General features: G+C 47.7%; 74 protein-coding genes across 74 annotated transcripts; 40 read left to right on the top strand and 34 right to left on the bottom strand.

Moving 5' to 3' along the window:
* Nucleotides 1-2074: 2074 nt before the first annotated feature.
* Nucleotides 2075-2488, bottom strand: FOBCDRAFT_321343 (uncharacterized protein; the record flags this gene model as incomplete). The annotated part of the gene is made up of 1 exon (XM_031195026.2): nt 2075-2488. One exon carries the CDS (start codon nt 2486-2488, stop codon nt 2075-2077), a length of 414 nt encoding a protein of 137 aa, XP_031029764.1.
* Nucleotides 2489-4505: 2017 nt separating this feature from the next.
* FOBCDRAFT_186301 (uncharacterized protein) lies at nt 4506-5245 on the top strand. Its single transcript, XM_031195025.3, has 3 exons — nt 4506-4873; nt 4934-5010; nt 5075-5245. Exons 1-3 carry the CDS (start codon nt 4548-4550, stop codon nt 5092-5094), a joined length of 423 nt encoding a protein of 140 aa, XP_031029763.2. The 5' UTR covers nt 4506-4547; the 3' UTR covers nt 5095-5245.
* A 1235-nt stretch (nt 5246-6480) lies between these two features.
* Nucleotides 6481-7557, top strand: FOBCDRAFT_321341 (uncharacterized protein). Its single transcript, XM_054705572.2, has one exon. The coding sequence runs from the start codon at nt 6517-6519 to the stop codon at nt 7432-7434; it is 918 nt and encodes a 305-aa protein (XP_054561547.1). The 5' UTR covers nt 6481-6516; the 3' UTR covers nt 7435-7557.
* A 3620-nt stretch (nt 7558-11177) lies between these two features.
* On the top strand, nt 11178-12287 carry FOBCDRAFT_321340 (uncharacterized protein; the record flags this gene model as incomplete). Its single annotated transcript, XM_054705570.2, has 1 exon — nt 11178-12287. The coding sequence occupies one exon, from the start codon at nt 11178-11180 to the stop codon at nt 12207-12209; it is 1032 nt and encodes a 343-aa protein (XP_054561545.1). The 3' UTR covers nt 12210-12287.
* Nucleotides 12288-14439: 2152 nt separating this feature from the next.
* On the bottom strand, nt 14440-15919 carry FOBCDRAFT_164718 (uncharacterized protein). Its single transcript, XM_054705569.2, has 2 exons — nt 14947-15919; nt 14440-14881 (listed from the first exon to the last, which is right to left on the bottom strand). Exons 1-2 carry the CDS (start codon nt 15490-15492, stop codon nt 14705-14707), a joined length of 723 nt encoding a protein of 240 aa, XP_054561544.1. The 5' UTR covers nt 15493-15919; the 3' UTR covers nt 14440-14704.
* Nucleotides 15920-21374: 5455 nt separating this feature from the next.
* FOBCDRAFT_241698 (uncharacterized protein) lies at nt 21375-22070 on the top strand (the record flags this gene model as incomplete). Its single annotated transcript, XM_054705567.2, has 2 exons — nt 21375-21904; nt 21965-22070. The coding sequence occupies 2 exons, from the start codon at nt 21375-21377 to the stop codon at nt 22068-22070; spliced, it is 636 nt and encodes a 211-aa protein (XP_054561542.2).
* A 3220-nt stretch (nt 22071-25290) lies between these two features.
* Nucleotides 25291-26770, top strand: FOBCDRAFT_164715 (uncharacterized protein). Its single transcript, XM_054705566.2, has 2 exons — nt 25291-26263; nt 26329-26770. The coding sequence occupies exons 1-2, from the start codon at nt 25718-25720 to the stop codon at nt 26503-26505; spliced, it is 723 nt and encodes a 240-aa protein (XP_054561541.1). The 5' UTR covers nt 25291-25717; the 3' UTR covers nt 26506-26770.
* Nucleotides 26771-29000: 2230 nt separating this feature from the next.
* Nucleotides 29001-30101, bottom strand: FOBCDRAFT_186289 (uncharacterized protein; the record flags this gene model as incomplete). The annotated part of the gene is made up of 2 exons (XM_059608621.1): nt 29850-30101; nt 29001-29828 (listed from the first exon to the last, which is right to left on the bottom strand). Exons 1-2 carry the CDS (start codon nt 30030-30032, stop codon nt 29001-29003), a joined length of 1011 nt encoding a protein of 336 aa, XP_059467504.1. The 5' UTR covers nt 30033-30101.
* Nucleotides 30102-33610: 3509 nt separating this feature from the next.
* FOBCDRAFT_321336 (uncharacterized protein) lies at nt 33611-34472 on the top strand (the record flags this gene model as incomplete). Its single annotated transcript, XM_054705564.2, has 1 exon — nt 33611-34472. One exon carries the CDS (start codon nt 33611-33613, stop codon nt 34427-34429), a length of 819 nt encoding a protein of 272 aa, XP_054561539.1. The 3' UTR covers nt 34430-34472.
* Nucleotides 34473-39460: 4988 nt separating this feature from the next.
* FOBCDRAFT_204055 (uncharacterized protein) lies at nt 39461-42091 on the top strand (the record flags this gene model as incomplete). The annotated part of the gene is made up of 6 exons (XM_059609101.1): nt 39461-39487; nt 39556-40062; nt 40116-40301; nt 40517-40627; nt 40775-41267; nt 41322-42091. The coding sequence occupies 6 exons, from the start codon at nt 39461-39463 to the stop codon at nt 42089-42091; spliced, it is 2094 nt and encodes a 697-aa protein (XP_059465339.1).
* Nucleotides 42092-44186: 2095 nt separating this feature from the next.
* On the bottom strand, nt 44187-44707 carry FOBCDRAFT_227565 (uncharacterized protein). The gene is made up of 2 exons (XM_054705561.2): nt 44554-44707; nt 44187-44502 (listed from the first exon to the last, which is right to left on the bottom strand). The coding sequence occupies exons 1-2, from the start codon at nt 44589-44591 to the stop codon at nt 44322-44324; spliced, it is 219 nt and encodes a 72-aa protein (XP_054561536.1). The 5' UTR covers nt 44592-44707; the 3' UTR covers nt 44187-44321.
* Nucleotides 44708-46159: 1452 nt separating this feature from the next.
* Nucleotides 46160-47370, bottom strand: FOBCDRAFT_139249 (uncharacterized protein; the record flags this gene model as incomplete). The annotated part of the gene is made up of 3 exons (XM_054705560.2): nt 46160-46291; nt 46335-47182; nt 47328-47370. The coding sequence occupies 3 exons, from the start codon at nt 47368-47370 to the stop codon at nt 46160-46162; spliced, it is 1023 nt and encodes a 340-aa protein (XP_054561535.2).
* An 8877-nt stretch (nt 47371-56247) lies between these two features.
* Nucleotides 56248-57683, top strand: FOBCDRAFT_262621 (phosphatidylserine decarboxylase-domain-containing protein). The gene is made up of 5 exons (XM_054705557.2): nt 56248-56334; nt 56396-56431; nt 56484-56619; nt 56670-57228; nt 57284-57683. Exons 1-5 carry the CDS (start codon nt 56272-56274, stop codon nt 57546-57548), a joined length of 1059 nt encoding a protein of 352 aa, XP_054561532.2. The 5' UTR covers nt 56248-56271; the 3' UTR covers nt 57549-57683.
* A 3734-nt stretch (nt 57684-61417) lies between these two features.
* FOBCDRAFT_251762 (MTH1187/YkoF-like protein) lies at nt 61418-62221 on the bottom strand (the record flags this gene model as incomplete). The annotated part of the gene is made up of 3 exons (XM_054705556.2): nt 61418-61711; nt 61782-61884; nt 61972-62221. 3 exons carry the CDS (start codon nt 62219-62221, stop codon nt 61654-61656), a joined length of 411 nt encoding a protein of 136 aa, XP_054561531.1. The 3' UTR covers nt 61418-61653.
* Nucleotides 62222-64366: 2145 nt separating this feature from the next.
* FOBCDRAFT_276626 (uncharacterized protein) lies at nt 64367-65260 on the bottom strand (the record flags this gene model as incomplete). Its single annotated transcript, XM_054705554.1, has 1 exon — nt 64367-65260. The coding sequence occupies one exon, from the start codon at nt 65258-65260 to the stop codon at nt 64367-64369; it is 894 nt and encodes a 297-aa protein (XP_054561529.1).
* A 3095-nt stretch (nt 65261-68355) lies between these two features.
* On the bottom strand, nt 68356-71553 carry FOBCDRAFT_251761 (uncharacterized protein; the record flags this gene model as incomplete). Its single annotated transcript, XM_054705553.2, has 6 exons — nt 68356-69955; nt 70320-70476; nt 70530-70838; nt 70935-70994; nt 71045-71324; nt 71375-71553. 6 exons carry the CDS (start codon nt 71551-71553, stop codon nt 68454-68456), a joined length of 2487 nt encoding a protein of 828 aa, XP_054561528.1. The 3' UTR covers nt 68356-68453.
* Nucleotides 71554-75030: 3477 nt separating this feature from the next.
* FOBCDRAFT_251760 (P-loop containing nucleoside triphosphate hydrolase protein) lies at nt 75031-76048 on the top strand (the record flags this gene model as incomplete). Its single annotated transcript, XM_059610965.1, has 5 exons — nt 75031-75056; nt 75170-75248; nt 75355-75546; nt 75661-75814; nt 76023-76048. 5 exons carry the CDS (start codon nt 75031-75033, stop codon nt 76046-76048), a joined length of 477 nt encoding a protein of 158 aa, XP_059467503.1.
* Nucleotides 76049-77001: 953 nt separating this feature from the next.
* Nucleotides 77002-77799, top strand: FOBCDRAFT_241686 (ferritin-like superfamily; the record flags this gene model as incomplete). The annotated part of the gene is made up of 3 exons (XM_059610385.1): nt 77002-77109; nt 77164-77267; nt 77325-77799. 3 exons carry the CDS (start codon nt 77002-77004, stop codon nt 77797-77799), a joined length of 687 nt encoding a protein of 228 aa, XP_059465338.1.
* Nucleotides 77727-80196, bottom strand: FOBCDRAFT_227550 (uncharacterized protein). The gene has a single exon (XM_054705549.2). It carries the CDS (start codon nt 80142-80144, stop codon nt 78168-78170), a length of 1977 nt encoding a protein of 658 aa, XP_054561524.1. The 5' UTR covers nt 80145-80196; the 3' UTR covers nt 77727-78167.
* A 1540-nt stretch (nt 80197-81736) lies between these two features.
* FOBCDRAFT_241684 (uncharacterized protein) lies at nt 81737-82096 on the bottom strand (the record flags this gene model as incomplete). Its single annotated transcript, XM_059610384.1, has 1 exon — nt 81737-82096. The coding sequence occupies one exon, from the start codon at nt 82094-82096 to the stop codon at nt 81737-81739; it is 360 nt and encodes a 119-aa protein (XP_059467502.1).
* A 236-nt stretch (nt 82097-82332) lies between these two features.
* On the bottom strand, nt 82333-84039 carry FOBCDRAFT_227547 (uncharacterized protein; the record flags this gene model as incomplete). The annotated part of the gene is made up of 1 exon (XM_054705548.2): nt 82333-84039. The coding sequence occupies one exon, from the start codon at nt 84037-84039 to the stop codon at nt 82333-82335; it is 1707 nt and encodes a 568-aa protein (XP_054561523.2).
* A 980-nt stretch (nt 84040-85019) lies between these two features.
* On the bottom strand, nt 85020-86638 carry FOBCDRAFT_251756 (uncharacterized protein; the record flags this gene model as incomplete). Its single annotated transcript, XM_059610964.1, has 2 exons — nt 85020-86441; nt 86624-86638. 2 exons carry the CDS (start codon nt 86636-86638, stop codon nt 85317-85319), a joined length of 1140 nt encoding a protein of 379 aa, XP_059465337.1. The 3' UTR covers nt 85020-85316.
* Nucleotides 86639-86742: 104 nt separating this feature from the next.
* On the top strand, nt 86743-88414 carry FOBCDRAFT_186263 (Bromodomain-containing protein). Its single transcript, XM_059608620.1, has 2 exons — nt 86743-87019; nt 87077-88414. Exons 1-2 carry the CDS (start codon nt 86933-86935, stop codon nt 88118-88120), a joined length of 1131 nt encoding a protein of 376 aa, XP_059467501.1. The 5' UTR covers nt 86743-86932; the 3' UTR covers nt 88121-88414.
* Nucleotides 88415-90511: 2097 nt separating this feature from the next.
* Nucleotides 90512-95465, top strand: FOBCDRAFT_251754 (uncharacterized protein; the record flags this gene model as incomplete). Its single annotated transcript, XM_059610963.1, has 7 exons — nt 90512-90656; nt 90691-91642; nt 91692-91803; nt 92267-94239; nt 94272-94591; nt 94624-95112; nt 95169-95465. Exons 1-7 carry the CDS (start codon nt 90630-90632, stop codon nt 95463-95465), a joined length of 4170 nt encoding a protein of 1389 aa, XP_059467500.1. The 5' UTR covers nt 90512-90629.
* Nucleotides 95466-97955: 2490 nt separating this feature from the next.
* FOBCDRAFT_107438 (uncharacterized protein) lies at nt 97956-98147 on the bottom strand (the record flags this gene model as incomplete). Its single annotated transcript, XM_054705545.2, has 1 exon — nt 97956-98147. A coding segment is annotated over one exon (192 nt), but the record flags the coding sequence as incomplete, so codon positions are not given.
* A 1261-nt stretch (nt 98148-99408) lies between these two features.
* On the bottom strand, nt 99409-99804 carry FOBCDRAFT_138768 (uncharacterized protein; the record flags this gene model as incomplete). The annotated part of the gene is made up of 1 exon (XM_059608009.1): nt 99409-99804. The coding sequence occupies one exon, from the start codon at nt 99802-99804 to the stop codon at nt 99409-99411; it is 396 nt and encodes a 131-aa protein (XP_059467499.1).
* Nucleotides 99805-100445: 641 nt separating this feature from the next.
* On the bottom strand, nt 100446-101790 carry FOBCDRAFT_44881 (uncharacterized protein). Its single transcript, XM_054705544.2, has one exon. The coding sequence runs from the start codon at nt 101646-101648 to the stop codon at nt 100608-100610; it is 1041 nt and encodes a 346-aa protein (XP_054561519.1). The 5' UTR covers nt 101649-101790; the 3' UTR covers nt 100446-100607.
* An 836-nt stretch (nt 101791-102626) lies between these two features.
* On the top strand, nt 102627-103029 carry FOBCDRAFT_138702 (uncharacterized protein; the record flags this gene model as incomplete). Its single annotated transcript, XM_054705543.2, has 2 exons — nt 102627-102711; nt 102764-103029. Coding segments are annotated over 2 exons (351 nt in total), but the record flags the coding sequence as incomplete, so codon positions are not given.
* Nucleotides 103030-105869: 2840 nt separating this feature from the next.
* FOBCDRAFT_262611 (uncharacterized protein) lies at nt 105870-107167 on the top strand (the record flags this gene model as incomplete). Its single annotated transcript, XM_059611305.1, has 3 exons — nt 105870-106430; nt 106500-106883; nt 107055-107167. Exons 1-3 carry the CDS (start codon nt 106049-106051, stop codon nt 107165-107167), a joined length of 879 nt encoding a protein of 292 aa, XP_059467498.1. The 5' UTR covers nt 105870-106048.
* A 57-nt stretch (nt 107168-107224) lies between these two features.
* On the top strand, nt 107225-108471 carry FOBCDRAFT_321322 (uncharacterized protein). The gene is made up of 2 exons (XM_054705542.2): nt 107225-107480; nt 107533-108471. The coding sequence occupies exon 2, from the start codon at nt 107605-107607 to the stop codon at nt 108460-108462; it is 858 nt and encodes a 285-aa protein (XP_054561517.1). The 5' UTR covers nt 107225-107480; nt 107533-107604; the 3' UTR covers nt 108463-108471.
* Nucleotides 108472-108833: 362 nt separating this feature from the next.
* FOBCDRAFT_139243 (kinase-like domain-containing protein) lies at nt 108834-109506 on the bottom strand (the record flags this gene model as incomplete). Its single annotated transcript, XM_031195249.3, has 2 exons — nt 108834-108985; nt 109035-109506. 2 exons carry the CDS (start codon nt 109504-109506, stop codon nt 108834-108836), a joined length of 624 nt encoding a protein of 207 aa, XP_031028828.3.
* Nucleotides 109507-109573: 67 nt separating this feature from the next.
* FOBCDRAFT_295773 (uncharacterized protein) lies at nt 109574-110645 on the bottom strand (the record flags this gene model as incomplete). The annotated part of the gene is made up of 1 exon (XM_059611869.1): nt 109574-110645. A coding segment is annotated over one exon (1072 nt), but the record flags the coding sequence as incomplete, so codon positions are not given.
* Nucleotides 110646-110901: 256 nt separating this feature from the next.
* Nucleotides 110902-111892, top strand: FOBCDRAFT_44870 (uncharacterized protein). The gene is made up of 2 exons (XM_031195250.3): nt 110902-110988; nt 111044-111892. The coding sequence occupies exons 1-2, from the start codon at nt 110920-110922 to the stop codon at nt 111818-111820; spliced, it is 846 nt and encodes a 281-aa protein (XP_031028829.2). The 5' UTR covers nt 110902-110919; the 3' UTR covers nt 111821-111892.
* Nucleotides 111893-113361: 1469 nt separating this feature from the next.
* FOBCDRAFT_262607 (heterokaryon incompatibility protein-domain-containing protein) lies at nt 113362-115559 on the top strand (the record flags this gene model as incomplete). Its single annotated transcript, XM_059611304.1, has 3 exons — nt 113362-113911; nt 113976-115008; nt 115088-115559. The coding sequence occupies exons 1-3, from the start codon at nt 113536-113538 to the stop codon at nt 115557-115559; spliced, it is 1881 nt and encodes a 626-aa protein (XP_059465336.1). The 5' UTR covers nt 113362-113535.
* Nucleotides 115560-116945: 1386 nt separating this feature from the next.
* FOBCDRAFT_139514 (uncharacterized protein) lies at nt 116946-117917 on the bottom strand (the record flags this gene model as incomplete). The annotated part of the gene is made up of 2 exons (XM_059608048.1): nt 116946-117274; nt 117317-117917. 2 exons carry the CDS (start codon nt 117915-117917, stop codon nt 116946-116948), a joined length of 930 nt encoding a protein of 309 aa, XP_059465335.1.
* Nucleotides 117918-120508: 2591 nt separating this feature from the next.
* On the top strand, nt 120509-121308 carry FOBCDRAFT_204035 (uncharacterized protein; the record flags this gene model as incomplete). The annotated part of the gene is made up of 2 exons (XM_059609100.1): nt 120509-120866; nt 120986-121308. The coding sequence occupies 2 exons, from the start codon at nt 120509-120511 to the stop codon at nt 121306-121308; spliced, it is 681 nt and encodes a 226-aa protein (XP_059467496.1).
* A 746-nt stretch (nt 121309-122054) lies between these two features.
* Nucleotides 122055-122483, top strand: FOBCDRAFT_139402 (uncharacterized protein; the record flags this gene model as incomplete). Its single annotated transcript, XM_059608043.1, has 1 exon — nt 122055-122483. A coding segment is annotated over one exon (429 nt), but the record flags the coding sequence as incomplete, so codon positions are not given.
* Nucleotides 122484-122981: 498 nt separating this feature from the next.
* Nucleotides 122982-124159, top strand: FOBCDRAFT_241675 (alpha/beta hydrolase fold-3 domain-containing protein; the record flags this gene model as incomplete). The annotated part of the gene is made up of 2 exons (XM_054705538.2): nt 122982-123002; nt 123164-124159. The coding sequence occupies 2 exons, from the start codon at nt 122982-122984 to the stop codon at nt 124157-124159; spliced, it is 1017 nt and encodes a 338-aa protein (XP_054561513.2).
* A 5858-nt stretch (nt 124160-130017) lies between these two features.
* Nucleotides 130018-131990, top strand: FOBCDRAFT_139435 (cyclohexanone 1,2-monooxygenase; the record flags this gene model as incomplete). Its single annotated transcript, XM_054705537.1, has 2 exons — nt 130018-130346; nt 130394-131990. 2 exons carry the CDS (start codon nt 130018-130020, stop codon nt 131988-131990), a joined length of 1926 nt encoding a protein of 641 aa, XP_054561512.1.
* Nucleotides 131991-135546: 3556 nt separating this feature from the next.
* Nucleotides 135547-136426, top strand: FOBCDRAFT_227521 (uncharacterized protein). Its single transcript, XM_059609753.1, has one exon. It carries the CDS (start codon nt 135773-135775, stop codon nt 136247-136249), a length of 477 nt encoding a protein of 158 aa, XP_059465334.1. The 5' UTR covers nt 135547-135772; the 3' UTR covers nt 136250-136426.
* Nucleotides 136427-138187: 1761 nt separating this feature from the next.
* FOBCDRAFT_204030 (3-oxoacyl-reductase) lies at nt 138188-139011 on the bottom strand (the record flags this gene model as incomplete). The annotated part of the gene is made up of 2 exons (XM_054705535.1): nt 138188-138392; nt 138446-139011. 2 exons carry the CDS (start codon nt 139009-139011, stop codon nt 138188-138190), a joined length of 771 nt encoding a protein of 256 aa, XP_054561510.1.
* A 647-nt stretch (nt 139012-139658) lies between these two features.
* On the top strand, nt 139659-140042 carry FOBCDRAFT_204029 (uncharacterized protein; the record flags this gene model as incomplete). Its single annotated transcript, XM_054705534.1, has 2 exons — nt 139659-139676; nt 139725-140042. The coding sequence occupies 2 exons, from the start codon at nt 139659-139661 to the stop codon at nt 140040-140042; spliced, it is 336 nt and encodes a 111-aa protein (XP_054561509.1).
* An 854-nt stretch (nt 140043-140896) lies between these two features.
* Nucleotides 140897-142672, top strand: FOBCDRAFT_241671 (FAD binding domain-containing protein; the record flags this gene model as incomplete). The annotated part of the gene is made up of 2 exons (XM_059610383.1): nt 140897-140923; nt 140975-142672. The coding sequence occupies 2 exons, from the start codon at nt 140897-140899 to the stop codon at nt 142670-142672; spliced, it is 1725 nt and encodes a 574-aa protein (XP_059465333.1).
* A 9338-nt stretch (nt 142673-152010) lies between these two features.
* FOBCDRAFT_241670 (3-octaprenyl-4-hydroxybenzoate carboxy-lyase-domain-containing protein) lies at nt 152011-154221 on the bottom strand (the record flags this gene model as incomplete). The annotated part of the gene is made up of 3 exons (XM_054705531.2): nt 152011-152559; nt 152612-153570; nt 154125-154221. 3 exons carry the CDS (start codon nt 154219-154221, stop codon nt 152011-152013), a joined length of 1605 nt encoding a protein of 534 aa, XP_054561506.2.
* Nucleotides 154132-154869, top strand: FOBCDRAFT_227517 (putative phenylacrylic acid decarboxylase). Its single transcript, XM_054705530.2, has one exon. It carries the CDS (start codon nt 154382-154384, stop codon nt 154817-154819), a length of 438 nt encoding a protein of 145 aa, XP_054561505.1. The 5' UTR covers nt 154132-154381; the 3' UTR covers nt 154820-154869.
* Nucleotides 154870-154919: 50 nt separating this feature from the next.
* FOBCDRAFT_186237 (uncharacterized protein) lies at nt 154920-157457 on the bottom strand (the record flags this gene model as incomplete). Its single annotated transcript, XM_059608619.1, has 3 exons — nt 156255-157457; nt 155946-156198; nt 154920-155858 (listed from the first exon to the last, which is right to left on the bottom strand). Exons 1-3 carry the CDS (start codon nt 157382-157384, stop codon nt 154920-154922), a joined length of 2322 nt encoding a protein of 773 aa, XP_059465332.1. The 5' UTR covers nt 157385-157457.
* Nucleotides 157458-157682: 225 nt separating this feature from the next.
* On the top strand, nt 157683-159706 carry FOBCDRAFT_227513 (Alpha/Beta hydrolase protein). The gene is made up of 3 exons (XM_054705528.2): nt 157683-158031; nt 158088-159352; nt 159428-159706. Exons 1-3 carry the CDS (start codon nt 157781-157783, stop codon nt 159595-159597), a joined length of 1686 nt encoding a protein of 561 aa, XP_054561503.2. The 5' UTR covers nt 157683-157780; the 3' UTR covers nt 159598-159706.
* Nucleotides 159707-161650: 1944 nt separating this feature from the next.
* Nucleotides 161651-162116, top strand: FOBCDRAFT_164653 (Mss4-like protein; the record flags this gene model as incomplete). The annotated part of the gene is made up of 2 exons (XM_054705527.1): nt 161651-161716; nt 161772-162116. The coding sequence occupies 2 exons, from the start codon at nt 161651-161653 to the stop codon at nt 162114-162116; spliced, it is 411 nt and encodes a 136-aa protein (XP_054561502.1).
* A 533-nt stretch (nt 162117-162649) lies between these two features.
* On the top strand, nt 162650-164204 carry FOBCDRAFT_140000 (uncharacterized protein; the record flags this gene model as incomplete). Its single annotated transcript, XM_059608072.1, has 5 exons — nt 162650-162709; nt 162765-162795; nt 162931-163292; nt 163498-163507; nt 163609-164204. 5 exons carry the CDS (start codon nt 162650-162652, stop codon nt 164202-164204), a joined length of 1059 nt encoding a protein of 352 aa, XP_059465331.1.
* Nucleotides 164205-165185: 981 nt separating this feature from the next.
* On the top strand, nt 165186-167087 carry FOBCDRAFT_186231 (uncharacterized protein; the record flags this gene model as incomplete). The annotated part of the gene is made up of 5 exons (XM_059608618.1): nt 165186-165264; nt 165400-165727; nt 165782-165805; nt 165857-166037; nt 166089-167087. 5 exons carry the CDS (start codon nt 165186-165188, stop codon nt 167085-167087), a joined length of 1611 nt encoding a protein of 536 aa, XP_059467494.1.
* A 20-nt stretch (nt 167088-167107) lies between these two features.
* FOBCDRAFT_140141 (uncharacterized protein) lies at nt 167108-167293 on the top strand (the record flags this gene model as incomplete). The annotated part of the gene is made up of 1 exon (XM_059608077.1): nt 167108-167293. A coding segment is annotated over one exon (186 nt), but the record flags the coding sequence as incomplete, so codon positions are not given.
* A 2781-nt stretch (nt 167294-170074) lies between these two features.
* FOBCDRAFT_139468 (heterokaryon incompatibility protein-domain-containing protein) lies at nt 170075-171556 on the bottom strand (the record flags this gene model as incomplete). Its single annotated transcript, XM_059608046.1, has 3 exons — nt 170075-171269; nt 171314-171332; nt 171373-171556. 3 exons carry the CDS (start codon nt 171554-171556, stop codon nt 170075-170077), a joined length of 1398 nt encoding a protein of 465 aa, XP_059465330.1.
* A 535-nt stretch (nt 171557-172091) lies between these two features.
* FOBCDRAFT_295764 (kinase-like domain-containing protein) lies at nt 172092-173074 on the top strand (the record flags this gene model as incomplete). The annotated part of the gene is made up of 2 exons (XM_059611868.1): nt 172092-172605; nt 172639-173074. The coding sequence occupies 2 exons, from the start codon at nt 172092-172094 to the stop codon at nt 172971-172973; spliced, it is 849 nt and encodes a 282-aa protein (XP_059465329.1). The 3' UTR covers nt 172974-173074.
* Nucleotides 173075-173206: 132 nt separating this feature from the next.
* FOBCDRAFT_140264 (uncharacterized protein) lies at nt 173207-174304 on the bottom strand (the record flags this gene model as incomplete). Its single annotated transcript, XM_059608082.1, has 3 exons — nt 173207-173525; nt 173577-173647; nt 174287-174304. Coding segments are annotated over 3 exons (408 nt in total), but the record flags the coding sequence as incomplete, so codon positions are not given.
* A 2789-nt stretch (nt 174305-177093) lies between these two features.
* On the top strand, nt 177094-178210 carry FOBCDRAFT_140158 (uncharacterized protein; the record flags this gene model as incomplete). The annotated part of the gene is made up of 4 exons (XM_059608078.1): nt 177094-177619; nt 177660-177767; nt 177803-178128; nt 178160-178210. 4 exons carry the CDS (start codon nt 177094-177096, stop codon nt 178208-178210), a joined length of 1011 nt encoding a protein of 336 aa, XP_059467492.1.
* An 8-nt stretch (nt 178211-178218) lies between these two features.
* On the top strand, nt 178219-178572 carry FOBCDRAFT_92461 (uncharacterized protein; the record flags this gene model as incomplete). Its single annotated transcript, XM_059612264.1, has 1 exon — nt 178219-178572. A coding segment is annotated over one exon (354 nt), but the record flags the coding sequence as incomplete, so codon positions are not given.
* A 2334-nt stretch (nt 178573-180906) lies between these two features.
* FOBCDRAFT_241659 (beta-lactamase/transpeptidase-like protein) lies at nt 180907-182642 on the bottom strand (the record flags this gene model as incomplete). Its single annotated transcript, XM_031195385.2, has 3 exons — nt 180907-181336; nt 181386-182374; nt 182451-182642. The coding sequence occupies 3 exons, from the start codon at nt 182640-182642 to the stop codon at nt 180907-180909; spliced, it is 1611 nt and encodes a 536-aa protein (XP_031028731.2).
* Nucleotides 182643-183767: 1125 nt separating this feature from the next.
* Nucleotides 183768-185727, bottom strand: FOBCDRAFT_204015 (uncharacterized protein; the record flags this gene model as incomplete). Its single annotated transcript, XM_059609099.1, has 6 exons — nt 183768-183846; nt 183931-183976; nt 184606-185029; nt 185107-185306; nt 185361-185496; nt 185554-185727. 6 exons carry the CDS (start codon nt 185725-185727, stop codon nt 183768-183770), a joined length of 1059 nt encoding a protein of 352 aa, XP_059465327.1.
* A 1818-nt stretch (nt 185728-187545) lies between these two features.
* FOBCDRAFT_276590 (uncharacterized protein) lies at nt 187546-187875 on the top strand (the record flags this gene model as incomplete). The annotated part of the gene is made up of 2 exons (XM_031195383.2): nt 187546-187747; nt 187808-187875. The coding sequence occupies 2 exons, from the start codon at nt 187546-187548 to the stop codon at nt 187873-187875; spliced, it is 270 nt and encodes an 89-aa protein (XP_031028729.1).
* Nucleotides 187857-189378, bottom strand: FOBCDRAFT_251740 (uncharacterized protein). Its single transcript, XM_059610962.1, has 3 exons — nt 188936-189378; nt 188196-188901; nt 187857-188165 (listed from the first exon to the last, which is right to left on the bottom strand). Exons 1-3 carry the CDS (start codon nt 189313-189315, stop codon nt 187908-187910), a joined length of 1344 nt encoding a protein of 447 aa, XP_059465326.1. The 5' UTR covers nt 189316-189378; the 3' UTR covers nt 187857-187907.
* Nucleotides 189379-190142: 764 nt separating this feature from the next.
* On the bottom strand, nt 190143-190505 carry FOBCDRAFT_139425 (uncharacterized protein; the record flags this gene model as incomplete). Its single annotated transcript, XM_031195380.3, has 1 exon — nt 190143-190505. A coding segment is annotated over one exon (363 nt), but the record flags the coding sequence as incomplete, so codon positions are not given.
* Nucleotides 190506-190708: 203 nt separating this feature from the next.
* On the bottom strand, nt 190709-191668 carry FOBCDRAFT_262597 (glycosyl hydrolase family 76-domain-containing protein; the record flags this gene model as incomplete). Its single annotated transcript, XM_059611303.1, has 4 exons — nt 190709-190730; nt 190830-190856; nt 190962-191200; nt 191309-191668. The coding sequence occupies 4 exons, from the start codon at nt 191666-191668 to the stop codon at nt 190709-190711; spliced, it is 648 nt and encodes a 215-aa protein (XP_059465325.1).
* A 518-nt stretch (nt 191669-192186) lies between these two features.
* FOBCDRAFT_262596 (beta-lactamase/transpeptidase-like protein) lies at nt 192187-193904 on the top strand (the record flags this gene model as incomplete). The annotated part of the gene is made up of 3 exons (XM_059611302.1): nt 192187-192423; nt 192475-193454; nt 193514-193904. 3 exons carry the CDS (start codon nt 192187-192189, stop codon nt 193878-193880), a joined length of 1584 nt encoding a protein of 527 aa, XP_059465324.1. The 3' UTR covers nt 193881-193904.
* A 4781-nt stretch (nt 193905-198685) lies between these two features.
* Nucleotides 198686-201288, bottom strand: FOBCDRAFT_241653 (uncharacterized protein; the record flags this gene model as incomplete). Its single annotated transcript, XM_059610382.1, has 5 exons — nt 198686-198712; nt 198843-199825; nt 199872-201037; nt 201099-201174; nt 201231-201288. 5 exons carry the CDS (start codon nt 201286-201288, stop codon nt 198686-198688), a joined length of 2310 nt encoding a protein of 769 aa, XP_059465323.1.
* A 436-nt stretch (nt 201289-201724) lies between these two features.
* Nucleotides 201725-202345, top strand: FOBCDRAFT_204009 (uncharacterized protein; the record flags this gene model as incomplete). The annotated part of the gene is made up of 2 exons (XM_054705514.1): nt 201725-201912; nt 201964-202345. 2 exons carry the CDS (start codon nt 201725-201727, stop codon nt 202343-202345), a joined length of 570 nt encoding a protein of 189 aa, XP_054561489.1.
* Nucleotides 202346-202998: 653 nt separating this feature from the next.
* FOBCDRAFT_241651 (uncharacterized protein) lies at nt 202999-204352 on the bottom strand (the record flags this gene model as incomplete). Its single annotated transcript, XM_059610381.1, has 3 exons — nt 202999-203061; nt 203201-204190; nt 204248-204352. 3 exons carry the CDS (start codon nt 204350-204352, stop codon nt 202999-203001), a joined length of 1158 nt encoding a protein of 385 aa, XP_059465322.1.
* Nucleotides 204353-209150: 4798 nt separating this feature from the next.
* Nucleotides 209151-209846, top strand: FOBCDRAFT_241646 (uncharacterized protein; the record flags this gene model as incomplete). Its single annotated transcript, XM_054705510.2, has 2 exons — nt 209151-209680; nt 209741-209846. 2 exons carry the CDS (start codon nt 209151-209153, stop codon nt 209844-209846), a joined length of 636 nt encoding a protein of 211 aa, XP_054561485.2.
* Nucleotides 209847-220842: 10996 nt separating this feature from the next.
* On the top strand, nt 220843-221187 carry FOBCDRAFT_140612 (MCM2/3/5 family-domain-containing protein; the record flags this gene model as incomplete). Its single annotated transcript, XM_054705508.2, has 1 exon — nt 220843-221187. A coding segment is annotated over one exon (345 nt), but the record flags the coding sequence as incomplete, so codon positions are not given.
* Nucleotides 221188-222198: 1011 nt separating this feature from the next.
* On the bottom strand, nt 222199-223945 carry FOBCDRAFT_321306 (beta-tubulin; the record flags this gene model as incomplete). The annotated part of the gene is made up of 7 exons (XM_059612065.1): nt 222199-222783; nt 222863-223161; nt 223221-223533; nt 223594-223648; nt 223706-223773; nt 223844-223867; nt 223934-223945. The coding sequence occupies 7 exons, from the start codon at nt 223943-223945 to the stop codon at nt 222199-222201; spliced, it is 1356 nt and encodes a 451-aa protein (XP_059467490.1).
* Nucleotides 223946-225192: 1247 nt separating this feature from the next.
* FOBCDRAFT_276577 (Sodium/calcium exchanger protein-domain-containing protein) lies at nt 225193-227036 on the top strand (the record flags this gene model as incomplete). The annotated part of the gene is made up of 5 exons (XM_059611520.1): nt 225193-225199; nt 225651-226096; nt 226177-226555; nt 226818-226903; nt 226959-227036. 5 exons carry the CDS (start codon nt 225193-225195, stop codon nt 227034-227036), a joined length of 996 nt encoding a protein of 331 aa, XP_059465321.1.
* A 184-nt stretch (nt 227037-227220) lies between these two features.
* On the bottom strand, nt 227221-228966 carry FOBCDRAFT_164640 (uncharacterized protein; the record flags this gene model as incomplete). Its single annotated transcript, XM_059608421.1, has 4 exons — nt 227221-227664; nt 227723-227846; nt 227907-228337; nt 228418-228966. 4 exons carry the CDS (start codon nt 228964-228966, stop codon nt 227290-227292), a joined length of 1479 nt encoding a protein of 492 aa, XP_059465320.1. The 3' UTR covers nt 227221-227289.
* Nucleotides 228967-231782: 2816 nt separating this feature from the next.
* Nucleotides 231783-232753, bottom strand: FOBCDRAFT_241648 (uncharacterized protein; the record flags this gene model as incomplete). Its single annotated transcript, XM_059610380.1, has 4 exons — nt 231783-231827; nt 231869-231900; nt 232209-232362; nt 232415-232753. The coding sequence occupies 4 exons, from the start codon at nt 232751-232753 to the stop codon at nt 231783-231785; spliced, it is 570 nt and encodes a 189-aa protein (XP_059465319.1).
* An 8622-nt stretch (nt 232754-241375) lies between these two features.
* On the bottom strand, nt 241376-243796 carry FOBCDRAFT_186214 (uncharacterized protein; the record flags this gene model as incomplete). Its single annotated transcript, XM_059608617.1, has 4 exons — nt 241376-242851; nt 242912-242946; nt 243009-243577; nt 243657-243796. The coding sequence occupies 4 exons, from the start codon at nt 243794-243796 to the stop codon at nt 241517-241519; spliced, it is 2079 nt and encodes a 692-aa protein (XP_059465318.1). The 3' UTR covers nt 241376-241516.
* A 382-nt stretch (nt 243797-244178) lies between these two features.
* FOBCDRAFT_140210 (major facilitator superfamily domain-containing protein) lies at nt 244179-245883 on the top strand (the record flags this gene model as incomplete). Its single annotated transcript, XM_054705503.1, has 5 exons — nt 244179-244384; nt 244451-244829; nt 244887-244964; nt 245021-245581; nt 245644-245883. The coding sequence occupies 5 exons, from the start codon at nt 244179-244181 to the stop codon at nt 245881-245883; spliced, it is 1464 nt and encodes a 487-aa protein (XP_054561478.1).
* Between the last annotated feature and the right edge of the window lie 4695 nt (nt 245884-250578).

The following is a 250578-nucleotide window of genomic DNA, read 5'->3' as shown; positions in this document are numbered from 1 at the left end:
CTTTACCTGAATACGCCTAACGTGGTTGATAAGCATGCCGACCGGACAAGTATGCCGACCAAAAATCCCTCATCCTACATCATTTCCATCTGATCAGATACTTCTCAACCACCCATTATATCACAACCTTCAAATGAAGCTAGAATTCTTCTTGCCCTTCAGGCCCTTCAAAATAACCCAAAATTACGTCTCCGACGCGCTGCTACTATATATAAGGTTGGATATAGTACCCTCCGTGACCGAAGGAATGGCATTCAATCGCGAAGCGATTGGGTCCCAAAGTCACGGAAACTATCTGATCTAGAAGAACAGATAATAGTTCAATTCCTCCTTGACCTAGATTCCCGAGGATTTCCTGCGCGACTGCGTTTCGTGGAAGAAATAGCCAATTCTCTGCTCGCTGACCGCGATGCATTACCTGTTGGCAAGCGCTGGCTGGGCTCATAACTTCGTCAAGCGGCAACCAGAGCTAAAGACGCGTTTATTTCGGAGATATGACTACCAGAGAGCCAAATGCGAAGATCCGACTATTATTCGTGGCTGGTTTAGGCTTGTACAGAATACAATTGCAAAGTATGGTAATTGATCAGATGATATCTGGAACTTTGATGAGACTGGCTTTGTGATGGGTCTTATAATGGCCGGAATGGCAGTTACAGGCTCGGAAAGGCAAGGAAGACCAAAATCAGTGCAGCCTGGAAATCGTGAATGGATTACAGTAATCCAGGCGATTAATGCAGAAGGTCAATCGATCGCGCCATTCATCATTGGTGCGGGCCAATATCACCTTGCCAACTGGTACCGAGAAAGCAACCTCCCGGCCGACTGGGTTATCGCAACGAGCCAAAATGGATTGACAAATAATGAGCTGGGTCTTGAGTGGCTAAAGCACTTTGATCGATCTACAACTAAACGATCAAATGCTCGGTATCGTCTTCTGATCCTTGATGGTCACGAAAGCCACCACTCTGCTGACTTTGAGAGATACTGCCAGGATAATAAGATTATCACGCTCTGTATGCCAGCTCATGCATCCCATCTACTTCAGCCTCTCGATGTTGGGTGCTTTGCAGTGCTGAAAAAGGCTTATGGTCGAGAAATAGAGCATCTAATCAGATGCTCTATAACCCATATTTCCAAGACCGAGTTCTTCCCGGCCTTTCATGCCGCCTTTAAAGCTACTTTTACTGAAAGTAATATCCGGGGGGGTTTTAGAGGAGCTGGACTTGCTCCTCTTGACCCAGAAACCGTGATCTCAAAGCTTGATGTGCAGCTACGAACCCCAACGCCTCCCGGAGAGGTCAGCCAACCATCAACCCCATGGGTTTCAAAGACTCCTAAGACAGCAACAGAGGCTCAATCTCAGTCTGAATACCTAGAAAGACGAATCAGAAGACATAAAGGCAGCTCCCCAGAGTCAATTATAGAGGCTTTAAAGTCAAATACTAAAGCAACAAGGGCAATTATGCATGAGGTTGTTATATTGAGGAATGAGGTGCGAAATCTTCGAGATGCAAATGAGATACTAAGCCGGCGCCGGAGGGCAAAAAGAACTAGACTACAGAAAGGAGGGGCAATGACTATACAGGAAGCATCACAAGTAATTGATCAGATGGATGTTAATACGCAGGTAGTGAGGGAATTATCGAGAAGTGGTGGTCGAGGAAGGTCGGTCAGACCGGGCAATCGGCGACGTGGTGTATGCGGCAAGGGCGGGCATAATGCAAGGACCTGTCAGGTAATAATTGAGATCTCTGGGGAAGAGTATAGTGAGTAGTTTTAATTAATTAGATGGTTTGTAGTGTTTTTAAATGGATTTGAAGTTTAAAGGTAGAGAAAAGTGTCCCACTTCCTTGTCTGTCCCACTTGCTTATCAACAACGTTACTTTTTTATAAAAAAGAAAAAGCCTTTTTAACTAAGTTATTCTTAATTGTAACAGTTTTCATCTGACTTTATTCCTTGAGGCTCTCTTAGTTTCCTCTCTTTTATATAAAAGCTTCCTATATTATATACATAACCCGCAGGGAAGCAGCTAATCACAAAAGCAGTAACCGCCCAGTTTCCCACAGCCTATTATTTACAGCTGGCGATATCCAAGTTGCCTCCCGTGACAGGAATATCCTTGCAACCCTGAATCCTGAAACTCTTCATTTTCTTCGCTTCTTTGCTGGTATTCTTCGACCACTTTGTGGGCCATAAGTCGCCTTTGTCAGCGGCCGTCGCGGACCCAAGCTTCTTGCCCCGACAGCCAATGTCGCTATGGATTGAGACGGAGCAACGGGTCCAAATGAAGCTGCAGAACTCGAAAGAACCAACGCCCTTCGAAGTGATGGCCTTGTCGAAATTGTAGCAGTCGTTATCTCCGACACTGCTGTGGTAGTGGCGTTTCTTTCCGTGCTGGTCTTTTCCGGTCCAGACTGTAAAGCTCCATGCGTCTGTGCCGGCGATGGCAATTGTGGTGAAAGTAAGGAGGGAAGAGAGCTTCATATTGGATTGATTGTCTGATTGTGATTTGAAATGATTGGATGTGTTTGTGAAAGACTGTGTTGTATTGCAAATATTGCCAAGCGTAACGCAGCTATTATATACTTAGCAGTGCTCTAAGATCGACGAAGATGTACAGTCATTATTGGATGGATTTCTCAGCTCAGTCGTATCAAGGAATTTTTCATGTGCCCGCTCGATGGTGATCTTGTACACTCGAGAAGTCCTTTTGTCGCGCAGAGCCCCGGAGGAGGAATTACGGCCCCTTGCACTTTACCATGCAGTGGGGCATTGAAATGGGGCGATGTCGATCTCCTTCATTGCTGAACATAAGGCGCATAATGTTCGATGGAGCTAAGCATAGGCTTGAAGCCAGAACTCGATGACTGTTCCCATCGAAAAAGGCACGATAGTAATAGTTTCCCCCCCTAACTCCTCCTGCACACTCCTCAGGTCCCTCCGTACCTCCTCCACTCTTAAGTTCTTATTTTGGACGCAAGTATTCAGAGCACTCTTTGCCCGTTTTCGTCTCAGCTGTTAGCATGTGACTCCACAAGGGGTTTGGACAATTACATCCACGTTGAAATGTCACAAGCTCCTACTGACCGGGAGAACTTTGTGCCCGGCTGACGGCGCAACGGAGTTTAAGTGGACCAATGTCAACCAACAGCGCTCAAGCACTGGGGTGAAGTAAGACGACAGTCCAGTAGTCACGGATCTTCACAAGTCTCACTCTCCGTTTCGGACATTCTGACTGGTGCATATGTACTGGTGAATGCAAGATCATTTGGCGGGGAGCTCCTTGGGCAGCTCCGCCATAAAATTGTGATCAGCGGTGATTTAGTCAAAGAAATTGCATCCACAAAGTGAACCAGCGAGATTTGGAAGCCATTCTCCGTACCTTGGTTTCATCCAGCCTATCCAGTAGGGAAGGGCTATTCAGACAGCCTAACCTGATGTGTATATGAGTATGCATAGCTAGGCTCTGCATGTCTGCCCGATTCAGTGCGTCGATCCCGCCCCCTCACTCACTTGGCTGCGCCCCGCTGTTGCTCCTTCCTTTAGTTGGCTTGCAATGCGATTTCTACCGTCGTTGTTTTTACCTTTCCAAGCCACTCATGCCCCTGTAACCCCAACCTTTGGCTGAACTTCCATCTAATAATAAACCTAGTTATGACACCATGGTGTTTCACTATTATAAAGTAAAGCCTATTAATATTAAACATGAGCTCTTTTTGCTTTGTTTTCCTGAATATCTTTCCTGTTTCAGCCATTAGTTTAATTCCCTTTCCTTTTCTCGATACAAGAATAATAGGTGATAAACCAAAGTGGGGCCCATTTCTAGCCGCCAATCTAAGAACTCTTTGCCCCGCTCATGGGTCAGTCTAAGCAGGGTCGATTATGCTTATCAGGTTCCGATTCCCCGTTGTCGTTGTTACCAACGCGACAGCCTGGTAAGGCTGCAGCAAACAAGATGAGAAGGAGTCCATTGCAGTTCGTGAAGCTTGACTGGAGCGGGACTGTCTAATACAGAGTACCAACACTCATATTATCCGCTATTCCCAGGCATCATCTGTTGCGACCAATATAAGCCCTAGGGCCGTTACCTCGCAATGGGGGCCCTCGTTTTTGGGGGTTATTTGGTCTCGCGGTCTAAGCGACATCATCTCGCCCTGCGCCGCGGCTGAACGTGGGACTCCACAATATGGGTTTCAGGGGTTAAACTATCTTCCCCCATACAAGCCGCTAACGTGGATGATGATCAATGGAATTGCTCCAAACCTGGGCTTGAGTTGCAAACCCTGGCAGCAATATGTTTGTTGGTTACCTTATTTGCGCGGCTGAATTATTTCAGTTGCTGCACCCACGGGGCAATAATGGTTCCGAGCTTACATTGGAGTATTTGTAAAAAATCTCACCTGGAAGGACCGAAGAAGCTGGCGAAGTCAGGAAGAAAAAGGAGAGCAATGCCCCAGAAAACCTCCATCTCCATCACTGCTGATACACCATCCTCGCTTAAGCACCATCCCAAGCTACACTCTGCTTCTTCACACTTTTCAAAATGAAGTTCTCTGCCGTTACTGCCTTGCTCCTTCCCCTCTCCGGCGTCCTCGCTTCGCCTGTCGCAGACTCTGGCCCTGTTGGCATCGTAAGAGACGAACATGCCACAGGAACTGAGCTCTTGAGCGTCGATCAGAGCGTAGCTGATTTGGGGGGTCGTGACCTCTTTGCACGCTCCACTAGGAAGTGCAAGATCGTCAACGTCTCGAACCGCGCCTTCTGCCGCAGTGGACCTGGCACCAACTATCCGATCAAGTACTCGGTGTACAAGGGCCAGGAGTACAAGTTTGGTTGCTACAAGAAGGGAACTTGTCATGAAGGCAACTGGTGAGTTACTATTAACCTGTCGACAACGGCATGACGTATCTGATGGTCGTGGTCTTGTAGCACTTGGGACCGCCTCCCGCATGCTGAAGGGTATTGCTACGTGTCTGGCGCCTACACCGATAGCCGATGCACTAAAGGTTCGTATATTCTTTTACACGCTGCTGGTAACGTGTGTTCATTGCTGATCTTCTACGATGATAGCCGCTCTCGGAAAGTGTTAGGTTGTTACTCCACTTAACCATTTGCTGCATTAAAAGCACATCGTAGGCTACTTCGTCTGAGGGAGCGCCTACAATTCCAACATATTTGTTTCGACTAGCGTTGAAAGCATCCACCAGTGGCAGCCATTAGACAACAAACTTGCTTGAATAGGGGATTTTTGCTCCGTCATCGCCTACTACACTTTTACACACACCCGAAGTACACGGGGTCTATTTGCATAGCTGTCCAAATACGGTTGCTTGTAATAATTCTTTAGCCTCAATCCATTTAAATCTCGCTCTATCTTCTCGAGACTAGGCTTTATCTGTGCGACAATGCCACAATGATGATATCTAAAACAAATTCCACTAGACCAATTAGGTGTCTGGAAGTCATTCGCCATGTCTTCGACAATCTTCACACCATGACCAGCAACTGGTTTACTAGCCCGTGGATTCACAATCCTATGTCCCTGAGTTTCTTTGTCCATGAATCAAGATGCTGGAGCACCCGTAGAATCCAAATGAGTTGACTACGTCCTTGGTAGGTACCTCTCACGAATTCAGAACCCGTCAGTATCAAGTTTCAATACATTCGCCTTTGTTATCTCATGCAAATATTTCCAACAACAATGTTAGCCTAGCCACTTTGGACGAGTGTGGGAGTTGTGAGGAGCTCTGTTTGATGCCCTGTCGATGGCTCACGCCTTCCTGTCTTGTGATATGTGTGCGCACCGTCCTGGCTTTCTTGCAGTCCAGACACGAGGTCAGCAACTTCCAAGACGAATATACCAACAACAAGCTAGAAGGTCTTATAAAAATATAAATAAGCGAATTTAAAGGTTATGGTATATGTATTTATATAATGGTAATTAGTTTTATACTACATTTAGTGTCCAGTCTGAGTGGGTAAAAAATCGATGTTTTATGTGGGGTAAAACTGTAGGACTAGTTAGGCTTAGTCGACCGTGAATTTAAGCTTACCTGCCGTTTGGGTGTGGATGCTGATTAATCGAACCTCCTCCACTTCCGGGGCTTGATTTCTAAGCCTCAACATCCTCCGAACGACCTCAAATTCACCCGAGCTTAGTCGAAATATTTTGAATTTTTGCTCCGTCATGCCTACTACACTTTTACCTACAACATCCTCCGCGTGACTCATAAATTCTAAGAAGTCGAGAGGAGACCTTAAGAAAATGCCATTCGCGGATGAATGACAGTCCGACTTAAGGTGTAATCGAAGCAGCTAGGGGCTGTAAGATTCAAGGTCCGTAGCAGTCGCATAGCTCAAACAGGGATGAGGCCGTAATGCGAAGGCAGCTATCGCCTGGGCTGTAGTATAAAGAGATGGCAAGGTTCCGTAGCAGTCATGAAACAACAAACATCTAGAATACCAACAAACACACTCAGCACTCATTGCTTACCACACTTGCAACGCTCAAAATGACCAGTTCTCAATCTCTCACATTTCTCGGTCTCGGTAACATGGGTTCCGCCCTGGTACAAGCTCTTCTGATGGCTTCTCACAAAGTGACGATCTGGAACCGCACGACAGCCCGACCTCAGGTCAGAGTCGCCGTTGAGGCGGGAGCTATCCTCGAAGCGGATGTCCAGAATGCTATCTCCAGGAACAACATCATTGTCATCTGTCTCCTCGACTACTCCAGCATCAAAAATGTATTAGCTGACATTCCGACCTCTGCCTTCGAGGGAAAGACCATTGTCAACCTGACCAACGGTACCCCGAAACAAGCACGGGAGATGGCAAACTGGGCCGCCTCCCACTCTACTAAACAATACTTCGACGGAGCGGTCATGGTAACGCCTCAAATGATTGGAGGGCCCCAGTCATTCTTTGTCGTCAGTGGAGAAACACCCGAAGCATTCAAGCCCATCGCCTCATTCCTTGAACCCCTCGGAAGGCCGGAGTATCTCGGCACAGCCATAGATGCTGCTGCTCGATACGACCTTGCTGCTCTATCGTCCATGTATGGCATGTTTAGCGGAATGTTCGTCGCTATGGCACTTCTCAAAAAGGGACATGCGATAGTCGACGAGAAGCTTGAACCTGTTGTGTCAGGCAGCCTGAACCCGTTCCTAGGCACATTGATATCGTATAATGGACTTATTGCTCGGTCCTGGGATGACAAGGCGTGGGATGATAACCTGGGGAATCCAATTGGAATGCAAGCACAGGCTTTAAGGAATATTCTGGAAGCTTGTCGTGATGATGGGATGGATGATGGGTTTCTGAAGAACTTGACGACGGCGATGGAGGGAGTGGTGAAGGACAGAGGAGAGAATGGCGGGATTGCCGTAATTGGAGAGTATCTCTTGAACGGACGGTTAATAAATGAGTAATGGCTGGTTACTGAGAGCATGTTAACCCTAACAATAAATCCACGATAACCTGCGACAGAGTTCATAGAAAACACCATACAGATAAAATATGGGTCGTTGCAGGTAGGGGGCAGAGTTTATTAAAACAAGAGGGGTTAGAATTCAAAGAGTTTTTTAAGCCCAAATCCAGCCAAACTGGGTTCAATTTATAGCTCTAATAGAAATTTATAAATGAATTTGTAGTAGAGTCCATTTGAAATCGCATAAAAATTGAAAACGCGCTAACATACATTATAAGCCTGGGTCTTATAAAAGTATGTGTCATACTGGAAAATTTCTTTAAGCTTACACCAGACTGAAAATAATTTTATAAAAATTCAAACTGAGACTGAAGGAGCTTAAACTTGAAAATTAGGTTAAAGAAACAGGATTATATATAATACAGTCTTTAACATGCATGATAAGCGAGTGGTATAGATAAGCGACTGCCACAAAAATCCTTCATCCTATATCATCACCATCTAATCAGCTAATTCTTAACCACTCAATATGTCACAACCTAATAATGAGGCTACGATGCCTCTTGCTCCTTAGGGTTAGGATAGGATTAGTATTAACTATCTAAGCTATTTTTGCCCTGGTGTTTTCCTTTAACTAAGATATAGCTATAAAGAAGATATAAAGATATAAGGAAATAAGAGTAGAAGGAGATAAAAAGGGATATAAAAGGGATAGAGATAAGGAAAGAAAAAGGCAGATATAAGAGATATAGCTAGAGAAAGGTAAAAGAGAGGGATATGGTTAAAAAGCTAGGAAAAGAGATATAGCTAGGAAGCTAAAAGAGAGATATAGCTAAGAAGCTAGGGTTAGGGTTAGGATAGGGTTAGTATTAACTATCTAAGCTATTTTTGCCCTGGGGCTAGCCTAGGCTCAATCTTGTAGTGTTGGAGACCGTGCGAGAGTTTTTGGAACCGTCCACTGGGCAGCGGAGGTTGAGGCATGTCTACGACCTCCACCTGTGGGATTGAAAGGGTGTACTGTCTTTAGTGTAGGGTGATTTAAGTTAGCTTGGCATAATCCATAGGGCTCAATCATGCAAGCACCTCTAAGATAAGACGGCGAGACCGGACGAGAGGAACCCATGAAGATGATCAAAGCGAAGAATCGTATTCGATGTTGTTCTGGGATAGACTACTGTACTAAGGCATGTCTCAGCCTTTCACCGAGTTGGTCACATTTTTGCCGTAATTATTGGTTCCGCCACTTTAAAATGCACTTTCAGGAGCACGGGCATAGACTCGCTCTGCATACCCATGCGCGGGGTTTGCCTCCCTGAAAATCTCACCAGGCGACTTATCCGATGGGGTAGCGCCAACCTGAACAATTAGTATTGAGTTACTTATCAGAACGTTCTTTCCCTGTACAGAGGGCATGAGCCTAGTCGGGCCGCCAAGAATGATCGCTCATACACGATATCCGGGCCAGCGGAAAATCCCCGCGTACATAGATTTGGCCCCTAAGTTGCATGGGGTAGGTTCCACTTTCTTTCAACTGGGTCTGTGCTCTTACCAGGAACCTGTCATGTGAGTAATCTGATTGGTTGTCGCTGAGTATGCCGAGATTGCAAGAGCTGACTTCCATCTGTCTGATTCTTATACACAGCTATGGCGGCTTGCCGGTGTGCATTCTTGGTTCTCGAAGGATGTCAATAGGAGGGTTAAAAAAGCAGCACCCAGCGATGCTCTATGCCAGCCGACGGCTGCCGGAAAAAGCATTCAGGAAATGACAAATTTTCTAACGCAAATCCCACCCCCCAAAGTGTACAACTGCGATATTCACATTCCCACAGATAATTAGATGGCATAATGATCCCCCTGATCAATACGAATCGAACAACCCTCAGGGATCGACCGATTTTCGATCGATCGGGGGTCCGAACGAGCCACACCAGCCACGCGGCCCGCCCCAAACATATCGAAGATCACTCATAGCGCGGTTTTATTGACGCATTTAGCCCCTCACGCCATTTTACACAACGTTAAAAATTCAATCAGGCTGCCTGGGGCACGCCCACAACGGAGCAGGTATCTTAAAATCACAGCCAGCATACCAGTAATAACTCACATTTAGCTGGAAATTTAATGGCCATCTTCTTTGTGGCCTTTAGATGAAACATCTTGCACGTTTCCTTGCGGATGATATGATACGTGGGAGAAGTCCTAATACAAGTCATCCTGGCTGGAAATGTCAGACATTACGTATATTCCGCCCATCGATGCATATGAAATTCTGCGCCTTGAAGGTTTTACCATTTCGTGCGTAATCTTATTGAAGTATCCCAGCTTGCCATCCCTGCTTGCAGCACGTGACACCCCAGCACCTGTTTTGCAGGAAATGCCAAATGCCGGGTGGAATTCTTTTTTTGGTTTTTGTTCATCTGGTCGGCTTCATGATGCCAAGCTCTCTATTGAGATAAAATATGTTCTCAGATTAACATAGGTACTGACAGATCGTTTTGCGCATCAACGCCATGACGCGTAATTGCAATGCCGCCAGAAACATTCCTGCACGACATGCCATTAAATATTATCCAAATTGGCTGAACTTTTGATTATGAAGCCTTAAAAAGTTTATTGAAAGAGATTCCTCACTGAAAAACTTGCGCTCGCTGAGTGATGTCGATGCTCAACGGGTAGCAGCATAATGGTTGGAATTACATGAAAATTGACAAGCCATATGTACACAGCCGTGAAGGAGAGGGTCGGATGACTCCAGGGAGCCTAGAACTTTATGTAAGTTAATCGTAAACCGTTGTCTTACAACAACGGCTAGGCAAATGTCGATATGAGGCAAGAGAGAAAAAGCGAGAAATCTAGCGGAGAGCTGATAAGCGTTAGTGAAGTGGAACATCGCGGGTCAATACTAATCCGGGAGGGCTTTGGCTGTTCGCCGGGCCCCACTATCCGGAGTCCGCATCGTCGTTTGGACATCTACAACCGTGTAGGATAAAATCACTCAAATCAATCTACCCGCTCCCCTGGGAATTCCACAATGACGCTTCTCCCTCGTTAGAGACCAAAAGCCGCTATCGAAAGGGTAACCCGGGTTCCCGTGGTTGCAGATAACATACAAGACAATGCAGCGGTTGGAAGAACGCCTAAACGACTCTCAAGATCCAAGACGCTGCATTCTCCCATTCCCCGACCCTACTATGGCAGGGGAGCAAAGTGGGGACCAGTCAATTTATGACTTACTCGTGGAAGATCCAGAGGTATGCAAGTTGGCCGTGAAGCTCTCTTCTTCTGTCTTTGCGCGAAGTGGTTTCATATAAGAGGTTGTGTTTGACAAAGCGGGCGCTAGAACGTTCAAGATATTCCTGTCAATGCTTCAGGTTTCCTTGACCGGCAGCTAAGACATGATGACGCAGAACAGTAGGCCAGTGGCGGGACCTGGAGTATATCCCTGTCTTGTCTTCCCATGATATCTACTCGTGCTCCAGTTTGCAGAAATCTCTTTATAGAACCTGTGACAAGGACAGTCACGAAAAGACTAGCCAGACAACGGAAGAATGGAAGGCAAGAGGGAAGACACCAGAATTCGAGACCAGCGACTATAAATGAAAATGAAAAAAGTCTAACGTGTATCAGCTTCCGTTGGGACAGACGATAGTGCTGTCACCACTAGGTCATTCTCAACATCAGCAGCCCTTTTCATCGCCGAATCGAACCAGCCGCGATACGCCGCAGCCGCCAGACCTGACCGAGATGGAGACCCACCAGCAGCCGCATCACCCTGTCCCGGCAGACCCAATGCCGATAGCTTGGGGTTTATCCGGCGTTGATGATCAAAATCCCCAGCTACATCCGACGCTTTTCAATTTTATAGTCCCAGGGACTATGATCCCTGCCCCTGACAACACAAGCAGACATCACAGCCATCTCCCGCAGGCGCCGATAGACGCCGATTTCGCGTACAGCAGCGAGTTCGTCACACTGTCCAGTATACAATCTTGTGGCCACTATGATAGTGGCTTTCCCGGCCACTGGGATGGTACTTTGAATCACGGAACTAGCACTCCAAGAGTAGCGATACCCATTGGGCAGGCCACGAATAATCCTAGGGCTGAGCTAGACGTGGCGCCCCAAGATAACAGCCCAACACCTGCTTCGCAACCAAAAAGAACTCCTCGAACGCGAAGAAAAAAGAAAGAGGCTCACAACACATCTGAGGCTTCTCAAGGTGGTAATAGTAGCGCTGATGCCGGTGCTCCTTCGCTATCTGACGTAGCTAGCCCCAGTCCTGCTTCACACAACAGCCACACAAGTATTAGTTCAAAGCCTACATCCATGGAACCCACGACTTCGATAATATCGAATTGTCGGAGACAACTTCGCATTGCCTCTCGAATATCCAAAAATACCCGTAATCAACTTAATGGTGCTCCAGAAGAGCGCCGGGCTCGAGCATCCCATAACCGCGTCGAGAAGCATTACCGCAACCGCCTCAATGCTCAATTCGAATCCCTTCTTAATGCTTTGCCGGCGAAAGCCCGGCAAGGTGACAACAGTAATGGAGACGATAACGAATGGGATGGCACAAGCGATCTGGACCGCCGAGTGAGCAAGGGCGAGGTTCTTGAAATGGCTCGCAAGCGTATACAAGGGCTGGAACGAGAGAGCAATGAGCTCCAGCGCGAGAACTTCGAGCTTAAAGGCAGCCTTCAACGACTTAAAGGATCTGCCTCCGATGGCACCGTATCCTCGTCTGAACCGGAAGCACCATTCAATTTCAATTAATGTGTCCAATACACAAGGTTTTTGACTTGACTATCGCGGTTGCTTGATTATGTAACGATCAACCACAAGTAAGGACTTCCGATTAACCACAAGCAAGCCTTTTATTTCTTTTTGGCTTACTCGAGTTAATTTGAAGTTTCTCGGCTAAATTAACGTATTGGGCAAGTTGCCAAGAATGAAGAACCTCAGGAGAGCAAGCTGCGATAATATCACCTCCAATACTGCCAGCCCCATAAGCGCGCTATTAAATCCAGGTCTCAGCCTTTAGCAACCCACAGGCACGGCGCGCAACTTAAAACGGTTGGAGACAATAAGTATTCGCTCTGCAGGCATCGCCCATGGTAGGGAATCTATCTACATCTATCTACCAACGTCTCGAGTAGATAGATGTAGATGCCCTGTCATGGATTGCAAGATAGATAGATAGATGTCGGCTACATGTAGATTTAGATAGATGCCATCTATCTACCAAAACACCACCACCAATAAACCATTGTTGCTGCCATGTTGTCGGCCATCTCCTTCAACAATCCGTCGTAGCCTTCCAACAGCCCCGCTTTCAGCCAGGACCTGACTGTCTGAGCAACAGAAATAGTACTTGCATTTGGGAGATAACGTGTTACCTGCGGCGGAAAAAGTTCGCTCACATTCTGCAGCCATCGGCGGGATTGATAAGACGTCAATCACCATCCTAGCTACGCGTGGGTAGTCAAACCGCTTAGCAGAACAGTAACGAAGTGGGTTACCGTGCTTCGTATAAATGTCTTGCTTTGTGCTTAACCGCCTCTTGAACTCATCTGAAATCGGTTCTTTCTCGGAGGTCGAATACGACATCACCTTGTCTTGAAACGAATCGAAGGGATTAGACTCTCGCGCTCTCATGGCCACAGGAAGATTACTATCAGCAAGTTGCCACTGGATTGGAAGGTCACGATACTCCTTTTCATATAGGATTTGGGTGAGTTGGCCTTGTCAACCCAGCCCTCCCTTCCGCCATAAGCTTTTGTCAAGAAAAAGTCAACTGTATTTCAGTGTGAAAAACCATGGCCGCGTAATATACTGGCGTCTTATCAAGCTTCGTATAGTACTTGTTTAGCTTGGCCCTGGTAGAATTGATGCAGGATGAATAATATCTGGGCTCGGGTCGATCTTTCACCTCGAGTTTCCCCTTCCCTAGCTTGGCAAGAAAGTCATAGGCAATGGCGACTTGCCAGACAATACCATATTGCGCCTCAACTCCCCCTTTACCAAGTCTGACCTGGCTGTCACTTTTGAGTAGTAAGATACAGGAATCAAACATCGCAAGGATATCCTTAAGCCAACTGAGGGCATCCCAGTCCGTGTCGGTTAAGAGGTTTTCTTCCTCCTGGCATGGCGGAAGCGAGCTTCATAGTTACTCGTTTTTGGCATGCTGAAGTCTACGCCCAGGCACGCTTGCACAGATTTGTGGTCACGCACATGAAAGAAACCTTAAAGTTCGGTGATGATCTCACTTTGGACTAATAGCATCTTCTTAGTACCGCCATCAGGAAGGCGGTTGGTAGTCGCCGTGCCAGTTTGCGATAATCTCCTTGGTCGGGAGAAAAAGAGAATTGCTGAAGATGGCAACCAAGACAGTAAACGAGACAATATTAAACAAGGCCGTCGGTCGCGGTTATTAGTGAAGACCCAGGAAAACCCCACAGCTCGCCCTACCCCATCGGTACCACCAAGTCATCGGTCTTCTGGTGCCGCTGATGTGGATAGTGCATCGTGGACGCGGTGCGTCGCTCGCTAGTCGGTGGGTACGCTACAGCTCACTCTACCAAGCCTGCAAGGATATTATATTGGGCCTGGTATAATCCAAGAGGCAGGATGGACAGTTGTATGAAAAGTCGCAGTAGATTTCCCTCGGCTATTGGTTGACACTTATTAGTTCAGCACCAATATTGATCCATAGATGGCATAATACAGCTAGAATATCATATGGAGGATAAGTTATGCTTATGTCTGTCTAACTTATAACCTTCAAATACGTTCTAAACAAAAATATAGCATAGACTCCATCCGCGCACTTTGCAAGTTTACAAAGAGGGCAAAGTGATATGGGAATTTATTCTGGAACGTTTCTAATGGGGAGCTATCACAGCAAGGAAAAAGGATGACTGCATGAAAACGCCAGAAGCTCAGGGGTGTGTATAGGAGGCAACTAGATAACTGTGCTGCTAATTTCTCATGGCATATATTGGCATAATTCGCAAAAGCTCCTCATCGGGGTGATTGGATATAGGGTTTAGATAGAAACCCTTTGGCACAGGTAAACCAAGGGGTAAAGCTCAAGTTATGGAGATCGTTAACTGCTATCTAACAGGGCATAGTCTCTTCTCAGAGGTGGCCATGTCAAAATATCGACGCGAATTCTAACGCGAAAGCCTCTCACACTGCAGTCTGTATACCCTACAAGTTCCTCTACTCACGGCACCAAGTCCAACTCAACAGCATAATTTCGTCCTTAATTACTCAGCGGCAGGATAATACACCGGACAGGTGAAGTCCACCGATGTAGTTGTGGTAGAAGTAATCGTGGACGTGGGCGAGCCAGGGTTCGGGTCGTCGCATCCGGTAATTGTAGACGTAGGCGGGGGAGTGACGATAGATGTGATGATGTTTGTGATCGTAGTGAGGCAGGTGGTCTATTAAGTTCGGTCAGTTAGGCTGCCCTTTTATGCGGACATTAAGCCTAAAGCTTATCACGTACCGTAGAGGTGATGGGTTCGTAGTTGATGACCACTGGGCACTGGCACTTGGTGTTAAAAGTCCAATACTTTGCACAGTTGCCGGTTGATTTGCCATAGCAGGAGCCTGCTCCCCAGCCTGTCCCTGCGGTGAGAGAGGCATGTGTAGCGATGTAGAGCTTCAGATCACACGCACGCCAAGAGTCTTGGATGGGGATGCTGCAAGTAGCGGAAGTTTTGTCTGTGGAGAGTGAGCAGGCTTTATTGCCGAGAGTGTATGGGAGCTGGCCAGGGGAAGTTTCGGTGGGCATGGTTGTGCCGATGTAGACATGGATGTCGGAGTATGTGCCACTTGTCAAGGTCGGGTAGGTCACGGTCACCATGCCGTCAGATATGCCGACACAGACCTGGCCGTAAAGCTTCAAGTCATTTCCTACAACAAAATCTTTGCATGTTGTCGAAGGAACAAAGACGTCTCGGGGGCTGAGTCCGCCCAAGGACGGAAAGGCTTGAACGGGAGTGGTAGTGGCCAAGATGGCTCCAGCGAGGAGATGAAAGAGTTTCTGCATTGTAGTTGTTGAACTAGGTTGCGTTTCAAATAGTTGTGGAAATGTCTGTTAAGAGTCGACTTCGCTGGTCCAAAGAGAGCTTCTTTATCACTTTTTATACCGTTTTACTGCTTTTAACTTGATTCGAGATTTCCCTTCTCAGTGTCATGCGATTGGTGAGCGGAAATGTGCTTCTGTTCGCCACGCAGTCCATAGTTCGGTCACAAAGGGAATAGTTCAACCACAGCCTCAGCGTCCTAATGTAGTGCGAACTACCGAGTAAAATATCGTACACATATATTGGATTATCACCAACGTTCGTAGCCATCTTTCTAAAGAGGAAAACAAGGCCCGTATATCTATCGAACGCAAAACTGAACAGAAAGTTGAAACTAAAGTCCAGAGCTATGAGGCTGGCGATACACTACGGGCATGCACCTTAACAACGTTTTGTCTCATGGAATAGTAATCGCACTCGTGTCCCAATAAAAGAGAAACAGAATCAGCCGATTTTCGGCCATGGCTGTCCCGCCGAGCTGAAAATTAGTATGCCTCCATCCACGTGTCTCTAAAATCGTCGGTGGGTAACGCCACACCTGTGGATTGTTTGGCTGAGGATCTACGTTTCGCCCAATAGCTCGTTCCAGGCCGTCGGAGCGGCCAATCGCCGGGGTTTCCGGCTCGCCTTGGGGACCCTGACATCCGGTGGGGCGCTATCGGCTGACACTTGACCCACTCAGCTATTGAACCCACGACCCTATTAATGGCTGGGAGTGACGTGCGACATACAGGCCCAGACCAAACGAGTAGGGTCCAGATTTCCCCGTTTGTGGATGAGCGTTGTTCACATTAACGTGTTCTTTTGCCTGTTAACTCGCTGAATTATGTAATGTCATGCCATGACAGCTGAGCGCGGTGACTCCAGCTGGTCCAGCCCGTCCGTTCTCGATAAGCAGAACTTATCGTGGGGTCGTTTTGCGGAGTAATTTCGGGAAATCGTATGTGATTACACAACTACCATCTGATAAGTGCCCGGCGCCGCGCACGCGAATATCTCGACGGTTAGGAGCCAAATCAATGCAATTCCGGGGCTGGAGGACTGCTACGCTCTGGCGGTCCGTTTGGTTCAAGAGCGACGCTGTATAGACGAGCGGGCGCTGAGATATTTGCGTGTGCAGCGGCTGGGGGGCCAGGCTTCGCTGCAAGGACTACGACATAGCAATGCGCTGATCCTGCTGCTCCTTAATATTTAAAAAAAAAGAAGAAAAAAAAAGAAAAAAAAGAATTAATAAAAAAATACGCCATCTAGATAGATAGATAGATACGGACTAGTTACCGCTATAAATATATAAAGATCCTACCTGACGGCCAGCTTACCGTCGACGAGGGGCGGTCCGCCTCCTCCCTAGCCGAGCCCAGCGCCCCCGATGGCCCTGGCCCCGAGTCGGCCTTGGTCCCGGGCCTGTGTCATCGGGCACGGGGGTCCCTACCTGTACCCGTATCCTGCCCTGGCCCTGGCCCCGCCGGCGGCGCTGTTTGAGCTCGTCGACGAGCCGGTTCAAGCTCCGGCCAGCGCGTAAGAGCTCTAGCTCTGCAACTGCCTCCTCCTCGCTCTTGCCGGGCGCCGTGCGGGCCAAGAGCTCGTCCCAGATCACCTTCCGGCGACAGAACTGCACCCTGATCCCGTTCCCCGGGCGCCAGCGGCTTCCCCACGTCTCTTCTAGCACCCGTACGGCCGGCTGACCTGCAATCCCTTCCTCCCACTCCTTCCAGACATCCCGCACTGTAAAGACCTTGGCCAGGGCTGCAACGACAGGCATACCTGGTACTGGAGGCTCTGGAGCCGGAGCCGGAGCCGCATTGAAGTTCAAGGTAGGGGCTGCCGACGGCGCCGGCTCCAAAGTGGCCGGTAAAGGTGATTGGGACCTTGCCCTGGAGCAGGGAATCGAGACCGCCCTGGATTCCCTCTCGCTCTCGTCCCTGCAGGTGATCCTGACGCGGTGGGGATTCTTTGGGTCCTTAGTCACCGCTCGGCATCGCCACGTGGGATTATCCAGGTCGGAGCAAACTTTGCTCTCCACTGTCGCTCGGATCGTCCCAACTGAGAGCCTAGCCTCATCTTCTCCTAGTCTTAAACGTCAATCGTGCAGTAAAGCACGTCTGTGGGGTTCGGAGGAGCGGCTAAGGTCCTCGAATCGTTGTGGGGTAAGAACGGTGTCAGTCGTGTGACGTCAGCATATGATCGTTGAGGCCCGTCCATTGCGTTCGTAACGATAGTTTCGAGCTGCTCGCGGACGCGCTGCAGCTCCTCGGTCATCTGATCCTTGATCTCTACCATCTGCTTGCCCATCTCGCGTACTGTTTCTTCCTGCTTTGCAACAGCTTCCTTGAGTTCCTTGGTCATCTCCATCTGTTCCCTCAGCGCTTCCTGCAGCCTCTTGGTCTCCCTGCGCGACTCTGCCAGGAGATCCATCGCTGCTGCTGCCGCTGCCGCTACTCTTTCGGGTTTCGGTCGATCGGTCGATCTGTTCTTCGGCCGGTACGTTTCGCGTCGTCTGTCGGGTGTTTCGTCGCGTTTCTATGGCAGTATCTTCCAATTGTCGCGCCGTGTCTCGGACCTTGCTCGTAGGCTTCACCACCCGACTCGGGCGTTTTGGCGTCGAAAAAGGGGCGTCCTGCTCCACCACGATCTCGGCTCCCATTGGGTCCGCCATGACGGTAGGCTAACCAACCTCCACACACACTTCTTTGGTCAGGATACCCACGATAACCTGCTTATACTTGATGCGTTTCTCAAACAATCGAGCCTCTTCCTTTTTTGTCTCTCGTAAATAAAACTATAACTATGTTATGTGAAATAACTAATATAGATGACCTAGCAACGTGCACGGGCCAGTTGCGTTGTATCCTGTCATATTATAGGGATAAGAGTGTGTGCACGGACAGGACTGTTATTGTGCACGGGCCAGTTTTGTTATCCTGTCACGTCACCGCCACGACTGCGTACAGTAGTAGTAGTAGTAAGCGGACGCAGCCAAAGCCAACACAGACCTGCATCATATAAATGCAACGATGTTTTATCATATCTATGTAGCTTATCATTTACCAAGGCTGGCTCTAGTCCCGATCCACAGTCGTCTCACAAAACTTGCTCTCGACTTCCACAGCCAGCAGCAGCCAACCGTTGGTTCTGCAAACACGAGCGTCGTGCAATAAAGTGGACGTCTTTCAGCTTGTAATTAAAAATAAGGAGAACAGCTATTAGAGAAGTACCAGAGGTCCAGAACAAGTCCAGATGCCACCAACATGAAAGGACGCCACATGAGAATCTCCGAGATTCAACAGTGGGCTGTATCGTGGCATACTCTGCTCCGGGAATGGGGTGGCCCAGGATGACCGTGCAAACGCACGGTTATTGCCAGAAGCGCTCAACCCGACTTCAAAAGCTTATTTCCTTTATTGTATGCATGAAATCATAATAATATTCACTCGCGTAAAACTCTTCGATACTTGAAAGTCGTAATCTGGACGAGGGCTCTGTGGAAAATAGCTGCTGCAGATCTTCAGGCAAATAACATTTCCAACAATTGCTGAACGATCTCGTTTTGCACCTACCGACTTGGCATCTCTTGGTACATTCGACTCTACAGCGTCTGAATTTGCGAGATTGGCTTCAAGACTATGAATGGGTCGGGATCTGTTCCTCCGCAAGAGCAATCGATTTCTGCCCGACTACGGAAGGTAACATCCGCCATTGTCCCCCACAAATTCATTAGCTTCCGGGGAAGAGACTGAAAGATGGTGGGTGCAGTTTCGGGAAGGGCAACACTACGCGAAGCTGCTGAAGGTCGCGCCCTCCAAGAACAGCGTAAAGAAAGCAACGCAGACGGAAAAAGCCGAGGAGCGTGCGAGTGGTGCTAGCTGAAGGCGGCCATAACTCTTGAGCTCAGCTGAGGTTGCACGTCACTCCCCTTGCTCCTATTGGAGGAAGTTTCAGGACTACCGTTGAAGTGCTAGATATTGTGTTTATTTCGACAGGGCTACAGCTGATACCGAATTATCCCCCGCATCTACCTTTGCCGCCTTGAAAGTTCAGCCCCATCTGGACGCTAAATAACCTTATGTCATATTGAGTCATCAGCAAGTGATTGTCTTTGGTGGTTTAATATCCAATCGTGTACGAGAAGCGATGCTTTCAGATGTGGTCTAATGTCAATTGCAATTTCTTCTTGGATACACTACTCGTAATGCTAAAGCCAAAGGATTGCTCTTGAAGATCCTTTCGCATAACAGTTGTCGTATACAAGAGCCACATAGTGTGATCAAACGATGCTAATGCTAGCATCCAGCCGGCTGGTAAGTAGCCTATAGCCTAAACCCGTTAAAATAAGCTAGAAATATACAATACTCTCTTGTATCTAGGACTTACTTCAGTGTGCGGCGGTGCTTTTGATAATCAATGGTTAGAGACTTAACTCACGAGTCTCAGAAGGCAGGCTCTCGAATGAGAGTTCAAACAGTCCGAACACGTAGAGATACACTTTCCACTTTTACTTCAGGGTGTTTCGCAAAAGCATGCTTAAGTAGATAGCTTAGCGACTTACAATAGGAACGTGTATATGGCTTTCTCTTCAACGTCACGCTTACCATTCTATATAACTGCATTGGGGAAGTTCTTTACGTGGCAGGTAGTATGAATCACTGAGCTGTCATCTGGCTTTAAGGGTGGTGGTATCCTACTGTAACTGGGCCACAGCATTGCAAAAGTCTGATATCCGGACATAATCGTAACCCTTAAGGGGATATACCCATGATGAAGCGCTTTGCACTTATTACAGCAACGATTATACCTATGCTGGTCATCGTCGACGCCTAGTGCGGCCTGTGGGGCGCACATCACTAGCAAAGCACTCTAGAGTGTCATTGAAATCCTGATTGCAGCGTCACCTGTGGTAAGCTTACGATCTGTGGCGGCGGCAAAACCAGTGCACAGCTGGTTTTGGATGCTACCTGGACTGCCACCGTGCGGTGCACCAGCTACGGTGGCTGGCTTGTCGAGGTTACAATGGTGTGAGGGCAAAAGTATGTTAGCTCGCCCCACACGGAACCAGGGATCAGAGGGGTCACTTTCCCGGCTCCTGATTTATCGTCTTCAAAATTAGCTATGGTCATCTAGAATCGAGTATGTATTCCATTAGCTTCAATAGCAGTTTGGCAACGATCCTTTAGCGACTCTAATACCTGTAATAAGAAGCTATCATCAATTCATTCTCAAGCTTCCTTAACTGCGGCTCGTAATTAGTCATACGATTGATCTTCTGGGAAGTGTCTCAATATACTCCTTCATCTCATTCCATACAGTCTCAATTGGGTCTAAATCTGGTGAAAAAGGTGGCCAGGCGATTATCTTAATCCCTCGAGCTTTAAGCTCAGCGATCGTCTCTGTTGCAGTATGGGCAGCGGCATTATCTTGCATAAAGATATGCCTATGATCCGGATGAAGCTGGTGCTAACTATATATAATAGGGACAATATGCTCAATATAGCTTGAAGCCCGGATTAAGTCGAGGTACTACTCGCAGGCGATTTGACTCAAATCGGTCACCAAAATGGGGTTGCGGGGTCAACAGATTTCCCTCTTACAGCTTTCCCTACTCTTCTATGCTTAATTGTCGTGTACCCCAAATTGTCGCCTACTCCCTGTTCATTCTCACGTATGCGTCTATCTCCGCCCTATTTCCATCCATCGATTTCCAAAGCGACTACAATTTGAAATACTGCATATCGGATGGTTTAAGGTTAGCTGGATCCCAAAATTCGGGCTTCGAGGGGCTGCCTGATCGAAGAATTTGCCAAAAAATCATTGCCGACCATTCATCCGGGTCCAGCCCGTCAACACAGCGATGCCGGCTCCTCAATGTGGCCTGCCTCCTCTGGAGACCATGACCCTTCCTCCCCAGCGGCCTGCAACCGCCATTCCTCCTTCGCCTACGTGTCGTACGCCTCTTCCATGTCTACTGCCGCCTTTGTTAACCCGGAGTCATCAGCGGAGAGATTCCTGGCCCCAGCTCCCCGACCCGCCCCAGCGATGGCGAGGAGCTGAGGAATCCATGAGGGATTGGCTGCAAGCCAGTGTCGAGGAGGACAAGAGAAGACAGGCAGAGGAGAGGACGAGGCAGGAGAGTCTACGCCTTGAGCAGAGAAAGGTCGAGATGGACATGCTGTGCACATCTCTGCAAGGCGGTGTCCCGCCCGCCATGATTCCTCTTATCTTCGTCCGCATAGGTAGCGGAGGCACGCGTCCACAGATGACTGGAGAGCAGCAGTTCACGTCTATCTCGCAGGCTTATCATTTCCAACTTCTATCTCCCCAACATGCTCATTCGAAATACCAAAGGGATATACCACAGCCCACCCAAGCAGCAGCCCCGGCGTTGGCATCACATCCACAAATAGAGCATCTCCAATCGTCCCAACATGAGTCTTAACCAAGTTCCTCGATAACCTTTTATAACTGGCAACCGCCAATATTGCAAGCCCGCAGCAACTCGAATCGACCTAGAGCGCTTTCCGCTTCGACCAAGACCAAGAGACAGTGAGACTGTCATACTACAATGGGGTGATTTTGCAACGATGGTGTCGTTGCCCGGACAGAGCAACGATTCTGGACCAATGAGACCAGGCCCTGACAGATTCCCCGTACCACTCGAGACGCCTCAACGACAGACGTCTATAAAGAGATTACGTCTGTTAATAAGATTGTCTTAACGATACTAGGGAGAAAGTTGCTTGTCGAGAAAGGAGGAACCGGAACAGCAATAGGAGTACGTGATTCGTACGGAGTCACCGCTCTCAGTTGATATCACAGGGTCCAGCCAGCGAACAGGCAAAAGACAAGAGTGTTGATATTCGCATGAACAGATTATATGCCTAAATCAGACCGGCGCAAGCCCCAATACAGGGGTCTTAACTAACACTTTCCTTAGTTACTAAAATAATTATACTATCTCCTAAGAGCTCTCAAGACTACAAGCTGGTCAAGATGAGGGGGTCGTAGCCAGTCAAAATGCATAGAACATGAGGTACTTGTGTTGCCACCTAACCTAAGCGGTGATAAAAGTGCCAAAAGGTCTTGTTGCTACAAATCGCTACATCGCAAATCTTGCACCCATATCTAGTCTGCCGACCGTGATGACCTCCTCTTGTGTTGCCGCTGATTTCAGCGAAAGCACGCCTTTCTGAGCTTTTTGACCTTATCTGCCTTTGTCGGAAGCCCTGAAAAGCTAGGCACGCTGAACAGGGGCCACGATAGACATGGTTGATGTTCCTATCTATGCGTTTTTGCCGTGTTTCTTGATTATCGATGTCTCCTCGGCCCCTGACCGGTATCTCTTCCTTGCTTGACTTTCGCTATGATATGTGTTGAATAGGGCGTTTGAAATGCACTTCCGCTAATCCTCCTGTGACATATATCTTTCCCAATTTAGCTGAGATCTATGTAGTTGAAGCATATAGCTATTAGTTAGTGCAACATCAAGAAGGAAGGTCAAAGTTAGAGCCTGCCAAGCCCCCCAGCGAAGGGGGTGATCATAGCTTGTGTATGACCTCAATTGGTCACCTCGGTCAACGTGGTCGATTTCATCGTTATAAGCAGCAGCAACTGTTGGGATTGGAATGACTTTAGTGTTCTCTTCACCAAATTCTGGCTGTGTTGGCTGGGTTCGTAGGTGGTCTGCAGACGGCTTCTTCCTCTTCTTATTGGTAAGCTCATCGCCTCGGAAGACGGTTGTGATGAAGAGCACAAGGCTGTTATCCTTCCAAGCTATTTGATTGACCTAGGAAGGAGAGGAAAGAATAAGTTAGTAAGGGAAATATATAGAAAAGTGTCACAGCTTCTCACCTTATTATCCCTTGTCGGGATAGCCCTGACTTCATTGAAGGCATAGTCACAATGCCCTGATTTATCGAGGTTCTTATCCCTCTTTAGGTCCTTGTGTATGACACAGTTAGGGCAAGCTATGCCGGTGGCCCCGTATCCGTGATCACGAAGCTTGCGGAAAAGGGGTGGTGTTGAGAAGAGGTTATCCACAAAGACGTGATATGTCGCTTTTGGCAGTGTGCTTGCTAAGGCAACAACGTCGCCTTGGGTCGAGTTTAAGGTGATAGGCTTGCATTCTTCTTTGGGTTCCTTCTTTAGTGCTTATGATGCCCTCTTACCGCGACCTCGTGAGAATGACTTCGGCTTTGGAAGCTCAACACCGACGGCACCCTATTTTGCGCCTTTGACGTGCCACAGCCAGTGAATATAGAAGCCCTGCTGTGCGATGACTCAGATTTTGAACCCTAGGGGGATAGGCATGCCCTTGACGACTGTTGTCTTCTTAAATCTGTCCGTATAGCTGATCATACACTCATCCACAGCCAGATGAGAGCCCGGGAAGAAGATCTCCGCAGACGCAGCCTGTATATGATCAGACCACTCATCACAAGCTTGGAATACCTTCGGAAGAGGCCCGGTCTTATCGATCTTGGTGTGGTCAAGGGTGCGAAGGTAGCGATGAAGGATTTGAAACTTCCAATATGGCATGAACTTGATGATTGAGTGTTCAGGGCGTTGCTGCCCCGGCTTCTGGGTACTCCAGTGGCTTTAATCGCTCTTTCCTTATGTATACCCATATAATTTACCATTCCAAGCCAGACATATACTTCTGCAACAGAGGTTCCTTGCCAAGCTCGCAGCCTTGTATTCTTCGTCATCGGGTGCTTCCAGCTATCAACAACGTCATCTTCCTTAAACTACGCGACCCAGCTTTTGGTATATTGGAACCGTTTTTCAACGAAGGAAATAGGAAGGAAAAGCTGGAACTGCTGCAGAGGTGTTGGCGGCAGTGTGATGATGCGAAAGTTGCGTATTTCTACGTACAAAGGCTCGAAGTTGGTGCCGCGGTCAGTTTCGGCAGGGAAAACAGCTATCCGGGTAGGGTCATTTGAGTGCAGCTGATGACTGTGATCCTCTTTAATAAAGCTCTTGTCTTCATAGGTATTAAGTGCCTGACTCTCTTCTAGAATTGATTGGGAATTCATTATTGGCTTCAAAATGATTTGTATGGTGTTTTGGCAGAAATTGCTTTATTGAACTGTACCCCGCTCATGCCTTTGTGATGTCAGGGGTGGCGTGGGGCGAGGTACGTGGTGCAGGTTTGAGGGCACTCATAAGATACAGTATGCTCCGTTGGTTTGTCATAATCGGTCCACAGTGGCCATATGCTTCACTAGCAGGGTTAATTGTCTGTAAGAAATTACAAAGAAAGCAGCTTATCGAGAACGGACGGGCTGGACCAGCTGGAGTCACCGCGCTCAGCTGTCATGGCATGACATTACATAATTCAGCGAGTTAACAGGCAAAAGAACACGTTAATGTGAACAACGCTCATCCACAAACGGGGAAATCTGGACCCTACTCGTTTGGTCTGGGCCTGTATGTCGCACGTCACTCCCAGCCATTAATAGGGTCGTGGGTTCAATAGCTGAGTGGGTCAAGTGTCAGCCGATAGCGCCCCACCGGATGTCAGGGTCCCCAAGGCGAGCCGGAAACCCCGGCGATTGGCCGCTCCGACGGCCTGGAACGAGCTATTGGGCGAAACGTAGATCCTCAGCCAAACAATCCACAGGTGTGGCGTTACCCACCGACGATTTTAGAGACACGTGGATGGAGGCATACTAATTTTCAGCTCGGCGGGACAGCCATGGCCGAAAATCGGCTGATTCTGTTTCTCTTTTATTGGGACACGAGTGCGATTACTATTCCATGAGACAAAACGTTGTTAAGGTGCATGCCCGTAGTGTATCGCCAGCCTCATAGCTCTGGACTTTAGTTTCAACTTTCTGTTCAGTTTTGCGTTCGATAGATATACGGGCCTTGTTTTCCTCTTTAGAAAGATGGCTACGAACGTTGGTGATAATCCAATATATGTGTACGATATTTTACTCGGTAGTTCGCACTACATTAGGACGCTGAGGCTGTGGTTGAACTATTCCCTTTGTGACCGAACTATGGACTGCGTGGCGAACAGAAGCACATTTCCGCTCACCAATCGCATGACACTGAGAAGGGAAATCTCGAATCAAGTTAAAAGCAGTAAAACGGTATAAAAAGTGATAAAGAAGCTCTCTTTGGACCAGCGAAGTCGACTCTTAACAGACATTTCCACAACTATTTGAAACGCAACCTAGTTCAACAACTACAATGCAGAAACTCTTTCATCTCCTCGCTGGAGCCATCTTGGCCACTACCACTCCCGTTCAAGCCTTTCCGTCCTTGGGCGGACTCAGCCCCCGAGACGTCTTTGTTCCTTCGACAACATGCAAAGATTTTGTTGTAGGAAATGACTTGAAGCTTTACGGCCAGGTCTGTGTCGGCATATCTGACGGCATGGTGACCGTGACCTACCCGACCTTGACAAGTGGCACATACTCCGACATCCATGTCTACATCGGCACAACCATGCCCACCGAAACTTCCCCTGGCCAGCTCCCATACACTCTCGGCAATAAAGCCTGCTCACTCTCCACAGACAAAACTTCCGCTACTTGCAGCATCCCCATCCAAGACTCTTGGCGTGCGTGTGATCTGAAGCTCTACATCGCTACACATGCCTCTCTCACCGCAGGGACAGGCTGGGGAGCAGGCTCCTGCTATGGCAAATCAACCGGCAACTGTGCAAAGTATTGGACTTTTAACACCAAGTGCCAGTGCCCAGTGGTCATCAACTACGAACCCATCACCTCTACGGTACGTGATAAGCTTTAGGCTTAATGTCCGCATAAAAGGGCAGCCTAACTGACCGAACTTAATAGACCACCTGCCTCACTACGATCACAAACATCATCACATCTATCGTCACTCCCCCGCCTACGTCTACAATTACCGGATGCGACGACCCGAACCCTGGCTCGCCCACGTCCACGATTACTTCTACCACAACTACATCGGTGGACTTCACCTGTCCGGTGTATTATCCTGCCGCTGAGTAATTAAGGACGAAATTATGCTGTTGAGTTGGACTTGGTGCCGTGAGTAGAGGAACTTGTAGGGTATACAGACTGCAGTGTGAGAGGCTTTCGCGTTAGAATTCGCGTCGATATTTTGACATGGCCACCTCTGAGAAGAGACTATGCCCTGTTAGATAGCAGTTAACGATCTCCATAACTTGAGCTTTACCCCTTGGTTTACCTGTGCCAAAGGGTTTCTATCTAAACCCTATATCCAATCACCCCGATGAGGAGCTTTTGCGAATTATGCCAATATATGCCATGAGAAATTAGCAGCACAGTTATCTAGTTGCCTCCTATACACACCCCTGAGCTTCTGGCGTTTTCATGCAGTCATCCTTTTTCCTTGCTGTGATAGCTCCCCATTAGAAACGTTCCAGAATAAATTCCCATATCACTTTGCCCTCTTTGTAAACTTGCAAAGTGCGCGGATGGAGTCTATGCTATATTTTTGTTTAGAACGTATTTGAAGGTTATAAGTTAGACAGACATAAGCATAACTTATCCTCCATATGATATTCTAGCTGTATTATGCCATCTATGGATCAATATTGGTGCTGAACTAATAAGTGTCAACCAATAGCCGAGGGAAATCTACTGCGACTTTTCATACAACTGTCCATCCTGCCTCTTGGATTATACCAGGCCCAATATAATATCCTTGCAGGCTTGGTAGAGTGAGCTGTAGCGTACCCACCGACTAGCGAGCGACGCACCGCGTCCACGATGCACTATCCACATCAGCGGCACCAGAAGACCGATGACTTGGTGGTACCGATGGGGTAGGGCGAGCTGTGGGGTTTTCCTGGGTCTTCACTAATAACCGCGACCGACGGCCTTGTTTAATATTGTCTCGTTTACTGTCTTGGTTGCCATCTTCAGCAATTCTCTTTTTCTCCCGACCAAGGAGATTATCGCAAACTGGCACGGCGACTACCAACCGCCTTCCTGATGGCGGTACTAAGAAGATGCTATTAGTCCAAAGTGAGATCATCACCGAACTTTAAGGTTTCTTTCATGTGCGTGACCACAAATCTGTGCAAGCGTGCCTGGGCGTAGACTTCAGCATGCCAAAAACGAGTAACTATGAAGCTCGCTTCCGCCATGCCAGGAGGAAGAAAACCTCTTAACCGACACGGACTGGGATGCCCTCAGTTGGCTTAAGGATATCCTTGCGATGTTTGATTCCTGTATCTTACTACTCAAAAGTGACAGCCAGGTCAGACTTGGTAAAGGGGGAGTTGAGGCGCAATATGGTATTGTCTGGCAAGTCGCCATTGCCTATGACTTTCTTGCCAAGCTAGGGAAGGGGAAACTCGAGGTGAAAGATCGACCCGAGCCCAGATATTATTCATCCTGCATCAATTCTACCAGGGCCAAGCTAAACAAGTACTATACGAAGCTTGATAAGACGCCAGTATATTACGCGGCCATGGTTTTTCACACTGAAATACAGTTGACTTTTTCTTGACAAAAGCTTATGGCGGAAGGGAGGGCTGGGTTGACAAGGCCAACTCACCCAAATCCTATATGAAAAGGAGTATCGTGACCTTCCAATCCAGTGGCAACTTGCTGATAGTAATCTTCCTGTGGCCATGAGAGCGCGAGAGTCTAATCCCTTCGATTCGTTTCAAGACAAGGTGATGTCGTATTCGACCTCCGAGAAAGAACCGATTTCAGATGAGTTCAAGAGGCGGTTAAGCACAAAGCAAGACATTTATACGAAGCACGGTAACCCACTTCGTTACTGTTCTGCTAAGCGGTTTGACTACCCACGCGTAGCTAGGATGGTGATTGACGTCTTATCAATCCCGCCGATGGCTGCAGAATGTGAGCGAACTTTTTCCGCCGCAGGTAACACGTTATCTCCCAAATGCAAGTACTATTTCTGTTGCTCAGACAGTCAGGTCCTGGCTGAAAGCGGGGCTGTTGGAAGGCTACGACGGATTGTTGAAGGAGATGGCCGACAACATGGCAGCAACAATGGTTTATTGGTGGTGGTGTTTTGGTAGATAGATGGCATCTATCTAAATCTACATGTAGCCGACATCTATCTATCTATCTTGCAATCCATGACAGGGCATCTACATCTATCTACTCGAGACGTTGGTAGATAGATGTAGATAGATTCCCTACCATGGGCGATGCCTGCAGAGCGAATACTTATTGTCTCCAACCGTTTTAAGTTGCGCGCCGTGCCTGTGGGTTGCTAAAGGCTGAGACCTGGATTTAATAGCGCGCTTATGGGGCTGGCAGTATTGGAGGTGATATTATCGCAGCTTGCTCTCCTGAGGTTCTTCATTCTTGGCAACTTGCCCAATACGTTAATTTAGCCGAGAAACTTCAAATTAACTCGAGTAAGCCAAAAAGAAATAAAAGGCTTGCTTGTGGTTAATCGGAAGTCCTTACTTGTGGTTGATCGTTACATAATCAAGCAACCGCGATAGTCAAGTCAAAAACCTTGTGTATTGGACACATTAATTGAAATTGAATGGTGCTTCCGGTTCAGACGAGGATACGGTGCCATCGGAGGCAGATCCTTTAAGTCGTTGAAGGCTGCCTTTAAGCTCGAAGTTCTCGCGCTGGAGCTCATTGCTCTCTCGTTCCAGCCCTTGTATACGCTTGCGAGCCATTTCAAGAACCTCGCCCTTGCTCACTCGGCGGTCCAGATCGCTTGTGCCATCCCATTCGTTATCGTCTCCATTACTGTTGTCACCTTGCCGGGCTTTCGCCGGCAAAGCATTAAGAAGGGATTCGAATTGAGCATTGAGGCGGTTGCGGTAATGCTTCTCGACGCGGTTATGGGATGCTCGAGCCCGGCGCTCTTCTGGAGCACCATTAAGTTGATTACGGGTATTTTTGGATATTCGAGAGGCAATGCGAAGTTGTCTCCGACAATTCGATATTATCGAAGTCGTGGGTTCCATGGATGTAGGCTTTGAACTAATACTTGTGTGGCTGTTGTGTGAAGCAGGACTGGGGCTAGCTACGTCAGATAGCGAAGGAGCACCGGCATCAGCGCTACTATTACCACCTTGAGAAGCCTCAGATGTGTTGTGAGCCTCTTTCTTTTTTCTTCGCGTTCGAGGAGTTCTTTTTGGTTGCGAAGCAGGTGTTGGGCTGTTATCTTGGGGCGCCACGTCTAGCTCAGCCCTAGGATTATTCGTGGCCTGCCCAATGGGTATCGCTACTCTTGGAGTGCTAGTTCCGTGATTCAAAGTACCATCCCAGTGGCCGGGAAAGCCACTATCATAGTGGCCACAAGATTGTATACTGGACAGTGTGACGAACTCGCTGCTGTACGCGAAATCGGCGTCTATCGGCGCCTGCGGGAGATGGCTGTGATGTCTGCTTGTGTTGTCAGGGGCAGGGATCATAGTCCCTGGGACTATAAAATTGAAAAGCGTCGGATGTAGCTGGGGATTTTGATCATCAACGCCGGATAAACCCCAAGCTATCGGCATTGGGTCTGCCGGGACAGGGTGATGCGGCTGCTGGTGGGTCTCCATCTCGGTCAGGTCTGGCGGCTGCGGCGTATCGCGGCTGGTTCGATTCGGCGATGAAAAGGGCTGCTGATGTTGAGAATGACCTAGTGGTGACAGCACTATCGTCTGTCCCAACGGAAGCTGATACACGTTAGACTTTTTTCATTTTCATTTATAGTCGCTGGTCTCGAATTCTGGTGTCTTCCCTCTTGCCTTCCATTCTTCCGTTGTCTGGCTAGTCTTTTCGTGACTGTCCTTGTCACAGGTTCTATAAAGAGATTTCTGCAAACTGGAGCACGAGTAGATATCATGGGAAGACAAGACAGGGATATACTCCAGGTCCCGCCACTGGCCTACTGTTCTGCGTCATCATGTCTTAGCTGCCGGTCAAGGAAACCTGAAGCATTGACAGGAATATCTTGAACGTTCTAGCGCCCGCTTTGTCAAACACAACCTCTTATATGAAACCACTTCGCGCAAAGACAGAAGAAGAGAGCTTCACGGCCAACTTGCATACCTCTGGATCTTCCACGAGTAAGTCATAAATTGACTGGTCCCCACTTTGCTCCCCTGCCATAGTAGGGTCGGGGAATGGGAGAATGCAGCGTCTTGGATCTTGAGAGTCGTTTAGGCGTTCTTCCAACCGCTGCATTGTCTTGTATGTTATCTGCAACCACGGGAACCCGGGTTACCCTTTCGATAGCGGCTTTTGGTCTCTAACGAGGGAGAAGCGTCATTGTGGAATTCCCAGGGGAGCGGGTAGATTGATTTGAGTGATTTTATCCTACACGGTTGTAGATGTCCAAACGACGATGCGGACTCCGGATAGTGGGGCCCGGCGAACAGCCAAAGCCCTCCCGGATTAGTATTGACCCGCGATGTTCCACTTCACTAACGCTTATCAGCTCTCCGCTAGATTTCTCGCTTTTTCTCTCTTGCCTCATATCGACATTTGCCTAGCCGTTGTTGTAAGACAACGGTTTACGATTAACTTACATAAAGTTCTAGGCTCCCTGGAGTCATCCGACCCTCTCCTTCACGGCTGTGTACATATGGCTTGTCAATTTTCATGTAATTCCAACCATTATGCTGCTACCCGTTGAGCATCGACATCACTCAGCGAGCGCAAGTTTTTCAGTGAGGAATCTCTTTCAATAAACTTTTTAAGGCTTCATAATCAAAAGTTCAGCCAATTTGGATAATATTTAATGGCATGTCGTGCAGGAATGTTTCTGGCGGCATTGCAATTACGCGTCATGGCGTTGATGCGCAAAACGATCTGTCAGTACCTATGTTAATCTGAGAACATATTTTATCTCAATAGAGAGCTTGGCATCATGAAGCCGACCAGATGAACAAAAACCAAAAAAAGAATTCCACCCGGCATTTGGCATTTCCTGCAAAACAGGTGCTGGGGTGTCACGTGCTGCAAGCAGGGATGGCAAGCTGGGATACTTCAATAAGATTACGCACGAAATGGTAAAACCTTCAAGGCGCAGAATTTCATATGCATCGATGGGCGGAATATACGTAATGTCTGACATTTCCAGCCAGGATGACTTGTATTAGGACTTCTCCCACGTATCATATCATCCGCAAGGAAACGTGCAAGATGTTTCATCTAAAGGCCACAAAGAAGATGGCCATTAAATTTCCAGCTAAATGTGAGTTATTACTGGTATGCTGGCTGTGATTTTAAGATACCTGCTCCGTTGTGGGCGTGCCCCAGGCAGCCTGATTGAATTTTTAACGTTGTGTAAAATGGCGTGAGGGGCTAAATGCGTCAATAAAACCGCGCTATGAGTGATCTTCGATATGTTTGGGGCGGGCCGCGTGGCTGGTGTGGCTCGTTCGGACCCCCGATCGATCGAAAATCGGTCGATCCCTGAGGGTTGTTCGATTCGTATTGATCAGGGGGATCATTATGCCATCTAATTATCTGTGGGAATGTGAATATCGCAGTTGTACACTTTGGGGGGTGGGATTTGCGTTAGAAAATTTGTCATTTCCTGAATGCTTTTTCCGGCAGCCGTCGGCTGGCATAGAGCATCGCTGGGTGCTGCTTTTTTAACCCTCCTATTGACATCCTTCGAGAACCAAGAATGCACACCGGCAAGCCGCCATAGCTGTGTATAAGAATCAGACAGATGGAAGTCAGCTCTTGCAATCTCGGCATACTCAGCGACAACCAATCAGATTACTCACATGACAGGTTCCTGGTAAGAGCACAGACCCAGTTGAAAGAAAGTGGAACCTACCCCATGCAACTTAGGGGCCAAATCTATGTACGCGGGGATTTTCCGCTGGCCCGGATATCGTGTATGAGCGATCATTCTTGGCGGCCCGACTAGGCTCATGCCCTCTGTACAGGGAAAGAACGTTCTGATAAGTAACTCAATACTAATTGTTCAGGTTGGCGCTACCCCATCGGATAAGTCGCCTGGTGAGATTTTCAGGGAGGCAAACCCCGCGCATGGGTATGCAGAGCGAGTCTATGCCCGTGCTCCTGAAAGTGCATTTTAAAGTGGCGGAACCAATAATTACGGCAAAAATGTGACCAACTCGGTGAAAGGCTGAGACATGCCTTAGTACAGTAGTCTATCCCAGAACAACATCGAATACGATTCTTCGCTTTGATCATCTTCATGGGTTCCTCTCGTCCGGTCTCGCCGTCTTATCTTAGAGGTGCTTGCATGATTGAGCCCTATGGATTATGCCAAGCTAACTTAAATCACCCTACACTAAAGACAGTACACCCTTTCAATCCCACAGGTGGAGGTCGTAGACATGCCTCAACCTCCGCTGCCCAGTGGACGGTTCCAAAAACTCTCGCACGGTCTCCAACACTACAAGATTGAGCCTAGGCTAGCCCCACTGATTTCAATCATCTCATTTAACTATCCCCTTTATGAACTGGTGAGGATGGAATGCAGGCCGTTCCAGCCCATCAGAGTGAGCGCACAGATAGCCTGTTAGGTTCTTACACGTTTCAGTGATCCAGTTACCTTACTAGCGCCCTCATCCCTCTCACGCTATCCCTCCCGGCCAATGGCGAGTCAGGTTGTTTGGCCTCTAAATCGGATGGCGAGATCGAGGATCTTAGCTGTGAGGATCAGGCACTTTTTCAGGACCATTTCCCCCGTACCTATCCGTTCTAATGGTATGGAGCACTGAGATATGAGCTGTTATCTATGTGGTTTCACAAGCTAAGATTCGCCCTTTCCCTTCCTGCCACTCGTTGAGACGCGATCGGGCTAGGTCAATTGAAAGACCTCGCCTTATTCGATTTCCATTAATATATTGCAGGTCGCTTCGTTCCCCGCGACCTATGAGCATCAGCACAGTAGCGTCTTTATCCCCTGTCATTCCGAGTTTCCAGTGTACAGTTCTTCGCCTACTCAGAATCACCATCAGCAGCACAAAACGATAGCCCGAAGGGTATCAAGGCGCTTCTAGATGTTTAGAGCTCCCTTCGGCTCTTCTCCTGCTACTTTGGCCATCTGATAAACTTCTCGTACAGAGATATACCCTACGAACCTTTTTTTTTTTTTTTTTTTTTTTTTTGCCTCTCGGACGATAGAGCTCTCGGTGAGCCGAGTGACATGGGAGACGACTTAACCTTCGAGACATCCTACACTCCCGAATCACTTCTGTGGAAGCAATGGTGGCCATCAATCCAGCCAGCCCCGTTTGGCTCATCAGAAAACAAGAGAAGCACGGCAAACAGCATTTATACACAGACTGGTCCTGTGGTCGATAGCTCACTACATGGCTACAACACTTATTTGACAGACCATTGGTATTATATCGGCGATGAGATGAATCACATGAACCCGGGGAACGGTCTTAATCCTGTCGTAGAGGATATACCCCTATTTCCAGTTCCTGAACATGAAATTTCTAAGGAATCACCTGGCCAGGGGTATTGGCACTCACCCTCGACACAAAAGACACCAAATCGAACGACAAATTGCTACTCTGGCGATCTGAAGTCTCGCAAACCCACTAGACAAGCTCCACTGGGTGATCGAGATATCAATCCACAGGCAACGAAGAAGGGAAAATATTCACCTGTTCGCCGCACGAGCCATACCAGCAGCAACGGCACTCATCCAGATCAACAGGGCAACGATCGCATGAAAAGAATTCGGGAACGAAACAGAATTGCTGCCAATAAGTTCCGTTTCAACCAGAGGGAAGAACAGCAGGGACTTGAGTCTAGCAAGCAGGACCTAGAGCGTATCAACAGTGATCTTTCTACCTGCCTAGCCGATCTGACATTCGAGGTGTATGAGCTTAAGATGCAACTTCTACAACAGTCGGGATGTAACTGCACCCTCATGCAGAACTACCTCATTCATGAGTCCGGTCGATACATACAAGCATTAGAAGAGAAATCACGGCGAGAGGCCTCACATTGACGGCTGTAGGATCGAATGCGGCTCGAGCAAGGATGACAATGGGAGTAAGATGATGTAAGAATTGAGAAGATAATGAACCGAAGGGCGAAATCAAATCACAGCCTAAAAGTTTCGTTTAAAGTAGAGGGAAGATATATCTAGACTCAAGTCTCGCACGCAAGAACTAGAGCGTGTCCACCACGAGCTTTTCACTTGCGTAACCGATCTATCGCTCCAGGTATATGAGCTCAAAATACAGATTCAACAGCACACAGGATGCAACTGCGCTCTAATGCGGAACTACCTCGCTCATGAGCCCCAGCGATACGTGCAAGCGTTGGTAGAGTAGCCGCAGTCAGCGGTTTTGTTCTTGCAGGTAGGGGCCCTCATACAATAAGAGTAAAAGTAATGCAGGATTACCACGGGGCTACAGAAGATGCCGCAGAGATACCCCAGTCGTAGAGAGACGAGGGATGTCAAAGCAATGTCGAACCAACAAGTGGCGGCGGGCTAGGGAGCTACAAAAAGCTGGTTTCTTTTTCCTTCCCCAATTACATGCCGCTAGGGCTGTGACTCGGGGTAAAAATGCATAGCCTTGTGGGTGGTTAAGTTTCCGGAGGCGGCTGACTGAACTAAAGGCTCTAGCGAATAGCCTGTATTATGTATCGACATGTGGTAGTTGCCGGATACAGGCCATGCAGAAATGCCTCAGATCACCCTCCGCCTCCCTGTGGTGTCATCAGAGAGACTTTCATAGTACAGGCAAGAGACAGCGGTGAGGAAGTTGTTGATATGTATGTGAATTGAGAGAGCAGCAGCGTCTGACAAAAGGATAAACATAATAGGATGAACTCTATGATAGGGTGGCTTCTCTGCCTATATCTTCCTCACTTTCGAAATAAGAGTCCCCATGAGAACCAAGCCATGATATTAGGTGGAGGAGGCCATGCATGCAAGTTTGATCACCACGTTCGCATATGACATGTCGCTTTTGGCAGAGCCACAGAGCTTGCTTTTGCCCGTTGATCCTTGGTTTCGCTAACTGACGAAGGGATAGGGGAAGATGCATGCTGCACTCGCCCTTTGCAGCGACCTTGTTGCTCCCATCTCTCAGTGTTTCAATGTTGATTTTGAACTTCTAAAGGGCGGGCGTGTGTCATAACTGGTCATTTCAAAACCCCGCAAGGCCTTGCCGTTCACTCTCTATGCATCATCCCATCTCTCATGGATAATAAAACGAACCCGCAACATTGCCGGGCCGGTCGCCATCCACAGCCACATGTCGGGAAGTGAGGGTGACCCTTAGTTAGAACGAGGCTACAGAACTCTGCGGATCTTTTCCCCACCAAGATATGTAGCCACGACGACAAGGTGGAGCTATTAAAACCCGTCCCGGCCAACGTTGCTCAAAGTGGCGGAACGTATCATTATGTTGGGCCGGTGCCGGGGCCGGGCTTGGTGGTGAAGATGTGATGGGTCCGTGCCCGAAGCCCCAACTGAAAAACTGAACCCCTTTCTTCTGGGCTAGAATGAGGCTCGATTTTAGCTACATTCATCATCAACCTAGATATCCTGCCGTGGACCAAGTAATTATCCCACTCTGCGTGATATTTGGAGAATAACGGCTAATTTCTTTTCTTTTTCTTTACCTTTAAACGTGTTTTTAGTTCTAAGTCTGTTTTATATCATCTGATAAAGGCTGTTTATCATTGTCTTATCAACTAAAATTGTACCTTTGAGCAATCCGTATGCGCTATAGCCCCTTATGTCGTGCCACCAAACGACATGAGTAGACTCAACGCAGGGATCAAGAAAGAATGGCAGCCCTCGATAGCATCCTTGAGTTTGTCAGCAAGATGCTGGGCCGCTCGGCCTAGGTTGTCTCAAAGCGTCGCTGAAGAGCGAGGACCAGACATCGACCTGTCATTTTATCACTTAATTCCCAACTTTAATTAATTAGAAGACCTGGCGTAATTACCAGTCACGCGAAGGACTAATTCCTCCATGCTGTTGGTCTGGGCGGCAACTTGGAAAACCCATCTGTACTTAACAATGGTCCAAGCGCAAAGGTGGTGACGAGCGCCATACCCTCCATAGCTTGAACACTGAACTACGGTAGAGCTAAGCCAGCGCAACACGCAAGGACTGCTTTCAGGGGTTTCTTAAGTCTGATTTGTTTCCGCTAAACGTCAGATAACGCGCATGATAAGCGAACGTTGCGCCGAGCCGCACCCTCACGGCTCCCTACCCTGCAGAATCAACCATAGCACCATCAATCGGCTTAAATCAACTATGGCATTGTTCTTAAGATGCTGCTACTTCTATTTGGCAACTTCGTGCATTATTTCCTGTCCTACCACAGACGCCATATAGTCGTTGTTTTGTCTCTGCCTTCCATTTGCGATGCCCATTTCCGCGATTTTCTTCTTGTAGCTGCACGTCGCATCGTTTTGGCCTTGTGTATCTTGCCCATGACTTAGAATCGAGACTATTCCTTGCCCCAGACGTTTCTTTTTGACAGGTCGACGTCAACCTAGTGTCTCATTCTCCTTACGAAGGATATGCACCTCTGACTTCAGTAGAGCGATCTGATGCATGGTTCCCCGCGTTCCTTTAGCAAGGTGATCTACACCACCCAAAATTGATGTTGGTGAACTTCCCTGGTGTCTGTATATTCGACTTTTGATGAAGTCCGATTGTGAAATCACCTCAATCAGATTGTTTGGCCTTTTGGATGCCCAAGGTACCGGCAACTTGCCAATCCCTGGGACTGGTGTCGGCGTCCTTAGCTTTACGCCAAGCTTGGAAATCACACCTTCGGAGCTCAGAAGCGCAAGACCTGCGCCTAAAAAACCTCTCCGAACGTTCTTCCCCGTCACAGAGTCTCGGAATGCTGCGTAAAACGCGGGAAAGAAGTCCTCCTTGCTGACGGGACATGTACCCGTCCTTATTCTCTTCTCGATTTGTTGATCATACGCCTGCTTGAACGGGACGAAACACTCAACATTAGAGGCTGAAGTATTTGAGATGAATGAGCCGGCATAAAAAGTGTAACGATCTTATTCTCCTTGCAGTAGTTAAGACTCAAAGCCCGCAGAGTGGTGACGTTCGTGACCATCTAGGATCAGGAGGCGGTAATTACTCATACTTCGCGACTTGGTATGCTTGTTGGAATATTTTTACAACTTCTAGGCCTATTTCGTTCGCCTTTCAGCCGTTATCGGCAGTGGCGATAACCCAGTCTTGCGACAGAGGGCTATCTTGTTACTACGTCGAGGGTGATTCTTACCCGCCCCAGCGATGAACGGCGACAGCCACCAACCCTCTGAACACACGCGTTGTACCACCGTAACCCATTCACGGTTTCCACGTTCAGCAGTTTTCGTGCCTGAACACCTTTCTGCATTTGTAATAACCTGTTGACATAACACTCATCATGAAGCCAGTCTCGTCAAAGTTTGTAAGTATTCGATACTATGATGGCACATTTGGTAATTGTGTTCTCAACGAGCATGAGCCAAGCCCGAATGACCTCCTGATCTTTGCTTTTGGCTCTTCTATAGTATTATCTACGAAATGATGCGACTTTAGCTCTGGTTGTCGCTTGATGATGTTAGAGGCTCAGTGCCTGCCGAAAGGCGACGCGTCGCGGTCGGCGAGCAATTTATTAGCCATATCCTCTATATCACGAAGGCGGAGAGGAGATGATCGCGAGTCCAAGTCCAGAATGTATTTCCTGAAATTTTCGCAGCCACATCCCTGCGAGGCACACCAGCTGACTCCTCATAGGACGTCTTCCTCGAGTGCCAAGCCCTGGCAGCATCACACGGGACTAAACAAGTGCGCTGGGTACCAGGACACACCAACATTCCAGGCAACGAGTAAGCCAATAAACTAGCAAAAGCAGCATCATCGCTGCCCGAACCCGAAAAGGCTCAGCCAACGCTGGCTTACCTGCGAAGGATCGCAAGGCAGAAGCGGAAAGAAGCATTCGAGACGTGGTGGTCCACCTCTGCTCCTGAGCTGTATAAGATACTCAATCTCAAGGCGACCACAGGTTGGCCGCCGGGTCATCGGATGAGGATGCCCCCCTCATCGAATGCAGCAATCAACCTGGCAATAGGGAGAGACTTCAACAAGTTCGCCAAACTGACCAAAGCGAGTTCTTTCTTTGGAAAGATTGTCCTCGCTACTAGACGATACCGGGGCAGGACGCGCTTGCGCCTCCTCCTCCTCCTCCTCTCATTTCACTTTCTTTCTTTCTCCTTTGCTACCTCATACCATTACCTGAGTCACAGTCCGATGGAGGGCGTTGCTGCGATTTCTATCGATCGGGGCCACCCGAAGGCAGCCTCGAGCTGCTAGACTTATAAGCTAACTACCGCATTCCTGAAGATCAGACTTGATGAACGGCTGCTATTTGGAAGGGACGCCTCGTTCTCCTGCTGACGGGTAACAGGCTCGATACGATGCGTCTTTTGTGCCGATGACATGCTGGATAAGGTTGTCTGTTGTCGCGTGTGCAGAAATTGCTTTCTAACAGGAATCTTAATTTCGAGTCGCGATGCATTAGTTCTCTAACAGCTAATAGCATTTCGTAATAAATAGACTTCATTAGCTCAGTACGTTCGGTTACCCAGAAGGAGACTTTTCGGGGCCGAAGGCCCGCCGGATGAAAATATACATACATACATACATAGCTATAATAGCCTCGCTAGAGTTATGAACTGGTTTGTTGGTTACTTTCCTTTTCCTTTCCTCTATCCACGGTGGAGCATGCAAGCCTAAGCCCTTTTTCTTTTTTTTTTTTTGGGATCCCAAGCCACTTCTCTTGCCATCAAGACATCGACAGGGTTACTCAACAGAACCACAACAATCCCAACCTCTACTGAGAGCATTATTACGTCTATTGGGACAACCGCAACTCTTAGTAAGCGTTTTAGTGAGACTGAAACCACGTCAGCGGCTCTGACAGAGACTGAAACCACCTCTTCTGCTGCGTTTTCGACTATTACAACCACCAGCTTGTTACTCGTGAGCTCGGCCGTCGCCATGGGCGGAGTAGCCATCTGGTGTATGGTGAGTAACGATAATATCCATCTGGATCACGTAGCCCTTGAATGCTCAAGATCTGGTCTATAAACTAGCATTTCACAGGAAATAGAACTGTCCATCTTGCCAACGGAGAACTCGAGATGCAAGTAGCCTATTCGAAGGGCTTCGCAGCTCTATCCTTCTTCATTCCCATCTTCTTCTTGCTGTCTGCATTTCTAGCAATCGGCACTAATAATGCTATTTCCTGGTGGAGAGCCATCGCTGGCGGCGTTCTCTGCGGCGTTTCTATCTGCGGTATGCACTATCTCGGGAACACATCTATTAAGAACTACACCAGTGTATATCAGCCAGCTTACGTCGTGGGATCCGCCATCATCGCCGTCGTTGCCAGTAACGTTACCCTCTTTATGTTATTTGACTTTAAGGCTACGTGGACAAATTCGTGGCGGAGGCGAGCTATCTCGGCTGCGGTCCTTGCAAGTGCTGTATCAGGGATGCACTGGTGTGCCGCTGCTGGAACTCGTTATCGTTTCAGAGATGCCGAGTTAGAGGGCAACGAGCTACCTAAAGCTGCAACTGTTATTGTGGCTATCTGTTTGGTCAGTAAGCATATTCGGTTGACAATATGAAGGGTATGGCTGATCCAGAATAGTCTCTCGGTGCCTGTTTTGTCATTGCCATATCAACCATTATTCGCATAAGGAACTTGAGAAAGTCCGCCTTTCGGGCGCAGCAAGTCACATTGGGAACAACTGTCTTTGACAAAGGCGGAAGGATTCTCGTCGACCCCGACGGTTTAATTCCCAGTACTGTTATCACTGATTCCTTTTGCGAAAGGGTAGATATATATATTCTGACACATCCTGGATGGCCCTCGGCACACTTTGCCAACATACCAAAGACGCCTTTAGTATCAGACACCTAATCTTCCCTTGGATGTTCTTGGCATCAAGAAACTGGAGTAGTATCTCGGGCCTTGTTGGCGGTATGAAGCAGCACGTGTTACAGTTGCCTCATTCCAGCACTCATAAAGACTGACTATGTGGCATTCAGCTCGGTAACGAGTATGGAGAGATGATTGAGCGTTACGACATCATTTTTAGGGAACTTTTCTGTCTTGCCGCAGCCGAGCTTGCAGACCGGTTCCATGAAGATTTGACCTCAGTAGGTGTCTTGTAGGGTGATATTCTCCTTACGGGCCCAGATGGCCAGTGGCCACGACCCCAATCTCGCATGAGCTCTCATCTAAGTCTCTCTTGGTGAATGGGAGACGGTTACGATGACAACCAAAGCGGCCCTGAAATAAAGAAGGGGCGCAACGCCCGGCAGCAGATCTTTGGAGGGGGCTTATTGATGCTGTTGGCTCGCCATTTTGAGTCGGATCAGGACGCTGAGTGGTTAATGTCAGCTGGTTATCGTTTCGCCGAGCTTCATCAGGTCAGCAATATCATCAGGCCGGGCATGCAGATTCAGAGTACCGAGTTTGAGACGAAACTCCGATCCACGTCCGCATACGCAAACAAGCATAACGAGGCACCTCCAGGTGTTCATATAGGCTTCTTCGCCATCCGAGCCTCCGTTAGATCCGGATTCGATGTTCTGGTACAGAAAGACGCCCGAAATGTTCTCCCATCCATGGCTCTTCCACTTAAGACACTCGATGACTGGCACTTACAGCTCCTCAAGCGGTTTGAAAACATGCCAGTTTCCAAAAGACTTCAAAGTCTGAACGAGACGTCGGTGCGACAAAGCGATCAGGAGAGCGAGTTTGCGGCTCAACTATCAGAGACAATCAAAACGCTATGTGAATGGACTCAAGAGCCCCTCTTTTAAGACGCAGCCCTCACGTCTACGATAGTCCGTGTACCCTGTCGAGACAACGAAGAATGGGTGCAATCGACCATGATTGTGATGCGGCTGATGATTCCCATCCACTCGGTGCTGTCAAGTCCCAACTGTGCATTTGTACCTCTCAGCTTCTTCAAGATGCGCCAGGCGCCAGCACAATTCCAGCATGAGTTTATGCAAGGGGTGCACCAAGGGTTTGAGCACATTGTCAAGTTGGCGGATAGTGGTGAAGGATCCCAAAGCAGCGGATCCGGCTTCTCATTCAAGTTCTGGCTGTTTAGACGGCCTAACTATTCATCAGCCAAAATAATGAACGGCAATATTATAGCAATGGTGAGTAAACGACGACCCTTGTTCCCTAATTCTGCGAAGTCCAATTCGACCACCAGTCTTAACCCCTCTGGCCACATCAACCGAATCCGACCAATATCTTTAACTGAGGATTTGGGAACGTACCAGGCTCATAAAGATTCACGACTGGCCCGGCTGTCGTATGGAGGTGTCACGAGCTTTCAGGAAACCACGGTCAACGTTGAAGAAGGAAAGCAGAGATCGGAGCAATGCGCCGGATCCAAAAGCTCAGGCAGGCTCACGATCGCAGCGACTAACCCAAAGACGTCACCGGCAATAGACATTGAGCTCCAGGCGATGGGTCACAGTAAAATCAACGAGCAGTCGGGTCTACAGATCTCTAACAAAGTCAGGACTTGCAAGGGCCCAGTGAGCTATACGTCGTCGTTTGTGGATACTCTGTTGGTCGAAACTATTGAGCATCACTAGAAAGGGGGGGTAGGAGAGGCAAGCGGTTAATTACGCAGGCACAAGACCAGTAAACTTCACCTAGGCAGAGAAATAAGAACAATCAAGGAGTGCCTGATTATTTTATATCCATAGGTATTGAAGAGTTAGTCTTACATAGTTAAGAGACATATCCTAATATTGAAATTAACAATCATTATTAACTTTTACTTAGCAATACCTAATACGAAAATATATTTATATAGTAGTATTACAGCTAATGTATATGGCAAGCGAGCGTCACAGACAAGTGAGCGTCGCACTTTCCTCACCTGTATCTGACTTTTCATTTAACCAATTGATTCTCAACCATAAACTATACCGCAGTCTGATATTGATGGAAATACTCTTCTTGCCATTTAAGCCCTTCAAAATAATCCGAAACTAAGTACCCGACAAGCTGCAAATTACCTATCTGGTTAATGAGCATAGGCTACATCGCCGCCAGCCAGGGATTTAATTTCGACGCGATACCATGCCCAACTCGAGGAAGCTATCGAACCTAGAAGAAGATACTCTTCTTGAATTCATTGTCGACCTAGATTCACGAGGATATCCCCTGCGATTGAGCGGTGTTGAACAAATGGGCAATCGACTGCTTGATGCCCGAGACGCGCCACGCTCCGGCACGCGCTGGGCTATAATCTTCAAGCGACAACCATTGCTCAACATGCGTTCTCAGTGGTGATATGGCTACCAGGGGGCCAGATGTGAGGATCTGACTGTTATTTGCGACTGGTTGAGGCTTGTACAGAATACAGTTGCAAAGTACGGCATCTGATCAGATAATATCTGGAACTTGGATGAGACTGGCTTTAAGATGGGCGTGATCTCAAGCGGTATAGTTATTACTGACGCGGTGAGGCGTAGAATATCAAAATCAGCGCAGCCTGGAAATCGGGAATGGGTAACAGTCATCCAAGCGATCAATGCTGAAGGCTGGGCGGGTCTAGCCATTTATCATGGTTGTAAGCTAATATTCCTTTTGCAACTGGTACTCAGAAATCAACCGCCTGGGCGACTGGGGCTATCGCTACGACCTAAAATGGCTGTATAGATAATAAGACAGGTCTCGAGCGGCTAACGCACTTTGACTAACGCATAATAACCCGATTAACTGGTCTCTATTGTCTTCTGGTCCTCAGTGGGCACGAAAATCCCAACTCGGCCGACTTTGAGATATATTGTGAGGAGAATAATATTATAACGCTCTTTGTGCCGCCTCATTCTTCCTACCTGCTTAAGTCTCTTAATTTCGGATACTTCAGCTTCTAAAAAAGGTATATGGTCGAGAAATAGAGCCTCTGATCAGTGGCCTGTAACCCATATTTCCAAGACCGAGTTCTTTCCGGCCTTTCACGCTGCTTTTCAAGCTGCTATGACAGAAGAAAACATCAGGTCTGCCTTTAGAGGGGCTGGACAGGTTCCTCTTGACCCGGAAAACGTGCTCTCTAAGCTTGATGTGCAGTTACGGACTCCAACGCCGGCTGGGAGGAGGCCAGCCCTACCCTTAAGGTTTCAAAGTCCCCAAAGACGTCCCTTGGGGCCCAATTTCAGTCTGAATACCTTGAAAGGCAAATCGGTAGGCCACCAAAGTAATTCTCCGGATTCGATTCTTGGAGCGTTCAAGTCTCTAAGGGAATAAAGGCAGTTATGCATGATATGCCATTAATTAGGGCTGAGATATAAGACCTTTGATAAGCGAATGAGATATTAACTCGGCGAATGAACCCACTTATAAAATAGAGGAAAGATAAGTATAGAAGAAGATAGGGAACTAATTGATGGGGTGGATATTAATATGCAGGTAGTGGCCGAATTATCGAGAAGTGGTGGCTAAGGAAGTTTGACGTGACCGAGGGCAAGTCACTATGGAATATGCGGCAGGAGTGGACATAATATAAGGACCTATCAGGAAGGTATCGAGGCCACTGGAGGAGAATGTAGCAATCAAATTTAATTAATCAGACACCGGTAGTTTATGATATTTTCATTGCGATTTAGAATTTATAGGTGAAAACTTTTGGCTCACCTGCTTCTGGAGTATGATATATGGGTTATCATAGGAGTTACAAAATTGCATGAGAAATTGTGGTTTCGAGTTAAATTGAGTTTGTTATGTCGATGACAATGGACTGCACAGTTGTGGGGCGGGGGATTGTTGCATCCCCAGCCGCATAGAGCGCCATGGCCTTCTGCAATTTATATCTGTCTAATTATTCGGCACTATTCCTTCCATTAGGTTCTTAGTATTCGCATTTGTTGATAGTTCGCGGCGCCTCCATTCAACCAAACTCGCTTCCACAGCTATTTGCTGATGCTTGACGGTGTTGCGCAGACCGCGGTCCATGTCACGCAGTTCCTGAATGATAAGCTGGATATGACTCTCTGCACTACTTGCATTCTTAGCTTAGCACTGCTGGTAGAGGCTAGGTGACACGCACACATGTTTGGGCTTGAGGGTATAGCCCATAGCCGCCATGTTACCTGTTTTTGCAAGGGCTTTTATCGCCCTCTTACAGGGCTGAGGAACTAATTGCTCAGGAAAAGTAGGATATGAAATCCATAGGACCTAGCCGGTAGAAGAGGGGATTTACAAATTGACACTAGGTGAAATTATATTCTACTATGAAGGCAGTCTTTTATATACAAAACTGGCCTGTTTGGCTCTTGGTATGCTGGGGAGGTTCTAGACCGCGGTCTTCTCGCCAAAGTGCCAGAAGTCTAGGCCATTATGAATGCATCATGTAGTACTAAGGTCACACCATTGTGTACCTCGGAGCAATTGCACCGGTAACGGGGGGGTATCAGATCACAATTGACCAATAAAAATGGATCATTCCTCTGACACTCAAAGCCACGCAGTCCATCCTTCTCCAGTAATCTAACTAGTCCTGGCCCACATTTAAGTCCATTTCTTCGCCAAGAATCATGGCTGGAAGACTAGAACAACCATCATCAAGGAAAAAACATGATACATCACAACAGGTGGTTCGACAACAAGAATTAGCGGGACTGAGGGCTAAAACTGGACCCACTAACAAACGTTTCCCTTGATGGTAAGTGACCCGTTCCCCACCCAGAGCAACGAACCAATAGGCACGCGTTGCTTATTCTCTAACATTCACTACGGATACAGTACTGTTGCGTAAAAACCCAGCTGTACGGTTCTTGGGAACATAATCCACAATTATCCTGAATTTAAAGCTTGGAAAATACGCAACAAAACAGAGGATTATGTAACATCCCTAGCCGCAGCAAATCACCAACTTCATCCAGGCCGCTCACGACATCTCATTTTGGAATCCATACCCCCCTGCTTTGGACTAAAAACGCTTGGTATCGGATATAGGGAATAGCTGTGCATCAAAAGCAAAACTGCCCAGAATCAGACAGGCTTTCAAAACATAGACGTGGACACAGACGCGCAGCGCAGCCATGCTTTCTTCTCTAGGGCTTTTATCTAATCTTGGACGAAAGGAATTAAGTTCTCCCTAGAAAGATGAAGTTAGCGCCTTAAAAGCTCCCCTGGATCTTGGGTTGCATTTCCGACGAGAATGAATTATAGCATCAATCATGATGAGTTAGCTCCATGCCATTCATTTCCTTCACACCGAAAATTGGCTCGTCAACATGATCATACACATTCTGTAACCGAAATCTTCAAACAGGAATAACGTCCGCAGCCATTGTCCACATCAAATGGATAGTGCTCTGTCACATGTCAACAAAAGCAGTGGCTGCCTTCGCCTCCGGCCGATTCCGACCCTCCAACAGCGTCCACCATAAACAGCGCTAAGTAGCCCCTCAATACCAAGACACGGTTAATAGCAACATGTTATCTTCCAGACTATCCCTGCGCAATTGCATCTGCAGCATGCGTGTTAATATCCCAATCCAGAATAGCTTGCTCCCGCCGTCTCGGGAGGTCAAAGTTCGGCCATTTTATCACAGCTAGCCGGGAGTTTCTTGCTGATGCAACTTTGAGCTTAAAAGTAGTTCGGAGTAACACACTTCGTGGCTTGCAGTGGGTCACCTGCAGGCACAGAATTAGAATATAGGGAGTGGAGTTATGCGTGTCCCAGAGTCTGGCAGATCGCCTTGGCCGGGCCTGCTGGCAACAGTTCTGGGCGAAACCCATAAGAAGATAATTGAGGCGGCACCGCCAATGGCATGGTCAGCCTGGGTATGTGCCAGTTTCAACCGCTGGGATAACTTAACGAACCGATGAATGTGGCGAGGGGTAGTGTATGGGATACATGTTCCAGGGGGACTGCTGCTGCTGCTGGTGCGGCATGTAGGAATGAGAATAGGCTGTGGTGGGGCGTAGCGAAAGATTACCGAGGCAGAACCCGGCGTTTAGATATTGAGTGTGAGTAATCTCCTCGCCATGCCTCATATCGGGCAGACGAAGCTCTTGGGGTATTGTAGCATGATGGCCCACGTCGTCATACTCCATCTTAACAACGTTCTTGTCACACGCCGCGCCGAGGCTTGAGGAGCTGGTGTTATTGGAGGGTAGGACCGAGGTGGGCACGCTGATTGGGATATAACCAACGCTATAGCCGGCTGATGATGATGGCGTCGAGACGTTGGAGTGGATATTGCAGGAGACAGTGCTCGCCAAGAATTCGCAGTCGTTGCGTAAGGGGACGTATTGTTGGCTGTAGTCAAGGAGGGAATTGTAGTCGCCTGGGAATGGTGATCCGTGAGAGCTAGGAATGGCATCATTACCAATACTGAGGTTGCCATTATAGACTGTTGACGGGAAGATCTTATCAGGCAATGAGAGCTGTCGTGGAGTTAGACCTAGTGCAGTGTAAGTTGACGAAGTCATTGGCACCTTCATGATTTCCTTGAGACGAATTAGCTCTTTCTCGATTGCCTTGTTACGACGCAATAATTCTTGGACGGTTTGGTCATGGCCTTGTTTGCTCCTGAGCTCAGCCAACTCGCGCTCTAACCGCTCGATGCGCTCTTTGGTGCGGGCGCGGATCGCCCTCTGGGCCTCTCGATCGTTGGCCCTCTTGCGGGCGAGTCGTGCGGGAGTAAGGGTAGAAACCCTTCTGGTGCCTGAATAATGTTGTGTTAGTATGGTAGGGGTATGCTGTCCTGCTTTGCTTTGCTTTGTTCCTGTTTACTACAATACGCCGGAGATCCATGGCATGAGAATAATAAAACTAGACTAACAAATAAATAAATGGAAAAGGAAGCATACCCTTTCGCTTGGGCTTGGCAGGCTCTGCTGATGATCTGATCATGTTAATTATGAATGATGAGGCGATAGGTCGACTAAAGGTTGGCGGCAGACTGGACCAACGGTGTTAAATATACCTTCTTTTTTGGTCTGTTTTCTGTGTCTGTGCGTACGCCTCTCTTTTCTCCCCAACTCGTGAAGTTACCTGCCGCGGATGGTAGACTAGTAGTAGACGCCACATCTCATGTCCGAGAGGTGTGCAAGGGAGAGTGTTTGAATTCGATGTACCTCGCCAACATTTCTTTCAACGCTTAGGGAGACCTTCAAAGCCTCTACTTCTCCCTATGCCTACGCCACGTATTATAAAGAATGAGACGGGATGGAAGTCAGCTCTTGCAATCTCCGCCTACTCAGCGATAACCAATCAGATTATTCTCATGACAGGCTCCCAATAAGAGGCACAGACCTATTAAAAATAAGACAGTATTCCACGCAACTTAAGGGCCAAATCCTGGTACGTCGGGATTTTCAGCTGGCCCGCATTGGATATTGTGGATGAGCGATTGTTCTTGGTGGCGCGCTTAGACCCATGCCCTCTGTACACGGTTAACGAAGGTCCTAACAAAGCAATTCAATTCTATTTATTTCCCTCAGGAGACGAATTGATGCTGCTCAATTGGCAAGCATCCATCTCCAGGCCGAATCCTAAGCCATCTCCTAGGCCCTTCACTTTTTGTTAGATTGGCGGCTGGGATTGTTGATACGCGAGTAGGGTTGATGTCCAATTAAAATGAGGTTAATTTTCACACTTGGGGATCAATCTAGTCCCAGGAGCTCGTCCTTTTTCTGTCTCTGTTCTGTCCTTTCAGGTGTTTTCCCCGCCACCCGGTATTGATATGTCCGTGTTAGATACGCACGAATACGATGGGGTGAGTGTATCCAAGTGTGGACCAGAATGTTCTGATGTTATTGATCGTCGACTTGATTCTTTTGATCAGTCTGTCAAAGAGGGGTTTCACCCCTCTTTTGGATACAAGAATAATATTGCAATAAGGGAAGTGGAGCCCATTCCTGTTGGATTAGTGATAGCGCCTCGATAAAAGAAACTTGTATTTTGTGGGTCCCCAGATATATCAATACCGGGTAGCGGGGAAAACACCAAAAAAGAACAGAGAAGAAGAACAGAGACAGAAGCTCCTGGGGACTAGATTGATCCTCAAGTGTGAAAATTAACCCTATTTTAATTGGATATTAACCCTACACGCGTATCTAACAATTCCCAGCCGCCAATCTAACATTTGCAAGCCCCACCAAAAATGCATATTGCCAAAACACCAAGCAACCATCACGACTATTCGGTATTTTCTTCATCCTTTGGGACAATGAACTCGCCCTAACTGACTTCAATAGTATCCCCAATGACTATTTCTTCATTGTCATCGTCATATTCATCATCTTCATCCATTTCCCCATCATCTTCAACGATTTCCAGGCCGTCAGCTTCCAACGACATCTTCTTCCGATTGGAGCGGCGTTTTTCCTCGTCACTGATAATAAATTCCAACGCCTCCTTCACGATATTGAAGTCATAGTCAAATGGAAGAAGTAATTGGGGATTCCAGTGAAAGATAAATACTCTAGGGGCTTCCCGACTTTCTGATTCCTTTGCATTAGTCGCTTTCACCTTGGAATCTTTACTTTTAGCCAGAAGCTCGCGGTGAAGCCGGTATCTTGACCCTATCACCGCCGTCGACCGTATACAATCTTGGTGTTGTTTTTTTATATAAAATTCGGCCGCTGTGAATAGCTTCCTTTTCTGAGAATAAGTCGGCTGGCTGCTGTATAGATCAGCAATCCGTAGATCCTTTAAAGAAGCCCTGAGCATCTTCCTGACCGCTGCAATCCATCGTCGTAAATACCCGACTTCAACCCTAACTTCTTTAGTGTGCACACGAGCTTCCTCGGCCGCCTGACCCGCCAGCCGGTTGTGCTGATCCTTTGCGACGCGAAGTCTGGCATCGTATATAGTAATTGGCCCGTAATCTGCCAGTATGGTGGTCCCCTGATCCCGGGCAGACCTTCTAAGGTTCTTCTCCTTGAGACGGCGCATTTCCTGAGTCGCAGTAATCCCATTGACTGCAAGAGTTGTACGTGCCCTCCGCAGCTTTTCATTGACATGCGACACCGAGGGAGTCAGAGGCGTGCCCGAGGTTATTGAGCATTCGATCCTGAGGGCCACATATTCCTCGTACTGACGGATCTGTCGCAACTTGAGCTCCGGCGTGTTCATTTCGATCCAGTTGACACGCGGAGGTGGCGTTGACATCAATCGAATCTCCTGGTCGTGACGATTCGAATGGTGTACCTCATGAGGCGGCGGAACGCCGTCTTCCTCACTCATTTCGGAGTTGCTATCGCTGCTGTGGGTGGAAGAGGACCCTCGTGAGATATAGCCAGGTAACGACTCTTCAGCTACCTCCAAAGATAGTGATGATAAGGGATTTATCATACGGGCTAGTACAACCTCAGGATCGAAGGGATAGATGCCGGTCTTTTGCCAAGATGAGATGATAGTGCTTCTCTTAGTAGTACGGGCGCGTACCTCCTGTAAATGGAACAAAAAGTCAGCTTTATTGAAGTCTGTAGCGCCATCTGCAATCTCACGAAGAAGGATTTCCTGATGCCAATGCTTGTATACACAGAATAGCCCCACATCTAGCGGTTGAAGGATATGTGTCAAGTGAGGCGGGAAAGGGAACAACACCACGCCTGCATCTTGGGCTTTTTGGAAAAGCTCTTTGGTAAAATGATTCTCACAACCGTCTAGTAATAGTGTTCTTTTTCCCGGAATTCTTTGAGTCCGGGAAAGCCGTTCAAAGTGGTCGAAGAATTCTAACGCGGAGATATCATCGATATAGCCGTTTGGTGTTGTAACGATCGTTGTGCCCGGTTCAAGGCGATTGTCAACCCACCGAGACGGCAGCTGTACGCCCGGCATGATGATAAACGCTGGAATAACCCGTCCTTTTGCTGATATCGACTCAATAATCGTGACGCTTATTGTCTCGTGTGCATCAGTCAAGATAGGCTTGTCGATTTCCCCAAAAGTCCACAGGAACATCCCATTTTTAAGATAATCGATCTGGAAGCCTGTCTCATCGATGTTCCACACATCCTCATAATCTATGCCTTTTTCCGCGTAATCATGCCACTTGCGAAACCACTCTTCGACGTTGGCTCGGTCTGCCATCGCCTTTCTTTACACTGCGATGGTTGAGCTCTTCTTTCTATGAAGAATAGAGGAATATCTTCTGAGAAAACGTCTTGCCCAGTATCTGGAAGCCGTTGGAAGTCGGTTAGTTGCTTTTAGAATGCAATTAGCATACTGTCGAAGAGTACGCATCTGTATATGATGTCCCTGAGTGACGCGGCGCCATCACCAAGCGAGGATCGCCTTCTCTTCTTCCGGCGAGAAAAGTGTGAAGTTGCCGCCATTTTGAGAGACAGGATGTTTTCCTTTTTGTCGAGAAAGCAGCCTTTTATATGGTACCCTCCATGCCTTGGCAGCTTTAACGGCTGAGGAGTAATATCCTTCCCTTAGAAGCTCGACAGCCGCGACAGTACGCATCTCAAGGTTATAAGCTGTATATCACAAGACATTAGGGTTTCCGGTGTCAGAATTGATATATTTTTGCACTGCAGTAAGAGCCAGTTTAGGGCTTTTGATTGATGTATCCATCGTCTCAATTGAATAGAAATTGCAATTATCATGACTGAATAAAGTAATTACCTTGTTGGTATTGAGGATATTGAGTGGTGATTTCGTTGTGATGTTTGTGAGGGGTAATGACATATCGTGGGCATCATCAGTGCAGCAAAGAGGGACAATTCAACTAAAGGAGTGACTTATTTTTTTGGTGGGGCTACATACAAAAATGAGGTATCTAATTTATTCCCCAGTCACCCGCCCCTTTGCCTTGTCACCTTACCCCCCGTGCTTGACGCACGGGCACCTACGGTGGAAAGGAAAGCACGGGGGGTCGGTCTCTAGACCCTACCCGAGTACGGCATAGGCCAGGAAAATATGGTAAGGGAATGGGGCTGGTTATTTCAGTGACTGAAATATAAAACTCCCAAAGCTCGCTGCCGCCTCCGCCATGAGAGACCCCGCTCTAGTCGGATCTGCAATCTGTCATCATTCTGACGCATGTTGTCTTTTGCTCTCTTCGCTTATTCGGATGGAGAACAGCGCTCTTCCTGGAATGCCTAGTTAGCACCTCCATTTATAAAACCGAGCCATTGTCAGGTACTCAATTACAAGCTTAGAAGCTGCGGCCACCTTCGACTCGCAAAATGCGGGGCATTTCCGTACTTCAAGACCTGTATTTCTCGCTGGTGTTGGCGTTTCGAGCTGGAAACAAAAAGACACGAAGTGCTGTGAGTTACAAATCTACCATTACACCTCACAGCGTCCTTGCTGACCAACGAAGAATCATACTTATGTGTGCGTTGACTGCTACGACAACTTGCTATTGTCTGATTCTGTAGGTCTCCGTTGTTCCCGAATGCGTCTATAAGTCGAGAGCCGGTAACCAGAGATTTAGGAATCCGTCTCCTCGTTCGAGCGGCCAGCCAGCGACAAGTAACGCAAATTTGAGCCCTCTGCTCATGAGAGGGTGAATCCCAGTCCCTAAAGGAATGTTTTTTTTTTTTTTTTTTTTTTTTTTTAAAAAAAAAAAGGAAGAAGAAAAAGAGAAAGAAAGAGAAGAAAAGAATGGAGGAAGGAAGACAAAAAGAAAAATAGTCGAACATGTGCAGAAGCATCAACCCTCAATGGTTAAGCCATGATTCTCAATGGCCTCACGTTGAAGGGCACTTATGAAGACCATTCAGGAGCGTGACTGCTGGACAAGCGAATACGACATGGGAAGGTAGAGTACGTTGTAGAATGGAAGGGCCAGCCGGAGATGAAGAAGTCGTGGGAGAACGAAAGCACGATAAGCCGTGTACGAATCAGTGAGTCAGCCCGCTGGGCTGAAGACTTTCTCCAGTGGTAACTATTCATTAGTAGCTGTCCCTTATGCACTGTGTGCTGGCTTAATTGCCTCCAAGCGGTCTGTCAATGACTGGATTGTAGGCTCCGACGTTTCGAGCTGAACGTTAACGACAAGTTTGCCCTCAAGCCTTGCAATGTGGCATACTCAGAAGAAAATATACCTGCTCGCAACCATCGAGAATTAAAGAGTGGAGCAGTTGAACTAAATCAAAGTCAATGCGATTTTCCTCGCAGATTGTTTTAGTTCAATACAGGAATGCTTTTATGATGTCTTGACGGATGAGAATGTGAAGCGAGAGTTGTTGGGAGATGCCGATATTTTTTTCCCCATATGGGAGAGTGTATACATCTCTATCACTTCTCCCACTTTTGCTGAAAGTGGTTTGTACGCATAATCATTGGCTCACAATCGCTGTGGTTCCCCACAATCCACTTTCACCTGAAACAGGCCTCTCAATATGACACCTTGATTAAATTTAACGCGTCAAAATGGGATTCTGGCTTCCCAGTTGGCTGGCTTCCTTGTTATCTCATTTTCTATACGCGAATTCGTTTGAGTTTAAGTGGTTCTAACGAAGCTAACGCGTCCCCTGTATGGATTGACTGCAATCCGTATGGACTTTAGTGACTTTGGAAATCATATCATCGTCATGCATCTTCAGTCACTTACGAATATTCAGTCTCAAAGATAACGATCAGTATTATTATAAAAACGCTGTTTGAAAACACTCAGACTGGCCCCATGAGGCCGCCGAACGGAGCAAGACAACTCTGTCTCTAACATGATAGTAACATCCTCGCCGGCCCGAGCTGCGCGGTTGCTCACTTTGCAATTTATCTTTCTGCTGCTAGCCTAATCGTGACATTATCGACACTAGACACTACAGGCGATAGGTACTACGGAGTATTTAAGCGTGCCTATTTCATGTCAGACTTGGTGGCCCAGGACAGCCACATGTAACTTGGACCCTTTTGATAACACCTTCGATACCCTCAGTATTACTTTATCACAGATATTTCATATTGTATGTATATTCCGGGATTTGACCTTTTGTTTGATTTGAAGCGAGTTATTAGAACATTTGTTTTGATTTGTTTGATACTTTGTTTGGTTGGATTGGATTTATGAGCAGTACTGCATAAGTGGGGAATCGGTTGGTCACAATAAGCCACTCACGTAGGCGTTAAAGAAGCGCGAGCCCCTCGATGATATCTTGAAACGTGGCGTAATCATTAGTGCTGACGATATCTATTTTCTGACGTCAGTGAGCGTGCATCATACTGTTACATTGTCACGAGCAACTATTGTTTAACAGCTTACGATGTAAATAGCGTACTACCTAGTGAGGAAATCGAGATTATCCTTGAGCTACTCACATATCAAATTACGCATCACTTATAACGGCCTCTAGTCCTGGCAGTTCCTGCCCGAGAAGCGCCTTTATTTCGAGAACTTCCATCATGGCTTTATCAGAGTCTAGAAAGAGCTGTGCGATGTCGTGGGCGTGACGTTTGCGACTAACTCGAACTCTTTAAAAATGTAACTCCGAGGCCCCTTAGCCGCATCCCTAATGGCGCTTGGGGCTTTCCTACCGATAAAGGTTATTCACCTGCGGGAAGGTTATTTTGCGGCATGACCGTCGCGGTCCGTGCTTCATTTTATATGCACGCACCATGGTTATTTCAGCGTGAACACACAGACATAGTAGAATAAAGCCCAGACTCTCAGATTATTCCTCTAAGGATTATAGATATGCCTCCATAAATCCGGGAGCAACCGAATCGCGACGTTATAGACCTAGACGATGGCATTGGGGCTTGCATGATAGGCGTTAAACCGCGTCGGCTGCGCAGTTTACATAGATTTAGCATGTAACCATCTCAAGCCTCCTACCTGTTGCTAACCAAACATGAGCCAGGACGCAGGGAGCTCTCCACATGCACGATTTAGTCAACAAGGTGTCACGCATATGGCTTTGCAACGACATGACATGGCAATGGCGAACTTTCTGAAACCAGCGCCTACCACAGCAAATAGCTGGACGGTTGAGATTGGTTCAGCATCTTGGCTTGGTTCATCAGAACAAGCTTCCTACCACCGTGTAGACACAATATTACAGTGCAGCCGGCTCCATAAGGCAAAATCATTTGTCCACGTTTAGCGTAAATGGCCACCCGCTAATTGAACGCAAGAATTACCGAACTGATACAGCCAAACCAATCGCACCCACAACGGCACGAGCTGGCGGATTTTGCCATCAGAATGATATCCACTACAGCTGTTGGGTCGTTGATTAATTTATAGATAGTATTTTAACCCTTCCGGCTGTGCTGCGTTGAAGACTTTACTAGGAAGATTCCATACCCTGGCCCTGCGGATCCTTGATCTCATTCCTTTTGATCCATTTTGCACCTTTCTTCTTCGTTCCGTTAGAGAATCAACATACAACTAAGCTATCTTTGATAGATGGTATTTCCCTAAGATGACCAGCCCCTGTGCGAGTTACTATGTAAGCTTCCATTCCTGGCTCAAAGTCTAGAGTATTGACCACGAACAGGGCTCTGCCAAGTGCCGCAATAGTGTCCTGATATTTGGTGCCCGGTGCGATTTCTGTTTGGTGCAGTCTTCCTAGACGTAATTGTGCCGTTCCCACGCTAACCCCAAATATGACACTAGACCGCAGGTGCTGGGATGCCTATGAACAATTTGCTCCCTCACCCCTCGACTCCATCCAGCGAATATGTAGACCCGATGAATGAGAATGTACGGAAGAATAATGCAGCGGCTAGTAAGGAAGGTGTGACATGCTGGAAGAGATCCTATGCCGCTCCTTGGTCCGTTCAGAAACTTGTATATCCGGATGAATTGGGGATTCTGAGACAACAATGATTGCATGTTCTTTCTTTCTGATATTTAGTACTAGCAACAACCACTACCATCGCACTTCCAACAATGGGTCCCGAGCAATCCCATCCGCTTAAAGCCCTCAAAGTGTCATCTTGCTAGGTAGCCTCGATCAACGTCTAATGAGGGGAAATATTAGAATTGGCTGGGCAGAGGCCATTGAATCAGGCGGCATGGCGGCCGTTTGACATGGTCCTAAATCTGTTAAACATGTCTTCACTAATCTTCGACACCTTAGGTCTTTACTGAAAAGGGTTCGTCTCTAATTGTGGAAAGTTATCTGTTTTCAGACGCTGTATAATCAACGAATGGGCGGTGCTGGTAGCACTTGAGGTCCCATAATCCACCCTCGGCGAACTGTCGTGGGTAAAATAGGCTGAAGAACAAGCAAGCAGCCTATGCACAGATTTATTTGCCTAATTGATGATGAAATTTTGGATGAGAACATAATTGCAGTTTATAATGCGGCTGTGACGGGTCCTCAGGCAGTAAACGGTGCCAGCCCACAAGTCGAAACAGGAGGAGAGATGACCACCCTCAACTGGCGTTGCTCTTGTACCTCAAAGTAGCGAGACTGGCTTACAAGGCGAATAACCGTATGCTGATAGTATTCTCCAAGATACCTTTTTTGTTTTTCTTTCCTTTTTACCTGCTGCAACTAATAACGTGGTTTTCTATTACCTTCTTGCTTGTGATGTGATAATACCATTAACAGGACATAGCAAGGCGATGCTACGTCATACATTTCCTTAACTCAAGTAAATTAAGTTATTATCCACTAAAAAGGTTTCGTTAATGACGTCAAGCTAGAGCTTTACACACGTATTAATTATTCATAGTTTTGATAAACGCAACGGTTAACTTACCAGTAGCGTATTTATGACGTCACTAGTGCGCCATGAGAAATCACAAGATTCATTCATAAATGTAGCATGACGCCCTGTTATGACCAGGCCCATGCATCTTAATAATTTTCTTAACAAATCTTAGATAATTCTGCTACAATGTTCAGTGTTTCGGCTTTCTTCCATAACGTCCTCAACTATTTGCTTTCATGGGTACATCCAGTATGATAATCTCATTGAATAGAATAAGATCATTATAGTTAGCGTGCTAATCCCGGAATAGAACGCCCACTGGGGATGGCTGTCTTGCAATCGCAAAGTGAGTTGTCCGTGATCTCCTATCTCGCACACTTTCTTACATACTGTCGCAGACTGGGCAACTCGAGCGGGAGATAATCCCGCTCGGCAAAAAGCTCAAGCTCCTCTTCCTGTTCAACCATATTACTGAATGGATTGATACGACACACGCCATGCGACTTTATATACACAATAAGTCCCTAGAAAAGGGTATGTCTTGGGCTCAGGGCTGCGGGTGGAAGGTATTAACATGCGAATAGGTAAGAAAGAGGCATCTCCAGCATCCAAGGAGCAAATTAGCAAATTCGTTGATTATTATAGTATCAACATGGATGACTTTGACCCTTCGGATATTAATGAGTATAAAACATTCGAAGATTTCTTCGCCCGAGCGCACAAAGCCGGCTCAAGGCCGATCCACCGGGCTGATGATGCATTAACCGCGGTCGTTGTGGCCGATTCAAGAGTTGTCACGTACGAATCAGTTGCAGAAACAAAGAAGATTTGGATTAAAGGCCATGATTTTAGCATTACCAACCTCGTCATGGATACACAAGTCGGTTCAAAGTACGAAAACGCAGCCGTTGCCAGCTTTCGTCTATCGCCACAAGACTATCATCGATACCACTCACCTGTGACCGGCAAAATCAAATTATTTCGGAGTATTCCCGGCGACTATTATCAAGTCGATCCTGTTGCTTTACAGAGTCAAGTAGATATCTTAACGAGAAATAGAAGGGCGTATGCCATCATCGAGACGGCTGAATTTGGCGATGTCTTGTTTGTCGCCATCGGAGCAACGAATGTGGGATCTGTCGTGTAAGTACAATTGTGCTCCATAGGCATGTATAGTTCGCGTTCTGACTATATGCAGCATACACGAGCAATTTCAGAAAGGTGGCGTACAGGTCAAGAAGGGTGATGAGCTGGGACATTTTCAGTTTGGCGGCTCTTCCATTATTGTCGCATTCCAAGAGGAGAGGATTAAATTTGACAACGATCTGTTGCAGTTAAGCAAGCAGCGTATTCAAGTCTCAGTCGAGGTTGGTATGAGCTTGGGTCGTGCAACCCGTTCAACCCGGCGAGGCGATATGTCTCCCGAACCTACGTATGCTGAAGTTGCAGATCCAAATGCTTAAATCAATCTTATCTTCAGGATGTCCACCAATTGATATAAGTTGCATGCATGGGATTGAGGGGCCGATCGGAGCGAACAAATAGTATATTAAGGAGAAAAGAAATTTATTCAGGGTAAACCCATTCAGTTACTCAACAACCACAATGCCAATACCACCTGAGGACATCGATCCGAGTCCACTATCGTCCCGCAAGTAAACGCCTAGCCAGGTCCCTCATCCGGCAAAGCTACCGTGCGTTGGGACGCGACAAACGGCGTCTCCTTCGACACGAAGAAGACCAATGTCATGCACTTCTCTCGCAGTAAACTGAGGACCACCCCGCCGGTATGTCACAGTGACGTCGAGAAACATCCCGAGTCGGCTCTGCGCTGGCTTGATAGTAGGCTATCGTTCCGAATCCATGTAGAGAAGTGGGCGGCGAAAGCGAAGGCAGTGGCCTACCACCTGCGAGTACTAAGCGATACGAAACACGGTCCGCTGCCGGGTGCTGTCCGAAACGCCGTCAGGGGTGTCAGTCGAGCCAGTCCTGCTCTACGGTTCCGAAGCGTGGTACCAGGGCATGACAAGGCCACGATGAAGCCAGCCTATCAGAAACCCGCCATCGAGCAACCAGCATCTCATACAGAGAATGAACAAGGCCTTGAACCAGTCCATGAGAGCTATACTGCCCCTCTGGAAGGCGACATCCACCGCCCCCCTCCACCGGGAAAGTGGGATACTGCCAGTTACCCAGGTCCTCGAAGCGCGGCGACTCAGGTTTCCCGCAGGACTCAAGTCGCTTGACGAGAGCCATCCTGTTGCGAGTCGAACGCTACCACCCAGTCAGTCCACTTACCACGATCTCATCAAACGAAGATACCAAATACAGAAAGAAAGCAGCTTCAGAACACGTCTTCGACGGATCAGGTCGCCTCGGACCAACTGAGGTCTTCGATGTCAAAGCTAGAGGAGCATTAGAAGGCCTAAAGGCCGCCCTAAACCTACAAGAATCGGTATCGTGAAACATCATAAACTGCCTAGACAACCTCGCGGTCGCTACATGCCTGCGAAGTACACCGTCTGACTCGTCTCAAGACGTCTTTCTTGAGTTTCAGGCTTTAACAGCATCGCATGGAGCCACACAGGTACGCTGGGTGCTAGGACACACCGACATCCCAGGCAACGAACAGGCCGATAAACTGGCCAAAGCAGCGTCATCAGCCCCCGGGCTAGAGGGGACTCAGCCAACACTAACATACTTGCGAAGGATCGCAAGACGGAAACCGAAAGAAGCATTCGTGACGTGGTGGTCCACCTCTGCCCCTGAGCAGTACAAGAGACTCAATCTCAAGGCGACCACAGGCTGCCCGCCGGAATGAGAGATTTGGCGAACAGCCATGCATCAACTTCTTGCAGCGAGACCCCTCCACGGTTATTTCGCCGCATATCACGAGAGATTCGACCATGGCGATGCACGCCTGGTCTGTTCATGCAACCGACGCAAAGCACCGGATCATATCTTCTATTGCCTAAAGGTGCCGCCGCGTCATCGGATTCGGCTCGCCCCTCACTGAATGCAGCCGTCAACCTAGCAATAGGAAAATACTTCGACAGGTTCGTCGAGCTGTCCAAGATAAGCGCCTTCTTCGACAAGATCTCCCCCGCCACTAGACGAGATCAGCTCAGGACGCACTCGCACCTCTCCTCCTCTCCTCCTTTCCTTCCCCTCCATACTGTTTTCTTTTGTCTGATCTTACTATTTCAAGGCTCAGCTAGATGAGGGGCGCTGACACACCCTTTATATTGCCGTAACCACTCGAGGGCAGTCCCGAGCTGCCGCGCCCACAGGCCCATCACAGCCTCTCTGACAACAGGCTTGCCTTGCAGCTGCTGCTCCCAGCCGCGCCTGGTCCTCCCGCTGACGGGCAACAGGCTCGATACGATGTGCCGTTTGTACCAATGATATGCTGGATAGTGTGATCTGTTGACGCTTTTGCAGAAACTGCATTTCGATGGGGAAGTCTAATTTCGCGTCGCGAATGACTAATCCTGCCAAAGTCAATAGCATTTTGTAATTAGTGCGTAGATAGACTGCCTTAGCTCAGCACGTTCTTTGCCAGGTTGGGCTCCCACCAGGATCGCCTTTGTCACCGTTGCTGTTCCTGTTCTTTAATGCAGATCTCGTTCAGCATAAAACCGCCTTAAAAAGTGGGTCAATCGTGTTCATCGACGATTACTCGGCCTGGGTGACGGCCCCGACAGCAGAAGCAAACCGAGCAGGCATTCAGGCCGTCATCGATAGAACACTGGAGTGGGAGAGACGAAGCGGGGCGACGTTTGAGGAGGATAAGACGGTCATCATCCACTTCACGCGCCGTGCTGAACGCCCGTATACGACCAAGGCCAAACAATCATTCCGAAGAAAAGTGGCAAGATCCAGAGACTGGTGATGGATTCGGAGTTGCAGTATGAGGAACACATGAAGGAAGCAGCTACACGGGGCCTCTGAGCGGCCATGTGCCTACGAAGGCTGAATATGTTGACGCCCCGGACGGCGAGACAGTTGTTTTTAGCAACGGTGGCCCGCTCTGATTCTCTGATGCGTCTCATTGGATGTGTGTATGTTCTTGGTTTGAGTTGCTTCCCCGCTCTAAGTCCCATATGCCGGTACATCTTTATACTGGGGTCTGACTGGAGTATCAGTGCTATAACGATCGCACGTCCCATTATGTAAAATACACAATGTGACAACATCACCACATTCTGGTCCACACTTTGATACACCCACCCCATCGTATTTGTGCGTATCTAACAGGTTCTTACCCTACCTTTCCCTGTCATCTTACTTTCTTGGCAAGCAGATGTTAAGAAAGCGGGAGGCTTAGCATAGTCGAGGGGATGCTCTTGTTCCACTCATGTTCTCGTTGGGGCAGAGACCAAGATTTAGAGAGTAAAAGTAATGAAGAGAAACTCACCAAGATAGCCATAATGGCTGCCTCCCCATATTTATCGCCGCCGGAACCCAAGTTCTCAAAATAGAGAATAATCGACCAGTAGCCGATACTTTGTATGTCCCTAATTTTAAGTTTTAGGGCTCAAACCTCCCCCATCCACTTGTTCATTGCCCATCCCGGCCCCGCGCAATAAAACTCCTCGTGGCGACCCCAAACACATCTTCGTCATCGTGGAATTATAAGCAACGTCCCTGTGTTGCGTTGCACACAGACGCTTTTCCAACTGAATTTGACCTTATAAAGCTTCGGTCGTGAATGGGGCACTAGCATGTGCTTCATCAACCTGGACACGATCATCTGTCAGGTATGCGGGCAGCGCGTAGGCGAACAGCCCGTGGGGATGGTACCCTGCGCTACCATATGTGGCAAGTTCGTGACGAAGGTGACGAACGAGGTGGTTTCGGGCGAGTGCGGTGTTTGTCGCGACGCAAGGGACAAGAGCACTGATCTGGCGCGGAAAGTGACCCAGGCGTCCAAGAAATAATAGAGAGGAAGGCGCGGCGGCGGTGTTTGTGACGCTGATGATGAGGGTCATACGGCAGCTTGGGTTCAATTCAGAGGAGTAAAGAAGACAGCAGACATGAAAAATGACAATAATGACGAGTCGGTTAGTTTATTGGGTCTCGAAGTTGGTCATTGCTGACTTCTCGCGACGTTTAGATTTTTATCTATCATGGCTTGAGAAAGGGCCCTACACCTCTCGAAGCATGGTACTTCGTTTATGGACTTGGTCCAAAAGATCCATTTATCTCTTTAGGTGGCACAAAACTGCAGCAGGTCACTCGCCCCGGCAAGTCATATACGTGTTGAGACGGTACGACGAAGATGGTCCGATCTGCTGGTGGCTAGGATGTGGATACTATGTAAGGAGCTGTGCTCCTCTCGGACATATATAACTTAGAAGAACAACACAGTCAACCCATTTTTGTTTTATCAGTCGCCAAGGCCGCCTCCAACTACTTTCTGTGTGCAGCCCACTCGGCAACTTTCATCCTCGCTTTCAAGGAAAATGGAAACGACATAAGCCGTACGATTAAGCTGACCATCAGCATCTAATTCGAGGTCGCCACCCTTTCCTTATGATTCCTTCCTAAGTTCAAAACTGTCCGTTCTCAGGCTGCACTCTCGACCGGGTCTACCTTGCCCTCCGCCGTCTCCCTCTTATCAGTCCTGTCCATGTGTTGTGAGCCTCTTTTCCATTTCAAGGTGTAGTCCACAGATGGTGGACGGGCAAGCTCACCTGGTGCTGACAGTCACCGTCGACTGAACCCTTGCCACGTTACGCTGATGAACCACGGCATGTGCTTTACCGATCACCGTCATGACTTCGTCCCAGCTACCTTCTAGACATGCAAGTGGACAGTACGCCCTTTTGTCAGCCTCGTAAAATTTGGTTTCCATCCCCAGAGCACGCAATCAGCAAGGCTCACCGAGCATGGTGCCAGTGGAGTACATTGTGTGCTTTAGCCCACTAGACTTGAGATATCGCTGCACCTCTGCGAGCTCGGCGGCGATCGACGGGTTGCCTGTCCCAATCTGTATTCTGGAATCAGCGCCGTTTTCATCCTTACGGAAGGGCATGATGGGCACTGGTCGCCCAAGAATTAGAGGAGCCCGTACAGGAACAAGAGCAAAGTCGGCGCAACACGATGGCGGCGTAGAGAGCAAACTATAGTCCATGTCGGCAGTCTCAGACGCGGATTGGTTAGGATGAATGGAATTAGGTCTCAAAACAAGGCTCATTCACCGAAAGGTGATGGAACTGCACGTTGTGATCTTTGAATTAATATTAGCGGAAAGACATGTTACCTGGGGAAACCCGATCTTTTGAACTTTCGGCTGAAGCCGAGTGTAGCATGTGAGCCATCTGCAATCTACCCCGCGATCGGGAAGTGAACGTCAGGGTGAAGTGGTCGATGATCCGAGCACACACATCAGTGATGCCAACGTGACGCAAGCCCAAGAGAGGTTTGCAACGTCCTCTGATCAGGACCAGGTCGCCGCATTGCCCTGATTTGCTGTATCTCACCGGCTAAACTACTAACAAGGTTGCAGTCAACGCGATGTAAGCCATGGCAAAGGGCTTGGGATAGACTTTTTTGGGTCGTCTCCTGCTGCTTGCTATTTTGCTCTATGAGCGCTTCCTTCAGCCATTTCAGTGATCCTGGGTTCCTCATTCAGTTGTACGTAATTCTCCATCATACGTCGACCCTACTGAGCCGGACTGAGTGAATAATGATTCTGCACCTTGACGTAGCATTGGCTTGCTATTCCTTGACTGTCTTGAACCCTAACCCTCTGTCGCGTCTAACACATAACCCTGGCCCGGAGAGTTTCAACCAATCAGCGACACGGCCTAGTTGGAACCGATATTGCAGGAATGCACAAGAGAGGCAAACCGGTCACGGTTTGCACAAAACAGCCTTGAGTAACGAAGTTTGAAGTGGTCGATTTGAATTTTCAAAGCTTGACTTCAAAAGTCCGAGTTTTTATCAGATACAGGTTACGAATCTCGGGTATTGAGAACAAAATAAAGTAAGGTGTTTTATAAGCGAGCCGCGGATATAGGCGAATCGCGGGATTCTGGTCGTCTCTCGAGCCAATTGTGGAGGAGTATCTGGCTATTACTTCATCTGGATTCTTACTGTCTGGGGCAGTAACATCTTGAGTCTTCTTAGGCTTATGGCCGCCGACAGCCCTTTGGCCGCTATTCTTACCATGTGTTCCTTGTACCGTAGTTTTCGCATTCTTCACCTCTCCCAGGATCTTAGCACTTTGCTTCGGTTTGACCTCCTTTCCCTTGATCACTAAAGGTGCCTCGCTTGTGCGTTCGGGGTTACGCGTGAAGTGTACGAAGCTTGTCTTACCACCTTCGAACGCCGCTCCACTTCGTCTCTCCCAGTCCAATGCTCGGTCTATGATGGCCTGGATGCCTGCTCTGTTGGCCTCCGCCGTCGGTCTCGTCACCCAGGCCGAGTAGTCGTTGACAAAAGCGATTGATCCGCCTTTTGAGTCGATTCTAATTTGCACCAGGTCTGCGTTGAAAAAGAGGAACAGGACCGGCGACAGCGGCGATCCCTGTGGCAGACCTGCCTGAAGTAACTCCCGTTGCTCTGATGTATGGCCGTTCACTACGATACTAGCTGTGCGATTCGAGCAGAAAGCACCGACCCACCTGACCAGCCACTGTGGCATGCCCCTGGCTTCCAGTCTCTGCAGTAGTCGCTCCTTGAATACGCCGTTATAGGCGCCTTTAACGTCGAAGCTGATCAGACTAACCACTTTACGGTTTCTCCATGTTTTGTATACTTGTTCTTGGAAGAGCAGCAGTGCCTGCTCTGCCGACCGCCGTTTCCTTACTCCAAAATGGTTTGTCGGTAGAAGTCCGAACGTCTCGACGGCGTACGAGATCCTGTCCGCCACAACCGCCTCAAGAATCTTGCCCAGCGTCGATAGCAGTGAGATCGGTCTCCATGGCTTGGCGATCGCGTAGTTGCCCTTGCCTGGCTTCTTGAGCTGGATGATCTTGGCGCATCTCCATTGGTCCGGCAGTACTCCATCTATCAATGACGTTCGGAATAAGTGCAGTACCCGGTCCTGGGCCACTGGCCAAAGTTGTTTCCATACCATTGCTGGTAAGCCGTCTTCCCCGGGTGCTTTCCATGCCTTGGCCGCCATGACTTTCTGTTCCACCTCGTCCAAGGTTATGTTCGGCATATCCACCTCCACCCAGCGGGGACGGGTCCCTTCATCTTCGAAGACGGCTGGCAGTGGTGGGAAGAATGCACCGCAAGTAGTATCTGGCGGGTGAGTCGAATTAGTAGTTTAGAGTTGATGTAGCTGGATCCCTGTGTCGTTGAATCCCGCAGGAGCTTGCTCATCCGTCCGATATTCTGTCATATTGAGGTACGACGGTCGGGGTAAACCGTTCCCAGATTCGTCTACAACCTGCATACAGTTGCATTCCCGATGCCGCACAAGAAGCAACAACTTATTTAGAACGACGAATTCCATCTTTAGCTTGATGCTGTAAACCACAGGCTTGTATGTGGTCGCAATCTGAAAATGATCCAGGTACTGAGTGATAATGAGGCTGACGTCGAGGAGCACGACCAGGACATTGACAATGATAAGGTGTCGAATGACTTTGCGCTCCGTCGTCCTTCTGATGGCGAAGATGGGTTTGAGACCGCGAGATGCTTCCCAGATATAAAGGCCGGAGATGATGGTCTCTTGAATGGAGAAGCCTGCGAGCTGAATGCGCTCGTAAAGGTTGAATGCGGGCAGAAACCGACTCGACTGCCGCGTGTTGCTACCAAGAAACATGACCGTAACCGGAACGTGCAGGATGAAGAAATCCGTGATGATCATAACCAGCACCCACCGCGTCTTTGCCCTATCCGAGACAATGAGATGCAGCCTCGAATAGAGAACAACAGATTGCCCAGTGACCATGCCATACCATCCGACGCACGTTAAAGCCGCGAGTGGAAAGTTCGGTCCAAGGCTGTAGTAGCGCAGCAGCACGACTATCGAGTGCAGCACAATCCCTAGCGTCGCGACAACGATGCTCCAGAAGTACAAGCTGTCATGGCGCCTAAAGCGGTTGAGCAGCGAGATGAGGATCTCGACACAGTTGTAGCACGCGATCGCGAAGAAGCCGGCGATGGTCATGTCGACCGGTAGTGATGCCGTGATGGGGCCCGTTTCCCCAGTCATGTTGGGTTGCTGAGCTGGAGCGACCGGGCTGATCATGGCACGTTGTGCAAAGAAAGTGATTAACGGCTTGGTATTAAAACGAATTACCAGTCAGGAGCTTGCCTTGTGGCACCCTCCATTAGCATCGACCGGCGGCGGCACATTGGGGAACCCTGGCTGGCCTCCAAGTTCTCAACCAACGACTTCGTCATTCAAGCCCAATGGCATTGGCTGCCAGGTGAGCCCCGAATGGGCTAACTTTGCTAAAGGGGGGTCGGGGGCTGGTAATGCCGAATTCTACATGATCCATGTCCGTATGTCGCGAGGCCGGTGCAGCCTCTAGCTCAAGCCACTTTCTTCAGCAAAAACACATCATGTGATGCGAAACCGGTATTTACCGAACGGGAGTAATCTTTGGCTTTGGCAGTGGCGTTACGCTGTGAGATAAAACGCGGCTTGCCTCGCCGAGAAGAGCACGACATCTCAAATTTCTTGTATCCGCCTGGGTATGCCTATAAACAGATAAAGACGCCACAAGGGAAGATTACAGACTTAATCTATATGTTACTATCGCTCGGCACACAGGATCGTCACTGCGGAAGACAGAACGTAACGGAAAGTGGATGTTGTCCCTACATCCTTATTGTCTCTCCCACTTTCACTGAAAGAGGAAACCCCCTGTCGTCTATGGAAGTTCCTCTTACGGCATAGTTGGCGGGTCAGTGACATGGCGTCGACAGGGGGTCGGTGCTTCTGCACCAATCAGAATCTCCATTTTCTTACCCCGAATTTCCCTTACCAACTAGTCAGCTAGGACTTTGCCTGCTAGGTCATAGAAATTCCCATATAATTCAAAATGGCGCTATTGAAGTACGGGGGGCACGGTCATAGATTCAATATCAGGTAAAATAGATCAAAGTGACAGGCATCGAAAGATAACAATTAGGGGAGTATTTTCCCAAATTATTAATTAATTTAAATCCACATTAAAGTATTGCGACCAGTTTGAAGTTTTGGATATTTTATTTGATGTGGTTGATCAGAGCCATATTAAGTGAAATGATTGGCCAGTTTATATGGCCCATGCATTTTAGTTATTAGGGGAAGCCGTAATAATCCGCCATTTGGGGCAGGGCATAATATGGAATAGTACAATTGAAAGAATAAGGTTTATACCATAGCAACAGAAAAGCAAGTTTTAATTAACGTACATGATAAGCGAGTGGACCAAAAATCCCTCACCCTATAACATTTCTATTTAATCAATTGATCCTCAACCATCAATCATGTCTCAATCAAATTAAAAGGCAAATATCATTCTTGCGCTTCAAGCCTATCAAAACAACCCAGAATTAGGTCTCCATCGCGCAGCTGAGATATACCAGGCCTCCTACGGTTCACTCTGGCGCCGAACCCATGGCATTTCTTCTCGATATGATACTACACCTAAGTCACGGAAACTATCTGATCTAGAGGAACAAGCTATTATTCGATTTATCCTCGACCTAGATTCGCGAGGATTTCCCCCGCGACTGCGTGGTATTGAAGAAATGGCCAACCGATTGCTTGCCGATCGCGACGCATCACCTGTCGGCAAGCGCTGGGCTTCTAACTTTGTCAAGCGACATAAAAAGCTCAAGACATGTTTTCATCGGAGATATGACTACCAGAGGGCCAAATGTGAAGATCTGACTGTTATTCGCAATTGGTTCAGGCTTGTACAGAACGTAATTGCAAAGTATGGCATCCAATTAGATGATATCTGGAACTTTGATGAGACTGGCTTTATGATGGGCGTGATTTCAAGCGGTATAGTTGTCACTGGCTCAGAGAGGCGAGGAAGACCGAAATCAATACAACCTGGAAATCGGGAATGGGTTACAGCGATCCAAGCGATTAATGTAGACGGCCGGGCAATCGATCCATTTATCGTGGTTGCAGGCCAATATCACCTTGCCAATTGGTACCAAGAAAGCAACCTCCCGGCCACTTGGGCCATTGCTACGACCCAAAATGGCTGGACGGATAATAAGACGGGTCTTGAGTGGCTAAAGCACTTTGATCGATGTACAACTAACCGATCCGTTGGTGGCTATCGTCTTCTAATCCTTTATGGCCACGAAAGCCACCATTCGACCGACTTTGAGATATATTGTGAGGAGAACAAAATAATCACACTCTGTATGCCACCTCATTCTTCCCACCTGCTTCAACCCCCTGATGTCGGGTGCTTTGGGCCGCTAAAAAAGGCCTATGGTCGAGAAATAGAGCATCTAATGAGACGTCATATAACCCACATTACTAAGATCACGTTCTTTCCTGCCTTCTACGCCGCTCATCAAGCTACTATCACAGAAAGCAATATCAAGGGAGGTTTTAGGGGGGCCAGGCTTGTTCCCTTTGACCCGGAAAGTGTGATCTCGAGGCTTGATGTGCAGCTACGGACCCCAACGCCTCCTGGAGAGGATACCGGCCGGGCTCAACCTTGGACCACAAAGACACCAAGGACTGCCAATGAGGCTAATTCTCATTCGGAATACCTTGAGAGACTAATCAGAAGACATCATAGCAGCTCTCCAGAGTCAATCCTTGAAGCTCTTCAGTCTCTTACTAAGTCAGTAATGAGAAATATACATAAGACTGCTCTACTAGAGGCTGAGAACCGAGGCCTTCGAGAGGCAAATACAGCACTTAGCCAGAATAAAAGGAAGAAAAGAATCCGGCTACAAGATAGCGGCAGGATGACTGTAGGGAATGGTCAGAGTCAAATTGATCAGATGGATTTAGATACGCAGGTAGTGGCCGAATCATCGAGAAGTGGTGGTCGCGGAAGGTCAGAAGGGCGGAAGGTCAGAAGGACCGAAGGTTCGGCACTGTAGGACTTGCGGGAAGGCCGGGCATAATGCAAGGACTTGTCAACAAGCAATTATAGTTATTGAGGAAGAGGATAGTAATTAGTTTTGATTGATCTGATAGGTTGTGGTGTTTTTATTACTGATTAAATTGGAGAGGTTGAAATTTTTGGTCGGGTTACTTGTCCGGTCGGGTTACGTATCAAATACGTTATCAAATACATCAAATGTTATTTCAAATCCAGGATTTTGGATTATGTTGTTTGAAATAAGATTTCGAGATATTTGATTGATTTGTTTGGCAATTTATTTGATTGCATTTGATTTGCGGGCAGCGCTGACTATCGCATCCCGGCATAGACTTAGATGCTTCCTACGTTGGCCAGCGTATCGGGGTGCTCCACGTCAAGCACTCTCTTGCGAGCTTCCCTCAGTTGTAGAAACAGCACTTCAGCCTCCTTCCATCGACCTTGATAAGAAAACGTCAACACGAGATTACTCATGCTGTTCAGCGTGTCTGGATGCTCCGCGCCAAGCACCCTTTTGGAAGGCTCTATCACTTGCATGAAGAGATCTTCTGCCTCCTTCCATCGACGTTGACGCATGTACGTTGATGCAAGATTGCTCATGCTGGCAAGCGTGTCTGGATGATCTACGCCAAGTACCCCCTTGGAAGGCTCTATCACTTGCACAAATATCGCTTCGGCCTCCTTCCACCGAGCCTGATGCATATATGTTGATGCCAAGTTGTGCATGCTGGTGAGTGTGTTTGGATGCTCTAAACCAAGCAGTCTCTTGCGAGCTTCTACCACGGGTATTAAGTGCTCTTCGGCCTCCTTCCATCGACCTTGGTGCATGTACGTTGACGCCAGGGTGTTCATACTGTTCAGCGTGCCTGGATGATCTGCGCCAAGTATCCTCTTGAAAGGCTCTATCACTTGCACGAAGAGATCTTCAGCCTCCTTCCATTGACCTTGATGCATGTGCGTTGATGCGAGCCCGAGCATACTGGTAAGAGTTGCCGTGCTGTTTTGTAAGGGCTGGTTCCTGTGGTTTTCTTGATGCTGCAAATATCTCTCGAGACAATTTCTCGGATTCAAATAGGTATTTGAATAATTGTCGGATTCGAATTTCACATCTTTAGCGCAACTAGAACGAATATGAGCGCCCGCAAGGTGAACTGCAAGAGCAAGGTGTTGTACATTCTCGCATATGCTCTGTGCAAGATTGTGAATATCTTCCGGAACTTCTGTGGCATTGAGGTTCAAGTGCCGCAACAGAAAGGAGATTGCATCTGAAGGTTCCATGGTACCCACCTGCAGTCTCTGGCTTCCAGGAGGGAGTACCTTATCGCACTCAATGTCCCGACTGGTAAGAATAATACTTCCACGTACTCCAGAGGGAATAACGTCTCGTATCCCGTTGTTAAGGTCATCCGCACTATCAAGAATAACGAGCCATTCATCCTGCAGATGGTTCCGATTTTGAAGCCAAGATAGGACAACACGGACAGCGGGATCATCTCTGAGAGCGGCCATATTTGGCACTGTGCTGTACGTCTCAGTCAATAGGTTGAGGCCTTGAGCACATCGCTGAAAACTAGATCGTATCGCCTCCTGGCTCCTCGCATCGATCCAAAGAATAGGATCATAATGGAGTTTGTGCCTTTCCACGTATCTGAGCGCCAACTGGGTCTTACCAGCGCCCCCAAGACCGGAGATGGCCACTGCATGCGCTACTTGATCCGATCCATTTAATGGTTTGTTGAGTTTTTCTTCGAGTCTATCAGAAAGGTTGCGCCTTTCTGTGTAGAGCTTGTCGGTTTTCTGCGGCACCGAGTACACTGACGCTCCAATCCGTGCATCTGTGTAAACGGTCATCAGTAAGCTTTCTGAACTGAGACAAGCATATTTGCGTTCGTGCCAGGGTAAAAGATGATTGTGTAAATTCCGGGTAAGACACTTGACCACTTAAACGAGAGTGCGACGATGTTTTTGGACGGCTAGAGTAGGCGCGATAGGCTAGAGGGCTGGCTGGTTAGAAGCCGTAGTAGACAGCTAGGAAGATCGATCCCACGCTTTCGTCTTCTGTTGCCTTGTTCGTATGACATTTTGAGATAAGGATTAGGCGTATGCCGACCAAGAAACAAAGTGACGTTTACTAGGATCCACTTGGTTGGGGGGAAAAAGCATCGGCTTCCTCGATATTCAAGGCTGCCGATTACTTACTTGCGATGATTGCCTTCACCAACTCAATGAGCTTGTTTCTTATCATCTCGTAATTAGAATCTCTCTCCCCGAACTTATTCAGTCCTGAATGATCTGTGTAGAGACCTATGGTTTCCGCATTGGGCCGGTCCAGCGTGGCAGACTGCTTTTTGACGGCCTGCAACAGAGTTAATCAAGCGTCTATCAAACAATTGTTCCGCCCTTGCTCACAAAGTCACTCCAGAGGCCCCAAAATCCCAGTGTCTCTCGCTCTTCGTGGAAGTTGACGATCCGCACATGGCCTGATATTGCCTCAAATTGCCGGTGCAGATCTTGAAGCTCAACAGAATCGTGGGTTATCGCCTCCACAATAGATGGTAATGGTGCTAAGCCGAAAGCGTGGAAAAATTGAGCTGCTTTTACACTAAGCGATATGGAAGCAGAGCCGACATGTGGTGTCCCTAGGAATATAATAGCTTTGGTCTGCGGGAGAATGTCGACGAGACGCCTTGAATGAAGATGTTGAGCTTTGAGTAGAGCCTTAGGATTCTGCAGTTAGCTTCCAATCTAGATAAGAAGCAGGCCTGGTCACGAAATTCGCCATGCGTACGGCGACAGCAATGCAGGGGTACATACTTCTTTAATTACAAGACCTCCATAACTATGCCCGACGAAGATGATACTTCTCTCTGGGGTCTGTTAGAATTTAATTAGACGACCGTTCCCAAGGGTTTGAGTCTGCTGACCTTCACTGCCATTGACGTAACCTCCTCAAACAGCTCATGACCGAGTCGACTGCGACGCTCCTCGATGGCATCATTTTTCCAGTATGAGTCATAGTTATAGAAGAAGACGCGAGCGTGCCGTCGAACCTCTGGAGGGAAATCTTCGCAGAGAAAGTCGCTGACCCAGTTGACAAATTGCTTTCCTTGGGATGCGGGATCAGTGTGATTACGGGAAACATTTTTAGCCAGCTTTTGCCAGGTAGTATCCGGGTTAGACCCTAGGCCGTGTACAAGAATGATGCTGCAGGTCGATGTTAGCGCAGAAGTCATGTTGGGGAACAAACCATTTACTCTACGCCGGTCGCCCTCAGGCTAGAGTTAAAACAATCGACGGGCACAAGTTCAAACCCGCTCTTCTGGGCATAGTCAGAGTCGAGACGTGACGGCATAAATATTTGCAAAATAAGCCGGGCAACCAGAAGGCTTAACGCCGCAGTCCAGAGCAGCCGGGGTCGCGAAGTGATCTCCATTGTGACGATCCGGATTTTGGGGGTTGAATGACGGTAACATCGTGCTGGTGCAAGTTCTGGGATTGCTCATGCGGTATTGAGGTTAATAAATGATGTGAGATTTGAGGGGTTACGAAATGTCGGGCTAGAAACCATTGTGGCTTGAATAAAGCTGACCAGAGAGGGTGGGAGCATGATTAGCTGACCGTACCCCAACACCACAAGAGAAATTTTGGGGGCGAAAATCGCATCTTGTTATTGGTAAGATTTCAAATTTAATTTCTGAGTTTGAGTTTGAGTTTGAGTTTGAGTTTGAGTTTTGCTAAGTCAGTGGGTTGAGTTTGAGTACGCAGGTAAAATTCCAACAAACTCTACCCCCATGTAGCATCATTACCACCCTGGCTATTGTAGAGCGGAGAGAACAAAGCGCTTGCCTCCTTAAATAGATATCAAGCCATTTGTTTTCAATAGCCATCGTCGTCGGAAAGAAATTTAGCGCTGGGCTGGCGGCGGCTTAGCTCGTAATTTATTTCGGGCCCGTAAAGAATAAGTCAGACCCTTGACCCTGTTCGAGTCAAAGTGCCAACAGGGACATCGAGTTCAGGTCCCCGCACTTAGCAGCATCGAAAAGCAAGCTTAACCCGAGGAGAGATGGAGCGTATTGATCAGGGAGTCAGTACAATGCTCCACGACCCTCTCGCCAACCCCACCCTTTGTTGGAATGGGTCTTGGTGCGGGGGCATTGGCCCATTCTTTATCTCCTCGAGGGGGTAAGGTTGCAGTGTTGTCACTCACAGGGACTCAATCATAGAAAACTAATCCGCGAGTACCTCCTTCACCAGTATTGAATGCCTAAGTGGCAAGTCTCTGTACGTTAAGACTATAACAGACAGTGACTGATCCACGGCGAGTTGCCACCACATTTGTTTAGGTCCTAATAGGCTAATACTGGGCCGATTTATCTGCTGGAGCCGTACCCCCTAGGAGATGTTGGATGCGCGATGTGGTAGGAGTGAATTCACGAGATAGTGGACTAGAAATCGATAATCTTATCTGTTGAAGTCTTAATGAAGTCTTAATGATGTCTTGATGATGTCTTGTATTGCTTTCGTCGTCATCGTGCAGGGTCGTTCTTCTTTAGACCTTCGCCGCCACAAGCCACATATATTTGCCACTGCTAGACATACAATGGACGGATAGTGCACGCACGAGTGTAGTTTGTGAAGGTGGGTCAAGTAATCGGGAATTCCATTATTGGTTCCTTCGATGATTGTGTTGTTTTCAAGAGTGGGGCATGGGGAATCTAACATCAGGTGCGAAACATTGCGGAAGGCAAGCACGCTAACGATTGCCCTGGCCAATTCGAAATGAAGGGGTCCCTTTGAACGATGCAGAGCGTAGGATTTATCGTAATAAGGCGGTAACATGGGCCGGCGGAAACGGATGAAGAGTCGTCTATCCGAGGTTATCATAGCCCGTGATTGGCCAATAAGAAGAATCTACCGGTACCATTGGTGCTGAAATCGTCCTCTGGCATAATTTCTCGCGTTATGCCAAGATTCTTGTTTCGAAGGGACAAGTAGCTCCTGAGGCAAGGGTGTGCACCACTCAATTCAATCAACTGAATGGCTCGGTAGCGGTGAGTTGACCTGGTCAACCACTCTCTCTAGTGGCGTTGATCAATTATCCGTCAAATTGAGTTGAATGGACACTGGTTGAAGTCGTTGATCTCCAAGCCGAGCTAGTTCACTCCCACTCTCCCATCCCCTTTTCGTCACATCCCACCTCTACCCAGGATCCTTCTTCCGTCCCATCACCACTACCATTCTCAGTAAGAAGTAGTGACACGTCCAGGTCGTCAATCACCCCAGCCCGTAACCACGATCGCAGCACTTGACACATTCCTATAATGTCCGCGTCCAGCCGATTTCGTAGTGGCGTCACCATCCGCCCTGCCGCCGCAAACATCCTCTCGCACTCTGCTGACATCGGCTGGATCGTAAGGAAGTCTAGCGCCATTCGCGAAAGACGAGGATACCGACGTTTGCGCTTATGCCAGTATGATATTGGATCTCTAACATCGTTATCTCCATCCTCCCATGACGACTGCCATAATTCGAGCTCGTTAATATCTTCATTGATGTCGTTAGACAAAGTCGCTTCCTCTTTCACCAAACCGTATCCGAGAACCGGCCGCGTGCGCTCACAGTACGCTTGAAATGGGTTGTAGTACTTTCGCTGCCGCTTCGCAACTGGTTCGTCGTCCACAGGACTCCGGACCACCTGTAGGTGACGGTAGTCCGATTCCCACACTTCTCGGACCATCTGCTTCGCCTTCATCACCCATTTCGTGTTATCCTTCCACTCATTCTCGAAATACCCCCACCGGAAAGCCGGGTGTAGCGCTAAGGCCGTGTAATAGATTGGTGTCTCATCCAGCCTGCTGTAGTACTTGTTGAGTTTTTCCCAACCCAGATTAATATTGATTCGGAAGTGTTCCGCGTCGGGTATCTCAGAAGCAAGCTGCTTATAGTCCTCGAGTACTTCTAACAAGAACTCGAATCCCTGGATAACCTCCCATACATTCCCGTACGAGCCAACCCACCCTCCTTTCCGCTTGCGTTGTTGGCCATCGCCTTCCAGAGTCTTCACGGCATCCTCATAGAATCCAAGAAGCTTAGCCAGGTGTTCCAGGACTACCCAGTCATTGACCATAAGCTGGTTTTCCTCCAAGCAAATCAGGGGCTCCCTCGCAGACTTTCTGAGATTCCCTGTCCTCTTTGATCTGTTGTCCTGCTCCCACTGTTGACGATGCTTCAAGACGAGTTGTTCGATGAATGGTCGAAGAATGATGGCGCGTCTAATCATGTATAGTTGAGAAAGCCACCGGGTATCGTTATCAATGATCAAATCGACCGGCTGCCTCGCTCTAATCCTGGGGTCGCTGGTACGCCCTTCGTCTGGCCAAGAACAGGTAAAAGAGAAAGAGAGAGATTGAACAAAGGAGATGAGTAGAAAATAAAGAGAGAAAGAGAGATGCGGGTGCTTCTCTGGTCGCCGTCGCCTAATGGCGAGGGCATATCTTTCCAAAGAACGCGCTGTCCTTGGACAGGTCGATGAATTTGGTGAAGTCTTTTCCCATTGCTAGATTGACTGCTGTATCCGGTGAGGGTGTGAGCCTCACTCGACAACGCGGCGGTACTTTTCTGCAGTAGAAGATGTGATCTGGTGCTTTGCGTCGGCCACATGAGCAGACCAGGCGTGCGTTGACATGGTCGAATTTTTCGTGGTATGCGGCGAAGTCCCCGTGGAGGGATCTGATACAGAGTGAAATCTGGGGGGGTGTGTCGCAGGGTAGGCATTAGTAATCTAGCTATATGCTTTAAGTAACTGTGCGGGATGGAATACCCCGCACAAGAGACAACTTAAGACATCAATCAACACATTTGCTGCTGCTCATCATATTCACTCTAACCCTTTAAGCACGCTCAGTGCGACATGAAGCATACAAACGCCATTCGTAGGTATACTACCATCTATTTGTCATCATCGCCCTGCAACCGTGCGAAGCTCACTCTGGCTTCAAGCGGTTATAATGTCGATATAGCGCAGCTGATCGCTAACCTGAAGGATCCAGGAAGCTTGTTATCATTGGAGACAGTGCTTGCGGCAAGACAAGCTTGCTAAGCATGTTCACTCTTGGCAATTTTCCAGCAGTAAACCTTTCCCTTCGTCCAAACATTTGATTTACCTAACTTATACAAAGCGTTATGTAGGAACCATCACCGAATGATAACGACTGAGGTGTTAAAAACGAACCAGGTTCCAACAGTTTTCGAGAATTATATAACTAATTGTATAGTGGATGGACAAGCTGTGGAGCTTGCCTTATGGGACACGGCTGGGCTGGAAGACTATGCACGATTAAGGCCACTTGCATACTCGAACGCAAATATCATTTTAATCGGTTTCTCTGTCGATGACCTCTGCTCGTTAAATAATGTCAAGTGCAAGGTTCGATATTCTTACCCAACACCTCATAGAAGCCAACTAATAAGCCAGGGTTGATAGTGGAGTAAGGAGGCTACTCGCCTATGTCCTGGCATTCCAGTTGTTCTTGTTGGCTAGAAGAAGGACCTTCGGGAAGACCCAACTGCGATCGGGGAGATAAGAGAGAGTCCCCTGCGACTCGTCACTGAACATGAAGGCGAGATAGTTGCTCACAAGATTGGTGCCAAAATATATCTGGAGTGCTCGAGTTTAAGCGGCGAGGGTGTCGTATGTATTAGCAAGATCATATTGCTTAAACTGTGGCGTTAATAATATGCGTTTGATAATTATACCAGAGACAGGAAACTTCTGCATTTTATATACTTGCAAATCTTAGATTAAACATATATTCTAATGTTGATTAATCCTCCAGATCTCCAGTCTAGTCTAAATCAGTGTAGCCGACGAGGCGTTTTCGTTCTCTCTTATTCTAGTTCTAGATCTTGCGATACCTCAAGAACTTTAAAGATTCTACAGATGCCTCTCTGGTCTATGTCTCTTGTACTTCCCAAGTGCCGCTTGTACAAGGAGGCAGTAGGACCAATGACAGATCTCGATCCAAGCTTGTGACAAACCAGGAATCCGTTCACCGTGGCATACCACTTTCTGAGTTCGTCCGTTACCTTGTAGCCCGGCGTATGTTCTCCGAATTCGTCTGTCAAAACTGGTTTCGCACTGGAGGCGCAGCGCCCTTGATCTGTATGGTGGTTTCTATGAGACAGTATGCAAATTCGTCGCTGACCTCAGGTTGGAGCCAGCGATTACATGCACCTTCACAGAGTTTACTCGTTTGTAGATAGGAATGCGATGTGCAACACTTGCAGGGAAATGATGTGATAATCGCCTAATTAATTTGCAGCGAGGGTGTTGACAAACAGTGCCGTAAAGAGACTGTATCATATGCAAACGGGCTGGAATGTCAGCATCGCCAGAAGATTTTGCAACAATCAACGACGCATAAACCCTACTCATTGGTATTTACAACATACGCTTTTCCACTTCGTGCAGGTGTGGCGTAACGGAAACAGTAGATTGGGTGAAGCTGCTGCAAGTCTCAGTGTTTCATAAGCTCATTATTGTAATTATCGTCATCATCGACACGTTTGTAGTCTGGTGCGGGGAAGGGAGTCCGCAAGGTTGGAAGCCTTGGTGCGGGATCGCATCACCTTCCCCGCATCTCTAATTAATTAGTCTAGACGTACAATTGCGCAACGATTACCATTAGACCCCCGCACGGAGCGAACACTCCGGGCATCAATGTTTGAATGAAGGTGTAATTGAAACACTCGAGGGCTATATCTATGAACCAGTGCACCCTTGTTTCAGCGGGGAGTAATACCACCGAACATCCGACCTAACCACTCATACATTATTCCAAATTGCCCCTAATATCGAAAGATCCTTAACTGTGCTGCTACAATGTCAGGCTCAAATACCGACAAGGTACAGGAGGACCTCAAGAAGTTTTCCGCGGAGAACGTCGATGCTCACATCCAGGCATCGACGTTTACTGATGACATCCAAAATGCAACATTATTCTTTCAAGACCCTAATACCTAGCAATTTTGTTAATGCCTGCAGGCTATTCGTCAACATATCCAAACCGAGTACAAGGCCTGGTTCTTCTTCCGCAAGCTTGGAGCTGACTGCTTGCGCTCCAATGTGTCACTGCACGGCTTTGCAGCGTAAGTGTATACATGCCGCTGGTAGTTTTATATAGTCGTGGCTAATGTCAATTACAGGCTTTGGAAGCGATCCGCCCAGGAGGCCTTTGCTGATGCAACCTGGCTAGAGTCGTACCTCGTCCAGCGTGGTGGCCGAGCCAAGCCAAGTGACATCCCTGCGCCCGATATCGAGTGGCCTGATGACCCTATCGATCCCGTCCAGCCCGTCTATGCGGCCCTGCAGACTGAGAAGGAAATTCTCGAAGATCTTCACCGTCTATGTGCCGCTGCAGAGAAGGCCGGTGACAACGCACTGGAAGATGTTATTGAGAGTCGCTTCTTGCGTAAGGAGACGCGCCATGTCAAGGACTTAGGCGACTTGCTGCAGCAGTGTGTCCGTATCAGTAAGCAGGCTGGTCACGGCTTGTACCATCTTGACAAGGAGCTTCGTGCTAACAACGGAGTTGTGCCGTGGGCAAGCTTCAACGACCCTGACAAGTCTGACGAACTACTTCGAGGTGTTGTTAAGGACCTTTACGAAGCTGCGGTCTAGGAAGCCTCACAAAACAGCATTGGGGTCTTGTCTAAAGATCTTGGGTCACTATTCTTGCGATGGCTTAACCGGAAACATACATAATTTGTTAGGTCTATGGTATTTCCGACGCTGCAGATTTGAAATGTCTTCACCTAGCCTGGGACGCGAACAACCATGAGGCAGATACCTCCCATTATTATAAGAGTTTTAGCTGGCACCAAACCTGCCAAGGCTTTCGAAGCGTATAATAAACACATCCTCATAATACAGAGAATAGCAAAATGTGAATTGGAAAAACGAGGAATGCTGTATAACTTGCCTTCAAACTAAGAATGCAAATTTCTTTCCTTCATGCTGGTTATCTGATAACCATAACCCCCCAAAACCTATCGTGCATCCGCATAGCTCTGTTTTTGGCCTGACAGCAAATCCTCTCTTGCAGCAATTGGCCCATCGTAACCCGCTGGACAAGCCCCTGTCTCCATGTAGTTCTTAACGTCCCCCATGTATGGTGCTGGACTCCCCGTAGGTTGCTGCATTGGAATGGAAGTCGGATTGTATAAAGTGACCATCTTGCCATCCACTGCCAGAAACTTCTTCTTCTGGCCTCCAGACTGTAGTGCTACATCAGGCGTGCGTAGCATATATCCAGGCTTGGTCTTCCTTGGCTCTGATGTTGTGTTGATCAAGTTTGCCATGAGAGAGCTGGCCCAGTGCGCATCTGCAAAGATCATGAGGCCCAGCCAGAGAACGATGGCGAGTAGTAGGGCCAGACAGCTCAGAACAACTTGGAGGCGAGACATAGCCACCGTAAGCTTGTCAACGGTGATCTGCACAAGAGACGGATCGATGCTGACAGTATATGCTCTTGCGACGAGAAGAGATTCGAGAGTCTCGGAATTATTCCTAACCCATGTCAAAACATCGTTGTTAAGCGACTGCGCACTGATATTGGACCGTCCATTGCCAAGGCCGTAAGCAACCATGACAACTGCTGTGTCAACTTGACCAAAGAATTCAGGTTTGCCCCTGGCAGGTCTGGATCCAGCACAATCAGTGCGAGTGATCTTTCCACCAAAAGCCTCATTCTGGAAGTTCGATCTCTCACATTTCTCAATAGGCTTTGGTGCGTCAGAAAGGGTCTCGGATCTGATGAGGGTGATATTCGTGGTGGTGATACTGATGAGAGAGTACATAGTCGTCCCATTAGACTCCGCAGTATAAAATCCCCAGTTACTTTGCAATGCAGACTTATTGCCATTGTCGGCTGTATTGGCGCCGAACTGATAGCTTACCTTTCGGTCCTGTGCATTCATCATACTGTCCACAATCCGACCGGCAAGCGGATTCTTTCTTTCAGTCTCATTGGCACTCCAGGTTCGTTGAACAAGATCGGTAACTTCTTCCCTGGCAAAAGGTGTCCCAACAGTTGTCACCATGGTGGCTTTGAAAGTGGACTGGCTGAAAGTATGGCGTCTCTTCTCTTTGGTAATGGTAAAGACTTGGTTCATGAGAGCTGAGCCACCACCTCCACCCAGAGAGAACCAGATGTTGTCCTCTCTGTTGGGCAACATGTATCTCGAGTCGAAAACTGTATCCGTTGCATTGTTCCAATGAATCTCGGGTTTACCGGCTACAGTTGCGATGAGGCTGGTGGAGAAGACATTATTAAATGTGCAATTCCAGGCGGCAGATCCGTTATCAAAGATCCAGCAAGGCTCGAAAGTTTCGCCGTCAAGGGCGGAGTTAGGAGGTACCATGGAGCCAGTATCTGGAGATACAGATAAGCCATCACTATCAAGCCAGATGCGCGCACCAACCCCTCTCTCTCTTGCAGGCGCCACGATCTCTGGCAGGTCGTTATTGGTCACTTGGCCAGTGAGTGTGTAGTTGAGGCCTGGCACGAACAGGTCAGCGCCAATAATTTGTGGAATCTTCTTTTCCACATCTTGCAGTTGGCCGGAGTCGAGAGAGAGCTGGATAATATAGCTAGGATTCTCGTTTCGCTGGTCTTGGTAATCGGCGATTGTCACATTCGATGCTCGGAAGATATAACCCGGGGAATCCAGCGCCCAGAGCAGTGTACCATAAAGTCCCAAGACGATGTTGAGAAGACTAAAGGTAAGTACGACCAATCCTGCACGCGATAGACCTCGAGATGTAATGTAGAGAGTTCGTTGAATATAATCTTCAGTTAACATAAGGTATGATGTGAATTGATTTGATCGGGCAGCAATTAAGGAGAAGAGCTTGAAGATAAAAATACCCATAAGCAACTCGGCGCATTTGAATATAATTGATTTGACCGCATTATGGTACAAGGGTATCGACGATTTGATGAACGATGAAGTTGATTCGATCATCTTGCGGGAGAGGCTTGGAAGGCTAAGGCTTATGCTTAACTGAACTGAGTTTACAATCTGGAACAGGAAGAAAGTGAACGAGGGGAATGACCTCTTGGCTCAACCTGCCCTGCAGACTATAATTCCGTCCTTTCCGCCACTCCGCCGCTTAGTTGCAGTAATATCTTCGCGATATCCTTATACAAGCTGGTATTTCCCTCGGTGTAAATGGATATCTTGACGCCACTTAACATGCGATTACTAAAATAGTGTTCCATAATTGGTGGGCATCTGAAGTAATGCTAATCATTTCCGCATCAGGCTAGCATTGGCTTTCAGCTGAGAGTTGAAAATCAATAGTGTCTGGCAACACAGGGGGAAGAGCCAGGGGTCCTCTTAGTCTAGACTCGCCGAATAACGCTAGTGAAGCCACGGGCCTCCATTCAAGCTTTTTATTCACGCTTAGGTCGCGTAAAACTTCAGAAAACAGAAGGACGTATTATTAGGGGCAGACTTTGGGCCCAAAACGAAAAGAGTCCAATACTCGTAGAGAACCATAAGCGTGATGGTAAGGGCCTCAGAGAGTGCCCAGAGCGATGGTCATGTGGAGTTTGTGATAGGCAATTACTACACCGGCGTGACAGAATGGCTACACCGGCGTCACTCTTACACAGGCGTCATTTTTACGGCTTCTGATTGGTCCATCCCTTTGCGTTAGTGCATTTAGATTCTGCCAACACCGCCCGTTGTACCTCTAGCTTAGCTCCCACCGCGACGATCGACACGCCCGATGAAGCTCTTCACCAGCTAGCTACTACACTAATTACCTCTTTGCCGTGTGTAGTGTTGGAGAAGTGGCATGCAAGATGGTGTTATACAGGCAGCCACCTCAAGGGAAGATGTCCCACGATGATACCAAAATTGTCTGAACACATTATAGATCTCTTGCAGGATCAGCAGGTCTCGTATCTTGGCCTCTCCTCTTCAGATACTTTTGTTGTGATGTTCGCTTTAGAACTGGTTGACCCGATTGGTTCTTTATCAAAAGCGAGGACTTGTTAAGGGAGCTGCCTTCACCGCCTTTGCGCGGATGTACCTGTGGGTCGAAGAAAAAAAGAGCGAATCAGAGGCCATAAAAGCGACGCCTGTGTAAGAGTGACGCCGGTGTAGTAATTGCCTTGTGATATGTGTTTCGGGATTATCTGCGGGTGATTTGGAGAGGGCCTAAGCACGCAGTCTGTTCTGGCTTTACACTATGATTAGATATGCAGTTGCGTTGCCGCACCTCCAGCAAATATGCCAAGGTGTCAGTGACGAGAAAGGCAATTGATTGAGGGCTTCTATGTGGCTCTTCTGTAAGGCTGAGGATGGTTCTCTCGTTGTCAGCTATATCAGTAGCGCATACCATGGTAATCGCATAGTTAATCATTTTCATGCAGTACTTTTAACCTTTGGGTCATGATAACAAGTTCATGTAATCTCGATATTTTTCTTTTAATACGTTACTTGTCCCAATAAACTAAAGGTATCCCCTCCCCACCAACGCCACGCTTAATAAAGTTGATATCCCTATATTACAACTTCAACCACCACTCACAACCAAGAAACCTCCATCAAAATGCAGACCGCATAACTTCTTCCCCCAAAGCCTCCTCAACCATAGCTAGTCTAGCTTGCCAGCCGGGTTCCATAAAACGAGACATAAACATCAATCGTTTCGCCGCCGTATCAATCCCTATCTTCTCTTTCATGACCTCGGCCTTCTCAGCGTCAAGCTGCCCAATCCTCTTGGTAACCAACGCAATCTTGCTGTCGGTGTTGAAAAGTCCAGCAGTACTCTTGTCAAGTTGGCTTTTGACTACGGTATGTACCTCTCCATGTTCGAGAACCGTTCTTTTTCGTTTATCCAGGAACGTGCGAAGTTCGTTGTCCCCAGGATATTTGTTGTAGAGATCTTCCAGGTCCCTGAGCATCTTGTTCTCGGTTGTGATTGATTTCTCTACATCCTTGAGCGCGTCTTGGGCCTTTTCCTGGTCCTTTGCTTGCTTGCCCTTTGTAAGTCTGAGGCTGCGCTCAACGGCGGTGAGTCGGCGGTTTTCGTCGCTGTTGGATGATAAGAGTTCTTCGAAGCTCTTGATATGAGGTTCTAAGGCAGCCGAAGCGGCCTTCAAGCTTGCTCTGAATTCGTCTCCGGTGGGCTGAAAGAAAGTTAGTTTATGACGACCTCATCGGATTGACTGTATTTGCAAATGTTGCTCACAAGAAGAGCGTTCCAATCCAATGATCCAGTCACCTGTGAACTTGGGCGTCGAACGTCAGCAGTCTTTCGTCTTTTGGTTGAAGAGGCTGTGAGTGATTCTGAAATGCTCGCCGCTGTCTGGTTGACGAAGTTGTTGGTAGATATAAATGTGTTTACTGGCGATGACGGAGCAGGGCGCTTGTTAACCCCAGCCGGGGCGATGGGACGAGGTGTCGATGGTTCACTGCCTCCTAGGTGGAAGTATAGAGATGCTTGAGGAGTCGCATTGGTAGACGCCGATGGTCGGTGATTCGGTTGCTGCTGAGAGCTCTGGGAGGTCTGAGAAGTAGTACTGGTACGACGAGACAGTGCTGGCTGCGAGCTTGCTTGTGCGCGAGGAGAAGAGGAGCTTTGAGAACTCGTAGCAGCCATTGATGGCTGGCTACTTGATCGTTGGTCAGGCTGTCGCGCGCTCTGGGGTGTAGGTAGAGATTCTGCTGATTGTGCACGAAGTTGTATAGAGTTCTGAGCCGCGGTTGCTGATCCCTGGCTGCCTGGTGGTTGCGGAGGGTGCATAGTGCCCTGTGGAGTTGTCGCAGGAAGAAACACGGGAGTCTGAGGATTGCCCGGAACAGATGACGCTTTTTGCTTGAGCGGTTGCACACCAGATCGTTGAGCACCCTGGGCGTTCCGAGAAGCAGAGGGGAGAGGGGCCATCATTTGGGAGCTTGGTGGTTCGCGCGGCTGCGTCGAGCTTTGAAAAGCCCGCGGAGTTGTAGCAGCAGAAGACTCCGAAACTTGTTCATCTGGTCCCTCTGGGCGGCGAATAGAGCTCTGGGGGGTATCATAAACCAAGCGAGATGGTGGTCGAAAGCTGCGCCGAGGGCGGGCGCTTGACTCGGCTGCGTTGGAGCCGGAGCTGGAGACGGAGGCGACAGGACTGCCTCTGGATTGCCCATTGATTTTGGCGGGCGCAGACCTGGGATTGGCCGCCATGGTGTCCTCCATAGGCTCATCATCTGGAATATCACCGATGTCTCTGTTTCGTGACCAAAGGTTTCGTTCATGAGGGGCGCTCTCTTCCTCTTCGACTGTCAAGTCGGGATCTTCTTCAGTCTCTTCTTCATCTTCATCTTCATATTCGCTGAGATCTTCTCGAGGGCCTAACGCGATAATCTCATCAACCGCTTCAGAGTTTGACTCGGTTCCTCCACTGTCCGCAGTCTCATCCTCATCAACTTGATCATCCGCACGCCCATTCCATCGCCGTGTTTGTTTAGTATCAATTCCCATCCTGCGTAACCACTTTCGCACTTTTGCGATATCTGACTTACGAAGTCGCGGGCGATCTGAGCTCGGATGGCTAGTAGCGAAAACCTTCAATCTATGGCGCACCTCGCCGAGCTCCACGTTCTCAGCAGCAACTACCAGAGAGACCAATGCGGAAAGGCCCTCAATAAGTCGAATACCCCAAGTCTCAGGTACAAAACCTTTGCAGAACTCAGTTGGCCACATGCCACAGGCTTGATGAATGCGCTGCGCTGCGTGTAACGCTCGCTGGGTTGGATAATCTGGTGATGATGAGGCGCCGTTCAGTGACGGCCTACCGCGTTTGCGCGCAGATGGAAGCTTAGGAGTCATGATTAAGTAATAAAAAATGAAAATTTGAAATAGCATCGGTTGTCAAGGTTGTAGTCATTTAAGCGACTATGCCCGGTTACCGGGGTCCGGCAGACAGCCGAAGCCCCGCGGATCAGTATTGATCCGTGATGCCCCATTTCGCCAATGTCAAATTCGCCAATGTCAAAGACGATGACCAGCTGTCCCCAAAGTTTCCGCTTCTCTCTTTAACCACTATTTACTGTTGAACAGGCACTGGGCGTCACGTGCAAGCAGGGATACTTTAAGATTACAACCGAAATGGTAAAACCTCTAAGGGGCAGAATTCAACAGAACACAACATGAATATACCAATCTGCATCAATGGACCGAATACAGGTAATGTCTGACACCAGCGCGTTCCGAAATCGAGAAACCCGGAAACTTGTGCCATGGGAAGGCTTTCCAATCGTCTGGCGAAGCATCCGAGTTATTAGGTGAAGCACTAGGTGCGCTGCAGTCGGGATTCTGGCAATTGACGGGTACGTTGGCGTCCATTTGAAGATCAGGAAAGGAATAGAATGCACGCAATGATCTTTCTGCAAGGGTCATGGGGCGCGACGACAGCTGAGACCGTTCATAAACCCCTAATGTTAGGTGCAGTTGGCACGTGCGTCAAAAATACGGGGCAAAAGTATTAGTAGGGGGGTAGCCTTGAATTTCTGATTGGGCCTTGGTTACACGTCAAGATGCGGCGACACCATAACGCAGCGCGTAAAGTTTTATCTCAAAGGTCATCAACAGCACCGCAAATATGAACTATAACCAAAAACTTGAATCCCTCTGGGCTTGATTCATCACGTCATGACGCTTAATCTTATGACAGAGCCTGGTTCTTCTTATCCTATATATCCCTACTCTTCTTATCCTATATATCCCTACTCTTCTTATCCTATATATCCCTACTCTTCTATTATTAATCGTCGCTTATCCCCCCTGTTCGCCCTCACATGTGTCTCTATCTCCGGCCTATTTCCATGCGTCTATTTCATAGCGATTAACCTTCCCTTTTCCTGAACGCGTTTACTGGGTTGCTTTTATTATCGAGACCCTTTATCGTAGCTTGATTTGAGATTTGTATCCAATACTACTTTCAAATTGATTTCATCCAACGGCAGATCGAAATCAACCGCCTTTCGCTATGGAACTCCAGGATCTCTTTCACTACGGCCATTCTTGGCGTATCATTGTTTGCAAATGGTGTGGCGTTGTACCGCAAACTAACATCGCTCGGCACGTCCGACAACAGCAAAATCCAATGCGTACATATTAGGCCGCTGCTACATTCGAAGTCCTCAGCCCACGTCTTCAAGTCCTTCATAGCTTATAGACGTTCCTCCTGCCAATTCCCCGATCGTTCTCCAGGCGAACCGAGAGCTATAAGGGTGAACCCTAGATATTGACCGACGGCCATGCATATATGGAGGTTGTTTGGATGTGCCGACGCCTCCGGACCAGGCTCTGCTAGGTGATAGTACACTCTCAGGCTCGTCCCAGTCAACTTTGAGAAACATAATGGCCTCGCCAGTAGTAAGAAGACCATGTTCAAGGCCACTGTCGGTCATGTAATGATATGTCTGCGTGATGGCAGATACCGTCAGCTTCTCCGCGTGGTACTGGAAACGCGCGTCAGGGTCTACAGAAGTTGGAATCGTCCTTCGGTTCACAACTTCCTCGTGGATGTCCATGGCGCGGAGACCGAGACGAAGATGCGGAGCGGTCAACTTGTGAGGCGGCTTATACTCGGAAACGTAAACCATGGTGCGCCGGGAGGACAAGGTGTTGTCGGATCGATAGACGCAGATCTGATCCGGTCGCAGCTGCTTGAGATCTCTTCGATGGTCCGACGTCCGTGGTGGTATCAATGGTGTCTCCCTGTCCACGAATTCCTCAGAGACGTCGCTGAGGGCATGGGGATGGTTCTCAAAGACGACACCATCTCCGATCCGAAAGGCCCTGCTGACCTCCTCCACCTGTTTGAGCTGCTGTATGATGGCTCTGACCGGATCCTCCACGCTATTATGTAGGAAATATTCGAGCGTCTTCTCGTCTGCTATTGGCCGTTGAGAGATCCTGTTCCCCAAGCCGGCCAAGAAATTTCGGTTTTCGAAAACGTGGCTTTCGGTAGGGTTTGTATCGTAAAGTGTGCCGAACCTAAACTTCTGTTGATCAAGGAAGTCGGGCCATGGCCTCAGATTTTTGGGCCACCACTTGTCACGCGGATTTGTGATGGAGCCCCTCGAAATCAGTTTTGGATCTGGTTCGATGGCGAAGCGAGAGAAAACGGAGGCATAGCAAACTGCAATGTATTTGTCAAGTGCCGTGAGTCGTGCTTGTTCTTCTGACGCTCTGGCGCGTTGTCGCTCCTCCTGCCGTTCTCTCTCCGCTTCCTCGGCGCGTTGCCGCTCCTCCTTCGCGCGCTGCTAAGTTTCTCGTAGGAATCTTGTCAACTCTTCTACACTCAATGATCTATCTATGATATGCGGGATTGATGTCGTGGTGAGGATCGATTTCGAAGGGTGGATATTTGCATCGCAAACGTGTTTTGTGTTTTGAAGCTGGGCCTAATTAAAGTGGGACCCATTACGTTGCGAGGGGTTACCTGGCGGGAAATCATTTGAGGCGAGATCTTTGTCAGCGTGCGAGGCCCCACATTGGGAGATCTCGGTCAGAGTTGTCTGTGTTGGCCTCCTAAGGTTCCCTGCCTGGCTTAATAAATTTCGTTCATTCATATTAGGGTCCCGGAAAGCCACTGATCGGCGAAATCGGCAGTCCAACTCCTATCGAAGTAATTTACAGTCAGCTTTCTGGCTTGATAACACTTTTGTTGGCCTTAAATTCTTTTTTCTTTTTTCGTTTTTGTTAAAGCTCGAATTCTGAGGTGACAGATGAAAGGCACTCACGGACTACCATGAGTTGCGACAATCGCATTGACGTCGTGCCCTCGCTTCCGGTACAGGAAGGACTAGGGATGGGGCCGATTTCACTTCTTGAGAAGGTATTGCCGCCCTAAACATTGTACTCTACCTGTGTATGTGGCTAACGTGCCATGTAGCCCGCAGTTATTGAAGAACGTAACGGCGAGATAGAATTCCGTGTCGTCAACAATGATGGTGACCGGGAGAGTCTCATCGTCCTGAGTGGGCTGAAATGCGTCTTCCAGAAGCAGCTACCGGAAATGCCTAAGAGCTACATCGCGCGCCTCGTCTACGATAGAGCTCACATGTCCATTGCCATTGTGAGGAAGCCACTAGCAGTAGTAGGAGGCATCACGTACCGGCCGTTCAAGCACCGTAAGTTCGCCGAGATTGTCTTCTGCGCCGTATTATCAGACGAGCAGGCCAAGGGCTACGGGGCGCACCTCATGTCGCATCTGAAGGACTACATTAAGGCATCATCAAATATGATGCATCTCCTGACCTATGCCGACAACTCGGCCATCTCCTATTTCAAGAAACAGGGTTTTACAAAGAAGATCTCGTTGGATGACTCAATTTGGAAGGGGTATATAAAAGACTATGACGGCGGGACTCTTATGCAGTGCTCTATGCTCCCAAGGATTCGCTACCTAGAGGTAGGCCGCATGCTCCTCAAGCAGAAGAAATGCGTCCATGCCAAAATACAGGCTTTTAGTAAGAGCCACGTGATCCATCAACCTCCGAAACAGTGGGAGAACGGCCTTACTCCGATTGATCCCCTATCCATCGATGCAATCCGGGCGTCAGGTTGGTCACCTGGTATGGACGAGCTGGCTAGGCAATCCCACCACGGCCCGAATTACAAGCAGCTGTTACATCTCTTAAATGACCTCCAGGACCATCAATCATCGTGGCCATTCCGGCAGCCTGTCAGCGAGGACGATGTCGCCGACTATTACGAAGTCATCAAGGAACCAATGGGCCTAAGTACTATGGAGGCCAGGCTGGAAGCGGAACAATACATGACACCTGAGGATTTCATTAAAGACGCCCGGCTCATCTTTGACAACTGTCGACAATTCAATGGTGAGAATTCGCTCTATGTGAAGTGTGCCAACAAGTTAGAGAAGTACATGTGGCGGCAGATACGCAAGATCTCCGAGTGGTCGCATTTGGAGTAGTATGATAGCATGACTTGGTTACTTGAAGCACCATGGATAACTTTCCCGCCTGCGAGTCTGTCGGCGTAGAATGCACAGCATGCAATCCACGCCTTCATGTTCTTCCAATGCAGCGGCTTCAAGTATGGCCATGCCAGAGCCTTGGGGGAACATTATTGACTAGAAAAAACTTCTTCGCCAATTGGTCAAAGGTTGGCCAGATGATAGGGGTGGTTGCCAGAGATGGACGCTGTACGAACGACAATCAAATTCGCAATCGCCATTGGCCACCACGATGAGAAATGACCCAGATCCCGCTAGCCCATTAAATTGATTAATACTAAATGTAAAACCGTCGTAGAATTAAAGATGGGCACTGCGTCAGCCGCCAAAATTAAGAGACTGAACACTTGGAGGAATTGGGCTTCAAGTTGACTTGCTACTAACCTTCACAAGGACCAAGGAGAAGTGCGATGAACTAGAGCAAAAGAACAAGGCGAGATCCACAAGTGCTTGACGAGATCAAAGCAAGAACTAGAGAGGTGTGTGTATTTTTAGCTTCAGAATCCTTTAGGCATGGCTACCGGGCGTAATAGACTTATCTGTCTGTAGGGGACAAACAGGGATAAAAGCCTAGAATGAGTTCTATAGCTATTAGCATTCGATTATCAAGTCACTGCATAAAGAGAAGCTTTGTGGGCGCGTGTTAAAGTTCGCTCTTTCAGAAATGATGTCCCGCATGAGCCTTGGCGGGCCCCCTCTATCTTCGATGCTCCATCTCCCATGGCCTTGAAACCGCGGGCAAAAGTGGCAGTCGCATATCAAATTAGTGTGGTGTCCTTATCTTTTTATACTTTCCAATGCGACAAAATGGGCCATCTTTTGAAGGCCATGCTATTCCGCTCTGCTTGGCACTTGGTCAAGGAAGGGTTAACGCCATTCCAGGCTCAGACCCCCGTTGCTCTCCTCTTGGAATTGGTTGAGAACATGCGGTCGTTTTCGCTTTTGTCTGTACCCCATGCACCTAGACAACCAAGAAGTGCAGGTCGATGAAGCATGATTTGATTGCTCTCTTCAGGAAGAAAGAGAGAGGAGACAACATGGACTAACGTTCGGTCCCACGAGGCTGGCGCGATATGGCCCCGATCTTAGAAATGATTTACAATGATTCACGAAGGTTCCGCTGACACGCTGCATTTTGCTTCTGGGGCCTCACCTCTTGGTACAACCTTAACGTAAGGGCAGTAAACAAGCTCGTGATATAGTTCAATTGACAAAAATAGGGCAAAGTAGCCTCTTGAAGTAGGGAATACGAACTATCCTTTCGTACGATAGTGAAAGGCAAAGTCTGGTGATATACTTTGAGTCTCATTGCCTCAATGATGATCGCGAGATAAAACCTCCACTAGCCCTCGATAAGCAACTCCCTTCACAACTCGTTACTTGAATTGCACGACAAGACGACATCAAGTCAAGTTCAATGATCTTAAGAGTTATAGTGCATTTCATTACGAAAATCGCGCTCGCGACCTTATGCTACATCTCGCAGCATTGGACTCCAATAATAGTTCCTGTCAGCGGGGTAGCTGACTTGTACAGCTCTCTCTTATGATCAACTTAGTTCCTTCTTTCTACCAGGTAAAGACAGCCCGAGACGGAGAGTAAGTGTCTCTGAAGAAGCGTCAAAGATAAGAGTGTTGGGATGCATTTGCTCTTTGGTAACTTTGCCATTCGATTGTCTCCTGCGAATTACTTATTTTGTAAGATATAATGAAAATAGCGTGCTTCCATAATGAGCAGCTTCTCGTCGAGGTTGCATTCTCTTATTTATTTAACAGCTAGTGATGTAATGTTCGTCATGGAATTGAACTAGTCATCGATTGTATGGGGTAAGAATTGACCGTTTCTTCGCCAATCCCAAGTCGCGCTAGCTCTTTCAGAGATAGTACGAGTAACCTTGACATTTAGCATGAGCAGCTTGTTCTTGTTATCCCTTTGAGCGGCACAAGGCTCCAGACAATCTTTACCGGTCTTGTGGCGGAGGTGCGATTGTCGAGCGGAAAGGATAGAAGATTACTTCACTGCATTTTTAAAGTCGAGCACTGGGGGAGAAGGGCCCATACACGAGACGTACGGTTCGCCTCATAGGCCTGAATTATGCGTACAATGGCATTTCGAACCGACATTTACAGAGTTTGGTACGCCGATGTAGAAAAAGGTCTAGGGGGAAGAGTCGGCGTTAGCAAAGTGGAGGAGCGTCGGATAAATATCTTGGGCGCTTCGGCTGCTGGCCAAATCCGCTCGCCAGACATGGCTACTGTGGAATTTCGGCTAAAACCGGGGAGGTAGAGAAACTGATGGCTGCCTGGATGGCGAGAACAATAAAGCATATAGCTAGATTACTAATGCCTACCCTGCGACACTATCTTATCTCAACGCTCCGGCCCAAGACGAAGCAAATTTGAAGATTTTCTTTTTCTTTTTTTGAAAAGCGTGACTAGTAGACGCTCGACATGGACGTGTCGGCTTCATGACACCATGGCCCGCCTCAAGTCGAGTTCGAGATCCAGGAAGCCCGGTCTTATTTCAAGGCCCCGGCTTCGGCTGTGGTCCGAACCCTTCGTACGAGCAGCCCCGATTTCCCCGACCTCAACGCCGATGGTCTGGAGTACTTAGACTTAACCAACGATGTCTCTGAATCCTCTGACCCGCTACCGTTCAACTGCGATGCGAAACTCTGCCGCGAAGATTACGCATCTCGACCCAATCTAGTGGCCTCGAGCGGTAGAAAGAGAAAGAGCAGTGAAATCAGTGAGGAAGAGTTCAGCGTCCTGGGCACTGGTACCTGTTCCCCCACCCCGAGCTCTGGGAATCCATCCGGAACACGTCGAAGCGACGGATCTCGCGGCAGTCGAACACGCCGAACCCGCGATGGCTTCAAAAACCATCTGTCAACCGAAATTTCACCCATCAGTGAGGAGGGCGAAGTTGAAATACTATCGCCCTCAAGATATGTACACAGCCCGCTTGCTCATGAGCAATCCCCTCGGAAAGCGTTACCTGTCATCGACACTCAACATCCCTCGAAGGGAGCAACAAGCCCTTTGGAGGAGTCCGCTGTTAATTCTGAAGCTTCCAATTCAGTCCGTCAGACCAGCTCGCTTCCTCCTCGAATGGAGGATGACAGGGATGAGTCATTCATTCCTGACTCCGATGGAGAATCTTTGATGCCCCCTTCCCATAATAGCTCAATCGCCATCTTGAAAGTCTCCAAGGACAAACCAGCAAAGATTTGTACTCATACAGCGCCAACAGCTATGCCTGCAGTCCAGCCAGGCTTTGCTTCGCTCTCCCAGCGCCTCATTACTCCAGGAATAGCCGCCCCTAGAGTGCGCGCCATCGCATCAAACAGCTCGCAGACCGCCAAGGCTACCACTGAAGATTCTTTCAATGAACATCCTAGTAAAACCCTTCCCGAATCAAGTCAAACATCGTTTCTTCTGAATCAGTTGAGTTCCCAACCATCGACCTTGACTAAATGGAGTGAGTTCATGGACAAGCTCATTCAGCAAAACGATAAGAATTTCATAAGAGCGATTTAACGAGCGCTTGCCGAAGGAGAAGCGAAGTGAGGTTAAGTCAGAAAAAGAGCGATTGTTACGACAACAGAAGGCCTTCAAACAACTCACTGCCCCAACGGATGAGTATCTCTTTGAGTGTCATAAGCCTACACTTGCGTACCGGACAGGGGGCTCTAGCCAACCAGAGGACATGAAATGAAAGATACATTTAGCCCCACCTAATGTATGCGGTGATAGAAGTCCCAACAATTCCCGGATCTACATAGGGGTACTTTGCACTCCTGACAGCTGTACCGTGACTGAACCCTTTTGCCCTTATTCCCATTATTTGTATTAGCTTATAAGGGCTGCGGCTGCTCACGGCGGCTGTTAGCAATAACAATATAGCTATCGTCATACGCGTTGACCGCTAGGTCGGAGGCTTGTTGAGAAGCCATGAGGCCGTAGGGAATGAAGATGAAATGTATGATGAAATGGGTGGGGTTGATTCCTCTGGCCCTCCAAGTCATTCCATGTACCTTAATCAAAGCGGGGGTCATGTGGGGCCCGGTACGGAAGTGTAGGCTTATGACACTCAAAGAGATAGGGCACTTTGTAGGAAACGCGAAGAGCTTACCCAAGTCATTACTCAAGCCTACGCCCAAGGCCTTGACACGGATGAGGACGAAGTTCGACTTGATGACCTCATCGATGAAATCCAAGCGGTGGAGCATGCCCTGCTCAAAACAATCGATGGCACTGGGCTAGATGCAGCTGACTTCCTTGGGACTGTCCAGAAACCAACGCATGGTCGCCCTCCTACATCAGTCATTGTGAAGGGCACTCAACCAATGTTTCAAAAGAGTGCCAACATGTCTATGATGCCCAATGTTGCCACACTAGCAAGCGAGATGGGTACGCGAGTGGCTCATGAGACTCAGCTGCCCAAGGCTTCTGAGAACCGGCAGTACCCAGCAACATCGAGGATTGAGGCCTCGCAAAGGAGGAGTGTTATCTCCCAGGGAAACAACACTGTTGGGACTCCTCTTTTCCCGAAAGACACCGCAAAACCCTCAAATGCACCTTATCAATCAAGACCGGCGACGAGACCATCAATGGTGGATCCCATGCCTGTGGATGCAGAATTTGGTGTCGGTGACGACCGCTTCTCTGATTTGGATGGACTTCAGCTCCAGCCAGTGCTCAAAGCTGCAAGAAACTTGGTACCAGGCAGTCGAAGTCCGCCTCAAGCGACACATCGTCGCCCTAGCGATGAATTCAGTGACTTCAGCGACGACGGGGAGATGCTTGCTTTTGTACAGGATTATGAGACCCGTCAGCCCCACGTTCCCATCTCGCAAGACTTTAGAGAAGTCTTCTCGGAGACAACTGTTAATGCTGGAGCTGTTGTAAAGCCTCAAACCTCGTCAAAGGAGCTATTGACGTCAGTAGCGCCAGAGTCAATCCCTGCCGAGCCGATGAAACATCCGTGGTCACCTGAAGTTCAAAGGATGCTCAAAGACCGGTTCAGAATGGCAGGATTCCGCCATAATCAGCTTGAGGCTATTAATGTAACATTGGGAGGTAAAGATGCCTTCGTCCTTAGGCCAACGGGTGGCGGCAAGTCTTTATGCTACCAATTACCTGCCGTTATCAAAACTGGCAAGACTCAGGGTATCACCATTGTGGTGTCGCCCTTGCTCAGTTTGATGCAAGATCAAGTTGACCACATGAAAGCTCTAGGCATTCAGGCTGTCGCTTTCGATGGCGAATACTCTGCTGAATATAAGAGACAGGTTATGACTGCTTTCGAGAAGAGAAGCCCAGAGGACTACATTGAGCTCCTGTATGTTACCCCCGAAATGGTGAGCAAGAACACTACCTTCAACAATGGGCTGCGAACCCTGCATCACAAAGGTAAACTTTCACGCATCATCATTGATGAGGCTCACTGCGTCAGTCAATGGGGCCCTGATTTCCGGCCAGACTACAAAACTTTGGGCGAAGTCCGCCAGAGATATCCTGGAGTGCCGGTCATGGCTCTCACAGCCACCGCGACACAGAACGTCATCGTCGACATCAGGCACAATCTCGGAATGGACAACTGTCAAACGTTCTCACAAAGCTTCAATCGTCCAAACCTACACTACGAGGTTCGCGGAAAGACAACGAATGCCAAATGTATGGACGAGATCGCGTCGCTGATCAAGTCCAAATATGCGAATCAGAGTGGGATTGTCTACACGGTCACACGAAAGAACACAGAAAAAGTTGCGGAGAGTCTTTCGATCCAAGGAATCACCGCCAGGCACTACCACGCAGGCCTCGACCCCAAGGAGAAGGTTGAGGTACAAACTGCCTGGCAGCAGGGCCAGGTCAAGATTGTCGTTGCAACAATTGCGTTCGGCATGGGCATCGACAAGCCAGACGTGAGGTTTGTCATACACCACGGACTTCCAAAAACCTTGGAAGGATACTATCAGGAGACGGGTCGCGCAGGCAGAGACGGAGACCCCTCCGATCGCATTCTTTTCTATGGCAAGCAGGATCCAAGGATCCTGAAGAAGTTGATCGCTGATGGTGAGGGCAACAATGAGCAAAAGGAGCGCCAGATGTCTATGCTCAACCGTGTCACGCATTTTGTGACAACAAGTCTGATTGCCGACGGGTTGAAATTCTTCGCTATTTTGGCGAGGATTTTACTGCAGCGCAGTGCCGCAAGACTTGCGACAATTGCAAAGCTGGTTTGATCTTTGAGCAGCGAGAGTTTTCTGAGTATGCCATAGCGGCCATCCGGGTTGTTCAGGCGCAGAGGCGAATTACAGCGGTGCAATGCGCCGACATCCTCATGGGGAGGAAGTATCCCCCCTATGAGGCACGTCACTCAGATGACTGGTATGGAATGGCAAAGAGCCATAAGAAGCATGAGCTTGTTCGAGTACTCGACAACTGTTAGCCGAGAAGGCATTTCATGAGAACAACCAAGTCGGAAATCATGGCATGGTAATCCAGTATCTGAAACTCGGAGCGACATACCGCCTGTTTCTCTCAGGGCAACGGAAGCTCATGTTATCGATTCAAGTACCGGAAGAGGGCATGACTAACAAGCTTTCCAAGCCCCGATCGAAGCAAGCCATCAAGAAGCCAAAGGGTCAGGATGTGACCGCCATGACGTCGCCATATGTGTCTTTACCTGCTGGACGACGGAGAAAGAAATCTCGTACTGTGAAAAGCGACGATGAGAATGGCGTCATGACTTTGAACGACTATGCGAATGATGGGTTCATCGTAAATGATAACGAGGATGAAGAGGCCTTTGAAGAGCTGCCTGACCACCAACCACTGAAGCCGCCCTCGCGATCGCCTGGGCTTCCAATACCCATCAGTGCCGAGTTGGAGGACTTGAACGAAATACAACGGGATATTGTCGACGGTTTCGTCCAGGAAGCAAAGGTAGTAGAGGAGAAAATCCGAGAGCGGAAAGGGCTCAATCACCACTGTTCACCAAGAAGGAGCTCCAGGTGATGGCTATACGGTGGACAATTTCTCTAAACAAGATGTCTAAGATTCCAGGCATCCAACTTGACAAAGTCATGATTCATGGACCAGAGATCCTACGTATCTTGCGAAGATACTACAACGGCTACCGTGAGGTCATGGATCCCAAGTGCTCTGGAAGTAACGACCAGGAGATTGTGGATCTGCTAAGTTCAGATGCCGAGATGGGTGAGGATGCCTACGAGGAGGAGGATGGGGAGGATTCTCCTTATTTCAACACCACCAGGCACGCCGATATTCGGGCCTAGGTATTATTCGCAGGCGATTTGACTCAAATCCTCCACCACAATAGGGTTGCGGGGTCAACATTGAGTAGGAATATAAACAGAACAACATCTACTACTTTATTCTATCTAGTCACAGAGAATAACCAGATGAGACAAAATCAATCAGTAATAATATGGAGGGTTATATCCAATTGAAGGACTAATACCGGATGCTGCTCTGGCAGCTTTGTAAGGCAGCTATTCGACCCAGCGCCGGCATTGAATCCCACTTTCGGTATCAACGTCAGCTGAAAGGTAAATTACTGAGGGATATCAGAGACTACTATAGCGCGATGGAGCTAGTTGGCACAAAACTCTTTGCCTTACCGGCCAGTTTGGACAATTTTTGAAGCTCCTGGGGGAAAGAGAAAACAATCTCGGTCCATTGCCGTTTTCGGTCTGATGCAAACCCCTGTCGAAAGCTTGAGAATGGCTTGCTTGACCGGCTGCAGCCACAACAGCCCTTTCGCTATGGTAGGCGAGGCAGACTTCGACACATGCTAGTCCGTACACAGTGACTTAGCGGCGGGCAGCTGACCACGTAGCTGATGCACAGGGCCATCGGGCGCGCAATGACACTTGTGACAAATTAACAAATGCAGGCGAGCAATTCGAAACGAGGGGACTAATAGGTAATCATTGGCTGCGTATGTTCCTCAGTTGTGAGGTGACACGCCTACCCCGCGCACCATGTCAGCATCAAGTCGTCGTTGGGCACACCGGCCTGCTCCGCGGAGATCGCTGAGTCCTGACCAGATGATCTGTATTATCGATTCGCCCTCACGAAGAAAACGTCCTGCTGCATAACAGGTGTTGGCTGTAACCGAGCTTTCTCTCTCGTCTTATGATAAATACCGACGAGTTGCTTTATGTATGTCGACAGATAAGGTGGATGAAACCCGCAAGTTTGCAGGGGCATCCCACCAATTGTCATACTCGAAGGAGGCCCGAGCGTTGATCGTTGACCAAATGACCTTCTTTATGTTTCAAGAGACATAATCTGACGAGGCATAGGGTCCGGGGAAGGGAGGTTATTCCGTCGTTCCAGCCTAATGGATCTTGGCATTGTTGATCAGACCATTGCTAAGTGGGGCTCTGATCGCAACAGCGCGTCCGCAATTACTACTAGAGAAATCTGGCTGTTCCCAAGAACAGCACCAGTCAAGAAACAGGATCGGGTTGTTCTCAGGAACAGCGATTCAGTCTGATTGGATCCACGTCATATCAACATGGAACCAACTAATCACATAACGGTCCTGAAAATTCTGTGAAATGCTTTAAGAATGGAGAAATCAAGAGGGAAATTGGCGAACTACAGACATCGAATTTCGCTTTTGCGTCTCTTGCTAATCGTGTACGCCATAGCCCGTTGTTGATTGGTATCCGGAAGCACCGCCAGTCCGAATGGATTGGTCCCTTCTCCACATGCAAGCCCTTGTGTGACGAGATTGGCCCAGGAACCGCGCGCTGGAACCAGGGCGTGGCAGCCGCTAATTCAAGAGCAAATAAGATTCAAAGCTTCTAAATTTATCTTCCAAAGCCTACCTTGGAGCAGATTCCAAACGCCAAAATCCTCTTTTCTTCACTCAAGCCTGGTCTTGAGAAGAGAATCTGCTGTATGGCTCGAAGTTCCGGCGACTCCGTAAATGGACTAGCGTCAGATGCAGGTGCACGCCATTGGTGACGAAATTAGCCCAATAACCGCCACGCTAGAGCCAGGGGCTGACGGGCGCGAATCTGATGGCCAGTCAGGTGCGAGGCTTCTAAAATTATCCTCCAGAGCCTTTCACGTTGATGCTACCGTGTCTTCTAAAGTGGGGAGGATATGCATGGCAAACAGACCTGGGGCGGGCACAGAGACGATGGCACAGCATGGGCAGGCAGATGATCAAGATGACGAGAACCTTCCATCGGCTGGAGACAATATGATTGACCCATTCGCCCATCGCGCCATGAAAGGTCGCCTGTTCACGCCCTCCGCAGCCTCAGCGCCTCCCTCTGCCCGCCCGCTCTCTTTCTATTGAGTGGTTGCGACACTCAAGGAGGTCCACAGGACGTGCGGAGGGACGGCCAGTCCAGATCACCATTACCCCGCGCTTAGCACTTCCACCACCGACTGGAGACTTCCTCAGGATCGTGAACTCTGAACTGGAGCTTTCCGGGAATCCACCGTGGAGGAGACAAGGAAGATGGACGAGTCAATATCAAGGATGGTTTTGCTCTTAATATTTATCTTTGTTTGTTGCTTACCGCACAGCCTTCTCCTTGGCCAAGCTCTGCTGTTATGGTCTCTTCAAACCCCGTACCTGGTATCTTACTTTGACCAATTCGCCGCTGCCCCTTTCCGCCCACCGAGTCTTGACTTCTACTACGCGCAATTCTGTAGCTGTCACCTGCACCGGCAATGGAAAGCTTTCATTCTGTCGTGCTCCATTAGTGATAGCCTTGGCACGTCTTGATGGGGGCCCGGACTTTCTCCTCCTCCGAAAACGGCAGAGCTTTGTCAGTAGACTTGAACTCATATCTGTCGCCCTTGCGACGTATGCATATATAGACTTGAGCCTCATAATCCTGATAAAGCTGGAAGCCGTTGTTCTTAAAAGTACGCCATCTCTTCTTAAAGTTTTCATTGCTTCGGTCCCTCTTGATAATCTTGGCATTCTTAGCAAGTACGGTCGTGGAAGCATGCGGATGAGTATTGTGATTAGTAGCCATGTTGAATGCAGAGTTGAAGAGCCTGTAGCTAATAGCGTCGATGCTCTGGGCGAGTATATACCTGGACAGCTTCCTTTGAGTGCCAGAAATGGCACCAGGGGCGATGCCGGTCGTTTCAGAGAGTCTGTTTCAGGACCCCAAGTTTTAAGAGCCAGGGAGTTGTTTTCAGCCTCCAGGTATCTTGTATTAGACACCTGCCATGGACATTTCCCCGAGTCAATCGCCTGGCTCTTGTCTTGGTCCTTCTTTTAGGCCTGGGGTCCATTTCTGGGTCGTTCTTTTGCCTCAGGCAGCGAGTATTTGCGGCTTTGGCTGCTCACATGTCACCAAATCATCCCCTCCTCAGCGGAGGCGAAGTGGGGTCCTGCGGATTAGTATTGATCCGGAGCGTTTTGTATCAAGCAATCATCTCAGCTTCACGGAACGACCATCCTTTGTCAACCGACGGCTATCTTACCACGACAGCTACCAACTAGCTTCTATTTTCTGAGAATGCGGCGTATCATTGATCCCATTATCCGTATATCATAGATTGCAGCCACCTTTGGCAAGTTGGTCACTACATTCAACACCCTCCGGTTTGTCGGCACTGCCTTGCTAATCATCCAGTTACATCCAGAGCAAGACCACGATTCCCGTACCCCGAGTCCACGCGTTTGGTCGAGGCGAAACCCTGACCCGAGCCCGGTCCATGACATAGGCATACCTTCCAGGGCACGCTACAGCACCAACTCTCCAGAGCACGTCCCGGAGGCCCCATGCAATGCAACACTGAGCCAAGCCACGGGACACCAAATCCGGAAGGCCCAGCGGCAACTGAACACAAGCCATCGTCCAAAGCCAAACGCCCCTCTGAAACGCGTCCAATTATCCGAGAAGCTGTCTGATTTGCGCAACCACGATCTGGCGCATATCAAATGAACAGCCCGATCCGACAGCCCATTCTGCAGTATCGGTGAGGCGAGCACCGATATGAATAACCTTATCTGAACACTCCAAGATCGTTGCCGACATCAACTTTAAGGTTACGCTGTCTTTTCTTCCAATATCCCGCCTATCGAAAAATCAGCAATAAATCTTTGAAGACCATTCCACAGAGCCACATGAACATGTTCCTGGGGACAGACTCGGAACAGTCTGCGATCAAGGTTGTCATACCGGACAGAAATTGGGTCGCGGCACCTGACATAGCTCAGAGGTAAACTAACAATCATCTTCGGCGTCTGCGGCTCTGACCGCTACCAGACAGGCAGCGCTCTGCGCAAGGGTAATGGCAACAACTCTCCGCATAATATGGGTACTCGTTGTTTGGCACGCTACCATCGCACTGATGCGACCCAACGGGGTTGGCGTAGTTGCATCGGCAGCAAACCCAGCCTCGCCCAATGAGGATGTAATCGACAAAACAGTCTGGTGAACAGACCTGAGTGTCATCTTGTACAACAGTAGTCGACATCGGTGGGGAGCAGCGGAGAAGCTTTCCCGACCGATCGTTGCGGCGATTTGCACGCCTTGCAAGCCTGCAATTTTCGGGATCCGAGGGAGACCAAGAGGCAGGAGCGAGTAGATGGCCGCAAAGACCCTTGCGAGCGGTCTTTTGGCACATGGCTGAGACAGATAGTATGATATCTTAAAAGAGGAAGGAGTGAAGCTTAGACATGGGACAGATAACAGAGGACGTGGTGTTGTGCGGTCTGGAAAGTCAATTGGCATAGCCACTTATTACCTACAAAAGAATCGCTTATACTAGAGAACTGTTGTCGGGCATTACCATGCAGCAATTGCATCACGAAGCGCTCCCGTTAAATCCTGCCCCATGCTAATTTTCCCGGTTTCAATTTGGCCCCCCAAGTTGGACGGCGGTTACGGAAGGCTGTGAGCTTAACTAGTGGATCACAGTGTGTTGGTCACAGGCTGCGGTCGTAATCGGGCAAAGAGACGCACGATGTTGGTTGGTTCTTCCACACCATCGTATGAAACCAAGAGGACCCTTAAGTCCAACCCGCCGGCGCTTATTTCATTGGCAAAGCCTGGGAGAGCGCAGACATTAACTCCAGTAGGCGGCCGCGTAGGGAGAAGTCACGCAGCCCTCTAGTAGGTGGTCACCCACGCGAGCGCTCCGACAGGACCAACGTCAGAAGAGTGATACTGCACCATCAAATCTCATCAGCCGCCGTGGCCATGGTGCCTTTGTATGGCTACTCTTTGGCAACGAGTTACTTTGGTCCTGCATCGGGTTCGTCATTACCAGGATATAGATAGCACGCCCACTTAGCCAACATGCACCTTCTACAAAATACGTGACGGAACAAAGATATGCTTGTGACCACTCTGGAGCTGCTCTGATCGCTAGAATCTTTAGGTTTCGCTTGTGCCATGCCCCTCTTCTTGAAACTCTAGTCCCGTGCTTCACTTAGTTGGAAAGATAAACTTCTTCAGCTTAGCCATACCCACCCGGTCCCCTTCTACGGTTCCTGCTATCTCTTTGTCGACCCAGCCCTCAGTATAGCCGCCGCCAAAATCAGTAATCCACGCATTGTTGTCCCGGTCTATCAAAACGTTCTCTGCCTTGACATCTCCCCAGACTACGCCGGCCTTGTGCAGCCCTGCGAGGGCGGTATCAAGCTGGCATACCCACCGTTCTCTGATCACAGGCGGGGGATCGTCGGGATCGTCAGGATGGATTCTTGTGGACAGTGGGCAATCTCCATTGTTAATGTAAGTCAACAACAGACCAAGAATAAAGTCAGAGTCATCTATGACGACGCCATATAGGTGACATAGGTACAGCTGAGAGTCCAAGCCGGCCGCGTGAATCATCTTATAGGCTTTAAGCTCCTGTTTAATCTGGACGCTAGAGTTGCATGGCTTAAAGAAGCATTCAGTCTGGCGGTTGTCGATGAGAACCTTGTTGGGTGGCTTGAAGAGCGCGTCCTCGGGATCTTTGAAGCTTAAGGTGATTCCGGCGGGGTCGTAGAAGGCTGTCCATGTCTCCAGGTCGTCGAGAAAGTCGTCATCAAAGCGGACGAACGACGGCCGATGAGGCGATCGTTTCGCTGCGACACGGCGCGGATATGGCTTTTCATCAACAATGTCTAGGGCAAAGACGAAAAACTCTGGGAAAAGATGATCTTGCAGAGTGATCCTGATGTCCTTTGGGAGGCATGGCGGGCTGGGCGCGAGCTCGGCGAAGAGCGGCTCAAATGGGGCCATGACCCATTTGTAGACGTCGGAGTCGTAGATGTCGCCAAGGACCTCTTCGCCTGACCGGAGCACCTCCAGGTACGACAAGTACTTCTTCGTCATTATGGGAGAGTTGACAAACTGGGATGGCGAGACCTTGATGTAAAAGGCCTTGCCGTTTCGGCGGACCGTGAAGCGTGCATCATGATCATCGTCTCGGGTGCTGGTGATGTGGTGTTCGATCTCGTATCTTGGCGCGACAGTCATTTTGGAGGCCGGTGCGTGAGGCAAAAGGTGAAAGACCCGCCTATCCAGAAGGGTAGAAACAGATCCCACAAAGGACCGCTGTTTCAAGGGGAAGTTCGTATTGTTTTATAGTCTGAATGGCAACGCATTCGCAAGGAACAACGTTTGACAGTGAGGTCACTGGGCCGGCAGCCGGTTTTGGATTTTATGGCCTTAGGCAGCTAGAGCCAAGGCGCTTCGATTATCCCGTTCCGAACCGAGCGGCTAATGGTTTGGCGGATAGCATCCCGGGTCGCCGACCCGCATGCATGAAACATTCCTCTCCAATCGATCAAAGCTTCTCCTCCGCATCACCCCAAACTGCTTCCTGCTAACCCAACTCAAGCATTATCACTAGAAACGCATTGAGTTTCCTGTTTTTGACCAATCACCGTCTAGGATCTTCGCCCCGTAATTTCTTCGATGGAAACACAATGCGTTTCTCATGCCGCACTAATGAAAATTAAAAACCTAAAACGCGAAACGCGACGCGTTTCCGTCGGCCAACCCTACTCTTCTATTCTTAGTTGTGGTGTACCCTTAATTGTCGCGTACCTCTGTCTACTACCCATGTATATGCCTCAAAGTTCACAAAATTTCAGAAACTATATATGTTGATATCGATAGAGTTCTTGGACATGCTAGATGTGTATCGGTTGTCACGAAACTGATTACAAGAAGACGTATCAGCGAATAGAGAAAGAAGAACTAATGTACTTGGAGTGATCTAATGTGAGGTTAAGGCATAGCTATATAGCCTTTGATTCAACCAGTTTTCATGTTCCCGACTGAAGCAAGACCGTACAAGCAGACAACCCGCACAATTCAATATGGGCAGCTTTCGAGACATTGAGAAGATATTAGGCCATAATTTTAAAAAACATGCGTTACTAGAAGAGGGACTCCAGTTAGGCACTCCAGTTAGCCGGTGTAACATGCCACGGAAGCCGCAAAAATGAGGGCAACAAGCCACTAGCGCAAGTTGGAGATGCTCTCACTTGGCTTATTACTCTTGACGATTGTTTTCATGAGAGAAAAACCACTGGTATGTAGAAAAAGACGCTACTTTTGAAATATCTCTCACACTCAAGAAACAGGGCAAAGCGAGAAGATGTGCCAAAAAGAGCTTTCCAATTGTGCTCTGCAAGACGTTCAGCAAAATTGTCGCTTGACACCTCACATTCAAACATACCCGGCTCAACAGGGAATAGTGTCCCGCATAACCGGCGCTACTGCAGTCGAAGCACTGGTAGCAGCTGTGTGGTACGATTCCATAAAGAATTACAAAGATGTACATCAGCTCTTGCACAGGCTTAGTATCGATAGTGAACTCTTGAAGTCCAAAACACACACGTTTGATTAGCGTCCCAGTAGGGGACTGCGGCTTAGATATGATAGAATTGGGTCACGGTTGGGGCCGTTGTTTGTACATTTTAGCAGGGGAAAATGGCGGTGTTAGTGAAGGCTGTAAGCGGCTGCCTTTTTAAGGTGTTATTCTAAGGCTCAGGCTGGTGCCTTTACCGAAGAGAAGATCCGGGCCGGCCGGCTTAAATCAGGCTTATGGCCTGTTAATGTTATGAGACCGTTATCAAGCAAATACGTGATACCGGATGAAAATGAGACTCAAGCCACCCAAGTAGGCAATCCAACTGCACTACCCGGCTAGCACGAGCCCTTAATTGTCTTACCTGGTATATGCCACATAAGCTATCTGATGTTATAAAGCTTGCAAGAGACGAATTAGGCAACGAGGCATTACACTAAGGAAAAGGCACATATTCGAACGATCGCAAAAGGACTCGATGAACGGGCAATACAATTAACTCAAACAAAGGATGAAAATAGGGTATTAAGCGAGAAAAACGACCAATCACAAGTCTCAAAGAGAAGGAAGGTTATCTTAGACCCTAGACAGAAGGTATATAGCTTAAAGGAGGTCTATACAATAAGGGTTGCTATTATAGTAGAAACAGGGAAGGAGTAAGGTTATTTAATTCATGATATGATAGATATAAGCTTATACAGTTAGTAGAAAAAGGCCGGATGAAAAAAGAGCTTATTTTTGTTGACTTTTATACAGTTGAAGATATCGAGGGTATGGTGTTGAGGCCAAAAGAGGGGTGACAGGATCCTACTCCGGTATTCTCATTGATACAGCTAGCGCGGGAAGTTCAAGAGATCGTTTGCTGTCTTATTACTTAATATTGAAGGCATAACTCCACTACCGGTATAAAGTCTATTTGAAGTTATTCCTTAAGAAGTCCTGGACAGATTTATCACCTTTGCGAAGAGTCCTAAGTCCTTCCCTATTGCCATCAATCCTGAGACCCTCGAGGCCTGTTGCTCTTGACAATGCGACATAGACTTGTCCCTCTGCAAATGCCCTCGAAAGGTCTATGATCACACGGTCCAGAGTCATACCCTGGCTCTTGTGGACGCTCATCGCCCAACCAGGTATGAGAAGAATTTGAGTTCTATGTAGTAGCGAGTACGGCTCCTTATCGCCGATGGCATTGATGATGCACGAAGCATAGATGGTGCATTTAACCCCGTTATGGAATAGAAACGTCTTGCAGGTAGTCCCTTATCTCCCAAGGATGCTGGCTGCTGTAACTTCATGAATTCTGTGACTTGTCTCTGCTTGAGTGCTGCGTGCTCCCCAGTAAAGAGAGGATAGGAAGGCATGTGCTTCTTGTCACTCTGGGAAGTCGAAAATCTCTCACGGTCAAATTCTTCAAAGCCACAAACGATTCCTTGACTTCCATTGACTAGGCCTCTTTTGAAGTCTAGGTTGACCTGCAGTATGACAAGCATACCACCACGCAACAAAACGCGAGGCTCTAAATGGTGATCTCTGCAGGCTATCAAAGTTCCATCAAAATCGCGAGTAATGTATCGCTCAAGTTGCAAATTCCCTTCTTGCTCGAATTCGAAACCATCCAAGCAGTCGTACCTGTGTACAGGAGTTTTGAGCTTCCGAAAACTGTCCAAGTTGACGTTTGCGACCTCACGTCTTGTGCAAAGGAGTTTCGTTGCTTTCTCAACGTTGTGAGGATGATCCATTAGTGTTTCAATATCTCGATTTGTAAATGGTATTCCGTGTCGGCACCTCTGGAGTATTTCGATGAAATAGGCATCACGTTGACGATGAATTTCCTGTAGGTTGACGCAGATGAACCCCGCTTCTTTCCAAGCCGCACTCCGAAAGGCCCATTTATCCTCTTCCATAAAAGGTCCATGATTTCTAGGGCAATCATAGCTTTCTCCGCTGATGTCGACAGTTGTCTCCAGTCCACAGTTGAGACAGAACTGGAATGGTTTCACAGGAGGGAGTTGACAGAAGTCTCCTGTCACAACTAGTTGGACACCTCCAAAAGCGGGAGCGCCGTCAGCTAGGGCTTTAAGATCAGGATCCCAACATCGAACTTCCTTCATACAGGCATTTATGCGCTCCAGATGATGATTTTCAACCATGCTAATTTCATCGATAACAAGAACTTTGGTAGCTTTCAGACGACTCGCGACAAAGGTGCGAAATCCCGTGCGTTTTAATTTTCGCAAAGAATACTTGTGAAAATCGGGTGTCCACCCCATATAAGTCCAAGTTGACATGCCTCTGACCTGAATCGCAGCTCGACCAGTTGGAGCAATGACATCAACTTGTTTGCCTCGGGCTCTTAGCGCTTCAACAGCAGCTTCCAAAACTGTAGACTTGCCACAGCCTGCTGAACGTGTAAAGAAGACGTTTTTTTCCTCCCATAATTAGGTCAAAAAGATCTTCTTGTTCCCGACATAGCTTTGGAGGGGTATCGGATGCAGGTAGCATGACACCGGATGATGTATTCGACGTACTCGGAAAAGAAGTGGCCATCAACCCGCGAACTCAATTGTCGTTGTGGTGCTAGGTTCTGGCTTCCGCGCCTTTGGAGATAACAGTAACAGTAAAAAAGTCTTTGGGTGAAAGTCATCCTTCAGCCACGCCCTTTTTTCTAGGAGACAAGTATTGTATGCAACGACCCCGCTTCCATTTACGTCACGCCTGCAGCCAGCTGAAAAAGAACAAGGAAGCAATGTTTGTTTGAAGAACAGTGGGGCAAAAAGTCATATGACTATGCTGCGGGAGGCCCACCAGTCGCCAAACACGCAATAGAAATAGTTCCTTGAGTGAGAGGATGGGGCACAATAGCTCTGCGGATTGAAAAGAGAATCTTCCCCGCTTCGGTGTCTGATCCTTCAAAACTATAGTGCGAGCCAATCTTGATAATATCTACACAAAAGGAACAATTTGTTTCCATTCTGAAAATTTGTCCAGAAGATGGAAGTACGCCAAAGACAGGGTACAGGCAACAGCCGATATCGATGGAATTCCTGTTCGCAAGAGGATGTCTTCTTCAAATCCATACAAGGAACATCCAAGCGTTGCTAACGTACCCTGCTACGAGGACTATGGGTCTATGCTTCGCCTTATACCATCCACTATCGACGTTGACGATCGATATAATAGATGCTCTGACGATTCAGCACTTCAGAGTAGCCTCGACGAAGACATCTCTCCATCATCTTCAATCATAGATGCAATGGAGGAGCTTTTTATAGAGTACAGCCAGCCCGAAATACAGAACGCTACAACGAATCCGAGGCATGATCAGCTCATTGGGTCCTCATTTATGCCAGGGCGCAACATAAGAGCTCATCACCCTGTAGAACGAGGGTTCAAGACCTCAAAGGGTGATAAGTTAATAGAACCTTTCGATTTTATATGGCGTACGTCTTTCCTTTATTCAGCTGTATTATATACTTACACTACTCATGAACAAGCGAAATGCCCTGTAGGAATGAAGAACGCATCTATGATAGCTAAGTGGGAAGTTCACCGTGTTGCATGCTACTGTTCTGTGGACCTGGAAGATGTGTCACTAGAGTATCTCTCAGCATGGAAAGATCAAGATATCTTTTGGAAACAAATGAGACAGCACAAGTATTTCGATGGCAAAGCTTTCCCACTAAAGTGTGATGGAGAAGTATGGGTCCAAGGCCACGAACAAGATCTCAGCGCGGGAAGAGCTGTGGAGTACAAGGCTAGACTATGTTTTGACAACCCAAATAGAAAACTAAAGTTCGAGCTTGAAATACCCGTGTCTGAACAAAGCTCAAGACTTCGTCGAAAATTTGGTTTCAATCGATTTATGGAACTTCAGCTGCTGTTTGGCGACAGATGTAAGTCAATCCTCAAGGACAAAGATCAAAAAAGGGCATTGGCGAGATGGTTAGTTCATGAGCGTCACCTCTTTTTGCACTATGAATGGGCGGCATTTTTCATTGAGGAAATGAAATCAAGAAAAGAGAAAGCCGGCTTGATCACACCTAAGATAACCTACATCTCTATAGATTCACTCATTTTCACTGAAAGTGGACGTTTTACATCATCATTGGCTGATATTTCCTGCAATGACCCCGCATTCCACTTTCACATGAAAGAGGCTTCTCAAAGTTCAAGCTAAAGTGGTGATCTCGCTATCTCATTGGCCAACTTTGCTTTTTCCATTAAAGAGTTTTGACTTGAAGCTCTGCGAATGATCTGAACGCGTCGACGCGCGTATAACGTGTACCCTGGCCCCCAAGGACCCAAGCCTGGGGGGAGCCCGATTCGCATGCCCTATATATATGGTGCTGTATAAGAATGGAGGGTCTAACTGGATGTGCTAGGGATGTCACGCGTGCACGGGCCAAATTTGTTGTATTTCGTCGAAATACCACCACGACTGCGTACAGTAGTAGGCTAGATGCAATAGTAAGCTGACTGCGCCGATGCCAGTAAGAATCCTTCAAATCCTGTCAGTTTACTTGTTGACCGAATAGTATAAAGGCACCTGACTCTCAGCTCAAGCCTGATAAAAATCTACCATTGCGATACTAGTAGTTGCTGACAACTGTTAGGATGTCGTCTTTATCACAGCTTAATGCTGAGCATGCGCAAGTCTCGGATATCGTCCGTGGCTTTCACGAGTATTTCAGTTCCCCGCCCCCATTTAAAGAAGAACGCTTCGCTCTGCCACATGGCCTAATCACTGTTCCTTTCCCACCAGAGATGGGTGGTCTCAAAACAGAAAGCTTTGATGACATGTATGAGCGCGTTAGTGGATTGCTCGCCAAACAACAAGAGTCCGGACCAACAGGCTTCAAACATCAATTGGCAGAACCACGGGCGGATGTATGGGTCTCTCAAAACATAGCTGCTGTATTCGTTGGTTGGTCAGCCTCCATGGATGGCCGTGGCGAGTTCATCCACACTGTTCATCTCTGCACCTTGCACCGTCAATCTGACGACATCCTGAGCGACGGAAACCCATGGCGTATTTCAGCACTTGTTGATATGAAGCATCTATCACCTGAGCAGCCGGTGCCGTCAGTCGAGACGGGTCCAGTGTCAGAGATCATCGCTCCATTCCAAGACTTTCTTAAGAGCATCAAAGCTCAAGACTGGGAGGCCATTCCCGCCCTGCTGTTGCCTGGTGCAGGGGCTACGATGTCGAAAGATGGTCATGCACCGGAGACATTCATGTGGCCGGAACTCATTGAGCGCCTAAAGCAACAAGCTCAGAATGAACCTACAATTGAGAAGCGGCTTCTTGACTGCGAGGCACGGCGTTGTAGCGATCTGGGCTTCGTTTGGGCACCGTTCGTGCTTCAGGTTGATGGTATTGAAATTGCCCATGGAGTCAATGTCTGCTCCTTTAGGTTGGAGGGCGGACGATGGCTTATTAGTAGTCTTTGCGAGACGCGCTATACTAAGTGAATAAATAGTTGCAGCCATAACCTGCGAAATAGCCTTCAATGATGCATGAACTCATAGATGAGATTTCCTTTATTGCATCAGTCCCTCGCAGTACAACATTACTTCTAACCAACGATCTACTTGTAACTGGGGAGTTTAGTCATGCTGCACGATGTCTCTTTCATTAGTCAGTCTCACTCGTCATCTGATGATTATCAATATGTCCAAGTTCGGGTTGGCCGATAGTCGGGTCAATACCTGCGTCTCTGAACTCGGTCATTAGGGCGCTCCATGCTTGGAAATGCTCTGTCTTCTAAGTCTCTATGTTCTAGTCTCTTCAGGTTTACGATCTCTAGGATCCCATTCACAGCGCGCGAAAGGCTTCATCTATCTCAAAGCCGTTTTTGTCGCTTGCTAGCGTTTTCATCATCTTCAGCATGACCCAGAAGTCTCAGGGCCTCTTTCGCCGTAAGTCTTGATTGCCGTTGTGCCGACGTTTCAGCATACGGATGCCGCACCATGCCAATAACAGCGTTCCTCAAAGCTAGCAACAAAATCAGCACCACTCTCCCACAACGGGAATAAGGTCGTACCCTTATCATGAAGCTTGTTCAAAGCATCAACTGCTTCTCCATACATGTCTTGAAACTCTTTCTGCAACTCACTAGCTTCAGAGCCAGGTCTCCAGGGATTCTTGCCCTGTCGCCACGGATGCCGCCCCGAAATCATCTCAATGACCATGACGCCAATACTCCAGATATCAGCCAGCTCGTTATATCCCGTCATCTCTCGCTCAGGTGCTAGCCATCCGATCGTTCCGCCGGTTCCAGGCCGAGCAGGGTGATGTCTACCTGGGAAAGGGCTTTCCTCGGCATCGTCGAGATCGAGCAGCACTAGAGATATGCACTCGGTGGTCCATGTTCGGATGCCAATGTTGCCGGGTTTGAGATCGCCGTGTATCCAGCGGTGGCTGTGGAGGAAGTTTGTGGCGCCAAGGATGTCTGTCAAAACGGTTGTGACGATAGATATCCTGGTTGGTGAGCTCGTGCGGTGAAGTTGTACCATTAGCGATGATCTCACCTTTCACGACCTTGTTTGAACAGACCCCTGGTGAGGGCGGTGGAAAGTATGTCCTGAGCAGCTGGTTCTTGAACGAACCAGACGTCTGCTATCCTATTCGCTGATTTCACATCATCCGTGATAACTTCGATAAGTCGCAGCAGCCGGTTTTCGTTCTTCCTCTGGCATAATGCAGCGAGTGTCTCCAGCTTTGTCTGGACTTTCCGTGTGTGCTCCCTATCTCTCCCAACCTGCACTCTCTTCAGAGCAACACGTTGGCCATGGTCATTCGAAGCGATGCTGACCATTCCGGAAGCTCCTTTGCCTACAGTGCCTGCGCTAACAGTCCATTGTCCGATGGTGATGGGGCTGCTTTCAGATGGCGTTGGTGTCAGTGATAGCTCCAGCAGAGTTTTAGGAATCTGGAGGTGCTCGTCCAAGTAACGTTTGACTCTGCTGGGGTAGTCGTCGGCGTAAGATCCTCGAGCATACTGGATGCGGTAGTAGAGAGAGCCGAACGCCAGGCGAGCAGATGACTGGTTGAAAACTCTCTTCCTGGAGATCTTATCCCCGTTGACCATGGTGATGGATCTTTCGGTTATTGGCTGCACATATATAAAGCTTATTTCATCAATTTGGAGAATAGCCTGATTGCGTCGGACTTTGTACATCTTTTCGTTACCAGAACGCAAACAAAGGACAATATCGTTCAAATGAGGGCCATCTCTCAAAGAACCAACTACCCATCCTCTTGACGGATTTCGAGGGGGTTGATCAAGCGATATGAAGTAGTGGCCTTTCCAGATTAATTGCTCTTGACTCTTATCTTCTGACTTATTTGAGCGGAAAGATGATTTTGGATCCCGTGGCGATGAGATTGGTGATGATGATGAAAGGTTTTCCGATGTTGCTCTAAGTAATCGGCCGATTTCACGATCATTTTGCTGCTTTGAGGAAATCCACATGCATTTTCGTGTGTGTTGTCGTGCAGCTTGGAGATGAGGATCTTCGCTCTGTCCTTGCAGCCATTCAGCGACTTCACTAAACGCCAGTCGGGCCTCAGCGTTTTCTGGCGTAAGAATAATCGTAGCCCCTTCCGCTGAAGAGCCTGGTAAAGTAGGGTCTTCGACCGTCTCTTGGCTACTTGGGATATCTGATATATCCATAGCTTGAGTTATCTATTTGAGCTTGAGTTAGAAATAAACAATTCCTGGTGGGGTAAAATGATTATGGGTCTGGCGAGTGCAGGGTAAGGTACTAAGCTGGGGCTAAGATCTTAAAATGAAAGATGTGACCAATGACGTGCTGGTATGAACAAATCGTCATCAGCGGGATAATATTCTTCCGCCATCGACGCGTCAATTTGGCGTCAGGCCATTTGCTTCTCACCTCGACACCATTAATTAATCAGCGCCGCAAATGTTCCCAGGACAGAGAAAACGCGGCTGGCGACAATGCCTGGCCGATAGCTATGAAAAGCAATACGGCGTAAGTACCCCAGTATGTCAAATCATGGTCTGAACTGTACTGATCATATCACAAGCCTCTCGATGACCCAGTCCCGACCTTCGGCGCCAAATTGGTGACATTTCCATCGACGCCGACTCTACCCATGTGCTTCGCCGGACCTGACCCCGACTTCCTCGAGGAACTTGATCGACTTCTCTACGCCATTGAAGCCAACCCAGTACCCAAGTGTCTGCAGGGCTTGCGTTTCTATGAGCCCTCGGTCGAGATGAGCTGCTCCGACAACGACACCGACGATGAAGGCAGCGAAAGCTTTCGTGATTCGATGCGCGAGGTCAGGGTTCGCATATATGCGAGAGCCGGAATAGATATTGTTGCTGTTGAAGCTAAGCGACGGGCGCGAAGGCATGCGAGGGAGAAGAGACTCGAAGCCAGGGCAGCCGAATCGAACAGTACCAAATCTGCGCTTCCGTCACCACATGACCATGCTATCAAGCCCTCCAGCAATGCTACTAAAGCAGACACGGCTGGGTGTCAGGCCGAGCACCAGAAGCGAAAGCGCCAAACAGAGGACGAGGAAGACCAGCCTCGTCGCAAGGTCGCCAAACCCAGCGACACAACCACAGCTCGATCAAAGCGACGAACTCGCCCATCATTCAAGCCGCAATCTTCATACAGTCCTCCACAAACACCTTCTCCCACCGACAGAGAACATACACAAGGACAAGCTGGCTCGCCGTCATCTCCCGACTCTCTCGTCGCACAACAACCTACACCCGAGGTTGACAGCTACTTGAAGCTCGGGAGGGCTCAGGAATCGCCAACTGCAGGAGCAGAATTGTCAGCAGGATGAACATTGTCGGGCGTATGAGATCTCAGTCTACGAGTTGAGGATGATGCCATGACGCGCTCCGACTTTTCCAGATGGGTTCATTACTGAACCTGAAGCTACGCCCTCCAGCCTGACCATCAGTATCAGCGGAAGAAGCGATAAAGCTACATATAAAGCTTCGCAACCACCTGATTGCGTCGCTTGAGCCTGCGCAGTCGAGCCATCGCGTGAAGCATCGAGTCTTTTCGTGTCTCGGCTACTCGAGCAGTTGGCTGTTGGAGACCATGCTCAGAACGACTCACCAGCCGGGACGTGCAATTACCGCGTCCTGACGAGGACGCGGACATCCGCTAGGTGCGCTTTCAGTGTTGGCGATGCCATGCTGTCACTAGGCAGAGGCGCCCTGCTGGGAAGAACGCCCTTGATGAGGCGTACCATCAACCTTGGTCACAAGGAGGATTATGTTATATTAGCTACAAAGCCTTTGACGTGGCCCACATATAGATACAAAGTAATAATAACTAATGCATCCAAGCTTAACCACGTCTTTTCGCCTCTCGAGCTGACCTATGCCTTTTTACCCTCCTTATTCTCGTGGGTACTTAAACCAAGGTTTCGCGATTGATTCTGCAATTAGTGACCGAGTCGCAGAATTTCAGGCCGCAGAAAGTTCACATTCTAAGATTCTTGGAGTTTGTTGCAGCATCAATGGGGACCGAAGCCCATCACTGTGTGAAGTGTGGAGAAGGATTCATCAGGCCAGGCGTTGATCGGTAAAGACTGGACTGGTCGGGGGAGAAGTGGGGCCAGGGATAGAAAAAGTTGAGAAGCTACCTTTACTTGAGCCAGCTCGGATGCTAAGCTGGAAGTAGCTCACTAACGGAGGGTCCGAGAAGTTGCTATAATTGGTCAGATCCGCCTACCAGACCGGCCAGGTTCCAGGTAGGCTGCAAAGACGTATTAAATATATCAGATGTTATTTCAAATCCAGTGGTTTAGATTTTTCTTAGCATAGAATTTTGGCATATTTAAATAAATCGTTTGGCAGTTTGTCGGATTGCATTTGATTTGTAGGCAGCGCTACATTTAGCCGTGAGAGTGATAGCCGATGGCTGATAGTGCAGCTTGAAACCAACTGGGATAAGTGATCGACTGGATTTAAAAGGGATTAAATGAATTATTGAATCTACGTGAATCAGCTTTTGTCTCTTAAATTAATACAATACATATTACTAAAAGAGAAGAGGCCAGAAGCGACCGGGGCCCTAGGCCCTGTTAGTAAACATGATCGCAGCTGTGTGTTTACTGGATATGAATACACGGTAGGGCAGTGCAAATACTCAATACATACGAGACCACCCCCTCCCCTCCCTCATTGATGCAGGGTTACATTTTAGGTTACGGTGAGTGACAGCAGTGCCATGTATAAAATCTGACCTTCTTTAAGTAATTCTGCCTTACCCCGCTCGTATCGATAGGCTGACTTCTCAGTGTTTGGGATTGTACATAACTGGGGGACTTTCCACTCAAGGCCTTTCTGCAGCGTTCTATCGTTAAATAGCCCCAAGTGAAACAGAAAGCAAAAGCCCTGCGGCCTATATTTGATTCCTCTAGCCTAAAATCAGGTTGTTTACCTAAGACCAGTCGTAACAATTCTATTACGGTAAGTTACGAGGGCTAACTATGACGTTCATCTTCAGAGCACGGTTAAATATCGTCAGACACCCTTATCTACTATGGAACAAGATCTACCAAGCTTTCAATCTGACGTTACTGCCCTGCAGCCACACTCTTGTACTTGTTGCCAGAAGCTGCTGATCCATAATATGTCGACCTATGGTAGTGTTACAGGCAAGTTTTCCTATACGAAAGTAGCAGAGATGGCTTCCTCGGGTTGCCTGCTCTTCCAGACTTTACAAACAAAGTTCGACCGTGTCTCATATCCAGCTTGTCGAACACGTCATGACTTGACTTTAGAACCACGAACTTGGAGTGATGGTGATATATTGCGGGGTCTAGGCTTCAGATGGGAAATGAAGCCAGAAGATCATCAAGTCAGGGGTTACGAGGACGATGAAGAAGAGAATATGTTATTCGCTTTGGTTCCAAAAGGTGACCAAGATCTCAATCCAGGATGAAATAAAGATATGATCTGTCATGCTTACTAAATCAATAGATAATCTTGCTCATAAATTTGTTGAGGCTTCGCCTTTCAATCTGCATCCTGGCTCGGCTGAAAGCTTCGCATGGATTAAAAAGCGGTTTCACAGATGCCGACGCCGTCATGTCGAATGCGAAAAACGTGCCAGAGAGAATCGACAAAACTTGGCTATGCCGAAGAGACTACTGGACGTAGGTCAACTTGGTGACCCCTTCATCAGGTTGTTGGAAGCAAGCGACGATGCCAGAGTATCCTTTGCTATTGGCAGTTATGTATGGGGCAACGGCTTAAAAGAGGACGCTATAAAACAAGCTCAAACGACCAAGGAAAACATAGGCTACAGAATAGCTTCTGGAATCGAAGCCACAGGCCTACCAAAGAGCATTCAGGACCTCATCGAAGTCACGCGACAGATCGGTCTTCGATATCTTTGGCTGGATGCTTTCTGCATTGTCCAAGATGACAACGACGATAAAGACCATCAATTTAACTCACTAGCTGAGTTTTACAAGCAGGCAGGCATTCTAATTTCAGCAGCAAGCGCTTCGGACTGCGGCGAGGGATTTCTACAATCCAGAACAGTTGATCGGTGTTACGGCTCGATCTTTGAGTTGCCTTACGAGTGGAAAGTTGATGGCCACGAGACTCGAGGATCCTTGCTCTTGTCGGAAATGGACTTGGACGGTTCCACAGACAATGACCCTGTGCATATGCGAATTTGGACATTTCAGGAACATCTCGTGTCATCGCGGGTCATTAGCTTTGGCTCTCGACAGATCAAGTGGACATGCCAGCAAGAAAAGAATTCTGTCGATGGTGGCAATTACCACGAAATGATAGGTGGCCTGGAGTACAACCTTAGAATAGCATTTTCCCCATCTCGATATCCCTACGAGACTTTAGTGGAAAAGGGATGGAGGGTTATGAGTTGGATGGAGATCGTTGAGGAATATTCTAAGCGTGACTACTCTCGTCTAGAAGACAGGGTCCCGGCGTTTTATGAAGCTATGTCACTTTTAGCACCTCATATGGGCTGGACAAGAGATCAGTGTGTTTATGGAATATGGAAAACTGACGCCAGCCGTCAACTTTTGTGGAAGAAAGACAAGCCTCTGACTACTCAAGAGGTTGAGGAACTTAAAGTTTCTGCAAAGGATGGAAAACTTGGACCATCGTGGTCTTGGGCGACATTACCCGGCGGAGTCATCTATCGGCTCACAGCTTCGCCAACTGGGCGATACTAATCCAACTATCGAATTCCAGAAGATTGATGGTCAACCACCATGCCTCACGATAGAGGGTTTTGTTCAGGAAGCCGACTGGATTGGGAATTATACAATCGACGTACCAGCCGAGGATGTCCAGCTCTTTCAAGTTGATCTGGATGTCGAAATGCCACCACAGCCAGTATTTTTGCTTGATTTGTCCGCATCCTATACATCACCATTCAGCATGGGGTTAGTTCTGGTAAAGATTCCAGGATATCTGACGCGTTTTCAAAGGTGTGGCCGCTTCGAGGCTATTGAAGTTAACCCAGATGGGTCACATATACTCTTCTCAAAGAAAGGTGGATCATTCAAGACAATTACGATAATCTAGTTTACAATTTTAAAGTTCTATAGAAAGATTATTTTACACTTTAGAACTTGTCTACAAATAACACACCTGTCTCATTATTTAAGGATTATATCACTGCCTAGTAGTTTCATTTACATTCGATAGATTAGCCCTTACATCATGGGTTAACCTAACATTTTAACAGAGCATTCTCAACACCAATAGTACGCTCTAGGTCTAACTCAGCCACTGTACGCCAGCTGAAAATGCCCACTTAGGGTAAAGGGACTCAGTTAATATATACATAAATTATACTCTCTTAAGCATTATCATCCGCTTCCATACCTCGTTGTTCGGCATTGTAACGTTTTTATAACCCTAAGGGCAAACTCAAATTTGGACGTGGAGTGACACGATCAGGCAATAAACGTAGACACCTACACATGGCTCGCCAACTGTTTATACCTCTTTGAAATTGCCAAGCTATTTCCAAAGCCTCTGAAAAACGAGCCTGAAGACAATCCCCATAACCTTGGCGTCTTGGCTTCAGCTTTCTTCCGTAAACATAAAGATCTCAACATTGTGTTCGTCTATGCCAACGCGTTCGCAACTAAGGCTTGGAAAAGCAGTAGATGGAAGGTCTTTATGCATGAGTATGGATATGCCTCGGTCTTCATCACGAGTTTGCTCTCAAGGAGGATAAGAATCTGCTGGAAGGATAGTAAGTAAAACCTATCAGTGAACTAAACCAGAATTCTATTATGAATTACGAACGTACTGCCCCTGAGCTTCAGAAGTTAGATATTATCTTAAGCAGATTTTTCTATAATTCTCATGAAAGCAGCGATTTCAATCCTCATAACATCAATAAAGTTATATTAATGTACAAGGTCCTTTTTTTTCTACAATCTTATCATAAAGAATTAACATGCTTGCATATTCAATTTCTTCTCATGATAAGTAGTCATCGCAAGACAACATTCAGCTGTCTATTAACTATGGTTGAGGAAAGTCATCCAATTTTAACTCCTGGATCTTACTCTCTGCTACAAGCAACAAAGGATCGATGAAACTCTTCAGAGAACAGCTGTGTTGAACAAGCTTCTTGGGCGCCTCTTCGTTCTTAGCAGGAGCGGAACTAAACGGATCGCTTGTTTGAGGCACGGTCCTTGTCCCAAAAAGTCCCCCAGAAGGAGCTGCGGCGGCAAAAGTAGGCTGAGGTGCTGTGCTTCTACCAAAAAGTCCACCGGTTGTTCGGGGGGCAGTTGAAGTGCCGAACCCCCTAGAGTCAACTCTAGGAGTACCAAAGTCTCCACCATAAGCTGAACGTGTATCAGAGGTATTTTGAGCTGTAGTGGAGGTAGTAAGACCTGAGAAACCAGATCCCCCAAAAAGACTTGAAGTTGATTGAGTAGTACCAATATTCGACTAGGAAGCAGGTGGAGATGCTGGCTGCTGATGTAGTAGCCATGTACCCGAATGTTTCCCTGCGAGGCTCCCTGTTACCGAACTGTAATACATCGATGGCTGCATGTCGCGCAGAGAACTGATAATCGAGTCGAGTCTAAGCGAGTAAAAAGGAGATTCGGGTCGTGGGTACAAGCAGGCTGCTGCCATGACTTGTAGCAAAGATCCTAGGAGCAAAGCTCTACAACCTTCACTACATCCCAGCTTCCGCTGAAGAAGGTCATCGTGAACCTTATATAGTACATCAACTAGGTACTGCAGGACCTCTGTCCTGCTTTCTTCAATGCGCCCTATCTTTGTAAGCATAAGCTATCACGCACAAGGCGACATACTTGGAATATCTGCGCGGATTGGTAGGTCAAATGTAGGCATGCCCTCGCAGGTATACCGAGCAGCTCTTTGTATACACTTTCGGAAGATATGTTTATTCGCAAACACAAAAGAAACGAGAATAAGTTGTGCCAGTGTCTTATCCATTCTTTCCGGCAGTGTATAAAGCGTACTGTATGACGAAAGCCATCTCTCAGTGCAGAACGAAAGAGCATCATAGCACTCCAGATCATCAACAATAGAAGCGACTTTTGATAGAAGATCTAATCCAGCATATTGAGGAACTCCGCGGGTTTTTCCGTGTATGATTTTTAAGACCACCTCAAAGGCTTGCACATCGAAAACATCCCCAAAGTTCCAATGATAAAGACCATCGTCTTGTTTTGAAGCTTCTTTGAAGGCGCTTGAGAACAACTTAGAAGCACGACGCGATGCAAGTGTCAGGTGCTTCTGAGAGCAGAGAAAATGTTTCTCGATGAATGTCGGTGACTCGGTGGTGCCAGCAGGTTCGGTGGGTTCTTTGGAGGGAGGAGGGTCCTGCTTGGTTGCAAGGATGACTAGAGTGTCACCATTGGGGTCGATCGCAACGCAAGTATTTGACATGTTTGCTAGGTTGAAGTAGTGGTGGGTAAAAATGTTAGTAATGGCAGGAAACAAAGAATAAAGTTGAGCTTCGTCCTGGGAAAAAGTCCTCCCCCTTTAAGTGTAGCGAATCTGTCAGATATTTTATCCGCCAATCATGCCGTGCCTTGAGACGGTGACGGCGCGTCTTGAGCCAATAAAGACCTGAAATCGCAGTTAACACAGCGGCTACAGAGATGACTACCGCTTTAAGCGGGAAGGCACTAACTAAATGGCACATAACAATGTACAAGAGGACTGGCAGATAACAGCTAGTAGAGAGACGTAATTAAGTGTTTAGGCAGACAAATTCATAAAAGCAAAGGTATGTCTGTAGTTTAAACCTCATAATTCACCTCGTTAATGCACAGCCACACACAAATCTGCCTCTGCCTTGGGCGCTAAATGACTCCAGGCTATTGGTTGCAGATGAATATGTCAATAACAGTTCCCAACCAATGACTTTTATGTCTTTCTCAGCCCGATCCTGCAGCCTCATTTTCAGGTAACCCCGCATCGCCGCTTAGCTACACTTCAACATCGATTTTTTATCCACTCAGACTGGAAACTAAATGTAGTATAAAACTTATCACCATTATATAAATACATACATTATAGCCTTTAGACTCAACTTATTTATATTCTTATGAGACTTTCTAGCTTGTTGTTGGTATATCCGTCTTGGAAGTTGCTGACCTCGTCGTCGGCCCCGAGCTTTGCAGCCAATCAGAATTTCGTGGTCAAGATGTGGCCGTTTTTGGATATGTGGGACCGTCACTCAGCCAATCATGAATTTCGTGGTCAAAATCCATCCATTTTCAGAAGCATATAACCGCTAACTCATATAGGGCCTAGCGCACTATTCCAAAAAGCTAAGCCGAATAGGAGGGAGACCTGTTAAAATTATAGGACAAAAGTCTGACAACACCAACCCCACATCCAACCTCCCTCATTACAACACCAATTAAACACTCAGTGATATCATCACGAATAGTTAATTAAATTTAATAAAAGGTATATCAATCAATTCCCCTAAGTCAGCGCTTTAATATTTTGTATACCATCCCTGTGCACGAATAACAGCGCGAAGGCGGTTTTTCACGGAAGTCGTCAGCTTCAAAATCAGGTGGGGAGGCAAGGCTGCCCACGCCTCTTGCAACCATCTAATCAACTGAGCTCTATCTGCCTTGTTATTCTTTAATCTGATGAATTCAGGATGCATCCGTCGAAGCTTCGCTTTTAGGGCCTTCCAGATGTGTTCTATGGGGTTTAAATCAGGGGAATGAGACGGCCAATTAATGGGTTTTATCCCATGAAGAAGCAGCCAATCTATCGACGGTTGAGCTATGTGAATCCGGGCGTTGTCTTGTTGAAATAGGTCAAATTCATCGAGGAAAGGGAGGAGACCTTCCGTGAGGGCTTTGCGATAAGACCAGCTGGAATAACCTCCTTTTTTGGCCGTCTTATCCCTCGTCATCGGTATGAGATATGACTGTTTATCTCGAGTAATTCCTCCCCAGAACATAAGGGAAATAGAAGGTTTAACATGTTGCTGGACGTTAACTAGGTCCGTACGATACTTCTCATCAGGTCGGCGAAAGACCCAGCCGTCAGGGTTGTTCGGGGCGTTTGAAACCGTGACCTCGTCGGTGAAGCAGATCTGTGAGAAAGTCAGCGTTGAAAAGGGTGTTATTTTGAGGCCAATTACGAGGATATATTCGTCAATATGACGAATCCAAAAACGGGCATGTTGTAGCCTTGCTTTTGCATCGTCTTTTGACAGTTTAATCCTCTTTTTTGACCTCCATTTGCGTCGCCAATACCTCTCTAACCGACGACGTAGTGTCCGGGCTGATACTTCAACACCAAGCTCTAATAACGCCTCATTCCACGTAATTAAGCGATTTCTTTTAATAAATGACTGGATAGAAATAATCTTACGAGCGCTGAGTTTCTGGGGACGCCCAGAACGTGCTCCAGAGACGTTGTTGTGGTTCTCTTTCCAGCGTTTTACTGTCCGGGAGACAGTCCCGGGATCCGTTGAGTAGGAGGCTGCAACCTGTCTCATTGATTTGCCGGCATATACCTCCGCCACCATGGCTGCTCTTTGCTCGGGAGTAAATTCATGGTTTCTTTGGCGATTTCCGCTTATTTCAGTACCAAAATTGCGTTGTTTAGAAGCCATTGAGTATATAATTCTTGTTGTTAAAGTAATTGAGGTCGTTTGGTGATACTGATCAAAGCGGGGTAGACGCGTTGGTGTTGTCAGACTTTTGGCACGTGATTGTAATTGTCCTTCAATGTCTGTGTAAGTTTTCTTGTTGGCCGCGTTGTTGCATGAGTTAGAACGTCAGAATATGAATCCGCTCAGGCTAATGCTCTACTTCATGACTTGTGAGAGAGTAGATATCTGTATTGCAGGTATACTGGCAGTAGCTGGGGTACCGATTGGCACATGCTGCTATAGCAACTGTAAAAGCAAAAAATGATCATAGGGGTATCAAGAAGGAATCTGCAGCGTCAACACAAAGTGATTCTAACCACCTCATACAATCACATATACCGGAATTAAAATGGAGAGACCACTAAAACGTGGACAACCACGCAAATATGCAACAGCCAAGGAGAAAGCGACAGCAGATACTCAACGCAGGCAGAACAAACGGCAGGAAGTAGCAGCTCAAGGTACAGCCTTACCATATAGCAATTTCTACAACTTGCACCTTCCTCCTACTACATCCTTGGTTAATTACGGCCATCCTATCCAGCAGTTGGATAACTCAGAGAGCAGTCTAGCCGCAGGACTAGATAACGACCAAGATATTAGCAACTTTCTACCGCCACCTAGTCCTCTACTCCAACCCACTACCGAGGGACTATCTTTGAACGATGATGAGCCTGTTAGAGTGGTGTCGATCATATCCTCGAATGGTGCGCCAGAAGTGGACACCGTGGACTGCTTACAGTCCCTACTCACAGCTAATCCTCAGCCACCAGAAGATGACAAGAAAAGGCTATATCGAATATCGGAACTTTCACTGGCGCTGCAGATTCGGTATCGATTTCAAACCACGAGAGTCCTGACCAGGTCCAGGATATTACCTTCAATACAACCTTGGAGACTTCCTCACAGGTGGGGAACAGCGAACTTGATCCAGTCCGGCACCTCGCACAAGAGCTAGCAGAACAACTTGTGAAATTTCAAGGATGCTGCGATAACTGCCATCTAGCAGCACAAAGTAACCATATGGAGGATCCCAATGAACGTACCAGCCTCGCCATGTACCTGAAGTTTATCCCCGAATTTGGTCCTGACGTCCTTAGTCAGGGTTGCCAGAGTAGTCAATGCTTCACGTTAATGGTAGACGACTAACAAAAATGAGAGTCAATTAAGTAGGGCTAAATCTTTGTAGCATACGTACTGGCGTCAGCAGAGCCCTAATCAAGCATGTAGAGCAGAAATGCGCCGCATTTCCACTTCTGCACCAATCAGAATCTCCATTTTCTTACCCCGAATTTCCCCTCTGGAAATGCGCCGCATTTCCATTTGGGCCTGTAAACCGAGAACGCGAAATGCGCCGCGTTTCTTCCACGAAGGCCCGTGCCAACCATGTAGACGACCGCGCTCTTAAACTTTACAGCGTGTAGTAATTTCGGTTGCGTCGATTAGGAGGAAGGAAGCAGCAATCAAGCTCTCTCTTTATTCTTGGCTAAATGTGGCTTCATAGAGGGTGTCCGATACTCTTGCTGCCTTCTCAACTTTATCAATATGACAGGCCTCGCGACGTACACTGATGCTATTGTCACATTGCGGCCGAGTCAGCTCCAAAAGCTCGAGAGTCTCGGCTTGTACTACAATTCGCCAGAGCCAGCAATAATTTGCGTCGAATGCGGCTTCGCCATTAACCCTACACGCGCGCCGCGTCACCCAGGCGACAAGCATCATATACCTAAGTCTGCCCGCCGTGGTTTGAAGCCACTAATCTATTCTCTCAATCTTCCAAACCCAGAGACACTTCCACTGCGACCAAACGGCTCGCCGCCACACCCAAACCTTACGGTATATAAGGGTTCGGCCTGTAAACATTGTGGTCTTCGCTCTATCAGCGAAAAGGTCTTACACCACAAATCCAGCCTGAAGAGAGGGATCAGATCTTTAATACACCTTCGTCATGTCGCGATATCGAAAAACTACTTTTGCAGTTCGATTGGTCATCAGAAAACCCAGAGAGGAATACCAGATTGATCCTACGGAAGTATGGAAAGTCTCTAGAACAAAGAAACGCAGCACAATCATTCCTGGAAAGGGCATTGGCCTTGAGGAAGGTTCATGAGGCCGCAACTAGGCCGCCAGGGAGTTCGCAAGTCACTTTCGACCCTAACAAGGCTTTTTCTGGTACCCCTGACTTAATTACAGCAAAAAGTAGTGCCGCGGTTAATACATGGAAATTGAACAACAATCCAGCCACAGAAAATCGCCAGTACAAGCGGAAACGACCATTAACGGAAGATCAGGTCTTTTGTAACAGGTACCCAAGCGGAAAATAACGTTGACGCTATATTCGTCAGGCAATCGATAAGTTATATTAACTATTGGAACTGGAAGTAATGCTATCACAGTGTGGCGGTGTGGTGGTGTGGGCGTGGTGGTCAAATACACTATTATACGGGTATTAATCCTAATTCCTATGGCTAACCATTTTAGGAGATGTAAATAAGGTTACTAGGTTAATTTTATAGTAATGCAACCACGGAGTTAGGATAGCTATCTCCGGGCATATCTCATTCTAGAGGAAGGATGCCTTATCGGGATTTTTGATCTCGCAACTTAGGCACCTTTCAGTAAATAATAGCGTCGTAATGGGCCCACTCGGGAATTTGGAACAGCCCGAGCCTGCGGTGAAACGTCTTCTTCCTAAAACTAGGCACTAATAAGAGAGGTATAAAATCCCGCCTTTCTACCAGATATTACACCATTCCTTTGCCTTAATAGTTAGTCCACTATTGGCCAGCACGCTCTTATCTCCTAAATTTATTATCTTGAGTATGTACGAAACTAGAGAATTGGTTTTACAGCTGGGGGAGCAACAGTAGGTAAACCTGAGGGCAAGATATTTGATGTCTTAATGATTGTCGCTAACCAGCTAATGGCGTGGTGTTTAGCCCCGAATTTTCCGAGGTTAGAAATATATGCGACTCTCTATCTCCCTTGACTAACCTTAGAGCAGTTTCTCTCGAAAGCTAAAGATGTCCCAAATATCCCGCTTTCTGTTATGGCAGCCGCTTTTAAGCAGAATCCGCCCCCCGCCCCACCATCCACGGATATTGAGTACACAAAGAAGATTCCCATGCGAGATGGATATGAGAGCGAGATTCGCATTCATCAACCTCTCAGGCAATCCCCTGGGGCCCGGGCCATGTTCGTCATGATTCACGGCGGTGGCTTCTGCCTAGGAAATAACTACACCCACAGCTATCAGTCTAGGGCCATTGCATCGCTCCATAATCTTACTGTCGTTAATTTATCGTATCGCCTGGCCCCGGAACATAGGTTTCCTACTGGCCCTGACGATGTCTGGGACTCTGTGCAGTGGTTGAGCCAAACAGATAACGCCAAGGAGCTCGGATGCGACGTCTCTCTTGGGTTCTACATTGGTGGTGTCTCTGCCGGCGGCAACCTTGCTGCAGTCACGGCGCAGCGGTGGGTGTCGGAGAATCGTATTCCTAAGCTCTCGGGAATCTGGGTTTGCATTCCTTACCTTTTGGAAACGGAAATCTTACCCGTCGAGTACAAAGATCTCTATCTAGCCAGGAAACAGAACGCCGATGCCATGGTCATCAACCAGGAAGCGATGGATTTTGTGGGTGCGGCCTATCGTCCAGATGTGCTGTCGCCGGCTTTCTCTCCCTTTCAAGCCGATCATCCACACAAGGGAATGCCTCCAGTCTACATTCAGGTTGCTGGCCAGGATCCTCTCAGAGATGATGGACTTATTTACGAGAAAGCTTTGCGGGCTCACGGAGTACCGACAAAGCTAGACGTGTATCCTGGCCTTCCCCATGCGTTTGATGGCATTTTTCGAGAGCTAAACATTTCGAAGAAATGCATGTCAGACATGTTGGCAGGGATCGGTTGGCTTACAGGGAAAGAAGTCGACGGCAAGTTATGCGAGGAGGCGGTTAAGCAGTCGTATGCCGCCACGCCCTCTGTGAGGCCAATTTGAGATGGAGATTGAACTCAAATAGGAATTATTATCTACACAGCTGGCTGTGCGAAGTGATTATGTCATCCAGATGTCAATTGTGTGAATCAATGTTATATTCATGGATGAAAAGTAGTATCCCTTACACCCGTGTGCGACTTACATAATATTTGTGCACAGCCGGCTGTGCAGGTAACAACTCCTAACTCAAATACATTGCTGACTAGCTTTTACGAAATGCAATGCGTTTCTGAAGGTAAAAATTGTGGGTAAGCCTTCTGGGCTATGATTGGATGAAAAGAGGAAACGCGGTGCGGTTCGTTTCCCTATGCTTGAGTAGGGAGATAGAGGTCAATGTTTCATGAGAGCCACTTCAGTGCAAAGCATTGCTGTGTGAGTGTTAATAGCCTCAGCGCATGCATTCTTGTGGAGAGGAAGTCATAGAGCTCATTCCTGAAGTTGCCGTTAAGCAGTGCACCGTCACTACTAGGGATATCCATGAGCTTACCGCTCGTATCCCACACCGGCAAGTCTATGAAGGCACTCCCATCCTGGTTTGGGTCAAGATGAGACACAAAGTCGATGTAATATATATGAATACTGCGGCTCCCGTGATTTTGAATCACGCTAAAGAAGATTTGCTATAGGTCGAAGCTATTAAACGTGCCAAGAAGGGGGTCCTCATAGTTGTAGCTTGCGAAGTAAGACCAAGTGGGCTCGGGTTGCTGCCATATTGGATTAGGCGGATTCTAAACTCGAGAATGGCGCCCTTACTATCTCAGACGCTTCATTCGCAAGGGACTGGAACTATTATGATCCGCCGCAGACTGGTGCTAGCACAAAGCTCAATGCCCTTTAAGCTTATATCTTACAAGAACCGCAAACGTTACTGAGAGGCAGCGGTGTCGAAATTTCAGTCTACCAGACGCGTCTCAAGAGCCTCCATAACGCCATCCAATCTCAATTATGGAACGAGACCCTCGGGGCCTATCTCCTCTCCGATGAGAGCCCGACTCGTTTTTCCAAGATGGAAACGCGATCGCCGTTCTGGCTAATGTCTCTCACTCTTCAACAAGGTTCGTTTAGTCTCGTTTAGTCTCGTTTAGTCTCGTACTGCATCGTTTAGCTTGCTCGTTTAACAACTCGTTCATCAATATTAGCTCCATTCATAAACGAGATGAGGGTCTAAATCTCATTTGACGAGACCTGGAATCCATTAGTCGAACCATGGTGTACGCATGTCAGAAGCAAGTTTTATTATGACGCCTTCATACTATTGAAACTGTTTCTGGGAAAGAACTGGGTCAATGAGGATACATAAGTAAATATAAAGAAGCAATGAGCGCAATGCGAGGGATATCACTGGGCTGTGGAGGTATAAAACCTCTTTGAGCTAGGTCTGATCTGTGGCATGCCTTTGGAAGATACAATACATTTTCCATGGCCTACTGAGACCCATAGTCTTCGTTTTGCCTCCTTCAATGGGAGCATTGCGACATTCCTGTTACTGTGCCTATAGTTCATTCAGCTGAAGGAAGAGGATACCGTCTGCTTTTTTGGCAACAACATCGGTCGCTCATCATAAGCCACCGATAAGGATACATAATCACTTCATGAGCAACGTTTTGGCGGGGTTTAGTCCGGAGACGGATTGACTTTGAAATATGCTGAAGAAAGCGCATGTAGAGCCGCAAATGTGTGTTAAAGTGCTCGTAATCCCTTTTCACGGGTTAATTAAGTTTTTTCCCACTGTTTGATATAGTTTTGGATTTACCATTGAACAAAGTATCCAGAGAGCCTCCTGTGTGAGTCACTATTTCAGTCTTGAGGCTGTCGATGCTTTCAGGCTTGGTCACATCGAGAGCGAGGGTCTCAATGCCCCTCTCAGTCAAGTTCCCAAGTGTCTTGAGCGAACGCACGATGGCAACGACACGAAGCCTTTGAAAGCAAATTCCAAAGCCAGTGCATTGTCGGCACTACCGTGGGAACATCTAATGATCGAAAGTTAGAAGACAGGGGTTTCAAAGGTAAGTGGGCTTGAGCGCGCACCCAGTGATTAGGACTGATCGTTTCGGTGAGTTAGATATGGTTGATAGTCAGTACTAAAATTGATAGGGAAGGCTGGAAGGTTTTTTTCTTTTTCTTTTTTTTTCTTTCTGTTTTTTCGCGTATAAACCCTGCTCTAAGCTGATTTTTTGTTTTTGAGGATCGATAGCGTGATTCAAGTTACCATTTGCCACCCCGAAAAGTCCACACAGGGCGGACACGGGCCCGGACCTATTTTGAGACTAGAGTTCTTGGCTCGGCGAGATAGTTGCTCCGCAAGCAGCAGAAAATGGCCGAATACAGCGTAGTTTCGGCGGTGGCTTGGGCCGAAGAAACGCTAGGAGTTCATATAACGGATTAACAACACCATAATACCCCAAGCAACCATCGCTATACATATAAATCCTTCCTTCTAACACTTTATATTACTAAATGCCACATCTCTCTGCCCTAGGTCACCATGACCATCATGACTAATATAAAAGCTTAAACACTGCCCACAAAGTTTAGTAGTCCAATTCGGGAGTTAAACGCTTACTATATGGTCTCAGCGGTAGGAATCTGAAGCAGGTTCCATCCCTCTCGACAATCACGCACCCGCCCCTCTTTATTTATTTTAGACTCTCGGCAGTTCAATGTGGGATATTGCTTTTGCCCATGTTGATTTGTCGGAGTTATTCCGAGGACAACCCTGATAAACAGGGCTCGGACTTAAGCTCTCTGCGACGAGTCTGCGTATTGAGCTAGTTAATTGATCTCTCGGACTGTTTATCTTCCCGTCTTCTGCATACTGCTAATAGTGGGCCCATAATTAACGCTCCACGGACGTGGTAGGGGTAAAATGTAGAAGGGGTTTGTCGCAAGAAAAATGGAGTACATCACCGTCTTTCACTCGTATTCTCGGTCAATAGTAACTCGATTCAGACACCTTATCCAATCTCCACACTAATAGAACTCGGCAATCTAGCGGGTGTTTGTTAGTAATACTTACTGTGACGTCACCGGTTACGATGGAAGTCTAGTTCCCGGAGCGAACACTAGTATCTCTTTAGCTGTCATAAGGCCTCAAACATATACCGACAGGGAGCGGGCGCCAATCAAAATGACCGTGACGATCGGTACATTCAACCACACCTAAATTAGCGTGTGATAGAAGTACCAACAGTCAGCATTGTTACAAATCGCTACATCACATACTTTGCAGCCGTATCGGGTCCTTACCCTTCGTTCATTTCCTGATATCGGCTGTACATAACCTCCTTTTCCCTTCCTTTTTTTCGAGGGTCGAGGCTGCCCTTGCCGGCAGCCTTTACAAGCTAGGCAGGGGGATTATTTGCCTCTATGGACATGATTGATATCTCTTTGTAGGTGAATTTGCCGTGCTTCAAGATCCTCGCTGTCTTCCTCCTTCCCTGTACGGTATCTCTTCCTTATGTGACTTTCGGTGCCGCAGGTGTTAAAAATAGCGTTGTAAATAGCCTCTTTCCAAGCTCGAAGTGTGATATAAGGCTTCCAATGAGGCTGCCGGGTCTTCTTCTGCAAAATGAAGCTATTCGCAAGTGCAACCTCGAGGAGGAAAGACCACAGTAACGCCTGCCAGGACCACGCCGGAATCGATGCTCGTATGTTGTGTAGGACCTTATCTGATCACCGCGGTCCACGTGATTCATTTCAACGTTATACTGGGCGGCAACAGAAGGAATAGGGATCATCTTGAAGCTATCACCGTTGAAGACCTGCTGTAGGCGTTGTGCCTCTGCCTTTGTGCCTCTTTTGGCAGGTAATTTTCTCCTTATGAGTGTGCGGTCAAGAGGGGCTGCGCTGTGCACAGTTGAAAGGAAGAGCACCACAGAGCTATCTTTCCAAGCGATTTGAAGGACCTGGGAGGAATAAAAAGAGACAAATTAGTAAGGAAAATACAGGTAAAGTTGTCTATACCTTTTTATCCTTCGTCGGGATTAAATATACCTCATTACACACTAAACGCTTGCCATCAGGAAGCTTCCCGGTCTCTTTTATATGCTTTATCTCGGTGGTGGTGCCGCTGTTAGGGCGTGCTGTGCCTGTAGCCCCGTATCCGAGCCGCCGAAGAAGGCGGAAGAGCTGCGGTGACGAGAAGAGATTATCCGTAAAGACGTGATGTGTCTGTGTTGATAGCCTTTTTAACAGGTGAACCACGACGCTCTGTGTATTGCTGAGAGGGATCTCGGTCAGTAGCTTTCCCTTCTTGCCGCGCTGTTGTGGTGTAGGTAGCTCGACCGTTACAGCCTTATATGGTGATGCCTTCACATGCCAAAGCCACTGCAGAAAGTAGCCCTGTTGCGCAATAACCCGGACTTTGAAGCCTACTGGCGTAGGCTCTCCCTTGACGAGCGTTGTCTCTTTTGATCTGCCTGTAAAAGGGATCATACACTCATCTACAGTTAGATTAGTCCCTGGAAGATAGAGCTCGGCAGACACCGTTTGTATATGATTAGACCACTCTTCAGCCGCTTGGAAGGTCTTTGGAAGATCGCCCTCATCGCTCACATCGAGCTTGGTATAGTCAAAGGTGCGGATATATCTCATGATCAGCTGAAACCGGTGTAAGGGCATGAACTTGATGATTGAGTGAAGAGGGCGCTGATCTCCTAGGCTAGGTGCCTTCCAATGGTCTTCTATCGTTATTCCCTATGAATTCCTAGGTAAATGAGGACCCCAAGCCATACATAAGCTGTTGCAGTGGAGAAGCCTTCCTATTGAAGGATACGTGACTGTTCGGAAAGGGGGGTATTCCAGTTGTCAATAACGGAATTTTCGAGTAAGTGAGCGACCCAGCTGTTGGTGTATTCAATCCATGACTGCATAAGGGAAATAGGTACGAAAAGCTGTAATAATTCGAGTGGTTCCTTGGGCAGAGGGTTGATCTTAAAATCACGGTATTCTACGTTGAAAGGTTGAAAATCATCACCGCAGCCCTCTTCGGGCGGAAAATCAGGCACGCCGGTGGGGTCATTAGCTGCCCTCGAAGGCGGGGGGTCAAAGCTGTGATCGTCTATATAATCTTGTATCTTTGAAGAGCTCATTGTTTTATTTGAGACACGTTAGGGTCAATTTGTATGAGGATTTTGATGATTTTGGTGGTGTTGAATGAAGAAGCTGTCTGACGGGAACTTTACGTATCCTGCAGGTACCTGTGAAATTAGTCAGAAAAGCGGGGTAAGTGACCTGCTTGAGGCCTTATGACAGCTAAAGAGATAGGACGCGAAAAATTATCCAGTGCCGAGTTGATAGCGTGCGGCCGAGGAAAACGGCTGTGGACAATAGTGCAACGGCGGTAAGAAAGAGGAAGAAAAAACGGATAGGAACCAATCAGCGAGGCGTGGTGAACCTGCGGGAAAGATCCAGTCTAATCCGGAGGTAGTTACTTCCCGAGGGCCCGAGATTACAAAAAGTCCATGGGTCGCTACCGAACATAATTAATCCTTGCTACTTTAAATCCGACAACTATAGACGAAATGTCGCTCTCTTGATAGATAAATATGTGAATGCACCATGGATATTATGCTTCCTAACTCCGGCGACCTATTGTTATATCTAACTGCCGGCCCCATAAAAAACGTAGTTAACTTACATGTTACTAACAGCTGCATATCTGCGTTGTGGTCAGACAAAAGACCCCCCCGATTTCTGTTAAGCCCGAGCCCGAAAGCTTATGGCATAATGCTCAGTATACTGTCTGGGACTAGAAGCAGAATAAGTATTTATCGCTATGTTCCCACTTACTTTTCTCAAGTCTCCTCAAATCAGAGTCAACTACTTCTCTACACGTACTTATTACTCAAGTCTTTACAATGACTGCAACACAGCTTCCCAAAGAAACAATGGAACTACTTCGCAAGAAGTACGAGCTCGAACGAGCCAAGCGTCTCAAGAAAGAAGGCAACAGCCAGTACATCGATGCTCGATCAGAGAGTCTCCAGGACATTAACAAAGATCCTTGGGTGGACTACAACGATGCTCGAGTCAAAAGCCCTCCTCTCAAAGATGGCGATAACATCAAGTTCCTTATCGCCGGAGCAGGAATCAACGGCGTTGCCGACGCGGGACGCCTGATTGAGGCTGGTTTTGACAAGAAGGATGTTGTGTGCGTTGATATTGCGGGAGGCTTTGGTGGTGTTTGGTATGCCAAATCCGTATGTCATTGGCACACATTAACGAAGTCAACAGGTACTACAATCGTTATCCTGGAGCTATGTGCGATGTTGAAAGCTACTGCTACGTCCCGTTTCTCGAGGAAACGGGCTATCAGCCTCGACATAGGTACTCGTATGGTCACGAGATCCGAGGCCAGATCGAACGAAGTGCAGATCACTTTGGCATTCAAGGGCAATTTTGTACCAAGATCGATTCAACGATTTGGGACGAGAACAAGAAGCTCTGGGTTGTCACTATGACACGTACAGTTGGTCAACCCGCAAAGTCAGAGACCTTCACTGTGACCTCCGAGTTTGTCATCCTGGCCGGCGGCTCCTTTCCCTTTCTAAAGGTCCCTAAGCTTCCTGGGTGGGAGGACTTTTGCAATAAAAAGCATGTCTTCCATTCGGCCCGCTGGGACTACAACTACCCCGGTGGCACTCAAGAAAAGTCTGATCTGGTGAAACTCCGAAGAAAGCGAGTTGCTATTATCGGCACCGGCGCAACTGGTATCCAGATTGTGCCTGAGCTGGCCAAATGGGCTGACCACGTATACGTTGTCCAGAGGACACCGTCGTACGTAGGAGTTCGAAATCAAACTGAGATCGATGCGGAGACATGGGCCGCTCTGACGAGCGACAAAGGATGGCAAGCGAAGCGCAGGATCAACTTTGATGCATACGTCAGCAACAGCAAAGGCTATGGTCCTGATATAATCAACGATGGTTGGACGAATACGCCAGGATCTTCTGGCTTCCTCGGGTCCAATTCGAAGGTTGTTGCTCCAAATGAGGTCGAGCAACATATCAAGGACATGTACGAGCTCGATTTCCCGCGCACAGAGCTACTGCGCAAGCGCGTTGATGAAATCATCGAGGACCCAGGTACCGCTGAGAAGTTGAAAGCGTGGTACGGTACATGGTGCAAGCGCCCTTCGTTTCATGACGACTACCTCCCGGCATTCAACAGGTCGAACGTCACGCTGGTCGACACCGACGGGAAAGGCCTCGATGGACTCACAGAGAACGGCATCATCTCTAACGGCATCGAGCATGAGATCGACGCCCTCATCCTCGCCACCGGATTCACAATGGGCATGACTATGGATCCTTCCGAGAAGTCAGGCTTGACTATCAAGGGACGCAACGGCCTCAACATGAAGGACTATTGGCATTCTCCCGCCGCAGGAACACTTCTGGGTCTGGCTTTGCCTGGTTTTCCAAACATGTTCAGCTATTTGGGTCGTGGAGCTGGAGCCACCTGGAACTACACGTCTACTTTGGAAGCCCAGGCTGCCCTCATCATCAGCATCGTAAAGCAAGCCCAGAAGCAGCAAGGCCCGAACCAGAAAGTTGTCATAGAGGCTTCGCAGGAGGGTGAAAGGCACTATGGCCTGGAAGTTGCCAAAACGATGAATTGGTATAGCGTCGTGCCTACGTGCACACCCGGCTACTTCAACAACGAGGGCGCTGCGGCATTCGCAAAGGCCCAGCCCAAGACCAAGGAACAACTTATCAACGAGGGTAAGAAGGTGGCCTGGGGTGCTGGACCCGTCGATTACAAGGAAATGACGCAGGACTATACGGCGCAAGGAAACCTTGAGGGATTCACTGTGGAGGTAGTGGCTTAGGTTTATATCAGTTAGTAATGTTATTTAGTTAAAGGGGTGTGTTTAGCACATGCCACCCCGCTTCAGGTAGAACGGCATGTATTAAAGACGTCCTCATAAGAAATAGATTTCCAGTTTACTACCTCTTCCGTTATGTTAGAATTATAGTTGTCCTGATCGTCAATGTCCTACCAACGTTGCCCACAAGGACATGCAGCTCTCTGCCTTGACGAGGCATCTCGATCAAGGGCCCGAAAGTAGACGTTAGTAAATGATGCACTGTAGACCGCCCAAGATGAAAGAGTCCATGGGCGTGACTCGTTATGTACAATCCTGTTCAGCCTCGTATGAACCTGTCGACCTGCGGCGCGAGAGATCTCTTTGCCCTTTATACACAGGCTCAGCGTCACCGCGTTTGAAGTATTGGTGGATTTGTATCAAATTGGATTTAGGCATGAATTTTGGTATGAGATTGACCACATGTCTTCTCCGCTGTAGCAATGCGCTTTCCTAAAAGCTGGACCATACAGCCAAACTTAGCAAACAAGGTATAACTAAAATGGCCAGAGTCAAACTGATAATAGTGTTCCTTGGAGAGAGCCCTTCTGCTTCCAGGCTGGTCGCTCTGTTAAATGAGGTATAAGATCCCCTTATTAGTTCTTGGGCATAGAGTGAATTCGGACGAAGTCCGGGTCTCGGGCGCATTAACGTTTTATAGTACTAATAAGCTACCCCACCGAGGGTTCATTGGAAATGATTCAGAAGGATGACTGGAGTAGACATAATTTACTGGACATTTTACAAGACGTTAGTGTAAAGTGGAACGAGGGCTGTGTTTACTGGTATAAATAACATAATGAACGGCTTTATACTTGAGTGTCATAGAGACACCTTCCATAGAGAGGTCTCTAGATTATCTTAATAAAAGAAAAACGGCTCTTACTCCACTAGATAAGAATATCACCCAGTAAGTCTAATTAATTCCTCAGTAGCATAGCTTTTTAAAAGATATCAGATTACTTAAATGACCTTTCAATACAGGTCAGTCAAGAGACATTGTGCATTGGCTCCGTGCGTTGATCATAGCAAACATATGCGCTGCACAGTTTTGATTGCTCCAGTCTGTCGCATTTCACTTGCGAGGAGGGTTCCAGCGTTAGACGAAATGGTGTCTGGCCGAGAATATTTTGATGTGACGCTTCTCGGCCAGTAAACGTGTTCTTCATGCTGCTGATGTTGGGTTTAATGGTTCCGATTTATGGATAGTAACCCTGATCAACTGAGAATAATACATCAGCCGTAATCAATAGGGAGGAACTACAATATGGGCGATAAGTGGGACGTTTCAAAGAGCATGCTCAACACTGTAAAGCCAAGACCCAATAACTTTAGCCAAAACGCGTTGATAACTTCAAACATCGGTCAAAAATTCCAAGACAATAAGTGTAGAGAGGAAATAATTGGAGGTCTTGGTACTAAACCAGTGGTAAACCTAATAAATATTCTCTATGTCTTGTGGTAAAAGCCCATTATGAAGCAAAGTTGGCACTTCATCTGGTCCCGAAAACGCTGTATAAACACTAGGAACAGGGACTGTTTGAGACTGAAACATAAGACTCACAAGGAGTTCGATCGTCAACAATTTAGTAGGGGCCGCCTAGGTGAGAAGTTGCCGTCTTGAAAATAGGGGGCGCATGAGAAAGTAATTATGGAGAGCCTTATCTGTAAATACTTGACTCTTGTGCTTAGCTTTCTGCTATACACCGAGCCATTCTTAGCGATAATAATGCCACATGCTACATTTGCGTGCTGCACAGATGATTTATCGGGCTTCCTAAAAATTGTACTACATTTATTCTAGCAAGGCAATATGCATCATTTCATTCTGCCAGACCTGATTACAGAGAATAATCCACTATAGACAAAACTCCAGCCTCCAACTCAAATGTCTGTGCCTGAAGTGTCACACACACTCTCAAGCATCACCTCAACACTGATAAAGCACCCAAAGTAGCCCATCCTCATGGCCTTGGTATAATCCCCTGCTATGAGCTGCTCCAGGATCCGCTAAGCCAGCCAAACCGTCAAGACGTTACTCTGCACCAAGACAAAGTGGTTAAAAAAGAGTCAGGCTGCATCCGTTTACTCGTTCCACCTGTCAACGAGTTAAAATCTGTCGTTTTGGATCGCGTCTTATATTTTGTACTAGCCCCAACCTGGCCAAGAACTCAATCTATTCAACGTCGACATATTCACCACCCTAAATACCAATGTGGGGGCCAACATTTCTGTGGATAAGCTTACAAGCTGGAATATAACTCTTGTCGGAAGAGTATTTGCCTGTAATATAGCCAGTCAAGTCAGCTATGCCTGTGAAAAGATGATCCCGATCAGAACTAGGGGGCAGGAGAGTTATAGTTCCGGCATTAGTGCAAGAGTTTCGTCATCGTTAAGGTATTGGTTCTTTTTTTTCTCTATAGTTAATGCGATCCTTACTCGGCGGCAGCTTGCATTGTGTGCAGTCACTCTCGACTGATATCTATCTCCTTGCACTTTTCTCCGCCGCTTTCGTGTCACATGAAACATGAGCAACCTAGACCGGGCTGAAAGCACAATGCGCGAATTAGACAGAATGTAAATGAAGTCATCAAAAAGCACAAATTTGGTATGGCGGTATTAAAGGCGGCAACTATCGCCTCTCACTGGAGCAAGGAGCGTTATTGTTACTTCCCTTGGGGGTCAACAGCTGTCTTATCCGATGCCGGGGCTTGAGAATCGGGCAGCCAAAGATGCTTTTAAGGTGAGATGGGATATCTTGCTTAGAGACTGGAGGAGGTCCTTTTGGGGGTGAGTTTAGGGGAAGAGGTGCCAAGGTCTTTGTCAGGTTAAATAATGCGCTTACAGGGTTGCATGGAAACAATTGCAAGTTGGTATTTTACGCTCAAGGGCTTGCTACAGGAGGAATGCGAGAACCACCAGAATTACAATTGTTTTATTCGTTATTATTCTGAAGTCTTGCGCAAAGCATCCGAATGCTGGTCAATGTTCTCTCTATCATACTAGATACACCCCATCGATTTTTTTGTGTCGCAATATCCTCTCTCAGTAGCTTGGATCCAGGCCTTGACTTGGACTACAAGTGTATACCTGGTGGTAAGAGACTTTAGAGACAAGGCCGGCTTAATGAAAGATTGGGGTAAAGAGTTCTTTGAACCGTCTTGGCGTCATTGAATTGAAGCACGTTTGTCACGCAAGAGTCTTGGCACAAAGAGCTTCTATACATAATCTCATGGTATAGTACGATACGGTAAAGTACAAACCCGGGAAATGGTAACCCCACTACCCAACTGCAACTCAGGTTTGTTTTAGATTAGTGATGCAATTTCTTGTACACGTACGTACGTACGTACTGTATTTTAGCCGCTGTACGTACGTACAACTTTATTGTACGTACAAATATGTACCATACAAATTTCCCCCTTCCTTTTTAGGTAATACTGGTAACTTAGTAGGCTTCTCACGGTCCTCGTCTTCTGCCATTCTGGCCTCAAACCTCTGATTCCACCTCAGTGCCAACCCCCAATATATCACCCGTCGACTGTAATACGCCCTCCCACTCAAAATCTCCACTGGTGGAGGCCATCACACCATCCATCCAGACCTTCTTGCCCTGCGCATTCACAAATAACTCGAGATATGAATCTTCGAGTTCTAGCCAGTCCTTCTCCTCAAGATCCGCCCAGCGCTTTTTATGGGCGTACTTCTGATCCTTAAGGCGATCTAATACGCGGTCGTTCATAAAAATGAAGGCCTGCATGTCAGCGTGCATGGGCGTAAGGCGATTTCGAGCTTTCGTGTGTATGAAACTAATAGCAGAGAAACTTCGTTCTGAGGGCACAGAGTTCGCAAGCGTGTTCATTACCTTCACGGCTACTCTAGCCAGAATCGAGCCCTGGTTGAGGAGGCACTGCCACGCCATTGCTGGCTTGAAGCCATCATCGTATACAGCGCTGTGTTTATTAAACAAGCCATCTGGGCCGCCTGTACGCATTCGGAAGTGTGTGAATTCGGAAAGGGCACGGTGGTATTCGTCGTCGTTTTTCAGCTGTTTCTGCAAATACTCTTGTACGCGCGCAAAGACGCTAGGCGGCAGTTTCGAATTTGGACCTGTTGTATCAGGCCGGAGGGCATCGGCGATCCAATGTATATCGTACGTTTGCTTATCGAGCCGGGCTTTGAATATAGCGTCAATGTCGTCCCACGGAATATCAGGAAACTGATCAACCTCTCCCATCTCAGACCATTTGCTTTTGATTTGCAGCCAGCGATTTACAACGTGTGCGATTCCCGCCCCATCAGCCTCGGAAGCGTGTTGAAATTCGTTCACGGGTTTTAGCACAGCGATCGCAGCCTCCAGTTTTAGCCAGAAGCTGTTATCTTTGATGATTCGAACCGCTTCGGGCAGGAGAACGGGGCAATCTTGAGATCGCAGCTCATCCCGTACATCTTTTCGAATAGACCAGTCTCTGGCAGGGTCTCGAGAACGGAGGAGGGAGAAGAAAGAATTGTACTGAGAACCCCAGCGTGTAATTATACTATTCGGAACGAGCGAGTTAGTATATCGATTTCTCAGTCACAGCTAACGATTTACCGGTACCTTCTGATCAGCGCGCGAGTTACTCCGTTCCACCTTGTGCGTTGGCACATTCTCAATCTTTGCAATTGTAATTTAGACCGTGAGAAGAACTTGAGAAGGGTGCTGACGTTATTACAGAGACCCTCAAAGAATGGAAGAAGAAGGATATCTTTAATTAGAAGCTGAAGGCCGTGAGAATCGCATAGAGAGAAGTTGATATGTGAGAGCTCTGGGAATCTCCCTAGCAAGCCGTGCACAGAGCGCATCGTGTTTTCGGTATCTGTACAGATAGAATTGATTCTGGAGAGATCACCGCCGCACAGTTGCTGCATTTCTCCCCATATCAGCTTCACCCAATTCTCCGCTGTGTGCTGTTCGTCTCCCGTGTCAAACGTTTTCCAGTAGAAGGCTGGGCCGTCTGGTAGCTGTACCGAGATATTAACGATTCTGTGACCCGAGACATTATCGGAAGCGTCAAATATGATGTTGAACCATTCTGAGCTGGTAATGCGTTTGAAAACCTCGTCATAGAGTTCCTGATAGAAGTCGGGAAGAATTCTCGTGATGGCGGCGCGGCTAGGAGGCTTCCAGCCAGGCTTAATTCGAGTGAAGAAATAACGCCAACGGCGGCTCTCGAAGAGGCTGAAGGGCCGACCGCCGGCGATTACAGCAGCGGCGGCATCATAGGCGTAACTGTGACTCTCGTCCTGCGAGATATGCCGAATTCCGACCTCGGTTATCTTCTTTTGTATAGCTTCTGAATATGAGGGAAGATAGCCAGCGTTATCTTGAGCTTGACGCTCTTGTCGCTGCTTGGCTTGCCATTTCTCACACGCAGCGAGATGCTCTTTCGGCCTCCCAACAGAGGTCGCTGCAAAATCCTTTTGGCAGTGACGGCATCTGTATCGCTTGCTTTTCTTGGAGTTAGAGCGGCCGAGGTCGATAAACTGTCGCCAAACGAAGGCAGCGTTAGCTTGGGTGGGCGCCATCTTTTTGGCGATACCTTCAATCGGGAGAGAATGGCAGAGTGTGTTGAGCTGCTCAGCCAACGGAGTTTTTGTACAGCCCCCCGTATTTGTACAATATGACCCACATATTCCCCTATTAGGATTGTTGTGGGTCCCATTGTACGTACATAGTACGTGTACGTACTTTTTCTTTCTGTACGTACGTACGTACAACACGGTTGTACATACTGTACAACATCACTAAAATTTTAGATAAATCTCTGGAAACTTCAACTGTGATCAAAACCAGCATCTCACTGCCGCCAGGTCAATCTTTTGGCTAATATTAACGACTTAGAAAGCTACAGCCTATTGCAAAGGTGTACAGATTTTATTTACATCAAATTGATATTAGAGTTAATAGTAAAGTACTATAATCTGATGGAAAGATAAAATAAACATATTACCCATAAAAGCCTTCCATCAAACAGAATTATGTCTGTCTAAAGTTCCTGATGCAATACTATCTGTTATACTGGCAAGACCAAGGCTCCACGATGCTCATTTGAGTCTATCCACTGCCTCACAACGGGCCCTCAACCGTGACAAGTAGACCACATTGAGTCCACTTTCAACTAGCATAGCTGGCCACCATCAACGGGGTAGACGCATCCTGTGATGAACTTGGAGTCATCCCCCAGCAAAAAGGCAACGAGCGCGGCAACCTCAGTCGCTTTACCCAATCTCATTATCTCCAGAGACATGGCCTTGGGAATGTCCTCGGGGTTGCCCCCCATGCGCGTAGCCGCACCTTTCAACATGGGCGTTTCAATGGGTCCACTGCCACAGGTTAGCATTGTCTCAACATGTTTGATATTCTGGTGGACACTTACGGAGCAATTGCGTTTACCCTTATAAACCTTGACCCGAGTTCCCTCGCCGCCGTCCTGGTCAACCCGACGACGGCATGCTTGCTCGTCACGTAGGCCGCGTTGTTTGGCAGAGCCATGAGGCCGACGGTGGACGCCGCAACGACCACCGAAGCGCCGTCGTTCAGCATGGGGATCTGCGCTCGCATCGAGTTGAGCACGCCCTTGACATTGACGTCCATGACAAAGTCCCAGTCATCGTCGTCGATCTCGGCGACGGACGCGACGTTCTGCTGCCGCCCAGAAACGCCCGCCAGATTCGCTGCGCCGTCAAGTTTGCCGAACTTGTCGACAGTCTCCTTGATCCAGGCCTCGACGGTGACACGGTCCCGAACGTCAACGAGCTTGGTGTAGATGTTTTCTGCGCCGTAAGCGGCCGCGAGCTCAGCCTCGACCTCTTTGAGCAGAGAGGCGTTGGCGTCGGCGAGCGATACGCGGGCACCGAGTGAGGCGAGAAGAGTCGCTGTGGCGCGGCCCATGCCAGATGCACCGCCAGTGATTGCGATAACTTTGTTGTTGATGGAGGCCATGGTGGTTTAGCAAAAGAGTTTCTGGAAGAGGTTGTAATTGCGTTGTAGAGAAACAGAAAGATATTGGTGATTGAGTGATGTGATGTGATGAGGTGGTATTGGTCTTCTTTTTGGACATTAAAGCCTTGTATTTAACTGATCAAGCTTCGGATTTTTCGCGATGGTATCGCCGTGATGTTCTTGCCGGCTCCGGCACTTCGGGTCTCCCACAGCCATCTACAAGGGACTGCCCGGTTACGTGGGCGCAGGAACTATTGGTTTTCTTTCCCTTAGCTTTAGACACGTATTTAAGTGTCTTATGTCCGGAGTCATGCATATTATATTGACTGGCTTCGGACCCACACGAGTTGTGAATGCCGTCTGGATTCAGCGGAGGCGGGGATCTAACAACGGACCGTGGGTTGAGCCCGAAGAAATAAGTTTCTCAACACGGTTAGGCCAAGGCCTTGGCACCGCATCATCTAAACTCTATTCACGAGCTAATTTCAGACTACAAGCCCGGAATACCCACTGAACAATACGTTCCAAGAACAGTCTTCAGCCCTTAAGACCGCAACTGCAAAACAGGACAGAGTCAACCTCATCTTTCAAATTGCATCAATCGTCCACGCTATTCAAGCAACCACACAACAAACCAACGTCTCAGCATGGCTCACTCATTCACCGTACGTCACTCCTCAATGCTCAGTAATTCAGAGTTTAAATTAACAAAGTGGCGCCTCAAGATCCTCTATCCAAGCGAAGCTGAATTTGATTACGAATATTATACGACGAAGCACATGCCCATGTTTGAACAGGCTGCGGGGACCGTGCTTCTAAACTGGAACGTGGTGAAGCTCGTCGGTGATAACGTGCCGTTCCAGATCCAGACGACTTTCACGTTCAGCTCGAGCGAGGGCTTTGATGCGATCATGGCTGGTCCTTGGGGCGAGAAGTTGTTCGCAGACATTAAGAATTTCTCATCCATGGACCCTCTCATCATGAAACATGGGGAGCGGTTGGAGAAGAAGGATATTGCCTTGGAATATTAGTGCATTATATAGGGTAGTTGCAACGTAATCTCATCCTGTTAGCCACGTGGCTGCCTTGATTAAGCTTCTTCTCGTTTTGGTATAGGGTCACCGACTTATTATTACAGTGTGGTGCAATAAGCTTAAGAATTGTTGAAGGCACGTACTGAAGAAGCCAGGTCTAGCCGAATCGGGCTGTCACGACGCGTAATGTGGCCGCTTTAAAATTGCAGCTATTATGTCATAATCTCAACTGAACAGCATCGACAGTTTGTGTGTCAGCCTTCTGCGGCAATCGCAACGACAACCCTGTTTGTCATTATATCACAAAGGCTCTTTATGACATAATTTTCAGGGCCATCCCATGCCTCTATTGTGGTTGTGTTCAAAGCATGTCATGGTATTAATGCGGATTGAAAGGAGGGAAAAGGCGCTAAAAAGCGGCGGTGACAGAATGTGCCTAATCGGGCTAGAGCTACCTGTAAAGTTCCCCAAACTTATTCCACCCGCGCTGCACCGGGTGACCGGCCATGCCCGGTTTCTAACGGGGTTTCGGAGGCAACAGGGGATGGATCAACAGGGTATGCAGGGCCCAAGCTAAGGTATGGCATGCGCTAATGCCAGCTCCCGGCTACTTACTGGGGTTACCGGGCTTTGCATCACTAATTCCGCACCTGTGCCTTATTGCCCTTTGTCCTTGGTGTCAAAATCACTAGTTAGATCTTGTTATCCAATGGGGCGGTAATTCGAGTTGCCGCAGTTGCATACAAAATGGCAGAGACTGGATACGTCTGGAACTAGATAATATCGCAAACCTCCTTAGCATCATTGTTCAATACTTACTCACCGACCTTTGCAGGGAGATTTTGGCTAGTATGTTGTCCTCTTGGTTACTGAACAGTGTAAGACGGAGTCACACGCAGTCTTTTCAGATACCTACCAACCTAGCCAAGTCACTGTACTCCATCCATTATGCCTCTACTGCAAAAACACAATCAGGATCTCCAGCCTTTGACCACACCACCGACGTCCTGGTGGTTGGTTCGGGTGCCGCAGGACTCACAGCTGCCCTTCGCAGTCGCTTTCGCGGCCTTGACACACTAGTCATTGAAAAGTCGGACAAGTTCGGAGGAACGTCAAGCTACTCGGGCAGTTCGGTTTGGATCCCTAATAACCATCTCCAACCACAACATGGAATTGTAGATTCGCTAGAGGCCGGGGCAACGTACATTGACGCTCTTGTCAAGGATGCAGGCCCGGCGAGCAGCCCAGAGAGACGAGCTGCCTACCTCCAACAGAGTCCCCAAATGGCAAAGTTCCTCGAGGAGCAGGGTTTCAGGTGGATTATTGACGCCCCCTACCCGGACTATCACTCTCTGGAGCCCGGAGCCTGCACATCGAGCAGAAGCATTACTGCCGCCCGGTTCGATCTTAACGAGCTGAGGCCAGAATTGCGGAAGTTATTACGCACACCTGCCGATTGGCAGCCAGTCATGTCTTCAGTCGAAGCTCGAAACTTGTTCCGCATGGGGTCCAGTCTGGGCACCTTCGCCAAGGCCGTCAGAGTGGCCGTCTTTAGAACACTTTGGGATATGGTGCGTGGCAGGAAGCCATCGGTAATGGGTGTCAGCCTCATCGCCCAACTGCTCAATCTCAATGTTCGAGCTGGGAGCCAGCTCTGGCTAGATTCTGGTTTGGCCGACCTCATCACGAACAACGCCGGCGAGGTCCTCGGGGCTACTGTGCAGAAAGACGGCAGAAGCATCAGAATCCGGGCGCAAAGAGGCGTCATGCTTGCTGCTGGCGGCTTTGCCCGAAATCCTACCATGAGAAAGCAATATCTACGCCAACCTACCAACGAGACGTGGTCCGTTACCGCCCAGGCAGATACAGGCGACGCTATTACTGCTGGCATCAACATTGGTGCGGAAGTAGCTCTTATGCAGTACGGCTGGTGGATGCCCTGTCTCTTCGATAATGGAAAACCAGCCATGGATGTCTACGCCCGCTCATTCCCTCACTCAATCATTGTTGACCAGTCGGGAAGGCGATACTTTAACGAGTCAAAGTGCTACGTCGATTCCGGCAACGAGATGCTATCGAGGAACAGTGACAGCCCCGCAATACACTCTTGGCTTATTATAGATAGCCGCCATCGCAAAAAGTATATGCTGGGTCGCCTTCTGCCCGGTATTACGCCTAAGTCAGCTATCAACAGCGGGTTCCTACATAAAGCCGCGTCTCTAAGCGATCTCGCAACGCAGATTGGCGTCAACGAAGACCAGCTGAAACAAACAGTGAAGCGCTTCAATGGCTTCGCAGAGAGTGGGGTTGACAAAGACTTCCGCCGCGGGGAGAACCCATACGACAATGTTTTCAGTGATCCAAAGTACAAGCCTAACCCGAACTTAGGGACCATCGCAAAACCTCCCTACTACGCGGTAAAGATATATCCTGGAGACATTGGCACCAAAGGCGGTTTACTCACTGATGAATATGGTCGAGTTGTGAATAAAGAGGGGAACTTTATCAAGGGCCTTTATGCAGCTGGAAATACCACAGCTAGTGTGTTTGGCTCCAAGTACCCTGGTCCCGGCGGAACACTTGGGCCTGCCATGACTTTCGGTTATATAGCTGCGGAGCAGATGTAGGAAGGGCCTCCAAAGAGAAGTTCGAGGGATTCATCACGCGGGGTACCTACCCGATAAGGCAGGGAGTAATGAGGGTGATAACCCGTTGGCTGGTCCGGACGCCCAATCAACTCAGATGGAGCTCGCAGACATCCAAGTTGACTAATGTTTTATGTGCAAATAAATAATACTTATTTAATTAACTATGAATAACGTCTCTTCGATTTCTTGGGCCCGATTAAAGCTTCATTGAGCCGTGACTTTAGCATCAAAACAAGCACTTGAGGAAAGGGGCGAAAACCGGGTATTTAAACCCGTCCGGCCCTGTCTCTTTGACTCGCTCTTGACCCGTATTTTATCTGTGGCATTAACCGGCCTGACAACCTGACGACTGGCTCGCTGGACCTTCTACTTCTCTGTTTAAGCTTTAGCCTTACTGTATGAATACCAGGGCTGCCGCCAGATCAGATTAACAATCAGATATATCAATCAATTCAATCAATTCAGATCAAATACGATATTCTAACAGATCAATCAATTCAGACACAAGCATATATGCATCTGATATATCTGATATCTGTAGAAAAGATGGTGACTACCTTAGAACCGTCGGATCATCCTTATGTTCCGCCTCAAAATATCCCTGATATAAATGTTCCGGTCCCGTAGAGTGGGGCACTTCCCCAAGAAGCAATGGTGCTAGAGGACTGAGTCAAGCCAATTGGCTGGTTTTGAGCCCCAGGCCACTCAGGGCTCGGCTGGAGAGCAATCTAAAGGTAGATTAATTGGTTAAGTTACCCCTTTTTCCTACCTCTTGCCCCAGTACGATACAGCCTTAGCCAGATAAGCCAACACATCCCTAAATGTTTAGAAACACATATTGGCTATTGGGTTTCAATCTGTTGAAGCTCCTGCTGATTACAACATACAATGTGTTGTTTATATTGCGCAGTAGTGCTGGGTGAAAAATGTATTTTTGCAAAACTTGGTTGTTTCTTATTAAGATGAGAGTTCTTCTCAGGTTTATATCTCTAAATGATTTCATCTAGGACTTTAAACTCTAAATCTAGGACTTTCAGACTGTTAGTCTGAATCCTGAAGGGAAGGGGGATCCCCGGATTTTCCAACACAATGTCGGAGACCGCTTTAAAAGGCAGCCTTGCTAGTAGCCCTTCGTCATCGCCGCCACCACCCACATTTTCTCGTCTCGGGTCCCGGTCTAAGGTCATCTCTAAGCAGTATGATGCAGCTTTAGCTTTGGCCTCGACTGCCGATTCATCCGTTGATGACCTTTGCAAGATCATTTGGGGCCAACGACGTTTTGTTATTGCAAGCCTCTTAGACAAGAGGAAAAGTAGGGGCAGGCGAAGCTGGATTGGAAACCATGGCTGGTTCCTAGCAGAGTTGAGGAAAGACAATACGTCCAGTGGGGATATCTGGTGTTGCCGGCTCTGCGATGATAAGGGTGCACCGCGATTTTTTAATGCTCAGTCGACATCATCGGCATCAGCTCATCTTTTCAAGTTCGTGGTACTTCTCATTTCCGGGCTATCACTAACGGTTCTTAGAGCTCACGGGATCACCGAGACCTTTGAAGCGGGTTCATCTGGTGACTCTTCAGTTATCGATCTCCAGAGAAATGCATCCAAGAAACGGCCTGCCTCTTCTTCCTTCCTTCTTCCTCGAGCAAAGATGGCACGGATTAGAGAGCTCTCGGTTGGTTATATCGTTGATTCTAATCTCCCATTTACTACCTTTGAGAGTACCTATCTGCAGGAGCTGTTCCGTCAGCTGGACTCTGATCTTTATGCTCAGGTGCCCTGGGGTCGAACTGCAACCAAGAAAGATCTAGAAGACATACTCGTTTCAAAGAAAGCGGCTGTCAAGGAGGAACTCAATAATACTGTTACCCAGATACATCTTAGCTTCGACCTCTGGACCTCTCCCAACAGATTAGCTTTTATTTCCATCTTTGGTCACTTTATCGATCGGAGACACTTATATCAAAGCCGGCTGCTGGCTTTCAAGAGGCAGATCGGATCTCACGCCGGCGAGAACATCGCTTACACCATAAGAAACGTGGTCCGCGATTGGGGTATCGATGGTAAGCTCGGGGTGACCCCGAGCTTGGACCAACTACACTGCATATCCACGTGGACCACAAATAAGTGGCCCATCTCTATTACATCCACTTTGCTGGCGCTCAGCTTACGTAATAATCCACTACATTCGGGCGGCCAATACATGGGCACCTAGGTGCCCAAATAAAATAGCGCACCAGGTGCCCAAATTATGTCAGCAGTCGTCGCCCTGATTGGCCAGCGACGGGTCTAAGGTTATAATGCTGTTTTCTAATATTTTCAAAGCACAAGCCAACTAGTTACCGTTTGACAACAATACAAAGTTCTGCCTTATCCTCCGCTGCATATAAGGTTTCTTACTCTATACTATCCATTTCTGCTTTTCGCCATATTTCTGTCATGCCTCTTCTTTTGTTTGCTAGAGGATTCTTTCCCATCTCCTTAACAACTTGGGCTTCGATGCGTTCATCCTCCGCCTTACTCCAATCCAAATACGCCATCATCTCTTCTTTCGTCCATTCTCTTGATCCTGTTGACGTGATACAGCGCTTGGACATCTGTTTGTAGTCCAGACACCACTCGTAGCTCTGCTTGTCGTACCTGAGTGGAAGCCCCATCGCCCTGCGATATTGCTGATTTGTTTTGATGCTGCCAGCCGGCTGCGCCGCATACCACGCGCTCCTTGCAGCGACATATCTTCCATATATGGCTTCTGGCGAGTCATACCTCAGTAGTGGCTGCAAAGGAAGGTTACGCAAATCGGATGGTTCGTAATTCAGACTTTCTTCGCCAGAAGGGCCTGGCACAGTTCCAACGGGACAGTCTGGGACGACAGAATATTGAGGAGCTGTAAGCGAAACTTATACAGTATGTGAAGACCGGGCAAGTGGGGTGTGTGCAGTAGCGGGAGAGCGTGCAGTAGCTTCCGCAATACATTCTAGCACTGGCATGCCTTCAACTAATGAAGGCCCTTGGCTTACTGAAATCGCCTCAATTGGGTCAGCCAGACTTGGGACTGCGACCGGGGTTACGTCCGGCTGCGGGATTGACTTCGAGGCCGGCGCTTCCTGAATGAGCAAATCCTGGAACCTCAGAGGACACGCTCGTGAGGACCTCGCGTGACCAACGGCATGACAACTGCTACATGTGCTGGGCGCTTTCTTGCCAGGCTGAGAGATCTCAAATCCAGAGGGTTCTCGTTTAGTGCTCGTCGCAGGTTGACCTCTCGCCCTGATGATGCCCTGCTGCGGGGCTCGACGTGGCTCTAGTATGGGCCGGGGCCGATCCGCGCCTCGCTTTAAGTTCCAGTGAGGATGAAAATGATCAAGCAAAAGGCTGCGCTATTCCTCCTCGAGTCTCTTCAAGGTGTGAGAACACGGTAGCCCATGTGAGGAGGTGAAAGACTGACTGCAGGGAGCTTGGGGAGATGCCAAAGCTAACTTCCGTTGTTCTTGCACTTTGCGCAGGGCCTGGTGGGAAACCCAACCCTGGACAGCCTCGAACATTCCTCCAGAGATATCCAAAGGTGTCCGTATCTGTTGAGAGGCTCGTATGTGATTCAGTTCCTTCAGTTGGTTGGTGACCGCATGGCGCATGGCCTGCCAAGAATCGAAGAGGTCGAATGTGGAGGTCTTGATGTATGATTTGACTAGGGAGTGAATTCCTTCGGCCCTAGATGGCAATTATTAGCTTCCGACCTCTATATCTGACCCTGGATAGCTACCTCGAGGTAGCCACATTACCAAAATGCAGGTATTTATCCACCCATGCTTAATGATTCTCTCTTTGTGCGGCTCAAGCCAGTACAATTTAATATACCCAACGGCCCGGAGGTATCTTTTGGCGTACTTGAGCTCGAACTTGGCTAGGCGCTCTCTGAATATCTCTTCTGTTGGCGAATCCACAATAGTGTGCCAAAAACCATAGAATTCGTCCCATTTTTCGTCCTCTACCCGGCCGCTTGTATCGCCACTTTTCAGCACAAAGTCCGGTTGATAATACTGCAGGATTGCCTTATTAACATGCCAGAGGCAAAGCAGGGCCTTAGAGGAAGGGAAGCAGGTTGCAGTTGCATTTATTGCAGCAAGACATCGGTCAGTTAAGACTACAGAAGGGAGCTCATGATGGTAGAGTGATTTGAGATGATGAAGTGCCCATGAATAGTCTTCTTCTGATTCACCGGACAGAAATGCAAATGCGATGCAGAAGGAACGCTAACAAGAGTCAACTCCGACCATGTCAAGCAGCGGCATAGCGTGCTTATTCGTTTTATAGGTACAATCCAATAGCAGTACGTCCAGGTTGCTTTGCAGATATGCAACAGAGTCAGGGTGGGCAAAGAATATGGCTGTCAGCCGATTATCCGAGTCCAATCGAACCCGGCACCAGAAGCCCTCTCCCTGTAGTTGGTCGACTAACGCTTGGATACTGCTCTGGCCCTCACGCAGATCTCTTCTCGTTGCCGCGATCCGATTATAGATGTCTTGCTGCATCGCAAGGGTATCTGAACTGTTATGGAGGTACGTCCTGATATCTCGAGGAGCAGCGCCAGCAGTTATCAGGCTCGAAATAATTACTGCATCTCTCTCGTTAAGTTGGCGATGCACCGGGTATGCAGACGCGTCCGGACTCGGTGGATGATTGTGGTAGGCATACTCTTTGTCTGGTCGATGGCTTAGGACCCACGTATTTCCATCCAATAATTACTTAGCCAGCACTGAAAACTTACAGCCGGTTCTTCGGCTACAAGTGCGGCGTTGGCGTGTAATAGATGTGCTCGGTGGGAGTTTATTTCAATCACAGGCAAATATAACTTTGATTCGGCCACTTGACGTCTTTAATGATTTCCCCGTCGTGAACGCATAACCTCGAGGTTTCGCCCAAGAATTAATGGCTGCCAATAGAGACTCACGGGATTTGTATATGCCTTCAGGCGGGAGGGCATCGTCCGGGAAGGCAAGCCGGTGGCTTTGGTCCATTTTCGTTGGCTGTGTTGCTATCATACAGAGCGCAGGTCGCGTCGGTCATGTCAAACGCGCGCTGGCCAATCGGGGCGACGATTGCTGACATAATTTGGGCACCTGGTGCGCTATTTTATTTGGGCACCTAGGTGCCCATGTATTGGCCGCCCTACATTCGGACCTGAAAGTGGATGTAATGGAGTGGATTTAGGTGGATTTAGGTATAGTGGGATATTCCCTGACCCTGAACGGTCCATAGTACTTAATTTTGTATATAGTTGCCTATCAAATCGAGGTACCTGGACTCATGGTTAGCCAAGGTCGATCACTCCCACAGCTAATCTTCTAACGTTACACGAGAAACTGCCCCTATTGATCGCGTTTTCTACGATTCCCTGCTGTTGTTTTTGCCAAAATAAAAACTGACGATGCCAGCCACCCAGCCAGGCCAACAGCAGCACCTCGAAGACCGTCTTTTTCGACATTTCAGAGGCTGGACCTGGTCAGAACGATCTCGTGATACTAGCTCTTGGCTGTGGGACTTTGGCTATGATATTCAACGTCATGGCTTACGCAAATGGGCTTGCAAGGACTGTATCCTCGTAAATCGTCCCACTATCGCGAGTTTTACCTCTTCAGGTCTCCAGAACGCGGCAAATCATCTATGGCGTGAGCACAAAACACCAGCACCAGAGGGGGAGAAAAAGAGCACAGCACAGCTGAAATCCGAAGGCGCACTGAAATCGAACCAGCCGACTATTGCCTCTGTTTTGAAACTGGACGTCAACAAGCCTACGGAACAGAATATTGCGAATAACATCATCTCACGCTTTGATAAACAATACTTTCAGCGTATGCTAGTCGAGTTAATCGTCACTAGCAACCAGTCCTTGTCATTCGCCGAGAACCCCATCCTCCAAGAAATCTTCGACTATTTGAATCCCTCCGTTTCGATCCAACGGGCCAACTTGACTGCCAGGGCCGTCCGATATAAGATCATTCAAGAATATGACCGCCATAGGCAGAAGGTTATCGAGGTGTTGAGGAACTCCCCTGGAGCGCTTCATATCTCATTTGATGGCTGGACGTCTCGAAATAAGCTTGCCCTTTATGGCATTGCTTGTTTTTTCAGAGATGAGAAGAATCGGCCATGCAAAATCATGATTGGGGTTCCAGAGGCTCATCGTCACTTCGGCTCCACGATCGGTGGGGAGGTTCTCGACGTCCTACATACCCTTGGCGTGAGTCCAGAAAAGATTGGCTATTTCACGCTCGACAATGCTGAAAACAACGATACTGCCATGGAGGTCATTGGTGCTGAGCTTGGGTTCGATGGCCGACTACGTCGAGGACGCTGTATTGGCCACATAATTAACTTGTCAGCCAAGACGCTCTTATTTGGAAAAAACGCCGACGCGTTCGAGCAGCAATTATCAGGCGCAGAAGCGTTATCTGATACTGAATACGTTCGATGGCGCAAAAAGGGACCAGTTGGCAAGTTACACAACATCGTAGTTGGTGTGCGTATTAGCCATCGGCTGATTTACTTATTCAAGGAGGTCCAGAGGGTGAGCGGTTTTACTAAATCCTATTCGTCTCCTACTAATTCGGTATATCTAACAGGACGAAATTGATCGCGCCGCCACCCTTAAACTCCGATCCAAGAAACCACTTAAGCTAATTATCGATAACGACACGCGTTGGCTGTCACAACTCTACATGATCCGCAGGGCTCTACGGTTGAAAACCTCTGTCGAACTCCTACTGATCAAGTATAAGGCGCAATGGGAGGACGAAAATAGGTCTAAAAAGACTGGCCAAGTAACACAAGCCAAGTTGGCAAAAAAACCACGCATCCTCCGAGACGAGAATCAGCTAACGGACAAAGACTGGGAGGTTCTTTACCATTTGGAGGCTATTCTGACTGTTTTTGAGACCGTGGTGAAGACGCTTGAGGGTGATGGACATATCCGCAGGCGTAAGCAAGGCTGGACTGGCTCCTATGGCAATATCTGGGACGTGGTGCTTGGCTATGAGTTGCTGCTTAACACACTGGAAGAATATAAGCAGCTTGCTGCTGACTTTCCTGATGCAGAGCACTTCCGCATTGGAATCAACCTTGCTTGGGATAAGCTGGATGAATATTATCGGCGGCTGGACGAGACGCCCATCTACTATACGGCTATGGCACTGCATCCAGCTTATCGTTGGGACTGGTTTGATGAAACGTGGGCTCATAAGTCTAATTGGGTTGAAAAGGCAAAAGAGATGGTTGCCGACGTCTGGCTGTCCGATTACGCTCATCTCGAGGTTAGAACCAGCAGCAGCAGAGGCGACGACGAGCCACCGGCAAAAAGACCTCGGTTTTTCAACCCCTTCGAGAAGAACAGCCGTGTGCCAAACTCACTACCAGCCCACGCAGCAGCTATTGTTGGTGACGAGTACCAAGCGTGGCAGACAGATCGTGACGCCAGCGACGGCAACGTTCGTGATCCAATTGGTTACTGGATCACTAAGCAAAGCAGGTATCCTCGGTTATCCAGGATGGCCTTGGACTTCCTGACGATTCAGCCGATGTCAGCGGAGTGTGAGAGGTTATTTTCAGCTGCTGGCAAGATGGTCTCGGGGTTGCGTACGAACCTGGATGCTGAGATCATCGCCATATGTCAGGTCTTACGCTCTTGGTACCGTGCTGGACTTATCAAGGATCTGGATCCATTGCTTAAATCACACCTTGAAAGTAAGCATGATGCCGGTTGTGGGACTCTAAGCGACGGCGAGCTGGCGCTTGCTGAGACAAAATGGCTATTGGAGGGCGAGGATAGCGTCAGCGAGGTTGACGATACATCACAACAGGCTGAAGAGTTAGTGTCAACCTCTGAAAGTGAGGCTGAATAGGCACCCACGAGGTTGGAATAGCCTCAAAATTCCACTTATAAATCCACTTATAAATCCACGTGTGTACATCCATTCCACTCCGGTCGAATATGTGTTACATCCACTATGTAATTGCCTAAAAAATCGTACATCCACTCTACTTGGTCCAAAGTGGAGTGGATGTAGTGGTTCCGACCCTTGCACACAGCGTTGTGCTTCCGTAAAATCTGGGACATCAGCGCGTTCGTCGGAACTTGAGGCGATGACCAAAAGACGGCTTAATAAAGCGGAGATGTGCATTATTCTTTCCGTCCTCGCCGGGTTTTCCTAAGTCATTACATTGGGCCTCAACGAGAGTAGATCGGAGCTACAGTTACAATAAACTGCTGTGTTGCATTCCAAAGTTCAGGGTTTCCTATCACGAATATTCTAGAACGCGGCCCTCTCTTAGAACCAAATTAATTACGATTACGAGCTTAAGATCAAGATCAGCGAGTTACTCGTAATAGCAATTCTATTTTGAGATACCTGCAGTGTTTGAGCATTGCAGGACATATCTCCTGTTCGTCTTTGCTTTGCGTTAAGAACGCCAAACCTTCAAAATACAGGAGATATTTAGCTCAATCCATTATGAAGGGAGCAAGATAATCTTTCCAGGTGGGGTGCTTATAATATCATGGACTCCTAAAGCTACTCACTCACCCATGATAGTTTAATGCACCAAGGCCATTCAGTCTGACGCTCCCATCAACGCATACGACCCGAGATCTGTAGGGTATTTTAGGTAGAGCAAGGTCGTAAACCTCTCACGATTACCGTTGTGGTTAATGTAATTGGATAACTGTTACTGCTCAGCAGGTGGTTCGCCGGACTTCTTCGCTGTTTTCGGAATTCTTCTTGGTGATCTTCTGTTAGATTTATAATCTCTAGTATAATTTGTTCTATAAGTGCGCAATGATCATTAGAAAACTCTTTTAATCTCTCTATCAGGTGATTCTCCTACTCTGCCGCCTATAAGCTCTTTATTCTAGCCAACGCAAACATTCTCAGAGCCTGACCTATCTATGAAGCAAATACTGAGCCTATTGAAGGATTGCCTGTTTAGCCTCTGCTATAAAGACCTCTGCTCCTGTCGCACGTGAAATAATCGCCCAACTCTCCCTGATAGGTTCTAGTCTCGCAATATCAAGTACTCCACGAGTAAGGCTTGCCGATGCCTCGACAACTTCGTGTTTGAATCTGTAGCATAGCTGCTGATCACAGATAAAGTATAGATAGCCGAGACACAGAGGATGTCCAGCCCTTTGGTCATGTGTTCTTATGAACGTTCTATGGTCTTAGATGTATCTAAGACTGAAAATTTCGGGGCCGTCGAAATCGAGGCATGACTCAATACACAAGAAATAACTAATTCCGAGAGGAGTAAAAACATCCACCCAGCCTATGTTTCAATGTCTTCAACTGCATCAAAGCCCATTTCTGTCCACCTCCCTTTAATCTTCTCCTGAAGCTCTGGGGGGTACGAAGATCGAAAATCTACAGGCCTAAAGATTCTTCTTCCCTCGTATTCCATAGCTAAAAGGCAGTTAGATACCAGCTTACCTCCCTTAACAGGACTTCCACGACCGAATTTCCGATATGGAGTGAGAGGAAGGCCCATCACCTCGTCAAACAAATATTCGTCAATACCTGGTCGGCAACGGGACGTGTATGCCCATATGACATCTGCCCAGTCATGGATGTCTACATCGTCCCCAATTAACAAGAGGCGATTGATTGCCACGGTTACCTTGGAATTGAAGGCTATGTTACCAATCGTTGTGCAGAGCTCATCGGGGTTAGTCTTCATCTTGGCAAGCTTCTTGTTGTCAACCTGTAGTATGCCCCAACTTCCATATGTCTCCATGGGGGCGACTGCGTCTTTGATGGGAAGATCATGCTGTTGCAAAAGTTCCAATAACTGGACTGACGCCATTGAAATCGTTGTGTGCTAGAACAATACAGTCAGTATGAAGCCCTGGAGAAGAACTTTCCAAACTTACCGATTCATCCGTCAGTCGGCCGGGCACAGAAATGGGCAGAATGGCATCATCGCGATAGGTGACAGCATTCACGGTGAAGAGGGGCTGATTGCCAGCTTCACCCTCAAAGTGCATACCAATGTAGTCCTCAAACGGACCTTCAACACCTTTGTCCTTGAGAGAAAATGTGCCTTCAAGGACGATCTCGCTATTTGCAGGTACAAGAAGATCACTCAATTCGCATTTCACCAAGTCAAGTGGCTTTCCAGCGAGTGAGCTCACGTAATCTCTCTCCGAAACACCTTGGGGTATAGGAATCGATGCAGCAATGGTTGCTGCTGGTGGAGCGCCAAGAGATAAAGCCCAGGGGACCTCATCTTTTCCAACTTTCAGCCACCGATCCCGGATTATAGAGTTATGTTGTCCTGGAATGACGAGACATGACAAACGTCTCTTATCATGGACCATGCCTCGAAAGATAGACCAGTTCGTCCACGATTTATCTGGTGTCTCCAAAACATGGATTCCCCAGGTTTGAAGATATTTGCCGCCATCACCTTGATGCAGCAGCGGAACTGGTAAATTCGTGAGATCTATGTCATCGCCAAAGATTTTATTTTGCTTGCATGGGCCCGTCGAAAGAATATTTGGAGGTAAGGAGTCTCGAGTTGTAGCAAGGCGCATCTTTTTGAGGATATCCTTCCAATTTGAGTTAGGGGGAAGACCGAGGCTACGTGCAATTCGACCGTATCGGAACTTGCTGTCATTACGAAGGCTGGCAGCGTTTCCAAATATCTTCCACAGGCCATTTCGAGTGCCTTTAACGTTGTGGAAAAGCGGCGCCTTAGCGTTGGCTTCGCTAACTCTTCTCACAACCGCCCCAACTTCGAGATTAGGGTCAACTTCCTGATAAATATCGGCAAGATCTCCATCTTTGCGAAGGACCTCCACAAAGCTGCGGAAGTCAAGTTGCGGGTCGCCTTGATTCGAGCTTAGTGATGCTTTGCTAGAATAAAGGCGAATCCCGATTGATGTAGGTTTTAAAGATGACAGAATCTGATGGTGGGTTAATCGGAACATGGTTGTGAAAAATTATGGGAGAATACAGCTACACTATCGCTAAAACCATTGGGTATCTTTAAGGCCAGAATCGAACTTAGGGATATTTATTAACAACAGAGGCCTAGTCTACGCGTTACGGACCATGAGGCGTAGTTCCGGCGGACCGGAACGGAAAGCAGGAATAGGCTACCTAGCAATGCGGAACTCCGGAAACAGAACGGGTGGCCACTCCGGGTGGGAAGGATGCTATGTTTCCGCAGAGTTGAAGGGATTGGAATAAAAGGTGTGTTTTCTTTTTGGAATAGTATTACCCGGATAAAGGTTGGCAGTCGAAAGTATATGGAGAGCACTAGATTTCCCTCATTGCCCAACCCCTACACGACATTTTGTTTACCATGAAAGCAGTCTCTTCTGCCACACGCCAGCTTCTTGGAGTGTCTTCAAAAAGGTCACGTTCTACCACGCTACTCACTCCATACAAAGACCGTATGTGAGGCTGTTCTCCACAAGCCAATCGTACTTGAGCTGGGGTGGAGCACAAGACCAGGTTCAAAAGAATGCTCTCCCATCTTTGGAATCAACAAGGCCGAGGAGGATCGTTGTCGGGATTACAGGTGCAACAGGTGCCCCGTACGCCATCCGCATCTTAACCCTTCTTCACCACCTAGGTGTGGAGACTCATCTTATCATTAGCAAATGGGCATTAGCCACACTCAAATACGAAACATCATGAGCGAAGCTGATATTCGAGGCCTTGCGAGTAGATCATACACGGCAAAAGATCTCTCAGCACCAATCGCTTCAGGATCCTTTCAGCATGACGGAATGATGATCGTTCCCTGTAGCATGAAAACTCTTGCTGCAGTACGATCTGGTTACTGCGATGACCTAATATCAAGAGCCGCCGATGTCACACTCAAGGAAGACCGCAAACTACTCCTAGCTATTCGGGAAACACCTTTGAATTCTATTCATCTTGAGAATATGCTTGCTCTTCGTCGTGCTAACGCCATCATCTTCCCTCCTGTTCCGGCTTTATATACCAGGCCTGAGGGTATCGATGATATTGTTGATCAAAGTGCTGGAAGGATGTTGGATATGATGGGAATATTCACTGATGGATTTGAGCGATGGGAGGGGTTCAAGAAAGTTCAGACTGAGATGTAGCCGGGATATGAGCAAGATGTCGGCTGAACTATTTCATAAGCTGATATGAGCTTCAAGCGTCCCGAAATCAAATCGAATTACTTTCATTTATAAGGCTTACTTATTGAAAAAGAAAACTGTGTGAATTAGCAGGCCACCCTCGTATTACCCATGGCGGAGTATCTTGCGGACCATGATCACCTTCCATCGGCAACTCGAAGCCGAAGTTGGCGCCGAAGGAGTTCATTTCGGCCTCGAAAGTACGATCTGTCATAGGGACAAAGGCCTCTTCTCGAGGCTCATTGTTAAGACCAATGTCTTGTGATGTCGCAGAGGGATCTGTAAATGTGTTGTTGCTTTGGAATGCAACGGTTGTAGACGGGATTGCTTCCTCAGAGGCCTCTCTCTGTGTTTTACCATACGTTTCCATAGCGTGACAAAGTTCCCGAATCCTTTTCCCTAAATCTTTTGCGGCCGTGGACACATCTCCGTACTTCTGTGATAGCTTGCGTGCTCGTACAAAGCATTCACGGATTTGGTCGTCATATCCTGGGGTCAAATACGGTAACATGGTTGAGCGATGCTTCTCAACGTAGCCCGCCACTAGAAACATAAGAGCACAAATGGACGCAAGGATGTGCTGGTAGTACGGTCGCTGGTTACGGTACATGTCCGTGACATTGTCCAGTTTGAATAGTGACCCTGTGACCCTGCCTGCTAATTCCATGGCCTGTGGAAGGTATAATTTGCTCTTCTCGATATCCGACGTTGGGAAGAAATAAGGACGTAGCAGAAGACTCTTTATCGACGCAGCTCGGAAGATCAGTAATAACAGCCATGACGGAGGTAAGTTTGATGGTTCATCAAACCAAGCCTCCATGTCAGAAAGGTCTTTGTCCCCGACACACTTTTTCTGCCACTGTTGGATCTGGAAAACCAAGAGTTCCATCACATCATCATCGATACGAGTATTTCCCCTGGCCGCGATGGATATAGGTTCGTCAAACCTGTCGCTGATGAAAATGAGCATGTACATAGCCTTTGTATATGGCATATCGTCCTATAGCATTCCAAGTTAGCGGATAGGTTCAGTGCATTTCATTGATGTTTCTAGGGATGTTGCGAAAAGCGAAACTAGGTGACTCACTATGAATGTAGGCGTGAAACTAAACGCGGCATTGGGGAAGTTTGCGGGCAAGCCAGTCATAGCACTCCATTGACGATCGAGTATAATTACGGAACACATGATAGTAGAAGCCTCTTTACGTTGAGAATCAGTCTTGAGAATGTGATTCCACATGTCGCTGTTGTGAAAGCCGAGCTCCATCAACATACGTCCAGCAATGCCACATAACCTTAATGCAAGCCGTGAGAGGTCATGAGAGGAATAATAGTAGCCCTTGATTAGATATGTTAGCATGCTCTGATAGGGAATTAGCTGGCTGGGTTGTTTACAAGTAGTAAGGCGATGGTGACTTGTTTCATATTAGTTGTAGAAGATGTAATTGCGGTATTAGCTGGGGGCATAAAGTTGGATTGAAGGACGGGTGCCATCTTTGCAAGTAAAGTGTCTTTTGAGACTTGTGCTACTGCAGCCAGCATAAGTACCAAGATGATCAGATCATCATCGTCAGGTTGGTTGCTCTCTCCACCCAAAGATTGGTTCATATCACTTGAATAGCATGATTCCAGTTGCCTTCTAACCCTGTCAATGTTGACAAATGGGTGCAGTTCTCCTATGATTCTGTGATATGTATCCGCAGCATCTTTGGCTTCCTGTAGCGATAACCATGACCGGAATTGCAATAGCTGATAGCGGTCAAAATGACGCCTGGACGGCCAATGTGGTATGGGCGGCAATACAGCATCGTTACCATTTACACTTGGTAGCATGGGTTGGTGCGATGATGATGCGAGATAACCCAGTTGTCGCAAAGTGATTTGTACCAGGTTCATGCTGTAGTCTGGACTTGTAGGACCATAAAAGTAATGACTAGCATAGCTTGGAGTGGTATCTGTTTGAGTGGCATGCGGCCGTCTGTTTGACAAACTTGTGTGGTCACCAGGTGCATGCAATGTGTGGGGTGAAGCAACTGAACCTAGGCTGTGGGTCCCATTACTTTGCGCTTCAACCATGGCCTTGACTTGTTGCAACTCGGTGCGAAGACTTGCAACAAGACTTGTAAGGTCACTGTCATTGCCGCTTCCGCATCCATTACTAGGTACATCTGGTGCCCCTGAACTATTTGGTAGAACGGCTGGAGACGGCGGACCATTGGCTGCGGCTGGTGTCAGCGGCGGCGAAAGGCTTCGATTAGACTCGTCGCTTTGGAACGCTGATGGTTGTGCCGGAGCTCTAGTAACGCTCGCTGTAGCTGTAACTGTTTCTATACCTGGAGAAACAGTTTCTTCATCGTAGAGGCATGTCCGACCCCGGTTTTCGCAGTAGTCGCATGGCTGCCGGCCGTCGCATTTGCCTTTCCGTCGTCGGCAAGCGATACATGCACGAGCAGCATACGGAGCTCGTCGTTTGCTGGTAACAGTGGGTAACGAGTTCCCTGTTCTTTTAGTGGCGCGTGAAATCATTCTGTTGCTTGGTAGGGAATGGTCAAAAGTAGAAACAGGGAAGGCGGAAAGGGAAGACGGAAAGAGAAGACGGAAAGGAAATGACTGAAAGGGAGTAGAATATGAGACTGTTCCAAAGTTTTAAATTAGTTCCGGTAAAATCGCTATTCCGAAAACCGGAACTTAAACTAGCGCTAACAAAGAAGTATGTAAAGCTAATAACGCCGGCGAATGCGGCATTAGCTGCGGCATAATTAACCCCGCATAAGCCGATGTCTGGAAGACCGTCCCGCTGCCAAATCTGCCAAGTATTTAACCACGATCAATTGGTGAACCGCCAGATAGAAATTCCTGTCAACATATCGCTAGTACGACACTTTCCTTACATTTGGCGTGTTCTCTCTATCTCTCTGAATTATGTTTAATTTTGCCTGTTTTATAGCATGGCTGCTCCTGGTCTTTGCAGTTGACGCCAAGTCGCCGTCAACTTCCTCGTTAGGACCCCGAGGCCCTCCAACTGTGACCATCAAGAATGGCACCTTGAGTGGCATTTTTAATAGCCACTACGACCAGGAGTTCTTTCTCGGTATACCCTATGCGGCGCCGCCTGTAAATGACCTCCGTCTGCGCAAACCCCAGCCTGCACAACCTTGGGCCGGCATTCGGAAGTCAGAGTCATATGGAGCGCGCTGCCTTAGAAACGATATTCGACTGGCTGATTTAGTCAAAACGTCACAGACCCGGTCAGCGAAGATTGTCTCCACATCAACATTATACGGCCAGCAACCCAGCGTTCACCACTTCCCGTGCTCGTATGGATACATGGGGGGGCATTCCAGGAGGGCAGCGCCAGCGACGGCAGGACCAATGGAACCTTTCTCGTGCAGACATCCGTGGAGATGGGAACACCAATCATTTTCGTCAGCTTCAATTATCGTCTCGGTGCTTTTGGCTTTCTGGGTGGCCTGGAAATAGAGGCGGCTGGCGTATCTAATATTGCCCTTTACGACCAACGGCAGGCTCTCCATTGGATTCAAGAAAACATCGGATATTTTGGCGGAGATGCATCACAGGTTACGATAATGGGCCAGTCAGCTGGTGCTATGTCAGTCGGATTTCATCTCCTCGCCTTCGGAGGCCGAAACGATGGTCTCTTCAATGCCGCAATCGCACAAAGTGGAGGTCCCTATACGGTACCGGTTCTCAGCCGTGAGATATCGGATCGAGAAGCCGATTTCAATATGGTACTGAACAAAACTGGTTGTTCAGACTCTAAAGACTCCCTGAATTGTCTACGCGCAGCTCCCGCTGAGTTATTGCAACAAGCTGGTTCTCTCTTGACACCTTCATTTGTTGTTGATGGCGGAATAATTACAGCACCTAGCGAAGAGCTCTTACACTCGGGCCGCTTTGCTAAAGTACCTTTACTCATTGGTTCGACGAGGAATGAGGGAACATCTCTACTGCAGCAAATATTGGGTACGACGGGCTCATTTGAGACTGAGGAGCACTTCAAATCGTTCATCAAGACTTCTTGGATAAGAGGCCCAATTAATGATACAGTCGCCCAACATTGGGCGCAACTGTACGCTCAGGAAATCAATACTCCTTCGACAGCTGGTCTAGGTACTGTGAAGCCGAACCCCGGTCCAAAGTACGGCAACTATTATGGCCAGGCAACGTTGTGGCTGGGTGACATGACATTCACTGCTGGAAGGCGTTTTGCAACCCAAGCATGGGCTAGAGAAAACGTGCCGAGCTATAGTTTCTTATTCGACGGTGTACCAGCAAACATGGATCCAGATACGCTTGGAGCTGCCCACTTTTCAGATGTGGCATATACGTTTAGGGACACGGAAGGCTTTGGCTGGGAGATAAACCCTTTCCCAGCCGAGCCTACCCTGAAGGAGAAACATGTCAAACTCGCCGAACTCATGAGCCGAATGTGGATCAGCTTTGCAACCAAGCGGAACCCAAACTTCCACAATGGTCAGTTACGTGTTACCTTATAGACCACCTTCAGACACCTCCTTTCCTTGAAACTAACTTATAATGTGTTTTTAGTATCCGATTTTCATACGACTTGGCCAACATATACTAATAAACGCCCCGTTAATATGGTTTTTGAGACTACTCAAAGCCATTTACAGGCTGATGACTGGCGAGCCGAAGCAATCAGCATGATGTCTCTTGTGCCGGGTACTCATCCAACGAGAGGTAATAACAATTGTTAGGGCTGTTATTGCGTTAACTACATATTAAAATAGAAATCTAAAGTAGACTAAGAACTTACCCTTTATGTGTCATCTTAATTAATTAATATCTAATAAAGTACACTATCAGCAGGTTGATCAAAAATCTCTCACTCTCTCCCCTCTCTTTCACCACACATGTCGCAACCACCAAGCATGTCACAGATAAATCAAGAGGCAAATATCATTCTTGTTCTTCAAGTCCTTTGAAATGACCCAGTTTTGGGTCTTCGTTGTGCCGCAAGGACCTACAGGACGCCGTACAGTTCGCTCTGGCGCCGATACCGCGGCATCCCTGCTCGGTGCGATGTCACTCCGGAATTACGTAGATTATCCGATCTAGAAGAACAGAGTATTGTTCAATTCAATCTAGACCTTGGCTCGGGAGGTTTCCCCCCTGAGACTGCGTGATGTAGAAGAAATAGCTTACTGAGTGCTGGCCGGTCGCGATGCGTCACCTGTTGGCAAGTGCTAGACACGTGGATTCATTAATTACCACTCAGAACTTAGAACGCACTTTAATTGTAGATACGACTATCGGAGAGCTAAACGTAAAGGCCTGACCATTATCTGCAATTAGTTCTTACTTATAGAGAATATAATTGCAAAGTATGGTATTAGCTCTGCCATTACGAAACCTCTGATAGATCGATATCCTAACCTTAGTCAGAGGGGGCGTGAGACGACATAAAACCCCTCGCGAGAAAAAAGGGGGCGGGAGGCATGCTTCATTAATACAATCATTATCTTTGTTCTCCACATCGGATTGATCCCTATTAGCTTTATCGAATGTGCCTACATTATGCATGCTAGGACTGATCAAAGAATCAAGTCAACAATTAATAACATCACAACATTCTGCTCCACATCTTAATACACTCACCCCATCGTATAGCTGCCTATCCAACAGGTAATGTGTACAGTTTGCTAGTGGAGCGGAGAAAAACAATCCTTGATATAGCCCGGTGTCTCCGGCGGTTAATGAGGTTTACGAATACCGAGATGTCAACAAAATCAGCATATATGGGGCCTATTATTAAGAGGGTAGACATTCGGCACAAATGTGATGCCGACCTGCGAGGCAAATTGGGAGAAGTGCTCCATTGGTCTGACGAATCGGGCTCTCCCTTTCAATTTTCACAGCCAGTGTGTCTTGTGGCTCTTTGTATTACTCCTAGAACCTCTCTTACAAGATGTATAAAGGGAAATCAACATATTATCACATTCTAATAGTAAATGAATGTCTTGATACTGTTTGCCGTAGCCTAGCTAATGTAAGTATACAAAGCTTTTATTGTATTGTAGTAGAGCTAGATGCCATCTAATTGCTATATCCATTGCCTGGAAAGCCTGCAATGGCTTAGAATTGTTATCAAGAGGGGAATCCTTCAGCCTTATGCCTATCGTCAAGACGCGGGCCCTTGCACAACTATTTATGTCGTCTCGGTGTGACAGTTTAAAAACAAAAGAGAATAGGGTGGACACATACTGATTAATATTGCTTGCAGGTACCGGACACAGAATCAAGCTAGTTTAGCGAAGTACGCCTGCCTCTAAACTCTGTTGAACGCGTAGTGTTCAAGTCCTGACTTGATTTGGAAAAGCACGGCTGCTTGAGAAGAAGTCCAATACGGCATAAAAACGATCTGAATATAGAGTTCATGCTATAGGTTTTATTAGTAAGGGTATATATGTCGGGATCGACCAATTCATTACCAATACTTGACAAACTCGAGGGCGGAAATACACAAGCCATCGTTACATCATCCAATGAGAGGCCGCCCTCGCTATAGGTGACTGATTAAGTTTAGTGCATTATCCCACTTAGTCGCGATCAGACAGTACCTAACCCTTATCGGTATTAGGAGGCTGGTATACATGCTACTCCCGATGTCTACGAGGCATTCATTATAAAGGCATCGCGTTATCCAGCCCATTCCAATTGATCAATGTCTAACCAAGAAATCATATCAGACCTCTCCCATTCTTAAGCATAAGCTCATCTGCAGAATTACCCTTTCCTGTGCTTATTACCATGTCTTCTGGTCATTGTCTTTGTGGTGGAGTCAAAGTCGAGGTCTCGGGTGACCCTGTCGCCGTTGTATGAACTTTCCTAACCCTCACTTTCCTTTTGCCGTTACTAATGTATAAGCAAGGTCTTGTGCCATTGTTTGGATTGCCGCAAAACATCTGGTAGCACTCATGGCCTCAATTGGGTTGTCCCTGGTGATCTGGTTCAACTTGAGGGACCGTCGAAGACGTTCACAAAGCTGAGCAAGGCTGGCAACCCTGTTACGAATACATTCTGCCCTACCTGCGGTACTACAGTGTTTCGTGATGGCCCTGCTGCTCCTGGTATCAAATTTGTCAAGGCGGGTATCTTTGATGATCCCGAGCTCTTGGCTACCATCAAGCCTCAAGGAGAGATCTTCGTGTCTCGACGCCCGGTCTGGATGTCCCCCATTGAAGGTGCTTCTCAGAAGAAGGAAATGATGGAGTGAAATGCAAGGTGGAATGCGCTCACCCCTTCTGTCTTCGCCCCGCCCATACATTTTGCGTTGAAATGCAGGATATAAGTTGAGATACTGGGATACCGGGAGGCGCGCCGGGTTTGTGCAGTTGTGTATATTGTAGTCAACGGTGTTGGACAATCACAGCTTAGCGTGGCAATTATGGCACGGGGTATTGTCAGACATTACGTGTATTCGGTTCATTGATGTGAATTGGTGTGTATTCATGTTGTGTTCTGTTGAAATCTACCCCTTAGAGGTTTTACCATTTCGGCTGTAATCTTAAAGTATCCCTGCTTGCACGTGAGGCCCCAGCACCTGTTCAACAGGTATTACCAAAATGTGGAGATTGGCACGGGATGATGATTACGGTGGCGTTTCACTATGAGGCATAACTAATCCCGATCGGTATCCTAATGTCCGTTTCACAAATTGAGTTTACCAACATTTCGTTCGTATAAAGCCCCTCCCCGTTCGACCACCGCCTCTCAGGTTATGGTAATTCATGTATTCAAGCCTTGAGCATGGTTAATCTCGGACGACCAGCAATGGGCTGTTTCAGCTTCAAAGACAGCCGTGTCAAGGTGAGGCGGCGCTTCATGCGATAGCGACACATAATCTCTCACACCACGTATGCAGTGCGATCTCGAAAAACCATCATGTGGGCGATGTAAGCGTCTCACTCATGTATGCCCTGGTTATCCGGATACCTGGAGCTTGATACACAGACAACAAAACGAGCAGGTTTCTCGCAAGGTACAATTGAGAGTGAATCGTCAGCAACGCCTGAGACAAAACAACACAGATACACCGCCCTTGACGGCATCGGCCATTCACGCCTCGCCCGTCTCAGTTTCCAGGGATATTGACCAGAACGTCCAAATTTACGCCGTTCATCGGATGTACTATGATTTGTGCTTCGACGCCAGCGTGGGCGTGTTCGTAGCCCTTCCCTTCATAGCTGTCAATACTTCTGTATCGCCTTTCATGCATGCTCTCCAAGCCGCAGCTCTAGCCCACTCGTCTGCAAATCTTAACCAATATGGACTTCTACCCAAATTGGAATATTGCGCCGCAGTTTCTGCATTGAAGAGAGATATCGCCGAGCCGGCTCGATTACAGAATGACGCCATCTTGATGTCCATTTTCCTCCTAGGCCTCTTCGAAGTCAGTTCTCTGACCCTCATCGTTCTCAATGTTCATTTATATGCTAACTAACGAAGGTCATCGTTCAACAACGGTCGGAAAGAAAGGTAGAGACAGATGGGTTAAAATGCCACCCACACGCTACAGGTGCACTCGCGCTTATTCGATACCGAACTCGGCAAAAACTAGACAGCTCTATAGACATAAGTGTCTTCCAATTCTATAGGCATGTTCGTGTAAGTCAATCTTTCCATGATATTGCAAAGTCTCCAACTCTAGCTGACGTTGATATCTTTCGTCTTTTGCCTGGCGCAGCTACTCGATATTTTCCTCCTAGGTACCGACCCGAGCTCACTGAAGACCGACTTTGTAAGCCCTTGGACCAATTGGGCCCAATTTCGTACAATCGAGCCGCTTATACAAGATTGTGTCGAGCTGACCGGAAAAGTTCGCATTTTGACATCTACACTTTGCTCAAACCTCTCTTCAGCAAATATGGCTACACTTATCGACGAAATCATTCAGACAATTGCAAACCTTGGGCATGCCGCATCCCTTGTCGCCCAATGTCCGCGTTCTGCTACCCACCCCGGGTACTTCAATGGATTACTAAGTCCAGATAATGAGACGAGCGTTGCAATAGCTAAGAGTCTGTACCTGACGATGCGCTTGCACATGACCGAAATGCTTTTATCTCTGCTAGAAGATGTCGGGGCCCCAGTGGAAAATGTGTTGAAAGCGACCGTAGTGGACGAGCTTTGCGAGATTATACGCAAGGTTATTGATGGCAACTTGAAGTGTGCGCAAGGGGGACCTGGTATGGCTGCTAGATTATTGCTTATGTCATGGCCCATGCTTGCCGTTCTCCAATCCCGTCTTCCCAGCTTGGAAACAAGGTCTTGGGTTCAGAGTTTACTCGATAGGAGAAGATAAATACCAAGTAGATTATTTATTTTACTTCCGGCCCCGACGTCTCAGGCATATACAGCAGTTTTTAAAAAACAATTTAAGTCTGCCCATTTTTACCAAGAAAATTACGGATTTTTTGATTGGGATCTGCAAGCATCCTCTTTGTTGGGCCAAGCTCTTGTCAGCTAGCCCTCTCGGTTCACGAAAGTTGGACTTGTCCTTCTCTGGCCATCTTATACCGAAATCATATGAAGATTGCCTATGCAAGCCTGCTTGCTTACCGCTTTAATATAATCATTCTACTATAAACCTATGCCTTTACTGCTTCAATCATTCTTCCAGGACTAATGCATCGAAGGGACTGAAGGTCCTTAGTCTGATTATCTGATACCACAACATTAGACCCCTGGTAAGGGCAGCAGCCGTGTGGCATTTGGGAGCCTACCAGTTTGCACGGATGAAAAGGATGTAGTTTCACGAAAATAATGCTATATCCCGTGTTAGAACATACTGTTTCGAAATTGAAAACTTTTCGTGAAAACGCTTTATGCATGTACGAGTTACTATCGTTACGTGCGGCCGCCTATACGCGTATTAGTAATATTGAGTGAACAAGTAACGTGTTAGCGCAGTTTTGCCCTGTAGCAAACGAAAAACAGGTTTCCGGAAGTCCCGGAGTCCACTAAATTCCGGGGCCTACGGGACTTGCAGCTTATATTTGTCGCTGCCGACGGGCTGTGTTGATTATCCTTGCCTTATTTATCGTGTATCATAAGCGAATGCTCCACCCAAGTGAGTGCTCAACTTATTCTTCGTGGATATTTCCGTATTCGACCTGATTTTTCGCTATTGTATTTCTGCGTAATTGGTGTCATTACGTCAGTGCCCACCTTTTGTATAAGTTCAGTCTCTTGTAAATAAAACAGAGACCTTACAATCGAGAATTGATCTTCTAGTCTTCATCCTACTACCCTACAGGTGACATTCTGAGAAGACTCGAATACCATGCACCCATCATATTCGCTTGCTATTGCAGGCTTCTTCCTTTCAAGTGCACTTGCCAAAGACCAATGTCGATGCGTAAGTCTACTATGGCCGTCCTAATTAGGTTGCTAACGACGTCTTCAGACTACTGACGATTCCTGTTGGCCATCGACCAAAACCTGGACCGCTCTGAACTCCACCATTGACGGCCACCTGATTCGCTATACACCTCCAGGCGCTGTTTGCTACAAATCTCATCCCAACTACGACGCCGAGGCTTGCGATTCCGTCATCAAGCAGTGGCCAGAGTCAAAGTTTCACTCTAGCGATCCGGCGAGCCTTCACAGCGAGTGGTCGAATGCTGGTTGTATTCCGGTCTACAAGAACGGAACTAGTATCTACGGCGACCCCGAGGCGGGCGAGCGAGGATGCTCAAACGACGTGCTTCCTCCTTATGTCGTGAACGCTACTACCACGGATCATGTTGTAGAAGCGCTGAGGTTCGCCGCGGTGAAGAACATCAGATTGGTCATCAAGAACACGGGACATGCTGGCGATGGAAGGTAAAGAATTTGAGTTGACACTTTGTGTAGAGAATACTTGCTAACAACGCACAGGAACTTAGGGTCAAGCAGTCTGTCGTACGTGTAGCCAGAACTAAATATTCCGAGCTGATGCTGACTTTTTGCCAGGATCTGGACTCACAACTTGAAGGGCATTGAACTGATTGAGAACTTCAACTCTACCTGTCCCAATTCGAAGGACACCCCAAGCCCACGCATGGCTGCCACTGTTGGCGCTGGCGTTCAGGATGGGGAAATGGTCGAAACATTGGCTGCCAGGAATGCTCTGGCTGTTAGCGGTACCAGTAACGTAAGTTTTCCCATTCCTAGTGAAGTTTTCATGGTGACTGACTCGTTATAGGACGTTGGAGTCGCCGGTTGGTCTACTGGAGGTGGTCACGGATTCGCTACGGGCCACTACGGACAGGGTGCAGACAACATCCTAGAGGCAGAGATTGTTACTCCATCTGGAAAAGTCGTGATTGCCAATGAATGTCAAAATGAGGACCTCTACTGGGCCATCCGCGGTGGTGGTGGTGGCACCTTTGGTGTCATCACAAGTCTCACCGTCAAAGCTTATCCTGCACCTCAAATGGTCATGGTAGCATTCGATACCAGTATCAAGAATCACACCTCGGAAGACGAGTGGTACCAGTTCATCGCAGATGCCCATGCTCTGTTCCCCGCCATGCAGGATGCAGGTATCCACGGCTACTACACGGTTGAAGGACCTCCTTCGGCCGAAGCTCTCACCTTCAGCGGCTCATTGATGATGTTTGAAGCGTCCAACAAAACCTACGAAGATGCCATCCGACCATTTGCGAAGCTGTTAAGATCTTCCAACGCAACAGTCGCCTGGTCCTTGAACAGGCTTCCTGTGAACAACTGGCAAGGTTTGCTCAAGATTTTGCCTAATATTGGATCTGTCAGCGCAGGCCATAGTATTAGAACATCCCGCCTAATCTCACGACGTACCGTCATAGAAAAAACTGACAAGTTCGCCGCCGTGTACAAGAAGATTGGCCCTACCAAGAAAGCACCATCGGTATGGATGGAGGATAAACTGCATTCTCTAAGCTCTCTCACTAATAGTGTTCAGAACGGCCTGCCAAATCTCTCAATGTCCGGTACTCTCACAATCAGCCCCAAATCTGTCAACAACTCTCTTCATCCTTCCTGGCGCAACGCAACTGTCCATCTCATCACCGGTCAAGCTTGGACAGACTCAACGAACGAAACCGAGATCCGAAGCATGATCCACGATATGACATACCGCAAGCTTGGATTGCTGAGAGACCTCGACCCTGTTCAAGGTGCCTATCTCAACGAGGCAAGACATCAATCCTTTATTGAAGCATAGGGACTCTACTAACGCATGAAAACAAGGCAAGCTCGATCGAACCGGACTGGCAATCGTCATTTTGGGGACCAAACTACGCCCGCCTTCGCGAAATCAAGGAAAAATATGATCCTGATGGTCTTTTGTGGTGCCCTCGGTGTGTTGGAAGTGAGGATTGGGTGCAGCGACACGATGGTAAGCTTTGCCGAGCATTCGCCCCGTGGTAAATGTTTTACCATCCGGCGGCTTCCAAAGCCTATTTGGGAACCTTATTTTCCATTCTGTATGACCGTTATAATGGCCATTTCTTTTGAATCTTCGCTTCACTTTGTAATAGCAGATAGGCACATAGATACAGATAACATATCAGCATTAAACTTCTAGTTGCACCTCCTGATACATGGCGGTGGCCAAAATCTGAGTATAGGCCTACCCATGCAGTACCACCTAAAGGTAAGCAAAAAAATATTTCCCTATATAAAATGCCTAATTTCATTTACACAATACTTTATTAAAAGAAAAGGTATTTTTATAAGAGAATGCCTATTATCTTAGTAATTACATAGAATTAAATATTATAATATTACTTCTTTAGTGATATATATGGTATAGTTATATAGCACTAATATAAAATATCTGAAATGCCCCCCCTTATTAACCAGCCTCCCTAAAGCTTTATTTAGAATTTTTGCTTTCCTATCTTTCCTTTATTACTTCTAATATGCCTCAATAATCTTATATATAGGAGGATATTATCTAGGTTATATTAGATGTTATAGATAAAGGTCTTTCCTAGAACTAGGCTGCCTAAAAAAATATTATGCCTTAAACTACTCTCATCTAACAGGTTGAGAGGTCTACTGCTAAGATCTAAGATTACCTAACCTACTTAGCTTTTATTTAAGTTGTAGAAGTCTAGATTAGTTACCTGGATGTTTTAATAAGAGGCCTTAGGCTATGCTCCTTCCTATAGTTAAGTTTGTGCCACTGTTACTGCCCCCTTAAGATAGTAAGGCCAGGAAAGGCATATTAGTATATATTAATTAGCCAAGTTTATTAAATACTATCCTAATATCAAAGACAGGGGTAGGAAAATACCAGGAAGCTGTAAGGTTTAACTCTTTTATCTTAATAGCTATTAATTAGTATTTTAGTATCTAGGAAAGTAAATATAGTTAGATTAAGTCAGAGAATATAGTTAATATTAATAAGGGTAGTATTATAGCTAGGTTTAGTAAGTATTAATTATTTTTCCTATAAAACTTATTAATCTATTAAAAAGCTAGGCTTAGATTCTTTAGTTATTAGCAGTAGTGATCCTAGGAGGAAGGTCTTTCTTAAGGGCTTGTAAACTTATACTTAGATTACCTTTATTAAAGCAGTTACCATAAATAGCTGTCTTTTAAAGCCTGGAATTATCTTTAAAGGTAAAGACTTTTAGTAGTAGTAGTTCATAGATAAGTTTAAAAGAATTGCCAACTGGTATTATATTATATCTAATAATAGCTAGATAGATAACTATATTATAGTTACGTAGCTTAAGGAGTTCTATCTGCCTTAAATACAATCAGCAGATAAGCCTAATGCAAGGCTTATTATATTATATAGCCATAGGAGCTATATATCTATAGGTGTCTACTTGTTCTAAATTAGAAATACCGCTGATAGCGCTGACCCTAAATCTAGGATAAGCAGATGGCTCTATGTTTTTTAAATAATGTTTATTGCTATTACTTGCCTATACACTGCTCTCATGGCCTGTAGCCACTGGATGATAGTATCTTTAATGTCTCTAAGGCTGCCTATTAAAACGAACTATAGAAACTTACCAGCCTAACTAATTCTGCGCCGGTAGATAAGGTTAACTTTATTAAGCCCTATACTAAAGCTAAAGCAGTAGGTATAATAAAGAAAAATATCCTCTTAGGCTGGAGAGTGACTAGGAACTGACCGATTTTACGACGGAAAGCGCTCCTCTATCCTAAGATTTAGCTAGATAAGAAAGAAATAATGCCCAGGTTAGATAGCCACAGAGATAGGCAAGTCGACCCTGATTATACGCCAATGACCAGCTGCTATATCAGAGATCTGGGGAAGAACAAGAGCCTATTAACAAGAAGATGTTACTTTATAATAATAAGAGGGTTTAAAGCTCAAGAGTCAAAGATTACCTCTCTCGGCACCAGAATAGCTAGTCTAGAGGAGGAGGTTGACCGGTTGAGCAGAGGCAAGAAGAGGGGGGCGATACTGAATCCTAATAAAAGGTTTATGACATTAGCCGAAGCTCTAGTGGCTGGTAGTGTTATTTCTGAGCCAAATAAAGCAATTAAAAGGGCAAATGCTGTTGAGGATGTGATCGAGGTGGGAGGGATGGAAGAACATGAGAGGCCAAATTCGGAGGAGGAAAAGTTAACTGTGGTACGCACGTGGGCAGGGCGTGAAGTTAGAATACTGCGAAAATACTAAAATCCACCTAATTTTAAAATGAAATTCGAATGTTATTTCACTCTTGTTAATTTTGTTGGATTTCCTACATCTGGTTGAAAAATTGCATTTCGTATGGGGAAATATTTTTTTTTGCTTACTTGGTGGGTATTACTGGCGGTAGGTGGGTATTGCATGGTATTGCTCTCTGACAGTACTACGCATAGTACCACAGTTTTGGGAGGAGCAACTCTGATAGATCTTCAGCTGAGTATACTATATATACGTAGAAGGTATAACAGATTAGAAGCCGTGCAATGTCTATACTTATCAAGGAGTAACAGAAGCCTTGTTAAGCTATAAACTTTACTACCTAGTCATTATAAGTCCTCTGCCTTGATAGGCTGAAGATTACCTTCTGAAATAGAACGGCCGGGTCTACTTTGGCTAATATAACTTGGATATCTCCACAAACCATATAATATAGTTAAATACTATTAATAGCTTTAAACAACTATTTTAAAATAAATCTATATACCTTATGGTATTCGGGATATTTAAAGTATAAAAAGAGTTTATTTGCCTTAGATTTTCTCTTCAAAGATAGAAAAAAGAGTACAAAGACTACTATCATATTTCATCGAGCTCTGCTTGACCTCTCTAGGTGCGTATAGCCCCAGGATCTGCTGCAAGGGATCGCATTCCGCCCCCGTGAGTAGAAACTTAACGAGGTGCCCGATGGATATGATATCCCTGTCAAAAAATAGGCTGTGTCGATTCATAAATTCCATCACGTCGGTCCAAATCTCAAAGACTGATTTATTATAATCGATAGAAAAGCCGCGGGCGTCTGAAGCCATTCCTACAAGGCCATATACCTTATCTTTCCTGTCTTGGCAATCTGCTTCTTTATGGTCCTGCAGTAGCTGAAGCAAGGTGTTTGACCCGGTATATTTCTCCTCTCGCTGCCGTTCCAACCTTATAGGGCCTTTAGATCCAGAGTTGTGCATGGTGATGAACTGCGTAAACTGTTTCCATTCTGTCGCCGAGTTTCCAAAGCATACTTTAATCTTCTGGGCTAGCCCAATCTCCTGGATTATCCACAGGCGCTTCCAATAGTCGTCATTGTACAACTTCTCTGCGAAGCTGCGTTCAGCAGAGTCGGTTCGGGGTGAATCTGTTGGCAATTCCGGATTGAATTGTTCATTGGAAGGTTTATCATGGCCAAGTCTTTGCAAGTCAGGCAAAGCTGCTTCGTATTCCGCATATCTCTTTCCCAGCCATACGACAACGGTCTGAGCTCTGAAGTAGATATGGTGCATCATACGAACCTGTCTATTCCGTTCGGGTATGTCTTTCTGGTTGATGCATGTTGCGTCAATCCAGTAATCAGTGTCAGGAGCGTGTTTCCGGAGGTAGTGCAAAGCGTCCCAAAGGTTTTGCCGGACGTTGAAGCCGACGCCATTGAGGGTAATAGTTTGCCCAGCTTGACCATCTCCCCACATGTATGAGAGCGCGCCAAACTTGGGCCTGTCACCGAAGATGACTTCGAACAAGCTGCAGGTGATGGGATCACCATCCTTAGCGGCTTCGATTCGCAACAGCCGCGTGCAATCTCGATGTTGGCTCAGAGGCTTATACGGAGACCAGGATTCGCCCAGGTCTTGCGTTTGATTTGTCTCGTCCTTGGATTGACGCATGACCATGATGCTATCCTTCATTCTAGATGAAATGAACTTGAACAGCATATGTTTGTCGCAGGAGGGCGGGGTAATTGTCCTGCGATATTAGGCAGCGCAGGCAGTTATTTCATCAGCGCTTACATCCCTGTTGTTTCAACCGCTGAACCAATCAGGAGAGCATATCGTCAGTGCATATTTACCAACTTTTAGCTGCATAAAGCATGAACTTGTTGATAGGAAGTGCCTAGGGAAAATATGACGCAGCAATGTCAGCTTGTCACCGGGGATGAGGATATTGAAGAGAGTGAGGAGAATCGGCTCGACATCGGATATTTCCATGCACCGAGTTCCGAAGCCGTCGTCGGGCGCGTTTAGCATTGACATCTTGCTTTGCTTTCTCCTTTGATGTAGCATATTTCCGTGGTCGCCCGCGCTTTTCAGGTGCTTCGGGCATAGTTATCAAGATAAAGTATAGTTGTGATTGATTTGGGCTGTTTCGAAGCTCCTACAGCTTGATGAGATGTGCTAGCCCCTGGGTTGACCGCGAAATCCTGATTAGGCTAGTGCATGACCGCCAAAATCTAATGAAGTTAGCATATGGCCGCTAAATTCTGATTTGCTAGAAGCTGGGAGAGCTAAGACCCAGATAGGCTAGTGCAATGACCGCGAAACTTGCAACGGCAATTTCGACTAACCTGATGGCTTCATACACAAGGGACATCACGGGGTGTAGAATCAGCAACACCGGCGCGCAATAATTTTAATCCTGTCTAAGCACATTATTCGTCACTTCTTGAACTACCCATGTGTCAGCTTCCACGGCGCGCTTTCATCTAAATAAGCTGATGGCCACGTGCCATACATAAAGCAGCGCCTCTAATTCCGTTAAGCCAGCGATTCCGCTTAGTTAGCTTCCAGCATGTCAACACGTTACGTTCCTCCCGACGACGGAACGGCCACTCAACACGACGGTACAGACTCCTTGGCCATAAAAAATACGCTACTTCGTCGCCTGCTGACCCGCATCGCTCTTAAAACTACCGCGCGCTTGTACGAACACAATGGGCCTTGTATTCCCATTTCCAAACACCTCATCGTCAAGACGGGGCCATTTGTCCATCTTACCGAAGCAGCAACTATGAGCTTCGTCGCCGCCAATACTTCTATCCCTGTCCCGGCTGTCTACAGCTCATTCATCTACAAGAATCGAGCTTTTATCGTTATGGAGCGCATTCAAGGAAATTCTCTCGCAGAAGCCTGGCCAACATTGTCCGATGCCGACCTGGACAACATTTTCGCACAGCTTCGGCAAATGTTCCAGGAACTGAGGGCTCTTCCGCCACCTCCTGGCACAGGAGTAGAAAGCTGTCGAGGCGGTTCGTTGCGCGATTCCCGCATACCACGGTCAAGACCCAGATTCGGGCCGTTCAAGTGTGTCCAAGATTTCCATCGATAGTTACGTGAAGATCTCAGGCCAGAAGAACAGCCGGACCAAATGCATGATCAAGAATGGAAGGAAATAAAAGAAATGGTGAGTAAACAGGACGGCCCGTGGCCACCGGCGGTGTTTACTCATGGAGATCTAAATCCCTTCAACATTTTGGTTCGCGGTGGATATGTCGTCGGTATCATTGACTGGGAGTTTGCGGGTTGGTACCCTTGTTACTGGGAATACACTTCTGCATGGTGTGGGAACCATACTCGGCAAGCATGGCAAGGTTCTATTGCTCAGTTTCTTGATCCCTACCCTGCCGAGCTTGAAATGGAGAAGACACGCCAAAGATGGTGGGGAGATATCTGAAGTCTTGCCAAATACAGTTCTAATACCCTGTCTGAAACACAATCCTACCAGATGCACGAACGAAACAGAAACAAATATCAACCAGAAACGGATCCTGCTAGCTAAGGTACAACCTCCTTCCCCTGGAGCATATCATATGTCGGCTTCGGCAACGCCATATCCGCGGCATTGAGATATCTTCCAGCTGCAGTCTTGCTCGCGACATATTCACGAGCAACCGCCTTGATCTTTTTCTAATCCAGTTCCGCGGCCCCAGTAGCCATGCCATCTTGAGCTATCTGGGACAAAGCTTGGGCGACCCATGTTCGGTAACGCCAGTTAGGGTCGTTTTGGACAACGGGTGTGTTCCGAATAATGTCGACCAGCCGGCCTTCGTCTTCGATCTTGGCAATGACAATACGAGCGAGGAGATTGTTGGTACTCCGCACATTGGACAGAGGTATCTCCTCATATATCCAGCTGCGAATAGGGTGATTCTTGACATGGTGGCGTATACCAGAGACTTTGGCACCTTTTTCGTTCTTTGGTCCGATAAGAAAGCCCCAATGATACCTATAGCTAGAATTTAGCTTTAGCTGGGTAAACAGTATCTGTAGTAATTACCTTTGCTCTTCGTTATTGACGACTCCACTGGGGTATAAGGCAATATACAGCCGGTTTTTATTGCCACCTATCTTGAGAGTTTGGAAGCAGATCAGGTACTTTATTAACAAGCCGGATTAGCAGGTTAACATATATAAAAGAGAATCAGTAAAGATAAAGTTTTAATTCCAAGGCAGTTGGCAAGTTTGACAGTGATAACTTAGTTGGCATCCTGCCTCTATTTATTATTAACTATAGGATATATATATAGAAATGTATGTCAAAATGGCAGGGCATAGGACGCGGGCCTCAACTTCGCTAGCGCGCGCCAATGTGATCATCCGGGGTCTCGGCCCCAATGTTATTACCGCGCGCCAAATGAGACAGATGATCAAACTCAATAGATATAAATACATTTCAAGTTCGCCTGCATTTTTCGTCCATTCTTGGTAACTCACGCAAACGTCCTAGCTGGCGATAACCCTCAATGTGGATGCCAAATCAATCAACACCCTATGTAGCATTGATGAAACACGAGAGAAAACAAGTGGAGGTTATATTGTAACAAGGGCTGGATGTAATGTGCCGAATTACACAAGTCTTGACTTTACCAACAGCTGCAGAACAGCAGGAATATATATCTAATCATTAAAAAGAAATAACGTGGTTGATAAGCGAGTGTCCCAGACAAGTGAGTGTCCCAGTATACTGTGCATCTAGAAATAACCTACCCTATAGTACTTTTGAAGCTTAAATAAAATAGCTAAAAGTCTTTAAAAAATATTTTTTATAATAGTATAGCTAATTGTATTAAATAATATTTTTTAAAGATTTTTAGCTATTTTATTTTATATAGAAAACCTTAAAATACAGTGTATTTTACAGTGTAAATAAACTTTAAAGTTTATAGCTATATAGGATATTTTTTTAATATATAAGAAACTTAATATAGCTTATTTTAAGACTTATATATAAGCTATTAAAATTATAGCTATTTTAGGCTTAGTTTGGATTTTTAAAGAGTTTTTTAAAATATGAATTTAAGGTAGAAATAAGACTGGGACACTCACTTGTCTGGGACACTCGCTTATCAACCACGTTATATATTTTCATGTTTTCCAATAACGTGTTTGATAAGCGAGCGACGCAGTCAAGCGAGCGACGCACTACCCTATACACCTTAAATCCGGTTTTTAAAAAACTCTTTAAAAATCCAAACTAAGCCTAAAATAGCTATAATTTTAATAGCATATATATAACTCTTAAAATAAGCTATATTAAGTTTCTTATATATTAAAAAAATATCCTATATAGCTATAAACTTTAAAGTTTATTTACACTGTAAAATACACTGTATTTTAAGGTTTTCTATATAAAATAAAATAGCTAAAAATCTTTAAAAAATATTATTTAATACAATTAGCTATACTATTATAAAAAATATTTTTTAAAGACTTTTAGCTATTTTATTTAAGCTTCAAAAGTACTATAGGGTAAGCTATTTTTAGCTATACAGTGCAGTGCGTCGCTCGCTTGACTGCGTCGCTCGCTTATCAAACACGTTAGCTAAGTTTCTGGAAAGAGTTATATGGGGGACGTGGGGGGGAGCTTAGTAACTGGTAGGGTATGAAAAGAAAGTCAAAAGAGTGGAACAGACTCTGCAACTGCTAACGGCGAACATGCTTTGAGTTTTCATTCTTTAAGTGCGCGGCAGTGATAGCTAGCTATTATTATTAACTTTGGCGAAGTAGGGCAATGCAAACTAATGCTAATCCGCGAGGCCTCGGCTATTTGCTGGACCCCGTTAATCAGGCATAGTCGTTTAGATGATTCCGACCGCGCAGGATATAATCAATTAATCAATCAACTGATAACGCCTTAGTCCCTCCCATCCTCTGCAACGCTGGGAGAACCTTGTCCACCCATGATCATCTCCTCCTCCATCTTTGCTTGGTATGCACTTCCTCAATGTGACGCTTAAGGTTATCAGGGCGGGTGAACTCTCTCTTGCAATCCGAGATAGAGCATTTGAACGCATCTAGGGTGGGCAGGAACTGCCGATGGTAGACCCTGACGTGCCAGAGCATGGGCTTCTTGTCCCCAAATATCTGTCCACATCCTGCTATACAAAGCGTCCGGGGCTTATGCATTGTGCGAATATGAATACTGCGGAACTCATTAACCAACTAACCAATACTTCGACTGTCGGTAATCGAGAGATAGGCGCTTACCTCAGCTTTTTGCTTGTCAAAAAAGTCCGAGAGCACGCGGGCCAGGAACAACAATACTCCCTATTGGGCCCCCTGGCATGCCTTATATGTTTGCTCGGACTGACTGCGTGGGTCGGCAAATGCTGTTCTAGAGTTTGAGTAGACTCTATGTCACACCTGGATAGTCCAATGGCGTTGATAACATGTCCGGGACTCTTTGCTTTGACTTCAGCGGGGACATTTTCGCAATCCTTCATAAGCATCCTCCATTCATCGTCTTCCTGACTGTTAGCATGCGAGCCACGAGAAGACTATGCCTTCAAGCAACTAGAAGGGATAGCGGTGACAGTGCCGGTGGAAGCCGTAGCGTGTACGAGAGCCGGGTTGACTGTATGGCCTAGGGAGATCGAGTTGACAGTGATAAGGTCCCCATATTGTGGCATCCCAGGTGCCTCGGTTACAATCCCTCCGGTGTTGTTCAGGAGAGTTGGGTTCAAGGCATGCGGCTTAAAAGCCGTTTCTGGTACTAGCTCCATAATTGAGGGGTGTCTGGGAACTCATCAGCTAATGTATATGTTTCAAAGCAGCAAAAAGCGATGCCTTTTCCACATTTCATAGTTGCCGTGTATACCTAGTTGTAAGCTCAGTGTTTAAGTGCAAGCGACGAACTTCAAAAGCGCAAGACGCGCCCTTTGGACTTTTTGGTTGAAAGTAATCCGGACCAGCAGTGCGGGGGCATGTGAAGATAGTTATACTTCCAGGGTCAGGGTGTCACTGCGGGGGGAAGGGTATGTAAGCCACCACTCGAATGACGCAACTGTGTCCCGGCGGCGCGGCTTAGCTTCCCGAATTAGTTTTTTAGTGAGCATCTGTTGTCAAGAGTTCTCCTGAATGATTTCTGTATCTTATCAGCTTCTTGTGGTAAATACGCTCGATGTTTACTACTCGAGTGGATATGGGAGTTCATACTAACCTGGTATCCGAAGCTGGTGTTAGCAAGTCGGGGCTTTCCGGTGGGCTTCAATAGCTCCTGGTTAATCAGACGAGGAATACCGATGCGGTGGAAAAAGCCTTTTTCGGCCAAAACCGACCTTAGTTCCCCAGCCATATTACTCACGATTGTGTCATAGGTCATCACCGATGATGATGCCGGCCTAGTACGAAGTATTGAAGAATTAGACTTTATTATTCATTTGCCTTAGGAACCCTGGCAGAAAACTGCTTAACTGTCTTTACTCCAGGCGTTTGATCACCATAGCTCGGCTAATGCTACATCAAGCTACCAGGCAGGAGTTCTCCCATGATAGCATCATCACGCATCATCAAGAATGACGGTAGTCCAGACTTCGGAGTTCCAATACTATGCTGGTCTCGATCCCTTCCAGCGTAGACTTCTCTACGAGCCAATCGTTCTCGAGTATGCAATGATTCAAAGTTGCAACCTGGCCCGAGAAGAACCAGAAAGCCACGCGACGGTCGACTTTGACAACCTGCAATCCGACTTCGAAGCCTTTCGTGTGCTCGTAAATAATCTCGCCCAGGTCTGTGACAATGAACGAGGCGGAAATTCGGTCACCGCCATGACAATTCTCGAAGGGACGAATGGGCCCGAATTCGTGTTTGCAGCGAACAGGAAGGACGAAGAGGAGACTAGGGCAACCGCGAGATTCGTAACGAACTTACTACAGTTGGCCGGGCAGAACCCCCAAAATCTTAGCTCCGATGCCCCCGAGAAGAGAGTACTCAGGATGATATTAGCTTTCAACATGCCCCGAATTACCGAATACAAAGACAAACTTGATAAGGCTTTAGGCCTTTGTCTGGAAGATCACGAACGGCGACAGTCCGAAGACGGTATGACACACTACATGACACTGACTCCAACGATGCACAGAGGCCTTGAAGAGTGAGCTTCAAAAGCTCAGAGAGAAATGCAACTTCTCGGTCAACAACGTACGCGAGCAGGAGGAAATCAAGTGCAAGTCTCCCTCCTTCTGTCGACGTACTTTATACATACCGAGACTAACTTTACCCCAGCACTGAGAGATTGTGAAAGGCTGATCAACCTGATCCATAATGCCCAGCTGGCGATGACAGGGATCAAGAAAGCCGTTAGAACGAAAGCCAGGGGCAGCGAGTTCCTCAGGTCTGGGCCGTGGTGCGAGCTAAAACATTATCTCGGCCGTTGGCATTCCTACCGTCAAGCTGCGAACTTTATTGTTTGTGCAGCAGCAGCCTGGCCGCTACTATTTCAGGACTTCAAGATCACCTCACTACCGTCTAGTACTCGCATATCCAAGCCCATTGCACAGTCAGACCTGACAGCTGTTGCCATTGTTCAACACATGGAGGCTTTCGAGAAAGTAAAAATGCCAGAGCTTATGCAGGATGCAGAGGATCTCCGCAGGATGGGTCTGGATAAGGCTATCCAAATTCAACTCTTGAAGAGAACTTTCAGGCCAATCGTACACGCAGAAGTCCTCATTCATCACTACCTCACCAAGAACGGAATCACAAGGCCAAATAGATTTTGGCGGCAATGGCAATACATCGGCGCCAGCAAGCCAACTTGTCGCTTATGTCACTATTACTTCAGCTCGCACTCACAGAGTCAGATACAAGTTCGGCCGTCACATCTGAATCTGTACCCAAATTGGCGTTTACCGGAAATCTCTGACGAGGACGATGCGGAAGCTCGAGAAGCTCACAGGAAGCTCTTGAAGTGCATCGCTGAAAAAGTGCGCAATAACGCGAAGCGGACTTTGCAGCAGAGGACCACTAAAAGCAAGCAACATGACTCAAATACCTACTCTGGTACACCGAGATACCTTGTGAAGAGATCAGAGTCAACAAATTCTGATGGTCCCGCCTATTGCGAGGTTGATCGCTGCAGTCGGTGAGGGGGTCAGCCTGTGGTCGCCTTGAGATGGAGTCTCTTGTACTGCCCCGTCATTAAATACACAATAAACTCAGCGGCTACGCAGAAATCTTCCTTTGTCATCATACTTTCTTGGCATACACGTATTAAGGATGTGGCCCTATCTTCACCCAAATCCTTAACAAGTGCAATGTTTATCGTTTTTGTTGGCATGATTCTTAGTCTCGACTCGGTCGTACTTGTTAATACCATTCCTTGTTAGCTCCATCACGATCGTCATCTTTATCTTCATACTTATCTCTATTACTACAGTCGCTAGGCTTATCCTTATCTTCCTTATGTCCTTTATCCACGTTCCAGTTAGAGTTCACAGCCTCGCGTTGTAGAAGAGCAACCAGATATCGTATATGACACATCATGATGGTTTCATCGCGTCCGAGTCGTAAGCTGTATATATCTTGCTGCTGATGTGTTTCAAAATGTTGAACTCTAAACACATAACAAATGAACCTTTTCCATACATCAACATATCTTTTCAGGCAGTTCTCAACTTTGAATTTGTGGGGTCAAAAGTCATCTTTCTAGTAGGTATTCAACCAGCATCGAGATCAGTATGAAGTCTTGGCCAAGTTGAACGTGGCTCGATCAACCATGAGGCCGACACCACGCAGTATAACTCGAAGCCGGGCTTCTACGGCAGCTGGACTCCGGGGTACTGTATCGTACCATTGGCCCAACAAATAGTCTTCGTTCCATGTTGGTTTGGGCTTTTTTACCGTGGCCGCAATGATGCCAAGCGGTCGGCCATGAATTAAGCGAGGCCATCCTGTATGCTGCAGCCATGGGGAGAAATTTGTGGTAAGAATATGGAGATTCTGATTGGTGCAGAAGTGGAAATGCGGCGCATTTCTTGTCTACATGCTTGATTAGGGTTATATCTGACTCGTTGGACTGGCTGGTTGGTTCTTGCCTGGCTAATGGAATCACCCTTATATTATACTTTTCTACATTCCCTGCTAAACATTCTCTGCTAAATATACTATATAATACACTTATAATATGATCTAAACCTGACTGGATTTAAATATATTGAATCCCTCTGAACTGGAAACTTAACTTTGTTGGTTAATCTGCTTTTAATATATTATGGCTTGGATTGGTAACCCTTACTGCAAATCGGTATTCCCATGCTATCCCCTACCCCAAATGGCTACTTGTCTCTCCTCAATGTACCGAAATGCACGGTCCATGCAGCCTGGCCAATCACATAACACAATCTCAATCTCGACAACCACATCAAAAAAAAAATCACCAAACTTCAAACTTATCGCAACAGCGTAATTTGGATTTACATTATTTCATACTTTGGAAAAATACATACCTGAATGCTGCCTTTTAATACATACTATTTTGGGCTATTTTACTTGGCGGGTTTCTTTACATGTTGCCCCCCTGGTTTTCAATCAATGTTGCCCCCTATGGTTCAATAGCGCCATTTCATTTTGTATGTATTTTTCAATCATGTAGTCCCCTACATGAATGCTGAATGGTTGATAGGCGACAGGGGGTCAGCGCACGGACGAAAAATGTGTAATTTAGTAATTACAAGCAGTCCTTGGTACAGTAGACAATCTGGATTCCTATATCAACGCTTTACCTCTTGAAATCGACTGTACTCCTCTTGACTGGTGGTCTCGTCTTGAGTAACGGGCACAGTATCCACGACTCAGTCGGATGGCTATCGATATCCTTTCCATCCCATCTGAATCAGCTGAGCCAGAGAGAGCATTCTCAGGTGCTCGACGTACTGCTTCGTGGGACCGGCTTCGAATCACTTGGAAGAATCTTGAGAAGGTGGAGTGTATCGGAAACAGGCTACGAGAAGGACTAATTGTCCCCTCCGGAGAGGGTAGATTGGGTCTAGTATGCAATCCGCTGGCTGGAGATTATGGGGCACCTATGGATGTAGGTCTACAAGACGACTAGAATGCTATAGACGAAGATATAGAGCCATGGCACCTTAATTCTACCCGTTTGGTCGTTGCACGTGACCTTATGGTTGCACAACTGTTGTAAAGTTGTACGACACTACCTTTCCTCTACTAAAGTTGTACAACACTACCCCATAACATACAACTATTGTACAACAATACGCATCTATGCTTTGGTGTTCCGAATTGCAATATAACTATCATTTAATGTATAAATGCACGAAGTTTACTTTCTATTTAGGTGTACCAAGCTGTTGCTACCTCGCCTATAACTAGTCAACCCTCTTGAATAGGACGTTTCCCTCAACCACATCATCAAATCGACTGACCCAGTCCACCTGAAGCCCAACCGCCTTTCCATTATTTCCGATCTTGAACTCCCCAGCTACGAACTCGACCATATACCCTGGATTCTCCAAAAAAGGCAGGTAGATAATCCAATAGTCACCGGAGACGTGATGCAGCCTCATCTGGTACTTCCATGTCATCTCCTGGCGGTCTGCGACAAGAATCTTCTCATCTGATCTATCAGGGTGAGGTTCTTCCCGTAACGTAATTTGTCCATACCCTGGGTCGTAGTATATGCCCTGCAACTCCGTGATGTTCACAGTAGGGGGCAACGGCGGATTGGGGCGCTCAGGGTAGAGAATATCAACGGACTCATCTGCGGTAGGGCCCAACTCCTTCATGGTCTTTTGATATCTATCTTAGTCAGTGAATATTTCGTAGGACAATAGAAGATGTGACGAACTTAGACTTGACATCAAAGCGCTCGTTCTCTGGGATTTCAAGTCGGTCCTGAATCAATTTCCATGCCAGGATTTCCTCCACGGCATTTGAAGTAATGGCCGTGTTCGCGAACGCAACCACGCCATAACTGATATCGGGCAACCAATAGACCTGGGCTCCAAAGGCATGCACCCCTCCGCCGTGAGTGTATATAACATGCCCCTTAAAGAGGGTGCGAGACCAGCCTAGTCCATATGTGACGATGTCGCTGGAACCATCCGGCTGCGTGGATATAAGCATTCTCGGAGACTTTATATCCTTGTGCACCTCTTTGGGGAATGGAAGTGCCTCGTCAAGCAGGCATTGTACCCACTTAGCGTAGTCGAGGACATTGGAGAAAACTGCCCCGGCGCCGCTGAGCTGGGTAACGTTCATAAAAGGAACCTCACCGTATCTTCCTTCCTTCTTGTCCCAGTAGTAACCCGAAGCGAGTTGATTAGGGGCATGGTTTGCGTCCTGCAAGTCGAAAAAGGTCGAGTTCATGCCCAACGGAGCCCAGATCAGCTCTTTCATCACGTCTCCAAGCCATTTTCCTGTGACGGTCTCAATAACATGTGAGAGTGTGGTGTACATCAGATTCGTATAAGAGTACTTGAGCCGTGGTTCGGTGGTTAAGGGTAGATTCCTCAAGTTGCGGACAACATCTTTAGGCTTAGCTTCCTTTCCTTTCACTACCCCCGCGTAGGCTTTATCGTGATGTGCCATCCCTGTGCGATGGCTTATAGCATCGTCTAGTGTGATATGCTCTGTCGCCCACGAGTCCTGAAGAACGAAATCGTCATGAATGATAGAGGATATTGTCGTTGACCAACCGTTAGCGAGAGCCGGGTACTTTCCGGAGTCGATCAGGTGAGCTAGGGTAGCGGCAGTGTGTGCCTTTGTAGTTGAAGCGCCGTACCAGAGTGTTTCCGGCGTGGCTGGCTTATCAGGCAATGCCGAAAAGCCGTATCCCTATATCTGCATCAGTATTATTCACAGTCACGCATTCAAGCCGATGTTGCAGAGCGCAGAGGGATCAAGTTCATACGTCAGCAAAGACCTGGTCGCCATCAATCACAGCAATGGATAAACCCGGGACTTTCCAATTATCCAATGTCTCTGCCGCAAAATCGCCGAACTCCTCGGTGAGCGGATTGCGGTCGTTCACTTGGGCAGTTGCACCCAACAAAGCGAAGGAACCTATAGTGAGGCTGGCGATGAGAATCCGAAGTTGCAGCATGATGTATATTTATACACCACTAATGTCACTTATATGTTGATAAGACAAGTCGATTATCAGGCGGTAATAGTGAAGGACAACCGTGTTTGAGTCCATGCCAGCATAATGGCATGCGCCGTCTACTTATAGGAAAAATAGAACTGAATATGATAGGCATCAAATGGGCACCATTTGTGCGCAACCGTAATAAAGCTTTGTGTTCATGATTCGCAAGTATCGTGGCTTAGGGAGCCAGGATTATGGCATGTCAAACTAGAACGACATCGGTGATGTACCCATATGTGACTAACGAATTTCGGTATTAATTCACGAGTTTTTTCAATAGTTAGAGAAGAGATCTGGGGCAACCGCAAGGGCCACGTATCTTTTTCGGCTTCACCAGCTCCCTATAGAAGGGCCGAAGAACCTCACTATGACAATTCGCTTCACCGAGTGTGCTATTGGCGTGTTTTAGGGGCCACGCGTTCACACGGCCGTAATTCAAACTAAGCCTTGAAGGATGCCAAATTGGTACCCCGAGACTGTGGAAATGGACCGATGGCAGCTTGTTTCAAGCATGTCTGGAAGGATGAGTCAACTCAACTTATCCCCAAAGAACCAAGAAGCTCAGGAGAGCCTCATGGAGAATTCCGAGTTGAGAAGATATCCACAATAGAGCCGCCTATTATGCCTGAACCTTGCTTTGATTTTGGCCGCGAGTCACTGGTTTACAACAAGAGCCGTGCTTAAGAGAACCCAAGACTTTATTTCTTACACTATTGCAATAGGGATGGGAAACGGTCCAGTGAATGCGGCCGTAACTATAAGACTCCATGCACTTATCAGCTTGACGCAGAGGTCGGTTGCCGGTTGACTGGGCGGCTAAGAATGTCTATGAAGCAAGCGTCAAGGTAGTACACGAGAAGGGCACAGGCCGACTCGAAAGATAAGCATAATTAAACACCGCTTCAACATGGCGGCCGCTCCCCCTCGCGAAGCTATCAGGAGGCTGCTCCCAGGGAAGGGCGCTAGACCCACAGACAGGAATGCCCCCCTCGCGCAAGCACGTAATACAGCCAGCTATGGTTAAGGCTCGCCATTCAAGTATGGTTAGGCTCGCCATTCAAATCAGGTATAATTCGCCTATTACGACGAACCTCCAGGGTGGCCCTTGTTTCCCGTTTCACCCTTGTCACCAGAAGTTCTAAAGCCGGGGTAGATATCCCTGAGACTCATCATGCAAGGTTATTCTTAAATTTTTAAATTAGTGCATCAGATTTGCCTGGGAATCGCGATGTGGTAAACTTACATGCGATGGCTATGCAGCAGAACAAACATCAAGCGCCAGAGACTATCTGTAAACGGATTCATACTTACAGTCATCGATATACGGGAAATAGGGACGTCATTTTAGCGGGAATTGAATTAGGAAGCTTAGGTGCTTGCCCCTAAATTCAGACTGCTAGAGTGGAGCCTTCTCTCTTATTTCAGCTTTAACAAGCGCATCGTGAAGCGCGCTGTGAGAAAAACGAAGAAGCCTTCGAGACTCCCGCTCTTTGGACCCTAAGTAAGGCTAGTTGCTGAAGAGTGAGTACAACCTAATTGACATCCTATTCTCCCTACGTCTCACAATGATGGCGTGTTGTTCACGGCTCTGCCAAGCTACCATCACCACATAACCTGTAACTGTAGCCCCGGGCTTTGTAGCTGGCGCTTAATTCGAAAGACACTTCTACTGTGTACCTGCAGCGAGATGTCTGACAGTTAATTAATCTAACAAGCACGCGGACGTGCGGACGTACGTCGCCATAAGGGGGAGGTCATTCTCCGTATATGAATCCAAGAAAATGACACATGACTGCGCGGTCATTGCCTCATTTCCAGGTTTTTAGATGGAAACGCAGACTGACAATAAGATGCTGGACGTGTCCTAACATCTAGCGACTAGTTTGCTATCCGATATGCTCCATACGGATATACTCACTTTTTTTACGAGTACTGTTAGTAGTCCTTGATTGTTGGCGTTCCTTCTTTTTCTGCCTTCGTACAGCTGTTCTTTCCGCTCGGCCGAGAGAGGGAAATTCGCTATCCTTCCCACGTAGAACGAGGCCAGGATGCATGGCATTGAGCATTATCAGCGCCAAGCTCATCGGAAATGCATCGAGGGCGAAAGGATAGATTTCCTTCGTTAGTAAGGGGTTGTCTCCATTGAGGCCCGGTCCGAATTCAATCAAGCGATAAATGGTTCGAACCTGTAATACTCTGAAGTTAGCCGTGACTTGTCGTGCCATGAGTTCGTTCAAAATCTCTGAGTCTTCAAACCTACCACGATGAGAAGTAATACCGCCAACATCACCAATGTTAAACCCTTCATTCGGCCATTGTTGCAGCGAGGCACCTGATGTATTCTGCGATAGAACCACGCAGTCATGGTTCCAAAGATAATGACAAAGGTCATTTGTATCGCCACCCCAGCTGTATATACCTTTGTACCGATTCTGGCAATGTTCGGTTCGTCTTTATTTGACAGCATGCCACCCCCGCCTGCTTGGACGAGAAAGCAGACGACATCGATCCAAACGAAGAGGACGGTCAGCTTGGTCGCCTTGATATTCCATATTTGCTTGTCGGCAAGCCCGAAATGTACCATTCGCGCGACTGTCATATACACAAAGGCATTCACCCCTAATTCAACGGTTAGCAGCGGAATCTTAGATACCATTTGTTAACGTGACGAACAGAGTGGTGCCAAAATGAAGAGAAGTTGCCCCCAAAAGGCAAACTGTTCCTCTTGTTGGTCACGGGAGCCGAGTGCTCGGGCAATGAATGCACCTGTCTCCCATGCCCCTCCCATAATGACCACCCAGCAGAATTTCTTTTGTTTTGATCAGCAATGTCTCCTTTCTGGATTTACTGGGGATAGATGTCAGACCTTTCTAAACGCGATTGCTTCGATCAAGTGGGCAATGGTGCTCAATCCGAAGACTGTGGCAAAGGCAAGATTGCCAGTGAAGCTTGGGTAGAAATGATAGTTGGAGTTGCAGGTATTAGGGTCGAATGGCACGTAGCCGTGCATCCCTGGTACTGCTGTAGTGCAACTGGCCATGACGGTTGAGGAGGTCGAGGTGAGATATGACCCATGGGAAATCGTTGTTGTGGCCATCGTAACGGTAAGGAAGGTTAAGGGACTGAATTTAGAGGTACTGAGACTGACTGCGAGCTTGGTTTCTTGCTGTTCTTATGCCGAGAGCGTTCTACGATTCCCGTGTAATCCCGAGATCCTGGCGGAAACCAGCTCTAGTGGGGAAACGCTAATTGTGAGCTAACGGGACTTTTGATACAATCCAGTGGCTTTGCAGTTGGCGCAACTTAACGCGTGGCCACTACCATACTAATCATCAGGAAAAAGCACAGAACTCCCCACTTAACAGGCCCTTGAAATGCGAGCCCGTTAATAGTAGTTGTTTCTTTTAATTCTAAATATGATACCCCTGCTTTCTCGGAGAAACCGTGCTTATTTGGTGGAACCCCCCCCTTCTCCACTGTGGTATGCTTCTTGGCCACGTGCGGGCCGCAGCTGAGTAACGACGACAAATAGGATAAGATGACATGGTTTGCGGAACGTTGTACATAGAGGGGCCTGGCGTCTCAGGTTTTGACTCCCTTGCATAGGTAAGGCAGATTAGAAGATGCCTCTGATGCAAACAGCACTGAGCACATAGCAGACGTTGCTGCTCTAGCTCGACCGCCTGTCTCAACCACGTCTCGAAAAGAGTCAATCTGCGTTCTCTTGGCGGGAAAGCTTGGTTAGACCCACCGGGCACGCCAAGCGCACTAACCGGATATCACTGGGGTTGAAAGAGCGTGCATGTAAGCTGCAGCGCTCATATGTAAATTAAGTGCGAGGCTGACTGTTAGGGTTAGGATAGGGTTAGTATTAATTATCTAACCTTCTCTACCCCGCTGTTTCTCTCTAACTAAGATCTAGCTTACAAGATAGGAATATCTAAAAGAAAGACTTAGCTACTATCTCGTAAAAGAGACGCATTAAGTAAGATAAATAGCTAGAAATAGCTAGCTTATAAGACCTTAAATGCCTTATAGTCCTGCAAAAAAGTGGTTTTAATAAAGGCGATGACTACTAAGCTTTTTAAGCCTAGATAGCTAGTTTTTCCTAGTAAGTAATATAACCTGGGGGAAAACCAGTAGAAAACCATAGTAATAAATAGCTTAGACCCCTATTGACATCAGACCATGTTATGGGTCAAGGGTGCTGGCAGGACGATCCGGGTATTAGAAGCGTGTCTGTGGATGAACAGAAACTATCGTGTACCACGAGGGCATTAGACTTGGTGATAGAACGCTGCGAGAGCACAGTCCGTGACACCAGTCGTACCCTCTTGTGCTGGCTCTCGATTCCGAAGGTTCATGTCTATCGTGAAGCTGCATTCTGTCTTGTGGTGAAGAAGAGCAGCGAAACTGGATATAGGGTACTTAAGAAACGCCAGGCTTAGAACTTCTGGTGATAAGGGTAAAACGGAAAACAAGGACCACGCTGACACTTAGTTCACACGATTGTAGGCGCAAGAAGGTCTAGGCTCTAAGAAAGAGCTAGGATGCGCCCACCCTAGTGGTTTGTCGTAATATATGACATTATACCTGATTTGAATGGCGAGTCTAAGCCCTTTATGAATGGCGAGTCTAATCCCTTTTTGAGTGGCGAGTCTAAACCCTTTTTGGATGGTGAGTCTTAACAGCATCCTTTTAGAAGTGTCTCTCCGTCTTATCTTGTTTTATCCACAAGTCTCGTACTCGGTATCGAACAAAGCTATAAAAAGACGAAGCCCCTTCTCTCTGTAGCATCCAATTACAACCCCTGATAACCTCTCTTCTTTTCCGCAAACATCTTGCAATTACATCAATAATGGGCTTTCCTGCACAACTCTACCTGGCTTGGTGTCGGAGATTTCAGCGTTGCGCCGCTACCTGCACGGAAGCCGTCATCGAAGGAGTCGGATCCAAGACAACCGACCTTGGATGCCGCTGTTCAGACCTTGGCAGCGTCGCTGCTAAGATGACTCCCTGCATTGCTCTTAAGGGCAACTGCGACTTCGATGACGTTCCCAGTAAGTTTCTTCTTGGCAGAACCTACTAGAATACAGAACTAACCTCTTCGCCTCGTTTAGACGATACCGATCTAACTGCAGGTTTGCCACGGACTCGATTAGGGTCTGTAAAAGGTGGTGTACATTAGATTCGTATAAGAGAACTTGAGCGGTCATAATACTATATCAATCCTCTGACAGCGGCATTATAGCTATCATTATCTACTATCGTAATATCCTCTAATTTTGCAAAAGGAAAATCCTCATCTTTCCTCTCTGCCCAGCTTGAGAGAATACAAAACTCATCAAGCTCTAGGCTCCTACAAACAACCTCAATCAGCCAGCGCCAAGCTGTCAGGTCTCCATCAAGCTGGATCGACTCTAAAACCACTGTCCGGAGCGTTCGGTGATGACATAGAAGTAAGATTGTGATATCTTCCTTGGTGGTATCGACCAAGTGAAACGTTACACTTTCTAGTTTGGGGATATAGAGGTCCTTGGCAATCTCGGAGAATCGACCTGCCTCATCCCTATACTCAAAGCTAAGCTTGAGATCAGAGAGCTCGGGCAGAAGGTGCACAAACTGAAGAAGACCAGTGCCCCATTTTCTGCCTGAAATCGTGTCTTCTGGAGGAGACTCCGGATCGAGTGAGATTTGAAGTTGGCGCAGACTGGTAGGGAAAGATTTCGATAGGATGATAGACGATGACGGGCCCATAAGCATGAAAGGGCTAATCCGATTGGCATTCTCAAGCATCATACTAGGTTTGATATCCAGGTGCTGGACCGAAATTCTGCTGACTGCTATGGCCGCCAGAACAACCTGGACGATGTGATGTACTTGTCGGATGCTTGCTTTCGACTTGAATGTAAGTCCCCTCTGCGGCAGGATACCAATACGTTGTCTTAGCCGTCTCAGTCCACAGGCGTGTATGCTTGTACTGATATTGATCTTTCTGCAACTTTTGAGGTGTGTCATAGCTCCTGCCAAGCATTTTACATCGTAGCCTGCACGCATCATATCATCTTGATCATGTAGATGTCTGTTGTACTCTTGCGTGTTAATCTGCTCAAGTCGGCTCCTTGCCGCTTTGTCGTCATCGCCGATGCCAGAGTCCATCGCTTGGTTATCTTGGTCGTTATCGACGTCTTGTTCATCCTCGTCACCAACCCCCCTCCCCGTTATTAATCGGCCACCTTCTGACCCACTCTTCAAAGTCTTCTATGCCAAGGTGGAGGATAGCATCTATGTCGTTCTTCTTCTTTAGATGCTTCATCATGCTTTCATACTCGCTATGTGGTCGCTCGATCGCCTCCACCTCATCGAGTGGTAGCAGATGACTGGTGCAAATATCAAGCTCCTCAACAGACTGCCCGAGCGACTCACTTCTTGCAATACTTTCGAGACAATGCAGACTTCTCCGCTCGAGCATGACTACACGCGTCCGAAAGAAGAAGTCAGTGACGAGGTGAGCTGTTTTTTCATTGAGTTCCTTGCATGTTTGCCGAAGGGAAAGCCAATCCCGCGGATGGGCTTTGTTAAGAGTAAAAAGAGAGACTTCATTGGGAAGAAAAGGCAGACTGGCCATTGCTTGGTGCGGACTTGAGTGATAGAGGGTATGTGTAGCTAAGGAGGGAGGTTATAAGTAAAGGTGAATTGATGCAGCTTTTGGGGAAGTTTTTAAGAGCTCCGCTATTAGATTGTGTATTACGACCCCAGCGGTTACATTACGCGTACCCCACTTCTTCCAGCCAACCAACTTTTGGCTCACTGCATGCCTCGTGACCCTTACCAGGCTCACTCACCAGGCCGCGAGCTTTCCCTATAGTTCGCTCCAGGCAGCGTGAGCTTTCCCTACAAGCTCACTTGACCCAGCGTGAGCCTCTCACTTGGGCTCACCCTCACCACATTGGATCCATCACGTATATATACAACACATTAATTACCTGAGATAGAATTTAGGTTACCAGCTATGAATAAAACTTCTTTACCTGAATTGTTACGACCCCTGCGGTTACGTCACGTGTACCCCACATCTTTCAACCTTTCACAAAGAACCCTGTAATCATCTTTAGCGGAGGGCTGTGCTCGACGAAAGGAATACGAAGTGCTCATCGCTGCTTGGCAAACCCCCTGCTCAGCGCTGCCTCAAAGGCCCCGGATCTAAGTTTACCCAAGAAGGCGGAGTCCGCCCCAAGCACCTGATCGTCCGTAATGTAATGGCCAAACGACTTGGCCAGGTCACAGTTGGTCGACCAAGGAAACTCGGCATGGCAGATGTTAGTCCGTGTATAGCCGCATTCAGAACCACACTACAAGGTGACTGCATTCATTCTAAGTAAAAATCGTCCCTTATATACCATCAGACGATTGTTAATACCCTATCCCATGTCTTGTGCGACAGCGCTTTATGTACTAAGCGTAGTCGATTTCTTTAGGCGCTTGATCGAGGTATAGCTTGACTGCTGGGTTTCTGAAGTCGTTGAGATGCTTCACTAGAAAATCAAGAACTTCCAGGTGCAGGAGGATAGGAGCAGCCTCAGGGGCTAAAAGAGGATATTTCTGATCCCAGAAGAAAGCATCAAACCTTTTCTCAGCCTTCCGGTCATTTTGGTCCGAATAATGCTTCAGTGTTGCGGCAGGGTCAGCCCGTAAAGGCGGCTTATTGTTGTCCCGTCGGTCGAAGATCATCGTCGATATCGCGTTCAACCAAGCCACAACATGGTTCATGACCTGAAACAACACCTTCCGTAACCCGTCATTAACCGCAGTAAGAAAGCTAGGTCGTCGTTTTATGGTATGGTTTATGAGAGCCGCTGCCGATGACGACGATGGTGCTGATGGCGATGATAAAATTGGAAAAAGATTTTTTTCTGAATTGGCATATAAAAGTTATGCTGCTGCTTTTGCCAAGTATCCTACAAATATCATTTAGTTTAGTTTATTGCAAGTAATAGTAATCAAGCAGTTATCTTCTATAATTAGTTAATGGCACTAAGAATACTAAATTGTTCGTTTATTAACGTTTATTCTCTGTAGAACATATCGATATAAGGAACCGCATAAGTTTTCTCTTCCTAAATACTGTGTACCACCATTTACCATGACTGAGAGGCATCCATGCCACAGCTGGACTATTTATCATACGCCCCATATAGCCAAATTCTAAGTAATCCATAACGCCCCATATTACTGGGAAATGCCAAAATACTGTTCAACGCCGTCCCCCCTTACCGTTCCATAACCAAGAAAGCGGTACCTCCAACAAAACCCGTGGCAATAAGAAGTGTCAAGATGCCAGCGCCCGCTTTTTCTGCTATTGTGATGGTCTTATATTTGAGCTTTCCGTCCTCCTGGCCCGAGTTGGTATCCCTACCACCATGATTGCCCTTGAAAATTCCTCCAGTCTTGGATGTAACAGGCGCCTTGGCCTTATCCAACAGAGTATACATGAGGATAGATGCGGCGTTTATCTGCAGGCCAAAATCAACGATGTAGTCAAATGAATCGGCTAACCAGGAAAAGCCGCACGCCGTGCCAGCGGACCCTTCCTACCCTCTCGTGGGACATCCATCAAAGACCTTGGCAGCGGCTTGGACGCTCGATTTGAGGAGTGTTGTGATATTCGTGTTGGTGTACGGGGCGACCTGAGAAGTAGCGGCCATCCAGTGGGCGAGGTATCTTTTGAAGCTCCGTTGCTCCTGGTTGCACTGCTTATGCTCCTCGCAGAACTGCTCGTTGATGATGTAGTTCTTGACAACCTTATTCCAGACGTCGCTCGTCATACCACCTACGCGCTTTTTCCATGTGTCGCTCTCTGTAAGATTGTACAACGCGGCGGCGCCGTGGAGGAAGATACCAGTATTGCATAACCACTGCGTCTTAATGATGTTACTGCAATCTTGGCCATCTCCGATAGTGACGCCTTCGTAGATTCCCATATCGTCCGTTACCAGCCCAATTTTGCTCTGCCAGTTATACACCTTCTCGGTCCAAGCCGCATAGGCGTCATGGCCCGTATATAGGGCTAGATGCGCGCGGCAACATCAAGAAGTATCCGTTCGAGATAGAATCCTTGTAGTCGTATCCAATATTCCATTGGAAGATCTTCCACCGCAAACCACCGTTACAGTGTTGTGAATCCCAGCGGCTGACATACTCGTTGAAGACGGCTTGGGTCGGATTATAAACGTCATGTCTCACAACCTGTTGCTCTTCCTCTATTCCGAATACTAGATCAAGAGAGAAAAGGTCTCTGCTTCCTTCTCTAAAGCACCACTTAGCGTAATCTAGTTTCTTGTTCACGAAGAAGCAGACTCTGGCTGGGTTTTCGTCCTGAGGCCACGGTGTCCAAAGCTTTGGTCACATGGTAGCCTTAAATTCGGCAGTTACCCCGCCTTTTGCTGACTGAGCCACACGATAGCCTAATAACAAAACGGGATAAATAAACAGCATCATTATGGCGGGCCTATTTTCACAGCTACATCGTAGGCTAAGCCGGACACAGCTTACCGGTAATCAGCCTAATTACACGGCATACTTTGCAACGCCGGGTTTGATCCCAAGTATGGGTGGTGCGAAGATGAGCAACCCTTTTAAGCCAAAGCTAGTAGACTTCATTGTCGAGACTAGGGACGAGTGGAAGCTTGCTGGTCTATCTATCGCGGTCGTCGATGGGGACGATACATTCACCAAGGTAAACCTACCCATCCGATGTTGAGCCTTCAGCTAAGCTCACATCACATAGAGCTTTGGATACGCGACTCTACCTGATACCCCTGCGACGCCGGAAACTCTCTGGTACGGAGGGTCCACCACCAAGGCATTTACAACCGCAGCTCTCGCCCACTCGATTGATAGCGGAGCGTATCCTGCTCTTTCCAAGGGTTGGCGAACTCCAATCATATCAATCATTCGAGACGATTTCGTCACAAGCGATGAATGGGCGACAAACAACCTTACATTGGAAGATGTCGCAAGTCATTGCAGTGGTTTAAGCAACAACGACCTCAGTATCAGACTTGAAGAAAATGGGAGACCATGGACAGTCAAAGATATTGTCCGAAACATCCGACACTTCCCTCTCAGGGCAGAGCCTCGTACCGAGTTTGATTACAACAACGAAGGGTACGCCGTACTCTCCTATGTCATTGAGAAGGTTACTGGTAAAAGGCTGAGAGATGTGTTCAAGGAACTTATTTGGGAGCCTCTTGGAATGAACTCGACTTTCTTGGATTTGCAGCAGGCCAAAGATGCTCCAGAGCACCTATCCAGGGGCTATTACTGGGACGAGCATAATAAGCGCCACGAAGCAGTCCCTTTCTTACCCACAGAGATCGTTAGCGGTGCGGGCGCAATTATCTCCAACGTCGTTGACTATACTAAATGGATTAAATGTCTCCTGCGAAAGGCATCGCCATTGTCAGAACAAGTTCACCAAGACATCCGGAGGCCACGGTTTATCCATAACCCAGACCCTGCGAACGGACTGGACGTTTCCCTCTATGGACTGGCCTGGTGGCGTACATCGATTCAAGGCAATGTTGTTTACTGGCATTCTGGATCGACTAACTCACATGGTGCTCTAGTCTATTGGCTTCCTGACTTAGATTACGGGGTCGTGATCCTCGCCAATTGTCCTAGCCCAGCTACAGAAATTATTATGAGACGGGTTATCTATGACAAACTCGGAACACCAGAGGAGAAACGTCATGATGTTGCAGAAGAGTAAGTCTCATCTTGATTCGAGATCTTTTAGTAAGACGCAGACTGACGAAAAGGGGTAGTTTGCGGAATGCGCAGCGCAAACAGAAGAGGGATGTCAGAAACGCCACGGAAATTCTCTTCCCAAACCGTCCTAGTGGAAATCAACCTCCCTCGCTGGATGTATCAGAGTTTTCCGGAAAATACCAAGCTCTAGGCTATGGAACCTGGGAGTTTGTCGAAGTCGTAAGCAAAGGGACTCCGATGGGGGTAGTTTTAGTTGCCCATCGGAAAGACTTGCTTTGGAAGACACGTGTGACGCTGCATCACGTATCTGGTGACTTCTGGGTTGCATTTATAACGATTCTAGAAGGAGATGGACTACCCGAAGTATTTTTGGTGGGGAATTCAGAATTGGTGCGGATGGCAAGCCCTCGGGACTGGAACTGACTTTTACGGATAGAGAAAAGGTCAATGGGGGCAGAGTCTTGCTTCAACGAATGAAGTAATATTAAGGGATGAATGAAAATTCGGAACGTCTATGTTGTTGTCATCTTCGTCAAGAAAATTAGATATAAATCGCAAAATAAAGCTACAAGACAGAGTGTTGACAATGTAAGAAGCCCAGAGTACGCATTTGGACTCGCGCTATTGACTCGCAGACCCCCTACTGTACCAATTACCACTGGTATTGACATCCAATACCAGTTTTAGTGGCCCGTGCACCTCTTGTTTTCCATCTCCTGCTCCTGGGCGGCTAATAGGCGGATGGGTACCTGTTCTTCTAAAACTGGACGGGTCTCGTCCGAGTTACCATATCTGATATAGCTCACTCCGCTATCGGATTGGAACTATTTCGAGTGGTTTTACTTGAAGTCCATCAACCGCTAATCTTTACTCAAAGCAAATCGCTGACTTTAACTTGTATAGTCTTGATTTATCCGAGCTATACGCTCATTATAAACTCTACTAAAGTTAGGACTGAACTACAATACAACTCTCCTCCTGTTCCGTGGCAGCATACAAGGCTTCTTGTTCATCGATATCCCGCTGAGCTATCTTCCACAGCTCGCCCGTACCTCTTCGGCTTGTAAACAGTCGTCCGTTCTCGGTCTCCTTAGCTACTTGTGCTTCAATTCGATCAGCTTCTGATTTATCCTAGTCTAAGTAAGCCATCATCTCTTCTTTAGTCCATTCTCTCGGACCCGTCGAGGTTTTGCAGCACCTCCCCATTTGCTTATAATCAAGACACCAGCTGTAGCTTGCTTTTGAGTATCCCAAAGGTAAGCCCATTGTCTTTCGATACTGGCGATTACCTAGCCAGGCTCCTGGGGGTTGAGCCTTATACTAATCCTCTCTAGACTTGACGTATCTCTGATGGATGGCTCGTGGATCATCATGCCTCAGATTTGTAGTTGGGCTCGAAGCTAGATCTCTCGAATTTAACTGTGGTGATACCTGCGGTCTACACGTCGATGGCGTAGGTGATGGGTGGCGAGGTTCTGGAGTCGTTATGTATCGGTCCACCTGCTCTGTTTCGATGGTCAACTGGGATGGCAGATCTTGACAATTTGATTCATTCTCAAATTCGAAAGTTTCCAAAGTTGTGATTGGTTGCCACTGTATTTCGCTGAGCGTTTTCATCACTGGTGGCCTTGGTTCCTCAGGGGTCGTAAAGGGTATCTACCCAAAGGTTTTCGAACACACCTGCGGCTGGTCTGAAGATATAACGGGCAATGCTCTTAGTTCCGAGTATCGTAGTGGGCACTCCTTTGAGTTCCTTGCGTGACCTAGTATATGACATTTGCTGCATAAAGGAGGGTTTCGTATCGGCCTCGCTTTCTCAATGACTTCAAAGCCGCCAAGTTCTCTTCTCACACTAGATAACGGCAAAGACGAATTCGTAGTCACTGGATCGACTCGCTGGCGGGGTTCTAAGAGGGGCCTTCGATTATCTTCCCGAGTCAAGTGCCAATGCAGATGAAAATCTTCGAGTTGTAGAGTCTGGCCTTGAGCTAATAAACCCTCCAGCTTGTGAGCGCAGGGCAGCCCTTGTGATCGTGAGAAAGAACCAGTACAGGCCGACAAAGGAGTAGAGCCTTGATGAAATAGAAGCTTTCGTTGCTGCTCAACCTTTCGCAAAGCTTCATGAGACACCCAACCACGTACTGCACCATAGAGAATACTGGAGAGTTCGATAGGTGTCCTGATCTTCTGCTTGGCTTGGTTCGACTTCAACTCCGCCAGTTGATTGAGTAGTGCATGCTTGATCGATCGCCAAGCTTCGAACAGGTCCAATGTAGATACTTTGAGGTGGCTCTTAAGCAGCCAGTATATGCCTTCCACCCTTGAAGTAACGACGTTGTCAAAGTGGGGATGTTGATTGACCCACGCCTTCACCAGCTTCTCTTTGTATTGATCAAGCCAGTTTGTCTTGATATATTTGACTTCTTCGATATAATCCGCGATGTATTTCTTCTCAAACTTAGACACACATTTGTGGAAAGTTTGTTCATTTGGTGACTTAATAATCGAATGCCAGTGGCCGTAAAACTCATTCCAAGCCTCGATTCCCGGGTTTTCCCCTTGAGTCTGGCGCGTAAATCTAGGCTGGCAGTAGCAAAGAACTGCCTTGTTAGCATGCCAGAGACATAGCAGCGGCCTTGATGATGGGAAGCAAGTATCGACAGCATTCATACATGCTAGGCAGCGATCAGTCAAGATGACAGAGGGATGCCTAATCCTGTGGTTTTCGCACAACGATCAGAATCGATCTAACGCCCATAAATAGTCTTCTTCACGCTCCCCACTTAGGAAAGCAAACGCAACACAGAACGAACGTTAACAAGAGTCGACACCGATCAAGTCCAAAAGTGGCATGCCGTATTTATTGGTTTTATAGATACAGTCTAAGATTAAGACATCCGGATATGCCTGTAGATATGCCACTGAATCGGGGTGCGCAAATAGAACAGCTTTGACTCGACCGTCGGGGCCGGTTTGAAATTGACTCCAAAATCCTTCTCTAAACAGCTGATCAGCAAGGGCGTTAATGCTGCTTTGTCCTTGACACACTTCTCGTCTAGCATCTGCAATACGATTGTAGATGTCCTGTTGTGTTGCTATCGTGTCGGTGTTCTGCCGCATGTACGTTCTAATTTCTTTAGGGGCTATCCCAGCATTGGCAAGGCCAGTCAGTTGAGACAGGTGCTCCTTAGACATTGTTCGAAGTACTGGGTGGGCGGTGGTGTCTTGGCTAGGTTCATGGTTATGTAGTGAGAATCGGCTGTCAGAACGGTGCCGCAGAGTCCAGGTACTTCTATCATTATATTCCTTCGCCAGTACAGAGAACTCGCAGCCTGTTGTTCGAGTTGTCGTCTTACGTTGGCGTTCTCTGGAAACGGTTGGATGGTTACGGCGACGATCACACATGTACGTGATCGTCCTCCTGCCAGTTTTCTCCTTAGTTGACCTTCCAGTTATGAACGCATAGCCCCTGGTCGCTGCCCAGGCGTTGATTGCCTCGAATAGCGCCTCCCGTGACTCATACTCGCCTTCAGGAGGGAGACAGTCACCAGGAAACGGTGTCGGACTTTGAGATTGGTTAACGTTCATAGCGAAGCAGTCGCCGTTAGCCCGTAATCTCGACATGATTAGCAGCGAGTGCAGTAGAACGCGACATTCGAGATGGCGCGAGAGGGAGACCGATAGCGGAGTGAGCTATACCAGATATGGTAATTGGGACGGGACCCGTCCCATTTTAGAAGGACGGGTACCCGTCCGCCTATTGACCGCCGAGATGAAAAGAATGGTGCACGGGCCAGAAAAATGGTAAAAATTATGCTCCAAAAGTCTGTAAACACCCCACCCTGTAGTAACTCAATCTGTTCAACCGTGATAACCTCACTTATACATATTTAATTCAAATAAAATCCAACAATAATAAAAGTTCTATCATTTTCAAGCCCTGATTTTTCTATTTAATATTTTGTATACCATCCCCTTGCGCGAATGCAGGCGTCAAGTCGGCGGGGGAGTGAACCAATCAGACGGTTAATCTGTTCTGGTGTAATTGCTGCCCACGCCAACTTGATACATTTTATCAACTTTGCTCGATCAGACTCGTTGTTTTTCAAAAGATCTAATTGAGGGAACATCTTTTTAATATTCAGCTTTAATTGCTTCCAAATATGCTCAATTGGGTTTAAATTAGGACTATGAGCAGGCCAGTCAATCCAGGATATGCTGTGTTCCAACAGCCAGTTCGTCGTAGACTCTGACGTGTGTATACGAGCATTATCTTGTTGGAAATGGCGAAAACCAGTCCAAATAGGAAGTAAACCTTCCTCCAAAGCCTGTTGATAACTTAAAGAAGTATATCCTCTTCTTCGTGCAGTCTGATCGCGGATCATGACGATGATATCAGACTTGCCGCCTCTCCAGATTGCTCCCCAAACCATGATAGATAATCGCGACTTTCCATGAACTGTCACATTAACTAATTCCTTCAAAAACTTCTCATGAGGCTTGCGGAATACCCAACCTCGTTTATAATTAGGCTGCGATTGAACTGACGATTCGTCGCTGAAAATGGTCTGAAGGCGCCGTAAGTTGAGTGAAAGATTCCCGAGCGGCGTATATCCGCAAACTTTAAAACGACATACCTCCAGCAATTCTTCAATATATTCCTTCCAAGCTTGACACCATAGAAACCGCTGACGAGCGGTTTCTCTAGATAGTGGAATTCTCTGCATAGCCCTCCATTTGCGACCGTAATGGTACCTGATTACTCGGCGTATTGTTGTCCGTGAGATTTCGCCCCTAGATAATTGACAAGCGATTCGTATGTAATCCTACGGTCGCGTTTAAGTGAAATTAATACGTACCGAATCTGTTGAACCGTGAGTTTTCTAGGACGCCCAGAACGACACTTTTTGTCCAAGGTTTGGTGAGTTTTCCAACGTTGAAAGATCTTGAAGATTGCGGCAGGTGAACATCCGGCCTCCTCGGCGACATCCCGGTATGACCTTCCGCTCTCCACAGCTTGAACGATAAGAGCTCTAGCAACCTCACTAAACTCATGATTTCTTTTGCGCCCAGCGCACATAATAGACAAAATCCCGTTCTTTTGCGACATGTTTTGTCGAAGTTGTGGATGTTTAAAGAAATTGGACCAGTTCACATTCATCGTGGTGGATTACACGTTGGCGGGGCAGCGTTTACAGACTTTTGGAGCATAATTTTATTGGGTGCCATTACCAGTGGTAATTGGTACAGTAGGTCTAATCATATATTACCTTTCTACCCCTTATATATCTCTGAAGCTTTAGTTTTCTCTGGGGAGGGGTCCTCTGCTATGATTTGCGGCTGTGGTTCCAGACCGGCCATCGGTCTGTTTTTGCCCAAGTCCACATGCTTTTCGGCTTTGTTCTTGCTCCAATCCGCAGTAGACATCGCAAAATTGCTTGACTGCGGCTCAAATAGGGTCGTTAGTACACGACCAAGCGACGTCTGATTCACCCGGTAACGCATCTTCTCAATGTTTGACCGTCCAGTCAAGAGCGACAAAGCCGCCACAACTGCGATGAGTGACATACACGCGAGGAGTAGGAATGCGGGTATGCCATATCGCCATCGGTACCGGATTTTGTGCACTAGTGGAACGACAGACACGTCCGCTGCGTGTTCCGGCTGTGCATTCCTTGCCCCCAGCACGCCTTTTGTTCCAACCACGGCCGACGCGACAAAGTCAGTCCAGAGCAGTTTTAGAATAGTCGAGGCGGAGTCTGCAGACCTCGACAAATCCCGCCACTTCAGCCACAGACTCATACTTGTCTTGCCAACAACGTCGTTGGGAGACAGGCTATTGGCTACCGAAGAGAAGATGGTTATAAACGCACCGATGGGGGCAATCGAAGCCGGCAGATTTCTATGCACAAATCCGGGGTCAAGCTCCCATCGTACTTGGCTTAAAGAGCCTGATCCGAGAAGATAAAGCGATTTGGCACGGACTGTTGAGATGTTTTGGAATTTGTCGTATGCAGGATCAACGATGCCCCAAATGGGTTGGAACACTTCGAGTTCAAGCGGAGAATCCTCGACGCCCCATAGTGGCATGTCGTCCTCCGAAGCGTACTCTTTTTCTTTGATCTCCTTGACCACAAGGTTTTCAGACCTCGCGTCTGTGCCGTTGTAGAAGAACGTGACGCTTTTGACGGTGGCCTTCACAGCTGAAGCACAGGCATACAACGAAGACGACCATTCACTTTTGTCGTCAAAAACGTTCTCCGGACCACCATCAACTCTTTGCGGGGTGCCTCTGATGAGATTACATATGACGAAGGTGTGGTTCAGTTTGGCCGACGCATCAGGTTGAGTTCCCTGGCATAGATCTCCTAAAAGTTGTTAGCGATGCCTACTAAGCGGATACATAATTCTTGCTAATTCCAGTAAAGTGGTCTTTAGTAATATTCCATGGATTTCCGTATAGATCATCGGCGTTGCTGGTTGCACTCGTTGCAAGATGGCCGCCAAAGTCGTTCGTGAGACCAAGTGTTAGATACGTGGCGTCATTATCCAGCGTCAGCATCTTGAATTCTTTTCCAATTTTCGAGTTGATGTATTCGAAAGGCTCAACATTCTTGTCTTGATCTCCGGCATTTGAGATGTTCATGAACATCATGGAGAAAGCATTAGTAGCCCACGCAGCCTGGTACGCTCTCGTGTTCAGGTCGGGCTGGTTGACCCCGTTGCGCTGATCATCCAACGGAGCAGTCGTATTGATGTTGACAAAGCCGCCCCTGTCGGTAAGGCGAAGCTTAGAAACCGAGACACCAGCATCTGTTTGAGAGCCCGTTGTTATCTCAAAGTCAAATGTCGTGTTTGTGTCGACACACTCGACGTCGGGTTCCCAGAATAAGAGATCTTCTGTCCACGTAACCCCGAGAGGGTAGCCAGATGGAATAGTGTGATTCCGGAAGCCAATTCTGCCCTCCCTTGCATCAACAACTAACCCTTCAACGGCGCGCGCATCATCCAGAAGCGAAATGGTCTCAAGACGCCGGTAAATTCCGGAAGCGACTGGCGTACCGTTGTTCAGCTGGCGGTCGTACTGCGTTGTTGTCTGACGCCACTCGATGTCGAAGTAGTTGGAGATCGTGGTTCTCTCGTACCGAGTGCCGCTGGTGTAGATCTCGCGCAGAATATCAGGTACGGCTGGATCTATGGTCCCGAGCAAGCTACAATTGCTTGACAAACCATCTGTTTCAATGACAGTAACGTCTGAGGTGTATGGGCATGGAACATAGCATCCGTCGAGACTGCATACTCGGGTGAAGGGTTTATCATCGCGCATTGTCATGCTAGTATAGAAGGTGCTTGAGTCCCGCATGTATTCAAAGTCAGCTTTGACAGCTTTGGACCTTAATTCGTTGGACTCATAGAGACCGAGAGGTGTTACTACTCCGACTATGGCAATCAGGAAGCTGAGAAGTGGCAGTAGTAGCGAGATTAATACGACGGGCTTGCGAACTCCGTGGTCTCTGATTGCATCAGACCGAAGCACAAGTGGCCAGTAAGAGCTTTGAAGATGTTTTGCTGCAACGGTCCTTGGTTGAGACAACGTCAGCACGAGATACCAAGGAGCGAGAAAGCCTGTTCATAATTTACCATGTAGCTGCCGTTTCGCGATCGCGAAGCTGTCCGGCAAGAATAAAGGTTCCAATTGTCGGACACCAAGCGCGAGCTAGATAGAAGCCTCTTTAGTCCAGTTCCACGAGAATAAGCCGGAGGATTACTTACCAATGACGATGCAGAAAGCAATAATGGCCGCAACTTGCCCAATTGTGAGGTCTACCATCCTGAAAGATGATTGTTGAGAACCGATGAAATCGACTAAGAGGAATTCACCAGCTTTTCTGTCTCTGCCTCGGCCTACCAGAGACAAATAGCAGTGGTTCCTGATCATCGCTGCCAAGGTCTGTGGCCCCACTTGGATTGTTAAGCTTACTGCTAGCTCGATGTGTTAGTGTCGGCAGACCTTCCTATTACCGTAATAACTCTGTAGGCCAGGCAGACAAAGGCGGAAAGTCGTCAAAACAACGTCAGACGCCGCAATTATTGCCCGGGCCTAGGGTAGAAGCGGAACAAGGGCTTCTAAAACGGGCAAGACCCCGAGGCTCTGCGTCCGCATGATGCTACTTTAATGAGGTATTGTGGGAGCCTTGTGAAGCCGTGAGAGATCAAAGTCTTCTCTTCACTTCGATGAGAACATCTGGGCAAAAAAGCATCCAAATATGAGCGCAGCGCTGGCTTTGTACGCCCGGGCATCCACAACCTCGAGCCTGACTCCCTACGAGTACTGCTCTGGGAAAGACTCTATTTGCGGTGCATTCAACGACATAGATCGCGACTGTGACGACGAGAACGGCGCTGCTTACTACCAATGCATTTGCACATCCGGATGGGTTCCGACGAGCAGAGCGTAAGTTGCTGTTGCCGATCCAAGGAGACCTGCTCACATTCCTTCCTCTAGGTGTCGCTATTGCATGTATGCCTTGGGCCTCACGGAGGTAGTGGCCGATTCCCAGAACTTTACCGAAATATGCAGCAACGAGGGCTTCACTATTGCCCCAATTCCGTCAAGCGTTATCTCTGAGCAAATGGAGCGGAACAAGACTATCGAGGTGCCTGAGCCGGAGCCAAAGACGGCTTCATCCTCGACACTCACGTTCGACATGCCTCGCAAGACCGGATATCATGAGCCCGAAACATTGACCTTTTACGGAACACCAACTGCTTCCCTCCCAGATATAAACCCGGCAGAATCGAATGACGGAGTCGGGTACCAATTCGGTTTGAGAAAGATTTTGGTTTTCAGCATAGCATTTAGTCTGGGCGTTGCTGCATATGTATAGGGATCTGGTGGATAGATTATTTGAACGATCTGGCAGTGGCCTGTATTTAATGAGTCAACTCTGAGATGAATATCAGAACAGTATACTACCATGCAGTACCCCTTTACCGATAAGACCCTTCTACTGATGAGCAAAAAAAAAGTTTCCCCATACAAATTGCTATTTTTCAGCCACTTTACAGAGAGTCACCAGAAATATAAAAAACAAATTAATTGCTGCTCCTCGGTTCAGAATTACATGCCATCCAATATCCTCTCGATCTCTTGACTGCGCGGCCTGCGCGGGTTCGTGCGACAGGTAATTCTTCTGCCTCCGAATTTGTGCTCTCATCCTCTTCCACTCCTCCCACCTCGATTACATCTTCAGCAGCCTCTGTCTCTGCAGTTGCTTGGTTAGGCTCATAAATATTGTTATCAGCCACTAGAGCTTCAGCTAGTGTCATGAATCTCCTATTGGGATTCGGTATCGCCTTTCTCTTCTTACCTCTACTTAGCCGCCCGACTTCCTCCTCTAAACTAGCTACCCTTGTGCTTAAGGAGGCAATCTTTGACTCTTGAGCTTCAAACCCTTTGGATATCACTGAATAGCGCCTTCTTGTCGATGGGGTCTTATTCTTCCCTAGATCTCTGATATGGCAGCTGGTCTTTGGCGTGTTATTGTTGGAAAATCCGGGAATCCCCCTTCCCTTCAGGATTCAGACTGTTAGTCTGAAAGTCCTAGATTTAAAGTTTAAAGTCCTAGATACAATTATCTAGAGATATAAACCCGAGAATAACTCTCAGCTCAATAAGAAGCAACCAAGTTTTCATAAAATATATTTTCACCCAGCACTACTGCGCAATATAAACAACAGACGGCAGCGCTTAGGTGGTCAACCCAGTAGAAGCACGAGTATCGCGCCGAGGCCAACGGGTTGGGATCAGGCTGGCGGACATCATCGATAGAGATGCCGGGATGGTTCAGATTGTACATGTCGCGCCGCAGGGACCTGGACATCACCAGCAGCGACCTCGAGAAGATGGTATGGTGCTGGTCCGTGGTGCCAGAAGGTACGATCTGGTTGGATGCCTTGTCAAGCAGGTATTCCTTCGCCGATTGATGCACAAAGTAAATGACACCTTTTCGAAGAGTCAGGAAAGAGCCACAGGATCCGATGATCTCTTTCAACTCATCCTGGTCGAATTCCTCGAGCGACTCAACAAGAGATATCAGCTCCTTCAACGTGACGGGGCTGTATACGACCGACACAGTAGCTAAGATCTGCTTGCACAGGCCCGCATCATCTGAGTTGATAATATGTTCCATCATTCGCTCATAAAGTTGATCAAGTCCTGCTGGGAATGACGTTAACTTCGTAAGCATATGCTGTCTTGGGACCCTAGGATCCGCAGGTTCTTTCCAGACTAAAGCTACCCAGAGAAAAGTGCCATTGGCATGAGACATCAAGTAGTGTTGGACAGCGTAGCGTAGCTTGTCGTCGTAATTCTCTTCACATATCAATTGATCCACTTTGTGTCGGATGTACGCGTCAACTGCTTCGCAAATGGTGCTCCCAATGTCCTCAAGACACAGCTTGGCTGTGTGTGTTGCATTTCTGAGCCTCGGCCCAATGTCTGGGCAGTGGTTGCGGCTGGATACAATCCACTTGATATGGGAAGGCGACTTGAAAATAAAGTCAAGAAGCTCTGAGTGCTTCGTTTTGCACTCGTCAAGGGCATCGACGATCAAGACCACATCCTCCAGAGCTGGATCGTTCAGCATGTCCATGAATATATCGGTCAGAGGCACCCAGGCATTGATGCTCTCAAAAAGTTTCTCCTCTTGGGTATCGTACTTCGCCCGTACCTAGGAAATGAGTGATGGTTGCTGGATGATGAGAAGGTAGATGAGGCCGCGCAGCACGCCCGTGGCACTGCTCAATTGAGCCTCTGTAGCCTGACAGAAGAAATAAGACAGTCGTTTCGCAGACTCTTTCTCTAGCTCATCTATGATGCCGCAGAGGAGCATTGTCTTGCCTTTGCCGAGGTCGCCCTTGATCCAGAGCAGCGGGCTTTGCGGGTCGTCACGAAATCGCTGAAAGCGGTCGTTCTTGAGAATCCAGCAGTAGGAGCCCTTGAGCAGGCCGCCCTTTGTCTCCAGGATTCGCTGCTTGTCGTCGCGGGGGTCAGTCACGTATAGATGCTTCAGACATCGCATGTTCTTGACGCCTGGGAACTTTGTCTTAGCAAACCATTCTAACAGCTGAGTACATCTAATAGAAGGGCCAACAAGTTAAGATGCCACTTTCCTTGGTCGGGCGGTCCGCCTCCTCCCTAGCCGAGCCCAGCGCCCCCGATGGCCCTGGTCCCGAGTCGGCCTTGGTCCCGGGTCTGGGTCATCGGGCACGGGGGTTCCTACCTGTACCCGTAACCGGCCCTGGCCCCGCCGGCGGCGCTGTTTGAGCTCGTCGACGAGCCGGTTCAAGCTCCGGCCGGCGCGTAAGAGCTCTAGCTCTGCAACCGCCTCCTCCTCGCTCTTGCCGGACGCCGTGCGGGCCAAGAGCTCGTCCCAGATCACCTTCCGGCGACAGAACTGCACCCTGATCCCGTTCCCCGGGCGCCAGCGGCTTCCCCACGTCTCTTCTAGCACCCGTACGGCCGGCTGACCTGCAATCCCTTCCTCCCACTCCTTCCAGACATCCAGCACTGTAAAAACCTTGGCCAGGGCTGCAACGACGGGCATACCTGGTACTGGAGGCTCTGGAGCCGGAGCCGGAGCCGCATTGAAGTTCAAGGTAGGGGCTGCCGACGGCGCCGGCTCCAAAGTGGCCGGTAAAGGTGATTGGGACCTTGCCCTGGAGCAGGGAATCGAGACCGCCCTGGATTCCCTCTCGCTCTCGTCCCTGCAGGTGATCCTGACGCGGTGGGGATTCTTTGGGTCCTTAGTCACCGCTCGGCATCGCCACGTGGGATTATCCAGGTCGGAGCAAACTTTGCTCTCCACTGTCGCTCGGATCGTCCCAACTGAGAGCCTAGCCTCATCTTCTCCTAGTCTTAAACGTCAATCGTGCAGTAAAGCACGTCTGTGGGGTTCGGAGGAGCGGCTAAGGTCCTCGAATCGTTGTGGGGTAAGAACGGTGTCAGTCGTGTGACGTCAGCATATGATCGTTGAGGCCCGTCCATTGCGTTCGTAACGATAGTTTCGAGCTGCTCGCGGACGCGCTGCAGCTCCTCGGTCATCTGATCCTTGATCTCTACCATCTGCTTGCCCATCTCGCGTACTGTTTCTTCCTGCTTTGCAACAGCTTCCTTGAGTTCCTTGGTCATCTCCATCTGTTCCCTCAGCGCTTCCTGCAGCCTCTTGGTCTCCCTGCGCGACTCTGCCAGGAGATCCATCGCTGCTGCTGCCGCTGCCGCTACTCTTTCGGGTTTCGGTCGATCGGTCGATCTGTTCTTCGGCCGGTACGTTTCGCGTCGTCTGTCGGGTGTTTCGTCGCGTTTCTATGGCAGTATCTTCCAATTGTCGCGCCGTGTCTCGGACCTTGCTCGTAGGCTTCACCACCCGACTCGGGCGTTTTGGCGTCGAAAAAGGGGCGTCCTGCTCCACCACGATCTCGGCTCCCATTGGGTCCGCCATGACGGTAGGCTAACCAACCTCCACACACACTTCTTTGGTCAGGATACCCACGATAACCTGCTTATACTTGATGCGTTTCTCAAACAATCGAGCCTCTTCCTTTTTTGTCTCTCGTAAATAAAACTATAACTATGTTATGTGAAATAACTAATATAGATGACCTAGCAACGTGCACGGGCCAGTTGCGTTGTATCCTGTCATATTATAGGGATAAGAGTGTGTGCACGGACAGGACTGTTATTGTGCACGGGCCAGTTTTGTTATCCTGTCACGTCACCGCCACGACTGCGTACAGTAGTAGTAGTAGTAAGCGGACGCAGCCAAAGCCAACACAGACCTGCATCATATAAATGCAACGATGTTTTATCATATCTATGTAGCTTATCATTTACCAAGGCTGGCTCTAGTCCCGATCCACAGTCGTCTCACAAAACTTGCTCTCGACTTCCACAGCCAGCAGCAGCCAACCGTTGGTTCTGCAAACACGAGCGTCGTGCAATAAAGTGGACGTCTTTCAGCTTGTAATTAAAAATAAGGAGAACAGCTATTAGAGAAGTACCAGAGGTCCAGAACAAGTCCAGATGCCACCAACATGAAAGGACGCCACATGAGAATCTCCGAGATTCAACAGTGGGCTGTATCGTGGCATACTCTGCTCCGGGAATGGGGTGGCCCAGGATGACCGTGCAAACGCACGGTTATTGCCAGAAGCGCTCAACCCGACTTCAAAAGCTTATTTCCTTTATTGTATGCATGAAATCATAATAATATTCACTCGCGTAAAACTCTTCGATACTTGAAAGTCGTAATCTGGACGAGGGCTCTGTGGAAAATAGCTGCTGCAGATCTTCAGGCAAATAACATTTCCAACAATTGCTGAACGATCTCGTTTTGCACCTACCGACTTGGCATCTCTTGGTACATTCGACTCTACAGCGTCTGAATTTGCGAGATTGGCTTCAAGACTATGAATGGGTCGGGATCTGTTCCTCCGCAAGAGCAATCGATTTCTGCCCGACTACGGAAGGTAACATCCGCCATTGTCCCCCACAAATTCATTAGCTTCCGGGGAAGAGACTGAAAGATGGTGGGTGCAGTTTCGGGAAGGGCAACACCTACGCGAAGCTGCTGAAGGTCGCGCCCTCCAAGAACAGCGTAAAGAAAGCAACGCAGACGGAAAAAGCCGAGGAGCGTGCGAGTGGTGCTAGCTGAAGGCGGCCATAACTCTTGAGCTCAGCTGAGGTTGCACGTCACTCCCCTTGCTCCTATTGGAGGAAGTTTCAGGACTACCGTTGAAGTGCTAGATATTGTGTTTATTTCGACAGGGCTACAGCTGATACCGAATTATCCCCCGCATCTACCTTTGCCGCCTTGAAAGTTCAGCCCCATCTGGACGCTAAATAACCTTATGTCATATTGAGTCATCAGCAAGTGATTGTCTTTGGTGGTTTAATATCCAATCGTGTACGAGAAGCGATGCTTTCAGATGTGGTCTAATGTCAATTGCAATTTCTTCTTGGATACACTACTCGTAATGCTAAAGCCAAAGGATTGCTCTTGAAGATCCTTTCGCATAACAGTTGTCGTATACAAGAGCCACATAGTGTGATCAAACGATGCTAATGCTAGCATCCAGCCGGCTGGTAAGTAGCCTATAGCCTAAACCCGTTAAAATAAGCTAGAAATATACAATACTCTCTTGTATCTAGGACTTACTTCAGTGTGCGGCGGTGCTTTTGATAATCAATGGTTAGAGACTTAACTCACGAGTCTCAGAAGGCAGGCTCTCGAATGAGAGTTCAAACAGTCCGAACACGTAGAGATACACTTTCCACTTTTACTTCAGGGTGTTTCGCAAAAGCATGCTTAAGTAGATAGCTTAGCGACTTACAATAGGAACGTGTATATGGCTTTCTCTTCAACGTCACGCTTACCATTCTATATAACTGCATTGGGGAAGTTCTTTACGTGGCAGGTAGTATGAATCACTGAGCTGTCATCTGGCTTTAAGGGTGGTGGTATCCTACTGTAACTGGGCCACAGCATTGCAAAAGTCTGATATCCGGACATAATCGTAACCCTTAAGGGGATATACCCATGATGAAGCGCTTTGCACTTATTACAGCAACGATTATACCTATGCTGGTCATCGTCGACGCCTAGTGCGGCCTGTGGGGCGCACATCACTAGCAAAGCACTCTAGAGTGTCATTGAAATCCTGATTGCAGCGTCACCTGTGGTAAGCTTACGATCTGTGGCGGCGGCAAAACCAGTGCACAGCTGGTTTTGGATGCTACCTGGACTGCCACCGTGCGGTGCACCAGCTACGGTGGCTGGCTTGTCGAGGTTACAATGGTGTGAGGGCAAAAGTATGTTAGCTCGCCCCACACGGAACCAGGGATCAGAGGGGTCACTTTCCCGGCTCCTGATTTATCGTCTTCAAAATTAGCTATGGTCATCTAGAATCGAGTATGTATTCCATTAGCTTCAATAGCAGTTTGGCAACGATCCTTTAGCGACTCTAATACCTGTAATAAGAAGCTATCATCAATTCATTCTCAAGCTTCCTTAACTGCGGCTCGTAATTAGTCATACGATTGATCTTCTGGGAAGTGTCTCAATATACTCCTTCATCTCATTCCATACAGTCTCAATTGGGTCTAAATCTGGTGAAAAAGGTGGCCAGGCGATTATCTTAATCCCTCGAGCTTTAAGCTCAGCGATCGTCTCTGTTGCAGTATGGGCAGCGGCATTATCTTGCATAAAGATATGCCTATGATCCGGATGAAGCTGGTGCTAACTATATATAATAGGGACAATATGCTCAATATAGCTTGAAGCCCGGATTAAGTCGAGGTACTACTCGCAGGCGATTTGACTCAAATCGGTCACCAAAATGGGGTTGCGGGGTCAACAGATTTCCCTCTTACAGCTTTCCCTACTCTTCTATGCTTAATTGTCGTGTACCCCAAATTGTCGCCTACTCCCTGTTCATTCTCACGTATGCGTCTATCTCCGCCCTATTTCCATCCATCGATTTCCAAAGCGACTACAATTTGAAATACTGCATATCGGATGGTTTAAGGTTAGCTGGATCCCAAAATTCGGGCTTCGAGGGGCTGCCTGATCGAAGAATTTGCCAAAAAATCATTGCCGACCATTCATCCGGGTCCAGCCCGTCAACACAGCGATGCCGGCTCCTCAATGTGGCCTGCCTCCTCTGGAGACCATGACCCTTCCTCCCCAGCGGCCTGCAACCGCCATTCCTCCTTCGCCTACGTGTCGTACGCCTCTTCCATGTCTACTGCCGCCTTTGTTAACCCGGAGTCATCAGCGGAGAGATTCCTGGCCCCAGCTCCCCGACCCGCCCCAGCGATGGCGAGGAGCTGAGGAATCCATGAGGGATTGGCTGCAAGCCAGTGTCGAGGAGGACAAGAGAAGACAGGCAGAGGAGAGGACGAGGCAGGAGAGTCTACGCCTTGAGCAGAGAAAGGTCGAGATGGACATGCTGTGCACATCTCTGCAAGGCGGTGTCCCGCCCGCCATGATTCCTCTTATCTTCGTCCGCATAGGTAGCGGAGGCACGCGTCCACAGATGACTGGAGAGCAGCAGTTCACGTCTATCTCGCAGGCTTATCATTTCCAACTTCTATCTCCCCAACATGCTCATTCGAAATACCAAAGGGATATACCACAGCCCACCCAAGCAGCAGCCCCGGCGTTGGCATCACATCCACAAATAGAGCATCTCCAATCGTCCCAACATGAGTCTTAACCAAGTTCCTCGATAACCTTTTATAACTGGCAACCGCCAATATTGCAAGCCCGCAGCAACTCGAATCGACCTAGAGCGCTTTCCGCTTCGACCAAGACCAAGAGACAGTGAGACTGTCATACTACAATGGGGTGATTTTGCAACGATGGTGTCGTTGCCCGGACAGAGCAACGATTCTGGACCAATGAGACCAGGCCCTGACAGATTCCCCGTACCACTCGAGACGCCTCAACGACAGACGTCTATAAAGAGATTACGTCTGTTAATAAGATTGTCTTAACGATACTAGGGAGAAAGTTGCTTGTCGAGAAAGGAGGAACCGGAACAGCAATAGGAGTACGTGATTCGTACGGAGTCACCGCTCTCAGTTGATATCACAGGGTCCAGCCAGCGAACAGGCAAAAGACAAGAGTGTTGATATTCGCATGAACAGATTATATGCCTAAATCAGACCGGCGCAAGCCCCAATACAGGGGTCTTAACTAACACTTTCCTTAGTTACTAAAATAATTATACTATCTCCTAAGAGCTCTCAAGACTACAAGCTGGTCAAGATGAGGGGGTCGTAGCCAGTCAAAATGCATAGAACATGAGGTACTTGTGTTGCCACCTAACCTAAGCGGTGATAAAAGTGCCAAAAGGTCTTGTTGCTACAAATCGCTACATCGCAAATCTTGCACCCATATCTAGTCTGCCGACCGTGATGACCTCCTCTTGTGTTGCCGCTGATTTCAGCGAAAGCACGCCTTTCTGAGCTTTTTGACCTTATCTGCCTTTGTCGGAAGCCCTGAAAAGCTAGGCACGCTGAACAGGGGCCACGATAGACATGGTTGATGTTCCTATCTATGCGTTTTTGCCGTGTTTCTTGATTATCGATGTCTCCTCGGCCCCTGACCGGTATCTCTTCCTTGCTTGACTTTCGCTATGATATGTGTTGAATAGGGCGTTTGAAATGCACTTCCGCTAATCCTCCTGTGACATATATCTTTCCCAATTTAGCTGAGATCTATGTAGTTGAAGCATATAGCTATTAGTTAGTGCAACATCAAGAAGGAAGGTCAAAGTTAGAGCCTGCCAAGCCCCCCAGCGAAGGGGGTGATCATAGCTTGTGTATGACCTCAATTGGTCACCTCGGTCAACGTGGTCGATTTCATCGTTATAAGCAGCAGCAACTGTTGGGATTGGAATGACTTTAGTGTTCTCTTCACCAAATTCTGGCTGTGTTGGCTGGGTTCGTAGGTGGTCTGCAGACGGCTTCTTCCTCTTCTTATTGGTAAGCTCATCGCCTCGGAAGACGGTTGTGATGAAGAGCACAAGGCTGTTATCCTTCCAAGCTATTTGATTGACCTAGGAAGGAGAGGAAAGAATAAGTTAGTAAGGGAAATATATAGAAAAGTGTCACAGCTTCTCACCTTATTATCCCTTGTCGGGATAGCCCTGACTTCATTGAAGGCATAGTCACAATGCCCTGATTTATCGAGGTTCTTATCCCTCTTTAGGTCCTTGTGTATGACACAGTTAGGGCAAGCTATGCCGGTGGCCCCGTATCCGTGATCACGAAGCTTGCGGAAAAGGGGTGGTGTTGAGAAGAGGTTATCCACAAAGACGTGATATGTCGCTTTTGGCAGTGTGCTTGCTAAGGCAACAACGTCGCCTTGGGTCGAGTTTAAGGTGATAGGCTTGCATTCTTCTTTGGGTTCCTTCTTTAGTGCTTATGATGCCCTCTTACCGCGACCTCGTGAGAATGACTTCGGCTTTGGAAGCTCAACACCGACGGCACCCTATTTTGCGCCTTTGACGTGCCACAGCCAGTGAATATAGAAGCCCTGCTGTGCGATGACTCAGATTTTGAACCCTAGGGGGATAGGCATGCCCTTGACGACTGTTGTCTTCTTAAATCTGTCCGTATAGCTGATCATACACTCATCCACAGCCAGATGAGAGCCCGGGAAGAAGATCTCCGCAGACGCAGCCTGTATATGATCAGACCACTCATCACAAGCTTGGAATACCTTCGGAAGAGGCCCGGTCTTATCGATCTTGGTGTGGTCAAGGGTGCGAAGGTAGCGATGAAGGATTTGAAACTTCCAATATGGCATGAACTTGATGATTGAGTGTTCAGGGCGTTGCTGCCCCGGCTTCTGGGTACTCCAGTGGCTTTAATCGCTCTTTCCTTATGTATACCCATATAATTTACCATTCCAAGCCAGACATATACTTCTGCAACAGAGGTTCCTTGCCAAGCTTGCAGCCTTGTATTCTTCGTCATCGGGTGCTTCCAGCTATCAACAACGTCATCTTCCTTAAACTACGCGACCCAGCTTTTGGTATATTGGAACCGTTTTTCAACGAAGGAAATAGGAAGGAAAAGCTGGAACTGCTGCAGAGGTGTTGGCGGCAGTGTGATGATGCGAAAGTTGCGTATTTCTACGTACAAAGGCTCGAAGTTGGTGCCGCGGTCAGTTTCGGCAGGGAAAACAGCTATCCGGGTAGGGTCATTTGAGTGCAGCTGATGACAGTGATCCTCTTTAATAAAGCTCTTGTCTTCATAGGTATTAAGTGCCTGACTCTCTTCTAGAATTGATTGGGAATTCATTATTGGCTTCAAAATGATTTGTATGGTGTTTTGGCAGAAATTGCTTTATTGAACTGTACCCCGCTCATGCCTTTGTGATGTCAGGGGTGGCGTGGGGCGAGGTACGTGGTGCAGGTTTGAGGGCACTCATAAGATACAGTATGCTCCGTTGGTTTGTCATAATCGGTCCACAGTGGCCACATGCTTCACTAGCAGGGTTAATTGTCTGTAAGAAATTACAAAGAAAGCAGCTTATCGATGGTGCCCGCAATTACGTCGTAATTCGCTCAGACCACGTGACGACTTATCCCCCGCAAAAAGCGGCCCGTGAAATCGTGTGCGCGGCGCCTGATAAGTGCATTTGATAAGTTCCCCGCAACTTATCAGGCCCCAGACAGGAAACAAACACCACGTAGAAAGGCCTTGATCGACCGAGATGGCCGCAGACGACTCGTACACGGCCGCAGACGAGCGTGCCCGTGCCGCCCGGAGGGCGGGCCTTCAGGCGAAAAAGGACGAACAGCCGGCGAACACGGCACGGAGTTTTGCTGCGAAGCAGCGGGAGTGGAAGGCGCGTTCCCCCGGCCGCCGCCCTCTCTTTTCCCCTTTGCCCTTGTCTCTTTTTTTTACGTAGAGTCCCATAGGCGGCTAATAGACGAGAACTTATAGGCCTGGTGCCGTACGCCTCGGGCTGCGGCAGACGGCTCACTTTATAGCTGGCCCGACGGCGAGCTCGTAACTCCGGACAAGCTAGCAGCGTGGCTCAAAGAGGATATCCTCTTACGACGCGTTGCCTCGCCGCAAAAGAAACCACGGGCACGGGGTAAGGGCAAGGGCAAAGGAAAGGCTGTACAGTTACGGCGGCAGCTCGAACAGGAGCAGCTCGAGGCCGCGGCCCTGGCAGAGGCCGAAAGCCTAGCCGAAGCCCTAGAGGTCCCCCTGGCCGAGGCCGCCGAGCTGCTTGCGGACGACCGCGAGGGCTACGTGCCACCCACGGCCCTTGCGCCGGCTGCAGCAGACCTTGCCGAAGGATCTCTGCTTACGAGGGGCACTATCGACGCCTATATCGCGGCCGTTATCGAGCTCTGGCGGCTCCAGGTAGCCCACGGCAACGCAAACACGGAAAACCCCCGGGGCGCCGCCGTACGAGGCTTCCTTGAGCAACGCGGCCGGCAGCGGGGGAAGCACGACCGCGCCTCCTTTAAAGACCGCGGGACTGACGGGATCCAGGCCGGCTATTCACCCGACGAATGGCTCCGGGTCCAGGATCTCCTTCTCAGCGGGGCCGCGTACATGCCGCAAAACCTCCGTACGCGAGTTGACCTCCTATTCGGCCACTACTACCTCTTACGGGGGGAAAACCGCCGTAAGATGGAGCCTGCAGACCTGTCTCTACTCGACTATCCGTCTTCAGAAGGCCCGACCCCCTGTGGCTGCCTCGTTACCCTTTTGCGAGACGGTAAGCTAAACAAGACGGCAAAGAAAGAGTTCATGGGTGCCCTCCGGCACAAGGACCCCTTGTTCTGTACGCAAGGGGCCTTAGCACAGCTCTTCTTCTGGCGCTGGCACGTCGCCGGCGAGCCGTCCCCGTCCTTCCGGCGCCGCCAGGACTGGTATCGGATCAAGGTTCTTGTCGGACGGGACCGCGAGCAGGAGCTCTCGTACCCGACGCAGCTACAAGAGACCTGGCGTATCTTCGGTGCTGCTGGCCTTATGGCGTCAAAGAAGACGCACCTCCCGCGCAGGGTAGGCGCCCAGGACGCGGAGACCCACGGCACGTCGCTCGCCCAGATCTCGCAGGCCGGCCGCTGGAACCAGAGCGTGCTCTGCCAGGCCTATCTTACGCATCTACCGCGCCAGTTCATGCGTATTGTCGCCGGCTTCTCGGCGTCACCCGGGGACTACTTCCTCGCGCGTGCGGCCCACGAGCCCCCATATGTCTTACAAAAGCAGCTCTGGCCGTGGATCGAGGAGTGGGAGCCTCGCTTTGAGGCTCGCGCGCGCCGGCAATGCTGGGCAGAAGGTGGCCTCGACGACGACGACCTAGCCGCCGACGGCTTCCTTAAGCTTATGCGGCGCCTGCGCATAGTACTGTTACAGGACCTGGCTGTATTGCAGCCTTGCTATCCGTCGCTACCCTTCTTCGCCTACGCCCCTTTTAACGGGCCCGAATGGGATGAGTTCGCCGTCGCCGTTCGCTCTGACGCGGTAGGGGCTACGGAGCCGTTAAGCCTGCTCGTACAACGCGCGCTGCCAGAGCTTAGCGGTGTGTTAGAGAGCACACGCGAGGCCGTCTTACAGAATAGCCAGCGGCTGGCCATCCGGCTAGAGGCCCGGCTAGAAGGAATTCAGGGCCGCCTCGATGCCCTCCTCCAAGGCAAGGTCCCTGTCACCTTTACCGGCCACTTTGGAGCCGGGCCAGCAGTGTCGCTGGCGCCGGCGCCGTCGACAGCCCCTACCTTGAACTTCAATGCGGCTCCGGCTCCGGCTCCAGAGCCTCCAGTACCAGGTATGCCTGTCGTTGCAGCCCTGGCCAAGGTCTTTACAGTGCGGGATGTCTGGAAGGAGTGGGAGGAAGGGATTGCAGGTCAGCCGGCCGTACGGGTGCTAGAAGAGACGTGGGGAAGCCGCTGGCGCCCGGGGAACGGGATCAGGGTGCAGTTCTGTCGCCGGAAGGTGATCTGGGACGAGCTCTTGGCCCGCACGGCGCCCGGCAAGAGCGAGGAGGAGGCAGTTGCAGAGCTAGAGCTCTTACGCGCTGGCCGGAGCTTGAACCGGCTCGTCGACGAGCTCAAACAGCGCCGCCGGCGGGGCCAGGGCCAGGGCAGGATACGGGTACAGGTAGGGACCCCCGTGCCCGATGACACAGGCCCGGGACCAAGGCCGACTCGGGGCCAGGGCCATCGGGGGCGCTGGGCTCGGCTAGGGAGGAGGCGGACCGCCCCTCGTCGACGGTAAGCTGGCCGTCAGGTAGGATCTTTATATATTTATAGCGGTAACTAGTCCGTATCTATCTATCTATCTAGATGGCGTATTTTTTTATTAATTCTTTTTTTTCTTTTTTTTTCTTCTTTTTTTTTAAATATTAAGGAGCAGCAGGATCAGCGCATTGCTATGTCGTAGTCCTTGCAGCGAAGCCTGGCCCCCCAGCCGCTGCACACGCAAATATCTCAGCGCCCGCTCGTCTATACAGCGTCGCTCTTGAACCAAACGGACCGCCAGAGCGTAGCAGTCCTCCAGCCCCGGAATTGCATTGATTTGGCTCCTAACCGTCGAGATATTCGCGTGCGCGGCGCCGGGCACTTATCAGATGGTAGTTGTGTAATCACATACGATTTCCCGAAATTACTCCGCAAAACGACCCCACGATAAGTTCTGCTTATCATATACGTTACCCAATCTCCTCCCCCTCCCCCATTTCCCCTATTTTAGCCTATAATAGAAGTACCTGCAATCCCTTAAGTTATAAATGGCTATATTACACTACTTATATCCCTGAATCGCTCAACGCGTTTTTTTTTTATTCTAGCCAACCTGGGCTAAGGGACCTCCTTGCACTTCTTAACCCTGGCTCCCCTAATTAAAACCCCTTAACTAAATTAATATTAGTAAAGTCAATTTTACTAATCCATTTTAAAGCTAGTAAAAGAGGCAGAACCTATAGTGAGTGTAAAATGCTTAGTAGATCTAATTTAGCTTTAAAGTCTTAACTAGGCATTGTTAGGCATCTTGTTTGGACGGTCTAGGCAAAGCATAGGGCAGTACGGAGTAGTGCTTTAAAGTTTTAAGAGAATCAGGTGCTACCAATCAAATATCTTTTCGTCCCTGTAGGGGTACGAGTTATGTGACTTCGTTACAAATCCCATCGTTCTATCCCCTATCCAACATGGGTGAAGCTAACAGGGGTGAAGCTAATCCTCGACTCTTTCATTCCCTAGTTATTATTATTATAGAGTTAGGCTTGTGCGAAAAGGGGACGATTGGTGATAAGGCAAAGAGAGCACTTTTTATAAATAGTAGGAAGATCTATGTGGCAGCTGTCAGAAGTAAAGAAGCTACATAATAGGAAATGATATTCGAGCGGCATGTCGAAATCTTCCTGCCGGTACAGTAACCGTTGCTCTCATCTTATATCTCAAGGAGAAGAGAGAGTCGTACTCCGAATCACATAGCGTCATCCGGGACACGCGACAACTGGCAATTGCGCCCACGCAAAAAATTGTTTCCAGTGGGGATATTAACATGTACCCCGTCCTGGTTTGCCGATGGGTATTGATGACCAGAGCCAAAGAAATTGCAGGGTGTGGTAGATCGATGCTAGCGTCTCACCACTCCAAAATAAGATATAATCGAGGTACAGTGGGATGCAAAAAGTTTGAATACCGGGCGTGTATCTTCTTTCGCCGCTAGCCTCTTTGAGCCAGCTACCACGTGCATATCAGCTTTTGCACGGCTAATAAGTATATAGTGATTGGCTAGATCGAGCTTCTTCTTCAGATTAGAAGCAGGCTGAACTCCAAATAGGCTAGACAGGGGGTATCAGTACTTCAAAAGGTATTCAAACTTATTGCATCCCACTGTATTTATTGGAAGATCTTGGGCATTTTAATCTCTTTCTAACTCTCTAGTGTGGCGGCTTATGGTAAGACGGGATAATAGGAAGCCGTCTTCTGATGATCTGGATCTGAATTTTCTAAGAATAGGGCGAGTGGTCGGGAGGGGAAAGGGAGCTTAAGATAGCTATAAAATGCTACTAAATGCCCAAGAACGCAGGAATGAAAATCACCTATTCACTGTCAATAAATAAAGACCTTCAATCACATTCTCAAACAAACCCCAATCACTACCTCAGGATGAGACGTTTTTCAACCCTTATGATCTTGGCCATAATTGGTCTTGCACAAGCCTGGTCTATCAACTTCTTTGCCGAAAAAGGTGACAAAATGAAACGGGTTAGTGCCAATGGAACCAAGAGAGGCAACTGCATCAACCTTCGCTCGGATTACGACTGGGTTACCACTTCCATCACCTTTTATCCTCAGACGCCTGCTTGGCCGGACCCAAATGGATACACAGCATACAGCAAGGCCAACTGCAAGGGCACGGCATACTATGGAGTAGAGGGACAGCAGAACCCAAAGAGGAGGTTCAGGAGTTATAGGGTGAAATAAATCCTGACACTTGTACTAGAGAGCTGATACTAGGCTATCCTATCAGTTTGTATGTGGACACCTACCTTTAACATTTGAAGGTGAAGATTTGGAGCGAAGGGTGGATAGTAGTAAAAGACAGCTTGAGGGATTTAGCATGTTAAGGCATCGTACTTTCTATTTCTCAGGCTTCAGTGAATCATGTAAATTCAGTTAATAGCTACGGTACAGCAGGGTGGTGTCAGACATTACGTGTATTCGGTTCATTGATGTGAATTTGTGTATTCATGTTGTTGTTCTGTTGAAATCTACCCCTTAGAGGTTTTACCATTTCGGCTGTAATCTTAAAGTATCCCTGCTTGCACGTGAGGCCCCAGCACCTGTTCAACAGAAGGATGGCATCGACACAGGCGCGGACCTGGCTGTGCGAGGGAGCATAGCCCAGAGACTCTTGTCGCAACACCCAACGAATAAGCGTCTCCTCCTGGCTCTTTGGAATACGCTGGTGGGCCTGGATACGTTCATTCCTGCTTGCTTGACCGGAAAGTCGTCTCGAAATGGTCCACTGAGGTACTCCACGTTTCTGGGCCGCCTCATTCTGTGATAGGCCTCTATCGGTGGTGTCGAATATAGCCTCAGCTACGTCATCTTCGGTATAATTACGGCGAACCATTACGGAAGGAGTTGTGGCGAGTAAATTAGGTGAAAGTTCGGCTTGAGTGGATGGAGTCGCCTAGGGTACATGAGGTGAAATGCGACAAAATTCAAAGGGCTAGAGAACCAGGCTACAGGGCGGAACGGGAAGAATCTATACAATGCAATTGAAATTTGGATTTTGTATGGGAGAAGCGAAATTTTGGTTATGCATTAGGTGGGGTTATGCGTTAGGTGGTCCTGGATGGTATGATGAAAGGACTGAAATCAAAGCCGCGGGAATTTTAGTGTCAATTGGCTCCTGAGCCTCGAATTGGTTTATTTTATAGTTTAGTCATAGGCCCAACGGACCTGTCTAACTGGATACTGGATTGAAGGCTTGTTCGGCCTGAGCCAGTTGTATCTAGACTAACTCACCGCCACCCCACACACCCCCCGTCCCCGCACACCCGTGATAGCATCACAACCGAGTCCGTAGATGACTTCAATTAATTCTACAATAACGAGTATTTATTCAATTTAACTGAGAGTTTGGAAACTAATTTACGAATATTGTATCTGCAGTCTGTGTTTTTGGCGGATTCTTTTTACGTTGTTTTCTCTTATTTCCCTCGATCTGATGTAGTACGTTCTTTTCAGCCTGATCACGAGCCGAGATAATCTGTTCAATCTCAGGGAAAGCCTTGTTGGGGTCAAATTGAACGGCGACTCGGCCAGTGGGCTCTCTTGCTGCTACTGACGCCTTCAGTACTGCTTTTTCCTCCTCTAGGCGTTGAATTTGACTGTTCTTCTGGTCGATACATTTCATCGCCTTCTTCATGATACAATTGAAGTCGCGAATAAAGGTATTTCCTTGACTTTGCACGGCTTCCAGTTGTCTTTGAATATCGGCACTTCCTTGGGGCGTACTCCAGATCGTATCAGCGATTACTTGGGCCTTCCTTGGTGTTATAGGCCCGTTGAAGCGCTTGCGTTTCTTCTCCCTTGGCTTCAACGCCGCCAACGCCTTCTGTAGATTGATCGGGAAAAGCCCAGAGGCCGAGAAACCACTTATTATGTTCCTACAACTTAGGGCTTTTAATGAAGCCCTCTCATAAGCTTTTAGGAAGAGTTGTTGTTGGTGTGGCGAGGTTGCTTCGTATGAGGCCCAAGAGCGGGTAAACTGGCGATAGTACGTTTTCAATGGCCCAAATACGGCATCATCGAGCGGCTGATTGATATGTGATGAGTGTGAGGGTAACCAAGAGAGCCAAATCTTATGCAGCCACGCCTTTTTCATTAATTCCGCTGTAATATGTGACTTATGCTGGTCTAGGACCAATAGTCTCCATTGATTAGGATCCTTCGGCTTAGTCTGCGGTATGAATACCCCCATGAACCAACGGACGAAGATGTCGCTGTTAGACCAACCGGTTGGACTGCAAGTGTACTTCCAATCAGGAAAAACGGCTGGAAACCACTGTCCTTGGAGGTTCTCGCCGGTAAAAACGACAAAAGGCGTGAGGCGCCGACCGTCCGCTGATACGGACTCGATTATCGAGCTCCAAGTCGTATTATCGCACTTTATCCTCTCTGAGGAAGTCATCGCCGTTCCGGCTACTACGCCACCGTTGGTCTCACCAATTTGAACGCCGGTCTCTTCAACGTTGTACATATAAGGCCTAGTTATCTTCTTCGTGTTGACTACCCAGTTGAGACCATCGTAGTACTCAGAAAGTGACTCCTTCGTCACAGAATGCTTCCTCGCGGATTCTATGACTCGTGATGGCTTCAATTCTATACTCGAATGGCGGGTAAAGAATCTGTCAACCCAGTTCTTGCCGATATAACAGACTTGCTCGTTGACTGATGATAACGCCTGTGCGAAGTCATGAATATCCTTTTTGTGAGAGGCTGAAAGGCGCGCTCTCGTTCGATAATATAGTTAACTAGGTCATCCTCCTGCTCTACAGTAAGCGACTAATCTTTCTGATGTGCCGTGCGGATGTCCTGGCCTCCGGCGCATCGATCATGCAATGTCGAGAGCTTGACCGAGTGTTTTACCGCCGAGGGCCGCAAACCAATGATTTCCACGTCCCCAATGGCCAATAACATCCTCTTTTCATAATCTGATAGCTGCGATTCTATTGCCATTGAAATAATAAAAAAACGGATTTTATTTGATAAATACAGAATAAAATGAAGAATCCTGTGTTGATGACGCGTTGATGGTGTTGAAGTGCGCGGGGACGGGGGGTGTGTGGGGTGGCGGTGAGTTAGTCTAGTTAAAAGTCAAGGGATTTCTTACGCAGGTTAGGTTATTATAACTTCAATAGTACGAATATGCTTACCTCTAGGCAGAGAATTCCCATCTATGTCCCTCCTTATTACACCCGATTCATTATACACAACCCGCTTGATTTCGTTGAGCTTCTCTGTTAGGTGCTTAGATTTCCATAACGCACCAGTTAGGATAACAAAGTATTAAGTTTCCCTGCTGACCCAAAACGTGAGAGCAGGGGTTGCACAAGATTGCAGGATGTGGTACCAAGGCTAGATGGATAGGATCTTACTGAAAACCTTCTACATTTCCGAATTGAACAAGAGTTCTAAAGCCCATTCTCATACGCGGCAGCTATCCCTCACTAGGGTCCTGGCTGTGGCTAAAATTCCGGTCAAAGTCAGAACCGCATAGCGGTAGCTCACGGAGCTGTCGATCCCCTGATAATCTTGCTGATTCTTGCTGCCTCAAAGTCGCTGCGCTCCTCGACTCAGTCCCGAAGCGGCTGAGAAGCTCTCCTCTCACTTTTTCTCTATCCGTCGCCAAATCCACGACGCCGAAATAGAAGCCAACATTCGCTCCTCTATTCCCATCACAATCCGTCAGCTGGAAGCTATCGTGCGTATCACCGAGTCTCTTGCCAAACTCACCCTCTCTCCCGTCGCCACCGAGGCGCACGTTGATGAGGCTATCCGGCTATTCCTATGCTCTATCATGGACGCGGCCAACCAGGGAAGCAACCAGGGTAGCCGTGAGTTGAACAGCGAGGTGAACCGTCTCGAGACTGAGCTCAAGCGCCGTCTACTTATCTGATAGAGCACAAGCCTGTCCACACTACGGAGAGAGATGGTAGAGGCAAGGGGTACAGTGAGCAGGCGTTGAATGGAGCACTGATGATTCACCAGGTATAGCCATCGCCAACATCTTCACATCTATTTTATTCCCTCTTACTGCTACTGCTACTGCTGTAAATTCTCCAGCGAAGAGACATACTCATGTTCAGAAATCAGGGAGCACAGGTCTATCGAAATGGAGCTTAATAAGGGAGTTATTATGACGTAATAATGCAAAGGGCTCGGTTGCTCATTTTAAGTAGCTGTCTTGATAATAGATGGGGTTAGTGAGTAACGAGAACGAAATTATCACGACCGCTGTATGCAAAGAAAACTATTCAAGTTCTAAGAATTTATAGCTTGTCTTGTGTTTCAACATGCTACTGAAATCATATCCCTCTTTTTCATCGGTAGGTATGTCGTATACACTGCCACACACAGGATAGGCAAGTGCCTCTAGCACACGTTTTAAAACAGGAATCATGTGTGTAAGAAGAATATTATCGTACCGGATATCACGATCTTGTCAATTGAACACGGGGCTGTTGGCGAGGGTGCCTAGGCTCTAATAGCTGCAAACAATGAGAACAATGTGCTGGTAGGTAACAGCAGTAGACGTTGTTCAGAAAGCACGTAACTATCCATTCATCCTGGATGCTCGTCGGCGGTTTTATAGTGGGATAATTTACGGTGAAAACTGCAAAAGTCTCATCTGTGCATGACTTTCCTCACCGTCAAGGATAATTAGTCTCTTATCTGACGTAACCCGAGGTTCTGTTTGAGGTAGATTGACATCTTTCAACCACTCGAGAGCTATGTGGGATCTCTAATACGTAATAGCGCGAACTAACTCGACCGCCTAGCGACCACCAAGCCCTATTGGGTATATAACGATTGTCCTTCAGTAGTCGCTGCTTCCACAGGACCTCATGACCTTATGTGAGCCCAATATGACAAGCCATGTGCTGTCCGACCACAAGGTTGCGATGGACTAAGTGTCGACCTTGGCGAAAACTTCCTCCTCGTCATACTCCTCCATACTATAGACGTCGTCGGCGATGACTGCGTCCTGATATTGCTGGTACTCCGATACCAGGTCATTCATATTCGACTCAGCCTCCGTAAACTCCATCTCGTCCATGCCTTCTCCGGTATACCAGTGCAAGAAAGCCTTGCGGCGGAACATAGCGGTGAACTGCTCGCTAACGCGCCTAAAGATCTCTTGGATGGCGGTAGAGTTACCGACAAAAGTGGACGACAACTTCAACCCCTGCGGCGGGACAGAGCATAGACTCGTCTGCACGTTGTTGGGAATCCATTCAACAAAGTAAGCCGAGTTTTTCAGCTGAATCTTGTGCATCTGGTCCTCCACCTCCTTCGCAGACACCTTTCCGCGAAAGATGGCAGAGCAGGTCAGGTAGCGGCCGTTTCGAAAATCAGAGCCTGTCATCATGTTTCTGGGGTCAAACAGCTGCTGGGTAAGCTCGGGGATAGAGACAGCACTGAACGAGTGCGAGCCACGACTAGTGAGGGGCGCAAAGCCAACCATGAAGAAGTGTAGGCGGGGGAAGGGAACCTAGACGAGGAGGAGGAATGCTTAGCCACAACATTCTTCGATTAAGTGATATGTGCCTAGATGAGACGAGTCTTCCTACCAAATTAACGGCCATCTTGCGGAGGTCAGAGTTTAGCTGCCCAGGAAAGCGCAGTGAAGTTGACACGCCAGACATGACGGTTGATACGAGGTGATTAAGGTCGCCATAGGAAGGATTCGACAGCTTCATGGTACCTTTGCAGATATCATACAGAGCCTCGTTATCGATACAGAAAGTCGCATCTGAGTTTTCAACCAGCTGGTGAACCGAAAGCGTGGCATTATACGGCTCCACGACGGTATCAGACACCTTAGGAGACGGTACTACACTGAAGGTAGCCATCATACGGTCCGGGAACTCTAAATTGGTGGTTAGAACCGTGAGAGACAGTGCATCATATCAGTGGTATCAATCTCACCCTCACGAATCTTGGAAATTAGTAGCGTGCCCATGCCGGAGCCCGTACCGCCACCGAGCGAGTGGGTGATTTGGAAGCCCTGGAGGGAGTCGCAGCCTTCGGCCTCGCGACGGACCACGTCCAGTACCTGATCAACCAACTCAGCGCCCTCGGTGTAGTGACCCTTAGCCCAGTTATTTCCGGCGCTCGAGTGTCCGAAGACAAAGTTGTCGGGACGAAAGAGCTGGCTAAGGGGGCCGGAGCGCACCGCATCCATTGTGCCAGGTTCTAGGTCAACGAGCACGGCACGTGGCACGTACTTGTTGCTGGATGTCTATGCGAACTCGATCAGAGGCCGAGGATAGTTTGGAATTGGTCTCGCAATATCGCGCACCTCGTTGAAATAGACGTTCATACGCGCAAGCTGTAGTTCGGAGGTCCCGTTATACCTAGATTGGTGCGTAAGAGGGATGAATATTGAGTGGTGTTTCGAATGGGTTGCCTACATGCCACTGCTATCCAAACCATGCTCGCCCGAAATGGTCTGCCAGAAAGCAGAGCCGATTTGGTTGCCCTATTGGGATTAATATGCTGCATTGGGAAGAAATGAGAAAAAAATGTAACAAGAAGGGCGTGATACTCACACATTGGCCAACTTGGACATGCACCTATAGCGAAACGGAGTTCAAGGTTAGCTTGTGGAGCGCCCAAGGCAGGATTAGAAGCTGACTCACAATCTCACGCATAGTGAGCTCAATTCAGTCGTGGTGGTTATTAAGCGCCGATGAGGTAAGTCTGTTCAGCGTGTGAGAACAAAAGACAACGTTGAAATGTTGAGAAGGCGGGGTTAACAAAGAAAGGTGCGACGACTGGTACGTAACAAGTAAGTCTACAGCCATGATATGAGAGTATCCAACGAGATCATACACCGTTTTGCAGGCTAACCCCTAAGTAGAGGGGTAACGCGCTACCCTATTGGATTGCGATGCTCAAAAAGCCTCCATAAGCATATCTTGTTTATGAGCATACTGCCTCCAAATGCTGATGACGCCATAGAATGGCGGCAAATTAATTAAGTGACAGTTCCAAAACTGTTGAGGAAGTGCAGTCTCGTACCTTGAGTCCTGGCTCTAAATTATCACTACTTGATGCTTTTCATATCAGTCTAGTACCCATTCATACTTCCGGATGAACCCTTAATTGAGTAAAATCATTTTTCGTTATAGAATAAACTAGACTACCATTAGCGAGCATTATCTTAACAAAGAGTACTAAACGTCTATTCTTCTCCATCTACATCCAGGAGCTAGCTAACGTCACGATGTCTATGCCAACAGCACCGTTAGTTACGGTAGTCAGCGAACAGTCCCGATGAGGCGATATTGGACCGGGTGTTGGATGCTGATAGAGTCAGGACTGAGTAACTAGCGGCCATCTTCCTATTGCAAATTTGTTTAATTACATCTGAAGGTTATCTTGCGATGCTCGACGCTAGTCCAGTACCTGAACCAGCGACAGTTTTACTTGGCTGAATGGAGTATCGTGCTGTGATATTCCCTAGATAGGAAATTGATTCTTGGGAATAGCGCCTGTGACGAAAACAATGGGGGGGTTGATACTGTTTATTTGCAAAGAATCGAGACGTGGCATCGTTGGTGGAACTAGAATAGCGGGGTTATATATTAATGTGCAACTTGTTTATATCATGCTTGAGCACCGCGTATTCCGGATTCAAGCCACAGAATAAATAACCTTAGAGGGGTGCAGAGGTTGTCTGCCTTGTTCACTTGCCAATTTTGCTGTACAGGTGACTTGGGTGGCGGACATACGCATGCGAACTCGATGTTGCACTCAGTCTCCGATGGAGAGTTGTTGGCCTTTCCGTCATCCACGTTTTTGGCGCTTCGATATATAATATGAGCAAGACGCCAGTGGCCGCTTGACCCAACCCTCCTTTCTATAATTCTTTTGCGTTTAAAACTGTGACAGAACTATGATTGGTAAGCAACGACATCATTCCATCTCCGCGGCATTGAAGCCTTAGAGCCCACTAAGCTTCTATCATTTGAAACTCGTGCCCGAGCTGCATACGCCATCGTTAGCTAATCTTTTCCGCATACGCAGCCTACCCAGCTTTTCGCTAGCAGGTCCGCCGCACTTGGTCAGGTAGAAACTCCGGCCGAAGGGTCAACCGGATCTCCAGCGATCATGAGGCCGCCAACGCTGGGCTCTACTACGAGGGATCCCCGCTGCTTCACGTACTACCCGTGGATGAGGAGCGCCATGGATTCATCAGGCGCTTATTTGATGGCACGAGCACGCCTGGCAAAGGCAGCCCGAATCGTCTGATCAAATGGCCAGCAAGTGCTTTCCATGTCACCAAGGTTACGCTAATGAGCAGAATGCATGTCTCTGCTAATTGGTTAAACTATGATTAAATTGACACGATAGACTACGTCAACGTCCTTCTCCCATTCGTGCCATTAGGTATCATTGCCGGTGTGCTTGGTTGGAGCCCTGCGGCTGTGTTCTCGCTGAACTTCATCGCCATTATTCCCCTGGCAGCGGTGCTATCCTTTGCTACGGAAGAAATTTCCATCCCATTTGGCGAAACACTAGGAGGGCTACTGAATGCCACCTTTGGCAACGCAGTTGAGCTCATCGTAAGTATCGTCGCCCTAAAGAATAACCAAATCGAAGTCGTGCAGTCTTCAATGCTTGGTTCCATTCTATCTAATCTTCTTCTTGTCATGGGAAGTAGCTTTCTTCTCGGCGGCCTTGTCAACATGAAGGATGACTCAGGCAACGGCACCGAGCAGACCTTCACCAGTGCGATGGCACAAACGACATGCTCCTTGTTAGCGCTGCCAGCCGCCTCAATGACCATTCCCGCTACTGTGAGCAGCCTCCCAGAGCCCAGGCCTCAAAGAAATATGATACAATAAGCATCAGGAAGGACACTAATGTCGACATGTAGCTCTACAGCATCCTCGATAGCTCGGATCGGCATGGTAAAACCGAATCCATCCTTTGGCACTCACGCGGGACGGCCATCATCCTTCTTATCCTGTACGCCCTGTATCTGTGCTTCCAGCTGCGGACGCGCAAGAATCTATTCAGCGAGGGGAGCGGTGGAACTTCCTCCCTTGACGAGGAAGGCGGCGAGCCTGAATCAGTAATGAGTCCTTGGTCTGCTACAGCGGTACTGGTTGCCGTGGCCGTTGTTATCTCCTTCTGTGCAGATTACCGGGTTGGCAGCATCGACAGCATCGACAAAGACGCGCATACTAGTAAGAGCTTTATTGGCTTGATCCTGATCCCCATTGTCAGCAACGCAGCCGAGCACGCCACGGCATGTATAATGGCTATAAGGAATAAGATGGATTTGGTGCATGGCGTCCTGCTTCTTGGTTGTTTTATTGTGAACTGATTGGTTACATACAAACAAGGCCACCGATGTTGCAATCGGATCCAGCATCCAGATTGCGCTGCTGGTTACGCCGTTACTGGCTGTCTTGGGTTGGGCATAAAATGTGCCGATGGGTCTGAATTTCAATAATCGTGAGTAATCATGGGCACATAAGAAACTTTTAACACGCCTACTGATGCTTGGTGAAGTTGAGACAGTTATCTTCGCTGTATCTGTTTTAGTCGTGACGGGCACGGTGCAGGATGGGAAATCTAACTATTTGGAGGGAGCCATGGTGAGTTTGTGTTCCCCTGTACTTCTATACCTACAGCGTACTGACCAGGCTGCAGCTTGTGGGACTCTATATTATCATCGCTTTGACATTCTGGGCTATCCCTACTGGAGTTTTGGGAAAAGTTACGGGCTGATTGCCAGGTTGCCATTATTATGCCCTAAGCAACTCTTTTTGGCTGTCTATACCTTGTTGGTTGATCTATCGGGGAGTGCGGGAGACATCCATGGGCTTCGCAAGGACTCATTCGGCGGCTAAGGCCAGGAGAATGTGGCCGACCACTTATAGGAAATTGGAGGTTAACCTGTATGTAAAGCGGGGGAACTTGCTCATCATATTCAATAACCTCATTTCAACCTACCACTGTAGATTAGAACGAATTGTGTCGGCTACCTCTTGCAAAACGTCCAGACAATCCCAACCAGACTGCTTCTCGTCCTCTTTTCATCAAAGACCTGGCCGTGATCCAAGTCTTGAAACCAGATCACATCCAATCTATCATCTCTCTGCCCGAGACCCATTAAGTCCGTAGTTTCCAAGGTCCAATTGTCTGACCCCAGCAAATATGCCCGAATTGCTTTCGTGTCGATCACACTGTCTCTGCCGGCCAAAACTACAGTCACGGGATGATCTCGAATGTCCTCCTTCCACAATAAGTTATCAGCCCAGAAGAAACGGCGGAATAGCGTATGAGCTATGCCTATATCCTTGGAACCAAAGTAGGAAAGCAGATACTCATTAGGTTGACTTGGCTGTCTGCATATCTAAAGCATTAGAGTTTAGCTAGTGTCATCAGTCTATTTGGGGATAGAGCTGGCATACAAAATTATAGGCCACGTCGGGTAGATGAAGTAGGAAAGACACGGGGTCAATAAACAATGCGGGGCCAATATGCTGTGAGATCTCCGGGCTACGAAGGAGTTGCGTGGCAACCACGCTTCCGTATCTTTCCACCGTCAATGTCAAATGGGTAAGGGAATGGAGTCACTCCAGGAGTGGCACTTACGAATGAGATAGCAAGACACACTTCTCCCACCCATGTGCGGTCAATATGCGCCGAACCTCATCGCACATTTCGTCTTTCAACATTGCCTCGTATGTTATCCTAGAGCTTACCGACATAATTTCTATAGCGATGATGCCAACCTGCCCATCTAAAGAATTCCCGGCAACATGTGCATTGATATCGGCTAAGAAGTTTATGTATGGGTAAAGCCCCACGCCGATGCCGTGAATGAATAGAATAGGCAGCCTTGTCTTGGACGTATGTGGACGGTGCCAGTAAGTAAGGCTGTTTGCATGGGAGGTGCAGGTCGCAAACAGAGTGAAAAGACGTAGGGGAAAGGTGGTGAAAAACTGCGAAAACGTCGTGCGATGAAAGCTGAACGAGTGGTATCGTAAAGAGATACACGCTATGGTGTCGACAACAAACACGCACTAGAGGGTAGTACGAACAGAGTTAGCAACCTGGGGTACATGAACCAGTACTTGGGCGTATAGTCATGTGAGTAACTTACTAGATACCACGTTAAGCTCCGATGCAACATCTCTACCTTCTCGAGAGTCAACCGGAGGCATTTGGCGTTTCCGCGGCCAGGCTCTAGCTTCTTTCCCAGCAGCTTCTCTATCTCTTGGGTATACTCTTCTAATTCCTCGTCATAGGTCGAGTCATGGTCTCCTGTGTTCAAGAATGCCCACCGGAAGAAGTCCTTGACATTATCGCGCTTAATCTCGGAAACTGGCGCATTCCGGAACCATTTTCTTAGGTACTGAGCCGGGTCGGGAATATTCTGGTGGCATCTTAGGAACAACTTCCGACGATCGGCGCGGCAGGGCGGGACGGGATGTTTTGCGGCCCTCTGGAGGTATTTGCTCAGCGGTAGGTAGACAGCCAAATAGAAAAGAGCCTCCAGACCGAGCCAAGCCTGTAGTACTCGCGGGAACTGAAATGGAAGGCGGGCTAGCAGGTTGACTAATGAATAAGCAACGCTGAGTGGTGCGATAAGATGTAAGAGAAATATGGATGCGCGAATGAAGATGTAGTCCCATAGAGATGTTCCCGCCATGGTAGCGGAGATATATAGTTAGGCAGCGTCACGGGGAAAATGTATGTTTTAATGTTCTATCTTAGGCGGCCATTGCTTCTACGGAGTATAGAATTGTGATACTTATGCTAAAAACATCCGTATCTTGATAAGTTTTTAGCGTCATAATAGTATTATTTTTTGTTGAGTTCAGTTAAGTCGATTTGTTGGGACCTTGCACTTGACGTTACCCCACTTACAAATGCCTTGTTTAAGCACGTGCTAAACCTAGCATGTGAAAGAAATGGTGAGTTTGCCGAGGACGCAGTAGCATTATCTAACTATTCTGGCTTGATCCTGAACACGGCGTGTTATCACCATAAAGAATTATCTCAGGCTGCGATACAAGTAGATCCGTATTGCGTGCGTAAATTACGAAAAGCAATCTGGAGGTTTAAGCTGAGCCATCTCTCAGGGTACAACTTGGAAGCGGGTAGGAGCTTGATCATTTATTTGCCACTGTTCATATCTCAACCCCAAGTAAGTTCTGACATGTGTTAGACTAGGTGTCTATGAAGCAGTGTAAGTTTTATTTCAACTTTAAGCACTTCTTAAATTTCTAATCCAGGTTCCTGGCATTATTGGTAAGATATCTCTGCTATGCATTCGAGCAGTTGGGCGGCAGGGCGTGGAGAACTACTTGGACTTTCGACCCATCGTTTTGAAACAGAGGGCATCAGGTGATGAAACATAAAGGAACTTGAATCTAGGATTGATTCTACGCCGGTTATACGATCATTTACCATACGAGTGATAGTAAAGCTCCCTCCATCTTGTCTCGGTGAAACTATTTGAGTGCCTTTTTGATGGCCCTTCATCGGTAATGACTGTCATCATCTCTCGGAAGAACGAGACACTGAATTGGAGCTTGGAAACATAGCCAAAGCCAGGATATCTGTAACATATAGTAGCTATGTCGATTGTAAACATCATGACTTTGTGTAAGTTGTGATTTCCTATTGCGATGAAAGTGCGCTAGGGTTCTCGGTATATTGAACCCTCTCTTGTAACAGATGGGCATCCTCTGATGCTATTAAGTTTCTGTTTCCTAACCAGGCTGGTCGGCTACCTAAGTCATGACGGCCCACATCTAGACGTTATGTTCCTGCTTTGTTTCACGACCCTCGTTCTCTCGCTGGGCTTCCGTCTCTTGTTGAAGGTGGCTGTGAGCAGTAAGCTTTAGCTCGCAAGTTTTCTTCTCAGCTGTAAAACACTGATCGGCACTTTCATCGAGATTGCTAGAGCCTGGTACTGAACATGTAGGGATCGATAAATCCCGTCGAATGGGGTGTTCGCTACCAGTTGCGACAGTACCGATATCAGAAGACCTGTTAGCTTGCATGAGGGCAAAATCACCCGAATCGAAATATTTCCTGCCCTTCCATTGAATGTTCGGTCAGCTTGATCCTTACTGGTTATCCCTTGAGTTGTGTTGAACCTCCCGGCCGTACCAGGCCCCACATGCCCACCATCTTCTAGGAGGTACATGGGTGGAACCTCTTGATAGATTGGGAACGTGAGCCGTGTGATGTAGCGATTTGTAACTCGAGAGACTGCTGGTACTTCTATCACAGGCTGAAATAGGGGGGCGACAGGTATCTTTTGATTGACGCATTTTAATTGGCTGTAACCCCCTGCTGTGACCTGGCGGGAGGTTCAACACAACTCAAGGGATAGACAGAATATTTCTACTAACTTCTAACTGGTGATGAAGAAGCTTCCCTCTGCTAGGAACTATTCCATATCGATTTAAGAGATGTTTGTTCTTCTCTGTATTGAGCTCAGAGGTTTTTGGCTGATCCATGATAGCAATCCGGAATTATGGATAAGCGAGTGGTTGAAATAGAGAACAGGGTAAAGTATTTTTCATTCTCGGATGCTATTAGTATAGTAATCATCAAAAACCATTTCTTTGAAAATATCCGTAGAGGGGTCGGTGTTAGACCCAGTATTGGAGAGCAGGTGACGTAGTGCGAACTTCAAAGCAAGTGTCAATTACATACCATGTGTTTTATTGTAGGGTACTAGCTCCTTACGCACCGTCACCCTGATGTCAACCTGCTTTTCGCATCTTGATGCTAAAGTCACATGCCAGTACGGTTCTCCGGTACAGTGCTTGGAATCCTAAGATCTTCCGGTTTTCCGAAGCTCATGCTCGATTATCCCTTTGAGTGCCACAGCCCTTAGGAAGGTCACTTGCCCCACTTAGCTTAGTCATAAGGTTAGTACGTGCGGGGTACCGGAAGTTCGTAAGAGATTTGCCAAGTCTGTAAGGTAGCTCTTTGTAACAATCAAAACTGCTGGGACTTTTACCATCATACAAATTAGTATGTGTGGAAAAGTACCGTTGGGTTCATTTATCTTGATTGGCTCTATACCCCTGTCGTGACCCCGCCTAAGGGCTGTGGCACTCAAAGGGATATAGTTTGATCTAGCTCTAATCGATAATGCGTTACAATTGTTGTTTATATTGCGCAGTAATGCTAAGTGGAACATTTATAGTTATTGAACTTGTTGTTAACCATTGAGAGGAGAGTTCTTCTAGGGTTTATATCTCTAGATGATTTCTTCTAGGACTTTGAAGTCTAAATCTACGACTCTCAGACTAACAGTCTGAACCCTGAAGGGAAGGGGAATTCTCGGATTCTCCAACAATAATAAAAGTCGTTCAGCGGAATTACGTCATTTTCTAAGGTATAATATGAATATGTGAAGATTGAAAAGCTTCCTTCGGAGTTTTTGTCGCTCAACGTTTGCGCTTCAATCCCATTGTACCTCCAGCAGCACCTCGATTGAAGTCATCTGATGCGACCGGAGTCCGTAAAGGCCCTGGAAATGATAAACTTGCGGGTGAAGACGTCAAAATCTTAGGGCGTGCGCTCACTTGGCAATCGACACTACGGCTTCTCTGGCCGCCTGAATGGTTGCTTGCAAGATCAATCTGCTCGAGAGATAATCTGGTAGATAATCTCTTGTCGAAGAGTGCTGTCTCATTGAGTGTGTTCTTAATCCTGCATTCAATCGTTGTAAATGTATCGTAATCTGATATTGTCGACATACCATCACCAGAACTCACTGCGGCTCCCCCGTGGCCAACGTAGGGGCTGTATTCCTGGGGTCGAGTATGCTTAATTCCCAGTTCTGAACATGAGGATAATACAGCAGGGCGCGTAGAATCGAAGAGTTTATCCGCCTCCAGGGGTTGATCTTTCGCCGGAAGGCACCCTGGGCCTTGAGCGACTGTTCAAGAGCCGGCAAATCAAGCCTCTCCTCCTCCTGGATGTGCTGCCAGAGCGGGGCCCAGAGTTCCTTGAGCTTCGGCACGTAGTCTGGATCCGTGGATTTCATGTTCTGGAATTCTTTGAGAAGTTCCTTGATCTAATTCAAAGTTATACGCTTTTCTTGATCCATGGTTCATTCTGGGTCCTACCTTGTAGTGTTCCTGACGATCGCTGTCTGCCATCTCCTGACCCTTGGGGCCCATATACTTCTCAAAAGCAGGATAGACTACCAGCTCCTCGCTGATGGAGTGGCGCGCGAGTTCCCAGATGAACTGGTTCCCAAAACGTTGCTGATGGTCATGGTCGGTAGAGTTTATGACCTCATTGTAGTACTTTTCCAGCTCGCGGTGGTCCTGGATGATAGCATCTGAGATGGCCGATGATAACGCGGCGGTCTGGATTCGCATGAATCTCGGCGAAGCACGAAGGACTTGCGGCCGGAGAAGGGTTCGGAGCTGGGGAGATAGGAGGGCGCGCATGGACGACATTTTGAAGAGATAAATAGACTCCTTCGAAATACCACGTCAAGGTGGTTCTGATATTGGCTGCTCTACTCATGTACCCGTCTGGTCTTGCCAACATGACGCACAGATGATGAGTTACATGCTATCAGGGATGTCTCCGCAGCGACAGTTGACGCTCAACACAGCGATGAATGACGGACAGGGCGTAAAAAGAATGCTGTAGTGCTACCCTTGGGATAAGAGGACCAGCCACTCACAGCAAGTCATTTTAATTGCTCTTATATCATTCGGCGTGGGCCGGATTGAAAGCTCCTGCCGCACCGAGGTCGACAGATCGACGACGTCATATGCTCAGGGTACTGGGGCGAGTCATACAGGCACAGCTAGCTGTGCCAATAATATCTGTTATGTAAGAGGCATACGTGACCTTATTTCAATCCCTTCAATTCAACCATCAACAGCTTCTGCGATACCAATTCAACTTACTGTGCCTTTCTTTATCTATAATGAACCCAATTGACGCTTCTCGTTACTTCCCTGATGACGCCCTTGCTCCTGAAGGCAAATTCAGCTCACGGAAGAAGCTTGTTACAGCAATCAATGCTTGGGCAGCGCCCCCAGGCTATGCGTTCTCAGTCAAGAACTCTTGGAAGACCTCTAGTAGAAGAATTGAAGCTATCTACGTATGTAACCGTGGCACGAAGCCCCCTCGTACCTCATAGAAACGGCTGCAAGAGACTGCAATACGTTATACAGGATGCACCTTATCTGTCATAGCGAAGGAAGCCTATGTAAGACTACATGGAGTCTAAGGCATCGTCCTGGGGCTGGTTTTGGTAAACACAATCACGAATCAAGTCCCAATGAAGCAGTATATACACAACATCGTCAGCTATCAAGCCTCGATGCATCAAAAGTCCAACAATTCGCCAATGCCGGCGTTGCGCCAAAGGAGATTAGATCCTACTTACATATGAATTCAGATATGCTTGCTACGCAGCAGTATATCTACAATTGCATTGCACGGGGCAAATGAGAGCTTGCTAAAGGTCAAAGCAATATGCGTGCCCTTGCCGATGAGCTTAACAATGAGAGCTTCTGGAGTCAAATATGCCTTGACGAGAGTGGCAGAGTTACAGTAGTACTATTTGCACACCGAAGACCACTACAATACCTCAAATCATATCCTAAAGTGCTTCTATTGGACTGTACATACAAGACCAATAAGTACAAGACGCCTCTTCTTGTTATAGTCGGTATTGATGCTTGTCAACGATCCTTCTGTGTTGCATCTGCATCTCTTAGCGGCGAGAAAGAGAATGACTTCATCTGGGTCCTTGGGCAGTTACGGGGTATATATGAGCTTCATGGAGTAGCTCTTCCATCTGTGATACTTACAGATCGCTGCCTTGCTTGAATGCCGTTTCTTCTTGTTTCCCTGAGTCAACTTTATTGTTATGCTTATGGCATATTAACAGAGCAGTTTAGACATATTTTATGCTCGGACTTACTTAAGATAAGAACGATCCTTAAAGGCAGGAAAAGTGGAACGAGTTCTACGACTCCTCGCATAAAATCGTGGCCTCAATGACTGAGGACATCTATAACGCAACACTTCAATATATACACCTTCCCAAAAAGCAGCGATTTCGATGACTTTACGATTGAGCAGTGGTTTGGGGACGGTCCCGAGATCACAAGGGAAACTTGGTTGCAAGAGATCGCCTTCCGGGCCTCCAAAAAATCCGGAAAGGTCTTCCAATAAGGAGAATGCTTCTTATGGATGGCTTCTCAGCTCATGAGGATCCCCAATTCATTTGGTATTGTGCAATGTTCGATATTATCCCTTATCAATTCCCTAGTCATACAAGTCATCTCCTTCAGCCTCTTGATCTTGGGGTCTATCAGCATCTCAAGCGCGCACAACGAAGTGCTTTATATGACTTTATTGGAGGCTGCGGACTTCAATTATCGAGATTTCAGTTCCTGGGTATGCGGAATCGTTTATAAAAAGCTGCCTTTAGAGCCTGTTATATATATGTTGGCTGGGAAAAGTTAGATCTTTGGCCAATTGACCGGGAAGTTGTTTTGGAACCTCTACGACGAGCAGCTCACGAGCAAACCGAGCCTTGATTTCCTAACTTCCTTCACCCTGTTACTCCAAGAAAAGCCAAAAAAGAAAAAAAAAAAAAAAAAAAAGAAAAACAAAATAACAGTTCAATTCGATACGAGATACCGGTAAGCCTCAAATTCTCAGCAGTCCAACGAGAGCTATCGTAGAAGGTGCAGAGTCTTCTTTAGATTATGCAATTATCGCCAAATCGGCGCAGATGGTTATTGTAAGATTACAGAAGGAAAAGCTCGAACCGGAGGCACGCCGGATCCGTAACCCCGATGGAGGTACTTATACAACCCGGCAGCTGCGCGAGATGGTGTCAGATCGAGCTCTACTCCTTGCACAGGTCATCGTCGTTTTTCCCTCATTTCATCCTGATAACAGCCATTGTGCAACTCGAAATCGATTCCATCTCGACCAAGAACTTGGGAAGAGGCGCGATAATCAGTTCTCATATTCCTGAGATCATCAGCCAGGCCATGAACGACCTTATGGAAATGTCACAATACCAATAACATGCCAAAAAAAAAAAAAAGCTCTAAGCATCTTGCAAAAACAATTCAAGGTGTGGAGTGGTGAGGAATACGTCAGCTACAGCACAGCTTCCATCCCCCACGATGATAGCCTGCTCATACCGTACCTGAACAGCCTTAGTATTCATCGAAAGGATTCAGACTCATTCTGGAGCAAGACTTTGCGCCATAGTTAGGGGCACAGGTCGCAGAAATGAAGTTGCTGGAGCTTGAGTCTCTATACTGTGTGGACCGGAGAATTGTGCCAACCTAGAGATTCTGATGGCGTACTACCATGGCCTATTCGAGCGCACTTTTGGGTACATATTGGCACTCTCCCACCGGAAATGGTGGCACGTCACTATACAAAGACGATGCCGCCGGCTAGGCGGCTTATTCCAAGGCCCCAAACAGAATGTGGTTTCTGAGCAATACTCCGGCGAAGCGGATGAGCAAGGCAGGGGCAAATGCACCTGTGGTTTCAGAGGCTCGCTGAGATAGAATATAGGCAACGGCTGGTCTTGCACGGAGGGGTATCCACCTCGTCTCGATGAAGGGGCTGATCTAAGTTCATCTCTTTGTACAGTCGATGTCGTATTCTGGCTTGCCGATGATGCAAGTTCAATCGTCTATGACGGTGAGGCACGTCGTTCGTTGCAAGTGGTGTCCTGGGACAAGATTGACAAACATGAATGAATAACTCGGTGATTTACAGCAGATGGTAGGAAAGCATATACCAAGAAAATATGGTAAGGGGATGGGGCTGGTGATTTTAGGGACTGAAATATAAAGCTGCCCAAGCTCGCTGCCGTCTCCGCCATGACAGACCCCGCTCTAGTCGAATCTGCAATCTGTCATAATTTTGACACATGTTGTCTTTTGCTCTCTTCGTTTATTCGGATAGAGAACTGCGGCTCCTCCCGGAATGCCTAGTTAGCACCTCCATTTACAAAACCGAGCCATTGTCAGGTACTCAATTACAAGCTTAGAAGCTGTGGCCACCTTTGACACGCAAAATGTGGGCCATTTCCGTATTTCAAGACCTGTATTTCTCGCTGGTGTTGGCGTTTCGAGCTGGAAAAAAAAACAAGACACGAAGTGCTGTGAGTTACAAATCTAATATGACACCTCACAGCATCCTTGCTGACCGACGAAGAATCATGCTTATGTGTGCGTTGACTGTTACGACAACTTGCTATTATCTGATTTTGTAGGGTTCCTTTGTTCCCGAATGCGTCTATAAGTCGATGGCCGGTAACCAGAGCTTTAGGAATCCGTCTCCTCGTTCGAGCGGCCAGCCAGCTACAAGTAACGCAAATGTGAGCCCTCTGCTCATGAGAGGGCGAATTTCAGTCCTTAAAGGAATGTTTTTATTTTTTGGGGGTTTTTATTTTTTATATTTTTTTGAAAAAAAGGAAGAAGAAAAAAGAGAAAGAAAGAGAAGAAAAGAATGGAGGAAGGAAGATAAAAAGAAAAATAGTCGAACATGTGCAGAAGCATCAGCCCTCAATGGTCAAGCCATGATTCTCAATGGCCTCACGCTGAAGGCCACTTATGAAGACCATTCAGGAGCGTGATTGCTGGACAAGCGAATACGACATGGGACGGCAGAGTACGTTGTAGAATTGAAGGGCCGGCCGGAGATGAGGATGTCGTGGTAGAACGAAAGGACGATAAGCCATGTACGAATCAGTGAGTCAGCCCGCTGGGCTGAAGACTTTCTCCAGTGGTAACTATTCATTAGTAGCTGTCCCTCATGCACTGCGTGCTGGCTTAATTGCCTCCAAGCGGTCTGACAATGACTGAATTGTAGCATCCAGCATTTCGAGCTGGACGTTGACGACAAGTTTGCCCTCGAACCTTGTAATGTGGCACACTCAGAAGAAAATATACCTGCTCGCAACCATCGAGATATAAAGGGTGGAACAGTTGAACTGAATCAAAGTCAATGCGGTTTTCATCGCAGATTGTTTTAGTTCAAGACAGATATGCTTTTATGATGTTTTGACGGATGAGAATGTGAAGCGCGAGTTGTTGGAAGATGCTGATATTCTTTTTCCCATTTGAGAGAGTGTGTACATCTCTATCACTTCTCCCACTTTCCCTGAAAGTGGTTTGTACGTATAACGTGGTTGATAAGCAAGTTGGCCACAAATCTCAACCTTCATATTCCAAGTACTAATAAAAACACCACAACCTATCTAATCAATTAAAACTAATTGCTATCCCTATCCTCAGTGACTTCGATTACCTCTTGGCAGGTCCTTGCATTATGTCCGGCCTTGCCGCATTTGCTACAACGCCGAACACCCGGTCCGACCGACCTTCCCCGACCACCACTTCTCGATGATTCAGCCACTACCTGCGTATCAATATCTATCTGATCAATTTGACTCTGACCAGTCCCTATAGTCATCCTGCCGTTATCCTGTAGCTGGGTTCTTTTTGCTCTTTTCCTCCGGCTATTTGCTGCATTTTCCTCTCGAAGGTCTCGGTTCTCAGCTTCTAGTAGGGCAGTCTTATGCATATTTCTCATCACTGAGTTAGTTAATGACTGAAGAGCCTAGAGGATTGACTCTGGAGAGCTACTGTGATGTCTTCTGATCCTTCTCTGAAGGTATTCGGAATGAGAATTAGCATCAGTGATAGTCCTTGGTGTCTTTGGGGTCCAAGGTTGAGCCCGGCTTATATCCTCTTTAGGAGGCGTTGGGGTCCGTAGCTGTATATCAAGCTTCGAGATGACATTTTCTGGGTTAAAGGGAGTAAGCCCAGCTCCTCGGAAACCTCCCCGTATATTTCTTTCTATAATAGTAGCTTGGTGGGCAGCATAAAAGGCAGGAAAGAACTGGGTCTTGGTGATATGGGTTCTAGAGCGTCTCATAAGATGCTCAATATCTCGACCATAGGCCTTTTTCAGCGGCCCAAAGCAGCCGACATCAAGAGGTTGGAGTAGATGAGAGGAATGAGGAGGCATATAAAGCGGGATAATGTTCTTCTCCTTGCAATATGCCCCAAAGTCGGTCGACTGATGACTTTCGTGACCATCGAGGATCAGAAGGCGATAGGAACCAACTGATCGGTTAATTGTATGCTCATTGAAGTGCTTCAGCCGGTCGAGACCCAGCTTATTATTAGTCCATCCATTTTCGCTCAATGCAATAGCCCAATCGACCGGGAGGCTGCTTCCTTCATACCAGCTGCGAAGGTGTTTCTTGCCTTTAACTATGATAAACGGCGGGATCGATTGACCTTCCGCGCTGATCGCCTCGATCACAGTAACCCATTCTCGACTTCCAGGCTGGACCGATTTTGGCCTTCCACGCCTCTCTGCATTTGTGATAACTTTGCCGGTTGAAATCATGCCCATCATAAAGCCGGTCTCATCAAAGTTCCAGATATCATCTGATCGGATACCGTATTTCGCAATTGTATTCTCTACGAGCCTGAACCAATTGCGAATAATAGTCGGGTCTTCACATAAGGCTCTCTGATAGTCATACCTCCGTTGATAACGCGATTTGAGCTCTGGTTGCCGGTTAAGAAAATTGATAGCCCAGCGCTTGCCAACAGGTGGCGCGTTGCGGTCAGCAAGGAGTCGATTTGCCATATCTTCAACAACAGAGATCCGGCAAGGGAGTCCTCGCGAATCTAGATCAAGAGTATTCTGAAGGACAGTCTCTTCTTCTAGCTTTGATAGCTTGCGTAAGTTCGACATAATATCGCGTCGTGGTTTTATACCGTTCTTCCGGTTGCTTAGAGTATTACGATTGACCTCATATATCTGAGCAGCGCGTCGGATACTTAATTTAGGGTCATCTTGAAGGGCTTGGAGAGCAAGAATAACTCGAGCTTCTTTTGAAGGTTGTGACATCTGTGGTGGTTAAGATTTAATTGATCTGATAGTGTTGATGTAAGGTGAGGGACTTTTGGCCAACTTGCTTATCTGGCCAACTTGCTTATCAACCACGTTATACAGTATTTGACCAGAATTAAAACTATTAGCATAGAATAATTTCTGTTGTATTGGGAAATTCGTTCAGTCTGATATCATCACATTGCTTTTTTGATTACGTATGCAGTGTGGTCGCACGGGACTAATGTAAAATTTGTCAAAACATCTCCTTTGACACCCAGCCTCCCCGACGCTCCTTCTAATGTTCCCGACGCCAGCCCCTAATAATCGCCTTAAAAATGCCATGCGTGTCTTATACAGAGGATGAAGTTGCTGAAGCAATATTAGATGTCACAGATAACGGCCTCTCGCAGAACAAATCCGCCCAGAAACGTGAGATCCCTCGGTCGACTCTCGGGGACCGATTAAGGGGCCTACCGTCAAGGTCAGAGGTCACAAAGCCTGCCCAGCTGTTATCCAAACCTGAGTAGTCTAGATTAGTCGCATAGATACTTCAGCAAGAGGCCTTAGGCTATGCTCCCTCTCACAGTCAAGTTCGCGCCACCGTCAATGCCCTCCTACGACAACAAGGAAGGGAAGAGCCTGTCGGTGTACATTGGCTAGGCAGGTTCATTAAACGACATCCATCCATAAAGACAAAGATAGGAAAACGCCAGGAGGCGTCGAGGTTCAATTGCTTTACCCCGACCGCTGTCAATTGGTACTTTGATATCCGGGAGAGAGAGTATGGCTGGATCAAACCCGAGAACACGGTTAACGTTGATGAGGGCGGTATAATGGCTGGATTTGGCGAGTATCTGTTGTTTTGACCAAGGATTCAGCTAATCTATTGCGAATCTAGGCTTGGATTCTTTGGTTGTCGGCAGTAGCGATCCCAGGAAGAAGGCCTTCCTCAAAGGCTCCCAGTCCCGCACTTGGACTAGCTTTATCGAGGCCGTCACGGCAACTGGCCGTCTTCTGAAACCGGGGATTATCTTTAATGGCAAAGAACTTCAACAACAATGGTTTATTGATGAGCTCAAGGAGGTGGCCGACTGGTATTATATCACGTCCGACAACGGCTGGACAGACAACCATATTGCAATCGATTGGCTCAGAGAGGTCTATCTTCCCCAAACGCAGCCGGACGATGAGTCTGATGCAAGGCTCATCATATTAGATGGCCATGGAAGCCATGTATCTGTGAGTATCTACCTGTTCTAGATCAGAAATGCCGCTGACGGCGCTGACTGAAAATCCAGGATGAGTGGATGGCTACGTGCTTTTTGAACAACGTATATTGCTGTTACCTGCCTGCACACTGCTCTCATGGGCTGCAGCCGCTGGATAATGGCGTCTTCAATGTATCCAAGGCTGCCTACCGAAAAGAACTGCAGAAACTCGCCAGCCTGACCGATTCTGCGCCGGTGGACAAGGTCAACTTCATCAAGGCCTATGCCAAGGCCAGGGAAGTGGGTATGACGAAGAAAAATATACTCTCAGGCTGGAGAGTGACTGGAAACTGGCCGATGTCACGGCGGAAATCGCTTATACATCCTGAGATTCAGCCGGACAAGAAGGAAGCAACGCCCGGGTCGGACGGCCACCGAGACGGGCAAGTCGACTCTGATAATACGCCAAAGACCAGCCGCCACATCCGAGATATGGGGAAGAACAAGAGCCCGTCAACAAGAAGGCGCTATTCTGTGATATCGAAAGGGTTTGAAGCTCAAGAGTCAAAGATCGCCTCTCTGAGCACCAGAATAGCCAGTCTGGAGGAGGAAGTTGGCCGGTTGAGCAGAGGCAAGAAGAGGAAGGCGATACCGAATCCCAACAAAAGATTCATGACATTGGCAGAAGCTCTGGTAACTGGTGAGACTATTTCCGAGGCAAACGAAGCAATTGAAGAGGCGGATGCTGTTGAGGATGTGATCGAGGTGGGAGGGATGGAAGAAGTAAAGAGTTCAAATTCGGAGGAGGAAGAATTAGGTGTGGTATGCACACGCGCAGGGCGTGAAGTCAAAATACCGCGAAAATATTAAAATCCATTTCATTCTAAAACGAAATTCGAAAATCATTTCACGGGTTTTATTTTTGGTGAATTTTCAACATATGGTTGAAAAATAGCATTTTGTATGGGGGAATTTCTTTTTTGCTGTACGGTAGGTGGGTACGTACGGCAGGTGGGTACTGCATGGTAATGCGACGCGTTTTCGTTCAACCTTGGTACAGTAGGCGCATCACACGTCACCGACGTTAATATCAGATCACAAATACACAGTATCCCAGCCAAGGTTCAAGCCCATGCCATCCAAAGCCAGTGAGAATTCACTCATCGGCACTGTCTCCATGCTCCCATCCAGCTTCTGGAACACCAGGTCCAGCAAGTCCACAGCCCTTCTGGCGTCTGGCGACCACTCGCTCCATCGCACCCACGTGTCCTTGCAATTCCTCAATGTAGCCTCGATGTGCGCCATGTCAATACCGTCGGTCTCACCGGTCGTCGCAGGCCATGTTCCGAAATGATAGAGGAATGTGCTGAGAACCGCCGTTGCGACGAGGGCCTCGTGCACTGCGAGTATGGACGTCTTATTCTTCAGCACAGTCAGAGTGCCACCGGGCCGAGATTCCGTGTCCATGATAATCAGGAACTCTACGTTTTGTAGGGCTGCTTGTATGCATTTACGTCGTGAGTGCAGTTCATACTCGGCATCCTCTTCCGCAGGAGGGTCTCCATCGTCGGCCGATCGGGGGCTCTTGAGAAGGTGAGATATGTGCAGCATTATGTACATCTTGTTGTAGAGGCTGGTGAGGCCGATTCGTTGCCCTACTCCAGCTGGGGACTCGGAAAGACAGTTGCTCAGCGATTCAAACTTGAATTTATCCGGGATGGTATTCCACGTCTCTGCAAGGCGGGCCTCTGCGCGTCGCTTCTCAGAAGGCAATAAGAGACCTTGAAAAACGTTGGCGTCAATCAGCCAACCGACGGTGAGACTCAGCTTATACCTGGCCAGTGGACATGACACTGGAGTCAATTCCGAGTCTAGGCGTGACTCAGGAAGAGTAGTACAGCTTGGATCGAGGTCACTGTCGTGCAGGTTCCGAGGCGGTTTGGTGTCCCATGATCCTTCAGCTATAACCCTTGGTGACCCGCTGAGCACAGACATTGAGGTATCGCAAATATGAACCGTGGCCCAGATCCGCCGCCGCATCTCGCCTTCAAAACAAGATATCTCGGGGAAGTGGCACGGGTCACGGTGGTAGCCCATGCGAAAGGCAATCTGCGTCATCAGCCCTGTTGTTGCATAGATTCCTGAATGGACATCCGGCGAGGGACATGTCATCATGAGTTCCAGTACTGTGTAATTGATCAGTGTCTCAAGAATGTATGGTCCTCCTCGAACATAGTCTCCGGCCTTCAGGCAGTGTATCATTTGATGGGCATATTCTGAATACTGCGCAGTGTATCCGGAGTCCGACATAGTATCACTGGTTGGGGCTTCCGATTTGCGTGAGAATATGGTCGAAATACTGAGTATGCTATAGAGGAGGCCGATCCAATGGATGGACACATCACGAGGGTTGGCCCAGAATTGTTCGTACTAGTACAAGTTGCTCAGTATGCCGTCGACGTGTCCTGAATGAGTGGTGCGCTTACTTACCTCTTGAAGAAACGTCGGGGGATGAAGGGCAATCACTTAGAACGTATCGTTAGTGGATGCTGCACAGCACCGGGGAGTCGCAATTCCAAATACTCACGCGGCATCATCGACATCTCACTGAAATAATAAAACACCATCCTGTCTACTATGTTTCTCTCGGGCAGCTCAGAGATCAGCCTTTCCTTTGGAGGCGGCCGTGTACCGCTGTATAGCAAGAGTGGGCGCTGGCGCGACTCGTCGGGTACTTCCTGACCGTATGTTTCGGGAGACTGAATCTCATTTAGATTCTCAAAATGGCCTTTCAATTCCGAGATTCCATCCATTATAGCAACCCAGTGAATGCCCCCAAAATACTCTGTCCCTTGATTACCGCGGCGCATCGTCCCAGCCTCGGCTAGATGAGGTCGTAGCGAGATCCCGCTGTTGCTTAAGGGCGACGAAGCGTCGAGGTCAGGTCGTTCGTGACGTATGGTATCCAAAGTCGATATCATCATCTGCTCTAAGGATTTAACTTTGTCCTCAAGAACTGAGAGGCTCGGCTTCTGTGCAGTTTGGGTTCTAGGTGCCGGCCGCGACACAAGCCGGGATGCGCGAGCACTGGGAAAGGAGCAGCTTAAGTTGCGTGATGTACAAGCAGAGCATGGCTGCGTCCTGTCACATTTTAACCTGGAAAACAAAAAGAAAAAGAAAAAGTCAGAAAGTTGTTCTTAGAGAGTTTGTAGACGCGAGAAGGCTCAAACTGTACTTTCTCTTGCGGCAGAATTCGCACGAAAGCTGTTTCTTATCGCGGCGGCGATGAGGTGGAGGACCTGCGGTCGGAGTGCTTAGATCCGCGGCGCTGTGAGTAGAATAGAAATCCGCTTCGTGAGAACTTTGATCAGACATTTCGGCAGACACGGATACAAGCTGATGGACTCAGGAAGAGGAACGTAGGCTGGAAAAGAGGGGGCTACAGGACGGGGCGAACGGCGGATTTTGATGCTCCGCACGCGCCGATCATCCGCTCCCTTCGCCGACCCTCCGCTATAGCGTGCCCCGCATGAGCGCCGCTTAACCCAAACAGGCTGCATAACCGAGACGACTCAAACATGCATCTTCCGTGTACGGGTACGGATACAGAATGTGCCGATGCAAAGTTCCCCTTGATTATGTCCGTGGACATATCCAGTCAAGCTTCCTTTAAATACTGATCTACGTAAAAGCTTGGCGTGTTCACGGTTTCCCTCTCACTTATTCGTAAAACCTATGCTCCTCTGATATTGTCAACATGAATTCCGACGTCGAAACCGCTGTCGAATCCAGCCATGATCGGGGCTCGAAAGAAGAGTTGGACGCCGAGACCAAAGCAAACGCCACGTCTTCAGACCCCAATGTCGTTGACTGGCAGGAAAATGACCCGGAGAACCCTTTGAATTGGCCTGCTTATAAGGCTGTAGCTCATGTTGTTATCATCTCTTTCATGACCCTCACTGTGTAAGCTATCTCTTTCGTATACTCTACAGACCTCTCGGTTCAGCTGCTTACCTCTGCGGATAACAGTAACCTCGCCGCGACCATGTTCGCCCCGGCCGCATCCGATCTTGCCAAAGATTTCGGCATCACAAACTCGACAGTCGTGACCCTCGCCGTTTCGATCTACCTGTTGGGGTTCGCCTTCGGGCCCCTGCTGATTGCGCCTCTATCAGAATTGCACGGAAGGTACTGGATATACAACGTTTGCAACCTTATTATCTTGGGTATGACCTTAGGCTGTGCAAAAGCTCCCAACTTGGGAGGTTTCTTGACTTGCCGCTTCCTCGCCGGTGTAGCTGGTTCTGCTCCGTTGACAATCGGGGGCGGCACGATTGCCGATGTGACCACCCCGAACAACAGAGCGAAAGCAATGACGGGTTGGGCTCTTGGGCCTCTCCTCGGACCCGTAAGTCCACTGTCCCAATTTACTCTTCCGTTTTCCATGCTGACGTCAAGTACCAAGGTCCTTGGTCCAATTGCTGGTGGCTTCATAAGTGCTCATCTAGGCTGGCGATGGACATTCTGGATAATTGCAATTCTGGTAAGTGGTATCTCCGCCATGAACGACACAGACTTCTTGACTGACTTGGGCAATAGAGTGGCGTTAATAGCATTATCTGTGTCCTATTTATGCGAGAGACCTATGCACCAACCATCTTAGCCCACCGAGCCGCGCGACTTCGCAAGGAGACTGGCAATGAGAACCTTCGACCAGCTGGAGCTCGCTCTATCAACACCTCGACCCTTATCCTGCAGACCATCACTAAGGCCATCACCATGCTCTTTACCAGTACCGTTTTGTTCCTACTGTCACTGTTTAATGCCTTTGCATTCGGTCTTCTGTACCTTCTATTCACTACCTTCCCCCAGGTCTTCGAAGGTCAGTACGGCTTCGGCACCGGCGTCTCCGGCTTGAGTTACATTGGAGTCGGGACAGGCATGTTCATTGGCCTCTTTACCTTCGGTATCACCGATAAAATGATGAACGCCAAAAATGCATCTCCCAAGCCCGAGACTAGGCTGGTGATGACAATGGTTGCAACTCCACTCCTTGCTGTTGGCTTGTTCTGGTACGGTTGGTCCGCAAAGGAGAAGGTCCACTGGATTGTTCCAGTAATAGGAACCGCCTTCGTCGGATTCGGCATCTTGGCCATCATGGTGAGTAGATCCGGGCCAAACAATATTTCCCGCTTCACAATTCTAACCTTAGTCTCGTCTAGCTGCCCTCTCAGCTATATGTCGTCGACCTCTTTGGCGCACAAGGGGCTGCTTCAGCTCTTGCCGCGCTCGCTGTGTTCCGCTCTTTGTTTGCCGCATTCCTTCCTCTGGCTGGACCACCTATGTACGATAATCTGGGCCTTGGTTGGGGAAACTCTGTCTTGGGCTTCCTCGCTGTAGCCTTCATTCCACTACCTATCCTCTTTTACAAATTTGGGGAGAGATTAAGGAATAGGAATTGAAACAAATCCGCCGTGATGGCATAACAGAGCATGACGCTAGATGATATAGCCCACGGAGATTGATCATGTTCAATAACAGAGATAGAATCTTTAACCTTGTTCTTTTTTATTCCTACTCTTCTTGTTAGCTATAGAGATTATCTTGTAATATATTATCATTTTTAATTAAGAGAGAAGTAATACCAAAGCCATACATAAAGTAACACAAGGTGTTTTTTCAATATAACCATAAGATGAGGCGTTATATACTACACCTAATAACATAATAACCTTATTATTAAATTAATAAATTATATAGTAACTGCCTTAAACCTTAGTTGGATTAGGTTATAAGATAAAGTAGTAATAATAAATATAATAAAATAATACTAATAAATATAATAAGTAATTATAACGTTATTAAATAAGTAACGTACATGATAAGAGAATGGACCAGACAAGTGAGTGGACCAATTATACTGTGTACGTTAAACACTAAACTTTAAATTTCTTAAAACATGCTATTTAGGTCTAAAATGTAAGTAGGGATATTTTTTAAGTATCTAACTTAAAATCGTATATATAAATATTTTTCCAGGATTTCTTTAAAAATATAGCTAGCTAGTAAAATTTAAAAGTCTTAAAAAAGACAGTGCGAATAAGATTTTTTAATTTTATTCTTAAGTAAAAGTTTTTCAGAGTTTTAAAAACTTCGTTATATAAAATATATTATCCATTTAATATACCCTGTAAGTGTTAGCTTCTAGTAAGTTAATTCTGATTTTTAAAAGCTTATTAAAGATACTAGATCTTAAGGTGTAAATGCTAAGAAATTAATTTTTGGTCCACTCACTTTTCTGGTCCACTTGCTTATCATGTACGTTAGGCTATTTTTCTTTTTTATAAATAAGTTAACGTACATGATAAGCAAGTGGGCCATCCAAGTAAGTGGGCCACTTCTTGTATACCCTTAAGGTAAAAATTAAAATAAAAACACCACAAACTATCTAATTAATTAAAACTACTCGCTATACTCTCCTCTAGACGTCTCAATCACTACCTGACAGGTCCTTGCATTATGCCCAGCCTTTCCGCATACACCACAGCGCCGAACGCCCGGTCGGCGCCGACCTTTCTTGACCACTACTTCTCGACGATTCGGCCACTACCTGCGCATCTACATCCATCTGATCAACTACTTGCCTTGATTCCCCTGCAGTCATCACCCCTCCTTTCTGTAATCGGGTTCTTTTTGCCCTTCGGCGTCGACTAAGTATCTCGTTTGCTTGTTCAAGGTCATTCATCCTAGCCTCTACTAAGGCTAGCTTATGCATGACTGTGCTTGTTCCCTTCTCAAAACACTTCACAGCTTGAATAAGTGACTCTGGAGAGCTGCTATGATGTCTTCTGATTCGTTTCTGTAAGTAGGCAGATTGAGATTGGACCTCAAGAACTGTCTTTGGGGTTTTTGAAACCCATGGGGTTAAGGGTTCAGCAACCTCCTCGGAAGGCGTTGGAGTCCGCAGCTTCATATCAAGCTTTGAGATCACGCTTTCCGGGTTAAAAGGAGCAAGCCCAGCTCCTCTAAAACCCCCTTTGATATTTTTTTCGGTTATAGTGGCTTGGAAGGCGGCGTGGAAGGCGGGAAAGAACTCGGTCTTCGAAATATAGGTTATAGAGCATCTGATCAGATGCTCTATTTCTCGACCATATGCCTTCTTTAGTGGCCCAAAGCACCCGATATCAAGAGGCTGAAGTAGATGAGACGCATGAGCCGGAATACAGAGCGTGATGATATTATTCTCCTGGCAATATTTCTCAAAAGCGACGGAGTGGTGACTTTCGTGGCCATCAAGGATCAGAAGACGATAAGAACCAACTGATCGGTCAGTTGTGCATTGGTTGAAGTGCTTTAGCCACTCAAGACCTAGTTCATTATTTGTCCAGCCATTTTGGCTCGTTGCAATAACCCAGCCGTTTGGGAGGGTAGGTTCTTCATGCCAGTTGGCAAGGTGATATTGGCCCGCTCCAATGATAAACGGCTCGATCGCCCAGCTTTCCGCATTAATCGCTTGAATGACTGTAATCCATTCACGATTCCCAGGCTGCACTGATTTTGGTCTTCCAAGCCTTTCTGAACCTGTGACGACCATGCCGCTTGAGATAACACCCATCATAAAGCCAGTCTCATCAAAGTTCCAGATATCCTCTGATTGGATACCATACTTCGCGATTGTGTTCTGTACGAGCTTAAACCAGTTGCGAATAACAGTTGGATCTTCGCATTTGGCCCTCTGGTAGTCATATTTACGAAAGAAATGCGTCTTGAGCTCTGGTTGTCGTTTAACGAAGTTATGAGCCCAGCGCTTGCCGACGGGTGGCGCCTTGCGGTCAGCGAGGAGAGAATTGGCCATTTCTTCAATAAAAGAATGTCTCGGAGGAAACCCTCGCGAATCTAGGTCGAGAATAAAGTGAACTACTATTTCTTCTTCTAGATTAGATAGTCTGCGTGATTTCTGGGTAGTATCGCGTCGTGATTGAATGCCATTCTGGCGGCGACGTAAGGTATTGCGAGGAACTTCATATGTATCTGCAGCGCGTCGGACACTTAGTTTGGGGTTATTTTGAAGGGCCTGAAGTGCAAGAAGCATTCTAGCCTCAGTAGAAGAGTTTGGCATGCTTGGTGGTTGAGAATTATCTGATCAGATAGAAATGTTGCAAGGTGAGGGATTTTTGGCCCACTTACTTGGATGGCCCACTTGCTTATCATGTACGTTATTTCTTAATTCTTTACTTATATAAGTTTAAAAGGCTTATAATTAAGTATTAAGCTTATCCTACCTTGCCTTATAGACTGGGAAAGCCTTTTGCGACTCTACACTCAATATTCTTTATTGAGGGTATTATTAAGGGAATTGCTATACGGGCATGACTTTTGTAACATCTGATTGGATAGGACCCTCTTTTGTTAGCACATCTCGGTTCTATCGACGGCTCTAATTTGTACCTAGAGTTTTCAAACCTTAGTTGACTGACGCGACGCTCTCCATCAGATAATTAGCTATCCATCGCTAGTCTCCCAGCCCTTAACAATAACAACTTTCATTATGTCCCAATCCGAGCCTCCTCATAGCTCAGAGCAATTCAAGACGCCGAACCCGACGGTCCAGCCCGAGCGATCAATCACATCCTCGAAAACGACAGTGACAGACCCGACCGGCCAGGTTCGGCCCACCGCTACTTCCGGATAGACCACAGTCAGCTACCAGCACCGCGACAAGTATCGGCGCAACCAGGCACCCGGAGGCGAAGGAGTCAGTGGGAGCTGGTTGAGAGCGACGAGGAGGTTCTTTCTTGTATAACAGTTAGGAAATAAAGGTGTAGATAGCTGCCTTCGAGGGCGTAATAGAGTTGGCCTTGTTCTGTATGGAAAACCAGTCCTTATTTTGACGCCTGTGCAAGACCTGTTCAAGGGGGCTGGCCCGACCTAATTGCTTCTACACTGAAAAAGGAGATCTTGTTAGCGAGAGTGGTTTCACCGCCTTTGCGGGGATGTATCTATGGGTGGACGGAACTCTAGCGAATCAGGTGTTACAAAAGTCATGCCCGTATAAAGAGTCATGCCCGTGTAGCCAAAATGTCATGCCCGTATAGCAATTCCCTATCAAAATGCTGCTCACCAAATAAAGTTACACTCTTGTTCGTGGCTCCCGGCGGTGACCAATCTCGTTGCGTTTAAACGCGTACGGTGCGCTTATCAATCTCCTGGAGCCAATACGATGAAGAATAAACACGTACGCTGAATTCACTTTAATATCTTAAACTGAGAGGAGACACGAAAGCACGTGAAGCTCAGGGTTGGGAGAAAATCATTCCCCATCATGAAGTTGCTCCCTAACTGTATCAACAGTCCATAGCTGAAACAAGTTAAGTAAAGTCCGTAACAAGACAGCAAGTCTAATAGTTAGAATACAGTAGTTATCATCTTATTATGGCAACTAACGTACATGATAAGCATGTGCACCAAACAAGTATGTGCACCAACAAATCTTAACCTTCAAAATAGAAATGATCACAAAAACACGACAAATCATCCGATCAATTGAAACTAATCACCAGACTCTTCACCAGATATCGAAACAACTATCTGACATGTTCTTGCATTATGTCCTGTCTTGCCGCATGCTCCACAACGCCTTTCCTTCCCTTGCGCCGACCCTCCCTGACCACAACTTTTCGACGATTCAGCCACTACCTGCGTATCAGCATCCAACTGACCAATCACCTGCCTTCCTTCCTCTACTGTCATTGCTCCTCCTCTCTGTAGTCGGGTTCTTTTTGCCCTCCGCCGCCGGCTTAGTATCTCATTCGCCCGTTCAAGATCTTGGACCTTGACCCTCAATAAACTAACCTCATGCATAACCGCCTTTGTCCCCTTGGAAAGAGACTTTAATGCTTCCAGAACTGATTCCGGGGAGCTGCTGTGATGCCTTCTGATTCGTTTTGCGAGATACTCCGATTGCGACCCTGCCTCAAGCACAGTCTTTGGCGTCTTTGAGACCCATGGGGTAGAGGGGCCAGTCTCCTCCTCAACTGGCGTTGGAGTCCGTAGCTGCACATCAAGTTTCGAGACCACATGTTCCGGGTCAAGTGGAACAAGCCCGGCACCTCTAAAAGCTGCTTTGATATTTTCCTCTGTCATAGTGGCCTCAAATG

The sequence above is a fragment of the Fusarium oxysporum genome, chromosome VII, assembly GCF_013085055.1.
Source record: "Fusarium oxysporum Fo47 chromosome VII, complete sequence".
Lineage (NCBI taxonomy): Eukaryota > Fungi > Ascomycota > Sordariomycetes > Hypocreales > Nectriaceae > Fusarium > Fusarium oxysporum.
The sequence above is the reverse complement of the archived record's forward strand: the minus strand, read 5'-3'. Positions and strand labels throughout refer to the sequence as shown.

Coding starts and splice junctions, on each gene's coding strand:
- FOBCDRAFT_186301 (XM_031195025.3), top strand. CDS start 4,548: ATGAAGTTCTCTGCCGTTACTGCCTTGCTCCTTCCCCTCTCCGGCGTC. Junction 4,874..4,933: donor ACTTGTCATGAAGGCAACTG/GTGAGTTACTAT, acceptor GTGGTCTTGTAG/CACTTGGGACCGCCTCCCGC. Junction 5,011..5,074: donor CGATAGCCGATGCACTAAAG/GTTCGTATATTC, acceptor CTACGATGATAG/CCGCTCTCGGAAAGTGTTAG.
- FOBCDRAFT_321341 (XM_054705572.2), top strand. CDS start 6,517: ATGACCAGTTCTCAATCTCTCACATTTCTCGGTCTCGGTAACATGGGT.
- FOBCDRAFT_164718 (XM_054705569.2), bottom strand. CDS start 15,492: ATGCAGAAACTCTTTCATCTCCTCGCTGGAGCCATCTTGGCCACTACC. Junction 14,882..14,946: donor ACGAACCCATCACCTCTACG/GTACGTGATAAG, acceptor CGAACTTAATAG/ACCACCTGCCTCACTACGAT.
- FOBCDRAFT_164715 (XM_054705566.2), top strand. CDS start 25,718: ATGCAGAAACTCTTTCATCTCCTCGCTGGAGCCATCTTGGCCACTACC. Junction 26,264..26,328: donor ACGAACCCATCACCTCTACG/GTACGTGATAAG, acceptor CGAACTTAATAG/ACCACCTGCCTCACTACGAT.
- FOBCDRAFT_227565 (XM_054705561.2), bottom strand. CDS start 44,591: ATGGCGGCTATGGGCTATACCCTCAAGCCCAAACATGT. Junction 44,503..44,553: donor ACCCTCAAGCCCAAACATGT/GTGCGTGTCACC, acceptor GAATGCAAGTAG/TGCAGAGAGTCATATCCAGC.
- FOBCDRAFT_262621 (XM_054705557.2), top strand. CDS start 56,272: ATGTTCAGTGTTTCGGCTTTCTTCCATAACGTCCTCAACTATTTGCTT. Junction 56,335..56,395: donor TGCTTTCATGGGTACATCCA/GTATGATAATCT, acceptor ATCCCGGAATAG/AACGCCCACTGGGGATGGCT. Junction 56,432..56,483: donor GGCTGTCTTGCAATCGCAAA/GTGAGTTGTCCG, acceptor ATACTGTCGCAG/ACTGGGCAACTCGAGCGGGA.
- FOBCDRAFT_227550 (XM_054705549.2), bottom strand. CDS start 80,144: ATGATCGAATCAACTTCATCGTTCATCAAATCGTCGATACCCTTGTAC.
- FOBCDRAFT_186263 (XM_059608620.1), top strand. CDS start 86,933: ATGAGTTGCGACAATCGCATTGACGTCGTGCCCTCGCTTCCGGTACAG. Junction 87,020..87,076: donor CGATTTCACTTCTTGAGAAG/GTATTGCCGCCC, acceptor CGTGCCATGTAG/CCCGCAGTTATTGAAGAACG.
- FOBCDRAFT_44881 (XM_054705544.2), bottom strand. CDS start 101,648: ATGACTGTCGCGCCAAGATACGAGATCGAACACCACATCACCAGCACC.
- FOBCDRAFT_321322 (XM_054705542.2), top strand. CDS start 107,605: ATGTCGTCTTTATCACAGCTTAATGCTGAGCATGCGCAAGTCTCGGAT.
- FOBCDRAFT_44870 (XM_031195250.3), top strand. CDS start 110,920: ATGTTCCCAGGACAGAGAAAACGCGGCTGGCGACAATGCCTGGCCGAT. Junction 110,989..111,043: donor GCTATGAAAAGCAATACGGC/GTAAGTACCCCA, acceptor TCATATCACAAG/CCTCTCGATGACCCAGTCCC.
- FOBCDRAFT_227521 (XM_059609753.1), top strand. CDS start 135,773: ATGAAGGCCTGCATGTCAGCGTGCATGGGCGTAAGGCGATTTCGAGCT.
- FOBCDRAFT_227517 (XM_054705530.2), top strand. CDS start 154,382: ATGAGCGAAGCTGATATTCGAGGCCTTGCGAGTAGATCATACACGGCA.
- FOBCDRAFT_227513 (XM_054705528.2), top strand. CDS start 157,781: ATGTTTAATTTTGCCTGTTTTATAGCATGGCTGCTCCTGGTCTTTGCA. Junction 158,032..158,087: donor CCTTGGGCCGGCATTCGGAA/GTCAGAGTCATA, acceptor TGGCTGATTTAG/TCAAAACGTCACAGACCCGG. Junction 159,353..159,427: donor GAACCCAAACTTCCACAATG/GTCAGTTACGTG, acceptor ATGTGTTTTTAG/TATCCGATTTTCATACGACT.
- FOBCDRAFT_251740 (XM_059610962.1), bottom strand. CDS start 189,315: ATGGCCAGTCTGCCTTTTCTTCCCAATGAAGTCTCTCTTTTTACTCTT. Junction 188,902..188,935: donor GGCATAGAAGACTTTGAAGA/GTGGGTCAGAAG, acceptor AATAACGGGGAG/GGGGGTTGGTGACGAGGATG. Junction 188,166..188,195: donor ATATCCCCAAACTAGAAAGT/GTAACGTTTCAC, acceptor GATACCACCAAG/GAAGATATCACAATCTTACT.